General features: G+C 42.8%; 2 protein-coding genes, 7 long non-coding RNA genes and 5 pseudogenes across 20 annotated transcripts, besides 23 other annotated features; 7 read left to right on the top strand and 7 right to left on the bottom strand.

Annotated features, from left to right (window-relative positions):
- Positions 1-16,618: 16,618 nt before the first annotated feature.
- On the bottom strand, positions 16,619-17,321 carry NACA4P (NACA family member 4, pseudogene; annotated as a pseudogene). Its single transcript, NR_002182.1, has one exon. The product of NR_002182.1 is annotated as an NACA family member 4, pseudogene (transcript).
- Positions 19,150-20,076, top strand: DUXAP2 (double homeobox A pseudogene 2; annotated as a pseudogene).
- A 16,683-nt stretch (positions 20,077-36,759) lies between these two features.
- LOC124901994 (uncharacterized) lies at positions 36,760-41,923 on the bottom strand. Its single transcript, XR_007061035.1, has 2 exons — positions 41,808-41,923; positions 36,760-37,154 (listed from the first exon to the last, which is right to left on the bottom strand). It is a non-coding gene; the product is annotated as an uncharacterized LOC124901994 (long non-coding RNA).
- Positions 44,307-44,507: a silencer, noted in NCBI's record as "peak7132 fragment used in MPRA reporter construct". NCBI's record gives its function as "represses an SCP1 promoter by STARR-seq MPRAs in K562 erythroleukemia cells {active_cell/tissue: K562}" and the evidence as "EXISTENCE:reporter gene assay evidence [ECO:0000049][PMID:32103011]".
- Positions 52,772-53,273: an enhancer, noted in NCBI's record as "NANOG hESC enhancer chr8:102345169-102345670 (GRCh37/hg19 assembly coordinates)". NCBI's record gives its function as "activates a minimal SCP1, AML or CMV promoter by ChIP-STARR-seq in primed H9 embryonic stem cells {active_cell/tissue: H9 hESC(primed)}" and the evidence as "EXISTENCE:reporter gene assay evidence [ECO:0000049][PMID:30033119]".
- On the bottom strand, positions 64,952-74,090 carry LOC124901993 (uncharacterized). Of its 3 annotated transcripts, XR_007061034.1 has the most exons (7): positions 71,903-72,758; positions 70,698-70,847; positions 69,456-69,695; positions 68,271-68,432; positions 68,053-68,159; positions 66,064-66,159; positions 64,952-65,459 (listed from the first exon to the last, which is right to left on the bottom strand). XR_007061034.1 is itself a non-coding variant. In XM_047422526.1 (6 exons), exons 3-6 carry the CDS (start codon positions 70,805-70,807, stop codon positions 65,419-65,421), a joined length of 354 nt encoding a protein of 117 aa, XP_047278482.1. In that variant the 5' UTR covers positions 70,808-70,847; positions 71,903-72,138; positions 73,869-74,090; the 3' UTR covers positions 64,952-65,418. The 3 variants fall into 3 exon arrangements, 2 of the variants coding, with proteins under 2 accessions (XP_047278482.1, XP_047278481.1); XM_047422526.1 differs by lacking the exons at positions 68,271-68,432; positions 69,456-69,695 and adding an exon at positions 73,869-74,090 and having other exon boundaries at positions 71,903-72,138; XM_047422525.1 differs by lacking the exons at positions 68,271-68,432; positions 69,456-69,695 and adding an exon at positions 73,869-74,090 and having other exon boundaries at positions 66,083-66,159; positions 71,903-72,138.
- RNU7-67P (RNA, U7 small nuclear 67 pseudogene) lies at positions 78,787-78,846 on the bottom strand (annotated as a pseudogene).
- Positions 88,547-88,717: a silencer, noted in NCBI's record as "fragment chr8:102309725-102309895 (GRCh37/hg19 assembly coordinates)". NCBI's record gives its function as "represses an EF-1alpha promoter that drives an FKBP-Casp9 reporter gene in an ReSE screen in HepG2 liver carcinoma cells {active_cell/tissue: HepG2}" and the evidence as "EXISTENCE:reporter gene assay evidence [ECO:0000049][PMID:32094911]".
- On the bottom strand, positions 92,680-172,455 carry LOC107984005 (uncharacterized). 2 transcript variants are annotated; one of them, XR_928468.3, is made up of 5 exons: positions 171,789-172,455; positions 125,033-125,175; positions 120,309-120,441; positions 119,242-119,337; positions 92,680-92,969 (listed from the first exon to the last, which is right to left on the bottom strand). It is a non-coding gene; the product is annotated as an uncharacterized LOC107984005 (long non-coding RNA). The 2 variants fall into 2 exon arrangements; XR_928469.2 differs by lacking the exon at positions 92,680-92,969 and adding an exon at positions 107,816-107,846.
- Positions 97,625-98,824: an enhancer, noted in NCBI's record as "MED14-independent group 3 enhancer chr8:102299618-102300817 (GRCh37/hg19 assembly coordinates)". NCBI's record gives its function as "activates an origin of replication core promoter dependent on BRD2, BRD4, P300/CBP and CDK7 cofactors, and independent of MED14, by STARR-seq in HCT116 cells {active_cell/tissue: HCT116}" and the evidence as "EXISTENCE:reporter gene assay evidence [ECO:0000049][PMID:35650434]".
- Positions 123,276-124,664, top strand: LINC02844 (long intergenic non-protein coding RNA 2844). The gene is made up of 2 exons (NR_183452.1): positions 123,276-123,447; positions 123,832-124,664. It is a non-coding gene; the product is annotated as a long intergenic non-protein coding RNA 2844 (long non-coding RNA).
- Positions 142,206-142,406: a silencer, noted in NCBI's record as "peak7131 fragment used in MPRA reporter construct". NCBI's record gives its function as "represses an SCP1 promoter by STARR-seq MPRAs in K562 erythroleukemia cells {active_cell/tissue: K562}" and the evidence as "EXISTENCE:reporter gene assay evidence [ECO:0000049][PMID:32103011]".
- On the top strand, positions 161,641-162,273 carry LOC100419977 (myeloid leukemia factor 2 pseudogene; annotated as a pseudogene).
- Positions 163,099-163,393: an enhancer, noted in NCBI's record as "tiled region #4487; K562 Activating DNase matched - State 5:Enh". NCBI's record gives its function as "activates a minimal TATA promoter and a strong SV40 promoter by Sharpr-MPRA in K562 cells {active_cell/tissue: K562}" and the evidence as "EXISTENCE:reporter gene assay evidence [ECO:0000049][PMID:27701403]".
- Positions 179,977-180,196: a silencer, noted in NCBI's record as "silent region_19432". NCBI's record gives its function as "represses an Ori minimal core promoter by ATAC-STARR-seq in GM12878 lymphoblastoid cells {active_cell/tissue: GM12878}" and the evidence as "EXISTENCE:reporter gene assay evidence [ECO:0000049][PMID:35858748]".
- On the top strand, positions 179,992-189,162 carry ZNF706 (zinc finger protein 706). Of its 6 annotated transcripts, none has more exons than NM_001267708.2 (6): positions 180,541-180,779; positions 181,521-181,564; positions 183,767-183,881; positions 184,471-184,607; positions 186,117-186,224; positions 186,975-189,162. In NM_001267708.2, the coding sequence occupies exons 4-5, from the start codon at positions 184,473-184,475 to the stop codon at positions 186,210-186,212; spliced, it is 231 nt and encodes a 76-aa protein (NP_001254637.1). In that variant the 5' UTR covers positions 180,541-180,779; positions 181,521-181,564; positions 183,767-183,881; positions 184,471-184,472; the 3' UTR covers positions 186,213-186,224; positions 186,975-189,162. The 6 variants fall into 6 exon arrangements, with proteins under 6 accessions (NP_001254638.1, NP_001254637.1, NP_001035975.1 ...); XM_047421843.1 differs by lacking the exon at positions 180,541-180,779 and adding an exon at positions 180,966-181,119; NM_001042510.2 differs by lacking the exon at positions 181,521-181,564.
- Positions 180,407-181,006: a silencer, noted in NCBI's record as "silent region_19431". NCBI's record gives its function as "represses an Ori minimal core promoter by ATAC-STARR-seq in GM12878 lymphoblastoid cells {active_cell/tissue: GM12878}" and the evidence as "EXISTENCE:reporter gene assay evidence [ECO:0000049][PMID:35858748]".
- Positions 189,163-215,974: 26,812 nt separating the features above from the next.
- ZNNT1 (ZNF706 neighboring transcript 1) lies at positions 215,975-219,409 on the top strand. Its single transcript, NR_164368.1, has one exon. It is a non-coding gene; the product is annotated as a ZNF706 neighboring transcript 1 (long non-coding RNA).
- Positions 218,734-218,933: an enhancer, noted in NCBI's record as "active region_27728". NCBI's record gives its function as "activates an Ori minimal core promoter by ATAC-STARR-seq in GM12878 lymphoblastoid cells {active_cell/tissue: GM12878}" and the evidence as "EXISTENCE:reporter gene assay evidence [ECO:0000049][PMID:35858748]".
- Positions 219,519-219,813: an enhancer, noted in NCBI's record as "tiled region #1163; HepG2 Activating non-DNase unmatched - State 23:Low, and K562 Activating DNase unmatched - State 13:Ctcf". NCBI's record gives its function as "activates a minimal TATA promoter and a strong SV40 promoter by Sharpr-MPRA in HepG2 and K562 cells {active_cell/tissue: HepG2 | K562}" and the evidence as "EXISTENCE:reporter gene assay evidence [ECO:0000049][PMID:27701403]".
- Positions 226,399-226,693: a silencer, noted in NCBI's record as "tiled region #12099; K562 Repressive DNase matched - State 5:Enh, and HepG2 Repressive non-DNase unmatched - State 1:Tss". NCBI's record gives its function as "represses a minimal TATA promoter and a strong SV40 promoter by Sharpr-MPRA in K562 cells, with weaker repression in HepG2 cells {active_cell/tissue: HepG2 | K562}" and the evidence as "EXISTENCE:reporter gene assay evidence [ECO:0000049][PMID:27701403]".
- Positions 226,999-227,293: an enhancer, noted in NCBI's record as "tiled region #12327; K562 Activating DNase matched - State 5:Enh, and HepG2 Activating DNase unmatched - State 1:Tss". NCBI's record gives its function as "activates a minimal TATA promoter and a strong SV40 promoter by Sharpr-MPRA in K562 cells, with weaker activation in HepG2 cells {active_cell/tissue: HepG2 | K562}" and the evidence as "EXISTENCE:reporter gene assay evidence [ECO:0000049][PMID:27701403]".
- Positions 236,343-236,487: an enhancer, noted in NCBI's record as "145 bp enhancer 220/221 fragment used in the MPRA reporter construct; PK_construct_3324". NCBI's record gives its function as "activates an SV40 promoter by MPRA in HepG2 cells {active_cell/tissue: HepG2}" and the evidence as "EXISTENCE:reporter gene assay evidence [ECO:0000049][PMID:23512712]".
- Positions 236,410-236,420: a transcriptional cis regulatory region, noted in NCBI's record as "NFE2L2 motif; enhancer activity is reduced when this motif is scrambled". NCBI's record gives its function as "necessary for full MPRA enhancer 220/221 activity {active_cell/tissue: HepG2}" and the evidence as "EXISTENCE:site-directed mutagenesis evidence [ECO:0005528][PMID:23512712]".
- On the top strand, positions 237,893-242,133 carry LOC105375676 (uncharacterized). Its single transcript, XR_928465.4, has 3 exons — positions 237,893-237,911; positions 238,722-239,005; positions 241,376-242,133. It is a non-coding gene; the product is annotated as an uncharacterized LOC105375676 (long non-coding RNA).
- A 3,757-nt stretch (positions 242,134-245,890) lies between these two features.
- On the bottom strand, positions 245,891-257,810 carry LINC03090 (long intergenic non-protein coding RNA 3090). Of its 3 annotated transcripts, none has more exons than XR_928462.3 (7): positions 256,944-257,810; positions 252,975-253,182; positions 252,595-252,831; positions 252,176-252,267; positions 249,188-249,284; positions 246,463-246,582; positions 245,891-246,349 (listed from the first exon to the last, which is right to left on the bottom strand). It is a non-coding gene; the product is annotated as a long intergenic non-protein coding RNA 3090 (long non-coding RNA). The 3 variants fall into 3 exon arrangements; XR_928460.3 differs by having other exon boundaries at positions 252,979-253,182; XR_928461.3 differs by having other exon boundaries at positions 253,086-253,182.
- Positions 248,022-248,255, bottom strand: RN7SKP249 (RN7SK pseudogene 249; annotated as a pseudogene).
- Positions 248,631-249,226: an enhancer, noted in NCBI's record as "H3K27ac-H3K4me1 hESC enhancer chr8:102149216-102149811 (GRCh37/hg19 assembly coordinates)". NCBI's record gives its function as "activates a minimal SCP1, AML or CMV promoter by ChIP-STARR-seq in naive H9 embryonic stem cells {active_cell/tissue: H9 hESC(naive)}" and the evidence as "EXISTENCE:reporter gene assay evidence [ECO:0000049][PMID:30033119]".
- Positions 248,639-248,933: an enhancer, noted in NCBI's record as "tiled region #802; HepG2 Activating DNase unmatched - State 4:PromP, and K562 Activating DNase unmatched - State 5:Enh". NCBI's record gives its function as "activates a minimal TATA promoter and a strong SV40 promoter by Sharpr-MPRA in HepG2 and K562 cells {active_cell/tissue: HepG2 | K562}" and the evidence as "EXISTENCE:reporter gene assay evidence [ECO:0000049][PMID:27701403]".
- Positions 248,978-249,097: an enhancer, noted in NCBI's record as "active region_27727". NCBI's record gives its function as "activates an Ori minimal core promoter by ATAC-STARR-seq in GM12878 lymphoblastoid cells {active_cell/tissue: GM12878}" and the evidence as "EXISTENCE:reporter gene assay evidence [ECO:0000049][PMID:35858748]".
- Positions 258,923-259,446: an enhancer, noted in NCBI's record as "H3K27ac-H3K4me1 hESC enhancer chr8:102138996-102139519 (GRCh37/hg19 assembly coordinates)". NCBI's record gives its function as "activates a minimal SCP1, AML or CMV promoter by ChIP-STARR-seq in primed H9 embryonic stem cells {active_cell/tissue: H9 hESC(primed)}" and the evidence as "EXISTENCE:reporter gene assay evidence [ECO:0000049][PMID:30033119]".
- Positions 259,198-259,257: an enhancer, noted in NCBI's record as "active region_27726". NCBI's record gives its function as "activates an Ori minimal core promoter by ATAC-STARR-seq in GM12878 lymphoblastoid cells {active_cell/tissue: GM12878}" and the evidence as "EXISTENCE:reporter gene assay evidence [ECO:0000049][PMID:35858748]".
- Positions 259,447-259,969: an enhancer, noted in NCBI's record as "H3K27ac-H3K4me1 hESC enhancer chr8:102138473-102138995 (GRCh37/hg19 assembly coordinates)". NCBI's record gives its function as "activates a minimal SCP1, AML or CMV promoter by ChIP-STARR-seq in primed H9 embryonic stem cells {active_cell/tissue: H9 hESC(primed)}" and the evidence as "EXISTENCE:reporter gene assay evidence [ECO:0000049][PMID:30033119]".
- Positions 259,488-259,697: a silencer, noted in NCBI's record as "silent region_19430". NCBI's record gives its function as "represses an Ori minimal core promoter by ATAC-STARR-seq in GM12878 lymphoblastoid cells {active_cell/tissue: GM12878}" and the evidence as "EXISTENCE:reporter gene assay evidence [ECO:0000049][PMID:35858748]".
- Positions 259,595-265,782, top strand: LINC03044 (long intergenic non-protein coding RNA 3044). Its single transcript, NR_187481.1, has 3 exons — positions 259,595-260,237; positions 261,057-261,234; positions 263,693-265,782. It is a non-coding gene; the product is annotated as a long intergenic non-protein coding RNA 3044 (long non-coding RNA).
- Positions 275,673-276,601: an enhancer, noted in NCBI's record as "H3K27ac-H3K4me1 hESC enhancer chr8:102121841-102122769 (GRCh37/hg19 assembly coordinates)". NCBI's record gives its function as "activates a minimal SCP1, AML or CMV promoter by ChIP-STARR-seq in primed H9 embryonic stem cells {active_cell/tissue: H9 hESC(primed)}" and the evidence as "EXISTENCE:reporter gene assay evidence [ECO:0000049][PMID:30033119]".
- Positions 276,602-277,532: an enhancer, noted in NCBI's record as "H3K27ac-H3K4me1 hESC enhancer chr8:102120910-102121840 (GRCh37/hg19 assembly coordinates)". NCBI's record gives its function as "activates a minimal SCP1, AML or CMV promoter by ChIP-STARR-seq in primed H9 embryonic stem cells {active_cell/tissue: H9 hESC(primed)}" and the evidence as "EXISTENCE:reporter gene assay evidence [ECO:0000049][PMID:30033119]".

Raw genomic sequence — 282,855 nt, 5'->3', positions numbered from 1 at the left:
TTACAATACTTTGTTTGTAGGTAATACTCAAGTTAAGGAAGAAGGAAACTGAAATAATCTAGTGTTTACCCAGGGAACAGCACTGGAGAAGCCACTCTGAGTAGGCATGGCAGATTTCCAGAAACAATAACAAGCACAACTGATGAAATTTTTTGACTGATAAATGTACACATGCCAAAATAGACACACGTTATAACAGACACTATTGACCCCACCAGATCCCCTTGGACCCCTTGACTGTTTTATGTGTGCTGTTTCCCTGGCTTTTGTGTGTTTTTACCTCCAATGACTTGTGACTATGAACTTTTCTTTGGAATATTTCCCTCAGGTTACTGGAACACTTTACCCGCACATGCACAGAGCCAGAAGTACCAGGAATTTTGCACCTCCCCAAGCCACTCTTATCTTATGATTAGCTGGTTTCGTAGCATGAAAGCCCAGCTCCCTGGCCTCAGGTTGGGATAAATTTAAAAAGATATGTGTAAATAGAGATTTATGCCTTGTTGCTGCATTAAAAACTCAATATCGAAAATTGTGAGTTCTCAAATTAATATGTAAATTTAATAAAATTTCCATCAAAATTTTAATGGAATTTTTGGGAATAGATACAATTAAAAATCTAAAATTTATCCAAAACAACAAAGGTAAAAACACCCCCAAAAAAAAATTTGTAAAAAAAAAATAGAGAACTAAGGAAGTCTTCTTTCACCAGATATTAAAATGTATTACACAATTACGGCAATTGACTGTAAGTACTGAATGACATGGTTCTTGGTTCTGGTGTAAAAATATAAAGAGGGGCAGAACAGAATAAAAATTCCAGAAACAGACCCAAATATTTATACAATCATTTAGAGTATGATAATGGTAATGGTTTATATCATTATGAAAATATTACTCAAGTAATGATGTTGGAAATAACATGATAACTCACCCCCAAATTAAATACATTCCAAGTGAATTTAAGTTTTAAAAAGAACCTTTGTCTTCTAGCAATAATAGGCTAGGCAATTCAGATCAACGCTCCTGCTAAAAACAATCAGAAAACCTGAAAAAGTATAAAATACACCTCCTTGAAGGTATCTGAGAGCCAAAAAGTCAGTGAAAAATAATAAGGTCAAGATCTAAGAGATGAAGGAAACTCAGAGAGGTAAACACAGCATCTGGGGATGCTTTACCCCTGGAGGTGTTGGCCAGTTTCAAAGTAGATGGCTGAGAGGCTGTAGACTACAACACTTTTGAGACCCTTAAGGAGCTAAGAGAATGAAAACTGGAGTAAAGGACAATTTGGAAAGGAAAGCCTCTAGTAAACTCCCAGTACATTGGTTTGGATTCCTGAAGGGCTATGCCTGAATAGTGAGTGTGGAAGTAGATAAGCCCTCATACTGAACAGTTTCCAGTCATTTCCAACCCTGATTGTATTGGGTTGATCCTGGATTGTTATAACCCTAAGCAACATCCTAGAAGTACAGGCATATTTTGTTTTATGTGCTTTGTTTTATTGGACTTCTTTTGATTGCACTTTCCAGATATTGTTTTTTTTTTAATAAATTGAAGGTTTGTAGCAACGCTGCATTGAGGAAGTCTATCAGTGCCATTTTCCCAGCAGCATGTGCTCACTTAATGTCTCTGGGTCACATTTTGGTAATTCTTGCAATATTTCAAACTTTATTGTTATTATTATGTCTGTTGTGGTGATCTGTGATCAGTGATCTTTGATGTTACTATCATAATTGTTTGGGGGCCCTGCAAACTGTACCCATATAAGATGGTGAACTTAATTGATAAATGTGTATGTTCTGACTGCTATGACTGGCCGTTCCTCCATCTCTCTCCCTCTCTTTCAACCTCTCTATTCCCTGAGACACAACAATATTGAAATTAGGCCAATTAATAACTCTTCAATGGCCTCTAAGTGTCCAAGTGAAAGGAAGAGTTGCATATCTCTCACTTTATATAAAAAGCTAGAAATAATTATAGCTTAGTTAGAGGAAGACATTTTGAAAGCCAACATAGGCTGAAAAGTAGGCCTTTTGTGCTAAATAGTTGGCCCAGTGTGAATGTTAAAAAAAAAAAAAAGGTCTTGAAGAAAATTAAAAGTGCTACTCCAATGAACACACAAATGATGAGAAAAGCCTTATTACTGATGTAGAGGAAGTTTCAGTGGTCTGGGTAGAAGACCAAATCAGCCACAACGTTCCCTTAAGCCAAAGTCTGATCCAGAGCAAGGCCCTAACTCTCTTCAATTTTATGAAGGCTAAAAGAGGTGAAAAAAACTGCAGAAGAAAAATTGGAACCTAGCAGAGGTTAGTCCATGAGGTTTAGAGAAAAAAGCCATCTCCATAACGTAAAAGTGCAAGGTAAAGCAGCAAGTGCTGATGGAGAAGCTGCAACAAATTATTCAGATCTAGCTAAAATCATTGATGAAGCTGGCGTGCTAAAACAACAGATTTTTGAAGTAGAAAAAAACAGCCTTCTATTGAAAGAAGATGCCATCTAGAACTTTCATAGCTAAAGAGAAGTTAATGTTGGCTTCAAAGAACAGGCTGACTTTCTTCTTAGGGGCTAATGTAGCTGGTGACTAAATTGAAGCCAATGCTCACTTACCATTCCAAAAGCCCTAGGGCCCTTGGGAAGTATGCTAAAGCTATCCGGCCTGTGCTCTATAAATAAAACAACAAAGCCTGAATGACAGCATATCTGTTTACAGCATGGCTTACTGAATATTTAAAGCCCACTTTTGAGATCTACTTCTCAGAAAAAAAATTTCTTTGAAAATATTACTGCTCATTGATAATGCACTGGTCACCCAAAAGCTCCAACAGAAATGTACAGGGATGTATATTAATGTTGTTCTAATGGCTGCTAATGCAACATCCATTCCGTACCTCTTGGACAAAGAAATAATTTGATTTTCAGGTTTCACTATTAAATAAATACATTATGTAAGATTATAGCTGCCATAAAGCATGACTCTTCTGTCAGATCTGGGCAAAGTAAATTGAAAAGCATCTGAAAAGGATTCACCACTTTAGATGCCATTAAGAATATTTATGATTAGGCCGGGTGCAGTGGCTCATGCCTGTAATCCCAGCACTTTGGGAGGCCAAGGTGAGCAGATCACAAGGTCAGGAGATCAAGACCATCCTGGCTAACAAGGTGAAACCCCGTCTCTACTAAAAATACAAAAAATTAGCTGGGCATGGTGGTGGGTGCCTGTGGTCCCAGCTGCTCAGGAGGCTGAGGGAGGAGAATGGCATGAACCCAGCAGGCAGAGCTTGCAGTGAGCCAAGATAGTGCCACTGCACTCCAGTCTGAGTGACAGAGTGAGACTCTGTCTCAAAAAAAAAAAAAAAAAAGAATATTTATGATTCATGGGAGGAGGTCAAAATAATAATATTAATAGAAGTTTGTAAAAGGTGGATTCCAACCATCATGAATGACTTTGAAGGGATCAAGACTTCAGTGGAGGAAGTAACTGCAGATGTGGTAGAAATGGCAAGAGAACTAGAATTAGAAATGGAGTCTGAAGATGTGACTGACTTGCTGAAACCTCACAATAAAACTCGAACAGATGAAGAGTTGCTTCTAATGGATAAGAAAAGAAGTGGTTTCTTTAGATGGAATGCACTACTCCTGGTGAAGATGCTGTGAACATTGTTGAAATGACAACAAAGGATTGAGAGTGTTTCATAATCTCAGTTGACAAAGCAGCAGCAGGGTTTGAGAGGATTACTCCAATTTTGAAGAAGCTCTATGGTAGGTAAAATGCTATCAAACATTATGGTACATTAGAGAGAAACCTCTCAATCAATTCAGCAAATTTCATTGTCAACTTATTTTAAGAAATTGCCACAGCAACCTCAACCTTCAGCAACCACCACCCTGATCAATCAGTAGTTATCAATATCAAAGCAAGACCTTTTACCAGCACAAAAGATTATGACTCACTGAAGGCTGAGATGATTATTGGCATTTTTCAGCAATAAAGTATTGTAAAATCAATGTATGCATGTTGTTTTCTTACATAAAATGCTATTGTACATTTAATGGACTACAGGACAGTATAAACATAACTTACGTATTCCCTGGGAAACAAAAAAATTGTATTACTTGTTTTGTTAAAATATTCACTTTATTGCCATAGTCTGTAACTGAAACCACAATATCTATGAAGTATGCCTGTAAATATAAATAATTTCTGAGGAAGGACTGCACCTTGTCAGCCTCAAATTATTGTATATTGCATATGCGTCTGAAACGCAATTAAAAAAATAACCAAGCACACAATGATACCAGATGATTTTATTAAAACTCATGGAAAACATGAGACAATAGAAATAGATCCAGAGAAGATACAGAAAATAGAGTTACCACAGATTTAAAATAATTGTGCTTACTTTATTTGAGATAAAATACAAGACTGATAATTTTGTAGTGGGTTAGAAACTAGAAAAACCCTTAATAAATGGAAATTCTAAAACTAAAAATAAGTGAAATTAAGAACTCAATGAATGAATTTAATCAGAATTTAGACAAAGTTGAAGAGAGATTTAGTAAACTGGAAGATAGCTCAGAATAAAGCACAGAAAGGAGGGGGAAAATGGAAGAACACAAAAAAGAGCATTAAAAACAGAGGATATAGCAAAAAGTTTTAACATATGTATAAAAGGGGCTTCTCAAAGTAAGGAGAAGCCCAAATGAAGTAGAAGCAATATTTGAAGAGATAATGGCTGATAATTGCCTAAAACTAATGAAAGAAAATCAAGCCACAGATTTCAGAAGCACTCAAAATTCAAAGCATGAAAAATAAAATTAAAATTATCATAGTAAAACTTCTCAAAGTAAGGACTAAGAAGAAATATTGAAAGTAGCCAGGGAAAAAGAGAGATACCTTCCAAGGCATAACAAACTGTTCCCTGACTTTTCAACTGTAACAAGGGCTAGAAGACGATGGAATGGTATCTTCAAAATACTGAAGGAAAACAATTGCCAAAGAATAATTCTAAATGTCACTAAAAGAAGTGAGACATGTTATGTTACAACAGATCAAAACTAAGAGGTTGTTCTTCACACAGAAGAAAAATTAACTCAGATTGAAAATCAGAGATGCAAGAAAAAATAAAGAGCACAAAAAGGGTGTGACTAATTTAATTTAATTTAATGTGACTAATTTAATTGACCATTGACTATATAAAACAATAATAATAATGGATTAGGGTAAAATACAATAATAATATATTTTTATATGTAATATATATAATAATCCCTTAGGGTAAAATATACATAAAGAACTAAACAGCAATAATTACATATAAGTCATGAGGGAATAAACGAAGTGAAAAGCTTCTAAGGTTCTTGCATTACCTTGGAAAAGAGTAGAAATATCAAGCAACGTTAGACTTTAAGTGAAGAATGTATATTGTAGTCACTGAGGTAAGCACAAATAGAAAAGCAAAATTATATAAAACTACCAAGCTAATGGAAGAGGGGAATGGAATAATAAATAATATGGAGTCCCAAAAAAGGCAAGAAAGAAGTAAGGAATATAGATCAGTAAGAAAAAGGAGAAGTAAAAGGGCAGATTAGATCTAAACACATTAATAACTACATTTAATATAAGTAAACTAAAACGACCAATTAAAGGATAAAGTTTGTCAGGCAGGATTTAAAAAAAATTACAACATGTTGCTTACAAAACACTCATCTAAAGCACAAAGAGGCCGGGTGTGGTGGCTTACGCCTGTAATCCCAGCACTTTGGGAGGCAGAGGCGGGTGGATCACCTGAGGTCAGAAGTTCGAGACCAGCCCAGCTAACATGGTGAAACCCCATCTCTACTAAAAATATAAAAATTAGGTGGGCATGGTGTAGGGCACCTGTAATTCCAGCTACTCGGGAGGCTGAGGCAGGAGAATCGCTTGAACCCAGGAGGCGGAGGTTGCAGTGAGCCAAGACCACGCCATTGTACTCCAGCCTGGGCAACAAGAGTGAAACTCTGTCCAAATAAAATAAAATAATAAAATAAAATAAAATAAAGTGCAAAGATATAGAAACGAATGGAAAAAGGAAGCTGCAGTAGTTATATTAATATCATGAAAATTAGATTTTCATGATATTATATATCATATAGGCAAAAGTATTATTACAGATGAAGAGAGATAATTCATAATGATAAAAATGTGCAGTATGCTGGGAAGATTTTGCACTTCTAGGATTGTATGTCTTTAATAACAGAGGTGAAAATACACAGAGCAAAATTTACCAGAACTACAAAATAAAAGTTTTTCAAAGTATCTGTGGTGAAGGAACATTTAAAATTTTCTAATCTGCTGCAGATTAATACTCCTATAAAATCACAATAAAAATTGACTAATAGAGAAAATGAAAAACACACACACGAAATACAGATTCGCTAATCATAATGCATAGATGTCACAGCAATGTCAAATTGCTAATAAAGTTGCTAAATGGTTGTTTCAATTTACAGTGCGTTCCAAGAACACACTAACTTATGTGCTCTTGGACAGGTGACAGTTTGGAGACTACCACTGGCCAGCAGAACACATTTTGAATAGCACTGAAACAGAAAAAGCCACAGTTGCTGTAGGAGACTTTCCACTGCTGAGATTGCAGTGAGCTGAGATAACATCACTGCACTCCAGCGTGGGCAACAAAGTGAGACCTTGTCTCAAAACAACAACAACAACAACAACTCCAAAAGCAATCATAATAATCAGTGGTGAATGATGAGTGTGCACGAGTTATGTGTACTTTTCACATGACACATAAACAAAAATTGTCTCTATGGTATAAGATGGAAATCATACCAAATACGTTCTCAGGAGTGGAAGTAGGCTAGAAACCAATTTTTTTTTCAAAAAAAGATTAGCTGGAAATCCTCTCTGTATTTGGACATTTAAAACTACACATTAAATAATCTATGGGTTAAAGAAGAAATCACAATGGAAAAGTCACGCATACCAAAACTTCTAAGATCCAGTTTAAGTCATGCTTAGAGAGCCATACATACCTTAAGTGAACATATTAAAAAAGAAGATGAGTTGGATATCAGTACTCTCAGCATTCATCTTAAGAAACTGGTGAAGTACAGTCAATGAACCCCAAAGAGAGTATAAGAAAAGACATCTTGGCCAGGCGCGGTGGCTCACGCCTGTAATCCCAGCACTTTGGGAGGCCGAGACGGGCGGATCACGAGGTCAGGAGATCGAGACCATCCCGGCTAAAACGGTGAAACCCCGTCTCTACTAAAAATACAAAAATTAGCCGGGCATGGTGGTGCGCGCCTGTAGTCCCAGCTACACGGGAGGCTGAGGCAGGAGAATGGCGTGAACCCGGGAGGCGGAGCTTGCAGTGAGTCGAGATCGCGCCACTGCACTCCAGCATGGGCGACAGAGCGAAATTCCGTCTCAAAAAAAAAAAAAAAAAAAAAAAAAAGAAAAGACATCTTAAAGAGCAGGGCCAAAAGAGGTTAAATATAAAATGAAAATTATAAGAAATCACAATAGTACTTAAAGAAAATATGAGGTTTTTTAAATAGTAGGGGTGCAAATAGCCCTTCTAAATATGGCAGCAAAGACAGAAACTACAAAGGGAAAAAGATAATGCAATTAGACTATTTACTTAAAAAAAAAATCTATGTCGAAATCACTACAGACAATACTAAAAGACAAATGACCACACAGGCAAAATATTTGCAAATTATATGACAAGAAGTCTGTATCATTTCTATGCAAAGAGCATATGCAAAATCAATACATAAAAGGAAAACATTCCAATAGAAAAAAATAGCCACAAGACGTGTACTGGCACTTGCAAAAGCACGATACATAAATGGTTCATAAACATATTAAAATACCCAATCTCACTAATAATCCAAGAAATAGAGTAATGTCTAATCTCACTGACAACACAGAGTTTTCAAATACGAGCTTTTATTTTCACCCATGATTATACTTACAATAAAACCAAAAGCAGCTAGGCATGGTGGCTCACACTTGTAATCCCAGGACTTTGGGAAGCTGAGGAAGGTGGATTGCTTGAGCTCAGGATTTCAAGACCAGTCTGGGCAACATAGTGAGACCCCATCTCTAAAAAAAATTAGCAGGGTGGCACATGCCTGTAGTCCCAGCTACTCAGGAGGTTGAGGTGGGAGGATCACCTAAGCCTGGGAAGCTGAGATTGCAGAGAGCTGAGATAACATCACTGCACTCCAGCCTGGGCAACAAAGTGAGCCCTTGTCTCAAAACAACAACAACAACAACAAACCCCAAAAGCAATAATAATAATAATAATAATCAGTGGTGAATGATGAGTGTGCAGGAGTTATGTGTGAGGTATAGAAAAGGGGCTATTTTTCCAGAGAGAAATTTAACAATATGTATCAAAAGACTTAAATGGAAACCACTCAACTCAGGAAATTCATTTCTTAGAATTTGGCCTTGGGAAATAATCATGGATACATGCAAAGATGTTTTTACAAGTATGTTTATTATCGCATTGTTTATAATAGCCAAAAAAAAGTGAACTATATAAATATCCAAAATTAGAGAAGGTTAATAAACATTTGGCACCACACTAAACAGAGTAGAGGAACACAATTTACCCATTAAAAATGATAAAGTGAGAGAATATTCAGCAAAATGAAAAGTGATATATGAAATATTGGTAAGGGAATAAAGTAGATTGTGAAATATTGTGATCTCACTTTTGTTGTATACAGTTAGGATAGGCAGCAATTTTAAAAAATTGTTTTTAGAGGTCATTTTAATTTTGTTCACTTTTACTTCTCTGTATTTTATAAAACATTTAAAGCAAACACGTTTTGCTTAGAAAGAAAGAGAAAGAAAGAAAAGAAAGAGAGAAAGAAAGAGAGAGAGAGAGAGAGAGAAAGAAAGAAAGAAAGAAAGAAAGAAAGAAAGAAAGAAAGAAAGAAAGAAAGAAAGAAAGAAAAAGGAAGGAAGGAAGGAAGGAATAGAGGCAGGCTTTCACTATGTTGCCCAGGCTGATCTCAAACTCCTGAGCTCAACTGATCCACCCACCTTGGCTTCCCAAAGTGCTGAGATTATACAGGTGTGAGCCACCCTGCTGCCCAACATATGTTACTTTTCGTAGGAAAAATGGTCCTGAAAAAAAACTTCCGGTTTTGAAATGTTATCTTTGCTTCCAAATTTCAAATGAAATGCAGAGGAAGCACATGTACAATTCATTGCTTACTGACTTGGCCCTTGTTCTGCAGAGTTCACTTGGTCATATAGTAAACTTGTTTTCACACTAACATTTGACATAGAAATTGAAAGAAAACACTGAACTTGTTTTTACCACATTTGGAGCAGCAGCTTTTTTATTGTAATTTTTTTAGCTTATCAAGATAAGTGGTTTCCTACAGGATACTGAACATCATTTCCAAGGCACGACATTTCTCATAAAGGTAATCTATTCACTCATGCAATAAATATTTATTAGGCATATTTCTGTGTTCGGCCCTGTGCTAAAGACTGAGAATACAGTGATGGACTAGACCAGCCACCACTGCCCTTGTGGGGCTCAAGGTCCAGGGTCTCTCCTATCAGATGCGTCACACTTGACGATCCAACACTCAGGCCACAGTGTGGGCAATTTTCAAATGGAGACCACTCCGCCCAAATTCCTGAGCCCTTCAGCACACACTGAGTGCACCAGAAGCAAATGTATTAGCAGAAGTGTGCAAGCAGTCCTTCAGAAATGAGGAAGTCACTCTCTTCCTGAAAAGTAAAATATCAGCTTTTCTCAACTATTTCTGGAACTAAATTTTAAAAATTTGAGTCTTGTCTTGAAAGAGTTAAGAAAAGTAAATAAATGAAGCTGCCAACACTCTCTCACCCTCAAGGATGTGAGGAAAGAGTGTATTTATGAAAGGGAACCAGAAGGACTGTGCTCACTGGCTGATAGACAACGCAAGTAGGAATTCATTTCCCAACAATGACTCAGCAGAATCACAGATATAATGTAGGCCCAGGATTGAACGAGGAGAGTCATACACAGGTCATAACACAGCATGAAAGTAATGAATATTTGTACACCCAGTTTTCTCTCAATTTGTTTCCTGCTCAGAAAGTTCAAATGCCAATCTGTCCAAAGCCAGATGTTGTGGTAACCCCAAGTTCAGGTGAAGCTGGATCAGCAGGTCTTAGTGAAATTGCATAGACATGCAGCAACTCAGGCTGTCACAGATGTGGAGATGGTCTGCCAGGCCTGGGAGTAAGAGGTTTGGTCCAGATGAGATGGGGATTGCTTTGTTTATCTATTGCTATGTTTAAAAAACAAACAAACAAACGAACAAAAAACCCACAAAACTTAGCGGCTTAAAACAAATACAGACATACAGAATTTCTTAATTTTTCATGAGTCTGAGGGCTGAACCCGCTCCACTGGGCAGCCTTCCTGCTTCACGTGCTGCAGTACACATGCAGTCACACGGCTGCCTTCATCTGGAGCTTGGCTCCGGCTGATAGTCCAAGGTGGCATCTCATGCTTCAGTGCCTCTCTCCGTGCAGCCTATCAATACTCAAGAAACCACCTGAGCAATATTACAATATGGCAGATGACTTCATGCATGGGCACCAGTGGGGTTCCTGCTTGCATCCTATTTGCTAATGTTTCTTTGGACAAAGCAAGTCACATCGCCCATTCCAGAGTCAATGCAGGAGGTGCTACACAAGCTGTGACTCTTTTGCGCTGTGGTTTATTGGGGCCCTCAATCTAACAGTTTACCACAGGGACCAAGACCAGGAAACGGGTGGGATGAGGATGTGAAAGGGGGATGTGGTGCAGGGATGTGGTGGGGCGGAGGCCACAATAGGAATGTGGCCACCACCCAAGACAATAGCATAATTGGAGTTAGGAGTGGGGACACGGAGATCAAGGTGAAGAGATAAACAGAGGGACTGTGGCTGGTCAAACAGCCTACAGCATGAGCAGAAGAGCAGAGTAAAACCCAAGAAACCAGGTAGGAGGTGGCAAGGCAGAAACTAAGCAAGAATGGGGGGAATAATGCTGAATTCTCGTAAAGAGAAACATTGGGAAGAAAACACAAATCCCTGGTGCCATTTTTATTTTTTAAATGAGGGAGCTTAGATTTTCCAATGAGCCCCTACGATATACTCTTTCTAGTTTAGGAGAGATGACAGCTTTGGGTGGTCAGGGGCTCCCTGGAGCCCTCCCTGGGCCCTGCTGCTCCTCGCACTCATCTTTTCCTGGTTCTCCAGCCCCTCCCTTCTCTGTCCCAAACATTGGCTCAGGTATTCCAACTTTGAAGATATGTTTTTAATGTGGTTTTATATGTTTTAAATGTTTGTAAAAAGTGGAATATCAGTAATTTAACCAGTAGACTTACATAGTAAGAGGGGAGGAGTCTCACTGTGGTTTACAAACTCTCATATGATTCTCTGACCTCATCTTCCGCCCACCCCCCACCCCCACCCTCCACCCGTAGTCTCTGTAGCTGCACTGGCCAATTGTTCTACAAAGGGGCCTTTTACCTGCCACATAGCACCTGTCTGGGTATCTCTCCCCCCACATACATACACGGCTCCCCCATTTTTTTCATATCTTTCCTAATGTGTAATCTCACTGATTATTTCCCTAGCCATTTTTCTGACATTATTTAACATTGCAACCTACCCTTTCTCCACACATCACTATTCTTTTTCTGTGCTGTGTTTTTCTAGAGAGCCCCTCACACCATGTAACAATACATATATTTGTTTGTTTTTGTTGTTGTTTGATTTATTTTGCATCTTTCCACAATCCCAGGATGATTCTAATATGCAGTAAAGTTCACAAGGAGCAGGTTTAGGGCACGGGGTTCAGTTACTCAGAACTCTATTCCAGTTCTGCCTTGCAGCTGAGAGCACCCATGATCTTGGGCAGTTCCTTAACTTCTGAGGACCTCATCTGTAAAATGCAAGTCATGAAAGTTCTTCTTATCTGCTAGGTTCCTGTGAAGATTACATGAGACTTGCAAGCATGGAGCTCAAGCTCATGGTGCCCGGCACGTGGTAAGTGCTGAGTGGCCAAAAGGTTTTTGTGGGAGGGGATTTGGGTCTCCCATTCTGTGATGGTTGTGTCGACCCTTCTTGAGAACAGCATGTGGGGTTAAGCACTCCTGGCTGCAGTGACTGTCTTTTTTTCCGTCGGCAGAGATTGTTAGGGTTGCTTAGCAAAGCACTTGCTTGTCCTTTTAGAGCCCAGTCTCCTGGTGTCAATAAATTCATAATTGTTCATTAGATCACATCGATGTCTTAGAGCAAAGTAAAGAATATTGAAATAGTAGTTGCCAAAGGTCTCTGGCTAGGTAACAGCCACAGGAGAAAATGGATGCTATGAATTTCCTTTTGATACACATTAATTATATTCGAGTTTCTCATTGGAAAATCACTTGAAAGAAGTATGTCAAAGCTTTTCTGGCTGGGTGCAGTGGCTCATGCCTGTAATCCCAGCACTTTGGGAGGCTGAGGCAGGTGGATCACTTGAGGTCAGGAGTTCGAGACCAGCCTGGCCAACATGGAAAAACTCCATCTCTACTAAAAATACAAAAAAAATTAGCCAGGCATGGTGGCAGGCACCTGTAATTTCAGCTACTCAGGAGGCTGAGGTGGGAGAATCAATTGAACCCAGGAGGCAGAGGTTGCAGTGAGCTGAGATTGTGCCACTGTACTCCAGCCTGGACAACAGAAACTCTGTCTCAAAAAAAAAAAAAAAAGCTTTTATTTTTTAAACTTTCTTTCTAACAGAGAGAGCATCGCAGCAAATCACCCAAGGCTACGGCATTAGGCACCTCACTTCCTGAGGACCTTCAGGTTTGTCCAAGGAGCATTTCTAGGATCTCATGATGGTGCCAGCTATTTTGTTTATTTCAGAACCTCTTCTCAGGGAGCCTTATATTAAAGTGAATTCTCAGTAGAAACAATTTTTCTCCAGCTTATCCTTCCTGGAAAGATCTGATAGGAGTAAAAGAGAAAGTATTTTTTAAAACGGTTTATTCATTACTCATTTAAAACATTAAAGTATTTATGGAGCTCTGCTGACATGGAGGAGCCCAGGCTGGCCTTCACGGAGTTTACATTCTATCAGAGTGACCTATCAGATTTGCATGCAGTGAAGTGCAGTAAAGTTTGCTAAGTGCTACTATAACAGTATAAACAAAGCATTCAGAAAGAGTGATTACTTACAGCTGGATATGGAGGAGGCATTCTCAACAGCTTTACAGAAGAGAGATTTTACCAGACCCAGAAGAGAGAGAGGATCATTCAAGTGACAGGATCAGCAAAGGCAGAGCCACAGGGCTAGGACAACAGGCTGCCCATTTGAAGGAGATGAGAACAGCAGCCTGGTGTGGCTCTCCCAGGGCCACAAGAGGAGTCACCAGAGATGGTGCTAGAGAGGCTGATGAGGATAGGTTTGAAGAGCTGGAAGAGTCTACTTAGAAATTTGAAATTCATTCTCCAGGCAATCGGGAGCCATTGAAACATTTTGAGCAAAACCAGGTCATGACTAGATCTGTGATTAAGGAAGATCACTCTGAGACAGGTCCTCAGTCCTTGACCAGGCAGCACAGTTGACAATGTGGTTAGACATTTTAGCGGTGATGTTGGTGAATTTCCAGGACAGCCTTTGTGGGAATCTGTAAAAAAAATAAAATAAAATAAAATAGAAAACACTTGAGGTAGGAAATATGGTTGCCTGCTTTGCTCTGACCTCGGCCTTTGCTCATTTATCTGCTGGGATTTGATCAGACTCATTCTAGCCTCTTTTTTTGCTCTGCCTCCACCAAGGGTAGTGGTCCTGGCCCCAGGCACTCAGCTTCCCTTCTCCATGAGCTCCCTGCTCTAGATACTGAGGCTCAAGACAGCAAGTCAAGTCATTTATGTTGAGTGAATGTCATGCATGAGGAATCGTGTTGTGGATGCCATGATGCACTACCCAGATGCCCATCCACGACTGAAGGACTCACCCCCCTCGCTGCTGAGGGTGCTGCCAGCCCACGACCCTCAGCTGTCAGTCTAACTTCACAAGCAGACAGTTCAGGAGAGTCATCCCATCTTCAGAATTCTAAGTCAGGTCAAATGAGACTTTCTTTGAGATTGTACTGCAGCGCGACTTCTTCCTCTGCCCAATCCTGCTTCCTCCCCTTATTTTCCACAGGCACTGGCCCCAAAAATATTCCTTATAAACCTCCTACATGTGAACCTTCATCCCAAGGTGTGCTTCCTAGGAACCCCCATGAAACAGAAAGAACCAGAATCAAGGATTAGAAGACAGTGTGAGTCCATCACACGATGATTGTGTTGTCTCGGATGAACCTCAGCGCTCTCCTTGAGGGCTGGGGCCAGGACTCAATGAGGCTTTCAATGATTTTTGATTCAGATAATGGATGGAACTTTCTTTGTAAATGTTTTAAAAGCCCATGCAATTGTCAGTTATCGTTATTTATAGTTGGAAAGGAGAACAAAGATAACATCGATGGAAAACTGAAAGATGAGACTGGATTCAAAGTTGGAGACCCTGGTGCAGAGAGGGAAGGGGAGAGGATGTCACAATTGCTCAGAGGGGACATAATGAAGATGAGAAGGAGACTAATACTCAGAAATGGGCCATCAAGAGTGTGTGAGGCTTCAGAAATGTCAAGTGGGTTAAGCAATGATGGAAAGTGTTAGATTTAAGAGCAATGCTCACACTCAATTTTCTAGGAATGTTTGATTGGTCATCAGTAGTCTATTTGGAGAAGCATGGAGCAGGAACGTATCTGTCTCCTTTTCCACTATGGACCCTGTGCCTAAGAAGCTGCTGGTACCCAGGGAGCACCTAGCAACTATTTATTATTGTCGAATAATTCTTAGGTGTTTGAAAGCAACATGTATACTTTATTGCTACTAATGAAGACAATTATTGAAGTAGTATGTTGGAAAATTTGTCTGCTACTGACCTCTGCCACACACCTGCGAACACACTCATCTACCTACCCATGCTCTATCCAGCCTGGTTGCTGACTACAAACAGAATTACTTCCCTAGCATCTTGGAAGTTGTTTTTCCTATACACACGACCTAGAAAGAAATCTCTAAGCCTATCCCTATGCTGTTTTGTTTTGTTTTGTTTTGTTTTGTTTTGTTTTGTTTTGTTTTAGTAGAGACGGGGTTTCACCATGCTGGCTAGGCTGGTCTCGAACTCCTGATCTCATGATTTGTTTGCCTCGGCCTCTGAAAGTGTTGGGATCACAGGTGTGAGCCACCACTCCTGGCCCTCCCATACTTCTTTAAGGCCCCTATACCTCTTTGAACATTGATCATTCCTGAAAGAGTATGCAAATGAACCACTAATAAGATGGCATTCTTCTGAATTTAATCAGGAAAAGGTAAACACATGTTATAGAATTAAAGATCTAAACACACATTTTGAGGGATATACTCATAGGATATTGAAGGCAGAGGAATTGTTTCCAAATAAAACAGCCTCCTTTGAAGTGAGAGTACATCAAAGCAAGTTCTTCTTACCTTTGGGAATGTAGCCTTCTTATAAATTTACATGGCCACTTGGATGGGTGATCAGGGCATAATTTTCCCTTCCCATTTTGACCTATTTGGGTTGACGTTTAGTGCATCACCACACAATGATTTGTCTATCTCCCCACTAAACTATGAATTTTTTTAGGGTAAGGACTTTTTCTTTAATCTCTGGTTCCCTGCCACATTGCAAATGACCTGTTGCTTGGGAGACACTAAAAGGATATTGAAGGAAGGGAGAAGAGCAAAGAAAGGGAGGGGAGGCAAATGGAATGGAGTCCAGTTAGACTCATGGCGCTCATTCAAAGTTGTCAAAACACTCAATTCCTGTTGGCCTTGAGGGAGCTTCCTGACTCCCAGAGCACTGGGGGATAGTGAGAAATAGGTAAAATTTGGAATCAGGAGACTTGGGTTTGTGTCCTAGTTATGCCATTTCATGCATGTGTGTCCTTAGATGAGGCATTTAACCCCCAAGCCTCAATATCATCTTCTGTAGATTGAGGATTATTATGTCTACCTTAAAGAGATCTTGAGTGATTAAGTGAAATAAAATATGTGAAAGCATTCAACAATTTTTTTTTTTTTTTTTTGAGACAGAGTCTCACTCTGTCACCCAGGCTGGAGTGCCGTGGTGCAATCTCAGCTCACTGCAACCTCCGCCTTCTGGATTCAAGTGATTCTCCTGCCTCAGCCTCCTGAGTAACTGGGATTACAGGTGTGCACCACCATGCCCAGCTAATTTTTGTATTTTTAGTAGAGACAGGGTTTCATCATGTTGGCCAGGCTGGTCTCGAACTCATGACCTCAGATGATCTGCCTGCCTTGGCCTCCCAAAGTGCTGAGATTCAGGCATGAGCCACCGCTCGTAGCAAGCATTCAGCAAATTTTTAAATGCCATTTAATTGTTACCTACCATTATTATTACCCTGAAATCAGAGCCATCTTCCACTGAACTCTCTTTTCTGTTTAATTTGGCAAAATACTGTCTTTTTTTTTTCATCCAACAAGAAGCCATAACTTTATTTATGATAGAAACAGTACAAATTTCAAACCAAGCTGCAGTTACTCATCTGAGACACCAAAAAAGTTGCTTTCAGATGGTTACATTGTTAATTCCATAATAGCATTTACAATATCATTACTGTTCTTCAGGGCTCGGACTGCCTTTGCTCCCCACACATTTGCTTGTGACAGGACCAATTCTATATCCTTAATTTCTACACCTGTTTCATCGACCTCTTCGTCTTCACTGCCCTCTTGTACAGTTGGAGTCTGTGTGTTTTCTTGAATGTTTGAGACAGCTTCACCTTGAACTTTGAATTTCTCAGCAGCTGCTAGTTGTGCTTCCTGAGATAAATCTTCAATCTTGGCTTCCCCAAAAACCATGTAGGTATCCGAAGCGGGCTCTTGTAGACATCTGGTTTTGTGATGACAAAGAGGATATTCTTAGATTTCCGGATGGTGACTCTAGTAACTCCTGTAACCTGTTGAAGACCCAGTTTGAACCTAGCCTTCCGTGCCTTCTTTTCACTCCGCCTCTGTTTTGCTTTACTGACTGGTTCTTCATCAATTTCAGCTGCTACCACCAACTGGACTTGTGCGGTTACCTGGGTGGAATCCTGTTCTTCAAGCTCTGGTACTGACTCATCACTGTCAGATTCTGTTCCAGACCCTGTCTCAGCCTGGGGCTGCAGCAACTGCTGCTCTATAGCAGGGACGGTTTCTGTGGCTTCGCCAGGCATTTTGTGGAGGGAACGTGGAATCAAGATGGCGGCAGAAAGAGAGCCAGAGAGAGCGTGACCCACGTCTGTTGCAGAAGGAAGCCGGACGCCCAAAACACTGTATTTTGATAGAATGCTGTAAAGAAGGGGGGAAAGTCTGATTTTAAATTTATTTTCTCTTCTTGTTCTCAGGATTTCGGTTAAGTGTATTGGATGGTTATCCTCTTTAAAAAACTGAGAGCAACAGTGATTCCAATCAAAGGTTTGCTGTTGGCCTCCAGTTAAATCAGAACCGCTTGAGAACTTTATAAAATACAGATTCCCAAGTCCCAATTCCGAGGACCTCAATTCAATTGTCCTTGAGTGGGGATGGGGAAACCTGTAGCTTAAAAAGCCGCCCAGCTGAGTCTGATGAGAAACCAGGCTAGGAAACCTGGACAGGCTCCTTTTTCCATTTAAAACTGTCAGCACCTGTAATCTGAGCACCTTGGGAGGCCGAGGTGGGCAGATCACCTGATGTCAGGAGTTCGAGACCAGCCTGGCCAACATGGTGAAACCTTGTCTCTACTTAAAAATACAAAAAAATTAGCCAGGCGTGGTGGCGCATGCCTGTAATCCCAGCTACTCGGGAGGCTGAAGCAGGAGAATCACTTGAACCTGTGAGGTGGAGGTTGCAGTGAGCTGAGATCATGCCACTGCACTCCACCCTGGGTGACAGAGTGAGACTCTGTCTCGAAAACAAACAAAGAAAAAACTGTCAGAAAAGCTCCAAGTTCAGGCAAGTGAGTTTTTGAATATGCCCCTTCTACCTGGCTAATTGTCAGCTGAATAAACCCTCACATGCTATGAGGGTTCATGGCATTCAAACTTGTTGTTTGAAACTAGCAATGTTATAGAAATGCCAGCCTCAGCCTGAGCATGCCTTTTCTGTAACAAATTCACAGGTAGGCACATGCACCTAAAATCAAAGCTCTGGAGCTAGAGTGGGAAATACAGGATTAGTAGGGCTCTTAGAAAAAACATTTTGATCTCTTTTGTCTTATTTCCTCAGCTTCAAGAGAAAACGGCATAAGGCATACCTCTGTCTATTTTACAGGGATTTATTATGATTATCATTATTATTATTTATTTCACTGTTTTTTTAGAGACAGGGTCTCACCTTGTCACCCAGGCTGGAGTCCGGTGGTGTGATCATAGTTCACTGCAGCCTCAAACTCCTGGGCTCAAGCAATTCTCCTGCCTCAGCCTCCTGAGTAGCTGGGACTACAGGCATGCACCAGCACACCTGACATGCAGGGATGTTTTGACCTGAAAATGAATGTGAAAAAGTAATGGTGATTCGAACTTTTTGGAAAAACTCCTCTGCCTCATCATCTTTGGGCTCAGGGTATCTCCACAGTTACCATTCAGCACAAATCTTATAAAAATTAAAATTCTACATTTCTATTCCAATTCCACTGGGACTCATGTATGGCTGGTGGTAAATTGGTACAACTACTTCAGAAAACTGTTGAGTAGTATCTAGCAAAGCTAAACATTTGCATACCCTATTTTGCTCCTATGCACATACCCAACAGAAATGTTTACAATGTTTACCAAAAGTGATGTACTAGATGTGCATAGTACTAATTATAATAGCTCAAAACTGAAATTACCCAAACGACCATGTACAGTAGCATGGATAAATAAATTGTAATATATTTGCACAGAATACCATACAAAAAAGAAAATGAATTATCTATAATTACATGCAAAATTAGATGAATTTCACAAGCATGAGTTTGAACGAAAAGCTAGACAGGAAACAGTCAATACTGCACCTACATAAAGTACAAAACTGGCAAAACTAAGAATTTGAGATCATGGGTCTCCAACACATTACTTCAGCTTCCAGGACTCTCTTCCAGCATGACCAAAGACACCTCTTCACACAAGATGGTAGCAACAAATTATAGGTGCAGTCGCACCAAACTCACAGAACAATTGAAAATCCTCACCACTACATTCGATCCAAAACCTTGCTCAGGTTATTCTACCAAACAAAACCTTGCTTTATAAATCAATACAGAAGAGTCAAGAATCCAAATTTGGTTTCAGAATTGAAGAGCTAGGCATGGATTCCAGAAAAGACCAGAACCAGAGACTTTAGAATCAAGCCAGAGCCATGGACAAGATCAACCTGGTGCAGAGTTTCAAAGTAGCGAAGCCAGACAGTGTTGTACCACCTACGGCGCCTCTCAATTATGCACTCTCATCAAGGCATTTTTGAAAAACCCATACCTTAGGATTGATTCCAGGAAACAACTTGCTAAAGAAATTAGTGTTCCAGAGTCAAGAGTCCAAATTTGGTTCCAAAATCAAAGATCTGGATTTCATCTCCAGAGAAAAAGGGAAGCTGTTGTGTCCTTAGAACAAGAAGACCAGGGGCAAGATTTCTGAGAGACTTTCAAGGTACAGAAGATACACAGAATGGCACCGCCCTCACTAGCAACTCTCATTTCTCTAGAGCCAGAACACGGTGAACACAGTCAAGTTCAGTGTATTTGATATTATCAACTTGGGTCCCAAATCTCTCTCATAGTCTTCCTGGGAGATGGGAAAGGACTTAGCTGGATGTGGTGACTCACACTTGCAATCCCAGCACTCTGGGAGGCTGAGGCAGGAAGATTGCTTGAGCCCAGGAATTTGAAACCAGCCTGGGCAACAGAGCAAGACCCTGTCTCTACTATCAAAAATGAAATAAAATAGAAAGGACTATAGGAGGCACAGATAGGTACAGGAGGCATCACACTACCCTATTGACACAGCCTGGATCCAGAGTTCAGCAGACCTGAGACAATGAAAATAAACTTAGTAATAATAATAATAATAAAAAGATTATGGTTACCCTTGGGGAGGAGGTGGGGGGTTAGTGATTGTAAGAAGATATGAGGGGCACTTCTGGGGCACTAATATATTGTATACTGATTCTTTTTTCCCCCTTTTTTATTTTTTAAATCTTTGTAGATACACAGGTGTATAAGATTCTGTTTCTTGATCTGAGTGATGGTTATACAAGAATGTTTAGTTTAAAAATTAATTGAGTTGTATATTTATGATATCTGCACTTTTCCATGCATATTACACTTCAGTTAAAAGTTGAAATCTAAGCATGCTCCTCAAAAAAAGAAAAAAAAGTTGAAATCAACTCCAAGAATGCATATCCAAAGCGTAGCTGGTGATGCTCAACAAGGGAAAACTGACATTTATTTATAGCAGGACTCACTTTCTTTTAAATTATTTTATTAGTTATTATTAATTTTTTAAAGATGTGCTCTTGCTCTGTCACCCTGGCTGGAGTGCAGTGTAGCGATCATACCTCACTGCAGCCTCGAACTCCTGAGCTCAAATGGTCCTCCTGCCTCAGCCTACCGAGTAGCTGAGACTATAGGCATGCACCACCACACCTGGCTAGTCTCTTTCTTTTTAAAGATGCTGGGAAGAGCCCACATGCTGTAACCTCTGAACAGTTTTCCCAACTGACCATTTTGGTTGTCTTTAAAGAAGTTTGATCAAAAAAAAAAAAATCTAAATCTAAAAAAAAAAAAAAAAAAAAAGCCCATTAGGTACATTTTACAAAGGCTTCCTGAGCTGATAATATAATTCAACTATGCCTTCTGAAATGAAGGGGAATATTTCCTCCACATCCATAGAAACTTTCTTTTTGCCTTCAAAACGTGCCTTGAACGGAGCTTGAGAAGAAATGTGTTAACATGGCCTGTAAGGTTAACTGGTCTGCTGAGTGAGGTATTCAGAAACTAACACACACACAAAATCATTTGAAAAAGTACGGCATTGTTGCTGTGTGTGTGCTTTTAAAAATTCCTTCTTAAAATGGCTTTCTTTTAAGCCAGGCATGGTCATGTGCGCCTGTAGTCCCAGCTGCTCTGGAGGTTGAGCGGGGAGGATCATTTGAGCCCAGCAGTTCGAGTCCAGCCTGGGCAACATAAAGAGACTCCCATCTCTAAGATAAACCAAAAAAAAAAATGTTTTAAATGGCCTTATTTTTTAACGAAACTTTACATGTTCATTTTTAAGTCAATCAATACAGAAAACTAAAGAGCAGGAACCAGTATCTTAAATAAAAATCACCCTGGATGCCACCTCCCTAAGTAACTATTATTAGCATTCAGTGACTCTCATTCCAATAATTCTCTAGGCATAGATAGGAATTATTTTGTAAACATGGGGGAAATTTTAAACAAAAAGCAAATTATAAAGGAAAATCACTTGCGTAATCTCCATTTATCTCTTAGAGGATGAAGGAGAGAGAAGAACTTTTACTTCCACAGACTATAAAATAGCCTCTTTTTGGTCTCTCCTTTGATGAGATGAGTGCTCTGATAAGGAAATAGTTGAAATTCTAAGGCGAATAAATAGTGCCTTTCTGATCAGGCATTGGCCTAACTTGGGTGGGAGGTGGGTTGGAAAAGAGAGGAACCACGTGTAGTTGGTTTGATTATGGTGGGACTTTCTGAAAGGAGCCATTCACATGGAATCAAGACGTAGACCACCACAGAGCAAAGGAGAGAGAAGGTGTGGCCCAGGGCTGTTAACAAAGCAACCACTGCCAGGGTGCCTGAGCAGATGAACACACAGGAAAAGGAAGGTGGGGAGGTGACTAAGATAATGATTGGAAGATTTGAAAAATGATCCCAGACCTGATCAAAGGAAAGAAATAGAACAAAATAGTGTCATGGGTCTGACTACTCTTAATTAAAATAATTTCAGTTTCTTCTATAACTTTCAAAAGGAGAGCTTTTATTTTATTTTATTTTATTTTATTTTTGAGATGGAGTCTTGCTCTGTCACCCAGGCTGGAGTGCAGTGGTGCGATCTCAGCTCACTGCAACCTCCACCTCTTAGGTCCAAGCGATTCTCCTGCCTCGGCCTCCCCAGTAGCTGGGATTACAAGCACACACCACCACACCCAGATAATTTTTGTATTTTTAGTAGAGATGGGGTTTCACCATGTTGGCCAGGCTGGTCTCAAACTCCTGACCTCATGATCCACCTGCCTTAGCCTCCCAAAGTGCTGGGATTACAGGCATAAGCCACTGCACCTGGCCAAAGAGATCTGTTTGAATCACAGATTAAATGCGTTGATTCATAGATTCTACCTACTTACAAGTAAGCCGAGCCCAAAAATAAGATTTTTATTTGTTGCGTGGCTCCTTCTCCAATTGGGTTTTGCAAAATTCTCACAAGATGAGGATTCCTTTAACTGAGGGTTTGGGAGATAGCAAAGTGCCAATCCTGATCTTTCCAGCAGTCTGTGATTCTCCCTATCTGACCCAGGTGGCAGATGGTGATTCACTGCCTAAGGGAGTCAAAACGGCTCTGAGACTCAGAAGGAAAAATCCCTGTTCTGCCTTGAAAGTTTTTCAAATGAAAGTTTACATAGATTGAGCCACTAGGACAGAAAGTCCTCAAAGCTTGGTTCATCTCTCCTGAGACCTCATTTCCATAATGAAGTCTCAAAATTAATGTGTGTCTTTAGTACCCATTGTTACTGGTTCATAATGGTAGGCCAACCCAAGCCATTAAAACCCCACGGATTGTGAACACATTTGTTCACAATCAGTTTGTGCATGCCCTGGTCCACCAGCTTGGCATATACTGGCTTGTTTAATATTCATAACTATAAGGCAAGCACTGTTATTATCCCTATTTTACAGATAAGGAAATAGAGGCAAAGAGAAGGTAGGCTGCTTGCTCAAGGTCTCAGAGCTAATGCATGAGGCCTCAAAGGGTATGCTTTGAGCTAAGGTGCTGGTGCCAAAAATCTGATTCATGAAGGCTGGGGGCAATTAATGTTAGAATACAGACCAATTTTCTTTACAACAATTCCCTGTCCTTGCTGTAAATTCTCAGATTATTTCAAGTGGCCTTGGAAAGTCACAAAACCTCACAGCACACCACCCGCCTCTCTGGCAGTTTATTATATTGGGTGCTGGCCTCCTGATCTTGCACCCCAGTGTGTACTCAGTTTCTATGCAGGAAAGCAAGAGATGTACACATGCAGGAGTGTGTGTGTGAATGTGAGTGCATGTGTGTGAGTTTGTGGGTTAATGAATGTGCATGTATGTGTGAGTGAAAGTATGAATGAGTGTATGGGTATGAATTTGTGCACATGGGGGGTTGTAACTGCATGAGTGCATTTGTGAGCATATGTGAGTGATGTATCATGCGTGCATGCATGATTGTATAAATGAAAGTGGGAATGAGTGTGTGAGTGTACCAAGGGTGGACAGGTGTGTGGGTGTATGTGTGAGTGTATCGAGGGTGGAGAGGTGTGTGAGTCTATGCGTAAGTGTACCGAGGTTGGATAGGTGTGTGTGTCTATGTGAGTGTACCGAGGTTGGATAGGTATGTGGGTGTATGTGTGAGTGTACCGAGGGTGGACAGGTGTGTGGTTGTATGCGTGAGTGTACCGAGGTTGGACAGGTGTGTGGGTGTATGTGTGAGTGTATCGAGGGTGGAGAGGTGTGTGGGTGTATGTGTGAGTGTATCAAGGGTGGATAGGTGTGTGTGTGAGTGTATCGAGGGTGGACAGGTGTGTGGGTGTATGTGTGAGTGTATCAAGGGTGGACAGGTGTGTGGGTTATGAGTGTATCGAGGGTGGACAGGTGCGTGGGTATATGTATGAGTGTATTGAGAGTGTATGTGTGTGTCCGAGTGAATGTGTGAGTGTGCATGTCTGTGTGCCTGATAGTGTGCGTGTGGTTATGCAAATGTGCATTGTGTGAATGGGCATGTGGCTGTGTGTCTGAGAGAATGTGTGTGCATATATGCTGCTCCCAACTTCCTTACCGGCAACAAGATCAGGTGACACAAGAGCTCTGTCCTCTGATGAGAAAGCTTGAGGTAGTTGTCCAAGGACAGCGCTGTGCCACCGGGAGAAGTTGCCAAGTGGCCTCTGAGAGGCACGAGCCCAGCAAACCCACTTGTGCCACTATAGGCATAGCTCACCAGACCACTCATGTGACTGTGACCGCCTTTTAAAGCCTGTGGGAATTCCTTTTCTCCTTGATGAGTGGAAGTGGTCAGGTCACTTGGATCACATTCCTGCTCTGCCTCCAGACATGAAGGGACTGTGGGCAAGCCACTTCACCTTTCCGGTCCTCACTGTCCCTGTCTGATAAAAGACAGCAGTAATACCCAGCACAAAAGTTTATGGTGATGCTCAAAGAAGCCAATGCATCTAAGGAAAAACCTCACTAGACAATGTACTTTGCACAGTGTATGTTTAATAAATGATGTTGTTCTTGCAATGAACAATGAAAATATTTTTTGTTTTGGGCCAAATCAATAGTGGAGCCAGGCACCACAGGAAGTTTGCAAACGCTTTGCATCTGTCTTACTGTATATCTTAATTATACATTAGGGCACCTTGAAAGCCACTGACAAATGAGGCCCGAGGTTCAGAAAGAGTTAATACGCCACAATAGTAACGGCACTCCTCACGGTCACCCAGGAAATCAGCCCTTCGCTTTAGCCAAGGGGAAAGTGGAAAAGTCCGTATTACACCACAAACCCAATTTGACCGCTGCAAATGCTGACTGGAGTGAATTAAACCTCTTTCAAAATGAAACACTACACCTGTAACTGTGACTTGATTGCCCAACTTTTTAAGGACCAGAAAAAATGAAATAAAGAAAGGAACTCTCAGCAGGAAGGCCACGGTGTCACTGAGGAGAACCCAGTCAGAACAATGACGGGGCTGCCTGCCGGGGCCACCTGCCTGAGAGGCGGGAATTGAGTCAATAAAGTCACTAAACAAACAGTGGAGCTTTAGTGTTCTAAATCAGTTTGTACAGTGGTTAAAGCTTGTGGGCCGAGGAACACTGAAAGACTGCACACGTCCTCTATTAAATCTGAGCCAAACTCCTGTGGCAAATGCTTTGTTTACTCATCGCCTTTCTTTGCAAGACGGCTGCCCGTGAGGGTCATGAGCTGAGCTGGCGGAGCAGCGGCCAGAGGACACTGGAGCTTGGGGTGGTGTCTGCACCTTCAGGCCAGCCGACTCCCCTGCCTGCAACAAAGTGTTGGCTGAATGTTCCTCACAAAAGAGGGGCTTAGGGCCCCATAACCCTAATAAAGCAGAAGCCGCAGGTGAAGAGGACAGAATGGAAGAAGAAAAAGGCGTGAAACAGGCTCTGTCAGTTAGAGACGGTCCTGGAAAGTAGCTTTTAAGATTCTTTTTTTTTTTTTTTTCCCCCGACAGGGACTCCGTCTGTCACCCAGGCTGGAGTGCAGTGGCACAATCTCCGCTCACTGCAGCCTCGACATCCCGGGCTCAAGCGATCGTCCTACCTTAGCCTCCCAAGTAGCTAGGACTACAGTCATGTACCACCATGCCCCCCTAATTTTTTGTGTTTTTAGTAGAGACGGAATTTCACCATGTTGCCCAGGCTGATCTCAAACTCCTGATCTCAGGCAATCCACCCGCCTCGGCCTCCCAAAGTGCTGGGATTACAGGCGTGAGCCACTGCATGTGGCTGCCTTTAAGATTCCTGCTCCAAGGTAAAAAAAAAAAAAAAAAAAAAGAGTCCGAGAGGAAGAGAGTGGCTGGAAGTCTGGGTCAGAGGTTCAGGGTCTCCCCTGAAAGCAGAGCTCAGCTCTCAGCCAGCACTGTTCCTCTGCTTTCCATCTGTATGTAGTGCTTAAAAATATCTCCACGTGGCTGGGCGCAGTGGCTTACGCCTGTAATCCCAGCACTTTGGGAGGCTGAGGCGGGCGGATCACGAGGTCAGGAGATTGAGACCATCTTGGCTAACAAGGTGAAACCCCATCTCTACTAAAAATACAAAAAATTAGCCGGGCGTGGTGGCGGCGCCTAGTCTCAGCTAATCTGAAGGCTGAGGCAGGAGAATGGCGTGAACCCGGGAGGCGGAGCATGCAGTGAGCCGAGATCGCACCACTGCAGTCCAGCCTGGGCTACAGAGCAAGACTCCATCTCAAAAAAAAAAAAAAACACCTCCACGTTAGCAACACAGAGTCCTTTAGAATTGGGACAAATTTAAATTTTCTGTAATTTTTAAAATCTTTTGTAGATATGCAGGCTCACCAAGTTGCCCAGTTTTGAACTCCTGGGCTCAAACGATCCTCCTGCTTCAGCCTCCTAAAGAGCTGGGACTACAGGCATGAGCCACTGTGCCCAGCTGCAAATTTAAATTTTAAAACTCTGGAAATATGTAATATGATTTTAAATGTGATAAATGACAAGATGTGTGTCAATGAATTACCCACATTTATGGCATTCACAAGAGGTAGCTTTGTCATCATGAAAAGCTGGTAATATTTTTGTGGGGACGGGGTGGGGCAGAATGGTTTCCATAATAAGTCCTAACCTCACAACATTTCACATTTTGGAGGCAGTAAGGAAGCTGGGAGGAGAGCAATCAGTGCCAAATTACACAGCTTCCATGTAGGCGCAAGACACTCTTTTGTAACACTTGGACTTTGTCTTTAGTGCCTTATTTCCCATGGTGCACCTGTCTCTCATTCCCATAACAGGAAGGAGGGTTTTCTGGGGCTGAGACACAAGTGGATCATGAGAAGTAAGAGGATATCAATCTTTTCCAGGCCCAACTGCCTCTAAATTTTCTGTGTTGCAACATTTCTTCTTCCTCTTTTCTTCCATCAATAAGGAAACATTTGACTATGTCTGGAGACATTTTTAGTGATTACAACTGAGGGTGGAGTGCTCCTGACATCTCTAGTGGTTGGAGGCCAGAGATGTTGCTAAATGTCTTACAATGCACAGGACAGCTTCCCACATCAAAGAATTATCAAGCCCAAAACATCAACAGTACTGGGCTGGAAAACCCTGCTTTCATGTTCTGATATCCCAGCTGTATTATTGAAAAGCATCTCTTTGAACTAACTCACAATATGGTTTGAATAGCTGATAGTGCATGTATAACCCTGCAAGGGCCAGTTGGCTTTTAAAAGTGGTTCTCACTTGTTGTCAGGACTTTAAGTGAGGCAAAAAAAGGAGGTGAAGACTCTTGGGTAGCCACTAGGAGAAAATGTGTGTGTGTATGTGTGTGTATTTGTGTGTTGGGGAGGCTCTCCTGGCTATTCCTTTCATCTCATCATGGAGGCATCTACCTACTTGTGCTATGGGTAGAAAGACCAGCCCTGTCCACTCACTGTGGCAAGGGCTGACATGAGGACCCAGGTGTGTCATCTCCCCTACCTGCAAATGATGGGAGGCATAAACATTGACCGACACACATGGTCCAGTTTACCCTGTGAGGAGAATGATTCTCAGTTAAAAGATTGAAGGGATAGAGCTGGGTCAGAAAAGCCACAACGCAAAAGCTGATGTGAAGACTGGACACATTGGCCCTGATGCCTACTTCTGCACAGCCCTCTCCAAGTAGTCTGTGAAAATGTACTAAATGCATCTTTTGAGTTAGGGGTTCTCAACTTTGGTTTCATGTAAGAATCCCTAAGGAGGCTTTGCAAACTCTAATGCCCAGGACTCATGGCTCCAGACCATTTACTGAGAATATTTAGAGGTGAAACTCAGGAATCAGTATTTTTTAAGTTATATTTTATTGAAGTATAACAAACATATAAAACGTGCATATATCTCTAGCTATTCCACTTCTGGATATATACACAAAAGAATTAAAAGAGGGTCTCAAAGAGATATTTGTATACTCATGTTCATAGTAGCATCACTCACAACAGCCAAAAGGTGGAAGCAACCCAAATGTCCATTGATAGATGAATGGATAAACAAAATGTGGTACACCCATTCAATAGGATATTATTTGGCCTTAAAAAGGAAGGAAATTCTGATCTATGCTATAACATGGATAAAACGTAAGGCCTTTATACCAAGTGAAATAAGTTCCCCAAAAGGTAAATACTGTATAATTTCACTTATATGAGGCACCTGGAGTCGTCCCATTCATAGAAACAGAAAGTAGAATGGCAGTTGCCAGAGCTGAGGTGGAGGGAGGAAAGAGAGTTGTTAAATGAGCTTGGAGTTTCAGTTTTGCGAGATGAAAAGATTGGTATCACAACAATGGGAATGTACTTAACATTACTAAACTGTAACTTAAACTGATTAACATGATAAAGTTTATGTTAGGTGTATTTTGCCATCATTTTTAACAAATATATATATCAAAAGAATACAGCTTGATGAATTTTCACAAAGTAAATACACACAAACATCCAGCACCCAGATGAAGAAATGGAATATGACCAGCACCTCACAAGCCTTCTTGATGCCCCCTCCTGGTCACTATCTTTACCCCAAGGGTGTTGGTATCCTGACTTCTAACACCATAGTGTAAGTCTAATTTTTAAAGCATCTGCAGTAGTTTAAAGATACATATTTTATACCATCATTCCCTATGCCTCTAATTGACTTCAAAGATGCTTTTTATATATATAAAAATAAGTGCGCTACTTTGGGCATATATCTTTGTCCACATCTGTCTATTTTCTTAGGATAGAGTGATTCCTAAAGTGGAATTTCTGAGTCAAATGATGTGAAATGTTTAAAGACTCTTGATTTTTTTTTTTTTTTTTGGACAGAGTCTCACTCTGTTGCCCAGGCTGGAGTGCAGTGGCGCGATCTCGGCTCACTGCAACCTCCACCTCCCGGGTTCAAGGGATTCTCTTGCCTCAGCCTCCTGAGTAGCTGGGATTACAGGCGTGTTGTCACCACACCTGGCTGATTTTTGTATTTTTAGTAGAGACAGGGTTTCTCCATGTTGGCCAGGCTGGTCTCGAACTCCTAACCTCAGGTGATCTACCTGCCTCAGCCTCCCAAAGTGCTGGGATTACAGGCGCGAGCCACCGCGCCAGCCCCTAAAGGCTCTTGATTCTTAAAGGCATCAGTAGAGGTTTTCAGGGGGTCACAAGGTGCAGCCATGGCAAGAATCACTGGGTTGGAGTCTGTGGAGGACCTCTGATCAATTCCTTAACGAATATGCCTTTAACCTCCACTTATCTGGACTTGATCCAAATTGAAATTATTTAAAGATTCAAAGAAAAACGATGTAGCAGTTGAGTTGGTTTTGGCTGCAAGGAAACAATTAGACATCACTTTAACAACATTTATTGTTTTCCCTTAACAAAAAAATTCTAGATAGGTAGATAAGCAAAGAATTTGGAGTTACTGGGCAATTTAGAGAAAGAATTTGAAGAATTTGAAGAGAAGAAAACAAACAATATGTAAAAGGCATCCCTTTTTAAATTCTTTTGAAACAACATATATATCTAGCTAGGGAAAACAGGATATGGAGCAGAGAGGGGAGTATAAATAAGTAAATCATAGTGTTTTAGGCCAAATACCAGATTAAGTATTTAGAATTTATTAGTCCATTTAATGTGACACTTAAAAAATGTGAAATAGCTATTACTGTTACAGGAAAGGGGTCCGGATCCAGAACCCAAGAGAGGGTTCTTGGATCTTGTGCAAGAAGGAATTCAGGGTGAGTCCATAGAGTGACGTGAAAGCAAGCTTATTAAGAAAGTAAAGGAATAAAAGAATGGCTACTCCATAGACAGAGCAGCCCTGAGGGCTGCTGATTGCCCATTTTTATGGGTTTTTAAAAATTATATACTAAACAAGAGGTGAATCCCCTTTTTAGACCGTGTAGAGTAACTTCCTGATGTTGCCATGGCATTTGTAAACTGTCATGGTGCTGGTGGGAGTGTAGCAGTGAGGACCACCAGAGGTCACTCTCATCGCCATCTTGGTTTTGGTGGGTTTTAGCCAGCTTCTTTACTGCAACCTGTTTTATCAGCAAAGTCTTTATAACCTGTGTCTTTTGCTGACCTCCTATTTCATCCTGTGACTTAGAATGCTTTAGCCATTTGGGAATGCAGCCCAGTAGGTTTTAGCCTCATTTTACCCAGCCCCTATTCAAGATGGAGTTGCTCTGGTTCAAACACCTCTGACATTTCTATCTCCATTTCTCATGAGATACAAGCCAAAGATTTATTTTTTAATTTTATTTTTATGTATTTATTCATTTTTTGAGACAGAGTCTCACTCTGTCACCCAGGCTGGAGTGCAGTGATGTGATCTCAGCTCACTGCAACCTCCTCCTCCCAAATTCAAGCAATTCTCCTGCCTCAGCCTCCCAAGTAGCTGGGACTACAGGCATTCACCACCATGCCTGGCTAATTTTTGTATTTTTGGTAGAGATGGGGTTTCACTATGTTGGCCTGGCTAGTCTCGAACCTGTGACCTCAGGTTATTTGCTCAAGATAACTCTGACTCCCAAAGTGCCGGATTACAGGCGTGAGCCACCACGCCCGACCAAGATACAAGCCAAAGATTTAAATGATGTGTCCAGGAATACCCAATTTGCTAGCAAGTGTCAGGGAATCAAATACAGTCTCCATTCTGCCCCCAGCTTGCCAGGTGGTTTTGTGCATGTTCTGGGCACTCCCCTCCCCAGGCCAGTTTTCAGCCACTTGGAACAAATGATCTCAAAGGTTTATTTTAGATTTAGCCATTAACCTGAGTGCCATTTTCAGCAGTTACACATATACTAATGGTTACTGGAAGCAGGACAAAAGAGTAGCTCTGAAACCAATGGCATTGACTACAGCTTCAGGAGCAATTTGGGAATTAAGGATAGCTTAGCAAAACTTTAATATTTAGCCCATTAAAGCAGACTATGGACCTTAGGATGCTAAGCCCTATCACTGTGTAGCCCTCCCTGGATTCCAAGAGTCCTGAAGACACTTCCACAGTGGGCGCAGCTGCCCTAAAATTCAGTCACTGTTAACTTACTTTATGCTAAGACAGTGGAGGCTAGCCATGGCCAGCCTTGTGAGCTCAGAGCTTTTCCACGACCATTTCTCTCCTCTTGATGCTTCTCAGCCACAGATGCCATCCATCAGGATCACAAAGGGCTTTCTTTTTCTTGCTCTATAGATCCAATGAAGTCTTTTCTGTGTCCAGCCAGGAAATGGAGGAGTCTTGTAGCTTAATTAAGATGAGCTTATTCAACATCACTCAGAGGGAGCTGCATTTCCCAGTCTGCTAACAGCATTTTTACTAACATTAAAATGGCTTATGAGAGGAGCAAATTAACATTGCTATGGAAACTTCAGAATTTTCTGACATTTTAGAGTTGACATTTTCAGCCTCAATCTTTCCTCAACAAGGTATTTAGTATTTAATAAGTTCTGGGATTAGGAGCTTTCTTCTCTAGAGACAAATATTAGCTATAGTCTTCAAAGATGGCAGCTGCCTAAATGTTGAATAAACCCAGAATGTTTTCCCCAAACATCCAGAACACATTTAATTAAATGCTACCTATCTCTCATACTTCCTCCAGCTGCTAACCCAGACTCTTCTCTATCTATATCCATAAAAAAATAAAAAGGAATCTCCAGACATTTCTGTAGTGGGAATTTTATGTGACTTTAGAAAATATATATTCAAAATTTTAAATGTGAATATATATATATATACACACACACAGACACACACACACACACATATATATATATATATTTGTTTTGAGATGGAGTTGTGCTCTTGTTGCCTAGGCTGGAGTGCAATGGCACAATCTTGGCTCACTGCAACCTCCACCTCCCAGGTTCACGTGATTCTCTTGCCTCAGCCTCCTGAGTAGTTGGGATTACAGGCATGCGCCACCACATCCAGCTAATTTTGTATTTTTAGGAGAGACAGAGTTTCACCATGTTGGCCAGGCTGGTCTCGAACTCCCGACCTCAGGTGATCCACCTGCCTTGGACTCCCAAAGTGCTGGGATTGCAGGCGTGAGCCACTGTGCCTGGCCAAAATGTGAATACAATTCATGTGACCAAAAATGTCAATTTTGAACATTAAAGAAAATGACAATTTAATGAGACTAGAAATTGAATATTAGTCTTGCTAGAAAGGAGAAAGCAAATTATTTCATTTTTGAGGAGAAAACAATATTTAAAACTCCAAGTTTCTAGGTATTACTTCATCTGTGTCATTTTTTTAAGTGGATTCCATCCATCATCCTCTCTGTTCAGTTCAGATAATGTCAGCTGGAATGGAAGCTACATGTTTAGACTTCAAATCAGCTGAGGTGATAACAGCTAGGATAGATTCCATCCAATATACATATATACATTTAGTGCTGGGTTTCTTCAACAATATTTATCTTTAACCAGCAGATTCCATCTATCCAAAATCACTGAAGATGACAGTGCTCGTATCATTTGTAATGGTTTCCACTTATACATTCCATTAGGATGTGTAAACACATGGAAAATCAAGTGGAAAATTAAGGATACACCTTAACAACAAAATAAAGACAGGTAAAAAGGCTATGTAACCCTTATCTTCTATATCAATTTTTGTTAAGGTTTTTCTTATACTTTTTTCCTCCTTTTTTCAAATAAAATTTAGTTCTCTACTTAGTTTTCTGGGTTTTTTTCTTTAATATTAAGATGCAGGAGAACTAGAAATGATAACTAATATTAAAACAGGTCATATGATTTTTATAAAAAACAGGAATCTATTTTCACTGGAGGACACCCACTGACATCTCCTGAGTTCTCATGACAGGCCAGGCCCACACATGGAAGAACAAATGCTTCTCTTCTCCCAAAACAGTTGAGTGGAAAATATTTAATAAATTCAGTTTATCCTTAGCTTGCAAGGGTCAGCCAAGCTGCAGTCCTGCCACCTGGTCCCTGTGTTGGATTTTTTCCTGCAGTGTGACCAGTGAAATCATGATGAAAGGGACATCAGCCCAGCCTTCTCAGGACCTGCTGCTGCTCCTCTCCCAACAGGCTCTGGTCTCAGTGCTCAGGGCTTCAGCCAGTTGTGTGCTGGTAAATGTTCAACACAGGCTCTCCAAAAAGAACAGGGTTGGATTTGCTAGTTCCCTTAGTATAAATAACTCCACCATGGCCAAATTTTTTTTTTTTTTGAGATGGAGTTTTTTACTTGTCGCCCAGGCTGGAGTGCAATGGTGCAATCTCAGCTCACTGCAACCTCCACCTCCTGGGTTCAAGCGATTCTCCTGCCCCAGCCTCCCGAGTAGCTGGGATTACAGGCACCTGCCACCATGCCCAGCTAATTTTTTGTATTTTGAGAGGGGGTTTCACCATGTTGGTCAGGCTGGTCTTGAACTCCTGACCTCAGGTGATCCACCCGTCTCGGCCTCCCAAAGCGCTGGGATTACAGACGTGAGCCACTGCGCACTATGGCCAATTTTTAACTACCAACATGAGGTCACTGAATATGGAATTGGGAAGAGATGTGCACAATGGGTTCTAGCAAGCCGGCAAGAGCTGGCACCAGCACATTCTCTGTCTTTAGCCCTGGAGACCAGCTTCCTGATGACCGTTCCAGAGTTTTAACACCTTCTCTTCCTGGTGAGCAGGGAGGTGGCGGGTTCAGGCCCACTGCTAACTTGGCCAAGCAGGAAGGCACTCAAGACAGATGGCAAAGCTCATAGGCTACGGTGCTTTATTTAATCACCTGAATATTTCTGTCCTACTCCTCCTCCAGAGAAAATAAGACACCAGCAGCATGAATAAATGTAGCACATGAATGTCGTTAGCATATACAGTCATCCCTTGGCAGCCACAGGAGATTGGTTCCAGGATCTCCTTCAGATATCAAAATGCACAGATGCTCAAGTCCCTCATATAAAATGGTGTAACATTTGCATGTAACCGATGCACATCCTCCTGTATACTTTAAATCACCTCTAGATTACTTATAATACCCAATACAATGTAATGCTGTGTAGTTAATACTGTATTGTTTAGAAAATAATGACAAATTTAAAAGTCTGCCCACATTTAATACATACATCCATATTTTTCTCCTGAATACTTTTGATCTGTGGTTGGTTGAATCCACAGATGCAGAACCTATAGATATGAAGGGTTGACTGTAATTATGTCCCCTGTGTCATTATTGCCAGAAGTCATTACCCAGAGCATGATGTATAGGTTAAAGGTGGTAGAGGCTATATTTGTATTCAGACAGGAGGGGAAGTGGTTTGACCATTTTGATCTAAATTAATAAGCAAGAATGATTAAATTGTCAGGAATAAGAAAAATAAACCTACAGTCCTACAGAATATCAAGCAGAGCAGAAGAAAAGGTGCTGATTAGTTAAGAGTCAAGAACTTTATGTTCTAACCTTATCACAAATCTACAGGTGGAGTGTGCTGTTAATTTAGGACAAGTTGCACATCATATGTTCATGTTTTCCACATACATTATAACCAAGTAATAAATACACTTTTCTTTTCTTTTCTTTTCTTTTTTTTTTGAGGCAGAGTTTCACTCTGTCACCCAGAATGGAGTGCAGTGGTGCAATCTCAGCTCACTGCCACCTCCACTTCCCAGGTTCAAGCAATTCTCCTGCCTCAGCCTCTTGAGTAGCTGGGATTACAGGTACACACCACCATGCCAGGCTAAGTTTTTTTGTATTTTTAGTAGAGACAGCATTTTGCTCTGTTCCCCAGGCTGGTCTCAAACTCCTGACCTCAGGTGATCTGCCTGCCTGGGCCTCCCAAAGTACTGGGATTACAGGCGTGAGCCACCGCGCCCGACCCACCTTTCTTTTAATAAGTGAAAGATCATTTGATGTGGTTTGGCTCTGTGTCTCCACCCAAATCTCATCTCAAGTTGTAATCCCCATGTGTGGAGGAAGGGACCTGTAATTCTCCTGTGTGGAGGGAGGGAGGTGATTGGATTATGGCAGTGGTTTTTCCTCTCTGAGAACTTGCTCCAGTGAGTGAGTTCTCACCAGATCTGATGGAATTATGAGGGGCTCTTCCCTTTCCCTTTTTCTTCTCTTGCCTGCTGCCACGTAAGACGTGCCTGCTTCCCCTTCTGTCATTATTGTAAGTTTCCTGAGACTTCCTCAGCCATGTGGAACTATGAGTCAATTAAACCTCTTTGGCTTTTTTTTTTTTTTTTTTGAGACAGAGTCTCGCTCTGTCACCCAGGCTGGAGTGCAGTGGTACGATCTTGGCTTGCTGCAACCTCCACCTCCTGGGTTCAAGCGATTCTCCTGTCTCAGTCTCCCGAGTATCTGGGATTACAGACACCCGCCACCGCATCTGGCTAATTTTTTTATTTTTAGTAGAGACAGGGTTTCACCATGCAGGTCAGTCTGGTCTCGAACTCCTGACCTCGTAATCCACCCACCTCGTCCTCTCAAAGTGCTGGGATTACAGGTGTGAACCACCATGCCCGGCCTGGGTCCCATCTGTTAATGTTCGAACACAGAGGAGGTGGAGTTCCTAGAATATTGGGACATAGAGGCTTCACAGAAGAGTATCTTTTTTCTTTATAAATTACCCAGTCTCTGGTAGTATCTTTCTAGCAGTATGAAAATGGAGTAATACATCATTTATTCTGCCTTGCATAGTGAATTTTCCCTATTTGTTTAGAAAAACAAATTGTGAAATAAATATTTATTGCATTTTCATAGTGCTCAAGAACTGTGTGGAGAAATGTATTTAAAGTGGTTTGTCTTAATTCTTAAGCAATCATATGAGGAGTGATGCTTTCAAAGATCACTGTTGTATTCAAAACAGTTAACTTAGAAGCTTTTAAGCAATCTAGTGATGCTCTGTGTTACAAAGTACGTTTATAACATTTGTTTAGAGTTTTTTTTAGAACCAGTTTATGAACCTCATGATAAAATCAGTCTGAGTAATAATTTTATGTGTGAATTAAAGTTACATTTTCCATCAAAGTCGTTGTCCAGAATCATCATCAAAATACTTTTGGCTGCTTCCAAAACTAAAATTCATTTCCCAAAAGAAAGACTAACCCTCCATGAGGTTATAGAAAAGAGTCTTAGGCTCTGAGAGCATTTTTTGACTTTTTTTCTTTTCTCTTTCTTTTTTCTTTTTCTTATAAAAAGTACCATACATTCAGAAGAATATAAAACAAATATGAATTGGCTAAGGAATAATAATGATAAAATAAACACCTGTGTACCTACCACTCAGGTTAAGTAACAGAACCTTACCTCAAACTGGCTACGTAATTAAAAGGCCTAGTGCAAAATAAAAACAAGGCTCCGTTGTTCAAAAAGCAGGAATAATGTGCTATTAAATGTACTAAAACATAAAGCTTTTTCTTTCTTTCATGTTTCTCCTCTGATCATGCACATGTTCCATTGTGCCATCAGACTTTACTTACAAAACACAGGCTCGAAGATAACATTATCAAGAATTTCAAACCATGACAGCCAAGCCTTAAACCTAGTGCAGGGCCCTTCTGCGAAAGGGGCCCCATGTGATGCTACAGGCTGCATACATGAAGTCAACCCTGAACTTGGAAGTCTCCTCTGCATCTTGTCCCAAATGTTTCTCCTTCCCTCTCTCCCAGGGTGAATACAATTTCTAAAGGGTAAGGTGGGTGATTAAGGCATCACTGGAATAAGTGCATAACTCCTGAAACACATCATTCATTTGGATATACCTTTATTTGACCGGGGAATAAAGACTTTCTTACTTTGGAGTTACACTGTACAAAATGCCGTCACCATAAATAAAGGACAGAACTTAGTAAGGCAGACAAGGCATAGAACCACGAAAAGTTAGATATCAATATAAGACGAAGTTAGCATAACAAGAGAAGAAAAGAGTTAGAATAATGTGTCAAAGCAGGAGTCACAGTTCAGGAAGGATATTGACAAAGTGCTCTGAGGAGGGTGGCTGCAAATGTAGAAACCATGTGGTATCCATTGAGGTTCCGCTGAAGGACTTGGAGAAAGGAGGACTCAGAAGGCTCGATGACTGTCTCCAGTAAGTTCTTAGGTGGAACAGGGAGTCGGCTTGGCCTACATAGCCTCTAGGAGTCTAAACAGAGAAAAGACCTTAACCAAGATCTGGAACTTTACCCAAAAAAGGAACGGAGTATCTGGGACAATGGTAAATTCCACATCGCTGGATGTTCAAAGAGAAGCTGGTAATATTGCAAGCAGGAGGGATATTGTTGAAGGAGTTCAAGCACCAAATGAGTGATGAGGCTGGATGACTTTTTAAAGGGCCCTTTCAGCCCTCAAGTTCCATAATTCAAATTCAAATAAGACAGGGGCAAAATGGTCACCCAACGAGCGCTCTGTATTCATAGGAAGCGGGGATTAAGCTCTCACACAGTATTTTTCAAAGTACAAGATTGCCAGCCATTTCAGCTTATGAAATCAAGTGGCCTGACTAGCACTTTAAAAAATGAAATTGAATAGAAACAGAATGCATCACAAGTAGGATGGGTAAATGTGAGCGAATGTGTGTGTGTTTATTATTTACTCTGAAGCTAGGATAAAAAATTTATTTTGAAAGCTTGGAAGCTAGACAGAGTCCCCCAAATACCATTTCCCATTGTGCAGGGCTGTCCCTGGCAAAGTAGAGGTACAGCTAAGTAGAGAAGGACTGCAGTCAACGTATCAGGTATACAATTAACAATGCTAACCTCTGAAGCAAGAGACCCACCACTAACCAGATGAGACCATGGATTACAGGCAAGAGGAGCAGGTGAATCAGGAAGACAAGACAGTAAATGAAGTTCAGATTTACAGTGAAGGATTAGCGAGTGCTGTTACTCAAGGGATGGACTGAATCAAACAGGAAACTGGAAAGCCATGTGGGCTCCAGGCAATCAGACAAAAGGAAGCCAAAGAACATTACTGCCCCTTTGAAATAATTCGTGTATAAATCATTAATTGATGTTAAAACCGTCGTGTGAAATGTTACTGAGGACAATACATTAACATAGTCTAAAAGTCTAACCACATCTATTCTTCACTAATTCTGAAAGGGAAAAGCTACCTTTACAACAGAGAGATCTAGTGGCCATTTCCTTAACCGAAAAAGCTAATGTAACATCATCCATAAAGAGGTGAGCAGAACTTATGGAGCCCCTGATGGGATGCACTGAGAGGAATACAATGTCACCTTTGTTGGATTCTCACCAGAAACATTTCACTTGAATCTAGTCTTGAGGAAACAATTGGACAAACCAAATTGAAAAGCATTCTATAATACTAGCCTGGACTTTTAGAAAATGTTTGTATCATAAAAGGAGAAAAGAGGTTGCAATGGCCTCTGATGGTCATAAGTGTTACAGATCAGGAATCAATGTGTCCACAGTGGCCTGACATCATCCTTGTTCCAGAAAGACTCAGCAAGAGCGTGACTCATGAGGCTCTTCCTCAGGTTAGAAGGGATAACAGGAAAGTGAGGATGCTGAGCCTATGTGCTGGCCATTATATGTTGACCCTTTTAATATTGAAATCACGTTTGAAGTAGATGTCATTGTCCTTAGTTTACCGATGAGGAGACGGAGTCAGATCATTTGCCCAAGGTCATGCAGAGTTGGCATTAGACTCACATGCACCAAATCCAAATCCTTCTTCTCCTCTCTCTTCTTCTTTGTAAAATCACCATTTTCAATCACAAAATATTGCAATGATGAAAAAATAAATACGATAATATAACAGACACCTATGTAGTCACCAGTTGGATAAAAGTTAACATTTCGTCACAATTGTTTTATATTTTTTTCATTTATGGCTCCTGATTTAAATACCCTCTTCAATTCAAGCACCTGGGGATTTCTTTTCTCTTTTCTCCCTTTTCTCCTCCTCCCTTCCTCCCTTTCTCCTCTCAGTTCAACCATGTACTTACCATAGAGGAGGTGGTGATTTTATTTCATCTAGCATTTCTATGTGTTATAGTGGGAGGAGCATTCATATTAACTCAATCTATTTTGTCATCAGAGCCAGGCTTCCAGTTCTATGCTCTTTCTGCTAAATTACAATAGTTGGCAACATAAGACATGTACCTGGATTTTCGCAGTACACAAAACTTAATCACCCAATCACCAAGGCTCATTAGAATCTCTTCATGCTATCGTTTCCAGGAGAATCCAACAAGAAAAATCAGGACTAGATTCCTTTGGTCTTAGAATTTTGAGAATGGCCATTAAAGAGTCAAATTTGCAACTGTAGCTCACCGTGCTTTTTTATTCATAGTTTATTAATTTGCAAAGCTGAACAAATCAAACCAGCACCATGGATTTTGTGAAGAAAAACAAGCAGAAGGTTATCAAAAACCATACATAAAAGGTTGTAAATTCATGAGCTTTCTATCTCCCTTCAGATTCTATCAGATATTACACTAATTTCATTAAGTTCCAAGCAAGTATCTCTTCTTCTGAGGTTCTCCTCTCCAAAAAGCCAGTGACCTAGAAACCACACATATGTATACGGGAGGTGATGTAAGTGTTCCTCTTTATGAAGCAGTGAATTTGTCAAGCAAAGCATAAGATGTTTTCTCCCCTAGTAGTTTTGCCCTGACTGGCAATATTTAGGAGATACAATCCTAAAAATATATGGTAATGGTCACTGCCCTGAGGGTAAGGATGATGGTAATCTTTAACATTTGCAAAGATGTTACTGTACTAAACATTGTATAAGCATTATACAATGTTCATTTAATGTTCACCAAAACTTGTGAGACAGGTACTACTGTGATCTTCATCTTACATATAAGGAACGGAGCCACTGAGAAGTTAAGTAAATTGCCTAGTTAGAAAGTGCAGGGGACTGGTTACAAATGCTCATTCTAATAAGTCCTTATTTGCTTTGATTCCAGAGCCCTGAAGGCCTGCTTCAAAATTCCATCTTCAGTGTTAGCATTTCCTGAGCTGTTTCCCCCTCACAGCCACCCCTGTCTTCATGCCCTCTATCATATCACATTGCTTTGTGCTTATTTGTTGAGGTATCTTTCTCTCCTCACAGATTCTCAGTTCCTTGAGAACAGATACAGAATCATATGCATCTTTGTTTCCTCAACACCGGCCATAGGACCAAGTACATGTTAAGGGAGAGTTGTCATCATCAGGGCAGTTTTAATTGTAAGTAATAGAAACTAAATTCAAACTACTTTAGCCATCATTTAGCGGTTTACGTGATTAGGAAAGGCCAAGGTTGTAGCTAACAAGAACTTTCAGCTTTCTTTTTCTTTTTTTTTCCTCCTCTGTACTTATAAGCTCTTCTTTTCTTGCACCAAAGGCTTATGGACTCATTCCACACAGAGGAACCATGGCTGCTGAGGCTCTTTAGTGTATTTTCCAGTTTGGTCAACTGAGATGGTGGTGCCCAACCATCACCACTGCCAAAGACCTCCAGTCTTCAAAAGTCTCCCTGGGGTGGGGGAGAAAACTCCTTGGCATGGTTTGAGTCACATCCCTACTTCTGAAGTGATCAGATTGAAGTGTGATGATTGCAGTCATGACTAGAACTGCACTGCTGAAGTCAGGGAGGAGGAATTACCCCAAAAATGGTAGGAGGTGAATTTGCTAGAAGCCAACAAGAGTGTTAGGTAAATAAAACAATTTCTTTCTATCACAGGGCTCCAGTTCAGTCTTGTTGAACTGAAATGGAATTGGAACTGTGCCAGCCTCACTGGAATTGGACCCCATATTCTCTTCTGTCTCTAAAGAAGCTTTGGCCTTACCTGAAGCTGACTCTCAAGCCAATGGAAGATAGTGAAGTGTGATTGCATGAATTCTTGGAATCAGCACGTCATAAGGAACAAGAAGAAAAATATCAGGAAACAGGGGAAACAGCACCCTAAGATTTTGGGGGGATCATTTCATAGGCTTCCTGCAGGAGCATGCTAAATCCTGGTTAGTCTTGTTCCTGGATTTTACTTGAATAGATGATCACTTTTAAATCTGCCACTTGAACTTTTAGCTGTGCAGTGCTTAGGATTTAATAAGTGTATGATTTAATAAGTGTATTTCTTTTTTTCCCTCTTCTATACTTAACAAACTCTTCTTTTCTTTTCTTTTTTCTTTTCTTTTCTTTTTTTTTTTTTTTTTTGAGATGGAGTCTTGCTCTGTTGCCCAGGCTGGAGTGCAGTGGCACAATCTCAGCCTCAGCTCACTGCAACCTCTGCCTCCTGGGTTCAAGCGATTCTCCTGCCTCAGCCTCCTGAGTAGCTGGGATTACAGGTGCTTGCCACCACGCCCAGCTAATTTTTTTGCTTTTTTAGTAGAGATGGGGTTTCACCACCTTGGCCAGGCTGGTCTTGAACTCCTGACCTCATGATCCACCCGCCTCAGCCTCCCAAAAGGCTGGGATTACAGGCGTGAGCCACCGCGCCAGCCCAAGCTCTTCTTTTCTTGCATCAAAGGCTGATGGAGTCATTGCACACAGAGGAACCATGGCTGCTGAGGCTCTTTAGCATATTTTCCAATTTGGTCAACTGAGATGGTGGTGCCTGACCATCACCACCACCAAAGACCTCCAGTCTTGAAAAGTGTATGATTTAATAAGCAATTGCAAGCAAGGAAAAAACTATCTCAGTGTTTATGACCAAAAAAGTAAATAAAGTTAGTTTAATACTTGATATTCATATGCTGGGTGCAGGGTGCCAGAAATCTATTGGACAGTTTCAGATGGGAAGAGCTGAGAAAAAAAGAAAGTCTCTGGTGTGGGGAGTTACCTTTTCTCCCAAGAAGAGAATGTCTATACACTGGGAATCCGAAGTTAGTGGAACCTCTCCATTGGAAGCGTGGAAGCAGATTCCTTTCTCTCTCCTTCTTTCTACCCACTGTCCACTAGGTACTGGGGGAATACAAAAAATAAAGTCACGGTCCTTGCCTTGAAAAATCCTACAATTACTTGAAGAAAGATGGAAGCCCACACATACGTGTGAAAAGACATGAAAGTATCCGCAAAGCAAGATGTCGAGGGCTGGGAAACGCTTTTCCTTGCAATGTGGAAGAAGTGTCCTGGGTGTTAGGAGACCCAGGATCTGATTCCAGCTAGGGGTCCTTGAAAAGTTCCAAATCTCCTTGGGCTTTCATTTTCTCATGTGTGAAAATGGGCAATATGAAAAGTTAAAAAACAAACATCATGATTCAGTAAGTGTTGCCAACGACACACTTCTTGTGTCATTGGCAACACTTGGCTTTACGTATCTCTATGAGGTACATTTCTAAAACTCAGATAGCTACTAAAACCTAAATTAACGATAGGCCCAGATACTGAATTGCTATGTTGAAATAATATTTTAAAATAATAATAATAATAAACTTTCAATTATACAACTTACACTACAATTTGGTCTTGTACAGATAATAATTAAAAGTATTATTAAAATATCATTTTTTCAGTTTTCTCTCATCTTTTAAAATCCTCCATTTTTGTATATATTTTCTGTCCTATGTAAGATAATGCTGTAGTCATATATGTGTATGATTTTGAAATAGACATACAAATACAGAGGCATGGGCATAAATGTTTCTTAATTTCAGTTTTTACTGATAAGGAACATCAGTCAAAAATTTAGCAATCATTGTTCCTATCCATTAAGACTCAAGCCCCAAGCAGACTCTTCCCAGTAAGACTCACTGTAGTTTTGCTCTCTTGGGACCTCCCCAAGGTCCTCGAAGGCTTTCATGATAAAGTCTCGCACAAAGTTTGGTCTTCAAATAAGGTCTTCATCTAGGCAGAGCAAAGGCAGAGGATGTGCTTTCGAAACTCCCGAAAGCAGATCTGCACTTCAGAAAACTACAGATGCTGGTACTTTTAATATGCACATTTCCAAGTGCTTGTAAGTCACCTAGGTAATCTAATAATTGTTTAAAATTCAGTGAGATTCTTCACATGATGAGGTAAAGTTACCAGTGCATTCTCTCACCAGTGTTCTCCATGGAGACCCTGCACACCTCCTAAAATCCCGGCAGCCAAACTGTCTTGCCTTACTTGAAGAGAATAGAAAAAGAAAACTTGCAAATGCATCCTCATCTGCAAATGTGTGTGGTGATACCTTCTCTATGTTAAGTGCCTCACACAGTGCCTGGCAATTATTGGCATCACGAAAAGTTGGCCCAGGAATCCAGAGGGTAGCAAAAAAAGAATCTAGCAGAGGAAGTAAAGAGATCAGTCTAGGAATAGAAGAGGAGAAAAAAGACTTTTAGATGAGCCTGGGTCAGCAGAAGAAACAATATTTTGTGCTAGGAGCAAGGAAATCTTTTTAAAAAATACAATGATATCCCAATCCCCACAAGTTGCTTACATAAATGTGTGAGAAAAAAAAGTTAAGAGGATAAAATAATTGAACAGAAGTAGAGATAGCCCCAAGAAGCGTGTAATTAATTATCAGATGAACCATCAGAAACTAGAGCTAGGGAGCTCCAAGGACTTATGCTTGCTGTCCCTGGAGCCAGGTCCCATCTTTGGTGGTTGGTCCAGTTTGGCCATTTAGAATAGAAGCTGTACCTCATGACCTTCAGACAAGAGCATAACTGGCCTCATATCAGAAGACATGCTGTTGGTTGTAATTCTGTTCAGTTCTACATTGATTATGTACTCACTACATGTCAAGACCTGGAGTGGGTGCCAAGAATTTAGGAATTTAGGGATAAATAAGACTTGGTTCCTGTCCTCAAAGAGCTCAAGTTCTAGTTAAGAAAACAAACAATAATCATCATTTCATTACAATATGGTATGTGGAATGGAAAGTCAGCCTTAGCAATGTTACAAATATTCCAAGTTTTCTTCCATCCATTATCTCTTTGATCTGGAAACAGCACTGAGAGATGACTAAGACGACTGTCCTCATAGTTACTACGAACTTGTGTCTTATATGAAGTGTACTTTCCTCATTTCGAAGTGCCTCATATAATTAACTTCAGTTAATCATTGATTGAGAATCTACTGAATGCAAGACTTTATGCCGGGGCCCGGGTGTTTATAGAGGTATATAATTTGGTTCCAGAATTTTAAAAACTTAAATTATAATTAGAAAAACAGACTATTTGGATAAGCACACATGTAAAGTACAAATGGCAAATGAGTTACAGTTAATACATAAAAAATGTGTCTTTGGCAATGACATAACTGGGTGGGAAACCACCTGGATGGGAGAACAGGAACACCCACATTCTGTCTCAGGCAGCTACTCTTTTCAAGTCATGCATCTCTGCAGGGACTCAAACCCCGGGGCATAACTCCAGGGAGGTGACTGGTCCCTGTGGAGAACTCCCTTACCTTAAGGTGTAGTTTCTCCGAATGGCCTAGAAACAAGGCAAAGAAGCTCTGACCTTGACTCAACCACAGACCTTCCCACACACCAAAGAGAAAGACGTCAGAATCTGAGCAAGACTGGGTCACAGTGCTGAAGACCTTGGAGAAAAAAAAAAAAAAAAAAGCAAGACTGAAGACGCAGGTTACTACTGCCATTTCCCAGAGTTCTAGAAGCACCATCCAATACAGTTAGGGAAAGAAGAGATATAAAAATTGGAAACAAGGCAAAATGATCATGATTTATTAAGACTGCAACTGTATTTTTAGATAGCTCAAGATGATTACCCCCAAATCTGGGAACTAGAGAAAGCATCGAAAAGTGGTTATTTTATTAAAGTACACAATAGTTTTAATATAAACAAACAATAACCAGATGGGAAATATAATACAAGAACTACCTTATATACCACAGCAGGTAAAAAAAAAAAGGTAATATATAAGAAATGTAGAAAATATATACACAGAAAAATTTTAAATGACTGCATAATGTAACAGAAAGTTTATCTTATTCTTGGAAAAGAAAATAGTAATATAAAGTCAACTATCTCTAAGTTAGTTTGTACATTTTATGTTACCTCAATAAAATAGTATTTTTTAATGGTAGGAATTTTATAGAATGATACTGGAATTAAAAGGAATGAATGCAAAGAAAATTTCTGAGGGAAATAAAATAGTAAGTAGTGAGAGAGACTAACAGACATTAAAGCCTATAAATGAATAAGGTCCCATTTTCTTCTGGAGAGTAAATAATCAGGAGATTCAGTGAACAGAAGACGGAATCCACAAAGACACTCACTTATGCTTATTTATTATCTTCTTATATATATACATATTTTTATTATACTTTAAGTTCTAGGGTACTTGTGCACAATGTGCAGGTTTGTTACATATGTATACATGTGCCATGTTGGTGTGCTGCACCTATTAACTCGTCATTTACATTAGGTATATCTCCTAATGCTATCCCTCCCCCCTTCCCCCACCCCACAACAGGCCCCAATGTGTGATGTTCCCCTGCCTGTGTCCAAGTGTTCTCATTGTTCAATTCCCACCTATGAGTGAGAACATGCAGTGTTTGGTTTTTTGTCCTTGCGATAGTTTGCTGAGAATGATGGTTTCCAGCTTCATTCATGTCCCTACAAAGGACATGAACTCATCATTTTTTATGGTTGCATAGTATTCCATGGTGTATATGTGCCACATTTTCTTAATCCAGTCTATCTGGCTTATTTATTATCTTATAAAAGTAGCATTCCAAACTAGTTGGACAAGTTAGATTATTCAAGAAATTGTGGGAAAACTGACCAGCTCCTTGGAAAAAACATAAAGCTAGATTCCTGTCCTACTCCTCATATAAAAATAAATCCCAAATAGGACAGAGATTTCAACATTAAAAAAAAAAAGACCATAGAAGTGAAAACTAAAATACAATCTGAGTGGCATAGTGAAATACAAGACCTGGAACCATAAGGCAAGTATTGATAACTTGTACAACAAAATGCCCCAAATCCAGAACACTGACAACACCAAATGCTGATGAGGGTGTAGAGCAACAGGAACTCTTATTCCTTGCTACTGATTATGCAAAATGATACAACCAGTTTGGAAGACAGTTTGGGGGGTTCTTACAAAACTAAAGGTACTCTTACCATATAATCCAGCCACTGCACTCCTTGGTATTTACCCAGAGGAGCTGAAAACTTACATCCACATAAAATGTAGCATATAAGCCAGTCACGGTGACACGTGCCATAACCCCAGCTACTCAGAGGCTGAGGCAGGAGGATCATTTGAGCCCAGGAGTTTGAGGCTATAGCTCTGATCACACCTGTGAAGAGCCGCCGCACAGCAGCCTGGTCAACAAAGTGAGATCCTGTCTCTAAAAATAAAAATAAAAAAACAAAACAACACCTGCACATGGGCGTTTATAGGAGCTTTAATTGTAATTGCCCAAACAAGATGTTAATAGGTAAATGGATAAACTGTAGTACATCCAGACAATGGACTATTATTTATCACTAAAAAGAAATAAGCCTTAGCCGGGCGTGGTGGCGGGCTCCTGTAGTCCCAGCTAATAGGGAGGCTGAGGCAGGAGAATGGTGTGAACCTGGGAGGCGGAGCTTGCAGTGAGCCAAGAGCGCGCCACTGCACTCCGGCCTGGGTGACAAAGAGAGACTCCGTCTCAAAAAAAAAAAAAAGAAAAAGAAAAAAGAAAAAAAAAAAAAAAAAGAAACAAGCCATCAAGCCATGAAAATATATGGAGGAAACTTAAATGCGTATTACTAAGTTAAAGAAGCCAATCTGAAAAAGCTTCCGTTATTCCAACGATATGACATTCTGGAAAAGGCCAAACTATGAAGACAGTAAAAAGATCAGTGGTTAGCAGGGGTTGGGAGGTTGTGGGGAGAAGGGGCAAGAGGCAGAGCACAGAGGATCTATACGGCAGTGAAACAACTCTCTGTGGTACCGTAATGGTGGATACATGCCATTGAACATTTGTCCAAACCCATAGAATGTACAACACCTAGAGTGAGCTTTAAGATAAACTCTGGACTTCGGGTGATAAGTATGTCAATATAGGTTCACCAATTGTGAGAAAAAGGTACCACTCTGGGCTGGGCATGGTGCCTTATGCCTGTAATCCCAACACTTTGGGAGGCCAAGGTGGGTGGATCACTTGAGGCTAGGAGTTCAAGACCAGCCTGACCAACATGGTGAAACCTTGTCTCTAATAAAAACACAAAAAATTACAGACATGGTGGTGCATGCCTGTAGTCCCATCTGCTCAGGAGGCTGAGGCACAAGAATCACTTGAACCCAGGAGGCAGAGGTTGCAGTGAGCTGAGATCTTTCGCACCACTGCGCTCCACCCTGGGCAACACAGTGAGACCCTGTCTCAAAAAAAAGAAAAAAATGTACCACTCTGGTGTGGGATGTTGACAATGGTGGAGGCTGTGCATGTGTAGGGGTAAGGGTCTTATGAGAAATCTCTATACTTTCCTCTCAATTTTGATGTGAACCTTAACGTTCTCTACAAAAATAGTCTTAAAAAATAGTTAAACTATATGCCAGACGTGTGGCTCAGGCCTGTAATCCCAGCACTTTGGGAGGCCAAGGCAGGCAGATCACAAGGTCAAGAGATCGGGACCATCCTGGCCAATATGGTGAAACCCTGTCTCTACTAAAAATACAAAAATTAGCTGGGCGTGGTGGTGCACGCCTGTCGTCCCATCTGCTCAGGAGGCTGAGGCACAAGAATCGCTTGAACCCGGGAGGCGGAGGCTGCAGTGAGCCAAGATTGAGCCACTGCACTCCAGCCTGGCAACAGAGTAAGACTCTGTCTCAAAAAAAAAAAAAAAAGTTAAACTATGTATGTTTAAAATAATAAGATGACAAGCTGGGAGGAAACTTTATGCAACACATATATTTCCTTAATTTATAAGCTTTTGTAATTTACAAAGAGTTTTAAAAGTTTCTTATAAAACTGAAAAACAGTCCAGTAGAAAAACAAATTAAAAATAAGAGCAAGGAGATACAAATGGCTCGTAAGCACATAAAAACACTCAACTTCTAATTTTAAAAATGTAAAAGTAAACATTAAGACCAAAATGTTACACCCATCTAATTTGCAAAAATCAAGTTTGATAGTGTGCATTGTTGATCAAAATGCAGATTATCCCACATGTGGTTGCTGAAATTGTAAGTTGGTACCCTTCTACGGAGAAAAATTTGATCAAAATTTAAAATGCACATGACTTTTAATTTGGCAATATATTGCTACAAATTTAACACAAAATATATTTGAAAAAGGACAGTAAAGTCTATTTATAATACTTCTTGCATTGTTTATAATACCAAAATTTGCCAGCAACCTAAAATGCTTCTCAATAAGAGACTGTTAAATAAATTATGCATGCAATGGAATACTGTGTAGCCACTTCTTTCTTTTTCTTTTCTTTTTTTTGAAACTAAAGGTGTCACATATTTATTACTAAACCAAGCCTACCAGCACACACACAACACATACACAAAGAAAAAAGAGAAAAAATATATTCCCAATAAAACATGTCCAACTGTCCAGATAGTGGTGACATTTTCAGCTTGCTATGGTAAGATAGTCATGACCTTGGCACTGCATAAATGTGTGCCATCTCATGTGCAATTCCTTATAGACCCAGCTTGCTTCTTCTCCAATGCCTCCTTTTGGAGTTGTACCTGATTTTATTACCAGTTTTCATCCAAATCCCCTGGGGAATGAGATGATTTTTTGCTATTGTTACTTGGCCAGGAAATGCTTAATCCTGAAAGTCTTGTGAGAAGACATGACAAGAAGTGGAGTTAAGCACACATCATGATGATGGAAAAAGGAACAGAGAGCCCATTTGTTAAATAACGTGGATCTGTGCAACATCTGTACAAATACAGTAAAAATAGCAAAAACAAGTTTTTTAAGTTTAAAAAGCAACGTGCATCTCCTTGAAGTTGGGGTATTTGGGGGAAAAAAAAGCAAGGTGTAGACCTTTGAGCCTAATATAATCCTTTTTATATTATATACTAGTATGATCCCCATTTTACAGATGAAGAAACTGAGGCACAGGAAATGTATCAATTTACCCAAGATCGCAAACGTATTATGTGGTGAAGCTAGTGTTTAAAACCAGCAGTTATGGGTTCAAACTAAGTTAGTGGTGGTGGGAATGGAGATGAGGAAATACATCTGAAAAATATTAGGGTACAGAATCTACAGGCCTAAATGTGAAGGATAAATAAGAGGAAAGGAGGAGGGATAATTTTCAGATTTTTTTGTTAAATCTCATTAACAAGAAATTCTGGTTTTTGGAAAACTTACTCTACTTTTCCCTGAATTATCTTATCTCAGGAAATTAGAGAAGTACTAAGTGAAAATATTTGTAATAACTTGCCTAATTCCCAGAGCTCACCTTGGGCCAGGGAATGTTCAAGCTCTCGCCAACCAGAGTGGAAAAGCCTTCTTGAATATATGCACCATTCTGTAGAGACTGAAGAAGATTCTTACTTTAGAAGTGGGGCTAAAATAGCTATGAAGACTGTTCTAGATACTGATCCCCGAGAACAGAGCTCAACATAATTTACTAAAATATCAAATAGATCCACAATGAATGTAACTGCCTGCCCTAGCAAAGCTCAGCACTCTTTAAATAACAATATCTATCTATCCACAACATGATTCACAGTATCCATCATCCAATAATAAATTAGTAGACCTATAAAGAAGCCAAACAATGTGACCCACAATCAAAAGTAAACTAGTGAATAGAAACAAACCCAGAAATGAGAGAGATGATACATTTAGCAGACAAGAATATTAAAATAGCTATTTAAATATGCTTTATATACTTGAGGATATAAAGAATAACATAATAAGGAAAAAAATGGAAGGTATTTATAAAATAAATGGAAACTCTAGAAATAAAAATACAGTATCTAAAATGAAACTTTTATTGGATGGGATTAATAACATATTAGAAATTGTAGAAGAAAATATCCTGAACTTGAAGACATAAAAATGTAAACTTATCCAAACTAAAGCACAGAGAACAAAGTTCAAGATACATGTTGTAAGTCCTAAAGCAATCACTTTTTAAAAAACCAGTAGTGAAGATAAAAACTGAATACTAAAGGCTACTCACATTCACCACTTCTATTCAACATTGTACTGGAAGAGCTATTCAGTGCAATAAAAAAAGGAAGGAAAATTCTTTATTCTGAAGCAAAATAATCATGTACAGAGGGAAAAAAACTGTGATCAAGTAAATATGAAAACGAACTGGCATTCATTGATAGATACTATGATTTTTTTTTTTTTTTTTTTGAGACAGAGTCTTATTCTGTCGCCCAGGCTGCAGTGACACGATCCCAGCTCACTGCACCTCCACCTCCTGAGCTCAAGTGATTCTCATGCCTCAGCCTCCCAAGAAGCTGGAATTACAGGTATGCACCACCACCACCTGGCTAATTTTTGTATTTTTAGTAGAGACGGGGTTTCACCATGTTGGACAGGCTGGTCTCAAACCCCTGACCTCAGATGATCCACCCTCCTCAGCCTCCCAAAGTGCTGGGATTACAGGTGTGAGCCACCACACCCAGCCGGAATTCTTGTTAATACTTTTAGGTTTGATAATGGTATTGTTGTTATATTTTAAGAGTCCTTACATTCTTGTGATGTATACACTAAAATATTTACATGTGAAAGAATATGGTATCTAGGATTTGCTACAAAACATTTTGTGGTTGTGGGAGTGGGGATGGTAAAGAGGGTAGGAAATGGGTTAATAATAAGATTGGCCTGAGTTGAAACTGGGTGATAGGAATATGTGGGTTTGTTATGCTACTTTCTTCTATTTTTGTACGTGAATTTTTTTTATAAAGACAACATAAAAGAGTGAAAATGGCAAATGACTAAGTAACAAAAGATACAACATATGTAAGCAACAAAAAGACAGTGCCTAAATTATATAAAGAGTTCCTATAAATCAATTAAAACAAAAAACAAACAACCCAATAGAAAAATAGGCAAGAGATTTGGACAGGAACTTCCAAAAATAAGGATATTCAAATGGTCAGTAAACAGGTTGATTAGTAATCAAGGGAAAACAGTTAAACCACAACGGTTATGACTACACACCCCTTCGAATCATTGAAGTTAAAATGACTGGCAATACCAAATGCTGGTGAAGATGTGACCCAATGGGAATGTTCACACACTTCTGGTGAGCATGCAAACTGATACAACAACTTTGGAAAATAGATTGGCATTATCTACTACAGTTAGACATATACATACCTTATGACAGCAAATCTATTCCCATGAATATTCTTGGGGGAAATATATGTTCATGTGCAAATTATATGTTCATGTCCAAATCTTTGGACAAGAATGTTCACAGGCAGTATTATTTATAATAACCCCAAACCAGAAAGAACCCAGATATCTATCAGTAGAAGAATGGATAAACCATGGTGTACTCATACAATAGAATTCTACTTAGCAATGAAAATGAACAAATCACAGTTAATATACTATAATATACATGAATATCCTAAACACGATGTTAAGCCAAAAAAAAAAAGGCAAACATAAAGAAATCATACTGTATTATGCCATTTACATAAAGATCAAAAACAGGCAAAACAAATCTATGGTGATAAAAGTTGGGAAAGTGGTTGCTTGTGGAGAGGATGAAATAGGCAGCAATTGGGCAAGGGTATGAAGTGGGCTTTGGGGTGCTGGTATTGTTTCATTTATTGACATGGTTGGTAGTTAGTTTTTTGTGGTACTTAAGAGTGTTCATTTTGTGGGAATTTTGTGCTATTTACTTATAACTCGTGTGCTTTTCTGTGTGTGTGTCTACTTCACATTAAAGAGTTTAATACAAAGAGATAAGTCATTTATTCATTCATTGTTCTGTCAATTCATTGATTCATTCAGTAAACCTTTGCTGAGGGTTGGTGTATTAGTCTGTTCTTGAATTGCTATAAAGAAATACCTGAGACTGGTTAATTTATAAGTAAAGAGGTTTAGTTGGCTCATGGTTCTGTAGCCTGTACAGGAAGCATGGTGGCATCTGCTTCTTGGGAGGCCTCATGGAGCTTTTTCACGGCAGAAGACAAAAGCGGAAGCAGGCACTTCACATGGCGAAAGCGGGAGCAGGAAAGCAAGGCCGGAGGCGCTACACACTTTTAAAAGACCAGATCTCAAGAGAACTCGCTCACTATTGAGAGGATAGCACCAAGGCGGATGGTGATAAATTTTTCATGAGAAATCCGCCCGCATGATCCAATCACCTCGCACCGAACCCCACCTCCAACACTGGAGATTACATTTCAGTATGAGATGAGGAGTGGGGACGCATATCGAAACTGTATCACTTGGCTGCAACATCATTGGAGCACCAGTTCTTACCGGATTGCAGTGTTTCTCATGGGGAAAAAAATGTTCTTGTGCATAGGGCTAGATTTTTAAAAACCAAGGGTTTGAAACTTGATTTAGTCCTAACCACAACTTGCTGTTTTAGTTTAGCCACGCTATTGTGCTTCTCTGGGCCCGTGATGATCCGTAGAGTAAGTGATCTTTCTTTTAGCTCTGAAAGTGGTAATTTATTAATTCAATCAACTGTAGTTGAGTGCATATTACCTGTGCAGTGATTTGCTAAAGATAGGAGCCACAAAACTAGAAAAACAAACAAATGCATGGTCTCATTCTCCAGAAGCTCCTAGCCTTGCCAGTAACAAAGGCACCACTATGGTGGAGCAAAGTAAGTGCATCGGTGGACCTCATGCCCAGGATGCTAAGGGACCACTTGTGAGCAGCTGCTAATCCTGATCCCAAAGGAAGGCAGCCAGAAGTGGAGACCCGATCCCACTTCCGGCTGTGTATTAAATGCTGCTCTATAGGATAGAGTATTACCTGGTTGGGGCCAGCACGGCTTCTCTGAGGCCTGGAAGCAGGAGAAAGCTTCAGTCAGACAGGAAAGCAGCAGAAAGATGAGAGTGAACAAAAACAAAGAGTTTTTTACTGCCTTTTATTTTTCAGGTCTGTGTAGATAGGCTGCTAGGAGGCAATGTACAGAAGGGAGTGGGAGTCCAGAGCGTGGCAGGGCCAGGGCAGGAAAGACCTTGATTGCCCTGATACAAATCCCAGCAGGAAGGAGCCAGCGCCTCCCCAGACACAACTTCCGGCACCTGCCGCTCAGCAGGGCCGGTGAAAAGCAGTCCCCTAGTGGCAAGTTTGGGAGCTCCCGGTTGCTCGTGGCCTGAAAATCATGCTCCAAAGAGGACAAATTCTAAGGGCTCTTCAAAACCCCAGAGGAATACAAGCCCACTGGAAATGTAGCTAATCAGCTATGCAAATGTGATTTGCACATAGGAAAGCACAATAAACAAACCAGGGATCTCCCGAGAAAGTACCAGAAGACGCCTTGGCTTAGAGAGCGCTGGGACAGCATTTCCCCAGGGCAAGGATCTGCTGATTCTGAGTGTCTGAAGAGTTGCTTTGCATGCGGCCTCAGCAGATGTGTCCATTTGCATGTAGGTAAATTTCCGCATGTAAGGTCTCAGTATCAAGCAGGTCTTCAGAGGACTGAATGTCACAGGATTAAAATCTAAAACTCATTTAGCATTCACCAGTGCAACCAGCTAATAGGCATCAAGATTTGCATCAGAGGATCAAGATCTGTAGTTGGTTTAATGGTAAGAAATAGTCTTAGAAATGCAGCTTAGAAAAAAATTTAGAGACATTTATAGCAGCCTCAGAGCTGCCCCCTTGGGCAGCTCTACAGTTTCTCACTCTATCCTCTGTACAGGAAGGGGTGTTCCCAGGGCCTACTTCCCTGTGGGCTCTGTCCACAGTGCTCTTCAGGGCTGCTCGTGGCTGGCTTAATGATGTTGAGCACTACTGGCTTTTCACAGGGACAGGGCTGCTGGACACCCTGCAATGTGCAGGACAGTCCTGCCAGGTGAAACTGTCTCTTCTTCTGCATGACTTTGGAATGTCTCACTGAAATTTTATGTACATGAACAACCTGCTGATAAACTTCTGAGCATAAAAGCTAATTCAGTTTGGTATGTAAACAAAATATTCAGTTTAATTCACACTGAATTTTTCAGCAATGCAAGTACTATGCAAACTGGGGAAAAGACTAGGCTTAGTTTTATTCAGAGCTTTGTTGGGAGTTGTTCACTATGTCAGAGAAACTTGAGGTTAACATGTGCAGCAGCTCCATTTGTGGGGTTCCATGTAGGAGGCCAAGTGTTTGCCTACTTCCTGTTGGCTTCTAGCAAAATCGGGCCTCCACCTCTGTCTACTGAAATACGTATTATTTTACGGTAAGTTACTATCTTTTTATTTCTTCTCTAAGGCATTGTGTTGATTTTTTGAAATTAGGCATATAGTTAGGTTATTATTCATTAATTTTGTTTCAGCCTAGTAAAATGGGGGAGGAAGGGGTACAGAATATTTCTTTTCTCCTTCCTTTCTTTCCCTTTCTTTCTTTTTCTTTCTTTCTTTCTTTTCTTTTTCTTTCTTCTTTTCTTTCCTTTCTTTCTCTTTCTTTCCCTCCCTTCCTTTCTTTCCTTCCTTCCTTCCTTCCTTCCTTCCTTCCTTCCTTCCAGGGTCTCACTCTCTCACCCAGGCTAGAGCACAATGCATGTTCACGACTCACTGCAACCTTGACCTTCCATGCTCAGGCAATCCTCAAGCCTGAAATTATTTCTTTCCTTTCTTTCTTTCTTTCTTTTGTTTTGTTTTGGTGGAGGACAGAGTTTCGCTCTTGTTGCCCAGGCTGCAGTGCAATGGCGCGATCTGGGTTCACTGCAACCTCCACCTCTTGGGTTCAAGCGACTCTCCTGCCTCAGCCTTCCGGGTAGCTGGGATTACAGGCATCCACCACCAAGCCTGGCTAATTTTTGTATTTTTAGTAGAAACAGGGTTTCCCCATGTTGGCCAGGCTGGTCTCACCCTCCTGACCTCAGGTGATCCACCCACCTTGGCCTCCCAAAGTGTTGGGATTACAGGCATGAGCCACTGTGCCCAGTCAAAAATATTTCTTATGTAACGGCCTCCATGTCTGACAGGGTAGAATACAGAGGGATGAATCTGGCCTTTCTCTCTCACAGCCTCAGCTTCTTCATCCCTTAAATGGAAAGAATGCCTAACTCATAGGGTGGGGCCTGAGAGTGTCTCTTTGGAGCTCAGAAAGGGACAGAGGATATGAGAGAAGCAGCATTTATTGAACACCTACTGTGCATCCAATTTTTTGCTCCTTGGATCCTTACAACAGCCTCAGGGACTAAAAACAATCACACTCATCATCCCCCTGAGGAACCAGGCTCAGAAAGAAGGTGTGTCTACGTGCATTCTGATCTTCCTGGGCCCCTTCCTCCATCAAAAATATTAACAATATTCTATTTTATGACTGCATTCGTATAAAGACAAATACATTGATATGTATTAAAACATTTTCTTCGACATAAAGTTATATATATATATATTTTGTAATTAAAAAAATAACATTTTTATGGGCTTCTAAGAGTATGGTGGGCCCTAGGCATGGTTCCTCCTGTGCCTGAGGGGTTAGTTGGTCCTGTGTGTCTGGTCCAAGGTCACAGAGCCCTAGTGGTAGTGCTGGGGTTTCAGTGCTCCCCATACCTGATGTGCTTTGGGGACCCCAGGCGAGGGGAGGGATGGAGCCAGGAGGGGGCAATGGGGAGAGGAGGAGTTTCCATAGCAACTTAGCTAAAAATGAAAATTCAAAATATGGGTATTTACTGGCTTCCTCTAGACGCTGTGTACTACTCGTGATAAAATAAAACCAGCATTCTTTTATACTTAGAAGGCAGGCAACCCTGCTCATAGGCAATACTGTAAAACAGATAAATAAGCAAGGGGTCCAGTAATCGCTTGACTCTCTAATAAGGCTTCCTTTAATCGTAGTTGGTCACTTTAATATTTACAAATTGCAGCTTAGGGTTGCACAAAAACATTTAAATTATGAGGAAAGTAATGAAAAAAGAAAAGTAGGTCATCTCTAACCTATTGAAACTTCATAGGAAAATAGGAGCTAAGTTCTAAAAGTTCAATCTAATGTAATCTTTTCAGAATACCTGTAGGGCAAAGGGTGCTGCTGTCCACCTGGAGAGGCACTGAGGGGCATGTGTATGTGAGTGTGTGTGTGTATACGCACATGTGTGAGGGGTATACCTTAGGTGTCAAGAACTTTCAAAAGGACTGAAACTGGTGGAGCTGGTTGAATCTCAGAGCCCCAGTGAGGCTGCAGTTGGATCCTCATGGTGTGAGGTTGACTTCCAAGGCAGAGCCCTCAGGCCTCAGACGGGTTCATAGAGAGCAGATTGAGGGGGCCAGGTACTCCTGGGGACTCACAGTCCACTGGTCTGGGAAAATTGGCATGGGGTGGGCAGCAGAGCACCCCCGTGGGCAGGCCTCGAGATGCTGAAGATCTCCTCAGTCAGTGCTCAGCATGCATGAAAATGACCTGAGTGGTCAGGGGAGTGGGAAGGAGGGAGGCAGGACAGGGCCAGGGTGAGTAGACCCCTGGAATAGCTCACTACATGAGCCTAGGGAAATTATTCAAAACCGGGGGCTTTAGAGCCATCCTCCACATTCAGTGGAATACGAAGTGAGTTGAATGGTGGCCCCTAAAAGATATGTCCATGGCCTGGAATCTGCACATGTGACCTTATTTGGAAAAAGGATCTTTGCGGATATTATTAAGGATCTTGAGATGAGATTATCCTGAATTACCTGGGTGGGCCCATAATCCTATCAAAACACAGAAGAGGAGAAGGCATAGACACAGAAGAGGAGGAGGCTGTGTGAAGACAGAGGCAGAGATTACAGTGATGTAGCCACGAGACAAGGAAGGCTGGAGGCCCCAGAAGCCAGAAAAGGCAAAGAAAAGTTCTGCCCTAGAGCCTTCAGGGGTAGCATGACCCTGCCGACATCTTGATTTCAGACTCCTGGCCTCTAGAACTGGGATAGAATAAATTTGTGGTTTTAAGCACCTTGTTTGTGGTACTTTGTTACAGCAGCGTTCTACTCTGCAGCCCAGCATGAGAACATTGAGCTGTCATCAAAGCCACAAGGTACTAAAACTGAAGATTTCACAGAAAGAAATCTGATCAGACCCAGGCTTTCAGGTGCCACCTGGGCTGGGAGGTCCGGTCCTGAGGTCAGTGCTGTCATGAGCCTGGGCTCGATCTTGTGACACTGGCTTTGCCGAGCCTCTGCTGGACACTGCCAGTGTGGGCCACTCTGTAATGTGGGGCCTCAGCAAGGTCCTTGCTGGTGGGATTGAACAGAAAGAAGCTCAGTGTCTCTCTCACACATAAGTTACGTGACTGCATCTCTATTAAATGCTTTTATTTTCTCCCAGGCTTCACTTTATGAATGGGATTTTAATAGCTGAAATTATTGGATCTAGAGATGTACTATAATATCCATTGTCATTTTAAGAAGCTACCTTTCCATTAAGTGGCTTTGAACCCTGTGACAAGCACCTGGTGGCAGTGTCCAGGCATCGGTGGAAGCGGCACTAAGAGCGGCTTAGTGCTGTAGCCATGCTTACTACTCCTTCCCCCAAGCAGAGTGACCAGGGATGCGGGGTCAGAGCAGCCACATAGCCAGGGCTGCCCAGCTACGGAACTGGGGGCAGAGGCACTGGAGACACTTTGCAGCAAGCACAGAGAACATCATACTGCTGGCTAGAGCCAGAACCCTGGACCCAGATGTGGGACCCAGTCCCACACCTATCACAGGAAAGAGGAAACCCCAGGTCTTGGGGAGCCCCACAGTGGTGGAGGTCACAGCCACACACTTACATTTTGGCTTACCTGGAATTAAAAGATGGGGATCGATGTATGCCTGGCTTAGGCTAAGCAATTTGAATGCATTATCTCTTATAATTCTCACCCAAACCCTTTAATCCCATCCTATTTATTTATTTATTTATTATTTATTTATTTTTCGAGATGGTGCCCAGGCTGGAGTGCAGTGGCATGGTCTCGGCTCACTGCAACCCCCGCCCCCCAGGTTCAAGCACCTGAACTCAGGTGATACACCTGCCTCGGCCTCCCAAAGTGCTGTAATTACAGGCATGAGCCACCTCACCTGGCCTAATCCGATTTTATAGAGGAGAAAATGGAGACTTGGGAAGTTTGAGTAACCTGCTTATGCTCCTGTAACCCCCCTGTCAGCTAGGATTTGCATTCAGATGGGTCTGTGGCCAGAGCCCAAAAGCTCAAACTGCCTCTCACTGGGCGAGGAGTGCCCAGTCACTGAAACTGTTCCTTGCAGTTTTTTTCTATGTCTTCTGTTACCCTTATTGCATTGTATACTGATTTGCTGTATGAAACTGAGCATTCTAAACCTAAGTCACACCGATTGACGACTCAGACTTCTTGACAACTGGGCTGAGCTCTCACACGGTGACGCACTTGGGGGCTCTCTGTTCCTGCTCTATTTAGTCCCAGTCTTCAAGTTTTTCTTTCTGTTCTTTGGGTTTTTCTGTTCCAGTCTTACTACCATCTTTCTGAACTTGAGTCTATCTTTGTACCTGCCTCTAACAATATTTCCCTCTTCCAAATAGTTATTTTTTAACCTGTTATATTAGAATTATGTCTAACATAAGAGCAAATAGACCTTCCATAAGAAGCTTGGTGTCTCTCTCACAAATAAGCTATGTGAATTCATCTCTATTAAATGTTTTTCTTTTCTCCTGTGCTTCACTTTATGAATGGGATTTTAATAGCTGAAATTATTAGATCTAGAGATGTACTATAATATCCATTGCCATGTTAAGGAGCTACCTTTCCATCAGGTGGTTCTGAACCCAGTGACAAGCACCTGCTTTCAGGAGCCAAGAAGTCCCTGGCAGAGTGCAGAGGCTCTCAGGTAAGGATTCTGGAGTGCTGATCCATTCTTCACTGAGGTCTAAGGAGAGCAACCTGATATCTAATCGCCGCCTAAGAAAGTCGCCTGAAATATTTGTGTCTCCTTGTTCATATAAGGAAATAGAGTTCAAAGAAATCAAATCTGAACCCATCGTTTTACTCCAAAATACAGTAGTTGATAGGGAAACGAAATCCCACCTTTTACCTCGTCCCTTGTGACACAATATCGCCACCTGCTGGCCAAAACATCACAGCGCAATTGTGTGCATCAATAGTTTGTTCAGAATGTGTATTAGCTGTCAACCTTGAAATACAGATTACAGCACTCTGTGTTCCAATCCACAACTTAGCACGCTAATTCTAAACTTCACGAAGCCAAGTATCAAGCCCCAATTACACTGCTTTTCTCCAGAAATATGCTTTCTTTTAAAATCAGAAATTACAATATTAAATCTTTTATGTTCTTAATTTACTTTAGCTTTTACATTTAATAAATATAAATTATGAAAAAAATATTATAATAGGTGTGTTGTCTGATAGTAGGCAGAAAGCACAGTGTGTGCCAAAGAGAGACCTGGTTGCATAATCCCGCTGTCCCACTTATTGGCTATGTAAATCTGGGCCTCAGTTTCTTTATTTGTAAAATGGAAATAAGAATACGTAACATAGAGTGCAGTCATGCAAAACAAATAACATAAATTTGGTACCTAGAACATGTGATTGAGGATATGCTGATTTAGTCTCCTTTTATTAAAGAAATGATCATATTGTTAACTAAATATGGACACACCCACCACCTTTCCTCTAAAACTACTACAAGAGAAATATGATTTGAAAGCATAAATCTCATACAAGACTCTAAAAGCAAAAGCAGAACTCAGATGGCAGAATAGTTTATTTTGTGTTTGTTTATTGACTTTATGGTTCATTACAATAACTTTCACTGAATAGCTTCAAAGGAAAAGAATTTAGTGCAATAAGGTTCTGCTATTACAAACATACATTTCATTTTTAAAGTGAATCAAAAACTTTTGTCTGAGGAAGTAGAGGACTAAAAGCTGAGTGAATAACCTCTATGAGCTGTCAAAGCAAGCAAGCCTCCAAGGGGGTTCTTGTGCGTGAGTTTTCAAAAGAAAAATACTGCATTCAGAGAGCAGAGGTAACTTTGCCTGGCTATCTTTATCTGATATTCTGACATGAAATGCCTCATTCTCAAAGTATTATAATTGTTTTATTTTAATTCCATGGCTCGATACAGTTCCTTTTAATGTTGTATTGGTGAATAAGGTGGATTCTAAAGTCAGGTTCAAACCTTGATCTTGAACAAACTACCTAAATTCCCTACACCTTGCTTGTAAGGTTACTGCTGAAGTTTGATGAAGCAATGCATGCAATGGCGTGTGGTTGGAACAATGCTGGGAATAAAGTAAGTGCTGTATTCATATCAGATAGCGTATATTTAAGAGCAAAGAATATTACCAGGGATTTTAAAAAGTCATTTCTGGCCAGGTCCAGTGGTTCACACCTGTATTTCCTAGCACTTTGGGAGGCAGAAAGGTCTCTTGAGGCCAGGAGTTCAAGACCAGCGTGGGCAACATAGAGAGACCCCTGTCTCTACAAAATACAAACAAAAATTTAAAAAAATAGCTGGGCATGGTGATGCAAACCTATAGTCCCAGCCACTCAGGAGGCTGAGACAGGAGGATCGCTTGAACCCAGGAGGTCAAGGCTGCAGTAAGCAATGATGGCATACCTGGATTCCAGCCTGCATGATAGAGTGAAACCCTGTCTCTAAAAAAAAAGAAAAAACAAGGTCATTTTTTAATGATAAAGTGGTGAATTCACCTAGAGGACATAACAATTCTAAATGTTTACACAGCTAATAACAACAGAGATTTTATTGATTGGTTTCTGGATGTATGCATATTTAAAATTTATCAACTCATATGCTTTAAATATGAGTAATTGTACATCAAGCATACCTCAGTAAAACTATTTTTAAAAAGTGACATAAGATAGATGCAGGGTGGTTGGCAATATGACTGTAGATATAGCCTGATTTGAGAGGCATCAGGACACTTTCACTTCCCTATCCCAAAAGACTACCATGTCGTTTTTATGAATGCCTGAAATTACCTCATCATAGTTTCATTCTTTGGGAATAAAATCATATTCCCTTTTCAAATGCAAAGAAGAGTAACTCTTAATGTGACATTGGTTGTTTTAGTACCTCAATCAAAGTGAACTTTTCAAATTATTTCCATTTTTCTAAGGGCCAACTTGGATAAGGATGAAGGGGAGGAGAGATCCTGATTATAGGTGTAGTACACACACCTGCTATTTCCACCCACCCGCTATCCATTCTACTTTCTTCTCATAATAAAACCCTAGTTTTCCTTTGAGGACACTGCATCTCCTCGACTCTCAGTCCATGTGACTTTGGTGGGGTTGACCCCACCCTTCCCCCCAGTCATAGACATTGAGCAAGAAATGGATCAAGCCAATTATCTTGATGAACAATCTTCACACCCAACGATCTTGGGCAGTATCCTTCACTGTTTCAGAGTTGATCTGTGTGGCCAACAGAATAATGCAGAAATGATAGCATGTACTCAAAGTCAATGGGATTCAATTCCAGGGATTTTCTTGGAGATATTGGGAAAAATAAGGCCCTTTATTTTAGACTTGAAATGTAGAAGCCTGGAGCTTTTGAGATCCATCTTCCTATATAGGGATAGTTTGTGAATGAAGGCAAACCAAGAGAGGGAAGAGAGCACATCAAACTAGATATTGTTACAGCATTTGGGCACTGTGGTAAGCAGTCTTCAATATGGCCCCAATCCTTGTCATCTGGTGTTTACAATCTTGGGTAGTATCCTCCTACACTGTTTCAGGGCAGGTCTGCGTGGCTAAAAGAACAATACAGAAATGATGGTATATGGCTTCCAAAGATAGACCATCAAAGACAATGTGGTGTCTGCCCTACTCTCTTGGATCACTTACTCTGGGGAAAGCCAGTCGCGTGTCAAGAGGAAACTAGAGTCCTCTGGAGGGGCCCAGTTAGGGAGGAACTGGGGCTGTTCACCAACAGCTAACACTAACCAACCATGTGACTGAGTCATCTTAGAAACAAATTTTTTGGCCCCAGTCAAGTCTTCGGATGATATAGCCATAGCCTATATCCTGACTGCAGCCTCATGAGAGAACCTACACAAGAACTGACCAGTTAAGCTGCTCCTAAGTTCCTCACCCACAGAAACCATGAAAAAAATGATTGTTGCTTTTTTCAGCCACTCAGTTTTGGGATACCTTGTCATGCAGCAATAGATAACGAATACAAGTATCACTGTCACTGCCATGCCTGGAATGTTCAAAGCCAGACCCTAGGCCAAGCATAGTATGATGAAAAAAATCACTGGTCTTCCTTCCCAAACTCTCCAAGCTCGTTCCTGCCTAAAGGTGTTTGTACTTGCTGTTTTCTCTGCCTGGAAAACATTTCCTCCAAAACTTTCCATGGCTGCCTGATCATTTAGGCCTCAGCCCTTGTGTCACATCCTCAGAGAGGCCTTCCCTCAATACTACATGGAAAAAAAGTGTCCCCTCTCCCAGTCACACTCTATCACATAGCCTTATTTGTCTCCCTAGAACTTGGCACATTATGCAATTATCTTGTTTATGGATTTGTTTACTTGTTATTATGTGCCCTCCTCCAGCAGACCATAAGTTTCACAAGAGTAGCAGCTGTGTCTGAATGGTTCACCACAGTATTCCCGATGCCTAGAACATGGTCAGTAACTGCTTTTTCAATGAAAAATATTTGAGTTCCACTCTTTGCTCATGGGTGACCTTGTCAAGTCATGCCCTCCCTGCCCAAGGTTGTTGTAAAGGTGAAATGGAATCACATATGTGAAATTACCTCATACACTTCCCGACACATGGGACATCTTCAAATGTCTTAGCCTACCTTCCCTAGAAAACAGGCTGAGACAAAGCTTAAGTGCAATGCTTTATTGCAAGAAAACCCTAGGGCTGGGAAAATGAGGGGAAAGGAAAGAAAGGCAGGGAAGAGTAAGAAGCCAATATAGAGTAGTGCTACTGAGAGGCCCACTGCTTCACAGATACAGCCAGCCACCTGGCCATGGGAGACATCTCCAGGTAAGCTGTAGAAGAACATTACCCTTCAGAACAGTCCCTCACTGAGAGGAATACAGAAGTATTTAGTCCATCCGTTTACACTGTAACATGCTTCGCCTTGGTCAAAGTGTGCCCCAAGAGGAGTTACCTCCCTTCTACTTTGGGGATTCAGAGTTACCTCCCTTCTACTTTGGGGATTCATCACGTAGTCACCAAGGAAGCCAGACTCCACCCCCTTTGGTGTGGCACTTCATCTGAGGCCAAAAGTGATGTATGGACCCAGAGACTCTGGGCTCTAGTCCCCAAGGGTCCCGAAGATAGATGAGGTTGAGAGAGTCTGAAGCAGTCCAGGTGTGTCTGATACATCAACAAATGCCAGTGAGTCCTGCATGTGGGCAAGAACTGAGACCAGGACCCAGTCCTGGGACTGAGGCACATAGGGGTCAGGGATGGAGGAGAGTTTGATCACAGGTTAAGAGGCTGCACATTAAAGCAAGGATGTCAAGAGTGTCCAAGAATCTGAGAGGAGGGCAGATCTGGTTCTTAGTCATCTGTCCTCAAGATCCTCATGGCCCTGCAGGTCCAGTCATTAGTCTTCCCTGCTGGTGTCTCTGTGGCATCTGAGTTTTCCATCTGCTCCCTGGTCATCTGTCTTTTCCCACACCCTGCATCCCCCTTATCCTAAGCACAAGGCCCTCTCAGGTTCTCTAGCCCTCTCCCTTGGGCATCTGACACTTCCTTGGGGAATCCCAGAAACTTTTGGATGTTTGTTTGTGCTCTCTTAGGAAATGAGAAATGCAAAGGCCTATGATATGGTTTGGCTCTGTGTCCCCACCCAAATCTCATCTCCAATTGTGATCCCCACGTGTTGAGGGAGAGACCCGGTGGGAGCTGATTGGATCATGGGGGTGGTTTCCCCCATGCTGTTCTTGTGATAGTGAGGGAGTTCTCACGCGATCTGATGGTTTAAAAGTGGCAGTTTTCCTTGCACTCTCTCTCTCCTGCCATCTTGTGAAGAAGGCACTTACTTCCCCTTCACCTTCCACCATGATTGTAAGTTTCCTGAGGCCTCCCCAGCCATGTGGAACTGTGAGTCAATTAAACCTCCTTCCTTCATAAATTACCCAGTCTCAGGTATTCTTTATAGCAGTGTGAGAATGGACTAATATAGCCTATCTCAGACCATTTCCTCCTGGACACATAGGCTGCCATTTCTAGCTTGTCATACCCATACTCTCATAAGAGACTTATCCACAAGACTCTCCTGGGAAGAGAGGTCCAGGTCTGCTCTGCTCCTGCTCCTGAATATTACCAAACCTACTCAGGATTTTTAACATGCATACCCTGACCCTGGGTCTCAACCCAGGAGGACCCTTTGCAGAGTTGTATACGAGTTTCTAACCCCATTACTCTTCTCTCGGACTTATCTCTCTTTTCCAGCAATCATTAGAACTCTTCACGTATTTTATCTCTTGTTTATATTTATAAATATATATGTTTTGCTCTTGAGTTCTTTAGGTATGGTTTCTGAGGCTCAAAGCCTGGTACTTGTAATTTCATATTTTTTTGTCTCCAAGATATGCTCATTACCAAATGTTTTGATAGTTTATTTTAAAACTCAGTTGACACTTTTTTCTTTTCTCAGCACATTTGCTGAGTCTTTTTTCCCATGAGGCAAAACTTCCATTTGGTCTCTTACATTGCCCAGCACTTGCAGTTAGGCAGGGCCACTTGACCAGTTCTGGCCATGAAATATGGGTGAAAATAATGACTGCCACATACCTACATCCATGTACAATTTTATGTGCTTTCTTCTGCTGTGCCTATCAAGGAGGACATGCACTCAAATGATACAGCTACAAGGTGACGGCACCTGCTTTAGCCTGAGTCCTGAGTGACTATATGGCGCAAAGTCCTTCACTGACCCACAATGAACATGTAGCATGAATGAGAAATAAACTATTGTGTGTTTAACCATTGAGATTTTTGCAGCTGTTTATTATTGCAGCACAGTCTGGCCTATCCTGACTAATACCATAGGCTGGAATGCTCTTACACATTGATTGAGGAAGTATCAGGAATATAATGAGATTCTTGAGGGAAAAAGAAAACAAACAAACAAACCTTGGTTGATACTATAAACTATTATCCCATTACAATTTTATAAGTCAAGGATGTTATTCAAAATATTGAATAACCTGTATAGCATGAGTCCAACTAATCAGAACAGTCACAAAAACAAATCAGAAGAGATATCACCCAGTAGAGTATGCAGGGAGGTGTCAGCTGAAGATCCTTGGCATGTTGTCAGAGCAATATGAGCATTAAATATCTTGAATATGGAATAAGTGAATGAGCAATAAGGCTGATTATAAGCTGAGTTCATGGCCTCTGCATCTAAAATTTACTTAAAACAAAGAAGGTGGACTCCAGAGTCTGGAAGGTTAAATGGATGCATTTCCCTGGCTGTTCCTTCTGCTCCAACCTGAAAAAAAAATAAAGCAACTGAATCTCAGCATCTGTATCTGCTTATCTATTTTATGGCCAAATCATTTCTTATCTGTTAACATTTAGCCTGCTCGAAAATGTGGCCATTTATATGTCAACATATTTATTGATATGTTTTCAAGTGTACTTCTAATTGTTCAGAATGTCAAATTCTTTCTGGGAAGCTCAAATAATTGACATATTCCTGCCACTATGGATAATCAATAGTCTAGTGATGCCCTAAGTAACAAACTGAGAGACCGAGAAGACCTCCTGAACCATGAGAGAAAGATTCAAGAATGTTCTGGGTGGTTCTAAGGTTAAGTACACACTGCTGTGGGCTTACTTGGACACGGGCCATTGTTATATGATTGGAATATTTGTCCCCTCCAAAACTCATGTTGAAACTTGAACACAAATGTTTCAGGATTGAGAGGTGATTGGATCATGAGGGCTCTGCCCCAGTGAATGGATAAATCCATCATGGATTAATTGATTAAAGGGTTAATGGATTAATGAATTATCATGGGAGTGGAATGGATGGCTTTATAAGAAGAGGAAGAGAGCCTGGGCTAGTACACAAACGCACTCAGCCCACTTACCATGTGATGCCCTGCCTACCTCAGGATGCTTCAGAGTCCCCACCAGTAAGAAGGCCATCACCAGATGCAGGCCCTCGACCTTGGACTTCTCAGCCTCTGTAAGTGTAAGAAATAAATTTTTTTCTTTATAAATTACCCAGTTTCAGGTATTCTCTTATAAGCAACAGAAAACAGACTAATATAGTGATTACTAATGCCATTTTAGTAATTTTCATCTAGCCAGAAGAAACAATTCACAAAGAATCTCATATCTCAACCATTGAAAGAAATGGAAGTTTTCCATAGTGTGGCCAGTGAAAGCTTACATATTACAAGAGACTATGAACCTGGAAATAACTGAATGGCTGAAATTATGTGCAAAAATTCTGTCTTTGTACTTACATGCTTGGCATATTACACATGCATTTCTAGCTTTATACATGCCCCAAGAATATTTTTAGGAGATGAATAAACCCCAACTTGCAAAGACAATTTCCTTGCAAAGAAAGGACTTTGTCTGACTAATCCAAATGGCAAAATAAAAACAGGAGACAGAAAGATGAGTCTTTAAATCTTAAAAACACTTGAATTGTAGTTAAAAGAAAATCAAAGCCTCAGATGGTAGAGTGTTGATGCATTTAGATGAAAATTAAAATGAAGAATGAAGAAAGCACTAAGTAATCCTCTTCTGGTTGAGTCAAAGGATTTGCTTCCTGAAATTCAAGTGATGATAGAAGGAGGGAGTACATGGTCTAGTGTCTGAGCTTGGGGAGGAGTGTGGCAGGAATGTTGTCCTGACAGCAAGGTTGGAAGGGGAAAAGAAAGCTTGCTTGGCAAGCTTGGTCAAAGCTTGTTTGTTGGGAAATCAATGTAGGCAGGGAAGGAGAAATTTCTGGAACAGAGATTCCTTAACTTGGAGGAGCAACAGCTGCCTCCAAAGATCCAACTGTCCTTTCATTTATTTTAGAAGAGATAAAGAATGACATATATTAAAAACTAAAGAGACTTAGGGTTGAATGAGAAGATCTGCAGTCAGAAAATGCAGATACCAGAATTTTGTAGCTACTTGCAATTTATTTTATAGAAAGCTTTTAAATATTGGGAGCAGCTTATCTTTTTTTTCCAACATGGAGAAGATTAAATGGAGAGGATGGAACTGGAATTTTTTTGCAACTTCTATTTCTCTATTTCAAAGCTGCTAACAAGTCTGTCATAAACACCAGCTGGGCTGCAGCTGGAACAAATTCGGTCTATGGGTCATTCTCGTGAGTATTTGAGCAAGCAACCTTGCCATATGACTTTTCATAAGCATAAAATCTGGAATTGTAAAAGAAACTGAAATCAACATTTATGGAGTGGGTCTAAAGGGCAGGCCCTGCAGACCTGAAGTGTAGGTCACATGTTGCTGCAAAGATTCCTTCCTCTCTACTCCTGGCAACTGTCCCCACTCCTACTCCCATGCCCTATCCTTGCTCTTTTCTCCTGGTCTCTCAAGGTCTCATCCTTCTCTCACTATCTGCCACAGATGTCCAAAGGGACTGAGAAAACTCCACTATTATGAAGAATGAGAGAAGGGAGATTGAGGAATAACTAGCCATCTGCCAATCACATCATGCTCTTGTTAAGTGTCTTGGCATCAGAGAAGGTACTTCATTCTAAATCACTTTTGCATTCCCAGAACCTAGTCTAGTGCTTGGCGCATAGTAGGTGCTTAGTAAATGCCTGCCAAATAAATTACTATCATGTAAGAGAATTGCAGAGCACAGATTTTTAGTGTAAACTTTGTGAGGATAAAAATAAAATGCCTTTTAAATAAGTAAAGCATTGAAGATACTCATTATTTGTATCCTAATCTAGTACTCAAAATGCAGATGACTTCTTATTTCTTTAAAAGAGGGGAAAGCTTTACATTAAAACAACAGACAAGAGGCAGAAAATGAAAAGACTAATAGGCCTAAAGTTAGGCGTAATCCCACCTTCTTGAGTTTTAATTTCAGTCTCCTTACTTACCCAAGAAGGCATCTGTCATCCCTGAAGCCTTAGAAGGAAGTTTATCCTTCCTTAGAACCAGAAAATAATGGGTACAATTGTCTGCTGGTCCCAGGGAAAGGGTGGCACTAATAGGGGAAAGGAGAGAGGGGTGATAAGGTTAATCTTAGACTAGTAATTTTCAGGAACATGGCATCAAAGAAAACACCATTGGTTTCCTAACAAAGAGCTTAAGTCACCTTTAAAGCAATAGTGCAACACCAACATGGAATTCAGTCTCCTCCCAGGAGGTTTTGTAGCTTCCACTAAAAGCAGGTCTTGGAAAGGCTCCCTCCAGAGTTCTGCCAAGCTCTCTCCCTCTGGCTCTTGTGGTGTGCTTTCCTTTGCTCCTCACAGAGCCCCTGGTCCAATGGGAAGCACAGACAATTACAATTCAGAGTGATGGACAGACGACACCCTGGAGTGTGGCCAAGGCATCCAGGGCTCACAGGGATGTTGGTGTGCAGAGTGGCTGGGAGGCTTCACGGAGCAGAGCTTCAGGAGAGATTTAGAGGGCAAGCAAGAGTTATCCAGCCAGGTAATGAGGAAAGGAGGAGACCCAGACCTGAACAAAGACAAAAAGCAGGAGAGAGTATGGCATACCCGGGGAACTCCAGATGGCTCAGTGAGATCTGTGAGGAAGGTGCCACGTGGGGCAAGGGCTAGGCTCACCATGCCAAGGAGTTTGGATCTCATCTGTTAGTGATAGGCAGCCACTGATGGGCTTTAAGAGGAAGAATAACATCATTGGGTTGTGTCAAGAAAACCTTCTGGCAGTCATATGAGGCATAGAAAAGGGAAGATTGGGGACTAGAAAACTAGTGAAATTGTTCAAGGGACACAAAGGAACATCTGGCCAGGGCAGGAGCAGGTAGGATCAGAGTTGGGAGGACAGATCTGGGAGCTTAGAGGAAACCTGGCAGGCTTTAGACAATGATGGTCTCCAAGGGAGTGAGGGAAGCAAAGGAGGCAAGGGTAGCTTTCAGGGCTTCTAATAGGAGCCGTCTGAAGCTTGATGGTGCCATTACACCTTAGAGGAGCAGAACTAGGAACACAGATACTTCAGAAGTGACAAGCCTGGTTTTGTTAGATCAAGTTTGAAGTATCTGTGGGACATCCAGGTAGAGGTGTCCAGTCGGCAATGGGTACTGAGGTCTGTAGCACAGGAGAGACCGGGCTGGTGAGGGACACCTGACACCTCTCTGAGTTCAGGTTCTCAGGAGTAAGGCCCCAAGTTGAGGATTCATGTACAAGTGGTTTATCACAGAAGTCCTCCTGGAGGAGACCAGTGAAGGAGTGAGGAGCACGGAAGGGAAATGGAGGGAGCTCAGTGTATTGGTTTCCAAGAGCTGCCATGACAAAGTAGCACAAATTGGATGGCTTACACAACAGAATCATATTGTTGAAAGTCCAAGACGAAGGTGTCAGCAGGGTTGGTTCCTTCTGAGGGCTGTGAAGGAGAATTTGCACCCTGTCCCTCTCCTGGCTGCTGGTGGCTGCTGGCAGACTTCAGTATTCCCCAGCTGGCAGATGCATCACTCCAATCTCTGTCTTCGTCTTCACACAGTGTCCTCTCTGTGTATGTGTCTGTGTCCAAATGTCTTCTTTTGATAAAGACTCTAGCCCTATTGGATTAGAGACCCATCTACTCCAGTATGACCTCATCTTAATTTAAGTAATTATATTTGCAACAACCCTATTTCCAAATGAGTTCACATTCTAAGGTAGGGGAGGTTAGGACTTCAACATGAAAATTTGGGTTAGATACAATGCACCCCATAACATGAAGCAAGGTGAGATCTAAGGAACAGGCTTGCAAGGGGAAGCCTCAGCCTTGCTCCCTTGGGAAACGGTTGGTAAGAAATGCCTCAGAGTCACCCCGATTTGAGCTGGGCTTTCATGCTCCTGGGCTGACAGTCAGCAGTTAATGGTCTCAGGGCTGTGGAGGGAGAAATGGAAACTGCTAGTCGCCTCTAGAACTGTGTGTATCTTTGTGTGGTTAAAAACACAGTAAAAGACTTTTTAGGGCCGGGCACGGTGGCTCATGCCTGTAATCCCAGCACTTTGGGAGGCCAAGGCAGGCGGATCACCTGAGGTCGGGAGTTTGAGACCAGCCTGACCAACACAGAGAAACCCCGTCTCTACTAAAAATACAAAATTAGCTGGGCATGGTGGCGCGTGCCTGTAATCCCAACTACTCAAGAGGCTGAGTGAGGCAGGAGAATCACTTGAACCCGGGAGGCAGAGGTTGCAGTGAGCAACCATTGCACTCCAGCCTGGGCAACAAGAGCTAAATACTGTCTCAAAGAAAAAAAAAAAAAAAGCACTAACATTGTCCACTACAGTGGTCATTAAGATTGAAGGGTTAATTTGCCATGGGAATGGCTGAAAGCCAAGACCCATATTCCAGAGGCAGGAAGAACAAGAGGAACTTATGAAGGAGAAAGGAGATGGGCAGAGGACCCAAGAATTCAGTTAATGAAGATATTAAACCAATTGCGCTAGTTTTGTAGTAACTTTGGATCCCAACGCAAAAATCAAGACAGCTGACCAACCAGATATAGAGGGAGACAAAGGGACACTTTTGAAATGAAGATTGAAAAATCTGGGCCATGTCGTTGTTATACCTGGGTTTAATGTGTGCTGGAAACCTGGCTGATGGAGCCTCAGGACCAAGATGAAGAAGATGAAGCCTCCTATTTCCATCTGTTGATCCCATTCCATGATGGTCAGCCATATTGGAACATTCACATTTCCCAGCGTCTGGATTCTGGCTCCTGCGGAGTTGAATAGTAAACAGCACTGAGCACTCTGGTGGTGACCGTAACCAGAGTCATCTGAAAAAAATCATAAAGTAAAACCACAAAGCTCTGATTTGAAAAACATCATCTAAGACAAGAAATCTATTCGATGTCTGAACATACTCATCATCTCTGCAGGCCTGGCCAGCCGACTTTCAATCAAACTACAATGTCTAACAAAATGTTTCTCTGTTTTTAAGAAAAACAACAACAATAAAAAAATCTCTTCAGAGACAGAACTATCCAGGAGATCGAAGTTGTGAGAACAAACATTATTTTCACATATTTCTTTTAAAAGGAGACATACTTCTCAGGATAGTTCCCTAAATAAATAATTATCCAAAGGGCACCTTCTTCACCCTAGCCTTCTTTTTTTTTTTTTTTTTTTGAGACAGAGTCTCACTCTGTTGCCCAGGCTGGGGTGCAATGGCACGATCTTGGCTCACTGCAACCTCCACCTCCTGGGTTCAAGCAATTCTCCTGCCTCAGCCTTCTGAGTAGCTGGGATTACAGGTGCCCATCACCACACCCGGCTAATTTTTTTTGTACTTTTAGGTGAGACAGGGTTTCACCATGTTGGCCAGGCTGGTTTTGAACTCCTGACCTGGTGATCTGCCAGCCTTGGCCTCCCCAAAGTGCTAGGATTACAAGCGTGAGCTACTGTGCCGAGCCCACCCTAGCCTTCTGAATCTGAGACTCAGAGGGGTCCCAAGGAAAATCAGGTAGCTGCTACTTCAAGAAAGGGATGCTGGACTGGCAGGAGTGACAGATGTCCAGACACAGGATTTATGAGTGTCAGCTGATCATGACCAAGCATAGACCTCCCGTGGAGACAAACTGAAAGGCCATGTGGATCTAGAAGAGCAAGCAGCCCGCAAACATCTCAAACAGTGACACCATTTACAAAGGGCTGCCTTCTTGGCTTTCATACCTAGTCAGAAAGACAAAGAACTGCAATACTGCTGGCAGTTACTATTTAAGGATTTACTTGTCAAGTTGCTAAGGAAGTTGCAGAAACAGATGGACAATACCACTTAGGAGATGAAATCTTCAGAGTTCCTGAGGGTTATGGAGCCCCATTTCCATCCCTCCCTCATGCCATCTGGGCTTTGATGTGGGCTGTGACAAAAATACCACCACTTGACTGCAGAACTGCAGGATGTAAAATATGGCAATTTCACGGAGCTACATTGATAACATTCCTCAGTTGGTGTCTTAGCTGCCATATCTGTCTGACAACCTTGCCTTTCAATTCTTTCTGTGATACCTGGAAAACAAATATTTATGAAACGGAGAGAAGAAAGTATGAATTAGGAATATGCAATTGACATCAATATACACCAAACTCCAAGCTAGACACTGCCACATGTAATTTAATTTGATCTTCATAGTAATCCTGAAATGCTGATCAGAGAGGTAACTTTAAAAAAACTTAGTCTGTAGTTTGGGAGATAAAGCATACACAGAGAAAGGTTAAATGATGAAAACAACAGGTTGCAATAATAGAAAGGATTCATTCATTCGTTCATTCATTCATTCATTAATCAATAAACAATTACTGAGCACCTGACAGGCACTGTCCTAGGTACTGGACAAACCATGGTAAGGAGCTCACATTCTACTGAGGGAGACAGTCCGTGAACAACATCAACACGGAAAGAAGGTGGTGACAAGCGGGATGGTGGAAAGTGCTCTGGAGAACCAAAGGCTGCCAAGTGTGATGCCCAGTGAACTGCCATGAAGGGAGAGAGGAAGAGATGGGCTGAGCCTGGGCTGCCAAGGAGGACGCCTAAAGGAAGAGAACTCAACCTTGAACTTGAAGGATGAGTAAAATGTAAATGAGAAGAGTGCATTTATCTGTTCACCACTTAGGCAATATTTAGTGAGCACTACTGTCCATTAGAAATTCCAGTAACAATTAGGCTTTGTCCAGTAAACGATTATTACTGGAATGCCTGACAGAGAGATAGTTGCTCAATAAGTTAACTTAGCTTATTTCATGTGTGTGTGTATATATATATATGTGAAGTATATAGGCCAGGCTTGGTGGCTCATGCTTGTAATCCCAGCACTTTGGGAAGTCGAGGTGGGTGGATCACCTGAGGTCAGGGGTTCGAGACCAGCCTGGACAACATGGTGAAACCCCATCTCTACTAAAAATACAAAAATTAGCAGGGCATGGTGGCATACGCCTGTAGTCCCAGCTACTCGGGAGGCTGAGGCAAGAGAATTGCTTGAACCCAGGAGGCGGAGGTTGCAGTGAGCCGAGATCATGCCACTGCACTGGACGACAGAGTGAGACTGTGTCTCAAAAAAAAAAAAAAAAAAGAAAAGAAAAATATGTATCTCATATATATACATATAAAATATTTATAATCACATACACGTGTACACACACACACACATTCAGAGCTTATTATTATCTATCTACCAGGTGAAGTCCCAAGTGCTTTATATACTTTACTTCATTTCACCCCCAATGTACAAATGAAGAAACTGAATTATGGAGAGATTGAGTAACTCTAAGTCACAAAGCAACAGAGCTGGGATTTAAACCCAGGTAGTTCGGTTCCAGAGCGGCACTTTTAAGCAGCAGTCTGCAAAGTATGGCCCATGGACCAACTCCATTGCACTACCTGTTTTTATAAACACAACTTTACTGGAATATAGCTATACCTGTTCATATTATCTATGGCTGTCTTTGTGCTATAAGGACAGAGAGACCATATGGCCCACAAAGCCTAAAATATTTACTATCTGGCTCTTTATAGGCAAAGCTGGCCTTTAACTATCACACCACACTGCTTCCATGGATGGGGTGGAGACGGTGATAAAGTCCAGACCCTGCCCTCGAGAACATCACAGCCTAGTAAAAATAAGAAGCCATTTCAGTGCATCCTGCTCTCACTATATAACATAAAAATAACAATTAACAAAACAACAATGCAGCAATAATGACAATAACAGTAATCATAGCAACATTAGTTGAAGGCTTACTGCGTGCCAGCTGCAGTCCTTAGTTCTTCACACTTAGTAAGTCACTGAATTCTCCCAACGACCCCATGAAATCCGTCCTATCACTGTCCTCGCTTTATATAGCAGGAAACTGAAGCACAGAGTGTTTAACAGTGTTATCCATCACCCCCCGGGAGCACACAGACTGAACCAGGCATTCTGGGAGGGAGGTAGAATTCAGGGAGACAGAAAAGGCAGACACCAACTTAGGACAGTGGAGGCTTCACTGTCCATAAAAATTGATTTGGACTTTTTTCCTTGGTCAATTATAATTAGAAATATAGAAGATACATTTTACTGAGGGGCCTGATCATTAGAAGAAATCTCCTCTGGCAAAGTCTTTAGCAGTAAATCTCACCAGGAAGTACCCTACTTCATCGTCAAACCTCGGTTTCTCATAAGGAAATCTAAGGAGAGTCTCAGGAGATAAAGAATGCCAACAGCCCTGAAATCGCTGCTGTTGGCAAAAATTTTGCTTTAGAACAGCACCTGCCATCAATGGGTGCTCAATACACCCACTGAGTTTTATATTTTGTGATTGAGTTAGTTATATATTTTGTAATTGAGTTATATATTTCATGCACAGTTCCTGAATGGTCTTCTAACTAATCATTTCTGGTACCATGTCAAATGACGGGGCTCCTGTGCCATTTCACAATGAGGAGGAGTAAAGGAGCTGATCGCTATTCCAGTGCCAGGTGCTGGGCCGTGTACTTCAGGTACCCAGCACGTTACCAGGTTTAATACAAATGACAAAATACAGGATTTCTGCTTTCAGCTAGGGACCAGAATTACCTTCCTATCTTAACCAACTGAAAAAATGGACGAACGATATGAAACAATGTTCTTCAGACACTGAAACCTGGCCATATAGGTGATCACTGAGAAAAGGAAAACAAACAAGGTGTGTCCTATGAGTGCCTTAGCTCAGGACTTGGAGCAAGTTTACAGGCTACAGGGTAAGAAAGGTGGCCCCAGACAGAGCCCCGTGGTCCCCTGAGTTGAAGAAACTCAATTCCTAGTAAAGAGAGACAAAGGTGACTAAAATTTGTAGGAAAAATAACAGTGTGACATTATGGGATAACAAGAAATATATATATTTGATCTCTGCCTCCAGTTCCTGACATAGTGCTGCTGAAACCCTTGTAGATGGTGGTGCTAGGAGAGTCTTTTGTTCTAAAATTTGGTCTTTGACCCCAGTTCCCGACCTAGAGCTCCTGCGACCTTTGCAGTTTCCTAAGTGATAAGAATGTCTGACATAGAGCTCCTAAATCCCTTGGAATTTCCGGAGTGGTAGAAGCAACTTTTGTTCTGATTAGGCGATTCTTGGTGGGCTCCTGGATAGCCTGAGGATGGAAGCTTGTTGCTAGGGAAACCAACCATGTAAACAGAGGGTTGAAACTTTCAGTTCCATCCCCCAACCTCTGGGGAGAGTGAAGAGGCTGGAGGTTGAGTTGATCACCAATAGCCAATGAGGGAATCAATCATGCCTATGTAATGAAACCTCCATAAAAACTCACAATGATGGAATTTGGAGAGCTTCCGGATTGCTGAACACATGGAGGTGCCCGGAGGGTGGCACTCCCCTTCCTCCATATTTTGTCTCGTGCATCTCTTCCATCTGTCATTTGTCTGTATCCTTTGTAATATTCTTTGTTTTTGGGGGTTTTTTTTGAGGAATCTCACTCTGTCCCCAGGCTGGAGTGCAGTGGCGCAATCTTGGCTCACTGCAACCTCTGCCTCCCAGGTTCAAGCAATTCTCCTGCCTCAGCCTCCTGAGTAGCTGGGACTACAGGCACATGCCACCACGCCCAGCTAATTTTTGTAGTTTTAGTAGAGACGGGGTTTCACCATGTTGGCCAGGATGGTCTCGATCTCTTGACCTCGTGATCCGCCTGCCTTGGCCTCTCAAAGTGCTGGGATTACAGGCATGAGCCACCACGCCTGGCCTTGTAATATTCTTTATAATAAATGTGTAAATGTAAGTGAAGTGTTTCTCTGAGTTCTGTTGAGCCACTGTAGCAAATTAATTGAACCCAAAGAGGGGGTCATGGGAACCCTGATCTATAGCCAGTCAGTTGGAAGCACAGGTCACAACCTGGGGTTTGCTACTGGCATCTGAAGTGGGGGCAGGGACCAGCAGTCTTCTGGGACTAAGCTCTTCACCTGTGGGATTTGATACTATCTCCAGGTACATAGTGTCAGAATTGAATTGAATTATTGGACACTTAGTTGATGTCTACTGGATAATTGCTTGATGTATGGGGAGAAATCCCCATACATCTGATGTCAGAAATACAGTGTTGAGTGACTGTGCAAGAGAGTAGAAAGAAAAAAACAGGGTTTTCCCTCAAAACAAGGAGTGAGAGAGAGAAAGAACAGGCCGACGTTCTTCAGAGGGATCCCCTTGTATGTATGGTTGTGCTGTACTGATCTCTATATGCAGGGAAGGAGACCACTGAGAATGGGGAAAGAATCACTGAAAAGATGTAGGTGGAACAATTCCAACAGCTCACAGAGACTAGAATAGTTTATATGCACTAGCCTGAGTGGAAAAACCTCCAGATACATAGAGCATTGTACCCATAAGAAGGGTATTGCTTCATAGTGGGACCAAATAAATCAAGAAGTCCTAAAGATTGTTCTGAACTCCCCTTCCTAACAAAGCTTAAAAGCAAGACTTGAAACGTTCAAACTATTTCCAAGTAACTGCATCTCAGAACAGAGCCCAGCAATATTTAAATAATAGTTTAAAAATACTGAGCATTTAACAATGTAAAATTATCATTGTCTAGCACCCAGCCAAAAATTATCAGGCATGAAAAGAAGCAGGAAAATACAACCCATAGACAGAAGGAAAAAACAATCAAATGAAACAGACATAGAATTAAATTAGCATACACGGGTGTTAAATGAGATATTATAAATATACTTCATATGTTCAAAAAGTTAGAGGAAAATCTGAACATCATAAGGAGAGAAATTAAATACACATAAAGGACATAAATAGAACTTCTTATAGATGAAAAATACATTATCAGAAAAGAAAAAACACTGGCTTGGATTAATAGCAGATTAGACACTGGAGAAGTAAATACTAGTGTCTTTAAAGACAGAACAATAGAAATTACACAAAATGAAACCCAGAGAGAAATACGATTTTAAAAAGTATGTAAGAACTGGGCACAGTGGCTCAGGCCTATAATCTCAGCACTTTGGAGGCCAAGGCAGGCAGATCACTTGAGCCCAGGAGTTGGAAACCAGCCTGGGCAACATAGCAAAACCTCATCTCTTCAAAAAATAAAATACAAAAATTAGCTGGGTGTGGTGATGTGTGCCTGTAGTCCCAGCTACTCAGGAGGCTGAGGCAAGTGGATTGATTGAGTCCGGGAGGTCAAGGCTGCAGTACGCCCTGACTGGGCCACTGTGCTGTAGCCTGGGTGACAGAACAAGACCCTGTCTCAAAAAACAAACAAACAAAAAAAATAAGAACTGAGTATCAGTGACCTGTAAGACAATATAAAATGACCTTGTAACTACAATTACATTTACACGTCGTTACTTGTAATAACAATTACATTTACATGTAATAAACACATGTACATGGAATGCCATATGAAGAGCAGAGAGAGGTATTAAATTCCTTGGTTAAATTTTATAAAATATGTACAAGACATACATTAAAAACCAAAAAGCATTGCTGAGGGAAATTAAAGAAAGAGAGATATGTCCTATTCATGGGTCAGAAAACTCAATATTGTTATCTGTCCATTCTCCCCAAATTGATACATAGGTTCAATATAGTTCCAATCAAAACCCCAGGCTCTTTGTAGAAATTGACAAACTAGGTCTAGAATGTATGTGAAAATGCAAAGGACCTAAAACATGTAAAGCAATTTTGAAAAAGAAGGTTACTGTGGAATGAGTTATATTATTTGATTTCAGTACATGCAATAGAACTATATAACAATGGAGAGAGTGGTATTTGTGTAAAGACAATCATATAGGTCAATAGAGCAGAGAGTCCAGAGATAGTCTCATTCATATGTGGTGAATTGGCTTTTGACAAAATAAATAAATAAAAGGCCAAAGTAATTAAAAGGCCAAGGTAATTAACTAAGGAAAGAATAATCTTTTCAACACATAGTCCTGGAACAGTTAGTTATCCAAGTGATCCATATGTAAGAAAATAAATCTTGACCCTTATATCAGACCATACAGAAAGACTAACTCTGAATGAACCATAGAGCTAAGGGTAAGACATAACGTTATACAACTTTCAGAAGAGAACACAAGAAAATCTCTGTGACTTAGGCTTGGGAAAGATTTCTCAAATCGAACATAAGAAGCCTGAAGTACAAAAGAAAAAATTAATAAACTGGACTTCATTAAAATTAATAACTTTAGTTCTTCAAAAGACACTGTTTAAAAATGGAAAGAGGCCAAGCAAGGTGGCTCATGCCTGTAATCCCAAAACCTTGGGAGGCCAAGGAAGGAGGATCACTTGAGGCCAGGAGTTTGAGACCAGCCTGGGTAACATAACAAGACCCCATCTCTACAAAAAGGAGACAAAAGAATAGAAAAAAGACAAGACAATAGAAATTATGCAAAATGAAATGCAGAGAGAAATTTAATTTTAAAAAGTATTTTTTAAAACTTTTTAAAAATAGTTTGCCAGATATGGCAGCTCATACCTGTAAGCCTAGCTACTTGGGAGGCTGAGGCTGGAGGATCTTTTTCTCTTTTCTTTCTTTCTTTTTCTCTTTCTTTCTTTCTTTCTTTCATTCTCTTTCTTTCTTTCTTTCTCTCTTTCTTTCTTTCTTTTCTTCTTTTCTTCTTTCTTTCTCTCTCTCTTTCCTTCCTTCCTTCCTATCTTCCTTTCTTTCTTTCATTTTTTTTTGGAGCTTTCCGGTGAATACTGGGAAACCTGCTAGACAAATTCTAAAAGAGCTGTAACACTACATGGATATTTTTCAATACATATATTGAAAAACTTTTTGTAGATTTGCAATAATTTGAAAACATTCAAAGATGAACTGTGCAGCCTAGAAATATCAAAATTAAGAAAAAGGTATGTCATGAATGCATAAAATGTATGTAGACACTAGTCTATTTTATCATTGACTACCATAAAATATACACAAATCTTTCATATAAAGTTAAAAGTTAACGAAACTTACACACACACAAACACGGACTGTACATGGCACCATTCGCAGTCAAAAGAAATGGAAACAAACATAAAGATGCAGTATTACATCAGAACTGCATAAAATTAACCTGTACATCCTGTGGTACCGTAATAACTTCATAGGCACCTCCTGTTGTTATTGTCATGAAGCTTTCGTTTTAAGAATATCCACTTAACATGTCATGTAAGCTATTCATCTCCATGTGGGCAGTTCATCTCTCCAGTAAGCTGCACATCCAAATAAAAAGTGATCTTTGTTGGTTCTCAGGTATTTTTCATTGTGTTTATTGTAATACTGTAATCCTTGAATAACACCATGGGACAAGTAGGAAGTGCCACCAGTGATGTTGGAAGTGCTCCCAAGAAGCAGAAAAGTCATGTCAGTACAGGAAAAGATTGAGTTTCTTGATGTACCATAGACTGAGGCTTGTAGCTGCAGTTGCCATTTTAGACAGAGGATTCATCTTATAAACAGACAATAGAAACTTACGGTATCGATAAATACGGTACAGTAGTGTAAATGTATTTTGTCTTCTTTATGATTTTCCTAATAGCACTTTCTTTTCTCTAGCTAGCTTTATTGTAAGAATACAGTATATAATACGTATAACATACAAAATATGTGTAAATCAATTGTTTATGTTAGCGGTAAGGCTTCCAGTTAACAGTAGGCTATTAGTTAAGTTTTGGGGGTGTCAAAAGTTATATGTGGAATTTCAACTGCAGGAGTGGGGGGGTGTTGGTGCCCCTAACCCATTGTTCAAGGATCAATCATATATAATAAACCTTTACCACTCGAAAATATTAAGAAAATAAACTAATCAATTTAGGTAAAAAATTGGCAAACTATTTGAACAGACACTACACCAAAGAAGATACGAATTGCCACTACCTACATTAAAAAATGTTATCAGAAAATCTTGAAAATTAAAACTACAATAAATTACCACTGTACAGTCACTAGAATAGCTACAATTTTAGAAGACACATAATATCAAATGTCAGCGAGGATCTGGAGAACTGGCACTCTCAGGCTGTGCTGGTAAGAATGCAAAACGGTGTAGCCATTTTAAAAAACAGATCGGTAGTCTTTTAAACAAAGGCTGCCATATGCCCCGCACTTTGACTCCCAGGTATTTATCCAAAAGAAATGAAAATATTAATCTGCCCAAAGACTTATGCACCAATACTCATAGTAGCTTTATTTATAGTAGGTAAAAACTGACACCAACCTAAATGTCCACCAATGGATGAACAGAAAAGCATATATTGTATGATATTCATAAAATAGAAAACTACTCAGCGAAAAAGAAAGGAACTCAATAATAGCAACAACTTAGGTGAATTTCAAAAGCATCATGCGAAGTTAAAAAAAAGGTTGGCATAAAGATTATAACAGCATGGTTCCATATGTATGAAAGTCTAGGAATTGCAAGATGATGGTAATGGAAAGCAGACCTTTGGTTGCTAGGGGCCAGGAGTGGGAGAAGGGGATTGACTGCAAGGGACATAAGGACATTTTTTGAGGGTGATGTAAAAATTTAATATCTTTACTGTGATGGTAGTTACACAACAACATAATTTCAAAAAATCACTTAATTGGGGACACTTAAAATTGGTGAATATTTACTGTATGTAAATTATACCTAAATAAAGCTGACCCCACCCCAAAATGAAGCATATGTCATCCCCAGTTCACAGATGAGGACACTGAGGCTTGTAGAAGATTGGGAACATGCTTGCATCACAGAACCAGCAGGTAGTGACTCCAAGATTCAAACCCAGGTGACTAAGTCCACAGCTCATCTTCCTTCTTCCACATCTGGCTTCCTCCCTTGCTTATTCATTCCACAAAAAAGTATTAAAGGCTCATGTTAAAAGAACTAGCAGAATAAGTCATGTATTATGAAGGTCCCTTGGCCAAGAATCTATGGTTTTCCCCACTTAGTTCTTACCTCGAAGCTCCTCCTTCATCAGGCCCTTCTCGCAGACTATTGCCCCACCTAGGGCATGAAGGTGCATCTCTGAGATATGCAAGGCTCTCCAAGGCCTGCCCTCAGCCTGGAATGCCTGAGCCCCCTGCCTTTCCCTGCCCACCCTGCCTCACCCTCCCTCTTCCTTCCTCAAATCTGGGTCTTTTGCTTCCCTTATTTCTAGACTCAAATTCACCCCATCCCATCCTCAGCACTTGGACTTGATATTTTCCAGCTCTCCATTATTTTGTTCTTTGACTCCCTTTGGCCTTTGTCACCTACAGCCTATGGACTCCCTAACTAGACCTTGAGCTCTATGGAATGCTACTTATTGAGGTAGTGTGTTCCCACAAAGCACCAGACAGCATCTGTTACACATCTGGCACTTCCAAGCAGGCTCTTGAATCTTCTCAGCCCCACTTAGTTCAACCGAGCAAACCCTCACTCGGCCCCTGCTCTAGTTCACGTCATGCCTGGTGTTACAATGCCTGGTGTTACACACATGAGTAAGACAAGGTCTTGGTCTTCAGGGGCCTGCAGCACAGCGAGGGAGAAAAGCCTGAGAACAAGTAACTACCCATCAGGGCAGTGGACACAGAGACAGAAATATGAGCAGGTCCAGCCGTCACAGAAGGCAGGTGCTTGCTCTCCTTGGGGTGGGCAGGGGCATGATGGGAGCCAGTGTGGACAGCAGGGGAGTCTTCTCGGGGCAGGTGACCCCTGTGCTGGGTTTAAAGAATGGAGAGGAGATGTAAAAAGCCCCAGAAATGCCATGTGCATAGTCATTGACACATGAAGGGGCACAGTGTGTCTGGGAAGCAGACTGCTTCCCAGGACATGAGGTCTAGGAGGTGGCAGGGCCAGGAAAGAAAGGGCTGTTGTTACAAGAATCAGAGGCTAAGCCAGCTGAGAGCCAGATGTGGTGTTAACAGAGGCCAACTTTGACCCAAGTACGGAAAGTAAAGTGATGGAAATAGCATGTACTTGGCTTCCAGTATACGTTAGTGTTGGACACTCTTCTAATCATCTTACAGGTATCACACCACTTGGTCCTCACAACCCAATCAGGTAGTAAGTACCATTGCTATCCCCATTTTACAGATGAGGAAATTGAGGCCTAGAGAGGGTGAGTAATTTGCCTACGGTCAATATGTTTTCAGGAAGTTTGACTCAAGAGTCCAACTTTAATCACTTTGCTTCTCTTATCCCAGAAATACCAGAAGGATTTCAGTTTTTAAAAGGCCTCCAAATAACACTAGGCCAATCATAAGGAATGAATACAGTGTAGGTAAAAATCTAAAATAAAGGAGATAAAGCACACTCAAATTATTTTGAGACGAATGCTCAAAATTACCAAGGAAGGGTATTCCTCCTGGAAAAACAGCTAGAGGTTTGTACACCTCTTAGCCAATCATAAGGAATGAATACAGTGTAGGTAAAAATCTAAAATAAAGGGGATAAAGCACACTCAAATTATTTTGAGACGAATGCTCAAAATTACCAAGGAAGGGTATTCCTCCTGGAAAAACAGCTAGAGGTTTGTACACCTCTTAGTCTGTAGAATAGTAGGGCTATTGTCTGGATAGGATTATGACTTATAAACACGATAAGGTGGAAGTCTACTGATGCTACTGTAAGGTGATGCTGTTTAGGTTACGTCCCCTGAGTGGCGTTTCAAGCATGTTTGGTGGAACTTGGCATCTTCCATGGAATAACTACCTTTTCTTCTGAAAAAGGAACCAGCAATCTCCCCCTTAGCTGTTCCCAGATTTTCTAGGACTCAGGGGGGATCCCTGTGACTCCCAGCAGCATAAACCATAGGCTCAGAACACACAATTTCTTTAGGCCACTGGCATCTTGAAGGTCCTAACTAACATCCTGTTGCTCACAGAACACAGTCTGAATTCCTTAGTTTGGCATTTGAGGCCACCCACAACTACCTTTCTCTATTTATCTATCACCACTGCCCCCTACACACATCTGCTCCAACCCAAATGACCCACCATCCCTCAGACTTGACTTGTGGATTCCTAAGACTGGGTTTTCACTCTCAGAGTCGCTTTGGCCTGGCTGCACCAGCCTTGCCTCACTCCCTGCTGTCCCGTTAAACAAAATCCAACCCATCCTTCCAAGGCTCAACTCAAGCACAGCCTGGTCAGCCCCATGAGAAGCAACCTCTCTAGGGTGTCTGGTGTCTCTTTGTGTCTTTCTCACTGCTCCTCCCATCCTCACCCCATCTTCCCAGAGGGGCAGGACCAGGTCGTATACAAGCCTGAATTCTCCCCAGGAACCATGACCGGGCCTGATAGAGACCAGGTTCTTATTAAATATTTGCTGAATGACCACAGAAATCACTTCTTATATTCACTGCCTCCAATTCCTAAAAATCTCAGACACCAGCAGTCTCAGATAAGAATGTGTCCTATCTTGAAACGAGTCACCAATAAAAAGAATATTTATACGTTTTCTCTATGGCTTGGTCTAGAACATAATAATTCACTGTTGAGAAATTCTTGATGTTTGGTTTATTTCCTCAAGCCATAGTGTAAGCCAGTTTTCTTTGTTTTCACCTCTGTACTTTGGAGAACAGCTGGTGCCCATATTTGGCATAATGGTCCTTGGGAGACCTTAGAACTCTCTTAAGCATGACTGGCTGTCACTCAGGGCAGCATGTTTATCACAGGATATCATGGTATCTTCTGCATAGAACTCCATAAAGGGGAGCCCCTATGGTGTAAGTAGCCCACACATCTTTTAGTCCTATGCCCACCTAATCAACACCTGCTCTTCACTTGAAGATTTTATTAAATCAACTTTCTCCTCTCCAGGTTAAATAACCTCACCTCCCCCAGGGATTATCTCTGGACTTCTCCAATATTTTCAAGTTGAAATAGACTACATCATTTTTGTAAGGGTCAAGGAGAAGCTTCCAAATATATTAAATCTTGCATGTGTACATGTGTAGGGTGTGTGAGAGAGAGAGACACAGACAGACAGAGAGTATGAGGCTTTCATTCTAAAGATTGGGTTACAGTATAAAAACAACAAACCAGTCTAAAGCTTAATGAACATAGGGTAAGCATTTGGAAGCCTGCTTAAGTACTTGGAATAGCTCTTCTAACAGCTGGGACCTCTTGTCATTTTAGCTCCAGGAACTGATCAAAGACCACCAAACAGCCCTTTATGTGGTCACCTCGGTATGGTCCCAAAGCAGCAGATGTTGGGAGAGACAGAGAATGGAATCTCCCACTCATTTCACGCTGGGCATTTTTAACTTGTTGGAGTTATTTCAAGATTCTTAGGTTTGACTTCTCTGGCCCTGACCCAGAGATTCTTCACTGCTTGGGTCAATCCTAAAATAGTGGTTGAATTTGGTTTTGCATTTGTGCTTTAGGTAAATCTCAATCACTGTCTCTGTTTACAAGCACGCACACATATGAACAAACAGACACACACTCACACCCACACACAAGATGGTGTACACCCAAACTGTTGACTGTGTCCAGGAAGAGGCTTGCCTGTGGCTCCTTTTCTAGGGGAGACTCTTTGAAGCACCCCTTCCAGATCTTAGACAAATAAACCCAGTTCTATGTTTTGAGCAGCAGATGGCGCTGTGGACCGCACTCTGCGGGGCGATCTAGTGTGATTTTTGAGGGATTTTACAACCCCATAACAGAAGGGTGGGTGCTCTCCCCCCAGAGCCTGGAGTTAGGGACAGTCTCCATTCTGACACACTCTCCTGCAATCTTACAAACATTATTCATCCACCACAAGCCTGTGAATGGATCATAAAATGAATAAAAACCGCCTCTTGGTCATGTATTCATTTGCTCAGCCACGATTCAGACCGTGCTTCCTCTCTGCCGGCTCAGTTCTGGGTACCGGGATACGGTGGCAAACAACACAGATGGTTCACTGATGCCCCTGCCCATGCAGAACTTTCTAATTGAGCAGTCAGACAACACAAACACACAAATAACTCTGTCATGTAATATCTGTTAGCAGAAAAAAAATAAGCAGGCTCTTTGAAACTGGCTGGTTGGGGAAAGCATTTTTGCGGGAGGTGACATGTCAGCAGAGGCCTGAATGATTCTAAACAGCTGGTTCCAACCTTCGGCGCACATTAGAATCACCTGGGGAACTTTTCTAACCCTGGTGTCCGAGGCCCACCCAAGGAATGCTGACCTAACTGATCAGGGGTGATTTCCGGGCTCTGGGGGCTTTTAACTGTCCTGGGTGACCTGAATGTGCGGTCAGGGTTGAGAGCTATTCACTCTAAGTATCTAAGCAGGAAATCATGCACTTGTTAGGAAATTATCCTGTAGCTGCATGAAAAGTGTTTCTGCTATTCAGAAGAGCAAAACAGTGCCTGGGACTCTGTTGCTGAGTGAAAAACAATCCAGCTGGGCAGCAGAGATCAGCCAGCAAACTAGGAATCACCCTATGCTCTGACAGTGCTCTAGGCTGGCGAATTGTCTTACTTCTCTGAAGAGTGGAGGGAAACATGGCCACTTCCCTCTCCTAGGCCCACTGGAATTCATTTCCAGGGGCCCCTGGGGAGCAAGGGCTGTCCTACTATCCTGCCATGTTAGGAAAGGGAGCAACCCTGTTTTTCTCTCCAGATAAATTCAGGTGACTGGCCAGGAGCTGCTAATCCCACACCACCACCTCTTCTGACCTTGAACCTGAACTTCCTGCCTCTCCCATTTCTGCTCTGGCATTTATCAAGAATCTTAAAGGAAAGGGAGGTCTTGGATTCTGAAGCTGATGAGGGAGTAGAGCCATGATCTCAGAGCCCGATGGATTCCAGCCCTCGGCCTTCAGCTCCCACGCCTTGTTCTGTCAGTCTTTCTCGGGGCACCTGGGTCCCATCTCCTTGGGTGCCAGAATGAGAGGTGGTGATAGATGCAGCTTGGCTGTCCCCTGAGCATTTCCTTGTTTCTCTTTCAAGCAAGCTGGAAATGGTCTTTCCTCATCTGAAATGCTCACCAGGGCAGCTGGTCACATCGTCCTCCTCAGGCAGTGCTTGCAGGCAGTTTGCTCTCAGACTCAGAAATGCTCACGGAGGCCAGTCTGAGGATCTAGACCAAGGACAGACATGCTAAGGAGAGAGAACCCTCTCTAGTGAGATCTCCTTGGTATTTGTCCTGGTACCCGAGGTCACAGTTCTCTCTCTTCCTTTTTTTTTTTTTTTTTTTTTTTTTTTTAGATGGAGTTTCACTCTCGTAGCCCAGGCTAGAGGGCAATCTCGGCTCACCACAACCTCCACCTCCCAGGTTCAAGTGATTCTCCTGCCTCAGCCTTCCAAGTAGCTGGGATTACAAGCATGCGCCACCACGCCCAGCTAATTTTTGTATTTTTAGTAGAGGCGGGGTTTCTCCATGTTGGTCAGGTTGGTCTCCAACTCCCGACCTCAGGTGATCCGCCTGCCTCAGCCTCCCAAAGTGCTGAGATTACAGGAGTGAGCCACCATGCCCGGCACTTCTTCTTTACTTTTAATCATGAAAAATCTAAAACACACACAGAGGGAGAATGAATACTAAAGTAAAACCCACACGCTCCATCACCCAACTTCGAAATGTATCAACAGGCTGCCAATCTTACATCATCTCTCTTCATCACTTTGGGAAATGGGACTAGAGAGTTTCAAACTTGTCATTTTACCCATAAATACATGAGAAGAATGTCTTTAACTGATAAGGGCTTTTTTTTTTCACCATCGTGCCTTTCCCATCTACCATCATATTAGCTTATATTCATATGTCCCGTGTGTCCCAAAGGCCCGTTCCTTTTGTTTTGTTTTGTTTGAGATGGAGTTTCACTCTTGTCACCCATGCTGGAGTGCAATGGCATGATCTTGGCTCACTGCAACCTCCGCCTCCTGGGTTTAAGCCATTCTCCTGCCTCAGCCTCCCAAGTAGCTGGGATTACAGGAACCTGCCACCACGCCCAGCTAATTTTTGTATTTTTAGTAGAGACAGAGTTTCACCATGTTTGTCAGGCTGGTCTCGAACTCCTGACCTCAGGTGATCCACCCTCCTCCGCCTCCCAAAGTGCTGGGATTACAGGCGTGAGCCACTGCACCTGGCCTTCAAAGGACACTTCTTTTAAACTGAGGTCAGGTTGGTGTCTGATATAGGCAAATGTCTTACTGATTTTTGATTTAACCCTCTTCAGTTATCTAAACCCTTCTTGCTGGGTGAGGAGCAGGGAGCTTGGTAGGAACATTTGCCTTTGGTCTTGACCTGAGAGGTTTAAGGGGAGGCACTTGGAACTCAGGCTTAGACTCAAATCCAAGATCAGTCCCTTCACAACTTAGTATGGGAGTTCCCTGAGTTGCTGAATTTTTCTGAGTCTCCACTTCCCAGTCTCTCTTATAAGGAAGACAAGCTTACTTGTCATGATGCTTAACATTCATGGAGAGTGGTCTGTGAAAGTACTTGACAAAAGTAGATAAACATTAGTACATTATTATTGTAGTGTGTAATAATGTAAACATTTTTACATTATTTCCCTGTCAAAAAAGATATTAGTTGAGTTTTATTCTCTAATATGAGACGTTAAGTCTGAATTATCTGGATAACTCTTAAGAAACCCATTCATACTGGGAGTGGTAGTGCGTGCCTGTAGCCCCAGCTACTTGGAAGGCTGCAGTGGGAGGATCACTTGGGCCAGGAGTTCAAGGCTGCGGTGCGTTGTGATTGTGCTTGTGAATAGCCACTGCACTCCAGCCTGGGCAACATAGCAAGACCCCACCTCTAAGAAAAGCAAAGAAAGAAATCTACTCGAGGTTTAGTGGCCTTGTCCTTAAAAGAGACCTCCCTAGTTAAACCACTCTTTCAAGTTTAGAAGTTTAAAAAAAGCAAAATTCACTGTTACTAGCTCCCTCAGTCATTAGAAGATGGCCTTTAACTCCTGGTTACTTTTAACTCTTTTCCCTGGAAGCCGTTCACTTACAAAGGCAGGATGAACAAAAATCGAACCATGTGTTCACGGGGATTTAGCCGGAGGTGGGATGCGGAATCCTAGTTTATCTCTGGGCGGAAGAGGCTCTGTTGCACTTTATTAGGTCAACCCCTGTGCAATATAAATTCCATGAGATGCTATATAGGTAACTTATTCACGGTGTTTTAGGAGAGTAAATTGGTTTCCTGTTGTTGCTGTAACAAATTACCATAAAAGTTAGTGACTTCAAGCCACACGCACTTTTAATCTTACAGTTCTGGAAGTCAGAAGTCTGTAGTGAGTCTCACGGGGCTAAAACCAAGGTGTCAGCAGTTCCTTCTGGAGGCTCCAGTGAAGACTCTGTTCTTTGCCTCCCAGTTTCTAGAGGCTGCCCATGTTCCTTGGCTCCTGGCCTCTTCCTCCTCTCACTCAGACCTCTTGCTCCCCGCCTCTCATCTCCTGCTACCCACTCTGTTCTCCTGCCTCCCTATTACACGGGCCCTTGTGACTACATTGGGTATGCCCAATGATCCAGGGTTATCTCTCCATCTCAAAATCCTTCACTTAATCACATCTGCAAAGCCCCTTTTGCTAAATATGGTAATATTCCTAAGTTTAGGGAATGAAGTCTAAGCCTCTGAGTTTTGGGGTAGTGTGTCATGCAACAGTAGCATTCTTCCCCCTGCCTCCACCACCAGCCTGCCTACCACAGGGGAAGAAAGAGCTGTTGGAAATCTAGGCCTCACAAATCACCTCAGAACTGTCTCTTCTTTTTAGATCTTCCTGGGTGTGGACAGTTGACAGTCGCATACACTGTGCTCTGGGAAATCCAGGGCTAGTCATTCAATGGAAAGTAGGAATTTGGGGCCTCAGATGAGATAACATTGCTGCTCTTTTCTCCCTTGAATATGGAACTTTCTCAAAACTGTGAGCCTCCATTCACAAATAGCTATGTAGTCATCATCAAATGGTATCAGTTTTGGACCTTCCCTGTTTATATGAAGCTGTGCAGACATTATATAAATTTGCCATTCACCTTAAATCTAGGCAGGTTCTGTGAGTGTTTCGATCAGGTCCAGGCTTTAAGAGTCAGGAAACTTTCATTTCCTGTTGCTCAGAGCACGGGCTCTGGGAGCCCTCCATGAAAGAAGCTCAACTGCTTTGCTGGAGAGACAACATGGAGAGGCTCTCCTGGGAGAAGAAGAAGGGCTCAGCTGAGCATTGCCTTCCAGCTGTCCCTACCAAGGCACCAGGTGTGTGTGTGGCCTGACCCTCCAGACAGACCAGCTGCCAGCTGATAGCCACTGAATGTTCCCTATCTATATCACAGGCTGCAGCCAAGTCCTCCCTAAATTCCTGATCTATAAAACTGAGACAGAAGAAAGTGATTGTAGTGTTAGTCCTCTAAATTTGGGGGTAGTTTGTTATGTAGCAACAGGCATCCACAACAGAATTTGATGACTGCCATGTGCATTGTGAGCTAGTTATTTTCTACAGGATCTGAGGATAGAAATGTAGGGGGCATCGATCTGCAAATCCCAGTCAGTATCCACATCACATAGTGCTGATTTCAGACCCCTCTCTCTGCATAGTGATAAACTAATGAGTTTACTCATCTCTGGAGCAGGGATCATTGAAATGGGAGTCACAGAGTTGTTGGGGTGACAAAAGAAATAAGAAGAGCTTTAAAATGTGAGAAAGCCAACCCAAATGTTTTAGTTAGCAATGGCAGTTACAGTCACAGTATCACAGGAGAAATGAAATGGAGAATAGTCATTCTTGTTTTAACATTGTCTTGTTTTAATATTGTCTGGTTTTAAAATCGCTTGTTTTAATATTGTCTCCAAGTATGGATATTGATCATGGGTTTAAAGCCATTTGACTTTTCATCACAACTCATTTTCAATATTTAAGAAGAAAAAATAAAACAAGGGAACATGAAAACGAATTACTTTTTTCTCCCTGAGAGTTTGGGATCGAATGTGTTACTTGCTAATGTATTATGTAATTTGTGGATTATGTAATTTGTGGACAAATTTATTCTCTTCCTGTCCTGAGCTGACCCCCTTCTCTCGCCTGCCTTCTGTGATTCACATGCACTTTTATGTGTGCCCTTTCACTACAGTGTAATAAAAATCTGCTTTGTAGACTATACTTAAGCCTGTGACTACTATTTAAAATCAATTGTCCTTCAGAAAGGTTGGTCAAGCCTAACACAGATAATGATTAAAGACTGGAATGGAAGAAATCTGCCTCTCCAGGGAAGATGGGTCAGACAATCATGGCATGAACTTGAGCCCAGAAAACAGCCAGCACATACAAGTCTAGAGAGCTGCCTTTGAAGACATCTCTAGTTTAGTCTGCACATAGTGAGATCTGCAAAAGATTAGAAGCTGGAATTCAAGGGCTGTCAGGAACCAGACCAACACAGCCTCTGGGACCCAAGGCCTTTGATTAGAATATACGGAAGTCTGTTCTCGAGTAACTGAGAAAGAATATACAAATGCAGATTTCTTTCTTGTAGAGTAAGATTCTTGGGCCAAATTTTGAATTTTAAACACCAATTTGGAATTTCCGTATGTTTTTGGCTTTTGTGAAAGGCTTTGCTCATTGTTGACTAGCCTACTCTAATCAAAACCAAATCAAACGAATGGGTTTGAAAAAAACTATGAGGCAGGCCTGTCTTTGCTTAGCTTCCCTCCAGGACTGCTGTGTTTGAGGAGGTTAGGAAAGATCAGTGTAGCCTGGAGCAGGAGCTTTTCTGTGCCTGAGGTCTTCACCTTTTCATTTGACAGAGTCCCTGTAAACGTGGGTAACCTGGCTCTTCCAAGATCAGGGCACCATCCTCCAAAGGCAGCATCCCTTGTTTAGAAAGGAAGTGGTAACTCCCTGGATATTAATATTGAAGCCAAAGATGGGATCTCCAGTCCAGTCCCATGCTCTGAAGAGAAGGGGAAATTGCTGATACTGTGTTCCCTGACAGTGATCTACGTTTGCTTGAGCTGAGAAAAGAATGGAGGCGTTCCTTTTACCAGCAAAGCGGAAATTTTTCAAGACTGAATTCCCTGACATTCAGAGATTCTACCCTCAAAACGGCCAAGCCCCAGAACCAAGGTAGTGTGGTGGCCACAGAACACAGCAAGCAAGAGTAATGTGCCCCAGAGGAGCCTGCAGGTGTTAACCTGCAAACCAGCACTGCACAGGTGAGGACAGAGGCACTGGGGGTGAGGTGCAGATGAGGGGCCTCCCAAACTGAAGCCTGGGGGCAGGGCTGAAAGGGCAGCAGAGAGACCAAAAGTAGGAATTTGCAGACAGGCAGGCTTGGCTCTACCATTCATGTGTGCTTTTGTCAAGTCCCCTGACCTCTAGGCTGGAGTTTCCCCATGGGAGAACGAGGGTATCACCTGCCTTGTGCTGGAGGTTGTTTGAGGATTCTGTGTGAGAACATTTGCTGCAGGTCACCCTGATAGCACAGGGAGAAAGTGGGCAGGAAGGAGCTGCTGCAATGTAAGATTCAGGAAGCCACGGTCAATCTGGGGCAGGCAGGGCTGAAGTTCAATGCGAAGTCATTCCCAGCTTGGAGGCGAGAAGCGATGGTTCTACATAAATATTTACGGCCACAATCAGGATTGCTCTGGGATCTCAGGAGAGAGTGCGGGGAGTACCCCTAAGTCTCTCCATCATCATTAACCTCCTCAGCTGTGCAGACAAGGATGGCTGGGCTGGGGACACCAGGTCACACAGTTGAGCTGACACCCACCCAGGCTGTGCATATCCTCAGTTGTTAACAAATGCTTCTATAAATCCCCCACAGTTCTGAAATCCAAGTTCTGTTGCTTTTCCAATCTTCATGTTTCCATCTGGCAAGATTTTTCTCCTTAAAACCAATCAAATTTGATGAAATTTGGCTTCAGATGAATATTTAGAAAAAGAATTAAGTGATGGGTCTTTATTTCTCATTTCTTTTTGCAGCTGTTATTCCAAGTTACCAATTCCCAAAATAAACTTGCTTTTTTGCTTTGAACCAAGAATTTTACTTGACAGACAGATGATGTATAAACAGTGACCTTTCTGGATTTGCAGAATTCTTTGACTACATTATTTATCAGCCCACAGGTGCTGCATGTAGCTATAAGATAGATATCAAGAAGACCAAAGAAGAAAATGCCAAACGAAATTCATTTCTGTTAATGAATGCGGTGTCTCTGATGCTATTTTTCCATTAACCACATATCACATCTAGTGTGTGTGTGTGTGTGTGTGTGTGTGTGTGTGTGTGTGTGTCTTCAGGAACTCTGTAGGATTTCAAAACATGTTGTGAATCCTACCTTTTTTGAGATGAGGTCTCACTCTGTCACCAGGCTAGAATGCAGTGGTGCAATCATGGCTCACTGCAACCTTAAATTCTTGGGCTCAAGTGATCCTCCCACCTCTGCCTCCTGAGTAGCTGGAAACTACAGGCGCTCACCACCATGCCTGGCTAATTTTTTTTATTTTTGTAGAGACAGGGTCTCACTATGTTGCCCAGGCTAGTCTCGAACTCCTGGCCTCAAGTAATCCTCCTGCCTTGGCCTCCCAAAGTGCTGGGATTACAGGCGGGAGGCACTGCACCTGGCTGTGAATCTTACCTTTGAGCCTCAGGCTTTGCAGTGGCCCTTCATATTAGGTTAAACAAGTAAACAGCTTGGCCTCACTTTGCTTTAATGTTTTAAAGAAGTCTAGTGTATTTGGGAAGGAAAAGGATGAATAACAATGAACTTTGTTTTTGTATGATGCCTTTTTACAAATACTTTACATCTGCTCACTAATGAGATGATCATGGCGACCTTGGGAAGCAGCAGAAGTTAGACATGATGCCAACATCGACACCTGTGGAAACAGTCACAGAGTTGGCTAGGGCTGGCCTGAGAAGATGTCACAAGCTGATGGTGACGAAGGAAGGTCAGGGCCCAGGTCTCTCTCCTGCTTTCCTTCCTGATGAAAAATTTTAAAAAACAATTATTTTACTTGTATTGTAAGGATAATATTACTCATGAAAAAATTAGAAAATAGAGAAAAGCAGAGAATAAAAATCATTTTAGTTCTACCAGTTAAACACAATTTTTTAACATCAGTTTTCCAGGTCAAAAGGGACATTTTTGAACCAGGAAATAAATGACTCATCTAAGCTTATCTTGTAGTGGATAGCTGCACCCAGCAATCTTGCATTAATTGAGCTGTCATATGGATCCTGGCTTGCAGTTTGGAGCCAGGTGTCTGCCCACACAATGTGAGCTGAGTGGCACCAAAAGAGAGCCATTTGTACCCACTCCCTTCTTCTAGGGCCATTGTTAAGTCACCTAGGATAAGTAATCCTGTCTCCAGAAGGCAGATCCCCATTACCTATAGTTAGGCCTCATGGGATGAGTAACCCATTAGCACCCATTAACAGAGATGAGTTTCTCCAATTAACTGGCTCCAAACAAGGCTGTATGGAATGGGATATAGGGTAGGTAACTGTCGAAACTAGCGTGAGGAGTCTTTTCTAAACTATAATGGAGGGGGTGGGGGGTCTCTCTGGTACATGTGGGAAGCACAGTTAAGGCTTATTCTGCAGCTGCTGCCATTATTGCCACTGATGCCACCATCCTATGAGGGGTAGATTGCATTTTCCAAAGATGGAGATTACTATTTCATTCCACAAGCTCTTCCTATAATGTGACTGGTGCCCACCCACTGAGAGGTGGCATCTGTTTTTCCTCCACTTGAATCTAGGGACAAGCCTATGGCTGCTCAAGTCACTGAAGAATGGTGGAAGTGACTGATGCTCTGTGACTTCAGAGGCTAGATCCCAAAAAGGTCAGAGCCTCCATCCACTGCTTGCATTGCTTTCCACCTCTCCTCCCCCTCCAAGCCCTCCCAGTGCTCGCTTTCCAGCCAACATGCAGCGACAAAGTCCAAACAAGTCCAAGTGGAGAGGCCACATGGGGAGGGACTGATGACCTCAGCCAACAGCCAGCATCCACCACCAGACATGTGAATGGACAAACCTTCAGAAGATTCTAGCCTGCAGTCTTCAGGGCTTTCAGCTGAGGCCCCAGACACTGTGGAGTAGAGTCAAGCCAGCCATCCTCTTGTCTCTGCTCCATAGAATTCCTCTGCCCTGATCAAATTCCTGACCCACAGAATGTGTGAGCCTAATACATGGCTGTTTTATGCCACTATGTTTGGGAATGGGGATGCGGGGGGAGGTAATTGTTATGCAACCATAGTAACCAGAGCATAGGTAGCCATTGACACCTAACTGATGAAAGACATCGAAACCAAGAAAATCAGATAATCACTTTGTAAAAATATATCAGTAGCTGTACTCTTGAGTTATGAACTCTGCAGTCTAAGAGCCAAGATAAACACCCTGCCCAAGAATTAGAAATTGCATAATTCCAGATTTCATATGTCTTTACTTGACTAATTCTCCACTACCATCCCCCTAAAGCCGGGGGTGTTCTAGCCAAGGTTGTCCAGGAACCACATAAAGGCCCCCAAACTGTAACCATAAAATCCATCCTCGATTTCCTCTCTTCCTGGGTCTCATCAATGGAAACAATGGTAGTGGTTTTTCAGAAGCCATGTGGGAAGATGGGCTATGAGTGCTATCATAGCAGATGTTAAGGTGCAGTCTCTAGACACGAACTTCCAAGAGTGTGTGCTGGCTGTCATGTCTAACATTTTTAAGTCAGCTAAAATTAGTGCATGTTTAAAAATGTTTAAAAAGTCCCCCTACCCCTCTCCCCATCCCCAGGAGTAATCACTTAACACTTGAGAGGACAGTGGCACATTCATCTGGCACAAGGCCCAGAATGAGACTGCCTGGCTTTGAATCCCAACTTTGCCACCAACTAGCTATGTGACTTTGGCTCCAGCTCTCTCATCTGTCAAATGAGGATAACTTACCTTCCAGGTTTTTGTGAGTTAAATGAGTTACTATAGATAGAGTACTTAAAGTGTCTAACACATACAAGGTCTCGGTGTGGTTAGGCTTTACTACTACTGCTGTGGCTCATACTACTATCACCATCCTCTTTATTACTAGCAGGACTTTCTGTAGCTTTGATGGGCTCAGGAAATGGCAAATGTTGGAAGAAACCCAACATTTCTTCCAGAGGTAGGGAGAGGACTCCCAGACCAGAGGGTGACCCATCTGGGTCCACTGACACTGTGGGATGGGAGGGCCCATATCACAGCTTTGCCTCAGGCTGGTCCTATCCATGCATTTAGGGGGGCTCGTGGGTTATTGAGCCCTTGGTGCATCTCTAGGTGTCACAAATCACATTTCGTAGCTTATTGCAGAAAAGTGAGAGCTAAACATGGTTCAAATATTTGATATAAGAAAAAAAATCGGCTGGGTGCAGTGGCTCACGCCTATAATCCCAGCACTTTGGGAGGCAGAGGCAGGCGGATCCCTCAAGGTCAGGAGTTCAAGATCAGCCTGGCCAACGTGGTGAAATCCCGTCTCTACTAAAAATAGAAACATTTGTTGGGTGTGGTGGCACACACCTGTAATCCCCACTACTTGGGAGGCTGAGGCAGGAGAATGGCTTGAACTCAGGAGACAGAGGTTGCAGTGAGCCAAGATCATGCCACTGTACTCCAGCCTGGACGACAAAAGTGAAACTCCATCTCAAAAAAGAAAAAAGAAAAGAAAAAAAAATCAACAAAACCTGGCATCATCCTAACAGTTTAGGAACTCTAACTAGTTGTGAGAAGAAAATGCACTTACCCAGTCCTTTTCAGGAAAATTCCTTCAGCTTTCATCTCTAGAACTCCATGAGGCTGTCCTTAAAAATACACCTAGTTCCTTCTGCTCACATTCACCATGCTTACTGGAATTAAGGATTCTTCACGCAGGCAATCAGTAAATGCTATGGAGGGAATGTGCCTGCAGCCTCCCGCAACCCACCCGCAATAGCAGCAGAGATGGAAATCTACAGTTTGGTCTTCTCAATAGGGTGGCCCTTGAGGAGCAGTCAGCCTATCCCCTCTGAATAGGTAAATTATCTGATCTTGTGAGCTGAGCATGGCTAACGACCTAGAAATTTCCTTTTTATATCAACTCAGATGCTTTGGCTACAAACAGAAAAACCTGAATAAAAGTCGCTTGAATAATAAGAAAAACTAGTTATCTCACTTAACCAGGAGAAGGAGGAAGTCCCAGGGCTGTCAGCTCTGGGACTCACAATGGTTTAAAGAGTCCAAGAGCTTTTTCATTAAAAAAACTTTTCCAACGTACACTCCTCCCCCATACTTTCTCTTACATGTCATTGGTTAGAGTTGTGTCACATGAGCATGCCAAAACCAATCCCTGGGAAGGAATTACCATGATCGTCTTAGACTCATCAGCACTCAGCTAAAGACTAGCCCAGTGTGGGGACCTGGGAGAACAGGGAGGTCAAGTATGTTGCAGTTAAGAAATTCATTTATCTTTCTTATTCCAAAAAGGCATCTTTGGTGATACATGCAGTTGGATGAGATAACATTTAATAGAATTAAATGATGATGAAGAAGCAAAGGAAACACAAGGCTACATAAAATGAACCCTGAAATATGATCAAGTATCAAAAATACACCCCATGCATCCTCTAAGTTTGCTAAGGGGAGACCACAAACATGGCTTTAGGCGTCAATTCAGGAAGGCTTTTCCAGAGGTTGCAAATGGGTGACTTGTGGGCCAAATGCAGCCCCCAGATATATTCCATTTGGGTTTTTGCAGTATTGTCTGTTTGTTATTGGTTGGCTGTCAGCCTTTAAAAAATTGGAATATTTTATATTTTTTTAAAAATATGTATTTCTGGCTTTTTTGTTTTTTTGAGAGGGACTCCCATTCTTTTGCTCAGGCTGGAGTGCAGTGGCACAATCTCTGCTCACTGCAACCTCCGCCTCCCGGGTTCAAGCAATTCTCCTGCCTCAGCCTCCCGAGTAGCTGGGATTACAGGCATGCACCACCACACCCAGCTAATTTTTTGTATTTTTAGTAGAGACAGGATTTCACCATGTTGGCCAGGCTGGTCTCAAACTCCTGACCTCAGGTGATCTGCCCACCTCGGCCCCCAAAGTGCTGGGATTACAGACAGCCATGATGCCTGACCATCTGGCTTCTCTTGTTTAAAAAAAATCAGAAGATGCAGCAGCACTAGGCCTCTTTCCCACCTGACAGGCGAAAGTAGCTGCCCCTCTAAACCTTACCTGTGCTCCCCACTTCTCCACGTGCCTTACCTGTTGCCTGCATTGTGCCCTGGGCCTTTGAGAGTGTGCCCGAGTTAGACAGCTTACAAGGTCCCTGGGATAGAAGCCAGCCAGTTCCTGACAAGCACAGATGAGCCTCACCAAGTGACCACTGTGGACTGTAACACACGCCCTCAGCTTCATCCTCACTGCAGACCCCTGGAAGAGCTCCCAGGGATTGTCCTTTATTATGGCTTTCTACACAAACCAGGGGATGGAGATGTAGGGAGTGGGCATGTGGCAGATGAGAAAGGGGTAAAATGTAAGCCTGGAAGTCATCTGCCACTCAGGGATTACTTTCCCAGAGAAAGCTTCCACAGTTGCTTCCTGTTTTGATAAGGCTGGGTCTACTGCAGAAGAGGAATCTGTCTCAGAAGACATGAGATTAAAGAGAATAAATAGGAAAGCATGCAGAATAAGACTAGGTTTGGATAACGATTCTCACTGTGAGAACAACTTGACAATCTGCCACTATGCTGAACTCTGATTTTCTACTCAACAGTTAAAGAGGTTTTGGATTTAAAGAGATGCTGCCTGCCTTCTGATTCAGCCTTTCTTGGCAGCCATATGTCTCCTGGTCCAAAAATGTCCACTGACTCCAGCAAGGGATTAAGAAATTCACACAAGAATTTTTTAGTCACGTTATTTTAAATGTGAAAGGCTTTCTCTAGAATCAGGTAAAGGGGTCCCGAGCAGATGTGTGCACAGATGGATGGGGCTTATCTGATTCCCTGTCCATCCACGCCCACACACTCCTGGCTGTCAGGAAAGGTTAGATGATGACAGTGACTCAGGAAGCCAAGAATGTGAATTATGTGAAATGAAGCCTGGATCCGCCCATGTAAGGTTACGGCTCAGCCCACCACAGCAAGCCTGAAAAGGAGACGCCATCTTGCTTAAAAAACAAAGGAGGGGGGCTGGATTTTGTAACACTTTTGTGTCTGTGAAATAACATCCATCCAGTTTGCTGGACAGAGAAACAGAGAACGAGAGGGAGAAATGAGACCTACCTAGCAAACTTGCTTGGACCCCCTGCGGCATACATGCCAGCACACCCCGCATGCCCACTGACCCACCAGTCTTCACCCCACGGGTCTACATCAGAACGGGGAAAGGCCTCCACGGAACTGGAGTGGGAAGCCACTTACCAAGATGTCAGCTAAAGCAGTTGGATATCCACAGTCACATCATATGCTTCACTGAGCTCTTCAACAGCAGAGCAGTGAGCACAGGCGCCTCCCCACAGTGCAGCAAGTAGGGACAGCTGCTGTCCTCCTAGGCCTTGAGCAGAGGGTGGGGGGAAAGAGCTGAACTGATGCTGGCACCCAGCAGTTCAAGAAGAGGAAAGAGCAGGGGAGCTATAAGAAGAGCTGAGGCTAGGGCTGTCTGCCCAAGGTCAGGCCTCCTGCAGGCCCTAGAGTGGACCCCCAGGAAGCTCTGCCCCCTCCACCCACCCTCTTTGGTGCACGCAAGGTCCTTAGATGTATGTCTCTGAGGTTCATTTTGGCAAGAATTCACCAAAGCAGAGGTCCTTGAGGGAGAAGAAAAAAAGCCAAAAAAGCCATGGTGTGGCAAGATAGCAGAGTGAGGAAGAACTAGGGCTCCAGAGGGAGACAGCCTGGCTTTGAAAGTTGGCTCCACCTTGTGTCATCTTGGATGATGTGTTGAACCTCTCTTTGCTTCAGTTTTCCTACCTGTGAAATGGATATAATAATAGCCTATTCGAGGAATAGCAAAGGATTGCTATGGAGACAAAATGAGATAGTATGGGTAAATCTGGGCACAGTGCAGGGTACAAAGTTCTCAGTTACTGTGAGCTTCTTCCTGTTCCTAGCCTCCTCATCCCTGAAATGGACTTTAATATGCACAAAAGCATGACTGAAATTAACATATAAAACATAGAGCTTATCCCTGACTACAGTGAGTAAATGCAAGAAGTCAAAAGAGAGGATATCCCTGGCATATCTTGATAAAGTATAAAACACTATACAAATTTCAGAGTCCACTAAGAAGTAATTTTAGTAGTCCACTGAAGTAACTGCAAAGAGGCCTGATATTAATATCTTTCAGCATAGAGAAAAATAATCCAGCCAAAGTATGTTACATTCCTACCACATGCCTGTCACTACAAGGAGAAAAAGATATAATAATAATTATTAAGTTATACCTTTTGCATGCCAAGTACTGCCTACAAATAACCTTTCTTCCTTAAAATCCTTCAAGGTAGATTTTAATCTCCATTTTAAAAGTGAAGAAATTGAGACACAGAGGTTAAGCAACTTGGCCAAGTTCACACAATCAATAAGTGACTGAGTTGGGATTTGAACTTGAGTCTGTCTCATGACAATGGTAAAGATAATAGCACTGATTAAGTGTTTTCTAAATGCCAGGCAATGTGCTGACCTTTTACGTGCATTGCTTCATTTCATCTTCACACCAATGCTATGAGGCAGGTACTATTATTATGCCCACTTTACAGATAAGGAAAGATTAAGAAACCAGCCCAAAGTCTCATAGTCACATAGGGGAAGAATCAGGCATCAAGTCCCTGGTCAGGGTGACCCCAAAGCCCAGGCACTTGCCCAGTCACCACACTGCATCCTTTGTGTCCCAGCAGCAAGGGAGACATGACCGTTCTCAACGTGAAACTCTTCGTAATTTCAAGGGTCCTAAGTACACGTGGACAGCCTGGCTTCACCCTTTATGCAGAAAAGATTTTGATTTCTTTCTCTGCACTACAAATGGTTCTTAGAGAGCGTTTCCTCCTAGGAAAATGTGTTTAACATTCTCTGAAGGACTCTACTCTCAACCTCTCTTGAAAACCTAATAAACTCAAGGTCATGGAAAACATTGTCTCTAAGAACATATGGCTAAAAGAGAAAGAAGAGGCACTCAGTTAGCTTGGATTTTGAAGGGTTTTACCAAGAGAACACTGGAGTGGTTTTATTTGAAGTAATTACAAGAACTTCAAGCCTTCTAAGTGGCACAAGCCTTGCCTTTAGTGCAGATAAGCCTGTCATTTTTTAGTGCTACCAGTGGGATTCTTTTGTGGGCAGCATCTGCCTTAAGTGAAATCCTGATCCTTCAAAAGCACAACTTTCTTCAAGAGAAACAGGTGAAATAGGAATTGTCAAAACCCAGCGTTCCCTGCCCACCCTCCCCCAACTTTTCTCCTTATCAGCCCCCAACCTATGGTATTTACAAATCAAATCTCGTGTATGTGTGTGTATTTTTAGTAAAGATGGCATTTCACCGTGTTGGCCAGGCTGATCTCGAACTCCTGACCTCAGGTGATCTGCCCACCTCGGCCTCCCAAAGTGCTGGGATTACAGGTGTGAGCCACCATGCCCAGCCAAAATCACTTTTTAATTCTGCTACAAAGCATGGACAAGAAGAAAGGTGTAATTGTCCTTCAGACATGTGCTCTCTGATACAGCAATCACAAACCACAAGTGGCTATTTAAATAGAAATGAACTAAAGTTAGTTAAAATTTAAAATTCAGCTTGTCAGTCACACTAGCCACATTTCAAGGGCTTGGCAGTCCCTGTGGCTAGTGGCTATGGACAGCACAGATCTAGGATATTTCTATGATCATAGACAGTTCTTTGGGAGCAGTGCTGAGCTAGAAACTCCACTCAGGAATCTGAAAGGCCTGGAGCTTCTCCTATGGTTGCTGTTTGAGTTTCAGTTTTCCCAAAAGTAGATTTGAAGGTAAAGATTTGAGTGTGAGTAATTTATTCAAAAATTGCAGGGAATACAAGTGGGGAGGTGGCACGGGGAAGGCCAGGCAGCCAGTAAACCTACTTAAACCTGTAGGAAACTGAGAAATGGTGTAAAATACTCAACTCAGAATTATCCCATCCAAGCAGGAGTGAGCTGGGGTATTTGTACGCCAACCCTGAGGACTGCTTCTAAGGCTGTGAGTTTCCTAGTACTTCTGGTCTACCTGTGGGTAGGCAGAGATTTCAGAGATTGGGCTGGGAGTGAGGGCAGAAATTATCAATATCAGGCTCAGAGGCAGAGACTGGCAGAGGAAGTTGACCAGAGCACCCCCGCAAGTTCTGAGAGATGCAGATGCTGCATAACACCGTCTGGCTACAGAAATGCTTAAGAATCACCTTCCTCCCAGAATTTTGCCTAGAACATTATGTCCATGACCTTGATTTATGTCACTCTAAGAGGAGCAATCCAGCTCCTATGGCAGGAAAAGCTTAGGGGATGTCAAGGGAGAGGGAAGGAGAGAGCACAGAGAGAAAAGAAACTCAAGGATGTTCAGCAGGGCTGATTCTACATAGACTTAAGGGTGAATTGGTGGGGAAAACAGGGAAATGTTGTGCATCATCCTTGGTGTCTGGATTCTAGGTGTTGTGAGATGTACTGATACAGTTTGTCTGTGTCCTCACCCAAATATCATGAATTGTAGCTCCCATCTTCCCCACATGTCATGGAAGGACCCAGTGGTGGGTAATTAAATCATGGTGTGTGTGTTGGGGGAGGGGTAGTTTCCCATGCTGTTCTCATGACAGTGAATAAGTCTCATGAGATCTAATGGTTTTATCAAGGGCAGTTCCCCTCCACATGCTCTCTTGCTTGCCACCACGTAAGATGTGCCTCTGCTCCTCCTTTGCCTTCTGTCATGATTGTGAGGCTTCCCCAGCCACGAGGAACTGTGAGTCCATTAAACCTCTTTCCTTTATAAATGACCTAGTCTTGGGTATGTACTTATAGCAGCATGAGAATGGACTAATATATGTACCATGAAGGCTACAAGCCTGATCAAACTGTGAGATGCCCTGAGTGTCCCGTTCATGCATTGGCGTGTCCTGGAGCACAAGTGCTCAAGCTCTCTGCCCATTACTAAGAGCGGGGGGTGTGGAAGCCCAGAGCAGACCCCTTGTTATGATTCGAATTAGCCTGCCAAAAAGATGTTGAAGTCCTAACTCCTATAGGTACCTGTGAATGTGACCTTATTTGGAAATAGGATATTTGTAGATGATAGAGTTAAGATAAGGTCATTAGCATGGACCCAAATCTAATATGACTGGTGTCCTAAAAAAGAGGGAAATTAGGACACAGTTGCAGCTATATACAGAGGGGAGATGATGTGAAGACACAGAGAATTCCATCTACAAGCCAAGGGTGCCAGAGGCTACCAGAAGTTGGCAGAGAGGCTGGAGCAGTTTCTCTCTCAGCACCCTTGGAAGAAACCACCCCTGCTGACACCTGGATCTCGGATTGCCAGCCCCAAAATGTCTGTTGTTGATGTCATCAGTTTGTAGTACTTTTTTACAACAGCCCTAGCAAGCCAATACACTCCTCTAAGACTCCTGCTCCTTCTTGTTCTGTATCCAGGGAGCCCTCTCTAGCTGAGCAGCCGTGTGTGGAGAGGAAGAGCTGGGATTCCGAGCCACGTGCCTGGGTTTGCGTCCTAGCTCTGACACTATTAGCTGTGTGACCTTGGGCAAGTTACTAAACCTCTTGGTGTTTTAATTTCCTCAACAGTAAAACAGAGAGAAAATAATCATACTTAGCCTATAGGGTTTTTCTAAGAATTAAATGAGTTGAAATTTGTAAGGTGCTTAGACTAGTACCCAGCAACATAATAAACACTACTTAAGTGACAATTAAAATAAAGCCTCAGCTTTGAGGCCCTGGATTGGATCAACATGAGTTTGGGGATTTGTGGCCACAGAGGGAAAGCCAGGACCCAGCTCTATAATGGTCCTAGGTACTAGGGGTACAGCTCCTGCTTTGGTAGTAAGTCTTTTGGGCAGGAATTCTGGGAGGAGATGATAATTCAGGGTGTCTTAAAGTTGAATGGGAACAAACCTGGATCCTGCCTGCAACTCAGGCCAGAAAAAATGAGGAAGGTCATTCCAGGCAGAGGCAGCTCCCTTTGGTCTGCTTCAGACTTCAGCCTCAGCCACGATGGGCTCAGACCCAACAGTGCAGCACCCACCTCAGGTTACACCATGCAGCCTTCTGATTTCTGCCTCTAGGGCTTCTTGCAAGCAAGGCCTGCAAGCTGGGGGAGGTTACATCCAGAGGCATCTCTCAGTGAAAGGGGATAGGAGCTGGCAGATAACCACTCCAGCCTCCCATCATTTGGAGGCATTGTGTCTGCTTCTGAGGGCTTGGTGGAATCCCTCACCCTGTCCTCCAGCAGTGACCATGCACACACAGATTGGCTGTTCCTCCTCCCTGTCTCACGGTCCCCACTCTCTTATACCTGCCTCTAGGATCACCCCTCAAATGAACTGTTTGCATCCAAATCTTTGTCTCAGCTCTGCTTCTGTGAGGGTCCTAATTAAGACAATAACAGGGGTAAAGATACAAAGTCAAGGGCCTGTGTACTTTGGAAGGAGAGCATGGAAGATACTAGAGGCCAGCTTGTTTTACTGGTATGGAAAGGTGCCAGTAGGTTGTTGAGAGTCCAGATTGGTAGCCAGAGGGGCCAGATCACAGGGCCACTGTGTGCCAGGTAGAGATCTTAGCTCTGTCTTGTAGGCTGTCGGGAGCCACTGAGAAGCCAAGGGGGTCAGAGGGCAGCCAAGAAGTGAAGTGACCTTCTCAGAGTGCCTTCTCCAAAGATGGCTCTGCTAGCTGTTTGGAGGGTAAATTTGAGGGGGCAAGGCTGGGGGCTTCAACATATATTAGGAGGCCACTGCAGTGGTCCAGGTAAGTGCCAGAAAGAACCTGAACTAGCAAGGTAGGCTGCAGATGGAGGAGATGGAGTCAAGAAATGGAGGTGAAGTTCATCTGCGGTGACTAACTCATCGCTGTTTCCCCAGGACTTTCCTGACTTTTGCACTGAAAGTCCCACATCCTGGGAAATTCCTCAGTCCCAGGAAAACTGGGATGATTGGTCACCCTAAATTCCATAGACTGGTTTGACTAAATCGTGGCAAGGGGTGAAGGGAAAGGGAGGAATCAAGAAGGGCAGGTGCAGTGGCTCACGCCTATAATACCAGCACTTTGGGAGGCAGAGGTGGGAGGGTTCTTTGAGCCCAGGAATTTGAGACCAGCGTGGGCAACATAGCAAGAACCTATCCTAAAACAAATATACATTTTTAAAGGAATTAATTTTCTATTTCAGGCTTAAGTAATTGGGGGAAGGGGTTGCCATCACCTGGGACAATGAACACAAAAGAAGCTGATCTTGAAGATAAGATGATGCAGTCGGTTTGGGACAGTAGAATTGGAAGTATCTTTGGGACTTATAGACAGTCATGAAGAGCAGTATTTTGGATTTATTGGGTGTTAGAAGGAACTGTGAGAGTGGTCGACATCATTCCTGGAAAGCCGCAGGATAATGTACTGTGACTAGGAATTCGTTTTCCTTAATGAGTGAAACATCCATGTCCCTGGAATACTGATTTTAAAAATTATGACCATTTCCTGAGATGGTTATGAGGGCTACTCTGATAGAAAACAGTATCCCATGAATGTTTAGAGTTTGTTTATCAAAGCAGCTATGTGTCACTTAGCAGGGCACAGAGCCCTGAACACAGGGAAGGTCTCATGGCATATCCCAGAAAAGTTGAAAACACAAGTCTCCCTGCCTGGGGGAGCTGTCCCCCATGGAATAGGAGGGTTACACTCACCGCCAGGGAGTGTGATGTGAGCAGACCCCTGGGAGGTGGGAGGAAGGCACCAAAAGCAGGGGGGACTTGGAGAAAATGAATGGAAAGTGTTTGACGCCCAGCTTGGCAGGTACATCCGGGGCCTCACCACTGAGTCCTTCACTAATCCGCCCATGACAGGATCTGGTGGTTCTGGCTTAAACCATGATTTACCTTGTTAAATCTTCTCTCTAGTAGCTGCTCACATTGTATAACAACCCTGAGATTCTTTCTTTGGCTTTCTGGGGACCCATAAGCAAGCCAAGGTAATAAACACAATTATAATGGTTAATATAGTTGATTACTTTCTACTTGACACTCTTCTAACTACACACATTAACTTGTTTAATCCTTATAGTAACCTGCCAGATAAGTACTTTCATTACCATCTTCATTTTTACAAATGAAGAAATTGAAGCATAAAGAGATTAGGCAGCTTGCCAAAGTCACTTAGCTGGTGTGTGACAGAGCTGGTGCGTGACTGACACAGCCTTGCTGAATACGGAGTTGGATGCACACGGTGGGCTTGAGATCCCGCACGCCCCAGCTCCAGCGCATCTCCACCCACAGCCCCTGGCCCCCACCACCTCTGCCATCGCAGTCCAGCCTGGAAAGCAGCCTGCAGTCTCAGGTAAAGCAGGATTTTCTCCTGCCTCCAAACACCAGCCCCTGCCCTTCCATGCCTCTAGCTGATGTCCAGGTGTCCCTGACTTCTTCAGCTGCTTTTCAAGAACTCCCTGGCCCCCTCCTTCTTCTTTCATTTTAAACTAACAAATGAGTACATCAATATCCTTTGCTCTTCTGCAGAAAGCATGTTTGTCCTTTTCAGAGAGTTCTATGCTCTGCTGATCTTGACCAGGAGTTGTGGGACCTGGGTTTAACACACAGCATTGTCTTTTACTCTGTGTTTCTGGCTGCCTCCCTTCTTTGGGTCTCTCTGGCTTTCCACGTCTGAAAAATTAAGTTAACTTGATCAGTGATTTTCAACTTAAGAAGGAGCATAGAGAAGGGAGTATCAGAACTGTGGGATACAGAGAGGGCAGGACTACCCATTGTGTGCTCCAGGCTATTCCTAATCACTTTTATCACAATGTACCTGTCCTATGTCCCCTTCTCCCAGGGCTATGCCCTCTAGATGACAGAAAACAAACCTGACAGCTACCATCACGACCCCCTGAGATCCCCATGTGACACTCCCCACCCTACCCCACCGCAGTCCAGATCACCACTGTAGAAGGCTCTTTCTGCTGATAGGAAGGTGGCTCAACCCTTTAGAGTGTTGCACGGGGGAAAGAAAGACTGTGAATCACTCACTGTTCCAGATGATCTTTGGCACACGGCAATGCTTATGTTCTATGAGACTATGATTTCTGTACAATGCCAGTGTGAACAGCTGTTACCTCCTTATCACTTATGCTGCAGAGCAAAGGAAGAGATAATTAGTCTTTAAAAGATGGAAGAAACAGGGGAGGTTGGAGGACAGATAGAATGTGCCAGTGGGTCATGTCATGAGCCACGTAAATGTGTTCCACCATAGTCATCTGGAACACTCCATGTCACCTGTTGCTCTGGGCTATCTGAGAAAGGAGGTAGGTGCCACTTTCCCAGCCCCAGTATAGAGATGTCTTAAGACTCATGACGTCCCACAGCTCCTGTCATTCAGGAACTCTGCCCTGATAGATCTCCCCAGAGAAGGCTTCCCCTGTACCTTCCTTCTTTCAAACCACTGATGTAATCTGTCTCTCTGTTTCTCCATTGCTGTGGGTTACCAACTAGTCAGGTCAAGTCAATACAAGCATTTATGGAGCATCCACAGGTCTATAATTGGTACCCAATGGGGAGCAGGGGAAGAGGGGACAAAAAACAAGTAAGCTTCAGCCCTGCTCTCAGGAAGCTCACAGTCCAGTCTACATACCCACTCGACACAACTTTTTTTTAACTTTTATTTTAGATTCAGGGGATACCTGTGCAGATTTGTTACATGGGCATATTACATGATGCTGAGGCTTGGGCTATGAATGATTCCATCACCAGGTACTGAGCTTAGTACCTGACAGCTGGTTTTTCAACCCTTGCCCCCCTCCCTTCCTCCCTCCTCCCCCTAGTCATCCCAGTGTCTATTTTTGCCATCTTTATGTCCACAAGTACTCAATGTTTTAGTTCCCACTTATAAGTAAGAATATGTGATATTTGGTTTCCGTTCCTAAGTTAGTTCGCTTAGGATAATGGCCTCCAGCTGCATGCATGTTCCAGCAAAGGACATAATTTCATTCTTTTTAATGGCTGCATGGTATTCCATGATGTATATGTGCCACATTTTATTTATTCAGTCCACTGTTGGTGGGCATCCGGATGGATGCCATGTCTTTGTTATGGTGAATAGTGCTGTGATGAACACGTGGGTGCCGGTGTCTTTTTGGTACAACGATTTATTTTCCTCTCGGTACATACCCAGTAATAGGACTGCTGGGTCGAACTGTAGTTCTATTTTTAGTTCTTTGAGAAATCTCCAAATTGTTTTCCACAGTGGCTGAACTAATTTACATTTCCACTAACAGTATGTAGGCGTTCCCTTTTCTCCACAGCCCTGCCAGCATATGTTATTTCTTGACTTTTCAATGAAAGCCATACTGACTGGTGTGAGCTAGCATCTCATTGCCATTTTGATTTGCATTTCTCCGATGATTAGCTATGATGAGCATTTTTTCATATCTTTGTTGACCACTTATACATCTTCTTTTGAGAAGTGTTTGTTCATGTCCTTTGCCCACTTTTTTATGGGGTTATTTGTTTTTTCCTTGTTGATTTGTTTACGTTCCTTATAGATTGTGAACATTAGGCCTTTGTCAGATGCATAGTTTGTGAATATTTTCTTCTATTCTGTAGGTTGTCTGTGTACTCTGTTGATAGTTTCTTTTGCTGTACAGAAGCTCTTAGGTTTAATTAGATCCCATTTTCAACACAACTCTTAAAGGAGAAAAGAGAACAGAGAGAATAAACAGAGAACAAAGCCATGTGTTCATTTACTCACTTGGCAGATTTCTCAGTGCAGAGGTGATCAGCACACCTTGTCTTACCATATCTGAAAGGAATGAAGGCCAGGACTATTTGTTCCTTGCTCCTGGCAAAGACGTTTCTGATTCACCCAGGGCTGGCAGTCCATCCCCACCCAGTGGCCCAGGCAATGACCCATTTCCAGGTGGTTTGGACAGTTGTGGGTAGACCAGAACTCCTCTGACTCCCTTGGAAACTCAGAACACAGGCTTCTATCCCCATAAAAAGATAAACACACCAGTTTGATGCTTCTGCCTAAACTCTCTCCGTAAAAAATTGTTAACACGACAGGGTTTTCCTATTACCATAGTAACCCCTGCATGTGAACAGCAGACTGCAAGGCAAAGAGGATGAAAATGCAGAGGAACCCAAGCTTCAGAATGGCATATTGGAAGAGAGAAGCAGGCAGGTGGAGCTGGTCAGCTGTAGGCCTGACCCTGCTGGGACAGCCTGCAATCTCCACCCAGTCTGATCTGGCTGCCGAGTAAGCTGGTGTGTGATTTCTTTTGCTGCAGTCTTTGCCTACAGAACTGTAGTATCTGGAGGTCCAAGAACAGTGACACTGCCCTAGTCTCCACTGGGTTAACTTTCTACCTATTTCTTTCTTTTCCTTCTTTTTTCAAGAGATCTGGGGGAAGATACTTTTGTTTTCAGATGGTGTCACGATGTGGCATAGTTTGAAAGAGAAAGGATGCAAACAAAGCAGAAAACGATAGGGAGATGAAATCAAAGAGCTGGCAAGGAACAGCTGTAATGACCCAAAGCTGTAAGCACTCTGTCCCCCTTGGCCAGTGAGGACAGTTCTTTGCTCTGTGTCCCTTCCAGGTCACAAGTTGGAGGGTACAAAGAGCCTCCATTCAGGCTTCAAAAATAACAACAAGGCTGGGCACAATGGCTCATGCCTATAATCCCAACACTTTGGAAGGCCAAGATGGAAGGATCACTTAGGGCCAGGAGTCCCAGATCAGCGTGGGCAACATAGTGAGATCCTGTCTCTACCAAAACAAAACAAACAAACAAAAACAAGACGAGCAACAAACAAACAAGCAGAAACCCCGGTCGGTTGCCAAGTTACGCAGAAGGGGCTGCTACTTCATCAGTCTTCCTGTCAAACATTCTGTGTCTACATGAAATGAAACTGCAGGCAGATGAGTTAAGGGAAGATGGATAAAGATAATAACGCATCTGACATAACGCAGTAATGTGCTCACCGCAGTACCTGGATCTTCAACTACAAGGTTTGCCACTTGGGAAAATGCAGTGGAAGTATTGTTCTCAGGGGCGCCTGCACCGAAGAAGCAGAGGGCGTCCTGCTCTCAGTCGCGGTCTATAAAATAGGTTCTGATTCCTAAAACTGGAGGCATCATTGAACTTTTGGAGAGTGTTGCCTTAAAGTAATTGTGTTTAACTCTGTGTGTGTGTGTGTGTGTCTGTCTCACTCACATTTACATACAAACTTTTCAAAACACTTACATCTCTAAGCGATACAGATGGCGACACTTCACATGTTTTAAACTCCTACATGCGTTCCTCTAGACATCAGGGCAGGGAAAACATAAGAGGCTTCATTTCCAGCAAAAACAAACTGCAGAGCCCTGGCAACGCCCCCTTTCTCACTCCCCCTTTCCGGAGCACCTTCCCACTTTCTCCTCTTTTGCCAACTCCTGTGCCTCCATCAGTGTCGCTCTGAAACATCTTCTCACCCTAGAAGCTTCCCTGGCATCCCAGGCACGGTTAGGAGCCTCTCCTAAAAGAAGACTTCTTAGAAGATGTGGCATTTCTTGCCTGGCTGATGGAGGCACCTCTGCTGGAATGTGGCAGACAGTGTCGAGCAGGAGAGCACAGCTGCAAATGCAACACGACAGCAGTGTCTCTGTCACATGCGTCCTGTGGGCAGGGGCTTTACTATCTACTAAGGGATTTAATATCTCATTTGAATCCTCCCAGAGGTAGGTGTTCATACCCCCAACTTACAGATAAGGAAACTGAGACTTGGAGAGGATTAAAAAATGTCCTGAGTCAAACACCTATCAAATGGCAAAGCAGGTGTTTAAACACAAGACTTGGGCTAAAGCCTATGTTTTTACCATGGTGTTAAGTGACTTCCCTTGACATGTCCAACAGGCTTTTAGGGTGTTTTCTCAGTCCACACAAGTTGACAAAGATTCTAAAACAAAGCAGTGTGGCCATTTTATGCCAGCAACTTCTTGCCTCCTTTGTAAGCCTTGGACACAATCCTGGCAGCAGCAGATCAAGAGCTCGATTCTGAAGAACCTAGGCCAGGCCGCCACTGGCCCATGCAAAGTCCTGGGAGATCACCCAGGGAAGGTGCGTGCTTTGCTTAGAGCCCATCAGTGTTGCTGTTTCATGCTCCACTGATTCCTATCCAAAATTTTTGCAAGTCCTAAATGCTAGAAGCTCCACCTCAGGTTTAACCCACGCACAGTCTTTTCTTTCTTACTTCTGAGGTTTAAAATTATTCTTTGATTCAAAGTTGTGTTTCTAATGAAGATGACTGAAAGCTGATTTGAAAATATCAGGCATCATTCGCTGTGAAGAGAGAGCCAAAGGGGCTGGCTGGTGCACCAGACACAGATAGTTTCAGAAGACAGTGGTTTCCTATTTAATGCAATGGAGGAATGTCGTTCTGAGAGGTGGCTGTGTTGTTCCTCATTCCACACCCTGCCCACCCCAAGATGATGTCATAGCCAGAGGTAAGATGGGCACCAGTGAAGAGCAGCGCCTTTGGACAAACCTGCCTCCTCTGTAGTTACCTTTGTGAGCCTAAGTGAGTCCATTTTGAATCTCAGATTCCTCATTTGTAAAATGGGGCCGCCAATGCTCCTCTCATAGAGATGTCCAGGAAATTAAATAAAATCATGTACATAAAGCATTTAGTAGCACTGGTTACAACATAGTGAGTCCTCTATTTCGGTAAACAAATCAGGTGCACTTCAGATTAGCCAAAGAGGGAGGCTCAGTTCTGTTCAAATTCTTTTGATTCAGTTCAAATTCCCTTTTGACAATAAAATTCCCATTCTAGAATATGACTTACATTTTCCTAGAGGTAAGATGTACCTAGAGACTAAATCCCAAAGGGTGTGGAGAGCAGATGGGAGAGAAGGGGAACAGGGGACATTGGGAGGGTGGTCAGGATCAAGGGATGGCTCCAACATTCCCATCTCCCCCGACTCCCCCGCCCACCCCCTCCCTGTGGACATGCCCCGTGTCATCCCCTCCCCTGATGTGAATGGGACTTGGGAATATGCCGAGAGAGTCACTCCTGGGATTACTTTATGTTATACATGACTCCATCTTAGCCCACTGGAGAGAGGGATTTGTCCTGATGGCCTCAAAGAAGGGAGCACACTGTCATGCTGTGAACTGCCTACGAGGGCCACAGGCTCAGACTGGAGGGAGGCCTCTAGGAGCTGACAGCCACTCCGCTGACAGCCAGCAGGAAAACTGGAAGAAGTAAACTCTGCCAATAACCTGAGCGAGCTGGGAAGAGGACCTAGAGCCCCAGATGAGACCACAGCCCCAGCTGACCCCTTGATCTCAGCTCTAAGCAGAAAACCTAGCTGTGCCATGCCAGGACTTCTGGTCTACAGAAATTCCAAGATGATGAATGGGTGTCGTTTAAAGCTGCTAAGTTTGTGGTCATTTGTTATGCAACACAGAAGCCTCTACAGTGGGCAAGGGCAATGATGAGAATTTCTTCTTGCCCCTTTTCCTGCCTCCCCATAAATAAAGACAGTACTTAGGGCAGGTGTGGAAGAGGCACCCAAGCTGAAGACTCCCCCAGCTTCGGGCACTCAGGGTCCTCCATATTCTTAGCTGTTCTTCTCTTGCATTCAGAGGCTCCACTGGGAACTGAAACCTCAGCTGGCTCTTCCATGGTCTACCCCAGTCCATGCTGTCACATGACACAACTGATGCATCCGGGAGGCCTAGGGAGTATGTGCATTAGGGGATGGAATTCTTTAGAGAAAAATTCTCCAGCATCTCATGTAACCTCCCTCTTAACAAATATAAATGTTTGGCCAAGGCTTCCAAGGCCTTGAAAAGAAATGAGAGCATTGTCACCTGAACGTTTATCTAAGGTGGGGAGAGGGCAGTAGGGAGGGAGGTCATGATAAGAAGATAGGTTAAGAACCAGTGAAGATGGGCCGGGCATGGTGGCTCACGCCTATAATCCAACACTTTGAGAAGCCGAGGCAGGTGGATCACTTGAGGTCAGGAGTTCAAGACCAGCCTGGTCAATATGGCAAAACCTCATCTCTATTAAAAATACAAAAATTAGCCAGGTGTGGTGGTGCATGCGTGTAGTCCCAGCTACTCAGGAGGCTAAGGCAGGAAAATCACTTGAACCCGGGAGATGGAGGTTGCAGTGAGCCAAGATTGCACCACTGTACTCCAGCCTGGGTGACAGAGCGAGACTCTGTCTCAAAGAAAAATAAACAAAAGAACCCATGAAGGTGTGAGCTGGGAAGGCTTGTGGGTGGCCCAGGGGCTAATGGAAAGAAGGCCAAATGTGAGGATGACTCAGTGACAGTGGTTTTCTAAATGAGGTGGTCTAGTTCTGGACTTTTCCAGTTAATGCCCCCTCCACATCTTGCCTCTATGTTCTTCCCACAGTAGGCATAATTTTTTTTTTTTTTTTTTTTGCAGTTGCAAGATTTAATAGAGTGAAAACAGAGCTCCCATACAAAGGGAGGGAACCCAAAGAGGGTAGCCATTGCCAGCTCGAATGCCTGGGTTTATATCCCAATCACTGTCCCTCCCACTATGCTCTCAGGTGATAGATGATTGGCTATTTCTTTACCTCCTGTTTTTGCCTAATTAGCATATTAGGGAGTTCTCTTTACTACCTGGTTGGTGGGGTGTGAGCTAAGTTGCAAGCCCCGTGTTTAAAAGTGGATGCAGTCACCTTCCCAGCTAGACTTAGGGATTCTTAGTCGGCACAACAGGCAATTGTTATAAATTCTTGTTAAGTCACTCCCTTTTCTTTCTCTCTACCAAGAAGTAGAAAGAGATTAAAGTGCGTCCTCTCCAGAGGTATATGCACAGTAGGAAAGTATAGGAAATCTGAAGGTCTTCAGGACTCAAAAAAATGAACTAACCAATGGTGGGTTTTCAGGCACCATGGCATCAAGTGGAGGAAACCGTCTGGGAGCAGTTTGCTTCCAGGAGATACCACCAGCCCACTGTGTTAACAGTGGTGCCTCTGATTCCTGGGTAGGGCAGGGGTCCCAGGATTGCAGAATGTTAGAGCAGAAAGAGACCTGTTTCTACACTCCTGACTTCAGAGGAAAGGAATCAGGGCCTGCAGAAGTTAAAGCAATTTGTCCAAGGCTCCTCAGCATAATAAAGGCAGGGCCTGGTCTAAAATCAGGACCTTTAGCCCCTGAGAAGGGCCTACCAACCCACATAGTCCTCCAGTTGCTGATGTGGATGGATATGGCCAGAATTCCGGGAAGTCATGAGTCTCAGAGGCCAAAGGAAAGGCAAGCAAGGCTGCCTGCTACATCAGCTGCCCTTGGAGGCCCCTGAGGGAGGCTGATGGAAAGCCCAGCACCAAAGGAGGAGCTGTGGGAAGGAGAAGGTCAGAGCTGGAGGCCTGAGGAGCAGGCAAGGTAGTGGGTGGTGGAAAGGGCCTACTGCTGCCCCACTCTGGCAGGGCCCACCTTGAGCTCTGCTGGAGGGGAGTAGCAGCCTCCACCTGGGCCTCCTGCCTCCCATCTCCAAACTGTCTCCACACCACTGCCCAAAAAATCTTGCTAAAGTAAAAATCAGATCATGGCATTCCCAAAACCCTTCTGTGTCTCCCAACTGCCCACAAGTCAGAGCCATTCTTGGCTCTTCTTTGGGCACTTACAAAACATCCAACTAACAGAGGCTTAAGCAAGCGGACATTTAATTATTTCACATAACAAGAAGTCTACAAGTAGGCACTCAGAGCTGGAGCAGCAGCTCACCCTCATCAAAGACTCTTTCTCATCCTAATTTTCCACATCCTGTTCCTTAGCTGTGGGTTACCACCTCAGGGCTGCAAGGTGTTGGTTGCAACTCCACATTATGTGTGTATTCCAAGCAAGATGAAGAGTTCCTGCCTGGCAACAATGATGGTTCCTTCAGTAGGAGAGTGATATGGTTTGGCTGTGTCCCCACCCAAATCTTGAATTACAGCTCCCATAATTCCCACATATCATGGGAGGGACCTGGTGGGAGGTAATTGAATCATGGCAGTGGGTCTTTTCCATGCAGTTCTCATGATAGTGAATATGTCTCATGAGATCTGATGGTTTAATAAAGGGGAGTTTCCCTGCACATGCTCGCTGTCTCACCCGCTGCCATGTAAAACATGACTTTGCTCCTCCTTTGCCTTCCACCATGATTGTGAATCCATTAAATCTCTTTTTCTTTATAAATTACCCAGTCTCAGGTATGTATTTATTAGCAGCATGAGAACAGACTAACACAGAGAGCAAAGCACATTTCTGCTGCAAACCCCAGGTACATATAAGTTTACTGTCTTTGTCTAGAACTGTGTCACATGGTCACTCCTCTCTGCAAAGAAGATGCAGAAAATGTGGAGTTAGCTTTTCCAGCCATGGTAAGATGTCAGAGGAGAGAGGGTTGGGAGTGGCTATTTGGTGAGTCTGGCAACACTGAAGCCACATTGGCTTTCAAACTCACCAGTGGCTACTTCCTCTCTTGCCAGGCTTGCTGACTGACTCCCCATTTCGTTCCTTGGGTTCTCAGTCTGCAACATCCTCCCCAGCCTTGCCAGCCTGGCAATTCCTTACTCCTCCTTCAAGACTCAACTCATGGCCCCTCCTCTGCTACCCAGATTCCTCCCTGGCATCCTGCACAAACTTTCACCATGGCACCTCTTCTATGAGAGCAAATTTTTCCTTTACCTGAGGGCCCCATCATTAGCCTCTGAGCTCTTTGAGGGCAGGTGTTATGTCTCATTTTTACTTTTTCAGTGTGCAGGCCTAAAATCCTAGAGTCATACCTCCTTTCTTTCTTCACGTCCCATGTCTGCTCTATAGTAAATCCTGTCACATATCCTCTATGTAACATACATAACCAGGTTCCTGATGCTCTACCACCATCCTGACCCACCTTGTCTCTCACACGCTTTGCTACAGTGCCCTTTCAACTGCCTCCCTGCTCGTCCCTTTCCTGACCTCCATCCAGTCAATTTCCATCACAGCAGATCATGTCCTTCCTCTGCTCTAAACCCCCGGATGGCTCACATTCCACTCAGAGTCAATGCCAAAGTCCTTTACATGTCCTATAAAGCCTATATCATCTGCCTCCATCCCCTACGTCTCTGATTTCCTCTCCTACCACTTTCCCCCTTAAAGACAAGATACCCACTGGCCTCCCTGCAGGTCTTAAACCACACCAAGCATGCTCCAGCCTCAGGGCCTTTGCATGGCTGTTCCTTTTACTGGACAGATGGTTCTACCCCTATGTATTAGTCAGGATTCTCCAGAGAAATATAATAGAACCAACAAGATATATAGAGATATATAAGAAGAGATTTATTATGAGAATTGGTTCATGAGATTACAGAAGCCAAGAAATCCCGCCACCTGTCAACTGCAGTCTGGAGAACCAGGGAACCTGGTGATGTGATGCAGTCCAAGTCTGAGGGCCTGACAACCAAGGGAGCTGATGGAGTAAGTTCCAGTTCAAGGACAAAGGCCTGAGACAGAGTAGCCACTTGTGTAAGTCCCAGAATCTGATCTCCCAAGAGCCAGGAGCTCTGCTGTCTGAAGATGGGAAAAGATGGGTTTCCCAGCTCAAGCAGAGAGCTAATTTGCCCTTCCTCTGCCTTTCTGTTCTATTGGGGGCCTCAATGGCATGGATGGTGCCTGCCCACATTGATGAGGGTGGAGCTTCTTCACTCAGTCTGCTGATTCTAATGATCATCCTTTCCAGAAAAACCCTTGCAGATGCACCCAGAAGTCATGCTTCCTCAGCTATTGGGGTTTCCCCTAGCCCAGTCAAGTTGACATATAACATTAATTATCACACTCAGATATCCATGTCCACTCCCTCCCCTCACTCAGGGCATTTTACTCAATGCCATCATTACAGTGAGGCCACCCGTAACTGCAAAATTTAAAATTGCCATGCCCCACCTAACACTCCCCATCTCTCTTCCCTGGTTTATTTTCTTCAAGGCACTTAACTAACATATTAATAGTATATAATTTAGGTATATAATTTATTCATTTGTTTCCACCACTCTCCCTGTGGATTATAAGCACTCTAAAGGCTGTTTTGTTCTCTGCTATAAACTGAGGCCTAGAACACATAATAGTTGCTCAAAAAATATTGATAATTAATTGACTGATTGATTGCATGAGTGGATCTTTGCATCCCAAGCACGATGCCTGGCCCATGGCAAAAGATCAATAAATGTGTTAAACTGATGAACAAATGACCAACTGAGTTGGGAAGTACAGACTGGAAAGAATGGATGCACTGAGCAAAGGCTATTGAGAAGCTAGTGCTACAACAGCACATCAGGAAACCAGGTGTCACAGCAATATGAGTAGGGCGTGGGGAAGGAGAGCACTGGGGAAGGAAAGTGAGAGGGGAATACTGTGACATTCAAGCCATTAATTCCATCCAGGATTAATTTTAATTAACCCCCAAAAGGCAACTCAATTCTATTTTCTCTTTCATCCTTCAAGTTCAAGCATGGATCTTGATTTAGAGGGTAGGAGGGGAGCCCCTTTTGTATAGATGGAGGAAGAACACAAGAATAAGAAGCCCTACTGACTTTACAGGGTGGGCGGCAGAACAAAGGTCTGGTTGTGCTACGTGAAGCCTGGCCAAAGATAAAGTGGGGAGGAAAAGAAAGATCCTGGTGCCGTGCCCAAAATCTGGTTGCGTCTGTAATGCAAGCTGTGTTTATGACCCATTTTTACTGTGGTTTGTTGTGTGTGTAACAGAGTCGAATCTCAGCAAATCCAGTAGCTGTTGCTGAAATGCAATTCAACCCAGTTACATTTTGTACCAGGTTATGCTGTAGCCATGAATTTTTTATTGAAAACTATACTACTAGAGTCGATGGAATTGTTTTAATTTATTCCAATTTCTCTGAGAGAAGACCAAGTAAAGGAGGGTATGCAAACTCTTCTTCCCAAGAGATGGTAAATGACCTTCAGCATGACCACATTCTCAGGTTGTGGGGTTAGGCAATGAGAAGAGGGGGACCCCAGGCCTCAGAGCATGTGTCACTAGGCTCAGCCAATGCTCCAGGCTAAAAAGTGGGCTGCCCAAAGTCCCTGTTTGCTCACTTTGCAAAATGGGCCTGATAATACCTTCCTCCTTGTTGGATTTTTGCAGGGTCACATGAGATATCTATGAAACTGCTTTAGAAAACACAAAAGGATGTTAATGAGTCAAGGTGGGAATAAGCAGCACTGGACTGGGCCCATGGGCCTGAGGAACCTGTGTTGCTGAGCTGGGCTCACAGGTGACCGCCAGAGAAGAGTCTTGGCCCCAGGCAGCTACAGACTGCAAGATAGAGCAGGTTGGAGACACCAAGGAACTCCCAGCATGAAGGCCTGCTGTCTCTAATCAGATCTGACTATACAGAGTGGGCCATGTGTGTCCCTTGAACTAGAAGCTCGACCCTGACAGTCTTGGAAGAGGTCTGTGAGACTCCCGGAAATAGCACCCAGAGCTATCAACTCTAAAGTATTAAGATGCCCTGTTCTTTTCTTTCATAAATCCACTTACCTAAACAAAAAATAAATAACATTCACCCTCCCTTCCCACCCTCCCCTCTTTCACATCCTCTCCTTTAAGAGCCCACTTCCCCTATAGAAGCAGAGCTCTTTCTGTCGATTTGGGAGAGATCATGTTAAACATTGCAAAGAGGACCCAATGTTCCTAGTTATAACCCTGAGTTCTGGTTATTCAAATGAAAGGGTATCTCAAAATCAGACCCAGATTCAGCATGTCACCTACACAAACCTGTATAACTCATATACAATGTGAGCCTCCTCTCGCTGAACCAACTGTAGATCCATATGCACATGCAGTGTGCAGCATTTGTCTGAACACGGGGTAACCTTGGATACCAAGAAAACCAACTTCCTTGGTCTAGTTGCTAAGACAACAGGACAGAGGTGGGTACGGGGGAGCCCAGCATAGCTATCTACAGGCTGTGCTGTTGGCAGGGGGACATGGGGAGGGGAGAATGGGAGGGCTTTGGGCCGCCCACCTCTCCAAGCCTGGACTCCAAAGGCTGCAGGGACAGTGCAATATTCTTGTGTCACCAAATACCAAGGAACCTCTAAGTGGGACCCTATGATGCAGTCCTAGAGGGATGCAGGACCAACAGAACTGCCTGGAGGTGGGGATTGGGGACCAGATGCAGGCAGACATAAAGTGAAGGAGAGGGATGCTCCAGAGTTGAGGAGTGTGAGTTGTGGGACACAGCAGCTACCTGCACAGATGAAGGTCGAATCCAGAATATTCTGGCTCCAACCACACAATTCACCCCAATGCGTTATTCATGTAAGCCTGGCTAGTCCTGTAGTGATCCACCTGTGAATGGTTGGAAGTAAAGCTGAATGTTTTAGAATATTCTAAAGATCAGGAGACAGAGGTATTAAAACCCAAGAGTCCCTGCTCCTACTCCATCACCAGTCTGATCAGAGGCCCTGTGTTTACTCTGTTTTCATCAGATTTGACCTGCAGAGTGGGCCAGTGCCCTCTCCATGCTGAGGAAGCCAACATCTTGTTCTCTTCCAGGCCCCAGAGAGGTAAGAGGCTCCCTACTCTTTCTTGAGCCTGGAGGGAAATCACTCTCATGGGCCGTCAATCCAGGCAGGGCTTCATGACCCTGAGCCACCTGTGTTCACCCAATTCATGAATCATAACTTTTTAATTTTGTTTTTATGATTTATAAGTTTTTGAAGATATAAGGAAGTTCACAAAGACACAGAGACAATGGGCCATTAAAATAATCATTAACTGAAAATTTCATCAAATTGCAGATGTAAGGGAAGGCCAGTCAAGGAGTGGCCTAGAGTGCTTGTATCGGAAACTAGCTAAAGCTAGTTGCTAAAATTAAGCTGAAAATTTAGATCTGAGCTTTATGGCAACCATTTTCTATGCACCTCAATGAGTTTCTAATGGTCTTATAGGCACTAGAGACCCACTAGAGATGTGGACCACGGTCCCTATCCGCATAGATGTGGACCACTGGGCCTGCAGAGGAAACTCCCTGTGCCCATGGCCTCCCTTGCCCTTCTAGGTCCGCCCTTACCTATGCTGGCAGCTGGCTCGATGAACGCAATCCATCCAAAAACGAGCTATCCATTGTGCAGCAAGTATCTTTTGAGGACTGACAATTTGCCATGCTCTGTAACAAGTATGGGGTATACAATGGTGAACAAAAGAGTCACAGTCTCTTTCCATGGGAAGTTCATGATCAACAAAGAAGAAAAACCCTAAGCAAATCACTCCCCTTCCTAGAAACATTAGATGAACTGGACCAATCAGATTCTTCTCTCGGAAACTGAGAATTGGGGCAGTGAGTAAGAAAGCCGGGGAGCTGGGAGGTCATACGGAATAAGAAGGTGACTGGGGCCATGGGAAAGCAGGTGAGCCTGCACAGGAGGCTGGTCTGCAGAGGGGAGCCTGGAGCAGAGGCTCAGGGAGGCCCCAGGTCAGGTGGAATTAGGAAAAAGGTGGCCTTGTTGCCAAAAGCTTTCTGGATTCCACGAGACTTGCAGTAAATATCCCCTTTACCTGAGTAGGTTTGAGTGTAAGTAGGTTTGAGTGGGTCTCTGTTGCTGGTAATCAAAGGAACCATGGTGATAACCCCCCCTCCCCCCGCAGTTCTTCACAGCTGCAACCATTTGGAGGCCTGTAGAGCCTGTCTTCATTCTGATCTTTCCCCATACACCTTCTGCTCTAGCAGACCAGACACCACAGTCCTGACAAACACCCGGGGCATGGCCTGCTCATGCTGTGCCCCTCAGCTCACCTCTACCTATCTCAACCCTCCCCACCTGCCAGGCTCATTGGTAGGCTTGCCCCTTCCTGCAGCCCTCTCTGGTCCTCTCTGCATGGCCTCTCCCTTACTGACCTCAGGCATGGCTGGGCAGCCCCACCATCATCACTTGTTAATCTGGTTTCCCTAACTGCCCAGCAGCTATCAGCCCTCAATAAGTGTTTTTGTTTTTTCAAAAAAAGTAAATAATCATTCTGCATGTGTACCCCAGAACTGAAAGTATAATAATAAAAATAAATTTTAAAAAACATAAATAATGAGGTTAAAGACTCTACCACTTATTTTCTGTAGGTTCCCCCAACACCCAAGTGGATTACCTAGAACAGCTGAGGAGGCAGAAGTTAGAGAAGTGAACAGCAGGCATTGGGCTCCAGCTGGACACAGAGGCAGAAGGGGAGCAGGCAGGCTGCAGTGAGGAGGGGCGGCCCTCCAGGACCATATCGGTGGCCCCTGCAAATAGAGAAGAAGGGGAGTGACCGGACATCCCACAGAGTGAAGTCAAGGAAAGAGGACAAGGGGACAGGGAATTAGAGAAGGAATATGGGAAAGAGGTGAAGATTTCTAATTTGATTTCAGAAATAAATTATTTCTGAATGATTTCCAATTTGAACCAGACTGGTTCAAGATAGGATGTGTGTTAATATATATTTCCTGAATTTTAAAAGAAGTAACTATTTGTAGTAGAAATGTAGAAATTTTGGTATTTATCAGGAAGAAATACAAATTTTACATAACAAAATAACTGAAAATCCCAACACTCAGATAAAACTTTTGATATCATTTCAGTCTATATCCATCTAGCTTCCCCCTACCCAGTGTGTGCATCTGTGCATGCATGAGTGTGACTTACTTACTTGTAGGGTATCATTACGTGATTGTGAATGCACTGATTTGCAATACATATTTTCTTATAATACTAGGACTTCTGAAACATTTTTATATCCACTATATATCTATTATATGGCTATTTATAATAAATCAATTGTGATTTGTGTACTCAATCCCCATGCTGGGCATCGTGTTAGTTCCATTTTTTGCTGTTCTAAAAATGCTAAGACGACATCTTTGTGGATGAATCTTTGTACTTATCTATGATTATTTTCTTAAAATAAATTTCTAGAAATAAAAAGTAAGTAAAATTGTAACACTTTTGATAGGCCTTGCCAAGTCCCCCTCATTTTTCCACCCGCCAGCATGTGGCACTGCCTGCTACCCCATCCTGGACAGGCCCACCCAGCAGACCATGTTCCTGCTCACTTTAGCTGTCTGATATCCAGGGACCTCCTAGTGCCTGACATGAGGTCCATGTAGGACTCGATAACTCCTTGTTGCTGTTGTTGTTGGACACTGGGTCTCACTCTGTCACCCAGGCTGGAGTGCAGTGGCATGACCACTGCTCACTGCAGCCCCAACCTCCTGGGCTCAGTGATCCTCCCTGCTCAGCCTGCTGAGTAGCTGGAACTACAGGGGCGCACCATCACACCCAGCTAATTTTTTTAATTTGTAGTAGAGACAAGGTCTCACTGTGTTGTCCAGGCTGGTCTTGAACTCCTGAGCTCCAGGGATCCTCCCACTTTGGCCTCCCAAAATGCTGGGATGGCAGGCATGAGCCACTGCTCCCAGTAATACAACCTTGTGGATTAACTGAATCTTCCCTTGCACCCTTTATTCTCCCAACCACATAAACACCCTGGAGATCTCAGTCTGCCACCTCTTGTTTCCAATAACCTGTTCTTTACCCTTTCTTTGGTTTGAGCTTTGGAGGGTCTGTGGGGAAGCAGTAGAAGAACTGGACAGTTAGTTTTCAAAGAAGTAGTTAAAATTTCTAGATGGTCTCATCGAAGTCTAAGGCATCAAAGCTTCATATAGAATGTGTATATTTGTATTTGGGTCTGCTGCAAAGGAGCTGTGCGACCTTCCATCACTTCTGAGTTTCCTTCCATCTTCAACCTCCTCTTAGAAGTTTATGCACAAACTTAAACACCCAAGCTAATCCCCACTGAGAGACCTGAGATCACTCTTTACGCTGCCCTGCCTTTGCGCATGCTCATCTTTCAGCCTTGAATGACTTCCCCTCCCTTCCGCACTTTCCTTTCCACACTTTTTTTTTCTTTTTAAAGATTCCGTGTAACCACCTCTTCTTTTGTATAAAATGAACCCATTCCCCATCCTAGATAGAGTTGACATCTGGTACACACTTCTGTAATAAATCCTTTTTATTTTAGTTGCCTGTTTTCATGCCTGTCTTTCCCTCTAGTCTACGAGGTTCTAGAGAACAGTCACATGTTCATTCAACTTGGCAACCTCAGCCCTAAGTACACATAGGAGCAGCCAATAGATGTTTACTCGATACGCATCTGTGAAGTTAATAAATGATCCTTGATGATCATTTTTATGGATGACTCTATTGACATGTATTGACTCAAAGTTGCTGGAGTTCCCACATCAAATAAGGCAATGCTGATGGCACCCCCAGCCTTGCAGAGCAAGGAAAGGAGGCCCTAGGGCCACAAACCTACCAGCCTCTACCTCCTGACTCCTTCTTTACAATTTAAAAAGAAGGGGGAAATACCCAGAAAAGGCAAGTGCAAATACTTCAGAGGGAAGTCTTGGAGTCAAGTCATCTCCTGGGTAACAGCTAACATCAAGGTATGACATTGTAACTGCCTGACAGTTTCTAAGTGGTGTATGTACAGGGAGTCAGTGAAGCCTCACAACAATCCTAAGGGGTAAACAGTTTCATCATTTCCATTTGTCAGGGAAGAAAACTGAGGCGCCATGAGGTTAATAGAACTTATCCCTCAGGCCAGGCATGGGGGCTCATGACTGTAATCCCACTATTTTGGGAGGCCAAAGCAGTAGGATTGCTTGAGTCCAGAAGTTCAAGTGCAGCCTGGGCAACATAGCAAGTCCCTGTCTCTACAAACAAAGAACTTGTCACTCAGATAACGAGGCCATAGCCAGGATTTAAACACAGGTAATCTAGCTGCAGCATTTGAGCCTTTATCCTCTATACTAAATGACCTAGTATCGAGTCTAGTATAGTGGAGATCTCTCCCTTATGCTCCCCAGCAGCCATTCATCTTTTTCTGGTAACTAAATAGCATAGATTTTCTTCTTATCCTTGTGCTCTGGTTGGAGTGCTGGAGCATGTGACCCGGACCTAGGCTGGTACCAATCAGAACAACCCATTTCCTATACCCAGTGATTGGACCCAATCAGAGCCAATGAGATTCAACTTGACCACTGCAGGGATTTCTGGGAAAGAAACCACTCTATCTGCTGGACTTGGAGTTGAAGACTGAGGAGCAGCGGCAGCCATCTTGCCATGCTGTGGCACTGAGCATGAAGCCATCAGGCCGGAAGTGGAGCCGAAAGTTGAGACTAGAGACCAGGCGCAGTGGCTCACGTCTGTAATCCCAGCACTCTGGGAGACTGAGGCGGGCAGATCACGAGGTCAGGAGTTCGAGACCAGCCTGGCAAACGTGGTGAAACCCTGTCTCTATTAAAAATACAAAAATTAGCTGGGCGTGGTGGCACACACCTGTAATCCCAGCTACTTCGGAGGCTGAGGCAGGAGAACCACTTGAACTGGAAGGCGGAGGTTGCAGTGAGCCGAGATTGCACCACTGCACTCCAGCCTGCACAACAGACCGAGACTTGAACAACAATAAAAAAAGATGAGGACCAGAACCCTGATCCCGATGACCTTGTTTGAGGCCTTCTCAAGCTGTGCCCGAAACCAAACGTCTCTTAAACCTTTCAGTGATATGATCTGATAAAGTCAATTTTAGTTCAAGCCAGGCTTTGTTTTAAAATGTCTTTTTTTTTTTTTTTTAGACGGAAGTTTCACTCTTTTTGCTCAAGGTGGAGTGCAATGGCGCGATCTCGGCTCACTGCAACCTCCGCCTCCCGGATTCAAGCGATTCTCCTGCTTCAGCCTCCTGAGTAGCTGAGATTACAGACATGAGACACCGCGCCCGGCCTAAAATGTCATTTTCTTCGGTGCCACGGGGAAGTGAAATAGTCCTGAACAAAATTATATATCCTATCTGAGGTTGGGATGAGGCACAGAGGTGGGAAGAAAAAGTCCACAGTCAAGTACATGGGCTGGACATAAATGAGAGCAAGACTGAAATGCTGAGGGGGCTGCAGGGAGAGGCACAAGTTACTTGCATATAGCGGTGATAAGCCTAAGTGAGGCAAACTGAAGTCCTCAGGGTTTTCTATGTTTTTGTTTTCCATGTGGCTAAAAATTCTGTGATTTTTGTATACTACTGCAGAAATACAGAATCAGGTCTTTTATTTCATAACTTACTGACACTGGCTTAATTTCTTTGCACAGTTCTACCCTATTTCCAAAAAGCTAAAGAGAGGAATGTGCTAGACCACCCTCCCTGCCTCACTATGCCATAGTCTCTTTTGGGCACACATTATATTCCTATCCATGACAAGCAGCCAGGGCAGAAGAGCTCTCTACATATGTGCCACCTTGTCTCCAAAACCTGCTGTCCCCTTTGGACAGACTGGCCCATCCCTGACCACTGTTCTCCCCTGTCTTCAATTCCTGATGGCAACAAGAGAGATTCTCTGACTGTTTCCAAGGATGTCATTCTCAGCCTCACCTCCAAGTTTGATTTTATAGAACAACCAATAAATGTGGTTTCACCTTCCTTGAGTTCACAACCATTCTCCAAAGTGTATTCAGAAGAACACGAGTCCTGGGAGATGTTTCTCACAAACAGAGCTTGAAGGCCAGTTTGGAAAATATTGCATGCCGTAACTCCCTTTAGAGATTCACAGTGCACGCTTTCATTTCCAAGGCTTGGAGAGCCTTTTCTCACATTTTATGGGCAAGAAATGATTTTTAACGTTGTGTTAACATTCTTCAGAGCAGGTATTCCATGGAGTATGCTTTGAGAGATACCAATTTAAGAGCATAGTTTATGATCAGTAAATTATAAGCAAATATTTTATTAATTCTACTATTACAAGAACGTCACTTTAAATAATTTGAAACAGACTAGGAATGTTCTTTTACCTTCTGCTTTGATGAAAGTAGATGCCTGTTATGTCCAAGTGAATGTGAATCCATCATTTTCCCTCCGTTTCTTAAATCCTGCAGCTCTAGTGCTCATGCCATCACCATGCAGGAGTCCAAGTGAGATGAGGACTAAGAATTTGCTGTAAGGAAATATGGTATGAGCAGAAACAGGGGTAATGGTTGAAAATATGCAACTGAGGACAGAATGTACCTAGGAGACAGTGGTTGACTCTCCAGCAATGCCACTGAGGCTGCTAATAGAGGTGCTGTGTGCTCCCCCGTTTTTATGCTCATCTCCTGGAGGACAGAGGCATGCAGAGCCAAGGGAACAGAGAGAAGACATAGCAGTTCCAGCATCCAAGACAGGGTCACGATGGATGTATTGTCCTTCCTGGTTCCCAGTGTAAAGCCACTCACAATGGCCATGTTTGAACACTGTATGTGCCAGGTGCAGGGCTGAGAGTTTAATATCATTATCTCATTATTAAGTCCCCACAATGGTTTTGAGAATGTCATTTATCACCATTTTGTAGATGAGGAAACTGAGGTTTAGAAGCTGACCCACAGTCATAAATCCACTAAACTGGCATGGTTCCCAGATCCCTTCACCAGGAAGCTACAAGGTCTCACATCACCTGGGCAGTGTCCCACCAGCACATCCTGCTTTGTCCCACAGGAGTGACATGAGAGTGTGGCAGGTGTGTTCAGAGCCACAGGCCCACAGCCCAGTCAGGCTGTTCTTGTGTTGACTGACAGCCTTGGGACTTGGTCACCTGAGCCCCAGTCTGGGAGGAGACAGGAAACCAGCTGGTAGTTGAGGAAGACTTATGAGCAGTTTTCAAAGTACCCTAATAGATGCTAGAAAGAGAGAAAACTATTTGACTCTGGTGTGTATGACTCACATTTTGAATTTTTAGTAGCATAAAAATGGATTATATTTATAATTAAATGAGGGGTTTTTTGGTATTTGGATTTAAAAAACAAGGGGCAAAAAGGAGAAAAATTGGTCTTTACTGGGCAAACAACTAGGTAATAATTAACTACTATTAAGAATCAAGTAGGAATCTTAATATCTTTTCAGTTTTTATAAACCAAGGAATTTTGATGGGGATGAGGTGATGAACCCCATCTCTAGTCCTTTCTTTAGTGAGGATCGCTTGTGATGAGTTAGGATATGCATAGAGGGGAGAAAGGAAATTGAGGGGTAACATATTGGGATATCATTGTTTCTCAGTTACTTATTTCTTCACCTTCAGCTGCTATCATGGAGCTGGGACTGAGTCATTCTAGAAAGGGCACACATTTACCTTCCATACTTATATATTTAGAGCGTCTATTATCTAACTTTGCCTGCTAGTATTGTTAACTAGGTACATATCTGACACCCCCACTATTTCATACTTCCACATTTCAACTTAAACCAGTAATGATAAAAGTGAGGATCTGAAATCTGACCTGAGTTCAAATGCTGACTGCATATGACCTTGGATAAATTAGTTCAATTCTATGAGCCTCAGTTTTCTCTTCTGTAAAATGGGGATTATAACAGTCCATTCCTCAAAGGCTTGTGAAGTTTAATAAGCATGATGTATATATAGTTCTTAGTGCAATGCCCGGCACATAGGAAGCACTTAATGATACTTGTTCCATTCTTAAGGAAAAGGCTGTGCTTTGTAATGAAGAAAAAGTTAACTATTTGTAAAGTAGTTTCATGCAAATTATCTTGATCCTAATACAGAGCTCAGCAACTAGAAGTCAGGCTGCTTGGGAAAACTTGGCATTCTGTTACAATGATGGTGGAATAGTAATTGAGAAATCTTTTAGGAAGGCAATAGGGTAACAGAAATCAAAGACATAACTTTTGACCCTGCAGGACATGTACACAAAGATGCATATGTAAAAGTTCATCATAATCTTGTTCATAATATTGAAATTTTGGAAACAACCTAAATGTCCAACAATATGAGATTAGTTTATAAATATGGGTACATCCACACAGTATGTATGAGGACTCTTCTTGTTGCAAGTAACAGTATCATATCGGATGTAGCTTAAGCCACAAGAGGGAATAATTGACTTAATCAAGAGAGGTAGACCTAGCTCAGATGCCCCTGTTCTGTAAACCCTTCTCTGACCCACCAGGCAGGATAAATTACTCCTCTGTGCTGCCAGAGTATGACCTTTATGTATCTTTCTATCCCCAATGCCTAGAGCAGTGTCTAGTCCAAGCTAGGAGCTTAGCAAATGAATGAATGAATCAGCCAATGAATCAATAACTTTATGTGAGAGGCCAGAAGGAAGCAATGTGGTCTAGTGGAAACAGATGTGGAGGCAGGTAGTCCTCAGTGCAGAACCTACCTTTACTGCTTACTAGCTGTGGTTACCTTAGGAAAGTCACTCAACCAACCTGAGCCTCAGGTTCTGCTTTGTAAAATGATAGTCATGGTAGCCACCTTTTCCAATAACTGCAGAGGATTGAAGAAACCACTTATCTTTAATTTAAAAAATACTGATATATCTTTCTAATTATCAAAGTAATAATTAAATTGCACCTTTTTTTTTTTTTTTTGGAGATGGAGTCTCGCTCTGTCACCCAGGCTGGAGTGCATGATCTCCGTTCACTGCAAGCTTCACCTCCCAGGTTCAGGCCATTCTCCTGCCTCAGCCTCCTCAGTAGCTAAGACTGGGACTACAGGCGTCTGCCACCGCGACTGGCTTTTTTTTTTTTTTTTTTTTTTTTTGTATTTTTAGTAGAGACAGGGTTTCACTATGTTAGCCAGGATGGTCTTGATCTCCTGACCTAGTGATCTGCCTGCCTCGGCCTCCCAAAGTGCTGGGATTACAGGTGTGAGCCACTGCGCCAGGCCTTAAATAGCATCTTTTGACGCTTTTTATGCAACTTGAAGATTTTAGCCTGCTTTTACTCCCCAGATTTCTCCTTTACTCACTTCCAGGTCTGTATGAATATAAGCAAGGTTTCTAGATATTTCTTAAGGTAGCATTCAGTCATTCATTTATTCAACCCATATTTACCCCCTCTACCAACTAGGCACTATACATGTTCTGAGCGCTCACAAAGATGGGCAGATAAATGTAAAGAACAAGACTATGTGGAAAGTGCTGCCAAAGAGGTGTGGCTTAAAAGCATACTATAGAAACACAGAGGAAGGAGCTGCAGCTCCAGGAAAGCTGGAGGAGGTCAGTTCTTCCCAATAATCACTGATACATGAATCTTGAAGTTGCTAAAGAAGACATGGGGTTTTTCTTAAGTAAGCAGGACTGCGCAGAGATGCTTGACTTCTAGTTACAGCATGCAGTGGTAACAACAGCAGAGAAGAGGTCTCTTTGATGGAATGTCCACACTTCTGGTATCTTCCTAAGAGGGAACAGTGACAGGACTGACCCATTGTACGGGGGAAGCCCTCTGGGGCTCTGGAATATCATGAAAGATGAGCTGGTGGGACAAAATTTGGTCTTCCTGCTAATGGAGGCATGAGGGGCCTCAGGTGGTGGATCTTAGGATACCACTCAGGGAGTTCATTGTACCCAACCAGAAAGAGTAAGAGTCGTTGGTTACACTAGGAAACTATTCTTGGCTGGGTGCAGTGGCTCACGCCTATAATCCCAGCACTTTGGGAGGCTGAGGCGGGTGGATCACCTGAGGTCAGGAGTTTCAGACCAGCCTGGCCAATGTGGTGAAACCCTGTCTCTACTAAAAATACAAAAATTAGCTGGGCATGGTGGCAGGCGCCTGTAATCCCAGCTACTCGGGAGGCTGAAGCAGGAGAATCACTTGAACCTGGGAGGCAGAGGTTGCAGGGAGCCGAGTCGCACTATTGCACTCCAGCCTGGGTGACAAGAGCAAAACTCCATCTAAAAAAATAAAATAAATAAAAATATTATTTAAAAAATAAAGAAAACTATTCTTGTCCTGTAGGGGTGAACTGTCACTCCCATTTCCCTGAATTTTCAGGGTCAAATTGCAAGCAAGGGTGAAGGCAGTGTCAGCTGGTAGGTGTGTCTGAGGCTTCCACTCCAGTTTCATTATTTTGAGCTTGGATGCCTGTTGTCTTCTAGTATCTTCAAGTTTCAAACTCCCAGACTCCTGAAGCCTCAGGGTTATTTGTCTTGGTAACCAACACATGAGCATTCTTGCTCCCACCACCTGTTCAGGCAAGGTAAGGAAGCAACTAGGCTTTAAACATATGACGCCCGGCTCCAGGTGCCCATCCTGATGTCCCAGTATACTTCTTATTTTCTGGTTTCCTACTGTCTTGGATCTACAGCTAATTCTTTATTTAAGCTGCTAACACCCTTCCCTCTGTTATTCTATGAGCTTCCAGTCAGAATGATAAGAACCTCAAGCTGCTTCACTGGTGTAGGGCCCGTGAATGAAGGGAGAGGGAGGTGCATTTTGAGCTGAATTACACTTCTGCCAGCATACTCCAGAACTTTTCCTATTAACTGAGCTCTGTCTACCATTCCATCTCAATCTCACAGCCTTTCACCATGTACTGGGCAAACAGAACAGGCAAAGATTTATTTTGGGGCATCTTAGCCTATCTCTACATTTCTATCGTCTTGGGATTCTCTATATCATCTCTTGCAGGATGCTCTGAGAACACAACTTGTGCAGAAACAAAACCAGAAAACACTCCAGAGGAACATATGGTGGGCACACTGGAAGTACTTCCCCAAGATGCTAATAATGGCAGCTTAGCTCTACAAAGCTTGTTAGCAAAAGCATTTGTAATTCCTGACATATTGTTTAAACATTTAAAAATCCATATATTGAAATTTAAAAATAATAGAAAGATGAAGAATATGCACATTCCCCCTAATTTTCAAGACTTCATATTTTAAGTCTTAGTTACCAAAAGAGAACTGAAGGAAGCAAAGATCTTGGTTTTATTCCTCTGCTTGACTACTCTTTTTATAAGTTTCACTTTTTCCAAACCACCTGTCTTTTGTTTCTAAATCTTCCTTCTGTTTAGTTTTTCCTTTGCCATCCCTTCTTTTGTAAGATTTCAGTTCACAGTCAAAACGAGGAGGTGGCCAAGTTGGAAGTCAATTGCAGGCTGCTGACGCCACACTCTGTGGAGGGTGTCTCTGTGCCATCCATGGATGAGTCAAGCATCCTTGTAGGTCATCACCTGAGCTAACCTGTGGATGCATGTATCTATTTACTTCCTTCTGCATGGCAACAAAATACTGTCAGTGAAAGGTAGATGGAGCTACAATTATAGCTAATCATTTGCTATTCAAAGGATATTGTTTTGGCAAATGGCAGTAGGTCAGATTTGTGCTTCAGGAAGATCATCCTGCCAGCAATGTGGGAAATGGCTTTGAAACATGCACAGCCTCCACAGTTTGAGGCTGCTGCAGTGACCTGGGAGAGAGATGGTGTGGTTAGTTGTTATCATAATGGCTCCCAATGAACCATGTCTGCCTGTTTACATTCTTTTGCCATGTGTATTAGTCTATTTGTTTGATAGAACAAAATACCTAAGACTGGGTAATTTATAAAAACAAAAATTTATTTCTCACAGTTCTGGAGGTTGGGAAGCCCTAGGTCAAGGCACTGGCATGGAGTCTGGTGAGGGTCTTCTTGCTGCATCTTCACATGGCAAAAGGGGTGATGTGGTTTGGAACTGTGTCCCTGCCCAAATCTCATGTTGAAATGCAATCCCCAATGTTGGAGGTGGGGCCTGGTGGGAGGTGATTGAATCATGGGGGTGGATTTCTCATGATGTTTACTGCCATCCTCTTGGTACTGTCCTCATTATAGTGAGTGAGTTCTCATGAGATCTGGTTGTTTAAAGGTGTGTGGCACCTTTCCCATCTCTCTCTTGCTCCTGCTTTCACCATGTGAAATGCCTGCACCCCCTTTGCCTTCTGCCATAATTGTAAGTTTCCCAAGGCTTCCTCAGAAGCTGAGCAGATGCCTCTATGCTTCCTGAACAGCCTGCTGAACCATGAGTGAATTAAACTTCTTTTCTTTATAAATAACCCAGTCTCAGGTATTCCTTTACGGCAATCAAACAATGACCTAATACAAGGGGCAGAAAGGACAAAAGGGATAAATGCTTAGCTCTCACATGGCAGAAGAGTGGGAAGGAAAGAGGAAGGTACCTACTCCCTCAAGCCCATTTTAAGGGTGCTAATCCCATCCATGAGAAACAAGCCCTCATGACACAATTACCTCCCAGAAGTCCCACCTTGCAATACAATCACCTTGGTGATTAGGCTTCAACATACAAACTTTGGAGGGCCATATAGATGCCAAGGGAAAACTTCCCCATTACTCTCTGAAGATTCACTGAAAATCACTGACAAAAGAAGAATAGGAGAAAAGGCATACACATTTATTTGATCATAGTTTTCCTTGACACAGAAACCTTCAGAATGAAGACCCAAAGATGCAGAGGACACTTTCCATTTTTATGCTTAGGTTCAACAAAGTATGGACAGCTGTGTAGAAACGTGATTGGACAGAAAGGGTATGACCTAATGCTAATAGACTGAGTGGGGAAGCCCAGCAAGGTCTGTCTAGATTCTTCTTGGCCTCTCTGTGCAGCATTCCTTCCTACTAGGTATGGGGCAGGGCCCTCTCTGGAATGGGAGTCTTATGATCTGCAATCAAACAAGGTAGGTCAGATAGTTTTTTTATGGCCAGTTTTTACACAGAAAGGTGAAGGGCTGGGGTTAAAGTGATAGACTGAGTCTTTATGGCTGGCTTTGGGGAAAAGGGGTTCTGGTTTCTAAGACCCATCTTGAGGGAGAGGGCTTCTAGTTTGTATCGGTAGCTTTGGGAAAAATGAGGGGCCAGAGACAGAAGTTCAGGAGATGATCAGCGAGAAACTTTTGCTTCTGAGGCTCCTGATGAGGCCTTCATTTTGGGGTACCATTTTCTGAGCCCTAACATCCGTGTACATTTAAGCCATATGTGGCATTGCCACTCCTTCTTTCAAGAGGTTGAGTCTATTTCTTCACACCTTTGAATCTTCCCTAGCCTTGTGACATGATTTTATCACAGCAGATGGTACTCTATGTGATTTCCAAGACAAGGCTTTAAGAGACTGTACACCTTTCACATTCTGCCTCTTGGAACTCTGAGACCACCTCACTGTGAAGAAGTCAGTCATGGTAAGAGGCGGCACCAAGGAGAACTGAGGCACCCCGCTCAGCCAGCCATTCCAAGGCAGCTCTCTGACTGCAATCATGTAAGTGAGCCCAGGCAAAGCCAGCCCAAGAACCACCCATCAGAAATAACAAATTTCTGCTGTTTTAAGTCATTAAGTTTGGGAGAGGTTTGTTATGCAGCACAGATGACTGATATAAATAGAACTAGAGTGTTGGTAGGATTCATTCATTCAACAAACATTTTTGAGCACCTGTTATGTGACAGGCTCTATTCTAGGCGCTGGGAATATGGCAGTGAACAAAACAGGCTAACATCCCTGCCCTTGTAGCTTATATTCTAGTGAAGGAATGGACTGGAGAGAGAGGAAGAATTTGAGAAAGATTTAGGAGATGTATTTGGAAGGACTGATTGGATATGGAGGGTGGGGGAGAGAGGAGGAAAGAATGGATTCTCAGGCTTTCAGTGTGGGAGACTAGGGCAATCCAGACATAGGCAGACCAGACTGAGAGTTGGTCAGTTTTGGACTCATGAGTACCTATGGAGCAAGAGGTGGCAGGTGTAAGTAGGCGTCTGACACTCAGAAGGGATGCTCAGGATAAATATTTTGAAGCAATTCTGTCCTGTACAGTTCAGCAAATATTTATTGAGTGACAATCACATACTAATCATTCTGAGACACCCAGGATATACAATGACAAACAAGACATGCGACACCCAGGAAATACAATGACAAACAAGACATATATGATTGATCGTTTCATGAAACTTATGGTGTCGTGGAGGAGACAAAACATTTATGTGGCAAGTTGTTAAACAGAAAAAAAATGCAAGGCTCTGCCTGACACCAGCTTGGAGAAGTTGGATATAGGTGGTGGCTGAAACCATGACACCAAATAAGGTTGTCCTTGAAATGTACAAAGAAAAAAGTTGGTGGGCCAAGGACAAAAGCCTATGAGAAATTCAATGGGGTGCTTAACAGTAAGGGGATAAGCATAGAAGAAAGGGTAGAGACACTGGGGAGGAGGGGGGACATGAAAAAAGGGAGAGCAAGGGAGAGGGAGAGAAGATGAGTTGCCTTGTATCTTTGACCAGTGATTACAGGGGCAGGAGACTAGTGAGGAGGTAGCAAGCTAACCATGTTCAAGTTGATTTGGAGCTGAAACAGTCTAGGCTGCTTAGGCAGTGTGTGGCTTGGCCTGAGATGTGTTGTGGACTCCCAGGCAGTCCACAGAGGGTGCTTGAAGGCTGCTCTGGGGGAAATCTGCCTCCCAGAGTACACAGGAGGGATATCCTTTCAGCAAGTCCCTAAGGAGCTCTGCTTCCTGCTGCCGCTGTAATGCCTGGTGCTTTGTTTTCTCAAGCATAACCCTGGATTTCCTTTAAACTGGCTGATTTATATTAATTTTGCCTTTATTCTTTGCTTCTTAGATATGATGGGGCCATCTCACTTGGGGCCCAATGTTTCAGTAAGCTCTCCCCAGCTAGAGCCTCGTGTTCCACGCAGGTAGTGCTTTTGTAGGTTAATGAAAGCAGGACACAGAGAGGTGAGCCCTCTGCTGGCTCTCACAATCTGCCCTAAGGAGGAAACACTGCCCCAAATAATCCTGTTCTAGGTCGAATTGTGCCCCCTCTTCCCACTTGCCCCAAAAAAGATATGTTGGAGTTTTAACCCTCTTATTTGGAGAGAGGAGGGTCTTTACAGAGGTAATCAAGCTAAAATGAGGTCATTAGGGTGGGTTCTAACCAAATATAACTGGTGTCCCTATTTTAAAAAAGGAAATGTGGGCACTGAGACAGACACAGAGAGAGAGAGAACACTAGGTGAAGATTGGAGTTATATTGCCACAAGCCAAGGAGCTGCCAGAAGCTAGGAGAAAGATCTGGAACAGACTTTTCCCGGCACTTTCAGAGAGATTATGGCTCTAATGACATCTTAATCTTGGACTTTTGGCCTCCAAGACCATGAGAGAATAAATTTCTGTTGTTTAAGTCACTCTGTTTTTGGTACTTTGGTATGATAGCCTTAGAAAACTAATACAAATTGCGAATTTGAATATCCCAGAATCATTTGATTGAATCTTTGAAATGTATCAGAACAGATTTTTTATTGATTGGGATTCATCTGTGTCAAGAATTATGATGAATTCAGAAGAACACTGGATAAATTTTTGCCACTGTATTATCTTTGTGTTTCCTGAATAAATCATATACACGAGAAAGCAGTCAGGCGCAGTCTCTCAGGCCTGTAATCCCAGCACTTTGGGAGGCCGAGGTTGGAGGATTGCTTTAGGTCAGGAGTCCAAGACCAGCCTGGGCAACATAGTGAGACTTCATGCCCACAAATGTTAAAAAAAAAAAAAAACCAGCTGTATGTGGTGGCACATGCCTGTGGTCGCAACTACTCTGGAGGCTGAGGTGGGACAATCACTTGAACCCAAAAGTTTGAGGCTGCAGTGCAGTGGCAGGATCTCAGCTCACTGCAACCTTTGCCTCCTGGGTTCAAGCAATCCTCCTGCCTCAGCCTCCCTAGTAGCTGGGATTACAGGCATGTGCTACCATGCCTGGCTAATTTTTGTATTTTTAGTAGAGACGGGGTTTCGCAATGTTGGCCAGGATGGTCTCGAACTCCTGACCTCAAGTGATCCACTCGCCTCACCTTCTCAAAGTGCTGGGATTACAGGCATGAGCCACTGTGTCCAGCCAGAGAATGCATAACCTATTTAAGAGGAAACATTGTTTTCAGACTCTCATTTGGTTTAGAAGTACTCCTTATATGCAATTAAAAGTGGTTCTTATTGACTTATTGAGGTGAGCCCCCAGGGAACTCCCTTGTTTCTGATGCTACACTTACACATAATCTAGTCTCAGTGCAGGCTTCTCTCTGGCTTAGAGTGACAAGCTGTCTCTTTAGTTAGTTGGAACAGGTGAGATTTCAATACTAGATCTGCTGGGTAGTTCCTGCTGGCCTCTTCTGTTCTACTCTGACCCCGGGAACGTTGACCCACGTGGACTGCAAAAATAGATTTCCTGCTTCTTGGGTTCAGCGGGAAGGAGGTACTGGCAGAAATTGAGGGAGGGAGGGAGGGAGGAGGAGAGTGGAGGAGCGGGACTTATTCCCTGGGGTATGAGACTCCCTGCTGCAGGTCACTGTGAGCTGGCTGCATTCTTCCAAGAAGACAACAGCTCCTGTGGGAGTGGCTGCTCCACACAGCTCCCCTCTCTGTCCTTTCTGGGTTCTGTGCATCGCTCGCTCCCCTCACCCCTTTAGTGTTTATACTGTCAGTAGCTTACAGCACTGTAGTATCCCTTGTCCTCAACCTTTAAACCTAAAACCCTGCCCACAGCTTTGTAAACACCGGTAAACAGTTTAGTAAACCCTCCTCAGACTACCCAGTTTGAGTTGTTGTCTGGCTTCTTCAAAAGCCCAGAAGCAAGGTGTATGACTACGCTGGTAAATTTTGTTTCCCATATGCCCAAAACCGTGCTAAGAACTTTATATGCATTAGCTCATTGAATCCTAATAACAACTGTATGAGATAAGTAGAATTTCTGTTCCTACTTTAAAGATGGAAAGACAGATGCTGCAACGTTCATTTGAGAAAACAGCAGATAGTTGAGCTATCACACACACCTGGTCCCTCTTACTCTGGAGTCTAGACATCCTGATGTCACCACTTTAATGTCTTGCTGTCTAAAAGGCTTTGCACAGGGCAAACTCACCTTGACATTGTGTTTTACTCAGGCTAATATTAAAAAGTACTTGCGGCCGGGCATGGGGGCTCCTGCCTGTAATCCTAGCATTTTGGGAGGCCGAGGCAGGTGATCACTTGAGGTCTGGAGTACAAGATGAGCCTGGCCAACATGGTGACACCTTTTCACTACTAAAAATATAAAAATTAGCTGGGTGTGGTGGTGCAAACCTGTAGTCCTAGCTACTCCGGAGGCTGAGGTGGGAGAATCACTTGAACCCAGGAGGCGGAGGTTGCAGTGAGCTGAGATCATTTCACTGCACTCCAGCCTGGGTGACAGAGTGAGAGCCTGTCTCAAAAAAAAGTATTTGCTGCACTTTCTGAGCAGTCATTGACAGATACCTGGAGACTCCCAAATCAGCTGGGGCACAGGAGATATCACACCGGAATTAAATATTTGCTATGAAGATGTAAGGAAGAGATATTCAACCATGGGTGAGAAAAATGCACGTTTCATAAAAACAAAGAGTTGGCTCTCTAAATAAGGAGGCCATAATTGGAGTGAGGAGAGCAGGGAGAATGAGACATCTGGGCAGATGCCATTCTGTGAAGTGCAAATGTTTCTTTGCAGCCAGGTAGCAGCATGTAGTTTAGTGTGCACTCTATTACCCGTGCCCTCTGCCTTTTAATGCATTAGTGGTTCTTTATAAATTTGATGACCTAGATGGCCTCATGAATATTTACTTACTCATTCATCATTCTCCACCTAGGGTTTAAGGACTGAGCCATCAATTCGGTGCCATCAGGGGTTTTATGTGCAAGACTCCGTAGTGAGAAGCAATTGGATGGGCTCACCTCCCACAGCATCCTGAAATTCTTAAAGCACCAATATTTGCTTGGGGCATTTTAATAATAATACCATATTTTTAAATTTTGTTGGATTCTTCTTTAAATCATAAGCTAAAAAATCTCCCTATCCTGCTCCTTGGCTTTTAAGGGTTGCAAAGCCTGCATCCTTGGAGGTTTGCTAAGGCAGAAACAGCCATGCTTTAACAGAGAAAAAAAAAAAGAAAGAAAAACTAAAAGGCAAGCCTATGCACTATTTTCAGTCCATGGGTCTGTGGGTGGGCAGAATTGCAAAAGCCACACCCACCCTGGCTCCACTCAAGGCTAACATCCTGAAATTGAAGCCTCATGTTCTTTCTGAAACACTTGGAAAAAACAGGCTTTCACAATCACTGATCCTACAGCACTAATGCCCCAGATCCTCTCTACCTAAATACAAAGAAGCCTTTTCTGATAAGCAAATGCTCTTTGCTGCTTCATATTCTTGCTGCTGAAGTTATTGGTGGGGCCACAAGATGTTGTCTTATAGGACAGTTCTATCACTAGATAGCTGGTTCTCTCTAACAAATTTAAGCCACACATAGGAATATAAACAATACCTATATGGAAAAATAGATCAGAGGGCTAAACATCTTTGGAGCTAAGCACAGCTGATGTAAAATTCCTGTTTTTACAGGAGACTAATGGCTACATGATTTGCCCAAGACCCTGTGGCTGGTTCATGGCAGAGTGGAAACTAGAACTCATGATTTCAAGTCTAGTTCCCTTTTCACAACACTCACTATACAGATGAGACACTTGGGGGTCCACTGAAAACATCAATAGAAGCCCCAGGGTCAGCTCTTTCATTCCTGCAGTTTATTCATATTTATCCCTGACTGTCCATTTAATCTACACATCTCTATATCAAAGAATCTGGCCAGAAAACAAAAACATAATTTTTAGGAGTGTGTTTGATGATTTACCCAGGCATACAAATTAAATTGATTTAATGCAATAAGAACCACACTTTTGCAGCCCAGATATTTTGTTCTTGTTGCTATTAATGTTTAGCTGGAATGTACAAAGTCACAAGGGCAGGGAATATGTTAAATTTTTTCATGTTTCCCTTGGTGTCAAAGTGCTTAGGATATAGTTAGCACTCAACAAATATCTGTTGACTATGAGATTATTATAAATATTGGCACAAAAATTAGGAATGAATACATTACATTACACAAAGAATTCTGGGATATTCTTGGGATGACATCATGATTGTCAGATTTTTTTTCGTCTTTAAATGCTTGTGTATCTCATTGTATCTCATTGCTGACTTACAGAAATTATTTACTCCAGACTTTATTATTTTTACACTGTATTATAAATTCCAAAAGGTTATTTATTTCTGTGTTGTTTACTTCTGTATGCCCATGGCTGGGCCCAAGGCTTAGTACATAGTAAGCACTCCATGAATACAGGTTGTTGCATTTCATTTTTACAACCCAGTAAGACCATTTGCCACCCCGCCATTTAGTGATTGTCAGCACAACTTGTGGTTCTTGCCTAAGAACACTGGCTGGTTTCAAGACTTTGCAGCTAGCTTTAACTCTTAGACAGCAATGAAATATACAACAAGCTTCCTAACACTGGGCCAGATAAGCTCTTAGCATTTATAAATACAGAAACAATCAAAGTGCCAATGAGTATACCAGACAGCTTAGCTCTGGGACTGAACAAATAAGAGTTCTATAAGCACTCAAATAATCAATAAGCCTCCTTCTCACTAATATAAAAAATTACTTTGGCAGCTCTCTCACAAACTCTAGTTTCTCATCTGTGCAGAAAGTATTTTCTGAAGTATTTGTTCTTTTGAGAGCTTACAGATGGCAATGACTTACAAGCCTGTTTAATTCTAGTAACACACTTCATGATCCTAACCAAATTCCAAATGGCATCAGTTGACTAGACTTGAAAACTTGGATGCTCACAAAAATTGCATGCTAAATGCTTGTCAATTACATTCTGAAATAGTAGGCAGAGATGTGGATGGAAAAGGCCTTGAGATACAAGGATGACATGGAGAAAAGGACAGTGATAGGAAGGAACACAGATTGTTTGGATGACATTAAATAGATCAGTATAAATAAAGCAAAGTTTGTGAAGAAGAGATAAGATATGATATATGGATTGGGCTCTTACATGTTTACTCAAAAGCCTTGAATTCCATGTATTAGTTAGATATTGCTGTATAACAAACTGCAATAAAACTCAGTGGCTTAAAACAAAAAGCATTTATTATTGCCCACAATGATATATTATTTCCCACAGTATTGAAGTTATTTTGGTCCTGACTGGGCTCACTCATATTTCTGCAGTCAGGCAGGCTGTTCTGCTGATCTTGGCTGGTCCCTCTCACATTTTTGGTGATTGTCTGGCTGTAGGCTTTTATAGGAAAGAGTTAAATATTGTAGTTCTGATGATGTTGCTCCTCCAAAGGACCTGCTTATAGAGCTGACCCTTGGCTGGTTTCTAGGACCTTTGCTTTTGGAATGCTTCCTATGTTACTATTTATATTAGTTTTCTATTGCTGATATAACAAATTACTATAAACTTAGTAGCTTAAAACAACACAAATATTTTATATATTAGGGCTCTGGAGATTAGAAGTCTAAAATGGATCAGAAGGACTGCATTCCTTCTGGAGGCTCTGGAGAATAATTCATTTTCTTCCTTTTCAAACTTCTAAAGACCATCTGCATTCCCTGGCCCATGACACACTATGGTTTGGATGTTGGACCAAACCTCATGTTGAATTTGATCCCCGATGTTGGAGGTGGGGCCTACTGGGAAGTGTTTGGGTCATAGGATCAGATCCCTCATGAAAGGCTTGGTGTAGGATTTGGAGTAATGAGTGAGTTCTCACACTATTCGTTCCTAAAAGAGCTGGTTATTGAAAAGAGCCTGGCACCTCCCTTCCTCTCTTGCTTACTCTCTTGCCACACAGTCTTTGCACACAGAGGATCCCTTTTGCCTTTTGACATGAGTGGAAGCAGTTTGAGGCCTTCGTCAAAAGCAGATGTTGGTGCCATGCTTCTTGTACAGCTGGCAGAACTGTGAGCCAAATAAACCCCTTTTCTTTGCAAATTACGCAGCCTCAGCTATTCCCTTATGGCAACACAAAAGGACTAAGACATGACCACTTCCTCTATCTTCAAAACCAGCACCAAAGCATTTTCAAATCTCTCCCTCCTTCAGCGGATCTCTGCGCTCTACTTCCTTTATCTTGCCCTTGCTGACTTTAATCCTGAATAATTCAGGAAAATCTTACCATTTCAAGATCCTTAATGTAATCATATGTGCAATGTCCCTTTTGTCATGTAAGGTAACATATGAACAGGTTCTGGGTATAGAAACTTAACCACCTTCAAAGGGCCTTTATTCTATCCTTCTATCTACCACCTAACTGATAAGGCTGTTTGGCATGCCCACGGCACTGAATCCTACCACACCAGCTTGCCTAGAATGTTTATCCAAACACTGTGATTTACACTGGACTGGAATTTCAGTAATTGTGGCTGATCACATAGGCATCCTCTGCCTATTTCTGCAATAAAATCCCAGGACTCTGAGCCTCCAGTCAGCTTCCCTAGTCAGAAATATTGTGTATGTGTTACTTAATTTTATTGCTGGAAGAAAAAGTGTGTTCTGTGTAATCCACCTCCTGCACCAGACACAAAGCTTTGGAAGCCTGCACTTAAACTCCTCCAGACTGATGTGACTTTTTCCCTTGTTGATGCTGTCTTGTATCCTTTGATCACCTATAACCATGAGCACAACTGACTCTGAGTCCTGGGAGTCCTTCTAGTGAGTCATCAAACATGTGGGTGGCCAGAGGACTCCTCCCCCTCCCCCAGACAAGGCTGATCTAAGATTAGACTCAATTGGGACAATGAGGCTCCCCTCTCATGATTTCTCTTCCTCCAGCAGGCTAGTCCAGGCTTGCATTCTCATGAGAGGGTTCTGAAACACAGTGGCAGCTGCAAGGCCTCTTGAGGCACAAGGCAAGCTGATATTCAAGGGAGGGAGAAGTAGATTCTACCTTATGATGAGAGATTTTCAAAAATCTCACTGCAATGGGTATGGATACAGTGAGGTTTTTAGCTGGCAACATCAATTCAGTCCATCTACTATATCCTGTTAAGAGCTTGGACACTCTTCAGTAGTAATGGGGAATGAGAATTACTGTTTTTATAACAGGAAAATAAGATAACAAAAGCAGCACTTCTGGTTCATTAACTGATGGTGAGAGTAAGATGGATTAACAAGCAGGAAGCCGTAGAGACAAAGCAGTTAGAAAGCTGCTGGAATGCACTCATCAGTGATTGGAACACCAGCCAGAAAACCAAGTTATCTATTTGAAAATGGAAGAAAACTATGTTAATCAAGACCAGTTTGGGTAGAGCTTGTAATATTCATACTTTTTCTCTCAAAATTTTTTTTTTTTTGAGACATAGTCTCACTCTGTCACCCAGGCTGGAGTGCAGTGGCAAAATATCGGCTCACTGCAACCTCCGCTTCCAAGGTTCAAGAGACTTTCCTACCTCAGCTTCCCAAGTAGCTGGGACTACAGGTGTGAGCCACCACGCACAGCTAATTTTTTATTTTTAGTAGAGACGGGGTTTCACCATGTTGGTCAGGCTGGTCTCGAATTCCTGACCTCGACTGATCCACCCGCCTCGGCCTCCCAAAGTGCTGGGATTATAGGAGTGAGCCACCGCGCCTGGCCTCCCTCAAGTATTTACTGAATGTGTGCTATATGTTGGGACTGCAACAATGACCAAAATAGACAGGTTTCTTTCACCATGGGGTTTACCTTCTAGCTAGGTGTTTCTAAAAAGGGAACATTTAAGCTGAGCCCCCCCAAATTTACAAGGAGATAGCCCTACTGAAATGAGGTAGTTCCAAGCAGAGGTAATGGCATACATAAATAACTGGCATTGGAAAGTATGTGGTTTTCTGTAAGTGCAATCAAAAGTCCAGTGGGCTAGAGTGTAGAGAATGAGGAGAAGGGTGAACCTAATGAGGCAAGGAAGATAAACAGATACCAGCCCATGCAGCAGAGCTTTTCTGGCCACAGTAAAAAGTCTAGATTTCATTCTAAGGGTAACTAGAAATCACTGAAAGGTGGTGTGCCTTCACAATGGTAACCCCAGTGTTGAAGGGCAAGAGTGGAAGTGGGAAGACTAGTTAGAGCCTTGCTACTCAGTGTGTTCCACAGAGCAGCAGCTTCAGAATCACATGGGAGCTTGTCACAAATGCAGAATCTTGAGCCCTTCCACAAACCTAGAATCAGAATCTTAATTTTAACAAGATCCTCAGGTGACTCATTTGCACATTTAAATCTGAGAAGCACTAAGTTGGAAGACGCTGCTAGCTTGGCCAAAGGTAGTAGCTGAGGAGAAGGAAACGTAGAGGGAATTCATGTCTTAAAGACAGTCACAGGCATGAGGACTTGGGTTGGAATTAAAAGCAGGTATCAGAGGGCCAGTGTTTAAGACACATGGAGACAGTGGCTGAATGCAGGCATGGAACACTAGTTTCCAGTGTCAAGAGATTATTTCAAGCAGAAGTCCAGGACCCTGGAGAGCTCCCATAAAGCAAGGGTTGTATGAAGATGAAAATCTAACAATCTACAGAGAGGCCAGGCGTGGTGGCTCACGCCTGTAATCCCAGCACTTTGGGAGGCCAAGGCGGGTGGATCACCTGCGGTCAGGAGTTCGAGACCAGCCTGACCAACATGGGGAAACCCCGTCTCTACTAAAATACAAAACTTAGCTGGGCGTGGTGACATGCACTGTAATCTCAGCTACTCGGAGGGCTGAGGCAGGAGAATTGCTTTAACCCAGGAGGCAGAGGTTGCAGTGAGCCGAGATCATGCCATTGCACTCCAGCCTGGGCAACAAGAGCAAAACTCCGTCAAAAATAAATAAATAAATAAATAAAAAAGAAAGAAAGAAAGGAAAAGAAAAAAGAAAAAAAAGAAAACGAATCTACAGAAGAGAGATGCCACTTAGCCTCAAACACTTAAAGTCATCCTTCTGGGAAAGCTCTGATGATCACTAGATTAAGTTCTATGGTTCCTATGAATCATCTTCATTACTCAAAGAGTTTTCTGTTCCACACGATAGAATGGCCATGATGTCTGCTATGATTTGCATACTCTAGTGAAATTATAATCCTAAGGAGGTCAGAAAGCAAAGATGAGGTGGAGGTGAGAGGGAGGCACCTTTCTTGATACCATTTGCTTTGTCTCCTGGAACAGGGGCTGAAGTTGGATCCAGGTTCAGGAATTCAACTCCAAACAGAAACTGTGAAAGAATTAACTAAAGTAAAATTCTGAAAGTGAAAAAGTGTCAGATTTAGGGGGTATTGTGAAGAAAAAATATAGCTTGGTGAAGGATGGGGGGAGGGAGAGAGTGGAGTACCAGAACCCCTAATTGCTGCCAGGGTCCTCCTGTTGCTGTCATCTCTCCTGCCTAGGGTTGTGAGTAGCAAATACAGAAATTCCATTAAAAGTCCCCTGACCCTATGAGATACCAACCATGTCACTCCCACTAAAATGATTAAAACGAAAGACATGTGTAAGTGAAAATGTGAAACAATTAGAACTTCATACATTGTTGGTGAGAATGTAAAATTGTACAACCATTATGGAAAAGTTTTGAGAGTCTTTTATGAAGTTAAACATACACCTACCATATGACCCAGTAATTCTACTCCTAGGCAAAACAAATCCCCATGAAGAGACTTGGCCAGGCACAGTGGCTCATGCCTGTAATCCCAGAACTTTGGAAGGCCAAAGTGGGTGGATCACCTGAGGTCAGGAGTTCAAGACCAGCCCGGCCAACATGGTGAAACCGTGTCTCTACTGAAAATACAAAAAATTATCTGGGCTTGGTAGCAGGTGCCTGTAGTCCCAGCTCCTCAGGAGGCTGAGACAGGAGGATCACATGAACCCAGGAGGCGGAGGTTGCAGTGAGCTGAGGTCACGTCACTGCACTCCAGCCTGGGTGATAAGAGCAAGACTCTCAAAAAAAAAAAAAAAGACTTTTACAAGTCTCTTTATAGCAGCTTTATTCACAGAAGACAAAACTAGAAACAACTCAAATGTTTCTCAACAAGAAAATAGATAAATTGTGGTGTATTTGTATAGTAGGATATGCTCAGTAATAAAAAAGAACAAGCACATATGCATGACACAAGGATAAATCTCAAAAAGATTATGGATAAACAAACTGTGGTCTATTCACATAATGAAATGTTATTCAGCAATTTAAAATTAGTGAACAATGGATACATGTAACAACAAGGATAAATCTCAAAAACAAGAACTCAGATACAAAAAAATAGAAAACTAAGAGTATGTATCATATGATTGCATTTATAAGAAATTCTAGACAAGCCAAAAATAATCTGTGTTAATGGAAGGCTAGGATATTATTGCCTGTTGTCTGGGGCAGGAGCTGAAAGAAAGAAGAGAGAAGGTAACCTCCTGGAGTGACAGAAATGTTCTACATTTCAATTGAGGAGGTGATTACTTAGGTGTTTACATTTGAAAGAACTAATCCAATGCACAACTACAATCTATGAGTATTATTAGATATAAATTTTCCTTCAATATAAATAAAATTTTAATTACAACAATAAGAAAATCCCTTCAGTCTTTGCCTCATTCCAAGGGTACAGTCCATATCTGCTGGGTTGTTTCACCCTAGAAAAATCTGTGAGAGGCCGGGTGCAGTGGCTCACACTTTGGGAGGCCAAGATGGGAGGATTGCTTGAGCCCAGGAGTTTGAGACCAGCCTGGGCAACATAGTGAGACTCTGTCTCTACAAAAAATATTTAAAAATTAGCCAGGCATGGTGCATGCACTTGTAGTCCCAGCTGCTTGAGAGGCGGAGGTGGGAGGATTGCTTAAGCCCAGGAAGTCAAGGCTGCAGTGAGCCATGATCACACCACTGCACTCCAGCTTGGCAAAAGAGCAAGATCCTGTCTCATGAAAGAAAGAAAGCAAGAATCTGTGAGGGATATTCAATAATCCTTCAGATGTGGAAAGAATGTGGCATAGCGACTGGCAGTTTGCCCAAGTGGTTGGTGCAAACCTTGAAGCAGTTGGGTTTAGCAAAAGCTTTCATGCAAGCTTAAAACAATGCCAGTAACGTGTGACTGTGAAATTGTAACATCCCCGCTGGAGCCTGTGTCACTGGAAATCTCATTTAGAGTGAGCTCGCATCTCCTTCTAAGCCACAGAGCCTGATGAATTGCTCAGCTGCTCTTTCAAGCAGTTCCAGTTTCAATGGCAACTGGGGAAGGAAAAACCCCAGGTTTTTAGTGTTGTGAAAAAACAGTCCAGTATAAAAGAACCTAAAAGAGGAGCCAGTGAACAAGACTATAGAATAATGAGGCCACATGCTCTGAGTTTGCTCCTCTTTTTTCCCATTGCTAGTTTAGTCCCAGTTCTAGTTGAGCTTTGTAACAACTCCCTCCCAAGGAGGTTACTTCAACCAACATGTTGTAAGTATTTACTGTGACCCAGGTATCGTGCCGTGTCGATGCAATGCAGATAAAACACAGATCCTGATCCTTGGGAAAGTTAAACTAGTGGATATTAGGCTGCTGTCACATCCATTATGTAACTTGATCCTTACAACCTCTCTGTAAGGTAAGTAAAGCAGGAATAGTTACAACTCCCATTTCACAAATGAGGAAACTGAGACTCAAGAGAAATTAAATGAGTTGCCCAAGGCCACATAGCAGGTAGTAAAGCTGAGATTTGAATTCAGGTATTCTTATGCTAGGTCCTCTGTTCTTTCCAATTCATGATGAAAGTGTATATAAAATAGGTACGATTCTTTCTCCACTATAAATTCATGAAAGCCTTGGATCTGAAGAATGTTGGGAACTCGTAAGCACAGAGCTAATGGAAAGGGAAAAGAATCAGGACAGGCTCAGTCTAGCCCTCAGGAAGGCACCTAGGCTATCACTTCTATACTGTCTGAATGGATATGCAGATTACTGGCCTGGCTCAGACAAGTGGTCCATATCCACAGGGATGTAAGCAGATGAACAGATGATGAATGTTAACCAGGCGTCTTAGTCCATTTGGTGCTGCTATAGCAGAATACCACAGACTAGGTAATTCAATAAGAACAGAAATTTGTTTCCCACAGTTCTGGAGGCTATAAGTTCAAGATCAAGGTGCTGGCATCCGGTGAGGATCTTCTTACTGCATCCTGACATGACAGCAGATGGAAGGGCAAGTGAAAGATGGACAAGCACTGTGTCTTTACATGGCAGAAGAGCAGAAGAAGGCAAATACACTCCTGCAAGTCCTTTTTATAGCAGCATTAATCCATTCATGAGGGCCCCATTATCTAACTTCCCATTAGGCCCCACCTCCCAACATTGTCACATTGGAGATTAAGTTTCTGACACATTAATTTGGGGGGACAGTCAGCCCATAGCACTGGGGAAAGCTAGTCAAGTTAATTAATTCCATTCATTATTCATCAACAATGTCATTCAAAGGTCTCAGATCTATAGGTGAGAGGCACAGGAAGCACAGCATGGCAGGGAGAGCTTCGGTGTCCCAGCAAGAGAGGACTCACAGTAGGTTTCTACGTCTCTATCAGAGTTCTTGGTGGAAAGCAACAGAATCAGACTGTAGCTCCCTTGAGCAAAAAATACTTTTTTAAGGATACAGGTGGCTCCCAAATCTAAGAAAAAGTTGAGGGACCAGACCTCAGAAGGGGCAGGAATCAGGGCAATTCTCAGGATTCAGGTAGCAAGAATAAGTGAAAAATCTCTTCCCAGTGTCAATTTCAACAGTTTTCTATGCTTTTTTATTTTCACCCAAGATCAATTTCCAGTGGAGGAGACAGCCTGATTGCCTGAGCTTGAGCCATCTGCCTCCACTTTGGCAGGTGATGGAGATGCACCTTGAATAATAGAACCCTGAAAACTGTGTGCACGGAAACCATAGTAATGAACTTTTTATGTTGTTACATTAATATGTATTGATCTGTCTTGCACTTTGAATTAATCTTTTATACGTGCATAATTTTGTAAAGTCAAACATTGGTCATTTGGAAAATACTGGTTCACTGAATTATGCAGATCTTCCAAATATTGACACTTTCATTATATAATGTCAAAACAATCATGTTCACTAATATTGCCACTGATATCAGAAAAATCTAAATATTCAGAAGCTGTTAATAAAATATGGAAATCTATCAAGCTCACAATAGTGGATACACATTTTCCAAAATTCTAATTTTGCTCAAAAGCTTGAACTTTATCCCTGGCGTCAAATACTGTCAATTGGTTTCCCCAAAGAGGCTCCCTTTGTCCAAGTTTGAAATAATGTCTATAAATACTTATGTCTAAATAAACATAGTTTGTCAATCATCCTTTCAAGTAAAAAAATGAGCTAATTTAGCTTGCAGACCAGACAATCACATAAGTGCTTTCTTTTGAGATAACAATCATACTTCAACATGTAACAGAAGGTTACTTGTATTTTTTCATATAGAATATTTTTAAAAAGTATACTCAAAGGTCAAAGGTTAATTAAATTTAAAATATTGACTTTTTCTTCAAGGGCATCAAGTGAAACTAGCTTTTTCTCTTTTTCTGCAAGTGCATGATGGAATACAAAAATACAACTACTATTACTATCTTGTATATAGTGTGTGGCACCAGCAGTTTTACCCACCAGTGGTTTTGTAGCATTGGTGCAAATGTTACCTACAGTGAAAAGGACAAATAACACTTTAGTATTCTTTTAAAAACAGTTTTGATCTCACAGAATTAATGAAAGGGTCTAGGAAACCTTCAAGGGTTTATAGATGACATTCTGAGAACAGCAGGCTTAAAGTAATTAGGATCTAGAGCCTAGGGTGGGGTTACTTTACCCTGAATCATGTGGGGAAAAAAGCGAATACCGAAACAAAACTAGGATTATTTCAGGAAAAAATAAGGAGTAATAGATTTTGGTAGGCAACCAGTAGTGTCCACTACATATGGGCACAATATAAGGAACCATAGCATAGTTTATGTGGTTAGCTGCCATGGACTAACCAATAGGTATAAACACCTTCCTAAGTATCACCAAGACAACCGATGCCCACATGCGAAATAATGAAGTCAGACCCCCAACTCACACTACATACAAAAATTAACTCAAACTAGATCAAAGGCCTAAATGCAAGAACTAAAACTATAAAACTATCAGAAGAAAATATAGTAGCACGTTTTCAGGACCTTGGATTTGGCAATGATTTTTTAGTTAGGACATCAAAAACACAAGTAACAAAAGAAAAAATAAATAAGTGGGACTTCATCAAAATAAAAAACTTTCCTATATCAAGGGATACTAACAAGTAAGTGAAAAAACAGCCCCTCAAAATGGGAGAAACATATGTAAATCATATATCTGATAAGGATCTAGAATGCTGAATATACAAAAAACTCCTACAACTCAACAACAAAAAAGACAAATAATCCAATGGAAAAAATAAGCAAAATACCTGTATAGACACAATACAAATGGTCAGCAAAGAACATGAAAAGATACCCATCATCCTTAGTCACTGGAAAAATGAAAATCCAAACCTCAATGAGATGCCACTTCACACCCACTGGAGCATGCTTTCTATAGTCCCATCCGGGCTTGCTATAATAAAAAATTTAAAAAAAAACAGAAATTACAAGTGTTGGTGAGGATGTAGGAAAATTGGAATCCTCATATATTGTTGGTGGGAATGTAAAATGGTTCAGCTGCTTTAGAAAATAGTTAGGCAGTTCCTCAAAAAGTTAAATGTTGAATTACCATAAGACCCAACAATTCCACTTCTAGGTATGTAACCAAAAGAATTGAAAACACATGTTTAAAAAAAACTTGTATATATGTTTTCACCATAGAAATATTTACAGTAGCCAAAAGGTGGAAACAACTCAAATGTCCATCAATGGATGAATGGATAAATATAATGCAGTATATCCATACAATAGAATATTAGTCAGTCACAAAAGGAATGAAGTACTGAACCATACCACAGCATACTGAACTTTGAAAACATTATGCTAAATGAAACAAGCCAGACACAATGGGACACATATTGTATGAAATGTCCAGGATAGGCAAATCCATAGAGGCAGAAGGTGGATTAGTGGTTGTCATAGACTGGAGAAGGGGTAAGGGAGTGACTGCTTCATGGGTAGAGCATTTCCGTTTGAGATGATATTCTTCTCCAACTAGATAGTGGTGATGGTTGTACATTGTGAGTGTACTAAAGGCCACTGAACTGTACTCTTTAAAATGGTTTAAATGGTGAGTTTTGTGTTGTGTGATTTTTTTTTACCATAATTAAAAACAAAAAGCTGCATGACAGCAAGTGAGGCCTGGGGATGTTTTGGCAGATGAATTATGACAATGATGAAAGTCCAAGATCTGCAACTATTTTAAAAAGTAACCATCACACAATGCACTAGGTTCAAACCATAACAGGCAAGTGATATCCTGACAGAGAGACAATAATTATACTTAATTCAACTGACAAAGCTGTGAGACTTAACTGGCATGGATGTCTTGTGGCAATTCACAAATATATAATTGAATAAATAAGCAAATATACCTCCCTGGAAAAAGTGACAGAGTGAATCAAAGTACATTTGGCTCTAAATGTGACACTTGAAACAGACCTTGAAAATATTCTCATTTTATTTTAGAGATATTCTCATTCTCATTTTAGAGACTTACGAAGAACAGTTACGACTTGCTTAAGGTTCCATAGCTAGTTAGTAGGAGAACTTGACCCAAAAGAACCAATGTCCCACCTCTTTCCACCACATGATGTTCATAGTCAGGGCAATTCCATATGCACCTCTCAGAACAGTTGTCATCTGAATGTTTGTGAAGCCAAGGATGACTACATTTTCCCCGAGTATCCTCTGGGCTGCTAGACTACATGTGCACAGAGAAACCTGCCATCTACGTGTCCTACCCATGTGCTCTAAATCTTGGCTTGTGCCACCACCCAAGTTAGAGAGCTGGCTCCTCTACTTCACCCCCTCCTGTTCCAGAAACCAGTCACCAAAACTTCCAGTTGTGACTTTGGAACATCTAGCAGATTTGGACTCTTTCCCATTCTCATCAAGATTCCCTCACCTTTTATTTGGACTATTTTATACCACTCTTAACTGCCCACAGTTATCCACAGGTGAATACAACACTGACTCAAGAGACACGTGACTCTGAGGTGGAACTTAGTTCCAATCACTAGGACACCTACTATTGCTATCGATAGAATAAAATCTGGGTACTGTAGTATTCCCTTCCCTGGGTACAGTTCCAGACTAACAGTGACTACGTTTAAAAGACTCTGACCTTAACAGTGGCAACTGTGACAAAGTCTTGGTACTTTGTTCCTTCAGATGCACAGAGAGCAACTTTGACTTAGTATCACAAACAATACGGGATTATTTGGTTTCCTTGGTAACCTGCGGTTCTGCCCTAGGTGACAATCAAAGACTGTGGAGGTGCCAATTTTTTTCTAGATCTAAAAATTCTCATTCTATGAATATCTGGGGTTGTAGACAGCCTACTAAAGGGAGACTGGTACAAAAGTAAAGCTATTAAACTTTAAGATATGGGAGCAGAGGCAAAGCTGGCTGCCTGGGAGGCAATCTGGTGCAATTCAGGAGAAGAAAGATTGTTTCTTCCATGGGCAGAATGTGCTATCAGAAGCGTCCAACAGCAATCCTAAATTATCATTATCAGAAGTTTAAGTTATGTTCCAGCCCATCCTATTAATAAAAGCAGAGTAGTGCTTTTTTGTTTTACAAAATGGCTACAACCTATACATATCAATAATTAAATTGTGATTTTTTTTTTGAAAATGTTCTTATATTCTCTGATAATAGATGATGAGCTATTACTGTATTGTACTATTAGGAGCACCAGTTTTAAGCACAGACATTCATACTAGAGAGCAGAGGTTAGTGTCTGATTAATCCAGCAGCTTCTGGAGGGACAGGGAGAGAAATAAGAAAATCTTCAAATGGAACCTGAAGCCCCGAGAAGCTGCCATGTCATAGCTGGTCCTTCATGCAGGAACAGAGTGCACAGTCAATTGTGACCAATATTCTTGAGCAAGATAGGCTAAGGGTGGCTACTTTCTTTTAGGTAAGATGTGTACAGTTTTGCACTGAGGGAATATCAATGACCTCCACCAACTCCTTGCTTACAGTCCCCTTTGTTTACTGTTCCCATCAGTTTCTCTCTCTCTTGTAAGGAGTAAAGATCTTGCTAAGTTGCCCAGGCTGGAGTGCAGTGGTGTGATCATAGCTCACTGCAGCTTTGAACTCCTGGGCTCAAGCCTCAACTTCCAAAGTAGCTAGGGCTTCAGGTATGTGCCACCACACCTGGCTAGTTTTTGTTGTTGTTTTCTTGTAGAGATATGTTGCTGAGGATGGTCTTGAACTCATGGCCTCAAGCGATCATCCCACCTCGGCCTCCCAAAGCATTAAGATTACAGGAGGGAACCTGTCACATCTGGCCAGTTTCTCTTGATACAAATGTCTCCATAAAGAGTTTGGGAGAAACTTGTCAATTGGTGTCAAAAACACACCAAAAGACACTGTCAGTGGATCTCACCATGGGCCCTGGGGTAGTAACAAAAGAGATCAAGACATTTTCCATTGTTATTGGCTGAGCCTTGTCTACAGAGGCCTGGCCCCACAGAGCATCATTTGGGTCTCCAGAGGGCCTCATAAAGAGCAAGCCTTTGGCCAGGCACGGTGGCTCATGCCTGTAACCCCAGCACTTTGGGAGGCCGAGGTGGGCAGAGTGCCTGAAGTCAGGAGTTCGAGACCAGTCTGGGTAACATGGTGAAACCCAGTCTCTACTAAAAATACAAAAAAAAAAAAAAAAAAGACAGCCGTGGTGTCATGTGCCTATAATCCCAGCTGCTCAGGATTAGGCTGAGGCAGGGGAATTGCTTGAACCAGGGAGATGGAGGTTGCAGTGAGCCAAGATCGCACCACTGCACTCCAGCCTGGGCAACAAGCGAGACTCCATCTCAAAAAAAACCAAAAAAACAAACAAACAAAATAACAGACTAAAAAAAGAGCAAGCCTTCCTGCTCTGGACAGAAGAGGTGGCAGATAGCTAACCAAAATCTACCTTTGCTGCTGCTAAATGCTGGGTTAGAGAACACAGATCAGAGTAATCGCTCAAATGGGTCTGCTTACTGCAGTCTAAGGTTAGCCACCACCCAGGGGAAGGTGAAGTCTGCAAAGCAAACACTTCCAGGTGGCAGCCTTTTGCTAGTCCAAATAAAAAACGAAAAAAGACAAGACCAAATCCTACCCCATTCACACAGAGGTGCTGTGGGAGACACACTCTATGCAATAAACAAGCAGGGACAATGACTATTCCCACCATCTTAGGGCTCGCACCTCCTTGGTCGTAGAGGAAGCGGTGGGGTGAGAGGCAGCTGTATTTAGGGAAATCCTTTATAGCACTATCTGGCTTAGAGAGGAGAGGCAGCCCCATGTTTGTCTAACTCTAAAACAAACAATGGTTATAAAACCTTATTAAACCTTGCTGGGTTAGAAAATAGAAATATCTCAAATATTGATCCCCTGCCTGTCAAGCTTTGAGTTCTAAAGGCTGTTCACTTGCAAGATCTGCTTTGCCAAGACCCCGAGGCTGAAAATCCTGCAGGGGTGCCAGGAACAACAGGTGGCTTCCACACCTGGAGTGTAGTGTGTGCCTGGGGACAGGGTGGCTGCCCCTCCTCCACCCCCAGTGTCTGTGGGAGCCTTGAGCTGCTGGCATTCTATTAAACACCACTCGGATGTGCCAGGGACAAAGGTCTTCTGCCCAGAGCCTCGGTGCTTGTCCCTATTCCAGCTCCTTCTAGGGGAGGATCTGGCCCTCAACCTCTTCCCAGTTGGCTGGAGGTTCTCTCCCCTTGGCCTGGTTCCTGCCAGCTCTTTTCCTGTCTAGATTTTACCTCCCCTTCATTGGCTGGATACTCCTTGGATACACGCAAGGCCCTGAGAACCACTGTCACCACACTTTCCTCCTCTCTCCCTTCCTCCTTGGATCAGATATTGAAACCAGGCTTCTCCCCTTGAGTGCTGCTGACATTTTGCCCATTGAGGCAAAGAGAACTGGCAGGAAATGGCATTTCTGCTCTCTGCAGACACTTGCCTGGCATGGCACAACAAGAACCAAGGGTGAAAAGCTTTCAGTCTCCTTGTGTTCTTCACCCTCTTCTCCAGGCCCTCTCCACAGCCTCCCATCTTCAGCGCTTTCCTTCATCTTTCTTGGACTTATGTTTTCCTTCATTCTCTACTATCCACTTTTCTTCCTCTTCCTCTTTCTATTTCTGCTTTTTCTTCTGCCTTTTGTATCCCCCTCCACCTCTACTTTCTCCCCCATATGTAGTTATAATTTGATGGTCTACACTTGTAATATAGCCCCTAAAAACCTCTCTGCAGATGCAACTTCCACCTCAAACTCTCCCTTCCAACACTTTAGGTAGAATGGCCACTGTATGTCATTCCCTGACTCAAGACCCTGCACTGACTCCCTGGGGCCCACAGAATAGAGGCCAAACTCCAAGACGACAGACAAAGCCCTTCATCGTGTGGCTTCTGCCTGCTTTTTTCTCTTTTACTCAATTGTGTATTGGTTCAGCAAACAAATGAATTTGTTTACTGAGTGCTTTCCATGAGAATATACTATACCAGCAGTTGCATATAAAATTAATAAGGTATGACTTTTAAAAATTTACAGGTGAAATGATATGATGTCTGGGATTTTCTTCAAAATAACCCACAGAGTGGGAGAAGAGGAGTTGGTGCAATGGGAGAGGCACAGACAAAACAAGACTGACCATAGGTGATAATTATTGAAGCTGGGTGATGGGTATGATGGAGTCATTATATTATTCTCTTTATTGCAGTATATGGTTGAAAATTGTTGTTGAAAAAATGATAGGTGAATAACAGGCGAACAGAACAGACATGTCTCTGGATTTTCTTTTCTCACAGTTCTCCATGAATATTAAGCCTTTCAGGGCCTCAAGTAATCCAAGGTTTGCACCTCCAGGCATTTCCATGCTTCTTCTGCTTGGAACTCTATTTCCTCCATCCTTTCCTAATTGCCACATCTGGTGCCTACTCAACCTCTAAGTCCAGCTCAAACAAATAGCACTTTCTCTGGGAAGCTTTTTAAGACCCCTCCAAATCAAGGGAGGAACCCCTGCCCTATGCCCCCACAGCACCTTGTCATAACACTGCTATGGTTTGTTGTAATTGCCTGTTTAATTGTCTGTTTCTCCCACCAGGCTACAAGCTCTCAGTGCACAGGGATTGCTTTTGTCCTGCTCCCTATTTTATCCCCAGAGCCTGACACACGGTAGCAGCTCAGTAAATATCTGCTGCATGGTTGAATAAAATGAACTGTGAGGTCTCTAGCAGAGCAGCTGGCACAAACTTGGCCTTGTTGTATGGTCTGGCGTGGTACGTGTGAGGAAGGGGTGGAACTCTTGGCACTGGCTGAGTGCAAACAGATGTCACTGCCTGCTCCTCTGCCACTGTCAGGCATTTCCACCCTGGGCCAGCACCTTCAGGGCTAAGTCCACTTAGTGCAGAATCCTAGAACTTTCCTGGACATAGAAATGTTGATGCTCACTTTGTAAAATCCAAGCTAATGGCCTGGTAATACTTTTCTTGTCTTTTCAGTGAAGTACAAAGTGATCTACTTGCAAATGACCAGAGTTAAGAGTGGCATTTATTCAAAAATTTTCTCAATAATACACCACCTGCATCCTTCTATATAATTATAGATAATTATAAACTATATGAAATAGCATGGTTTATTATTTAACAGGAGTGTAAAGTATGGCATCAAATGCCATACCTCCTCCTAGTTTGCTGACATGCATGGCTGGTCATATACGTGCTTCTCAGAGAGAGGCCTTTCCAGACCATTCTGCCTATAATAGTGTACCCTCTACCCCCATCCAGTCTTGCTCTCTCCTGTCCAATTTGTTTTTTTTTGTTTTTTTTTTTTTGAGACAGAGTTTTGCTCTGTTGCCAGGCTGGAGTGCAGTGGTGGGATCTCAGCTCACTGCAATATAAAATTAACATGGAATGACTTTTAAAAATTTACAGATGAAATGATATGATTTCCCAGGTTCAACCGATTCTCCTGCCTCAGCCTCCCAAGTAACTGGGACTACAGGCGTGCACCACCAGGCCCAGCTAATTTTTGTATTTTTGGTAGAGAAGGGGTTTCACCATGTTGGCCTGAATGGTCTTGAATGAATGGTCTTGATCTCTTGACCTCGTGATCCACCCGCCTCAGCCTCCCAAAGTGCTGGGATTACAGGCGTGAGCCACCGTGCCCGGCCTCTCCTGTCCAATTTTTAATAGCACTTATGACTACCTATAATCACATATGGTTTATTTATTGGTGGTCTGCCCCACCCCTTTAAAATGTAAGCCATGTGTAAGCAGAGGCTTGTGTGGTGTTAAGTCTCCAACACATAAACCAAAGCTGGACACATGGTAGGTGTTTGATGATTGAATGAATGAATACTAGTGGTATTTATTATTACTACTACTACTACTATTATTATTATTATTATTATTATTATTATTATTAGACGGAGTTTCGCGTTTGTAACCCAGGCTGGAGTGCAATGGTGCGGTCTCAGCTCACTGCAACCTCCGCCTCCCGGTTTCAAGTGATTCTTCTGCCTCAGCCTCCTGAGTAGCTGGGATTACAGGCTCACGCCCAGATGCCCGGCTAATTTTTTTTGTATTTTTAGTAGAGAAGGGGTTTCACCATATTGGCCATGCTGGTCTGGAACTCCTGACCTAGAGATCCATCCGCCTCGGCCTCCAAAGTGCTGGGATTACAGGCGTGAGCCACCGCGCCCGGCCCACAACAGCATTTTTAATAGCTACATGTTATTTTGCTGTATGGAGTTTCTTTATTGTTGGGCATTTAAGTTACTCATAATTTTTCATTATTCTGAGCACTGTTGCTATAAAAATATTTCTATTAATGGCTAGTTACATCTTTGTATTAAATGATTAATAGAATAAATTCCTTGTCAATAAATTATTAGATTCAAGAATATAAATATTATTAAGGCATTTGATAGCTTCCCCAGACACCCTATTTCTGAGTTTTTACCTGTGAAACTGCATAGATCCTTAACTCCGCCCTGCTAGTGGAGGCCTACCCCTGTGCCCCGCCCAGTGGGTGGGACCTTGCCCCTCATATATCAGCCTCCCATGCTTACTTTCTGTCTGCCTCTTCCCATGATTTTCTTTCTAGATTCCCTGTCCCGCAGCTCTGACTCCTGAGACAGACCATTTTTCTGAACCATGTTAGGCATTGCTAGACCCCTTACACAGGATCAACCCTGCCTAGTGGATGACCGGAGTCAGCTCCTGCCTTTCCCTATGCCTTCCTTTCTGTGACCATTGTGGGACACCCATATAGTCCCAAGCCATGACAAGTATTGTGGTGTCTTGGCTCTTGTGGCACATTTCTGGTCATCTCTGCAGTTTATATAATACTGCTTCCTTAGTCATGTGCTCTTAAATGTAACTCTTAATTATAAGATTGGGTCTTTAACAGAATAGGAGCTTCTTGATAATATCAATTGGCTAGCATGAGCACTAGGATGTCTTATGGAAAAAGTAGGTGACAACCAATAACAACCCATTAACAGACTAGCATCTCTAATGACCCTAGTAACAAAAGAATGGTATTTAAACTGTTTAAAATTTTATTGTGGAAATATACATATAACACGAAGTTTACCATTTTAAGAAAGTGTACAGTTCAGTGGCATTAAGTACATTCACAATGTTGCGCAACTGTCACCACTATCTAGTTCCAAAACTCCTTCATCATCTCAAACAGAAACTCTATAACCATTAAGCAATAATTCTCCCGTTCCACACTCTCCCAGACCTGGTAACTTCTATTCTACTTTCTGTCTCTATGAATTTGTCTTTTCTAGCTATCTCATATAAGTGGAGTCATACTATATTGTCTTTTGGAGTCTGGCTTCTTTCATTTAGCATAGTGTTTTTAAGGTTCATCGATGTTGTAGCATTCATCAAAATTTCATTCGTCTTTATGGCTGAATAATATTCTATTATGTGTGTATACCACGGTTTGTTTATTCATTCATCCACTGATGGACATTTAGATTATTTCCACCTTTGACTATTGTGAATAGTGTTGCTATTATTAAATGCCTAGCATTCTAATTACCCTAATTTTTAAAAAAGAAATGAGGTATTTAACCTGTTTTTATGATTCATCTCTGTTCCAAACATGTTCAATTTTTTGTGTGTGTGTGTGCGTGTGTGTGTGTGTGTGTATCACTAGCCACATTCTCTCTGAATAATCAATGTTTTAAACAGTATATCTAACTAGCAGTCCAATTTTATTTTATTTACGAACTAGCCTCAGTCTGGGAATTATTTGAGGAAGTTTACAAAATACATAAGGATCAAAATAAGTAAAGAAGCCAGGCATAGTGGCACATATCTGTAGTCCCAGCAACTTGAAAGGCTGAGGCAGGAAGATCACTTGGGCCAGGAGTTGGAGGCCAGCCCGGGCAACATAACAAGACATTATCTTAGATAGATAGGTAGATAGATAGGTAGATAGATAGATGATAGATAGATAGATAGATAGATAGATAGATAGATAGATAGATAGATAGAGGAAGATGAAGAGAAAACCAAGCATGACATTATAAAATGAAGCCAGAGGCCACAAACATATATAATGTGCCAGAAATTCTTGCAAAATTGATAGGTCACAATTTCTAAGCTTCTTAGTGACCAAATACAGAGAGAAAAGATCAGTCATCAGTCATAGGGTCTCTAAGATAAGCAAACAAACAAGCAAAAAACTATGAGTAGCTCAGGAGAAAGAAGCACATACGTTCCCAACACTGAATTGCAAGAGAAGAACCATTTGATAAAACAGATTATGTTTTTCTTAACTTTCTTATAGCAAATACAGAGTTTTATGTGGCTGTTTTTTATACTGCTGCTCAAAGGAAGCTAAAGGTATAACATAAGGGGGAACTCAGGAAAAACAGTTACAAAGGAGGCGGTAAATGAAAGCTGTCTAAATATTCAGTTCTTTGTCCACGGATGAAATTTGGACCTTAACAGGAATGAGTAAACTGCATATTCTCAAGGAATTATTTTTAATTATTTCTTACAACTAAATTTTTGATGAGTTTAGTAGCAGAGAGTTTCATATCTTCTGAGAAGAACCTAGAACCCCTTGGCCTATGCTATTGAGTAAAAGAAAATTCACATACTAAACAATTCTCTAAGCAGAAAATAGACCTGGGATCCCTTTATCAAAATTAGAAGGCCTAGACCACATCACATGCTGGGGAAGACATGGAGCAACCAGAATTCTCACATGTTGTTGTTGGGAATATAAAATGATACAATCACTTTGAAAAAGTCAGGCAGTTGCTTAAAAATGAAGTATGGCTGAGCATAGTGGCTTATACATGTAATCCCAGCACTTTGGGAGGCCAAGGTAGGAGGACTACTTGAGGCCAGGAGTTTGAGACCAGCCTGGGCAATACAGCACGACCCTTATCTCTACAAAAATTAAAATTAAAAAATTAGCCAGGCTTGGTGGCATGCACCTGTAGTCTTAGCTATTTGGGAGGCTAAGGTGGGAGGATTGCTTGAGCCCAGGAGTTTGAGTTTGCAGTAAGCTATTATCCCACCACTGCACTCCAGCCTGGGTAATAGAACAAGACCATCTCTAAAAATAAAATAAAATAAGATAATAAAATGCACACTTATCACATGACCTAGCAATTTCACTCCTATGTATTTACCCAAGATAAATAAAAACATATGTTCTTACAAGGACTTGCACAAGAATGTTCATAGCAACTTTGTCATAATAATTAAAAACTAGAAAAAGCCTGGTGTCCATCAGTAGGAGAATGGATAAACAAACAGAGATGCTCATAGAATGAAATTCTACTCAGCAATAAAAAGGAAAGACCAGCTGATATAAACAACAGCATGGACAAATTTCAAAAACACTATGCTAATAAAAATTTGGTAGAAGAGTGAAATAATGCGAAAACTTAAAAGCAATGCAGATTTGTGTCCAGTTCCATGGATCAAGACAAATTGCCCCAGTTTTGTCATGGGGAAAAGGGGAGTAATAATCTCTGAAAGTGAAAATTAAATAAGCATTGTGTGATTTTATTTTTTTGGTTGTTTTTTGGTTGTTTGTTTGTTTGTTTTTTGAAACAGAGTCTCTTTCTGTCGCCTAGGCTGGAGTACAGTTGCACAATCTCAGCTCACTGCAACCTCTGCCTCCTGGGTTCAAGTGATACCCTTGCCTCAGCCTCTTGAGTAGCTGAGACTACAGGTACCCGCTACCATGCCTGGCTAATTTTTGTATTTTCAGTAGAGACAGGGTTTTACCATGTTGGCCAGGCCGATCTCGAACTCCTGACCTCAGGTGATCTGCCTCGGCCTCCCAAAGTGCTGGGATTACAGACTTGAGCCACAGTGCCCGGCCTTATTTTGTACTTTAAAATGTTACATATAGATTATATGTATCTTTCTGTAACTTGCTTCTTTTTGTTTAACACTGATTTGAAAGTACTTGGCAAAGATCAGTATCATCATTAGTCAAAAAAGATAATGGTTGGCAAGAGGAGAACACAGAGAAAATATGACTTAAAGAGGGCATCAAGTGATAAATTTTTTGTTTTGTTACCAAAAAACATGCTGAGTAAAAGAAGCCTTACTAAAAGAATTTACACTGTATGAATTATTTCATGTGAAGTTCTAGAGCAAACGAACCAACCTATGATGAATGAAACCAGAACAGCAGTTACCTCTGGTGGGGCAAGGGTAGAGATTAACTGGGAAAGGGGAGGACAAGACTTTCTGGGGTCATGCTAGTGTTCTCTATTTTATAGGAGGTTAAAGAGGACCAAAATTCCTCAAATGGTACCAAACAAAGAAAAATGTTAATGGTAGAACCTAGGTGGTGGGTATATGGTTATGTACTATAAAATTCTTTCAACTTTCTTGTGTCCTTGCAACTTCATTTTTGTGTTTTAAAACATTGGCCAGGCTGGATATGATGGCTCACGCCTGTAATCCCAACACTTTGGGAGGCTGAGGCAGGCGGATCACTTGAGGTCAGGAGTTCGAGACCAGCCTGGCCAACATGGTGAAACTCTGTCTCTACTAAAAATGTAAAAATTAGCCAGGCTTGGTGGCGGGCACCTGTAGTCCCAGCTACTAGGGAGGCTGAGGCAAGAGAATCACTTGAACCCCAGAGGCAGAGGTTGCAGTGAGCTGAGATGGCACCACTGCACTCCAGCCTGGGCAACAGAGTGAGACTCCATCTCAAAAAAAAAAAAAAAAAGGAAAGAAAAAAAAAAGAAATGAGCCTAAGTAAAACATAATTTAATGATAAAAACTATTTTTTAAAAAAGTCTTAAAAGATACCTATATGTACTTGGAATTTTTATTATTAACCTATGGTGGGTTTTTAAAAATATTTATTAATTGTGTCTGTCAATCTTTTGAAAAAATTCAAATGAAAATAAATAAAAAAATGTAAACATCAGTTGATATATTCAACTCTGAACATTACTACTGCAGTTTTAAGTAAAATCCACAGGGTGGCAGAGAAAAGGAATCACAGAAGATGCTCACATTTCTGATTTAAGTGAATAATGGAAAATATTTTATTGCTTCTATTAATAGAAAAGATTTGCAGACTTTGTGAAATGTACTATACAGCACACAGAACTAAACTTGTAATCTAAATCTAAACTCCCACTTTTGCCTGAAGTTATTTGCTTATATAAAAAATGATGATGATTCGCCATGCTCATTTGCACAATTCTCCTCTCTTTTAGAGGTTATCTTTTATTTTTGCGTGAGAGATTATTTCAGTTAACGCTTCTCACTCACATAATGGATCATGTACATCCTTCTTCCCCCTCTCCTACCCCATTGGTCTTCCAGTGATCCCAGCCTCCCCCACTGTCACAGGGAACCCAGAAGCCAGAACCCTCTAAATTCTTGGTCAATGCACTTACTTCACCACTGTTAACAGATCCTGGCACACTCTTCCTTTCAACCTTAAGCAAATGCTTTACTTGCTATGATGAAAATTTCAAAGTAGCAGTAGAAGTAAATGACGTAATGAGAAAAAGAAAAAACAAATTCCCTGCAATGTCATTACCAAGAGGCTAATGAGCAGACTAGACTGAGTTATTCACAGAAATCAACATGTTTTATACATAAGATCGATCTCACGATTATTCCATTTGAGCAGGCCTTTATTTGTCTCCTATAATTTTCCAAAGGGATTCCGTGTTAGTCCACACACTGAACGACGCCAATCTCTCTACAGTTCCCCTCTATGATGATGCTTTGGGATGGCAACGAAGCAGGGATGATTTAAGAAAATGTCAGCAGTTGTCTGGCGTTTGTTTGTTTGGAAGGAGAAAGATAATGATTAAAAATAAATAAATAAATAAATAAATAAATAAATAAATAAATAAAAATAAATCAGTCGGGCTCGGGGTCCAGGAGTAGGGGTTGGGATCTTCGGGAAAAGCAACTGTGGGAGGAGGCTGAAGGGAACGGGGCAGGGGTTGGGGGTCGGGGGACGCGGAGGAGCCCAAGCCTGGACCAACCCTGCTTCCCAGGCCGCGACCCTGATCCTGCAGCACGCGAAGAAGCGAACCCCGCGGATGGGCCACTGAGCCTGAATCCGGGGCGGTGTAGAGCCCCCTGGAGCAAGGATCAGGATGTCCCGTCTCATGAGGGACATGGAGTCCGAAGATCCCGCGTTCCTGGTGGGCCCCTCTGCTACTCGCCGTCAGCATTTGCTGTCAGGTGGCTTTGGCTGGAGCCCCTTCCTCGGCATCGCAGATGGCATCACAGCTGCAGGGTGCAGGCTGGGGCTGTCTCCCCCTTGGGGATGCTGGAAACGTCGGGTGGCTTCGTGGACATGCTTGGGATGATGAACGACATGACTGATGGAACACATGACAGCTGGAGGCTCTTGCCAGACCGTTTCATCCTCCGCTGCCATCTCCTACTCCAGCGCGGGAGAGGGTGTCCCCACGGTCTACCAAGGGACATCAGAGACGCAGTCGCACCGGCGGGGCCCAGGCCACGCGGGGGACTGACAGGGATTCGGGCGGTGGCCTGGAGAGGACTGGGACTGGAGGAGCGGCAGGGCCACAACAATCCGGGTGCGAGTGAGGCCGCGGCGTTTGCCGCTGGGGGACGGAGGCTGGCTTCCTGCTCCCGCAGCAGCAGCGCCCTCTGGCATTTCCACCGTCAGAGGCATGGGGTGGTGGGGACGAAGGACTCAGGAGCCTCTCCGCCTGGACTTACAGGGACCCCAGGACTCCCGCTCCCGAAGGTCCCGCCGCCTTCCCCAGGCCTCGGCCTCTCTTGTACTGGCCAAGAGGCTGAGAAATCATACCCGGAAATAACTTTTTCCTCTCTAACTCCCATCCCCAATTTAATATTAAATTAATAGGCAAGCTGGCCCCCACCTCTCCCTAAGGGCCTCAGGCAGAACCTTTCACTGCTCCCTTAACCTACTTTTTCCTTCTTTAATCCCCTTATCATGATGATCCACTTCTCCTGTATCCACTAACTTGATTTTACGTTTTGCTGCTCCATTTTTGAGCCTCCTCAGCTTCCCCATTCTACCGCTACCATGCATTGGAGGGTCTTTGGGGGTGAGCGCTGGATTTAGAGGCTTCTTCCAACCCTCAGCTACCCTGGACCCTTGCCCACCTCTTCCTCAGAGGCCCCACTGCAGGGGCCGGAGCCCTGTCCAGGGCTGGGTAGGGGGCCGACCACAGGTTCCCAACTCTTCCTTGCTCACGCCTCCCACACACACATCACAAAACTCTTCCCCGCACCCTTCTCTGCCTTTATTTCTGGAAATGCACAACTTGTAACTCAGTGTTTATGGGGAAAAAATGGGGAAAAAATAAAATCTGTGAAGCCAGAATTCCTTTCGCAAACAGACTGATCATATCTTTGGATGGTTGGAAATGACTGTCCATATAGTAATTCTGCAAGGTGCATCATGGGACCTTGCACTGGGACACTCTACAGATTTTTCAATAAAGGAGTCAGGGCTGGGACATGTAGCATATTCAGCCAGAATATGCAAAACAGCAGCCAACTGCTCTCAGAAGCTAACTGTGCTAAGACCAAAAGCCAGCTCTAACATTAAGGTCTCATGCATCGTTTTATGTTTCGTTGAAAAGTAAATTCCTTGGCAATCCTGTGGGAACAGGACATGAGAACTCTCTCACAATTTCAGAGCTTCATGTTAGTCTCTGTTGGACTCGTCCAGCAAGTTGACTCATTCCTTTCCTAGCTAGGCAGCAACGAGATATATTGGTATCTTTCAGGAACACACCCTCCCTTAAATGCTTATTCAGCTGCATTTCCAATATTTTGGATCTGCTACCTTCATTCGCATTTCAATACATATTTATGGCCTGAAGTTTTAACTCTGCCACTTCTGGATCACAATTCAGGCTAAGCATTTTATATTATGAAAAAAAGAAATGCTGTGCCAGATGAAAAATACACTTACTCTCATAATTGCAACAATAATGTAACTGCAAAAGAGAAGTTTGTCTGAAAATTACAGTACTCAGGATTCATCATATTATAACAAATGTGAATTTTACTAAATACCAAGAAAAATCAGAGATTAAAATGTACCCCAAAAACTCTGGACTCAAAAATAGGAAAAGTTCACTTTCCTATTTCTCTCAACTTACTTCTCTTTCTAGTGAGCCAAACATCTGACACATGTAAGCCATAGGTCAAAAGATGAATCAGGCAACAGAAGGAACTGAGTATATCTGTACATCTGCCACTGATATATTAAATATTGAAATATCCCCAAACTGAAAAAGTTGTTTTTAAAAAAGCCAATTTTCAACTAAGTTATAGTTTTTCATCTACGCAACTGTTTTTAACATTGTATGCTGTCTTTCCCTCCAGTTAACTGGGTTATTTTATTTACTTATTTTATAGATATAGGGGTACAAGTGTAGGTTTGTTACATGGATATATTGTGTAGTGGTGAAGTCTGGGCTTTTAGTGTCATTGGGTTATTTTAGAAACAAGCCAACTACTTGCAGGCAGCCCTATATATGGTCAACATATGCTAGTGGACAAAATGTTGGCTTAGATTCTCCCTATGAACAAATGTAGAAACTGAGCCACAGTGAGTTAGCATAATTTGCCCAGTTGATGCAAACATTTCACATCTCCTGAATTGAGTGGTTTGTTAGGACAGTTGAGTCGACTGTAGGGCTAATGAGACAAGGCCTTGAGACCTCTTCCCTCTCTAGTGGAACAGATAATAATGCACTAACATGATCACAGATTCAAGTAAGCCAAACATCTGACACATGTAAGCCATGGGTGAGAAGATGGATCAGGCAAAGGAAGGATCTGAATATATCCATCCATTCATCCCCACTGACAGAAAGCCAAGATGAACATATAAGAACAGCTGAGGCCAGTCAGTGATGAAATTAACTACTAAGGTTGATATGTACACACACACACCCATCTTGGAAATTATAACTACACCAGGTATGCTCCAGTATCCTGATGTTGGATGCATATGTTGGATGAACCCACACATCATATCGCATTTGTCCCAAATGACACGTCATTTGCTTATGAAAGACATCCTTCATTTATTTGTACTTTAAATTCCAAGCTGCTAAAGATAGCTCTCTTTAAGGTTAACCAATTCACATTCTTTATTGACTTTCTGAAATTATATGAAAGAAAAAAAGTTAAAATGTCAGCCAAATAAAACTTACACTTGAGTAATTGGGTACTCCAAATCTACTTTGGAAATAAGACGAGTATAAACAATACATTTTTTATATATGATACTTAGCAAAGTTGTAATATTTTTTGTTTTTGTTATTTTTTGTTTTTTGCTTTTTTGTTTCTATTATTTTTAATTGACATATAATATTGTACATATTTGTGGGGTACAGTGTGTCATTTCAATAAATCTATACCATGTGTAATAATCAAATCAGGGTAGTTAGCATATACATCACCTCAAATATTTATCATTTCTTTGTGTTGGGTACGTTCAAGATCTACTCTTCTAGTGATTTGAATGTATACAGAAAATTGTTGTTGATTATAGTCACTCTTTATTGCTATAGAACACCAGAACTCATTTGTCCTCTCTAGCTGTATTTCGTATCTATTAACCAACTTTGGCTATCTCCCTCTCCCTCCTGCCATTTCCCACCTCTGGTAACCACTATTCTACACTCTGCTTCTAGCAGACCAGTGTTTTTAGCCTCCACATGCAAGTGAGAATATGTAGTATTTATTTTTCTGATTTCACTTAACATAATGTCCTCCAAGCTTATTCATATTGCTGTGGGTGACAGAATTTCATTCTTTTATATGGCTAAATAATATTCCATTATTTCACATTATATATATGTGATCTATATATATCACATTTTCTTTATTCATTCATGTGTTGATGGACATTTAGGTTGATGCCATATTGTGGCTATCTGCAATAAACATGGGAATGCAGATATCTCTTTGACCTGCTGATTTCCTTTCCTTTGGATATATACATTGGTGGTTCTATTTTTAGTTTTTTGAGAAACCTCCTTTCTGTTTTCCATAATGGCTGTACTAATTTACAATTCAACCAACAGTGTATAAGAGATCACTCCACTTTTTGTTTCATCTTCATCAGCATTTTTTTTTGTCTTTTTGATAATCTCACCCCAGCCATTCTCACTGGGGTGAGAAGATATCTCACTGTGGTTTTGATTTGTATTTCCCTGATGATTAGTGATATTGAGCATTTTTAAATATTCTTGTTGGCCATTTGTACGCCTCCCTTTAAGAGATGTCTCTTCAGCTCATTTGCCCACTATTTGATTGAATTATCATCATCATCATCATCATCATCATCATCATCATTTGCTATTGAGTTGTTTGAGTTCCCTGTGTATTCTGGACATTCATCCATTGTTGGATGAACAGTTTGCAAATATTTTCCCTCATTTTGCAGGTTGTCTCTTCACTCTCTTGATTGTTTCCTTTACTGTGCAGAACGTTTTTAGCTTGATATAATCCCAACTGTCTATTTTTTATTTTGTTGCCAGTCTTCTCCATAAAGTCTTTGCCCAGACCAATTTCCTAAAGCATTTTCCCTGTGTTTTTTTCTAGTAGTTTGATAATTCTGGGGTCTTACTTTTAAGTCTTTAATCCACTTTGAATAGATTTTTTGTATATGGTGAGGGATAGGAGTCTAGATTCATTTTTTTGCATATGGATATCCAGTTTTCCCATCACCATTTACTGAAAAGACTGTCCCTTACCCAGTGAATCTTCTTAGTGCCTTTGTTGAAAATCTGTTGGTTGTAAATACGTGAATTTATTTCTGGGTTCTCTATTCTGTTCTGTTGGTCTATGAGTCTATTTATGTCAGTACCATGCTGTTTTGGTTACTATAGCTTTGTAGTATATTTTGACATCAGGTAGTGTGATGCCTCCAGCTTTGTTTTTGTTTTTCGTTTTTTTTTAATCAAGATTGCCTTAGCTGTTCAGAGTCTTTTGTGGTTGCATATGAATTTTAGGATTATTTCTATTTCTGTGAAGAATGTCATTGGTATTTTGATAAAGATTGCTTTGAATCTGTAGATTGCTTTTGGTATTATGGCCATTTCCTCAATCTTAATTCTTTCAGTCCATGACATGGGATGTCTTTCATATTTTTGTGTCCCTTTCAATTTCTTTCATCAGTGTTTTGTAGTTTTCCTTGTAGAGGTCTTTCACCTCCTTGGTTACATTTATTCCTGGGTATTTTAAATTTTTTATAGCTATTGCAAATAGGATTGCTTTCTTGATTGTTTTCCTCTAGTTTGTTGTTAGTGTATGGAAACACTGCTGACTACTGATTTTTCTATGTTGATTTTGTATGCTTTAGCTTTTTTAAATTTGTTTATCAGTTCTAAGAAAGGTTTTGTTGGTGAAGTTTTAAAGTTTTTTTTTAATATATAAGATCATATTGTCTGCAAACAGACAACTTCCTCCTTTCCAATTTGGATGCCCTTTATTTCTTTCTCTTGGCTAATTGATCTGGCTAGGATTTCTAGTATTATGTTGAATAAAAGTGGTGAAAGTGGGCATTCTTGTCTTGTTCCAGATCTTAGAGGAAAACCTGTGAACTGTGCCTCATTCACTATGACATTGTTTATGGGTTCGTTGTATATAGCCTTTATTGTGTTGAGATACATTTCTTCTATACTTAACTTGCTGAGAATTTTTATCATGAAGAGATGTTCAATTTTATCAAATGCTTTTTCTGTAACTATTGAGATGATTATATGGGTTTTGTACTTAGTTCTGTTCATGTGACATATCATATTTATTAATTCACATATATTGAATCATCCTTGATTGACTATGACATTGTTTATGGGTTTGTCATATATAGCCTTTATTGTGTTGAGATACATTTCTTGTATACTTGTTGAGAGTTTTTATCATGAAGAGATGTTGAATTTTATCAAATGCTTTGTCTGTGACTGTTGAGATGATTATATGGATTTTGTACTGAATTCTGTTCATGTGACATATCATATTTATTAATTTGCATATATTGAATCATCCTTGCCTTCCTGAGATCTTACTTCATCATAATGAATGATCTTTTTAATGTGCTGCTGGATTTGGTTTGCTAGTATTTTGTTGAGGATTTTTGTGTCTATGTGCATCAGGGATATTGGCCTATTTTTTTTTTGTCCTTATCTTGTTTTGGTATCAGAGTAATGATGGCCTCATGGCATGGGTTTGAAAGAATTCCCATGCCTTCAAATTTCTGGAAAGGTTTGAGAATAATTTGTATGAGTTTTGCTTTAAATGTTTGGTAGAATTTCACAGTGAAGCCATTGGGTCTTGGAATTCTGTTTGATGGGAGTCTATATATTACAGATTCAGTCTTGTTATAATTCATCTGTTCAGGTTTTCTATTTCTTCTTGGTTCAATCTTAGTATATGTATCTAGGAATTTATCCATTTCTGTGACATTTTCTAATTTGTTAGTGTATAGTTATTCATAATAGATTAAGTGACCCTTTGTGTTTATGTGTATTTGTAATGTGTCGTTTTTCACTTCTGATTGTATTTATTTGGATATTTCTTCCTTTTTCTTGGTTAGTCTAGCTAATGGTTTTTCTATTTTGTTTGTCTTTTCAACAAACTAACTTCTATTTTGTCGATCTTTTATATTTTTAAATAATAATTTTGCTTATTCCTGCTCTAATCCTTATTCTTCCCTCTATTAATTTTGGGTTTGGCTTGTTTTTGCTCTTCTAGCTCTTTGAGATGCACTGTTAGGTTGCTGGTTTGAAATCATTCTAAGATTTTTCTAAGATTTTTTGATGTAGGCATTTATTGCCATAAACTTCACTGTTAATATTGCTTTTGCTGTATCCCAAAGGTTTTGGTATGTTGTGTTTCTATTTTAATTTGCTTCAAGAAATTTTTTCAATTGTCTTCTATTTTCTTCATTGACCCATAGGTATTTCAGGAGCATATTGCTTAATTTCCAGGTATTTTTATAATTTTGAAAGATTCCCTTGTTATTGATTTCTAGTTTTGTCCCACTGTGGCCAGAAAAGATACTTTACATTATTTAAATTATGTTAAATTTGTTGAGACTTGGTTTTTGGCCTAACACGTGGTCTATCTTGGAGAATGTGCCCTATGTTAATGAGAAGAAGCTCATAATCTGCAGCTATTGGATGAAATGTTCTGGAAATGTCTGTTAGGTCCATTTGGTCTAAAGTGAAATTTAAATCCAAAGTTTCTTTATTAATTTTCTGTTTAGATGATCTGTCCAATGCTGAGAATGAGGTGTTAAAGTCCCTAACTATTAGCATATTAAAGTCTATCTCTCTCTTCAGATCTAATAATATTTGCTTTATATATCTGGGTATATACATGTTTAGGATTGTTATATCATCTTGCTGAATTGATCCCTTTATCATTATATAATGACCATTGTCTCTTTTCACAGTTTTTGACTTAAAGTCTATTCTATCTCATATAACTACTCCTGATCACTTTTGGTTTCTAGTTGTGTAGAATACATTTTTACATCCCTTCACATTCAGTCTATATGTGTCTTTGCAGAAAAAGCGAGTTTCTTGTAGGCAGCAAATAATAGTTCATTTAAAAAAATCCATTTGGCCAGTCTATACCTTTACCTGGGTAATTTAATCCATTTACATTCAAGATTATTCTAGATAGGAAAGGATTTATTCCTGTCATTTTGTTAATTATTTTCTAATTATTTTGTTCCTTTCTTCCCTATTGTTTGTCATTGTGGTTTTCTATGGTTACAAGGTTTGATTCTTTTCTCTTTTTCCTTTGTGTATATGTTTTACCAGTGAGTTTTATAACTTTTGTATATTTCCATGATAGTGATGACTATCTTTTTGCTTCCAGATGTAGGACTCTCTTGGGCATTTCTTGAAAGACCAGTCTCCTGGTGATGAATTTCCTCAGTTTTCGCTTGTCTGGAAAAGGCTATTTCTCCTTCATCTCTGGATGATAGCTTTGCTGGGTATAGTATTCCTGGCTGCCTTTTTTTTTTCTTTCAGCACTTTTGAATATATCATCTCATTCTCTCCTGTTCTATAAGGTTTCTGTGAATAAACCTACTGTTAGTCTAATGGGGATTCCCTTACATGTGATTTGACACTTTTCTCTTGCTGTTTTAGAATTCTCCCTTTGTCTTTGACTTTAGACAATTTGACTATAATGTGCCTCAGGAAGGACTTTTTTGAGTGTATCTATCTGGGGATTTTTGAGCTTCCTGCTGGCTCTGGGTATCAATCTCTCTCTCCAGTCTGGGTAAGTTTTCAGCTATTATTTCATTAAATAGGTTTTATATGCCTTTTCCCTTCTCTTATTCTTCTGAAATTTTTACAATACAAATATTTGTTTGCTTAATGGTGTCCTATAAGTCTTGTAGGCTTTTTTTATTCTTTTTAATTTTTCTTTCTTTTCTCTGACTGGGTAATTTCAAATGACCTGTCTTCAAGCATAGAGATTCTTCCCTTTGCTTCATGAAGTCAGCTGTTGGAGTTATCTATTGTATTTTTCTATTTCATTGATTGAATTCTTCAACTGCAGTATTTCTGGGGTTTTTTTAATGATTTCTATCTCTTTTTAAAATGTCTCATTCATATTGTGAACTCCTTTCCTGATTTCATTGAATTGTGTATCTGTATTTCCTTATATTTCATTGAGTTTCTTTAAGATCATCATTTTAAGTTCCTTCTCTGGAAATTCATTGACTTTCTTATCACCTGATGACTTTATCACCTTGAACGTTAGGATACAAGTCATTTACTCCAAGACATCAGGCCATCTAGGGGTTTGATGTGTAATCATGCAAAATTACATGGCCTGCACAGGAACTGAGTTAAAAGGTCAGAATTATGATTTATAAAGTGTCCCAAGCAAGTGAAACAACCAACTATGGCTGTAAGGATCATGAAAAACAGGGAATTCCCCCCCAGTTTACACAGACAACAAAAACTAAGTGTAGGTCACTATCTCATTTTACCCATGGATTTTAATTTATAGAGGTGACTGAGTGATGACATAGAAAGACCAATGCCATCGAAAGAATAATTTATTACTTACAAGTCCTGGGAGAAGGGGGCATGCCATGCCACACAGAGCCACATGGGAAGCACTAAGTTTGGTTAGGAGGCATAAGCAGGAGCAAGAGGAAAGCCTAGGCCAGAGCCTTTTTGGGAGGTTCCAGGAGAATTTCAAGGCAGGATGGAGTAAACAGCTTAGAGCTAGCAAGTTTAAATAACTTCAGTGGGCTTTGGCCTACATGGGTGGTCTCTAGTTGCCTGGTATCTGGTCTGGGAATGCATTAGGGCAGGGTAAAATATTGGCTTGGTGTGTGAGAGTTAGACAGAGCAGGCAGTTTTGGATATAGACTTGAGATTGCATATGAAATGTATATTCCTAGGTAAGTTGTTATTTCCTTCAGGAATTAGCTAGCCCTGGGAGGAGCAGTCTGTCCCCAAGGCTGTATGACCTGCCCAAATGTCAAAACATCATAAGATACAGAAAATAAAAAACATGATTAACACAGTCACAGAAGTTTCAACAAGTATTTCCCCTTAGTTCATGCTATTTTCTATTTATTCCTCAATCACTTAGTCTTCCTTTATAAAACATAGAAATTTCATTTTTATTTTCTATGTAAATAGTAAACTGCCTTGGTTTCAAATTTTCATACAGATGGAGTTTTGAATGATTTTGATTCTGCCTTTCATAAATAAAGTTCTTTTTTAAAAAACCTGAAGTTCCTGTTGAGCCATCAATCATAGAAGTTCAAGCACTAGAAGGGGTCTTGGAAGTCACTCAGATTAACTCTTTTATTTTATATCTGAGTAATCTGTCATTAAAAATTCTTCTGAGCCTGAATGGCTTAACTACTATTGAAATCAAATATAGAATATAATTAAGCATGTAATTAAAAGTATTAATAGACAAAAAGTATTAATTGGCCAAAAAGTGGTTACATTTTAGAGTCTAACTAAACTTTCTCTCTTTTTTATTGTCTTCTCTCCTTCAAAGTAATGGTTCAAAGTGGAGACATTATAAAAATATCTATACGAATCATCAGAAGTTAGGAAAAACTACAGAAGCCATTCTCAGGACAGATTTCTCTGTGTGAGGTCATCCTGTTATCACCAATGCAGTCAATAGATTTCAGAAAAAATCAAAGCCATCCATCAAATCAAGAGAGTGTTATGCTTAAGATCAAGGCAAAAGCCCTCACCCAAAAGACACCTGTATGAATTCCTACCTGAAGAAGAATGAATCACTCCATTCTTGATTTGCGTGTTTGTTTTTGCCCCCTGCTCAAGAGTAATGATGGAAAGACAGAAAGGATGGGCACATTTAATTTGGATGCTCCTTCCTCCGTAGTTTGTTCAGCTGCCTGAGTGCCTAACTATTAGAATGGTATGTAGAGAACTCAAAAAATGGAATGGTTAAACATAAAGGCATGTCCTTACCTGGAATGAAAAGTAGAGACTCTAATTGCAAAGAGACGCCAAGGGTGCTAACAATATCTGCACTTATTATAATACCTGGACTTAATCATCCACCTTTCTGAAGTACAGAGGACTGTGAAGTCACACATATTGCCTAGAAACAAACATGGTTAGAACATTATTAGAAATAAAAAAATCATTTTGTTTAATTTAGTTTGTGTTATCACAGTAAAAATGCACAGTTTAAAAATTCAACTAGTCCTATAGCACTAGTTATGAAAAACAGTTTGTTTCTTGCCAAATTCCCTCTTCTCAGCAACAGCTACTTAAAATTCCTTTTAGTTAAGTCTTTTGATCTTTATCTACATACTTCTAAATAACATTCTCACACTACTATTTCTTGAAATTTTCCCCCAGTCTTAGGCATTGTCTGTGGACTTTCCACTATGGCAGATAGAATTTACCTTTCTTTCACTTCCCCAACCCCCACCACTTGTCCCCACCACACATAAAACCTCTCATTTCCCTATCCTCCCAATAAAGTTATATTGGCATTTAGAACTGTGGTTTGATTCATATTTACATCATTATGTAAATGCTAGTCACTGCTGAGCCATGTAATACACTATCATTAACTTGTATTTCTTTCACAACATTTAATCTTCCCAGTAGCTGATAATTGTTTTGTTTATGCTTTGCTTTTTTAAAGGTTCTTATTACAAATTCGATCCAAGTTATAAAAGCTCTCCATAAATTCATACTCAGGAGGTATCCTATAAATTTCATTTACTTGAAATTTCTTCAGCAAAAACTATACTGGTTAGTCTTTAGGCTTCTCTGGGCTGCCATCTTGGGACCTTCATTCTCTTCTTGCATATTTCCTTCATCTCTCTCTTGCGATGGAGCCCACATCATCCACTTCCTTTACTCCCTCACTTTGGTGGCCCATATCCTTCAATAAGTTCAGTGAGGAAGGGTGACCAGGAGGTAAATAGTGTGATACCTTGTATATCTTTCTCTACTGTTTTCTAATTTTCAATATTGCTGTTGAGAAAACCAGTAACATTCTGGTTTTTAATTCTTCAATGAAACTAATTTATTTTTTCCTCTCTGGAAGCTTATAGGCTATCCCCTTTATTGCTAGTGTTCTGAAATTTCATTTAGATGTGCCTTGGTGTGGGTTTTACCCATCCAGTGTACTAGCACTCTTTGGGGGCCTTCAGCTGGCAATTCGGTTATTAATAGCTCTTTAAAAAATAATTTCCTCTTAGTTTTTCTGTTCTGGAATTTCTATTAGTTGAATATTGGGTCTCCTGAAATTACCCTTTAATTCTATTGTCTTTTCTTTCATATTTTCTAACTCTTTGTCTTTTCATTCTACAGTTGAACCATCAATGATACAAGGATTAGGGGCACCAATCTCCCCACAAAGTCAAAAACCTACATGTAACTTTTGACTCCCCAGAAACTTAACTACTAATAGCCTACCATTGACCTGAAGCCTTACTAATAATGTACATACTCAATGAACATATATCTTGTATATGTGTTATACAACTATTTTTTACAATACAGCAAACTAGAGAAAAGAATATTATTAATAAAATCGTAAGCAAGAGAAAATATATTTAATATTCATTAAGTGAAAGTGGATCATCATAAAGGTTTTTATCCTCATGATCTTCATATTAAGTAGGCTGAGATGGAGGAAAAAGAGCAGGGATTGATCTTGTTGTCTGAGGGATGGCAGACGCAGTAGGAAATCCACGTATAAGTGCACCCACACAGTTCAAACCCATGTTGTTCAAGAGCCAACTTTCTAGGATATTTTCTTAATTTTACCTTCCACCCTTTCTTGAGTTTCCATTTCTACTAGCAGATAGGTAGGTAGGTAGTTAGATAGACAGACAGACAGACAGACAGATGAGATAAACTTTTCCAGTATCTTTTTTGTAGTTGTTTTCTCTCATTGTTCCTTTATTTTAAAATAGCTTCCAGGACACACCATGTTATCATCTCTGTGAGTTCGTGTCCCTCTGATGGTTCTCTTGAAGTTTTCTTCTCCCAGCATAGTTTGTTTTCTCTTGCTTTTTTCTCTGCAACTTTGGGGACTCTGTGTTTCATATAAGAGGTTTTCCTCAAATGTTTGGTTATCCTTGGCTGTGTGCTCACATTTAAGAACAGGGCACTAGACATCTGATTGGAAGACTGATACATGCAGGTGCCACTTTTCAAACATGGGATTTGTTGCAGGATTACCTGGCTGTGCTGTCTTATTGGGCAATCCCAAGTATCAGTATCTTTAGGTATTTCCATTGAGTTGGGTTCTAATCCCCAAGAAAACTCTTTCAGTTTTCTGGCTGGAGGTATAAGATTGTCTGTTTCCATTCTCAGAGCTGAGATGGTGAAGTGTCTCTCAACATTCAACTTAAATTTTCATTTAGTCCTCTGTTTTGCTACCCCCACTCATGCTTGCTGCCCCTTCAGTCCAGAAACCCTCTTCTCTCCTAAATCAGTTACCACTTGTTTACTTACTTTGCAGCTTCCAAAATTCTGCTACATTCTTCTCTTCTGTTTTCTTTTCTTCAATGGTAAAGGAGTTTATGCTTTCTTATAAACTCCTTTACCATTATTTTTAGTGGGATTCCAACAAAGGGTAGAGGTAAATGCATGTGTTCAAGCCTCTATCTTTAACTGGATGGCAGGGGTAATCATTTTCAAATACTGGCCTCACGGATTGTCACTGATACTTGTAATTTCATTCACAATCCACTCTCTTATTTCATCCATTTACAGATACTTATTAACTACCTGCTAGGTGCCAGGCACTGTACTAGATGCTGGTTAACAAGACATAACTCAGGACCTGAGGGAGCTCATCTTCTATGGATAAACAGGCAAGTACAACACAGTGAGATAAGTGCTATTTTTAGGGAAGTACATCATAATCTGTGATACCTAGGAGGTCTCCTAACCGAGTTTAAAGGAATCATTCAGACTTACATTCATTCAACAAATATTTATTGGGTACCTACATCATGCCAGATGCTATGCTAAATACAGGCTACACAGGGATAAAAAGAACAGATACAGAACCACCCTTATAGTATACACAGGACCACGGCTCAGCCTCAGGAAAAAGACTGCCAGGAGCCAAATCTTAGCTTTTCTACTTACTAGCTGTGTAATCTTAGATAACTTAGCCATTTTGTACCTCAGCTACATAAGAGTTGTTGAGAAGGTTAAATGAATCAAAATATATAAAGCATATATAACAGTGCCTGGTAGATAGTAAGTACAGCACAGGTGTTACAGGTTATTGTTTTAGGAATCAAATGGAAAGGAGAAATTCTACAAATTTATATATATACACATATACATTATATATACACATATACATTATATATACATATATATGTAAAACATTTCATGAAACAATACATAATATTGCATGATAAATTCAAAGGATGAAAAGTACAAGGACTCCTCATTCAGATGGGGGCTCAAGGAAGGACCTCCTTTCACTTAGCATAACGTTTTCAAGGTTCATCCAAGTTGAGGCATGTATCAGAACCTCATTCCTTTTTATGGCCAAATAATATTTCATTTTATGGCCATACCACAGTTTCTCAGTTCATCACCTGCTGAATATTTGGGTTGTTTCTACTTTTTGGCTATTATGAATAATGCTGCTTAAAATGTACAAACTTTTGTGTGAACGTATGTTCTCATTGCTCTTGGATATATATCTAGGATTGGAATTGTTAGGTTATATGATGACTCTATGTTTATCTTTTGGAAAACCACCAGACTGTTTCTAAATTCTTCACCTCCTCTCCAATACTTGTTATCATCTGTCTTTTCGATTACAGCCATCCCAGTGCGTGTGAAGTATAATACTATCTCATATTTTGATTTGCATTCTTTGATGACTAAGAATGGTGAGCATTTTTTCATGTGCTTATTAGCCATTTGGGCATCTTGTTTGGAGAAGTAGCTAATCAGATCCGTCACCTATTTTTTAATTGGGTATTTGCTTTCTTAGTATGAAGTTGTAAGCATTCTTTATATATTCTAGATAGAAGTCATTTATCAGATATATAATTTGCAAACATATTCTCCCATTCTGTAGGTGGTCTTTTTTTTTTTTAATGGCATCTTTTGAAGCACAAAGTATCTTAATTTTGATGAAGTTCAATTTATCTGTTTTTTTTCTTTTGTCACTAATGCTTTTGATGTCATACCTTAAAAAGCCTTTTTTGGCCTGGCACAGTGGCTCATGCCTATAATCCCAGCACTTTGGGAGGCTGATGCAGGTGGATCACCTGAGGTGAATCACGAGGTCAACAGATCAAGACCATCCTGGCCAACATGGTGAAACCCCATCTCTACTAAAAATACAAAAATTAGCTGGGCATGGTGGCGTGTGCCTGTAGTCCCAGCTACTCGGGAGGCTGAGGCAGGAGAATCTCTTGAACCCGGGAGGTGGAGGTTGCAGTGAGCCAAGATTGCGCCACTGCACCCCAGCATGGCGACAAAGCAAGGCTCTGTCTCAAAAAAAAAAAAAAAAAAAAAAAAAAGCTTTTTTAACCCGTGGTCATACATATTTACTCCTATGTTTTCTCCTAGGACTTTTATGTTTTAGCACTTACATTTAGGTCTTCTATCCATTTTGAGTTAATTTTTGTATATGGTATGAGGATAGGATTCAACTTTATTCTTTTACATGTGGATATCTAGCTATCCCAGTAATATTTGCTGAAGACTCCTTGCCCCATTGAATTTGTTTGGTGCCTGTGTTGAAAATCAATTGACTATACATATGAAGGTTTATTTTTAGACTCTCAATCCTACCTCATTGATTTATATGTCTAATCTTATTCCAGTACCACACTGTTTTAATTACTATAGCTTTGTAATAAGTTTTTAAATTGGGAAATGTGAATCTTCCAATTTTATTCTTTTTTCAAGGTTGTTTTGGCTATTCTGGGCTCCTTGAATTTCCATATAAATTTTAGAATAAGCTTATGTAAAGATACCAGACAGGATTTTGATAGGGGTTGCACCGAATCTGTGGATCAACTTGGGAATTACTGCCATCTTTACAAAGTGTTCTGATCCATGAACATAAGATACCTTTCCATTTATTTAGGTCTTTAATTTCTTTCAACAATGTTATTTAGAGTTTAGAATACAAGTTTTGCACTTCTCTTGGTAAGTTAATTCCTAAGTATTTTATTCTTTTTGGTGCTATTCTAGTAAATCACATTATTTTTTAAGCCTATTTTTAAAGTCTCTGAAATCAAGATGTATCTTAGAATCAAGGATATCAGCATTTTGTCATAGTTCAGTTGGCAGTATTTTTTAATCTTAGTGGACATAAATGTGACTTACAATTAATGGCTCCTTAGACTCAATACAATATGCTATTAAATGTGAATGTCTATAAGACATCAGAGGGGAGATGAGTAGTAGGCATTTGGATATGTCAATTTGGAGATAGAAATGTGGGGGTCACCTGAAGCTTGCTATTTAAAGGCACAACAGTGAATGAGATTCCTTTGGAGAAAGAATATAAAGAAGACAAGAAGATCTAGGTTGCATGTGTGAGAAATCTCAACATGCAGAAGCGAGTGAAAGAGAAAGAGCTGGTAAAAAATAAATAAATAAAAATAAATCCATTTCTGTTCTAAGTTTATTGTTGCCATTATTGCTGTTGCTATTATTTGCCACTAAACATTTGTCAGAATAGTCTGTTTATTGGGAAAATAATATGTTGATTAATCACCAATTCTTTCATCCCCCCAAATCCTACATGAATACAAATAAACAAATAAGCCTTTCAGGTCTTTAGAGAAGCATTTTAATCTGATTGAGATTTTGGATAGAAAATAGGCACATGTTTATTGCATCTTAACCTTGGGTAATTGTCTAAAGGCAGAAGAAGAAAAACAGTCAGGAGAGTTACTGTAGCATTCACAATTAAAGCCAGCAATGTGTATAAAAATGCTTCTAAGGAGTTCATATCACATTTGCTGTCACATTTCTATAACATAAGTAGGACACCAGCTGGTAGTAATGCTAATTCATCCGCCTTTCATTTACTGAGTGTCACTTCACAGATGTTGAATCTTATCCATTCCTTGTTTCTTTTTTTTTTTTTTTTTTTCAAATTCCCTAACCATCACATAAAGTTACCATTATGCCATATCCTCTAGGCAGTGGTTCTGAATCAGGGGAGACTTTGACCCCCTGAGAACATTTCACAATGTCTGGAGACATTTTTAGTTGTCACAACTGGAGATGAGGTGCTACTTGGATAAGCAGGTAGGAGACAGGGATGTTGCTAAACATCCTACAATCCCCAGGTCTCACAGAGCCCCATAATAAAGAATCATCCAGCCCAAATTTCAACGGTGCTGAGATTAAGAAACACTACCTATGAGGATAAGTTACATGATAAGTACATGAACTTTCTGGGGGCAAAGTCAATAGCTTTCACCAAATTCTCAAAGGAGTTATGACTCAAAAACTTAAGAAACACTAGCTTGAATACATATTTCATCTAGGCCATGGTAAAGAGTGACATATTAACCTACTTCACAATAGGAGTCACCTCTTTAGTTAAGAAGACATATCTCTGCCACACAAATTTCACTGTCCCTTTCCACTGTCTACTGTCATTCACGGCTAGATAAACACAGATCTTTGAAGTTCCCATTTCTAGGGCCAACAAGTACCCATCCCTCTATCAGCCAGATTAACACAACCATTAAGGTTACAGTGACTATTAGTGACTAAGCTAGAGCTTCATGCTATGTCAATTTAAAAGCTGCTTTCTTCAGACATACTCGGTTCATTTGATCAATATCCATTTATTCAACGTCTACTATGTTTAACATACTGCGTATTCCCTGATGAAAATAATCTTACAATCTAGGACTAGAGAGTAATTTAAAACTGCAAGAAGGAAGTCAGAGCATAAAAAGTGAAGGTGAGAGAAGCTGAAATGAGGATGAAGAGGGAGAACTGAACACCCGGATCACTGCATGCCATGTTTCATTTCGTATTTTTCTCCACTCAAATGCAATAGGCAGCTAACTCCTTCCTGGCTAGTTTAAACAATTCTGTGGTATCTATAGCCCAGTCCAAGTCATTTGGGATATACTAATATTCAGCCAACATTTCCTGGGCACTGCCACGCAAACTTGGGAAACGGCACTACAGGCAAGGTGAGAACAGCCAATGCAAACACTTTTTTTTTTTCTCCTTTGTCACTAGTAGTTCTAATTAGAAACGAATGTGGCGGGGGTCGGGGGTAAGTATGCACAATAAAGCTGATGTCTAAAGTACTGTTTCCAGATATTCAGCAATTTTAATCATGGTTATAATCGCCATTGCTCTTGTCAGATATTGAAAGTTTGCTGCCACTGCCTGTAAATGGAGAGAGAGCGCGCGCAAAGAACTTTAACCATTCCCCGAAGGATTAGCAACTCAGTACCGTATATTGTTAGCAGTCAAACTAAACCCCTCCGGGAAGCCTGGCCAGCAATTTTTTTTTCTTTTTTTGTTTTTTTTTTTTTTTAGGCAGGGTCTCACTCAGTCGCCCAGGATGGAGTGCAATGGCGCGATCTCGGCTTACCGCAACCTTCACCTCCCGGCCTCAAGCGATTCTCCCACCTCAGCCTCCCGAGTAGCTGGGACTACAGGCGCGGGCCACCATGCTCCACTATTTATTTTATTTTATTTTATTTTTGTGGAGACGTGGGTCTCGCTATGTACTCAGGCTGGTCTGGAACTCCTGGGCTCAAGTGATCCTCCTGCCTTGGGCTCCCAAAGCGCTGAGATTACAGGCGTGAGCCACCGCGCCCGGCCTAGCCAGCAATTTTTAATACGACTTAGGCTTGAATCTTGAACTCACTAAAAGCCCCCAGCTTGGGAAAACACCTGGGGTTTCCATGGGAGTGAGGTAAAGGGCGGCTGTGAAAGAACAAAGGCTGTGCGTCCGCGTTCAGAGCCGCTGGGTCCGCCGGGCTCGCTGGGGGCCGGGGCCGCGGTGTCCTGGGTGGCGGGGCTCCGGGAATGTGACTCAGCCACCGCGGCCCCGCGATCCGCTCCCGGGCCAGCGCCTCAGTCGGTGCCGAGGAGGGCGGCGCCGAGACGGGCGCGTCAGCCTGGGAGGAGCGGGAAAAGGGTCGCAGCGCCTGAGGCCCGGCCGCCGCCCGAGTGGATGAGCGAGCGAGCGACTTGTGAAACACGCCGCGGCCCGGTCACCAACCAGGACCGGGATCACGTGGCTCCCAGGGCTGGGTGAAGAAGCCGCCCGGACCGAGCGCGCCGGAGAGGAGGGGCGCCTGGGGACAGAAGGCGACGTCCCCTGAAGTTTGTGTCAGCCAGGGCCCGCCCCCTCGCGCTTATGTAATAGGGGCGCGCTGCCATTGGCCCGCGCGACCAGCCAGGGCGCAGGCGTGCGAGCGGGGTGGGGGCCAGAAGGAGGCAGCCGCAGAAAGGCACATGGGCGGGGCTGCGAGGAGCAGGCGGGGCGGGGGCGCCGAGGAGAGCGGCGCGGCGTGCGCGGGCACGAGGCGTAGTGGTCTCCCCTAAGGCTGAGGCGGCGGCGGGCGCGCGGCGGCGGCGGGCGTGCGAGGCTGTTGTGCTCCCGGCTCTCGTGTTTCCCCTCCTGAGCGGGTGGAGGAGGCCCAAGCGGTGCTGGGCGCGCTCCCCCTTCCTTTCCCTCCGGCGTCCTCTCCCGGCCCTCTCGCGCTGCACTGTCTCTCCGACGCAAGACTGTCCCGGCCCGGGTGAGCGGCAGCGGGGGCGGTGCTGACGCCGCGGGACGCCCGGGAAACGGGGCGGGGGCCGGCCAGCGGGGGGCGGTGGGGACCGTGGGACTCGCCGCGGGTCGCGAGGGGTCGCGGGGGGCGGCAGGGCCCGGCCCGGGGCGGGCCGCGGGAAGGGGATGAGTTCGGGCGCCTGCCAGGCCCTGCAGGTGGCCGGGTCGCAGGCCAGCCGCGGAAGCGGAGCGGTAACCTTACCCCCGGCGACAGCCGCCGGTCAGCTGCCAGAGTGTGGCGCTCCCGGTGGACGCAGGGGCCGGGTTTCGGGCAGTCTCGGCCTCCAGGAGGCGCGTCTTGGTCCAGGGTCCGTGAGGACTGGCTAGATGGGGGCTGCGTGGCCTTTGGTGGCAGGGAGGAGGAGGGGGTCTCCGAGGCGGGAGAGGCGGGTTTGGGAAGGAAGGTGCGCCAGGCTGAAGCTGGGGTCGGAGAAGTGTTGGGTGGAGACCTCACTGTGGGTGCGTTCCTCCTCTCCTCTCCCCAAAACGATGGTGTTAAAAGCTAGGGTCAGGATGTGGAGCGCTGCCTGGGCCTCTTCCTTTCCGATGGTTATGGAGAATGAGCCTACTTCCTGGACCCAAAATCCTTTTCTTCTGTTACTCATTTATGTTGGTTTTAAAAGGAGCTTTGGGGCAGAGCTTACTTGTTGCCTCCTACGAGAGCGCCTCATTTTAGAACTCGTTTCTTCCACTACTTCCCTCTTTGCAGCCCCCTCGGAAAACCACACTGAGAGTTGCATTAAAAACCAGCATGTAGGTATTTGTAAGTGACTTTTTCCCTCCAGTTTGTCGCATTTAATCAAGGAGCGGTTGTAGCTGCCTACGATTTTGTAGAAAATTGTGTTGGCTTGAGAGCAAGTCCTAAGTTGAGCTGTCCAAAAGCAGGTGGTTGGTTCGTTTGAATTTCTGCTTTCAGAAAGGAAATCGATGGGGCGTGTTGTCAGAAGTTAGGGGCCTACCTCATGCATTTAGCTTATTTTATTCCATTTCCTTTACCTGGTGTTAAGTTTTCTGTCTTCAGAATAAGAACAAGTGACTACTGTCTTTATTAAGTCTCTTCGGTCTTTTTGGTTGCTGTTTGGTGACAATGGAAAATGGGTTGAATCTATTGTGTAATGTTATATTTTAGGGAAAGTCCTAAGTGCAAAAGTTAAAAATAATTTTGTGTGTCTAATGACATTGCTTTGTACGAGTCACAACATGGAAATATCAAAATAGCTAGTAACTTCTAGAAAGCAAAGGAACTTCTGAAATTAGTGGCTTACCATTTTTGAAGATTTTTTTTAACATAAAACAAGATTTCCCACAAAATCAGTGTATTAAGATACATAAAATACATTGTGTCGAAGAGTTAAGATGTGTGAGAAGACTGGCTATTTTGTTACAAGGTCCTGATAGTAAGACATTGAGACAAAAAACCTTGCAAAACATTGGTATACATAAAGGCTGATCACGTGACTACTGTCGTCCAAATAATACATAAGTATCCAAACCTGTTTCCATGGGAATAGGTTTGTAAGCTTGCGGTAACATCGGACTTAAATACACTTTTAAAAAAAATGTGCCATTTGGCTTAGAATTAATAATTTTTTTTAAAGCAAAAATGGAAGCTTAGTCTTCAAGGACTGATAACAGCTGGTAATATTTACCATTGTTTGGTGGGAATGGGGTTCTCATATTAGGCTAGCACGCTAAACATTTTCAATTACGAAAATGTATTAGGCTCGTGTGCTACCCTAATATAAAAACCCCATATTTCCTCAGTTGAAATAGTCAGCTGACTATCCTGAAAAGCATTGACCCTCTTTTATATTTTATCTGACTTTCAGTTCATTTTTTTAATGCTAGTGGGAACTTCTCCAATCAGTGTATTTTTTTAGTTTCCTTTTTTGGGGAACAGGAGGAGCTCAGTAATTTTTATGAAATGCTTTGACCTCATATCCATTAACTAATTATGGTCCTAGTCAGAAGAAGCTAGCACCCTTCCCTGGTGAAGTTGATACAAATCCATTGTATGTTCCTGTCCTGCAATGATTTACATTCAGTTACAGTACTAGTCAAAACTATATATATATGAATTCTACTTAGGATCCAATTTTGATATATTTAAAAAGCAATTGAGACTCATGATAGACTTTATGAGCAGGTTTAACTTGTGTGGTCGAATAAAAGCCTTTAATTTAAATGGAAAAGTAAAAGTAACTTTTTTCAGTGACTTGATTTTTTTTTTTGTTTTAATCCATTTGGGTTCACGTCAGATCATCGGTAACAAAAAGTGGTATCTTTCAGCTTTGTAAAAGAACCCTCTTAACCAAGTTCATTCCCTCAAATGGGAACTAACGTCTAGAGAGCAAAGAAACTTCTGGAATTAGTGGCTTGCTGATAATCTCATTTTATAATTTGTTCAGCAATCCAGCAAGACCAACTTTTTAAAAAAATTAATAACAGTAGTTTTATGAAAACTAAGTAAGAAAACAGTTTCCACCTATTTCTGAGGTCTCCTTTAGAAGGAGTAACAGACAGCTTTTATTTCTCTTAAAGTTATAAAAATCACAATCGCAAGTCACAATGAATACTGGGAAGGGAAATTACTTTTGCAGAGTGATCAAGTAAATGATAGCGGGGGCTAAACTTTTTTAGTAAACTTGTGAAGATTACATACAGTAAAGTGCATAAATCTTGAGTGTACAATTCAATGAATTTTTATAAGTAAACACACTTGATTCAAGAACATTTTCAGGACCCCATAAGTCCCCTTCATGTCCTGTCTTCCCAGTCATTACCCATAACCCCCAAGGTGACCCCTTTCACTATAGATTAGCTTTGCCTGTTTTGAACTTTAAATAATGTATATTCCCCACAACTGGCTTCTTTCCTTTAACATTGAGATACAACCAAGTTGTTACTTGTAACAATTTTTTGTTTGTGTGTTTGTTTATTTATTTTTGAGACCAGAGTCTCACTGTCGCCCAGGCTGCAGTGCAGTGGTGCCATCACGCGTCACTGCAACCTCTGCCTCCCGGATTCAAGCAATTCTCCACCTCAGCCTCCCAAGTAGCTGGAATTACAGGTGCCTACCACCATGCCTGCCTAATTTTTTTTTTTTTTTTTTTTTTTTGTATTTTTAGTAGAGACAGGGTTTCACCATCTTGGCCAGGCTGGTCTTGAACTCCTGACCTCATGATCCACCCGCCTTGGCTTTCCAAAGTGCTGGGATTACAGGCGTGAGCCACCGCGCCTGGCCACAATTTTTTAAATGCTGGGTAGTATTCCGTTGTATAAATACTATAAAAATATGTATACAAGTTGTGCATCCGTGTTACTATTGATGGGCATTCAGATTTTTTCCAGTTTTGGAATGGGCACTCAGAACATTTTGTACATGTCTTGGTGTACATAACATTTGCATTTCTATTGGGTATATACCAAGAGTGGAATTGCTGGCTCATAGAATAAACAGCTACCAACTAGTTTTCCACAGGGTTGTGTCAATTGATACTTTTGTAGCATTTATATGTGGGAATTTTAATACCTATAAATTTTTATTTGCCAGATATTTCTATAAAACTTAAGGCTTCAATTCTAAGAACGTTCTTATGCTTTGATTACTCTGTATTAGAGTAAATAAGCCACTCTAATGCTTCACCTTCTGTTTTTAGATATGGCTCGTGGACAGCAGAAAATTCAGTCTCAGCAGAAAAATGCCAAAAAGCAAGCTGGACAAAAGAAGAAACAAGGACATGACCAAAAGGCTGCTGCCAAAGCTGCCTTAATATATACCTGCACTGTCTGTAGGGTAAGGGGAATTGAATTGAAAGATACAGCTCTCCCGTGGGCAGTTTTGGCTTGAATAGATTAAAATTTTGAAACCATGGCAAAATAGATGCTTTACATGAAATAGTAGGTTTGAGAGCTGATTATTTTAGGTATCTATTTTCATTCACCCTTTAAACAAATATTTTTTGAATGGCTCCTGTGGCCAGGCAAAAATCTCTAGGTGCTGGGAAAACAGAGTGAACAAAACAAAATTGCTTTCCTCATATAAAATAAAGATGTCTTCATAAGGGCATATAATACACTTCACTAGCACATCATATAACTCTACACTCTTAGAGCTATATAATATGCTAGTAAGTATACCTCTAGTTATATAATTGGTTTTTTCTTCACTAAATTTATAATTAGGATGTCTGTAAAACCATATAGAGTATAATCACGTTGAGAGCTTTTCCTAGAATTAATGTGTTGTATTAGATTTGAAGAACTGTAATAATAACAGCTACTTTTGAGTGCTTACCATATGCCACACATAGAGCCAGGTGTTTTACATGTATTCACCTATTTAATCCACATAACAACCCTATAAGATAAAGTACTTTTATTGTTCTCATTTTACAGAAGAGTAAACTGACTAATGGAAATTAAACAATTTGTGTGGGGTCTCCCAGCTGGTTAGTAGAAGAGCTGGAATCTGAACTCAGGCAGTTCAGCTCCAGAGTCCACCCTCTGGACCACTACTGTACTGCCTCTCAAAGAAGTACTTCTGAAATTCCAAATCAGAGCCTCTTGCCTGTTTGTTTAAGCTCATTACCCTTGAAGTTAGTGAGTGGCAGTACCAAAGGAAACCATAGTGGAGTTAGTACACTACATATACACTCAAAATAATGAAATTGAGCAGCTTGTGATTGTTTGGAAAGAGGCAGGGTGCAAATTTTAATCAACTAGTAATGAAGAAATACCTTAATCTAAATGTGGTAGAGTAGTTACATATATTTAAAAACTCAAAACCACAGACTTTTATTTCATATTTTGTGTAATTTAATGGGTTAAGAATAAATAATTGAAGGTTCTTGCCAAGGGAAGTCAGTATAGTATAGTATTTGAGAGGTCACATATCTAGTACTAAGTTAAAATAAGGTCTTGGGCAAATTAAACTCTGGGTTTTAGTTTCCTTATCAGGTAAAATGATGCTAGTAGGAGCTAAAGATTACTTTGAAGGTTCTGTGGGAATTAAGGTAACATGCTTAATATAATAAGGGTTCAGTAAATGTTACCTATTGTTTGCTGTTAATCAGATAAGCAGAATACATTCTATGTGACCTACCTTTCTTTATAGGTGAAATGTGGGAACGTTAGGAATTTCTTTACCACAAAGTCCCTCTTCATATGCCAGTCACTAAGTTGTAGGAATTTAAAGGTGTTTTTGGGATAATTGTCTATACTGAGAAGGTTCAGGATTCTAAAAAGTAACACATTTTTATTTTATAAATAAAGTCTAGCTCTCTTTTGCACAATTTTTTGTTAGACACAAATGCCAGACCCTAAGACCTTCAAGCAGCACTTTGAGAGCAAGCATCCTAAGACTCCACTTCCTCCAGAATTAGCTGATGTTCAGGCATAAGGTTGTTTACAGGTAACTCACCTCTTTTTCTATTGGTTTGTTAATAACAGGGTTGTATACAAGACCAAAACTGTCTTCACTTATTGTGAAATTAATTTCTGCCTTCTGAGATTTTATTGCTTCCCCTTTTTAAGTTAATGTGTAACTGAAAAGTCCCTTTTTCTCAGACTATTTCCTTTCAATGCCTTTGAAACATCCAAATTTTTACTACTGTAGCCAAAAATGGGGAGATGAGTACATGCTAGCCATCTCTGATCAAAGAATGGAAGGAACTTATCAGTTTAAAGAAAATAGTGATTACAAAGTTATTTGAGAGTTTCCCTCTAAAAACAATGTACACCAATGTTCCTGAGCACCTCTTTACAATTAGTTTACTTATAGTACTTAGCAGAGGTTCTTTTTTTTCTCCCCCAACCTATCCCCTTAGCAAAGCTTCTGAGTATTAAAATATAGGGCAAAATGTAGATGTAGATATGTGCTATATAAATTTGTTTATAAATTTGTTGGTTGAAAGTTATCACTTTACACATTACATTTGGTTGGATTTTTTCCCCCTAAATAGTGGAGTTGGTGGTGGGTGTGTTGTGTGTTTCAGAATTCTTTCTTTTTAAAATAAATTCTTCAGAGTTCTGTATATAAAGTCGAGTTGACAAGTTTACCAGATATTATCTTCATAGTGTTTCTTCTTAGTTATTTGAAATGCATGTAAGTTGCATTTGTGCAATGGTAACATTCATTGAAAATTTTGCTTATGTTTTATAGGTGAATTCATGACACCTTTGACTCTTCTACTGTCTCAGACCTTAGGTAACATACCTGCAGCTGCTTTTCTAACAAACTGTTGATCAGCAAAAATAAAGGGGCTACAGAAACACTCATTTTTATGCTGTTCCCTCTTGGGCTTCATGCAAAGACAATTCTGTGTAAATGTACAGTTGACTCTGATTTGGAAATATGAAAATCAGTCCATCCTTGTTATAAAAAATTTTTTTACAATTGTAATTATATTGATGTTCATATTGTGTAAAATAACTCATTTAATAAAATAGTACTTTGATTTACGACATCACAGGATAAATGGTTTTAGAAATTCTGTTCTAACTTTCCACATTATTTGCCTTATAAAAATCTAATGAATTCATCAGCTAGAATTGCAAGTGCAATTCTTATATCCCTTTCTCTGCTCAGTGGCAGGTTCCTCAGTTAAACTAGAGCAGACTGATTCATTAAAATTGTGCATACGATTTTATGGGCAGCTGATGATCTAGGTGAAAAATGACTTATCTGCTGCCTTAGTATATTGCGGTTATGTGTCATTGTACCCCTCTGATCATTTCCTGTGTTTGAGTTGGAATATTTAAAATTGCAGTATGACCTGGCTCTAACTGCCAGTCAGGTGTACCCTGTAGATAACTGATAGCTTCCTAAAAGCGGTTGGATTGTCAGTGAGCCCTTGTGAAAGGTTAGGTTCTAATGTATATGCCGTAATGAAATAATCATTAAGCCTATTGTTTAATGCAAAATATGGAACAAATGTGAACTGGTAAAGGTCGATCTTGATACTATATTCTTTGAAAATTCTTGAAGTTCTTTAATTTGAAATTGAAACATTAATTTTTGAGGTTTTTGGAAGTTACTATTTGGCCATTTTTACAAATGGATTTTGCATTAACAGGAAGATTGGAATGACTTGTGGCTGGATTAATTCCCAGAACCCTCTCCCTCCTTTCTTTTCTAAGTGAGTTGTTGATTTTAGGAGTTTGCTTTGTGCTGTTACCTAAAATCAGAGACTGGTGTACAGTATGACTTCCATCTGAACTTGAAAAGTATTAAAATGGGTCAATATTCACATTCTTTTAGATCTCAGGATGGGAAAATGGGTTTGTTCAGATGGATATGGTAAATCTTACCCAATTAAGGAAGGCTAATTTTAGAGTTCTTCTAATTTGCTTGTGTCAACTCTTAACTTGTAAAACTGCTGTTAACTCGGTTTAAATTTTTAAATTAATATAATAGAAAGAACACTAAAATACTTACTGGTAACTGCTTAGAGCCATTTATCTGATCCTGTGGATTACAGAATGCATTCCCTCTTCTGCTGTAGCTTATCATTGCTTTGTTTTGTAGCTCTGCATATTTTGCCCACCTTGTCTTCCCTGTAAGTTTAAGACGTTTCCAAGGAAAAGCTTCAGGGCTGATAGTTTCTTAGCAATTCCTATTCTTATGCCCTTACTTTAAAATAGTCCTTTTATTTTGTGTATTTTATTTCCTAAGTTTCAGATGTAATATCTGTTGTTTCCTAACATGTCGATTACCAGAACGTTAGAATTTTACCTAATTTCTTGTGGATATTGCAGAAGTTCTGGTTAAATCACAACTTAAAAGTTTTTAAAAGTGCTTTGAGCATATGTATATGTTTAGTGACAAATCATATAAAACCATTCACAAGTTTTGGTTTTTTTTTTTTCGTTTGTTTTAGTGACTAATTCAGGATGAAAGTTTTTTTGTTCTTGTATTTAACCCTTTTTTATAAGCAGCTGAAGACACCATATTTAACACTATATCTCAGTGATAGGGAAATAGCTGCATTGATCTTACATGAGCATAATCATCCTTATACTTCATGAGGGGATTATTAGTACAATCCCCATTTTACTGTGTTTGAGTTAAAAACCAAACATCCCTGTAATTTAATTTGAAGATTCTTTAACAGATTGCAGCAAAGTTCATTATAAAACTGTTATGGTGTCTTCAAAGACTTGATAAAATAACACTGAGAGAGAATTGGTCCATTTGTATGCTGTATTTCTATTACTTGCCAAAAGGAATGGGGTTAAGATTAAACTTGTTTCCATTCTCTTCACATGGATATTCATCCCCATGTTTAACTGACACACTGGGGGCTCAGTTGTGTGCTGTAATGTCTTATTAAAGAAGATATTAAAGAAAACTAAACTAGTCTAATTTCTTCTACATTTTAAGAGGTTTTTATATTCCCACTTTTTTTTTTCTCCTTTCTGAGCTTAGAATTGGCTCTTAAGTATAGGTTGGTAGATTTGAGGGTAGCAAGAGATTTCTTTCATTTCTCGTTTTCCCTGCAGTCTTTCCCTTTTTGAGGTCTGTAGAATACTTGGGTGGAAAAAAACTTGTCATTTTGAAACCTTACTGTATAGAATAAGTGTGAATTGTTGGAAAGGGGGAAGTGATTGGCTATTAACATAAAAATACAATTATGAAAAATACTTAGGTCAGTTAATTGAATTGGATGGGTAAGTCCTTGATGATATTGTAAGATTTGAAGTTTTAGTTTTATATTAAAGATACTATATAGGTAATTAATGACATCATAATTCAAACCTGAGATGCAGCATAAGATAGAATTTATCAACATTACTATTTTACCTAGGAAAACCCATGTTTTTAATTTTCATTAATATATGTAATGTGGCCAGGTGCAGTGGCTCACGCCTGTAATCGCAGCACTTTGGGAGGCTGAGGTGGATGGATCACTTGAGGTCAGGAGTTCGAGACCAGCCTGGCCAACATGGCAAGACCCCATCTCTACTAAAAATACAAAAATTAGCGGGGCCTAGTAGCACATGCTTATAATCCCAGCTACTCAGGAAGCTCAGGCAGGAGAATGGCTTGAACCCGGGAGGCGGAGGTTACAGTGAGCCAAGATCTTACCATTGCACTTCAGCCTGGGCAACAGAGCGAGACTCACTCTCTCTCTCTCTCTCTCTCTCTCTCTCTCTCCATATATATATATATATAATATACTGTACCTATTTTTAAATGTGGATAAAGGCCTTTTTCTATAACACAGTGATCAAACACAGTCCAAACTATAACTGAAATACTATATTTAAACCACCCAGTCTGAATTAATTCATTTGTACTAGATTTCTGGTTTTTTGGAAAGTGTTTGGTTTAGTTTTGGTCAGAGTACTTTTTTGGTCATGTACTTTTTAACAGTATATGGCAATGAAGATCAACACCAGGGAGTTGTGTTTACTGTGACTTCACATTCTGAAATAGTTTAGGCTACCTTAATTTTATTTATTGTAAAAGTTTCAGAAAAATCTTAAGAGCCTTCAGTTTGTAGGTTTAATGAAAACATCTGTCTACTTAACAAAGAAAATAGACTTTTTTAAATAAAAGTTCAACCTGTCATTTTTAATTGTAGATTGCCATGTTAAATTGAAAATATTTTTTATTTTAAATGTTGTTTTGATAAGTTTTTTTTACTGAGGTATCCTTCTTTTTTTTTTTTTTGAATAGCCATTTTTTAGCTTCTATTCTTTGAATACCGTATGGCTCCAAATTTAAAATCTGCACATTCGGAGACAGACTTTGGTCATTTCTTTATATTCACATGGGAATATCTTCAGTATGAAGTAATTGTTAATTCTGTCATTAACTAATATTATTTGAGGGTTGTAGGGAGGAAGAATATCTTTATCCCAGATCTTTCTAGGATGAACTCTTTGAGAAGTTTAAGTCACTAAGGTATTTATTGAAAATCATATATGTGAAGTTGCATTGTGAGCTGTAAAGTATTATATAAAAGCAATGTATTATACAAAGAAATATAGCAAAGTTCCCTAATCTTTGGAAATTCAGATGCATTCTGGAGATAATACATATATTTATTTACATAATTTTAGGCTATATGGCCAAGTGCTTGGTGTGTTTTATAGACAATAACTTAATGAGGTATATGTACATGTGTGCGTTTATGTGTATATAGGATGGCTTTGGGTTGAAGAGGGCAGTCTGTGCCTGGAAGTATGGGGAGTCAGCTGAGGGAGGAGTAGGAAGGAATAGGGAAATCAAGGTGTGGGTGGCTGATTGAGCAAAAGTACATAAAGTTTCTTTGAGAGAAAGTGAGTAGGCAAGCCCGAGCACAAGGCTTGTGAATGAGAGCCTTTGATCCCGTGGATGAGAGTGGGGAGAATCGTTAGAATGGGACCAGATTGTGCAATGCGTGCACACTGCAGAAAATTGTTCAAATTACTCCTGACACTGGGGACTCTTTCAGGGTTTGGGAACGGGAGTGACATGATGAAAGTATGTCAGGAAGATTTATATTAATGAAATACTGTGTCGATACTGGTTTGATGGAGATCTTCTTACAACCTCTTGTATGTTTCTCTATTTAACAGTTTACTATCATAATACAACTTTTGGTTATTCTAGGTTATTATGAATATAGATTAATGGGCAAGAATTTTGCTGTGCTCTAATGCAGTGATACTACTAATGCCCAAAAAGCTGTATTTAGGGATGTTTGTCCCTGCACTAAATAACCCCAGACTATAGTGTGGCTATACACGACATTTCTTGTCTTCTACTTCACTATAAAAGTAACACATTTTGAAATATATCTCATATATAAAAATGTGAAGACTGTGGTAAGGTTGGATTTTACAAATTGACCAGTACAAAACATTTTGAGGAATAGTATCCATGTCTGTCTCTCTCTCTCTCTCTCATTCTTACCACATAGATTTTTTTAAATTAATGCATGTTTTTGAATTTTGTAGTCACTTTTTTCATATTATGTCTTTGTACTCTGCCATTTCATTTAACAACATAACAGGTGGGTTTTTCGTGTTATAAACTGTGCTAAGTGGAATTTTTGTGGCTGCATAATGATCCATTGGGTAGATTACCTGTAGTTTTTTTTAACCATTTTCCTGTTGTAGGACATTTAGGTTTTCTCTTATTTGTGCAGAAGGCTTCATTTCTACATTTAGAATTACACATCATAAAACTTTAAAGCTCTTCTGAAAAGTGTACAATACTTTATTAAAATAGCAAATGAGAGAGAACCAGAGTTGCAGACCGTATAGTATATAGGACCAGGCAATACTTGACCAATGATGTTTTGCATGTTACTGCATTACCTTTGTTTGAATACTAGCACTTTTTCCTGAATTTGGTAGGTTAACCCTTGTATATTTCCTTGATTTCTAGTGGAGCAGGAATATTTTAACTGCATTTGTTAGCCAGATACAGTTACTATTTTGTGAATTGTCCATTGCCCATTTATTTGTTGGGGCCTTCTGACTATATTCAATCTGCTATCCACAGTAAACTTGGAACAACTGAGAGTTGCCAGGAAACACCAGATAACTAGAGTTATGAAACCTGTAACTTATTTTACACAGAGAACAAAATTGTAGGCTCTGTCTGAACCACTTGCTGGAAGCCTTAACTATCAGATAAAGTATAAATCCACAGTTTGCATTTAAGGCATATTTTTTATTCAAGACTATTGAAATATGTTTTTTATTGTTACCTGACTACTATGAAGAAATAGTATTTTTATTAGATTAAGTCAGTTTAGTAAGTTACAGTAACAAAATAACCTTTCATGTTTGGGATCTGTCTTTTATTAGGTTCTATTATTTAATATTTATGTATGCGGATTTTCATAGTAACAAAATAGACTGTATTTAAGCCTTGCTTTGAATAGCCAGGAACATTTCTGATAGCAACAGAGTTTCTTACTTAAATAGGATAGAAAATGGCCAAACATAAGAATTTAAAGCTGTAGTCGAATGACCCAGTGAGAAAAATGGAAAACACCTAAGTTCAAATCTGGCTCTGCTTTTTCCTTTCTCATTTTGGACAGGTTACTTCACCTTTCTGAGTTGCATTATCTTTAGTCACCTTATAAAATGCAGGAACTGGCCAGGTGTGGTGGCACATACCTGTAATCCCAGCACTTTGGGAGGCCGAGGCGGGTGGATCACGAGGTCAGGAGTTCAAGACCAGCCTGGCCAAGATGGTGAAACCCAGTCTCTACTAAAAATACAAAAATTAGCCAGGTGTGGTGGCAGGCGCCTGTAATCCCAGCTACTTGGGAGGCTGAGGCAGAGAATTCCTTGAACCTGGGAGGCAGAGGTTGCAGTGAGCTGAGATCGTGCCACTACGCTCCAGCCTGGGCAACAGAGTGAGACTCTGTCTCAAAAAAAAAAAAAAAAAAATACAGAAACTAATACCTCCCTCAAATGATTGTTTTAAGTTAACAAGCAAATGAAATAATGAGTATAAACACCACCTGTGCAATCATAAATGCTCAATAGCTGTTAGCTTTCTTCCCACTGTCTTCCTATCCCTCCTCCCTCTACTGAAATTAACACAGTGTGTCTTTACACATACCCTTCTCACATTTGCCCATTTCTGCTTGTGCTTTTTCGTAGGACTAAAATGCTCTCTCTTCTCCCCCACTCAACCCTGGTCTCTTGCTGTGGAAATGCTACTTACTCTTCAGGGCTCAACTCGAATGCTGATTTTTTTTTTTTTTTCCATGAACCTCAGCACTTAAATGTACTAATGTGGGAAAAGGAATATACAGTAATAAATATGAAAGAAGACTACAAACTATAAAAAAATAGTGTCAGGAGACTAAATTTTAGAAGGGCAAAAAGTTCCTGAAAAATAGTAAAGGAAGTTTATTTACTTGTTTTCAGTTAAGTAGTAATAACAAGGAATGAGTGTTAGCACTCCCTGAGCAACTCCTATTCATTTGCTGTGTATTTTGTAAAACTCTCATTGTGAAAATGAACCCAATATGATGAAATACTAAAAGGACATATGATTTCACTGGATTTTTACTTGGCTTTGATGAATTATGACTCAGAAGGCTATAGGAATTTGCAGAATTTGACATTAAGTCTGAACCAGTGTCAGTCTAGGAAAGTGATACGGACAGGAAGCTATCCAGAAGACTGGAGATAAGTAATTTGTGTCTTGATTTTCTAAAAAGCACAAAAGACAATATTGAAAATGCAGAATTGTAAGTGTACCCTTGGTCTCTAGGTAAATAAGTACGTTATCTTTTTACTGTGACTCTCCTTTTTCCTCAATTAGGCCTTGGACTAATTTCATGTGTAGTTTTATTTCTAGTCTTTTTCCCTTGTCACGTTTGTTTTCTTTGCGACAAGAGAAATTCTTCTAAAACACAGTTCAAGTCACAACCCTCTCCTCTGAAGCACTTAGGTGCTCTCCCTGGCCCACCAGATGAACACATACTCCTGGGTTGTAATTGACAGGTCCTCCACAGTCTGACCCCAGCATGTGCTTCCAGCCAGCCCCTTCTGCCATACTTGTTCCCATCCTCTTGCTGAGTGAATTACTTGCTGTTCTTTGAGTAACCCTCACTATGCCTTTCTTGCCTTCACACAATCTTTCTGCATCTTAACTGAGGTGCCCTCTTTTTCTTCTTCTATTCTTTTGTGCCCTCTCTCTAATGCTGGCCAATCTGATAGGATCACTCCTTGTAACCCTCAAAGTCACTGGGCGTGACCTTTCATCTTTTTATCATTTTACTGTTCTACTATCCTTGGGAACAAGAGTAGTCTTATTTTTATGTCTACTTGAATGTTTATGACAGCATGAAACTATTGTCTTTAAATGTAGCATTCCCCAAATTGCAACAAACTATTCTCATTGCTTTATAGATTACTTTTTAATAAACTGTTTTTTGGATTTACTTTTTTAGATTACTGAAGCCGTAAGAGGAGGGCTCGTATAAGCATTGCTGTATATGTAGAACCCTTTATAGTTTACAAAGTATTTTTTCTTTTTTGAATTGCGTATAAAAATATGCTTGAGGAAATCAAGAGACAGCTTGATGATACATCTCAATTTTAGCAAGGCAAAGTAATTTATGGTAATTTTGATAGCAGGATGGTCTACAGGCGGTAGTACATTTTGGTGGACCTTTAACTTATTTTGAATTTCTGCACTCAGATGTTTAATAGATGTGTGTTAACCTGTTGAGTTTCATATCCTGCCAACTTTAAGTGTGTGCGTAATATGTGTGTTACCAGTTTACAGATAACACAAAGTAGGGAGGGAAAGCTAATGCAGAATTACAATTCAGAAAGATTTCAGGCTGAAAGGCTAAAGTAAAACCAAGAAGCAGTTTAAATGCAATAAATGTTAAATCCATTTAGAACTTATAAAAATTACATTTTACAAGTACAAAATACGGGCAGCAGCCTGTCTTGGCATTTTTTCAGGTTAAGAGCCAATGTATTAGTTTATTAAAGTCTTATTATGAATCAAGCATGACTTCTTTGCTTTAAAATATAGGAATGCAATTATTAGTTTAGGAGAACACATGTTAATCACACATTTTTATTTATTGAGAGCCAGTTTTCTTGTGAAGTTGATGTTTTGTTCCGCATGTCTCTGTCTTTGCTGTATATAAGTGAAACATTGCTTGTCTACATTCCACACAATGCAGGGAGGAGGTCAGGGACGGTGAGTCGACTGTAAACTGTAAACCACGTTTACTAAGGAGGCATTTGGAAAGTTGCTGTGATGTCTTGTTGAGAGCACGTCTGAAAGCCATGGATGGAAGTTAATCTCACTGTAAGAAACCTCATTACAACATCTAGATCTATCCAGTATCACAATGGCTTGCTTTATGGCATGAGCACCCCTTCCCTAAAATTCATCGTAAAGGGAGTATCTGATTATGTCTGGGAAGGGCAGCAGGGTTTTCTATCATTTGACAGGAGATCAGATAGGCTCTGAGATCCTTCTCATTCAGCAATCCTCTTGCATTAAGTAATGCAGTGCTGGGAGCCCGTAAGATAGTTACGTTCTTTGAGCATGTTTTGTCAAATGGAAAAAACCTACTGTTATATTTACTTATTTGAACATACAAACTGTTTGATCTACTTGTCTTTGTCTTTCTCAGATGCTTATAAATTTAAACGGAGAGAATATTGAGTCAGAATAGGTGTCAGGATATCTTCATCACACTTGGATTTGAGATACATTTCTGACTATAGAGAATGCTTATATTCGATGTTTTAATAGGCTCCTAGATGTCAAACTTAGTTTAGAAATACTTCTTTTTAATCACCTGGAAAGTGGTACTGCAATATTACTATAGGTTAGGTCGGCATCATTCTTCATCAGTGGACTCTACAACTTAAATCATAAAGTTCTGTCAGTAAAAAAAAAATCTTTACTATCAATGTAAATATCCATCAATTATATGCACATACTTCCATTGTAATTATAAAGCAGTCACAGGATGAGATGAAAAACATTCTAATATTTTCTTTTTGCATTCTAGTGGATCAACTTACATTACCACCTGGGACACACACACCTCACTTTAAACCATTGCTCTTTGTCGTAGAACCTGTCATAAAAACCTTGTTTTTAAGCTAAAAGGTTTTTTAGCAGCTCACAGATACATAGATCTTTATAAGTCAATTAAAGCAAATGAAATGTAGTAAGGGTCCATGCTGTGTAAAAAAATACTCTGCACAGCATGTAAAAAGTGTACCCTTTCTGCACTCAGATGGTTAATAGATGTGTGTTAACCTGTTGAGTTTCATATCCTGCCAGCTTTAAAGTACTGAAAAAGCACACTGGTAAAGGGCACATGGCAACATATTTTGAACACAGCATATGTAGTTTGGAACATGATACTGAGACTGAGAAGTCAGGACTGGAGTGATTTGTATAAAGGTGAAGTCTTAGGAACATACCTTTAAGGCTGTATGTAGTGAAAAGAATAAACAAACCAAAGTTAAAACATTGGAAAGCCCTCACTAAGGGATAGGTAGAGAAGGAGCTAGGAGAAGTAACTGAAAGAATAGTCAGAAGAGGTAGTAGGAGCACCAGGGTCATATAGGTTCTCAGACATGAGAAGAGTTTGGGTTTGAGGCTGGGTTGTCAGGGTCATGAACTACCATCCGTTCACTGAGTGCCTGCTTTGTACCAGTGTGTGGATTAAATACATTCTCAACAATGGTAGTCAGCATCCCAAATGCTTCCCTAAGGTCAAGAGAGTATGGTTTGGGGAAAATAGGAGTGGAAGCTGAGGGGCAAGGAAGGAGCAGATACAGACCCCTGACTTGAATCAAGTAGTGTCACACAGGGAATGGCCATATATATGGGGTCAACGCTTCCTTCCAAGAGGCCTAAGGCACTGATTACCAATCGATAAACCTATTGTTTAGCAGACATGCTCACAGCTTAAAATGTACTGTGATGGTGTTAATTTTTTTTAGGCACAATAAGCTCAATTTATATTTAAAACATTGACATAAGATACTTAAAAATCATTATGCCATATTTACATATAACATCTTAACCTATGATCATCAGTGTTGTAACCCTAAGTGATTCTATTACATGTTTACATATTATACAGTCATGCCTTGCTTACCCATGGAGATATGTTTTGAGAAATGCATTTTTAGGCAGTTTTGTCATTGTATGAACATCATAGAATGTCTTACATAAACGTAGATGGTATAGCCTACTGCAGACTGAGGCTATATTGCTCTTGGGCCACAAACCTGTACAGACTGTTATTGTACTGAATGCTGTAGGCAGTTGTAACACAATGCTAAGTATTTTTGTATCTAAATACAAAAACAGGTACAGTAAAAATACAGTGTAGACCAGAAGCGGTGGCTCACCCCTGTAAGCCTAACACTTTGGGAGGCCGAGGCAGGCGGATCACCTTAGGTCAGGGGTTCGTGACCAGCCTGGTCAACATGGCGAAACCCCATCTCTACTAAAAATACAAAAAAAATTAGCCGGGTGTGGTGGCGGGTGCCTGTAGACTCAAATACTTGGGAGTCTGAGCGGGGAGAATTGCTTGAACCCAGGAGTCGGAGGTTGCAGTGAGCTGAGATTGCACCACTGCACTCCAGCCTGGGTGACAGAGCGGGACTCTGTCTCAAGAAAAAAAAAATGCAGTGTAAAAAATACAAAATGTTAGACCTGTATTGGGCACATACCATGAGTGAAGCTTGCAGAACTGGGTATTTGCTCTGGGTGAATCTGAGTGGTGAGTGAATGTGAAGGCCCAGGACATTCCTGTATACCACTGTAGACTTTATAAACACTGTACACTTAGGGTACAAATATTTTTCTTTAATAGTAAATTAACCTTAGCTTACTGTAACTTTTTCTTGAAGTTGTGTAAGTTTGGGTTTTTTTGTGTGTGTTTTTTTTGCTGGTTTTTTTTTTTTTTTTTTGAGGCAGAGTCTCGCTGTGTTGGCCAGGCTGGAGTACAGTGGTACGATCTCAACTCACTGCAACCTCCATCTCCCGGGTTCAAGCGATTCTCCTGCCTCAGCCTCCCCAGTAGCTGGGCTTGCAGGTGCTCACCACCATGCCTGGCTAATTGTTGTATTTTTAGTAGAGATGGAGTTTTACCATGTTAGCCAGGCTAGTCTTGAACTGACCTCAGTGATCAATTCCCTTGGCCTCCCAAAATGCTGGGATTTCAAGCATGAGCCACAATGCCCAGGCTTAACTTTTTTACTTAATAAACTTTTTATTTTTACTTTTTGACTCTTGTAATAAAACACAAACACATTGTACAGACAGCTATACAAAAATATTTATATCTTTATTCTCTGTTTTTTTTCTATTTTTAACATTTTTTATTTATTTTTAAACTTTTTTGTTAAAACTAAGACACAAGCACACATTAGCATAGACGTACAGAGAGTCAGGATCATCAGTATCACTGTCTTCGTGTCCCACTGGAGGGACTCCAGGGGAAATAACAAACACAGAGCTGTCATCTGTGATAACTTAAATGATGCCTTCTTTCGTAATACCTTCTGAAGAACCTCCCTGAGGCTATTTTACAGTTAACACTTTTTTTAATAAGGAGATGAGTACACTCTAAAATAATGAAAAGTATATAGTATAGTAAGTACATAAACCAGTAACAATTGTTTATTGTCATTATCAAGTATTACATACTGTATATAACTGCACGTGCTGTGCTTTTATGACTGGCAGCTGAATAGATTTGTTAATACCTGCATCACCACAAACGCCAGTAACACATTGCACTACAATATTACAAAGACTGCAATATCACTAGATTATAGGAATTTTTCAGCTCCATTATAATCTTATGGGACTACCATTCTGTATGTAGTCTATCATTGACCAAAATATCATTATGCAGTTTATGACTCATTATGTATAAAATGTAACTTTATATATAAATTTTATAAAATGCACGTAAACATGAAGTAATATTTAAAAAATAATTTATAAAATTACAAAATAAAGTTATAAATTATGTTAATATATATAAATGCACTGGATTTTATTGGTAGCATGAAAATAGAACTCACCTTGAGCCACTTACGCACTGTTGGTTGAACAGGAAAATAATACTGAACTTGTGATAACCTTTCTGATCAACAGTTTAAACCCCGAGATCCATTTTATTCTTTTCAGTCAAAAAAAGTGATCGTGGTTATTTTCTTGGGAGAATTCCTAGACATGAACTGTCTGGGTTAAAAGTATGCACAAAAGCTTCTACACTGGTAGAAGTAGGTTGGAAGGCCAGGTGTCTGTGGGAAAGGTTTTTGTATGGGGAAGTGATAGAGGAGCCATTCAGAAGCTGTCATTCAGTTTGTCGGCAAGTGGCTAAAGCCTCCGAGGCCTAGGTTTCTTAGCTTTAAAGCAGTATCTTCTCCCATCTCACAGCACTGTGAGGAGGACTTTTTTTTTTTTAAGTTTGGAAAAGTACTTTTGTAAAGTGTAAAACCCTTTGAGGTGTGGTGCAGTAGTTCTTCAAGGAGGTGTGCCATGCACTGATGTGTGGCTTCTAGCTATGGAAAGAAGTTATCTTTTTTTTTTTCTTTTTTTTGAGACGGAGTCTCTTTCTGTCACCCGGGCTGCAGTGCAGTGGCTCGATCTCGGCTCACTGCAAGCTCTGCCTCCCAGGTTCACATCATTCTCCTGCCTCAGCCTCCTGAGTAGCTGGGACTACAGGCACCTGCCACCACGCCTGGCAAATTTTTTTTTTTTTTTTTTTTTTTTTTTTGAGACGGAGTCTCGCTCTGTCGCCCAGGCTGGAGTGCAGTGACGCAATCTTGGCTCGCTGCAAGCTCCGTCTCCCGGGTTCACACCATTCTCCTGCCTCAGCCTCCCAAGTAGCTGGGACTACAGGCACCCGCCATCACGCCTGGCTTATTTTTTGTACATTTAGTAGAGACGGGGTTTCACCGTGTTAGCCAGGATGGTCTCAATCTCCTGACCTCGTAATCCACCCGCCTCAGCCTCCCAAAGTGCTGGGATTACAGGCATGAGCCACCGCGCCCGGCCCACGCCTGGCTAATTTTTTTGTATTTTTAATAGAGACGGGGTTTCACTGTGTTAGCCAGATGGTCTTGATCTCCTGAACTCGTGATCCGCCCGCCTTAGCCTCCCAAGGAAAGAAGTTACCTAATGATCATTTTAAATTACTGAAGTGTATAGACTTATAAGAATGGGTTCAAGGTTATCTCTATAAGAATTAATTCAGTAGCATTTCAGTGTACTTTCTTGAGAGGGGAAAACAGAGTTTGAGTTGCAGCCAGCAAGTTGAGAATCCTATGTGTGACCCTAGATACACCTTCCTGTGTGTCAATAGCAGGAAGAAGGTATTTTAGAGTCACGGAGGTAGAGAAAATAGCATGGACTTTCTCAGCCAGGTACACTTAGGTTCAAATTCATCTCTGGCATTTAGAATTTGAGTGACCTGGAGGAGTAAACTCACTTCATGTCTCCAAATCACATTGTTCTCATCTCTGAAATGAACTGCTTTACTGAGTAGTTGTGAGCATTTAGCTCTATAGCTGCACATAATAGAAACTTTTTATTTTAAAAAAAGCTCATTAGTTATCTAAAAGGTAATACTCTCTGGAAGGGGTGGTTATGAAAATACATTGCTGCATCGGGGTGTCCAGTCTGGAGAGGTATAAGTGTTCAAAATACTTGAGGTTTCTTATATTTTGAATTAATAGCTATGGGAAATGCCTCTCTTAGCTTGTAAATGCTCTGGAACTTTTCTTCATAGTATCTCATTCTTGAGTAGTCATGTTGGGGGTAGTTTTTACTTATAAAAGTAATACATGCCTGCACTCCAGCCTGGGCGACAGAGCGAGACTCCGTCTCAAAAAAAAAAAAAAAAAAAAAAGTAATACGTGCTTCATGGTTAACAATTCAAACTATGCAGACAACTATCAAATAAGTAAAAGTCCCTTATGTTTCCATTCATACCGTAAACCTGGTTTTCCGTTTGTTTTGATTTTGATTGGTTTGTTATCTGGTGGGTTGATTAGTTTGAGTTTTGGTTTTCAAATTCAAACTGCCTTCATTTTTTTTTTCAATGATTGCTTGCATCATCCAAAAGGAAAAATTCCTATGACCAGTGACCATCCTACTGACAGAGATTGCTTCGCAACTAAACTAAGCTTCTGTGATTTGAAACAGCTTAAAAGCTCTAACTAGAAAGCTTACCAACTCAATATAAAACCAGGTTTTAATTGACTTGGGTTATGAAAGGCTCTAATAATAGAGCCTGCCACTTTAAGAAAATGCCATAGCCCACTGGCATATGCAGAAGCTCCTTGTGCAAGGGAGGCGTGCCTACAGCTGATGTCATAGCCCAGCCTTCTAATGCCATTTGCATAAAGAGTATTCGATTGCATGATTATATAAAGTGAGGTTTACTGGTATTTTCTTGTTTAGTTCTTGAAAGTCTAATTATAGGCCTAAGGGAATAAATCTACCACTTGAAGAGGATTGTTGTGGCTACTGTCAGATTCCAGGGAGAAGACAGATTAAAAGCAAAAATTTGAATTTCAAAGAAAATACTTTAATGCACCAACACAATGAAGTGAAGTTTATGTCAAAATATAGAGGTTTGCCTTTCTTGTATTCTAAACTGGTTCTTCATTAAAATAACTTTATCTAAAGAAAAATGAATGCCAGCCACAGTGGTTCATGCCTGTAATCCCAGCACTTTAGGAGGCCAGGCGGGTGGATCACCTGAGGTCAGGAGTTTGAGATCAGCCTGATCAACATGGTGAAACCCCGTCTCTACTAAATATACAAAAAATTTAGCCAGGCATGGTGGCACATGTCTGTAATCCCAGCTACTCAGGAAGCTGAGGCAGGAGAATTACTTGAACCTGGGAGGCGAAGGTTGCAGTGAGCCAAGATTGCACCATTGCACTCTAGCCTGGGCAACAAGAGCGAAGATCCGTCTCAAAAAATAAAGAAAAATGAAGGCTCACTGTCAAACATTTTCACTTAAAGCATTGAAATTAGTGCCTAGTTAACCTGTATCCAGAGCTGATTTTTAGCTACAGAAAGCACTATGATTGTGCCAGTGACCATGTGGAAATACTTCTACCCAGATGGGAATAAGATCACAGGCCTGACCCCAGTGGGTACTCCCTCAGCCACCCTGTCCCCTATTTCACCCCTTCGAAATCCAGCAACTGAAGGGGTGACACTTGGCAGAGCAGGACGCTAGCTGGATTGTGCACCAGCACAGGGTGCAGGATCTACTCTGATTGGCCTGCGCCCTGCTGATAGTGAAATACCGTGTTTTGAATGTTCATCTCTATGCATGTTAACTTAGCTAAAGGCACCTCAGTGGATAATCCAAAAACCCACATTTGGCTTTTTTGTTGTTGTTTCTTTTTTTTTTTTTTTTTTTGAGACAGAGCCTTACTCTGTCGCCCATTCTGGAGTGCAGTGGCGCAGTCTTGACTCACTGCAACCTCCACCTCCTGGGTTCAAGCAACTCTGCCACCTCAGCTTCCCAAGTAGCTGGAATTACAGGCGTCCGCCACCACACCCGACTATTTTTTTTGTATTTTTAGTAGATATGGGGTTTCACTATGCTGGCTAGGCTGGTCTCAAACTCCTGACTTCGGGTGATCCGCCCACCTTGGCCTCCCAAAGTGCTGGGATTGCAAGCATGGGCCATCGTGGCTGGCCTTTTTTTTTTTTTTTTTTTTTAATCACAGGTATGTGACATATGAATTAAGTGGTCAAATGTAAAACTAATGGGGACACCAAGCCTCAGGAAGAACATCCCATGTTTCTGTTTAATTCTCTTATGTGTTATACTACCTTCCCTTTCTCTTTCTTATACACATAGATTTTCCTTAATTGCAGCCCAAGAGGACACTGCCCCATTTTGTTTTGTTCTTTTGTCATTGGGACTTAAAGTGGGTGCCTCAAGTCTTTGGTAACAGTTTTAACAGAACACTGACAATGACTGGATATCAGTCAGTGTTGATCTCCTTCCCAAGCTACTGTCTGAACACTAAGATCCTTTTTTTTTTCTTTTAATGAAAGGTAAAATACAATTCTGCTCTGTGATTTATACTTCTACCAGATTTGTTTTATTGACTTTTCATTAGTCTCTCAAAGATGATACACTGTTTTTCTTTGTTAAATGTTTGGGCCAGTCACGGTGGCTCACGCCTACAATCCCAGCGCTTTGGGAGGCCAAGGCCAGCGGATGGCTTGAGGTCATGAGTTCGAGACCAGCCTCATAGCAAAACTCTGTGTCTACTAAAAATACAAAAATTAGCTGGGCCTCATAGTGCAGACCTGTAATCCCAGCTACTCAGGAGGCTGAAGCAGGAGGATCACTTGAACCTGGGAGATGGAGGTCTCAGTGAGCTGAGATTGCGTCACTGCACTCCAGCCTGGGCAACAAAATGAGACTCCATCACTGTCAAAAAAAAAAAAAAAAGTTTGTAGGAGGAATGATTGTTTCCTATTGTTGGAAAAAAAGCCAAACGGAGTGAGAATTTAGAGCATGAACTTTGAATGAGTCCTATATTGTAGTTTCAGCCTTACCCCTTACCTGTATGGCCTTAGGCAAGTCACTCTACCTGTCCAAATCTGTTTCATCATCTGTAAAGTAGGGGTGGTAGTAATAGTTAACTCTCTCTCAAATGTGATAAAAATATTAAGTGCTTAGAGCAGGGTTCACCCTACTGGTCCTTGGCCTGTTAGGAACCAGGCTGCACAGCAGGAGGTGAGGGGTGGGCAGGTGAGCGAGCAAGCGAAGCTTCATCTGTATTTACAGACACTCCCCATGGCTTGCGTTACTGCTTGAGCTCCATTAATCCAGTGGCAGCATTAGATTGTCATAGGAGTGCAAATCCTGTTGTGCACTGTGCATGCAAGGATCTAGGTGGTGCACTCCTTATGAGAATCTAATGCCTGATGATCTGTCACTGTCTCCCATCACCCGTAGATGGGACTGTCTAGTTGCAGGAAAAAAAGCTCAGGTTTCCCACTGATTCTGTTAATACATTATGGTGAGTTTTATAATTATTTCATTATATATTACAATGTAATAATAATATAAAGTGCACAATAAATGTAATGTGCTTGAATTACCCTGAAACCATACCCCCCAACCCTGTCCATGGAAAAATTGTCTTCCACAAAACCCATCCCTGTTGCCAAAAACACTGGGGACCACTGGCTTAGAGTATTCAACAAATGTTAGCCAAACAGTTAGCAACTGAATTTTCTGACCCTGTCAGACATGCTCCTGGAATATTTGGTGTCTGAATTATTGGAGAGTACCAAGTGACCTTGGAAAAGTCACTTGATCTTTCTGAGTTCCAGTAAAATGAAGATAATACATATACCTCCCAGGGTTGTTTGAGGCTAAAATGAGATAATATGAAAGCATCTATTTGATAATTTGCTCAACAAATAATTATGGAGTGCATTCCATGGGTTATAACGGTGAACAAAATAGACAATGGCCTTGGTATTCATGGCAGTAAGGCAGAGCAGGAATAAATACTGATTTTCAATCAGAGAAGGGGGAGAAGTGCCACATCGTACAAGTTACAAATTAGAATGCAGTTCTCCCTCTGATGAAGAGAGCAGGTTTTATTCTCCACAAAATTAATGAAGCTCTCTAGTCACCAGGAGTTACAAGATTATGTCACTAGTACCAAGACAACTGGTAGTGGTTGATGACTCACTATTTATAAACCCTGAGTATGAACTTAAGGCTGTCTTTCTGGAGCATGGGCCTGAGAATTGCCAGAATGTGCTGTCTGCCCGTGGTTACCCATTCTGCTGACTCCGGTGGGAACACATGTTAAATGAATTCTGGAATGTATCTCGAGTGATCAGAGCCCTGGGTGGTAAACCAAAGGCTCTGGGGCACAAGTGTTTTTTGTGTTTTTTTTTTTTGTTTGTTTGTTTGTTTTAATCCCTTCCAGTTGAAGGTCATGTCTGGAAGAGGTATGGGAAATGAACAGATGGTTTTATACATACTATCAAATAAAAGTTAGTTTTTCTGGACCATGTTTTATGGTATTGATATTTCAAGGTTCTAAAGCACCCCTGGGAAGCTGTTGCCTCAACTGGATTAGAAATGTGATAGATTAGGGGACACTTTTGAAAGATAAAGGGGAAGACAGCAGGAGTAGGCCAGGACAGCCTTCACACCCTGTTGTAGTTCTCACACCTGTGAGGGGAGAAAGAGAGAAAGAAGGAGGGGCTGGGTGGGAAAAGCCTCAGATTGCAGCACAGTTCTGAGAAAGCCACTGACGGGCCCATGGTGTCCCCATGCCAAAGTTGCCCAAGAGAAGAATCCTTGCAGGGCAGGGATGGGCCAATAATATACCCTCAGTGCTAGGTCAGCAGCTGGGGAGAGGGCAGGGACCTGGACGGAAAATGTGGCCTTAACATGAAGACAGTGGTGGGTCTGAAGGGGCCAGCCTCCACAGCTGGCCATCACATTGAAGGAGAGCTAAACAGCATACTGAGTGGTGCAGACCCCAATTTGAATACCATTTTTGGGAACTGTGGCATATGAAGGTAGATCCTTAGGAATCCAATGTACAAAAACACCCACAACTAGATATTCTTTCAGTACTGATCACCTAGGTGCCAGGTACTGGGGATGCAACCCTGAGCATGATAGAAGGGCCCTGCCTCATGCAGTGTATAGTCTGCGAGGGCAGGCGCGGGGCATCAAGGAAGAGCCCAGCAGGTGTATCCTACTCTACACAGGGTGGTCATCACATTCCTCTTAGGAGGCCAGGTAACCTGAGCTCTGTAGGCATTAGGAAAGCAAGGACAGAGGCCTTGAGGCAGGAAAGAGGGCCCAAGTGCCAGAGTGAAGGGAACACTCCAGGGGACCAGATGGCATGGGATGAGGTTTGGAGCAGAGCAGGAGCCAAATGCGGCAAGGCTTTGTCAGTTATGGCGAGGCTTTTGGACTCTATTTTAAATGTGATGGGAAGAGCGGCAAATGTCCTGAGCAAGGGAGCAGCGTGGTCAGATTTACATTCTGTGAAGAGCACTCTCCCTGCTGTGCGAGGATCATTTGGAAGGTGGCGAGTGTGTGCGGTGGGAGACAGATGAGGAGTAATCTGTAATAACAGTAATCCAAGTGGAAGATGTTGGAGAATTGGACCTGCTGATGGCTTCTGTGTATGGGATGAAAGAAAAAGGAATCAAAGATGCCTCTCAGGTCTCTGGCTTAATCAGCTGGTAAGGCCATATACTGAGATGATAGAGAACATGGGAGAAGGAACAGATTTGGGAGGAATGTGCTAGGAAATTAAGAACTCAGTTTTGGATATAAGTTTGGAATGCCCATTAGCCAAGTGGCAGTGTCAGGTGCATTGTACTTGAAACACAGATGTCCAGAGGCATATATGATTCTGAGGGAGGTTAGGCTGGAGATAATGAATTCCAGAGTTGCCAACATGTAGAAAGTATTTAAAGCTTTAGGATTGAGTGTGATCACTTGGGAAAGGATTATAGATAGAAAACTGAGGGCCCAAGACCAAGCCCTGAGGAGCCCCTACGTTCAGAGGTTGAGTAGAGGAATAGGAGGCAAGAAAGGAGAGAAGAAGCAGGGGAAGGGTGTTTCTGGGGGAGCACTCAGTTAAATGACCCCAAGAGGAGGGCAAGCGAGATGAGAGAAAACTCTCGGTAACCTGAGGGCATAGTGGGGACCTGAGAACATTTGCAAATGACTGGGGAGGATGCATGCCAGATTAGTGGGTTAAAGAAGGCATGGAAGATGGGAAGGTAGAAACAGCATGTATAGACCTCTCTTTTAAAAAGTTTTGTTGTGAAAGGCAACTGAGAGATGGATTAATTGCTGGAGGCGGAAGTGATCACTGGAAGGGAATCTTAAATTTTCATTTATTTGTTCATTCATTTAAGAAAGAAGTTGTTGTAAAAAGAACATTAGCACTAATAATTTTTATCCCACTTTGCCAGGATTAGACTCTCAAACAAAAAGGAAAAACAAAAGCTATTCCCAGCCACGGGAGTGGAGAAAGCCCAGGTCAGCAGGGTTTCCTCCTCAGTCAGGACGTTGAGTGACTGGGAGACAGGTTTTCCATCAGCACATGGAAACCCTTGGAGGTTGGACCTGGGTGGTGTCACTTAGATGTCTTCTGACCTAGATCGGAGGTAATGAATCCAAAGTTCCTGTAAGAATGCTGAATGATAACCTGACCTAAACAAGGCTAGCCTTTGAGGAGGTCAATAAGAGAACCATTACAGTAGGAGGAAGAGGACTTCTCCCCCCTCAGTCAATGATGGCCACAGCTACAGGGAAGACAAGGTCAGCAGTTAGGCCTCAGGGACATTAAGACCAACACTGAAACAATGTCTGTTTCTGGGTTACCGCCTCACCATTTACTGCCAATTAAAGCATCCTGACTGTGGGGCAGAAAGGCTTACTGGGTATTAGGAGCACAAAATGTCAGGAGCTAAAAATAAACTATTGTCATTTCTTTTGTAAGGGTTTCCCAAACTCTCGATTGCCTCTTGCAAGCAGATGACCTGGGAGCAAATGTTATGGCAGAACGATGGACTCCTAGCAAGGGCCGAAGCGTGCCCTGTGAAGACTGGAAAGAATATATGCTTGTCAGAGATTTGGTAACCTCATCAAGACCTTAAACTGCAGTTTAAGAGGGTGGAAAAATTACTCAAGTGAAACTATAAGCCCTGTTATTCGTAAGAAAACGTATGACACAGAGCAATTGGAGAATCTCTTAATTTGCATGCAAAAATAACAGGAGGAAAAAGTAAGGAATGTTATATCTGATTTCAAGTGTGAATATGAAGCAAAGGAACTTGAGATGTTAACACCTGAAAGAAATCAAGATTTCCTAGATACCCCTGAAACACAGGGCTCAGGACTAGAATATGGAAGCCCTGAGAGAACAGATAGCAGAGGAGCATTATATGTCCAAAATGTCTGAAAGTGCACAGAAAGCCAGAAGCCTGCACGAAGAGGTGGGATGGAGAATATTTGTGTGGAGATGAAAGGAGAGAGACTCAAGTGATTCCACCATGGGAGCAGTTTAAAACCAGGGACCACAAGCCACTACCATCCATAGGCCATGTTTCCTAACCCCAGTTTCAAACTGCGAGAGGCAAGATGTAGTAAAAATGTTTTTCAGCTCTCTAGGCCTTTACTAGAATGTTTATTCTGCTCAGTGCATTCGGTAAATTATTGACGTGACAATTTCATATCTAAGAAAATGAATGAAAAAAAATGAGGCTCTACTATCTAATTCTCACCAAGAAGGAAAATTATATCGTTGTTGAGTTTACAATTACATGTAAAAGAGGTATTGTGACTAGTAAAAAAGTGGTGTGAAAACTCAAAAAAGAGCAAATCTATACCCAGGTTCTAGCAGGGAGACCCTGGGTAATCAGGCAACTCACTCCAAGGTAGAATGGAGTCAGGCACTGGGGTCCAGGAGACTTAACTTTAATGAGATAGATAGCGAACAGTTCAGAAAATTATAGGTATGATTCTATGGCCAGAAACCAGAAGGGAATATGGTGCAAGAGGAATGGAGCCCTAAAAAACAGTTCTGTCACACGATCACATATAATTGTCATGAGAAAGAAATAGCTCAGGTACCTAGCAAGGCCTGGGATTGCATTGAGTTCTCCAACAGACAAGAGGCACTCGCAGGGTACCTGAACGGCACCAGCTGCTGGGAATTGGCTGGAAGGCCAACTCCTGAAAAGCTGAGGCTTTCAAATGAGTACTGGTCAAGATAAAGAGAAGTTATGTTTGGAGATCACAAATTTAAAAAGGAGTAATGTAAAGATGACAGCTGACAAGAAATGAACAAAACACTGCATTTGTGAGGGATTGGTAAAGAAAGACCTCAGAAATGCTGGGAACCTCAGAAAACACAGCTTTGTCAGCATCTGTTTTTCTGACCCAGGATAAGATCTTCCTTTTAGATCTGCTGGTCAAGGGACAGAGCTGAACTCTAAGCCAGCCCTGGTCTGTGAGGTTCTTGCCCATTCATGCCTAAGACTGAAAAGCTTTACTTTGAATATACTAAATCTTGCTCAAGGTGTAGTCCCCCATGCTTCTCAAGGCTGTGTGTTCCATTGGGTAAGGCTGTGGTCTTCAGAGTGGGACAGCAGCATTAGAACTGCTTGGCCTGCCTGCCTGTTACAAATGCAGGTGCTGGTACCCCTCCCATTACCTCCGTTCCCAAGCAATTTAGAACCTTAAGGAGGACAGCAAGGGAGCTTCAGAAATCAGCGTTTTCAATACATTCCTCAAGTGATGCTATCCAAAATTAGACTTTCAGAACCACTGAGCTAAGTCAGCCAACACCTCTTGTTGCTCAGAGCTTCCATGAGTATATGGGCTTACAGCCTGAAAATCCCTTTTTATCAAAGCTTTGCTGCATCCTAACTCATGGAACAACAGACAGGATTTCCTATGGAAATCAGGCCTTTAAAAAAAGAAATGTTATACTCTTCTAATGGTTAGATTTGCAGTAATTCTCAACTCTGCATGTTAGAATCTCCTGGAGAACTTTTAAAAACACACGTGTCCATGCCCCACCCCAGACCAATTAAATCAGGAACTCTGGAGTGGGGATCAGGCATGATTGTTTGCTTGTTTGTTTTTGTCTTGTTTTAAGCTTTCCAGGTGGTTCTGATGTGTGGCCAGGGTTGAGAACTACTGCTGTTTAAACTTTAGAAAAGCGTAACACTTTTAAAAGGTTCTATTCCATGTGATACCTCTTATCCTTTCACATCAACAAATAACCCCTACTTTCCATTTCTTCTTCATGAAAGATAGTGTTCTCATTTCTCAAAATTAGAAGGCATGAAACAAACATGGTTAAAAGAGAACACAATATAGTAGCTATACAAAATATATCTCTAGGCCCTAAAAATTTGCTTTTGGGGCACTGAAAAGATATGCAGATAAAATTGCGTAGCCATAAGTTCTTAAAGCTTATGATAAATGAGAGTGGCCAAAAGACAGGAATTGAGGAAATGTCAACCCAGTAGTCCAAAAGGTGACTCATGGACAATAAATACCAGCTGATAAAATCGAAGCTGTTTCCTGGGAAAAAATTATAGAATGCTTAATTAAAAAGATAATTTGTGAGACTTTAAAAAGGAATCAGGAAAAGTAGACTATTCCTGTTTGGGTACATTGAGGGGTGCTGGCAATGGAGTTTAACCCTACATCTGACAAAATCACTCCGAAATCCTCACATTATATGATGGATATGGTGGAGAAATGTAGACTGGGTTGTTACTCTGTTTAGGTGAATATACAGCTGCTTGAGCAACTACATTCAAACCTCATCGATAGTGGAATGATGTTTAACCTGGAGAGAGATCTCTTGTTCTCTTTCTTGTTCTGATATTCTTTGAAACCTATAGTTGTGAACCTCTTTATTCTAGAAGTGAATTTTAATGTAAAGAATTTTGTCCAAAGTAATGTTATACTCCAGCTCAGGAATGTACATATACATACACACAGGGGACTTCAAAAAGTTTGTAGAAAAATTGAAATAAAAGATAAAAATACGAAATAAAAATTTCTCAACATAAGCTCCATCAAGTTCAAGACACTCTTGTGAGCAATGATACTAGCCATCATTTAGTCCATCCCTAAAGAACTGAGGGACCTGGGAATTTAACAATGTCAGTGCAACCATTTCTTTCTTTTTCTTTCTTTTTTTTTTTTTTTTGCATTATTACTGAAGAAAAATGGGTGCCCTGTAAAGATTTGTTAAGATAAGAAATAAAAAGAAGTCAGAAGGTGCCAAATCAGGACTGTAAGGTGGATGCCTAACATGAAAACTCTCATAAAATTGCTCTTGTTTGATGAGAGGAATGAACAGGAGCATTGTCATGGTGGAGGAGGATTCTCAGGTGAAGGTTTCCTGGGTGTTTTTCTGCTAAGTCTTTGGCTAATGTTTTCAAAACACTCTCATAATAAGCAGATGTTATCATTCGTTGGCCCTACGGAAAATCAACAAGCAAAATGCCTTGACCATCCCAAAAAACTGTTGCCATGACCTTAGCTCTTGACTAGTATACTTTTGCTTTGACTGGAGCACTTAACACCTCTTGGTAGCCATTGCTTTGATTGTGCTTTGTCTTCAGGATTGTACTGGTAAAGCCATATTTCATCTCTTGTTACTTCAAAGAAATGCTTCAGGATCTTGATGTTACTTGTTTCCAATTTTCATTGAAAGCTCTGCTTTTGTCTGCAGATGATCTAGAAGCAATGGTTTTGGCATACATTGTGGGAAAGTTTGCTCAACTTTGATTTTTTCAGTCAGAATTGTGTAAGCTGAATCAATTGAGTTGTCTGTGGTGTTGACTATTGTTTCTGCTGTTAATTATCAGTCCTCTTTAACTAGGGCATGAAAAAGATGAATTTTTTCCTCACAAATTGATGTGGATGGCTTGCCACTATGGGCTTCATCTTCAACATCATCTCATCCCTTCTTAAAACGAGTTACCCATTTGTAAATTGCTGATTTCTTTGGGACATTATACTCCTAAAGTTTTCATAAAGCATCAGTGGTTTCACCATTCTTTCACTCAAGTGTCACCGTAAACTTGACACATTTGTTCTTGCTTCAATTTTAGCAAAATTCATGTTCCTCTCACAGGGGCTGTTTTCAAGCTGATGTCTTACCCTTCTGGGAGCCTCACACTAGATTCTGTTCAGACATGTTATAAAAAGTTAGTATGAGTTTATCTGGCAAAAAAAAAAAAAAAATTTGAATACATGCATAGTTTTCTCATAATATATATTTTCCATGAACTTTTGAAAACTTCTTGAGATATACACACAAGCCCAACATAGATTCTTCCACATTACTCTTTTCTAAAGCCTCTTTATCCCCATAATTCCATAAAATAATATATAACAGACTTGGCTTTGGCTTATTGGACTCTTAGTCCAACTTAGTTGTTTTTCAGCTTTAACTTTGGTGACTCATTTGTGCTCAGTTCTGATTCAGACAATGGAAAACTATTTTAGCAAGAGCTGAACTGATTTTTATTCCCCTGTTGATGTCCAAAGCTCAGCCCACCGTCATGCACTGTGCATTCACATTCTCTGTTTCTGCAAGCTTTGCTGGCCAATTTCACCAACGAACGTTGAATTGACCAAACATGTACTAAGTGCATTCTGCAGACATAACGGAGACTGAATTTTGGAGATCTTTGCTTCCCAAAGAATCCCCTGAAAAAAAAAATTTTTTTTTTACTTCTACTAAGTAGCCCAGTTTTCCAATCACATGAATTTTCTGGAATATTTTTGGAGAGAAGCAGATTTATTGAAGAGCTGTTCTTTTTTACCCCAGATATAGACAAAGTTAAATTTATTCTCTGAATATAAATCATCAGAGTAAGAAGGTAAGATTTAGTCAAGAAGATACATTTGTTGGACTATGGGTTCATCTGTGTGCAACAGAGACCTAAAGTTTCAATGGCTTAAGCAGTATTGAGGTTTATTTATCTTCCATGACAGCGTGAGAGTTTGCAGCCAAAGACTAGTATGGCGGGTCCATGGTGTCAAGGACTGCCAGGTATCTCCCATCTTATTGCTTCATTATCTCTAGGGGATGGCCCTCATCTGCATGGTCCAGGCAGGAAAGAGGAGGATAGGAATAACCCCACCCCAGAGGCTGCACCCAGCACTTCCCCTTACATACACACACACACACACACACACACACACACACACATTCCAGCTGCAAGGAAGGCTGGGAAATGTCTTTATTTTGTACAATCAGTAAAAACTGAGATTCTATCAATAAAGAAGGAGGGCAGACATTGGAGAAAAACTAGTAGACTTTCCAACATATTCCTGAAAAATTTTAAATTTCAGAAGGGGCTATAGGTGGGCCAGGCAGGAAAGAATCATTATCTCACCCAAAGAATGACATCGGGCTTCAAGTATCTAAGCCACCATCAAAAAGGCTGGTGCTCTTCCAGGTTTTTCTTTAAAGGGCATCTGTCAGGCTGGGGAGAACACTTCTCTAGGTGGCCTTGAGCCAGTATTATTGGCCCACTCAATCAGAGCTGCCCTGCAGCCTCGTTAGCACATCACAAGAACCCAGAGTGGAATTCTGGGATGGAAGAGCTGGACAGAAAGTGGAGAGAGAAGGTCCTCCCAGCGGCAAAGCTAATTAAAAGGAGAAACCTGTTTTCCACATGCACTCCTCAATATGCACACATGCTGCTTTCTTGTCATTACATGCCTCACTTGTCACCAAAGCATTTTCAATCAATTCCTGGGTGTTGTTCTTGTATCTTTAGATTTAGCGCATTCTTTCTTTAGTGCTCCTCCCTTTTATTCATCCAGCTGCTTAGAACAGTTTTCTTCAGCATTTAAACAAACCCACATACATTCCCCTCCCCCCATTTTCTTTTTTAAACAAAGCAAATGCTGCTTTCTTTTAACCGAAATAAAAGAGCCATAGACAATTCCATCTTTTAGGTCCACATGGCAGATCTCAAGTCAAGCATTCATTTTCTACCTGTGTGGAACTTTAATTAGTTTAAGTGGGAGGTCTGTGCCAAGAAACAGGCACCACATCACAGTTGGAATCTGCAGAGCAGATTGTTTTCTCTTAATAATGCTCTTTCAAACTCAATCCCGCTTGCAGTTTTGATACCAAAAACATGTGTGTTAAACAGCTACGAGTCGTTTCCGGGTCATTCGCATTAACCATGAGCTCTCCTGACAGTCTTGACCCATAACAGCAGACCTCTGTGTTTGAAGTGCTGTATAATTTACAAAGGACTGCACACACATCGTCACATGTCAGCTGCACACTTAGCCTGCTAGGAAATAATATCGCCCCCATTTTGGTGATGAAAAAATTGAGTCGTGGAATGGTTAAGTGACAGAATGAACTGAAACTGGATCCAGTCTGTCTGTGTTGCTAATGTAAGATGTTAAAGAACTGTCTATGGTTAAAAGAGAATGAGTATCTATTTTTAACAATGTGCTAAATGTTCTTTTCTTCTTTCCATGGTCCAAGATTGTCCTAAACTTTGATTTGATATAATTATTTTCCACAATCCTCTAAGTCAGGCTTTGAAATTCTTCTCTGCCTCTGGGTCTTAGTTTGCTTTGAGGTAAGGATGGCCAGTGTGGATCTTTCTTATATAATCTCTAGGTCTTATATTTTAGTTTCCTACCTGAAAATTTGTGATGCCACTTTTAATCTACGACGGTAAAGGAAAACAATTTCTCTTATATGCTATTTAAGAGTTAGGTATTTAAGATTAAAGGAACTATGTATAAATATCACTTATCCAGAAGTCTTCTGAATATTTCATTTCTCATGGAAATGCTGGATGTTTTTAAGCAACATTATCCATTATAAAACAATTCAAAAAGGGGGAAGAAAATCCTACAAAGATAACAAAAACTGTGAGGTTTTTTTTGTATGAAGTAGCCAATTTTCACAAAAAGTGCTGTTAGCGGTTTATAACACTGCTAGGAAATGTATTTTATATTAAAAATCGCTAACAGCACAGTCATTGTTTTCAAGATGCTTTAGAATGGGAAGAAATGTTCAATCTTTTTAACGTGTATCGGCATGTATAGGGTGTACTCTTTTAAAGAAAAATTTCAACTATTATAAAATCTAAGAAACTTTAAAACTGTGTCATTTATAATGTAAAATTAATGCAGCTGAGATTCAGTGGTTGACTCATAGCTCCCACATTCATCTTCAGTTCTCTTTAGCTCATATGGTTTTCTTTAAAAATTAGTGATATCAGCTAAATGGAACTATTTTCCACTCCTACCCACAGAGAAAAGTGCTTTTGTGAACATGTCAGCTCTGTTCCATCATTACATGCCATCATGCAGTGCAACAGAAGCAGGCTGGCTGTGCATACTTGATAACCAATATTAGTACAGATTTGAGAGCAAAATCCAAAGAAGATAATACTGTATTTCCATCTATTTATTTTATGCACATAAGCCACCTTTTTAGAACCAAGGAATTTTATAGCTAGACAAGATCTTGGAAGTCTTCCAATCTAGCCTCTTTATTTTGTACATATGGAAACTGAGGCACAAAGAGGTTCAGCAACTTCCCCAAGGTCACATAGCTGGTAGAGGTAGGCTGGGACTAGAACCCAGGTCTGTGTGACTCCAAAGTCTGTGCTCCTCCCACTATACTGCTTCACAGATAGGAGCTGATCTGCCTCAAATCTTCTGCCCCTTGGCCTTTCCACAACTCTGCATTGCTGCCATCTAACAGTGCCTTCCACTGGTGCCATGCTAAAGCTCGTTAGGAGGCAACTTAACATTGTTCTGTAAAAGCTCTACAGATGTAGGATGCTAGCTATCTGTTCTCCCCGGAAATCTTTTCAATTCAATTCTGCAAATAACTTAGGCTTTCCCAGACTAAGCAGTTCCTTCTCTCATTCCTGCAATTTGCTTTCCAGTTACCTTCTTCTGGACACATTCATTTCCAGTGCCCCTTCTGTTAAAATGGGCCCCACTAGAATCTCTGTTGCTGGGCACGGTGGCTCACGCCTGTAATCCCGGCACTTTGGGAGGCTGAGGCGGGTGGATCACCTGAGGTGGGGAGTTCAAGACCAGCCTGACCAACATGAAGAAACCCCATCTCTACTAAAAATACAAAATTAGGCAGACATGGTGGCACGTGCTTGTAATCCCACCTACTTGGGAGGCTAAGGCAGGAGAATCGCTTGAGCCCGGGAAGCTGAGGTTGTGGTGAGCCAAGATCGCTTCATTGCACTCTAGCCTGGACAACAAGAGCGAAACTCCGTCTCAAAAAGAAAAAAAAAATTGGCCCCACTCAAAATGGTACTCCTCCAAGTTGCTTTTTCATCCTTGTATTCCCCATGGTCATTCATCCCACTGCTGTCCTTCTGTCTCCAAGTCCTCTTTGCCTTGCTTCCTTCCCTCTCAACCCACAGCATCAGAGCAGTTTCTCCCCCAGCTGACCCTCTTTCCACTTTCAGTGCTCAATATTTTTTACTTTGCCTGTGGAAATGATCTCTTAACTGGTTTCCTTAAGTCCCTCCAGAAATGTTTTTCTAAACTCCAACAACTGTGCAAGGTCTAATTGCCATTGGTTTATCACCCACTGGACCCAGAAGCACCATCCTGGATTCTGCTTCTGCATACCCCTGTCAGCTCTGTGTCTTTAGGGACATCATTTAAACCTTCAGCTTCACTTTCTCCACTTATAGAATGAAGATGAGGAACAAGAACATCAATCTTTGAAATGATGCCAAGTATAAGCCTCTGTGTGTGTGTCTCCCCACTCCAATTTGTCCAACAGACTGCTTCCAAAGAAATCTTCCTAAAACACTGACCATCTTTTTTTTTTTTTTTTTTGGCTGCAAAATCTTTCATTTCCTCATCCCCTCACATAACTTCCAATCTTCTTGGCCTGGCACTAAGGACCTACTACAGACTGGCACTGAAATATCTTCCCTACCTTATCATTCCTTGTGCTTCTCCACAAGCCCACTCTTCCCCTTCATCATACATGTGCCGACCTTTCCTGTCTCTTTTACTTTGCAGCACCAAATGCTTTCTACTTTGTGGTCTAGGAGGAACACATGTCACTTTTGTAAGCTGCTCGAAAGCAGGGGCCACACCTTCATCCTTGTTTTCCACACAACACCAAGCACTTAGTAGACACCCAATAAATCATTGCTGAATGAATGTATTCAGCCTGGAATTGCACTAGGATTTTTTGGCCAACACATTGTATTCTTAACTGATACCAGACTTCCAATCAAATAAAATCCTTAAGCCTTTTTCATAGTCTTTAATTAAACTACTTCTCTTCCATTATTTCCCTTTGCCTACTTTTGAACTGATATTCAGAACTTTTCTGTTAATGTTTAATTTTCATCCATTATTCTTGTCTGTACAGATCTTTTTGATTTTTGACTCTCTTATCTAGTTTTTTTTTTTTTTTTTTGGCTTCCCGTTGTGTTATCCACAGGCACAATGGGTATATTGACTATCGTTCATTGAAGTTGTTGATACAAATGTTGAACAGGAGAAAAACCAGTAGCTTGCCAACTTGGCACCTCATTCTCTAGCTTGACAGTAATCTCTTATCTAGTAGTTTTTAGATATGGTTATTTAATCAAATATCACTAGCTTCTAATTTTGTTATAATTCATTCATGTATACAGACAATGAAGAATCATCTTTCTTCATTCAACACATTTATTGGGAACCAATCATTGTCCAAGGCAATATGCTAGGCATTGTGTAATAGAAAGCGATTAAGCTTTTACCCCTGTCCTCTTTGGCCTGCAAAGAGCAGGTAAGATTCATGCACAGACAAATGTAGTACCAGGTAAATAGTGAGGCCAAACACAAGAGGCAGGTCAAAGGGCTTTGGATTCAGAGGATGGAGAAGCTCTTTCTAGGCTGGTGAAATATTTGCAGAATGAGTAGGCTCATAAGTGGAGGTGAGGTACAGGCTAAGCTGCTGTAAGAAAGAGTCCAAAATGCAAAGGATTTACCACAATGCAGTTAATTTTTCTCACAACGGTCGAGGTAGGCAGGTGGTCCAAGTCCAGTTAATCAGCCCTCCTCAACACAAGGCTTCCCCTTGTAAGCTCAGGATGACCGCTCCAGTTCTCATCATCTCCCAGGCAGAAAAACGGGAGAAAGAGAACTAGACGTACCACCCAGTCATTTTAAGGACATAGCCAGGCCAGGTGCAGTGACTCACATCTGTAATCCAAGCACTTTGGGAGGTCGAGGCTGGAGGATAGCTTGAAGCCAGGAGTTTGAGACCAGCTTGGATAAGAAAGCAAGACCTTGTCTCTACAAAAAATTTAAAAATTAACCATGTGTGGTGGTGTGCACCTATAGTCCCAGCTACTCAGGAGGCTGAGGTGGAAGGATCACTTGAGCACAGGAGTTGGAGGATACAGTGAGCCATGATCACACCACCTCACTCCAGCCTGGGCAACATAGTGAGACCCCATCTCTTTAAAAAACAAAACAAAAAAACATCACCAGGAAGTTGCTTACATGTCTTCTATTCCTATAACATCGGCCTGAGCTTAGTCACATGGCCACACCCAGCAGAAAGAACTCTAGGAAATATGGTCTTATGCTAGGTAACCCCAAACCCAGCTAAAACTGTTGCTTTTGAAGAAGGGTGAAACAGACAATGTGGAGGAGAATTACCAGTCTGCCACAAAGAGAAAGAATTCTATGTGAGGAAAACGCTCTAGAAGAGGGAGCTGATTAATTAGTTATATCTCAGCCGAGAGGATGTTATGAGAAACACAGATTTGGGTTTAATAGAAAAACTTAGAACCCTTCAAGAAGGAATGGGCGGACTTGAGAGTGTCCTCCGCTTCTGAAAATGATCAAGAAAAATGGTAAGAATGTACACCTCAAGGGTGGATGGTAAAGGTCAGCCTTTAAGCCTCAATGGCGGTGTGGTTGTAGGTGGGGTGGGGGTGGAGGCCCCGAAGACAGGCAGACTACCACAGTAGCCCCGATGGAAGCAGTGAGAATGAACTGGAAGGAGCGGCTGTGGGAGCGACAACGTGATGAGAATAAACCCGGCTTGGCTCTGCCCTGTGCACACACAGGTGAGCTGTGTGCTCCCGGATGTGTCAGCTGGTATATGCGTCTGTCAGAAGGCAGCTGGGGAGCACTGTTAGCTCAGAGACTAAGAGGCAGACCCAGGAAGCCCTTCTTTGCATTGGTCAGGGTTTGCTGCATTTTCCCAAGCCCAGGAAATGGAACCCAGTTCTTCTTCTTTCTGTGTAAAATAATAAGCATCACAATAGGCTGTGCTCATGAGAACGCATTTTGTTTCCACAGAAATGTTTTTTCTCACTCTGTCCTGATTTTGATTTCTGTTAAACTCAGTAAACACATTACCAAATTTTAAAATAAGGTGACTTGTTTTCCCCAACTCACAGTTCACCAAAGGTATTTCATCTGTTTGTTCTGAAAATGCAGCTGCTGTCTAGATTTATGTGTGCTCTGACAAGAAATGTTTTGTGTAACAATAAAAATCATTTCCTTTGATGAATACTGTTGTTGCTTTGTGTTTTAAGAATGATATTTCATGTCTGTTCCATAGTAGCATTGCCCCCACTAAGCAAATTCTACAGGAGACCAGTTTGTGTTCCAGACCAAGGGAGCTGAAGCTTCTAACTCCTAACAGCCATGCAGGGCCTTGTCTAAAGAATCAGAGTCATAGGCAGCCATCTTTGTCAAGCAGATCCCTTGGTGGGGGGCGAACAGGAGGAGGCATGACTGGAGGTCCTCCAGTGGTGGCGCCCTCGCCCACATCCCTCTGTTGCACTCCTTAAATGCCCGGATGCTGCATAAAGGCTTTGGCCCTTCCTCTCAGGGCTTGTAAGCCACAAAATGATGTCACAGTGGGGAAGATGCTGAGGACATCAGTGAGAACCAGGAGCAGGCAGAGCCTGAACCCCAGCCCGGAAGGAAGGGGGAGGGAACAGAATACAGCTTTCTAGAAAGAGAGGAGAGGCTGAAGGCACAGCTAGGGAATACGCATGCACTTCCTTGGGCCTCAAGTGGGCCAGACTCGCGCCCGTGGAAGCTGTGTGACGGGGAGCAAAGAACACAGGCTTTGGAGGCAAGTCTCCTGAGTTCACTCTAGCTGTATGACCTTGGCCAAGGTTGTTAGCCTTTCTGTGCCTCAGTTTCCCTATATTCAAAATGAGCGTAAGAATAGTATCTATCTGCAGGCATTGTCTGGAGGATTAAGTGACTGGATATATCTGAGACAGAGGCTGTCAGTAATCCTACACTACCCTCTTCCTTCTTTTTCTATAGTAATAGACTCCCAGTTTTCAGCTGTGCCAATGGCTGCCCAGGATAAAGACTCTACTTCCCAGCCTCCCTTGCAACTATGTGTGGCTGTATAACTGTGCCTGGCCAATGAATTATAAGCAGATGCTATCTGGCAGCTACCTGGGAAGGGCAGCTGGCATGTACTCTTTTTTTTTTTTTTTTTTTTTTGAGACAGTCTTGCTTGTCACCCAGGCTAGAGTGCAGTGGCACAGTCTCAGCTCACTGCAACCTCTGCCTCCTGGGTTCAAGCGATTCTTATGCCTCAGTCTCCTGAATAGCTGGGCTTACATACATGTGCCACCACGCCCTGCTAATTTTTGTATTTTCAGTAGAGACAGGGTTTCACCATCTTGGCCAGGCTGGTTTCAAACTCCTGACCTTAAGTGATCTGCCCACCTCGGCCTCTCAAAGTGCTGGGATTACAGGCGTGAGCCGCCACACCAGTTTGGTATATACTCTACTCCCTTTTTTTCTTTGCACCGTCTAGTCTGCTGTCTGGAAGGTGGATGTGATGTCTGATGTTCTAGTTGCTTTTTTGGCCTGTGGGGATGAGGACAACACCCTAAGAATGAGGAACTGTGTCCCTGAAGAAGGAACCTGTGTCCCTGAAGACTTTATGAGTAAAGCCACTATACCAGTCCTTGGCTACTTATTTCTGTGCTTTTACATGAGAGAGAGAAAATAGCTATCTTATTTAAGCCACTGTTATTTGGGCTCCTTATTACTCATGGTTGAACCTAATCTTAACCTACACCATGTGCAGAACACTTAAAGTGATGGCTGGCACACAATAAGCAATTCCGTAAGTGTTGGATAAGTGTTGTTATTTTGTGTCAAATAATGGATAAGGTGAAGCCAAATTATGAAAGGGCTTGCAAATCAAGGAGAAAAGTTTGCCCTTGATGCAAGGCGAAGCTTCTATCTGTTGCTTCTAAAATATGATTTGAGAAAAATTAAAGTGACCCATAATCACTAGGACCATCCCAAAAAGATAAAAGGCAAGAGCTATGAAAAGCAGGGGAAATAATTTTACCTGACCCTAGGCTAAGAATAGTTATTACAATTGTGCATAAAATATAGCTCTGGGCCGGGCGCAGTGGCTCACGCCTGTAATCCCAGCACTTTGGGAGGCCAAGGCGGGCAGATCCCCTGAGGTTGGGAGGTCAAGACCAGCCTGACCTACATGGAGAAACCCCGTCTCTACTAAAAATACAAAATTAGCCAGGCGTGGTGGCGCATGCGTGTAATCCCAGCTACTCGGGAGGCTGAGGCAAGAGAATTGCTTGAACCCAGGAGGCAGAGGTTGTGGTGAGCTAACACCATTGCACTCCAGCCTGGGCAACAAGAGCTGAAACTCTTTTTTTGAAACTCCATCTCAAAAAAAAAAAAAAAAAAAAAAAAAAAATATATATATATATATATATATATATATATCTCTGAATTGCTTGGCTGTTTTGGCTCTAAAAGATGGAAGCATTTTCAGGCTTTCAAGCAGAGTTTTCCTGTTGTGCAAGGACTTTGTAAGGCAGTTCATGCTAGCACTTCTGTGTAGAAAAGATTGGATGGGGAAGAAATAAGATTCCATTAAGGAAGCCATTGCAAGAACCCAACTATGAAGTGATGAAGGGTGATGATGGTGCAATGGAAATCAGGGAAGAGATACGGAAGATGATTCAAAGGAGCTTCAGAGGACCTGACAAGGATTAGCGATGGGGATAAAGGAAATGCAAATGTAAAAAGTGATTACAGTTTCACATGTGAGCAATTATCGTAGTCAGATGTCCGCTACTATAATGCTATGTAACAAACAATCGCATAATCTCAGTCCATTACTACAATAAATATTTATTGCTTATGGGTGTGCAGGTTGGCTGTGACTCTCTTGGGTGGCTGGAACCAGACAGACTTGGCTCCAGGCTACTAGTTGTGTTTAGGTTTATTCCAAGTGTCGCCTCATTCTGGGACCAGAGGCTATTCAGGTAGATTCATCTTGTGGCAGATGGCAGAAGTGCAAGAGGCAAAGCCAAGCCCCAAAAGCACATTTAAAGCCTCTGCTCACATCACTTCTACTAATGTTTCTATGAGTCGAAGTGAGTTACATGGTTTGAGAATATAGGGATCAACAAAATCAGTTGCTCCTATACTCTCATTCAACAATAAACACAGAAGACTTCTGTGACCTCTGGTCACCAAGAAGTATGTGGGGATTTCTTCCCACCAGCAACCAATGTATCAGTTCTGCAGCAGACACCAGCAGAATTTTCTAATTCAATTCAATTCTGATCCTATCTACCTGGAGATAGCATCAGATGCCACAGGGTGAGGGTTCAGCCTCACAAGACGACCAGTCGCAAGTAATAGGTTGTCTCCTATACTTCTCTCCAATTGGCTGTAAATTGAGGCTTCCATGACCTCCTCCTTGCACTTGATTAATTTGTTAGTATTGCTCACAGAACTTGGGAAAAATTCTTGTAGTTACTGCTGTAAACCAAAAACAAAATTCTAAGGCCCCTCAACCATCTGAATGGGCCTCCTCCTCTAGGCCAGAGCACTCCAAATTTAACCTGAAAGACTGGTTCAAGCCATGACTGGAGGGAGGTCGAACATGCCTCATTATGACCTCCTCCCTTTTGGAATTCAGGAAAAGCCAACCAGCTTAACATCAACACAGACCTTAAGTCTGACAAGAAACATTTACAGTCTATTCTTAAAGCCTGCTACCTGGAGCCTTCATCTCCATGATAAAACTTTAGTCTCTATGACCTCTCATCTTAAGCCAGATATTCCTTTTTATTGGTAATAACTCTTTCAACCAATTGCCAATCAGAAAAATTTTAAATCTACCTATAACCTCAAACCCCACCTCCTTTGGGTTGTCTCACCTTTCTGAACTGGACCAATATATATCTTAAATGTATCTGATTGATGTTTCATGTCTCCCTGAAATGTATAAAAAATTAAGCTGCATCCTGACCACCACGGACACATGGGTTCTCAGAGTCTCCAGAGGGCTTTGTCGTGGGCCATTGGTCACTCATGCTTGGCTCAGAATGTCTCACGTGCGTCCGTGTGAAGAGACCACCAAACAGGCTTTGTGTGAGCAACAAGGCTGTTTATTTCACCTGGGTGCAGGTGGGCTGAGTCCAAAAAGAGAGTCAGCAAAGGGTGGTGGATTGTCATTAGTTCTTACAGGTTTTGGGATAGGCGGTGGAGTTAGGAGCAATGTTTTGTGGGCAGGGGGTGGATCTCACAAAGTACATTCTCAAGGGTGGGGAGAATTACAAAGAACCTTCTTAAGGATGGGAGAGATTACAAAGTACATTGATCAGTTAGGGTGGGGCAGAAACGAATTACAATGGTGGAATAGTTAAGGCTATTTTCACTTCTGTGGATCTTCAGTTGCTTCAGGTGATCTGGATGTATACATGCAGGTCACAGGGGATATGACGGCTTAGCTTGGGCTCAGAGGCCTGACACAGAATAAATCTCTTCAAATATTTCATAGAGTTTGACTCTTTTTGTCAACACTGGTTTATTATAAAAGATATTACAAAAGATACAGATGAACACCCAGATGGAAGTGATACATAAAGCAAGTATGTGGGAAGGGACATGGACCTTCCATGCCCTCTCTGGGTGTACCACCCTCCACGAACCTCCACGTGTTCAGCTATCTGGAAGCTCCCCAGAAACCCTGTCCTGGCCGGGTGCGGTAGCTCACACCCGTAACCCCAGCACTTTGGGAAGTCAAGGCGAGTGGATCACCTGAGGTCAGGAGTTCGAGACCAGCCTGGCCAACATGGTGAAACCCCATCTTTACTAAAAATACAAAAATTTGGGCCAGGCGTGGTGGCTCATGCCTATAATCCCAGCACTTTGGGAGGCCAAGGTGGGCAGATCACGAGGTCAGGAGGTCGAGACCATCCTGGCTAACATGGTGAAACTCCGTCTCTATTAAAATACAAAAAATGAGCTAGGTATAGTGGTGGGCGCCTGTAGTCCCAGCTACTTGGGAGGCAGAGGCAGGAGAATGGGGTGAACCCAGGAGGCAGAGCTTGCAGTGAGCCAAGATCGTGCCACTGCACTCCAGCCTGGGCAACAGAGCGAGACTCCATCTCAAAAAAAAAAAAAAAATTAGCCAGGCATGGTGGCGGGCACCTGTAATCACAGCTACTCAGGAGGCTAAGGCAGGAGAATCACTTGAACCCAGGAGGCGGAGGTTGCATTGAGCCAAGATCGCGCCACTGCACTCCAGCCTGGGTGATACAGCAAAACTCCAGAAAGAGAGAGAGAGAGAGAGCGAGCAAGAGAGAGAGAGACAGAGAGAGAGAAACCCTGTCCTATGGGGTTGTTACGGAGGCTTTATTACATAGGCACAATTAATTGGCTACTGGCGACAACTTAACCTTCAGCTCCTCTTCTCTCCCAGGAGGTTGAGGGTTGGGGCTGAAAGTTCCACCCCTGTAATCCTGCCTTGGTCTCTCCAGTGACCAGCCCCCATCCCAAAGCTACCTAGGGGCTGCCAGCCATAATCAGCTTATTAGCACACAAGACACATCACTTTGAAAATTCGAAGTATTTTAGGAGTTGTATGCCAGGAAATGGGACCAAGACCAAATATACCAAATATGTATCTTTCACAATATCACACATGGTTAAGTCCAAAGACAAAGGGGCAAAAAAGTATTGGCCAACTCTACCAGAAGACATTGCAAAATCACATAAAGGACGAGTAAAGAATAGCGAACAATAATCCAATCTACCACAGCAACTCATATAAGAGTGATAGCCTAGACGTGGAAATGTAGAGTGGAATGGACTAGGATGTCAGGTTTCTTAAACATCTACACCTGTAATATGACAGACACCTGTCTGACGATGCAAAGAGTTCTGATCCTAGGATCAGGAGATCTGGGTTCCAGATCTAACTCTGGGGCATACCCAGGCTTTCTCTTGTTGCTATTTTCTGCCATAGATGTTAAAACTAGACCATCAGCACTTTGGGAGGCTGAAGCAGGCGGATCACCTGAGGTCAGGAGATCAAGACCAGCCTGGCCAACACGGCAAAACCCCATCTCTACTAAAAAATACAAAAAATTAGCCGGGCATGGTGGCAGGCTCCTGTAATCCCAGTTACTCGGGAGGCTGATGCAGGGAGAATTCCTTGAACTCGAGAGGCAGAGGTTGCAGTGAGCCGAGATTGAGCCACTGCACTCCAGCCTGGGCGACAGAGCAAGACTCTGTCTCAAATAAATAAATAAATAAATAAATAAATAAATAAATAAATAAATAAAATAAAACTAGACCATTCAGATTGATTTTTCTTCTTCTTGTGTCACCCTCTGCCCTTCCCTTCGCACAGTATATGAGGCCCCTGTTGTACAGTATCTCCTGAGGCCAGCCTTGCAATTGACCTTAGTGGTGCTGCCATGAAAACAGCTGTCAAAATTGGATGTGCTACTTGACGAAAAGCCTAGAAGGAAATATTCCAAAATGTTATTACTAGTAGTGGGACTTCAGGCTATTTTTATGTCTTCCTGTGTTTTCCAAACTTTCTGCAATGAGCAAATATAAATTTTATAATATCAATAAATGTTTAATAATTTTTTTAAAAACTTGTCTTAGTTCAACTGTATTTTCATCCATCCTTTGCCAATAAATATATCTATGAAACATTAATCAGCACAAGGAAGCAGCCAAGCTAAGCCTTCCTTTTTTGGAGACAGGATCTTGCTCCATCGCCCAGGCTGGAGTGCAGTGGTGCGTTCACGGCTCACTGCAGCCTCAACATCCTGGGCTCAGGTGATCCTCCCACCTCAGCCTCCCGATTAGCTGAGACTACAACCACGAGCCACCATGCCCGGCTAATTTTTTATGTTTTTGTCAAGACAGGGTCTCGCCATGTTGCCCAGGCTGGTCTCAAACTCATGGACTCAAGCAATCTGCCCCGCCCATAATCCCAAAGTGCTGGGATTACAGGCGTGAGCTACCATGCCTGGCCAGGAATATATTCTCATACTCTAACCTAAGAGCAGTTATTGTCCTTTTTAATACTAATTTCTGAGACATTTGTTTTTTCCTGAATTTTGGGGTGGGGAGCGGATTTTTAACTTGAATACAAAAGAACAAACACAATTTGTCCTCTTTTTCTTCACTTAGTTATTGTTATTGTTTTGCTTTTGTCCTGTCTAGAAACTAGGTCAGGCATGAGTAGCACAAGAAATCTACCAGCTGATATACTTCCAAAATTCTCATCAGCCCCTCCCACCCCCCAGCACTTAGTCATGATGCATCTGACAGCAGGCAAAATTCCCACCTGGGAAAGAGTGCTCTGTGTGGTTGGGGTTATCATTACCATTCAAGTCCTGATTCACTCAAACCACACGGTAGTAGGTTTTGGGTGGAAGGCTTCTGCATCTGGCTAATCCTTACTGCAGTTACTAACACAAGCCCTCCCTTGATCCCACCTCCCCCCAGGACTGTCTTGTCTCTTTCATCTCTCATTTAAAACTGCCCAAACCCACTCCCTCCAATTCCTCGCCTCCCACCTCCCATGCACGTTGCCACCTCACACAGCCTGGCTTCCATCTTCCTCCCTTTGGTGAGATTGCCCCATGAGTCATCAACAAACTACTTTTCAAGTCCAAAGTTCAGCCCCTAGTTTACTTTAGCCTCTCGGCTATATGTAAAATCTTCAACTATTCATTCTTCAAACTCTTACTTTCTTGGTTTCTAGGAAATCCTGCTCTCCTGGTTCTCCTTGGCCTCTCTGACCATTTAATTTCCCGTTTCTCCTGTTTTCTTCCCCTCAGCTTTTACTTGTTCTCCTGGACTCCACCCTCTGCCCACTGCTATTCTCTCTCTTGGTGGTCTGATGCTTTCCTAGTTTCAACCATGATTCATATGCTGATAACTCCAGCCCAGACCTTTCCTCTGTGATTCATACTTCCTGGAGCTGCTGGTCATCACAGGGATGTCACATGGGCCTGAAACTCATCAGATCCAGAACTGAACTCTTCATCTGTCCACTAGGAGTCTTTGGTTGCAAGCAACAGGCACTGATCCCAACTAGCTTATTAATTGGAAGGACTGCAGGGTGGTTCCTAGAATCAAGGGGATCACTGAATAACCTGGTGACTGTTGGGTGAGAACCAGGTCACTGTATAGATTCAAGCTCCCAGGAGTGAATTTGACAGGCCTGGCTTGGATCATGACCCCACTTCTTGGGGTCCATTATCAAAGTGGGGCCAGAAGTGCACAAGGTCCCAGATAGACAAGACAAGAGCCACCACACCTCCCAAATCTGCTTTTTCTTCTACGTTCTCCATCTCAGTTGGTAGCCTACCATCCATCCATCATCTGCATACACAGGGGGCGGGCAAGGAGTATTATTCTCTTTCTTTCATATCCCAAAGCCAATCAGTTATTAAGTCCTGAGATTTTACCCCTCAGAGTATTTCTTCAAACAGTTGCCTCTTCCCTATCACTTGGACCCTTGACCTTGTTGGGGACTTTCTTGTCAACAGTTTGATGACTATTAAGCCTCCCCAGAAGTTGGGAGTTTTGCCTACTTTAAATTTGTCCTTCACATAATAGCTGGAGGAATCCATCTAAAACCCAAATCTGACTGTGTTTCTCCCCTGTGTAAAGTCCTCACTGCAGTCCAGGTTTCTTGATACAAGAGACAAATTCTGCCAGGGTCCAGCCTCTGTGTGCAACTCACAGTCACACTCCGTGCTCTGCTGGTTGTTCTGCAGCTACGTTCTTCTTTGCTATGGGATCCCCTCAGCCCAAGAGGCTCCCCTGCCTCTCTACCATCCTATCCCCAATCTGGCTGTTACCAACTCACCTTTCAAACTCAGTGGACACCTCATCTACCCAAGGGAAAAGATTGCTCAGTATCCTCTGTTTCACTGTGAGTCTTTCCTCTTGGAGCTCTATGAGAGCATGGGGCCACATCTATATTATTCATTGCCAAATCATTTGCACATGGCAGGTGCTTAATATATTTTCTTAGGATAAATAAATATATACATACTTCTGTGTATGCTTCTTCACCCTTCATTTGCACCTTCAGTGAACTTAATGGATTTTTTTCTCTTTTTCCCAGTATACAAATCACGACTTCATTATTGAATGTGCTCGTTTCCCTTTGGAAGCCAGCCAAAACTGGGGAGAGAATGGAGGTGGGGCTACTGGACAAACTACCCCGCCAAACACAGTGTTTGCTGGCCACACTATAGCCCTGCAGAGGGCGTTTGCAAATGCACTGGGAAAGAGGGCTAATCCCCCTTCCATGTGCTAGCTACATGGAGCACCTGCCTTACACGTATTCACTCATTTCATTGTCACAATAGTCCTAGGAAGCAGGTCCTATGTCCTACTGTATCAGGCAGGGTCCCATCAGGTAGCCAATGAGCACACTTCAGCTAGGTAATGGAGGAGAGTTTAGTAAGGGGACATTTATAAAAGTATAAGCAAGGTAAGAAACTTTGCAAGGGATACATGATACCCCAGGGCTAGCAACAGCTGGAAGTCCTTATCACTGAAGGGCAGCCAACCCTAGCCACCCAGGAGAGAGGGAACCGGGAGAATAATACCCTGGCCTCACTTTTCTCCTGCCAAGGCTCCCCATCACCCAAATGCAACCAGAAAACAAAGGGCAAGGAGGCTCGTTGATGTGGTCCAGGGGATGAGCCCACCAGGCCATAAAAGGACAAGAAGAGTCTAGAGTGACTCTGCAAGGGCACATGTGACCAGTATAGTGAGATTAGACAATCCGAGGGGATGGAACCAGGGTGCCCCAACTTTTCACCTGCTGACTCTGCTTCTCTGCCTCGACAATGGTGTCACAAGACTCCGTTTTTCTGGCTTTGCACACTCACTAACAGCACTTCTGTTCCCACCATCAAAACCAGGTCAGGCACAAAATTCTTGGCTGAGCTAGAAGTTCTCCATGAAGACCCTAAGAGATGGTCGTGTTAGCATGGGACAAATCAGTGACCCTAAAATAAGGAAGCAAGGCAGCCTCCTGTTTATAAACATAAATACACACACACACACACACACACACACACACACACACACACACCATATTGCTCTATGAGCTCCCAGGAAACCACCTGGTAACCGCCCTCCAACAGCACAGAGAATGTTTCCAATGAAATGGCCCCAGCACAATGTTCCAGCAGCAGGTTAACAACCTAGACTTGGGAATCAGACTAGCCAGGAGCTGGATCCTGGTTCTATCACTGGCTACGTGAACTTGAGTGTCATCTGTGAAATGCAAATCAATGACACCCATGGAAGTGTTGTGAAGATGAAATGAAATACACAATTGGCTTTGCACTCATTAAATGTTAGCTGAAAACCACATAGTGGTAACTTCTGTAGCTTGGCACTACTTTTTGACCTAATTACTTATTTGTTCCGACTTTTTGAATCCTTTAGAAATGGATATTTCCACAGCTAAAAGAAGGATAATGATATTTTGTAGTGATTATAGTTTTGAAGTACTTTCCTTTTAATTTCCATATGGTAGTACTTTCTCCATATTATCAAATATGATTGTTATCAAAACCCAGAGAGAACAGCTACCCAAAAATCACTCTGCCTATTTTAAAGATGGGGAAACTGACACCCAAAGAGACTAAGTGACTTGTTCAAGGTCACACAGAAGGCACATGGCTGAGTCAGGAATGGCATTCTCCTACAAAGGCAGCACCTGACTGGCTTGTCTCTGTGAAGGCAGATTGATGGGCAGCTCGGAGGGCCCGCTGTGCGTGCTCAGACATTATTCCGCAGCAGTCATTTGTCTGCTGGCTGCTGGATCACTTAACAACGGGTGTTTCGCCAAATTATAATTATGCCCTTCGCTTGCAACAAAGAATATCTGAGCCACTTCCTCTAGCTCTGCCTGAGAGCCGTAGAGTGGCGGTGCCTGCAGTTGGGTGGGCGTGCACCCCCGCTCACTGCTGTTCAGTCTTCCTAGCACAGACCACTTCTCTGTGGCTTCTCATGGCAGACAGCAGTGTGTGAACCCCAGTGGCTGTCACGAGTGCTTTCTCTTGTGGTCAGAGAGCAGAACTTGCTACCAGGTTTAAGTTACTGGAGGTGGAGGTTTTTACAATCAAAAAGCCAGTCTTTGAAAGCACAGAAAATGCATTAGCATCCCCTCCCTTGGAGAGAGCTATTTTTGTCTTTCGTCTTCACAGACTGTGCTCCAAAATAGGGAGACGAGTAGCAGGAGGGGAACAAAACAATATCCACAATGTCTCCAGCTCAGAAAGAGCAAATCACTGCCATTTCCTCAACAACAACAATTGCCACAGCAGTAATGGAGAACAGACTGAGTTGGAGGCAAGCTGCCCTTGGGTAAAGCACAACACGGATCTCTTTCTGTGGGATTGCTCTCCATATACTTCATGAAACAAGGTTTGTTGCTATGGTTACTAGCAAATCACATGATAGCCTGGCTACCTAAAAGTGTGGGAGAACAGCCCAGATCAGAATGTGATGGGGGTAGGGGATACCTTCCTTCCCAGCTCGGCTGCATTTCCCTAGCAGACTTGGATGACCTCAGAGGTCTTCCTCATTTCCAACCAGCCCACACGTGGGGTTAAAGGCCAGCCATTCTTTGGGCACCAAGAGATTCCTTTCATAACGAGATCATCACAAGTTTGCCTCAAGGGCCTCTCCCTCTTGTTCCAGGAGCCCCTCTCCGCCTCCCCAGCCCCTTCCTTCCCTGGCCCCTCTGCCACACACAGGTGCTGTAATTCAATCGCTGAATTGAGTGGGAGGGGGTGGAGTGTGCAGCCTACACCACTTGAATAAGCTCTTTTCTAAAATCGAGGATGGCATGAGTCAGGGAATTTTGAAGCTGTGATACAATCAGGACACTGGTGCCTCATGGGGGAGAAGGGAGGGAGGATGGACTCGCCCAGATCCTAAAGAGACAGGCAGGGTCTGGTTTCCCAGGTACAGCCTCAATGGGGTTTGGCAGACCCTCAGCCTCAGAGTGATGGAACTGGGTCCATCCTGACAATCTCTGAGGTAATGTGATGGATATGACCTCACGGGCATTGGCTTCCAGGGAAGAGAAAGGCAAGACCTGGAGAAAGCTTTCAGACAACCCAGCTCTCTGCCTCTTCCCCCTCCCTCACTCCTTCCCTGCAGAGCCCCATGGAGCTAGCAGAGTCATGTGCTCAGAGAAGTGGGTTTGTGAGTGGGTGCACCTTAGCAGCAGCAGCACGGGCTGGAAGTGCACATCTGTTTCTCTGACAATTACAAATTGCCCACTTCTTCAGGTTCAGATCGTATCTCATCTTTTCAATTCCTTTAGAGTTTCTTGTCTTCTTCCTCCACAGCAAAAGCAAGATCTGGATGACAGAAAAAGACCCAGAAGAGTAAGCAAAAGACAAGGACTGAGGGGGCTTCTGCCCTAGATGTGCTAGGTGATTCAGAGAACTTCCTTCAGGGCTCCTGCCTCAGAGAGCACAGTGTATTCGGAGGAGAGGAGACGCACAGCCACACAAATGTCATTAACCCTATTGGGCACCACAGAGCAAGGGCTGACACCCAGCCCAGCACTTTGGGAGGCCAAGGCGGGCAGATCACCTGAGGTTGGGAGTTTGAGACCAGCCTGGCCAACATGGAGAAACCCCATCTCTACTAAAAATACAAAATTAGCTGGGTGTGGTGGCGCATGCCTGTAATCCCAGCTACTCGGGAGGCTGAGGCAGGAGAATCACTTGAACCCAGGAGGCAGAGGTTGCGGTGAGCCGAGATTGTGCCATTGCACTCCAGCCTGAACAACAAGAGCGAAACTCCATCTCAAAAAATAAAATAAAATAAAAGGAGTCTGGTGGTATGCTGCCCAGAGCTAGCAAGATGTCTTCTCTGGTTGCTCCAAGATGTTCAACATGTGGCTTCCACTTCATTATCCAGGGTTGTTGCTCATGATCCAGCCATCACGTTCACTTTCTAGGCAGCAGGAAGGAAAAAAAGGAGGGAAGAACTGCATGCTGTCTCATTAAGCACACTTCCTGGAAATGCACCCCGCCCCCCACTTCTGACATTTCACTGGATAAAATCTAGTCACATGGCCACACCTAGCTGCAAGGGGTCCTGGGAAATGTAGTCTATTCTAAGATGCCACGTGCCCTTCAGGGAATGCTATGCTAAGGAAGTAGGAAAGGATGGACCTCTGGGCACAACTAGTAGTCTGTGGCACGGAAATATATTAGTAGAATAGCACATGTGCATACTTACAAAGAAATAAACGTGCTTATTGGGGGCATAGTCAAAATTGGGGAGTTTGAAGACAGCTGCTATGGATCATAGACTCTAGGAGAACATATAATTGAGAGAAGAAATATGAGTTGTTTTTTTAAACCAACTTACAGTCATTCATCCTTCTCCTGGTCAAACAGTATAGAGAATTTTCTCTAGGGACTCATCCCTCCCTCACTCTCAGCCACATAGTTGCAGGGGTGGGCTGAGGGGGAGCTTCTAATAGTCTTAGTGAACAAGTTCTCCTGTCCCACCACTGGGATTGGTGCAGGTCACTGAGAGGCAGCACAGGACTTGCATTTGACTCTTACAGGGGAGACGGTGGACATAAAGCTGAGAACACATGAAGGAGGGAGCTGCCCAAACCTTCTTGCAATCATGGTGGAAGAGCCTGTCTGAGGGTGCGGAGGAGATTCTCATTCAGAGGATGAGGGAGCCGCGCTGAGAGAGGACCAGGTCCTGGAGATATCGTTTAAGTGTCCGTATCAGGCTGCATCTGAACACAGCATGAGTCGTGATGAGGAGTCATCTTGGACCGTCTGGATGGGGTCAGCCCCCTAGAACTGGCAGAGCAATGAAGTGGACAGAGCCTGGCATTGCATGACTTCCTGGAGCAGAGCCACAATACCTGGCTGGAGGGCTGCATGAGAGAGAAAAATCAATTTTCATCTTGGTGCAGTCCTACCTATTTAAGGGTCTTTGTCTTAGCAGCCAGCCTATAACCTAACCAGGACACATGAAGTAATGATCTCATTTAATTACCCAATGCCTGGAGAGTGAGCACAGGGCAAGACTGACTCAGGAACCCAGGATGCTGGCCCCCACATTCAGCACGATTCAGGCGTCCCTAGGTGGAGTTCCTTTCCTACATGCTGGATGGAGTCATGGCCCTTCATTTCCTCTTTGTACCTAAGTACTTTTGGGACTATACCCCTGTGCACGGCCCAGGTCTGGGCTGGGGCTTCATTCTCGATAGACATTGACCAAATAAATGAATAATAAATGGTCTTTCTGAGTTTCAGAATATCCAGAAGGCTAGTGGAGGATCAAATGAGATCATGTTTGAGAAAATCTTTTGGAAACTACAAATCAATATGTACGCTTTGGTTGTAGTTATCCTTCTCATTAGGAAATTCTCTAAATTTAGGGCAAGAATATGGCTGTGCTATGAATATATATAGATATATATATTCATATTCATACACACACACACACACACACACACACACACACACACACACATGAATTCTGTCCTGAAGAATATGTCCCTGTAGTCTGGTTCTGTCTTTTGGTGCCTTTCTCCATGAGACAGTTCTTCCAGTCACACCACTCTTAGAATTGGAGGATAGTTAGGGGCTGTACAGATACCACTCCCAGTGCAGTCTACCCCCACCCCAGGCAAAATTCCCCTTCATGATGTTCCCACTAAATGATCAGTTGGTCAGTGGCCCTCCTAACAACTGGGCACAGAGATCAAAATGTGACTCAACAGTGTAGGATGGGAAGAGTCCCACGCTGGTCCTTAGACATTCATGTGTTCTCCCTATCTCTATACATGGGCACCTTTCCCAACAGCCCAGAATCCTCTTTAAAGGTCAGGTTCAAAGTAACCAGCTCTGCAGAAGTCTTCCCAGTCTGGCAGGGGCAGCTAGGTAGTCCCTTTTTGTTGCTATGTCACTTTGTAGTTAACTCTATTATAAGGTGTGTCAACTTTCTACTTCCAACCACTACCTCGACCCTTCAGAAGTGAGGTTTTCAAGGCCAGAGACTGTGTCTTACTCATTGGATTCTCCAGCACTTACTTCAGTGCCTGGCATTTGTTGATAATTTAACGAAGCTTGTTGAATGGATGAGTGAGTAAAACACAGGAGCAGAACAGAGGGGCATTGAGCCCTTGCTCTCTGACATGAGACAAACTTGGGCCCAAATCCCATTATTGAATTACATTCTTTCCTGCATGCATTCATCCATTCAAATATTTTATTGAGCTCCTATTATATTCTGGACACCCTGCTAGACACCAACATAGGATAAACAGGAGGCACAAGGTCCCTGTCCTCACCGAGCTTATGTCTGAATAGTAGAGACTGAAAATAAGCCAGTGAATAAGTAAATAAAATACCTTGGCTCATGCCTGTAATCCCAGCACCTTGGGAGGTCAAGGTGGGAAAACTGGAGCTCAGGAGTTTGAGACCAGCCTAGGCAATATAGTAAAACCTTGTCTCTACAATTTTTTTTAAATTAGCAGGGCATTATGGCTCACACCTGTGGTCCTAGCTACTTGGGATGCTGAGGTGGGAGGACTGCTTCAGCCCCAGAGTTCGAGGCTGCAGTAAGCTGTGATCGTGCCACTGCATTCCAGCCTGAGCAACAGAGCAAGACCCCATATCTTAAAAAAAATTTCTTTTAAGATGTCTGCAGATTCTAATATGTCCTATGAAGGAGATGGACATGGGTGAGTGTTGCCAGGGCCATGGAGTCAGCAGTGGGCTACTGGATAGGTGGGCAGGGAAAGCCTCACCAACGACCTTGAACTGAGTCCTGAAGAATGAGAACAAGCCAGGCTTTTAAGGAACAGAAAGAACAGGGACAAACAGAAACGCAGGTGCTTCTGTTTCCAAGGCTTAGTTTCTTCATCTATAAATAGAAATAATAACAGCACCCACCTCACAGTTTGTTGTGAAGCTTAAATGCTTGGAAACACTTAGCATAGTGCCGGGCACATAGAAAGCACTTCATATATATTAGCTCTTATAATCAATTACAGGGTCACGCTGGAGAAAGGAAATGAGAGTGAAGCCATGGCAGCCCTCTGTAATGACCACTTCCGTCTCCAATCTGTCCCAAGCCATCTGTTAAATAATCCACTGAAGAAGGATCTTAGGCACCAACCTCAGTCTCTCCCATCTAAGGTCTCTAGAATCTCTTTAGAATAAGTGTAAATACCTTGTATGATTTAGCACATCAAGCCAGGCATGGTGGCACACACCTGTAGTTCCAGCTACTCAGGAGCTGAGGCAGGAGAATCGCTTGAGCCTAGGAGGTCAAGGCTGCAGTAAGCTATGATTGCACCACTGTACTCCAGCCTGGGTGACAGAGTGAGACCCTGTTTAAAAATAAAAATTAAAAAAGATTGAGTAAATCCAATGGGATAATGCAATGGAAAGCCTTGTACAATTATAATTATTACTCCTGTTGTTTCTTCATTGTTTCTGGACATCTCTCTCACATGCCGCCCGTTCTAGCCAGCATGCTGCCCAGTTTGCCAAGGACCTTCTTAAAATGAAGCCCCTGAAACTGAACATGGAAACTTAAGCAAGCTCTAGCAGAGCTGGGACTGTGCCCAAGGCCCACTGACCCAACACAGCCTAACAACTGGGTCATAAGTTAGCAACCTAAGCAAGAGTAAAATCCGAGCCTGCTGCCTTCCAATCCTGGACCTCACTGGCCAACAAGGTGCATGGACAGCACCCAGTGTCTGGCAGTGAGATGAGGTCTGTCTGGTACTCCCGAGCACAAGGCAGCCTTCAAGGAACTGCAAGGCACTCACAGTCGTGTTTTATCTACTGGGCAGATGGGACGGTCTTGCATTTTAAAGGAGAAAACAGAAAGAGGCAAAACCTTTTCCACAGTTCAAAGTCATCTGAACCTGCGGTTTCTCTGATAAGGGATGTGTGTGTGTCTGTATATGCGCATGTACACATACACACATGCGTGTATTCAAGAGAGGAAAAACAGCACTGCCTTTATCCTCTCTGCCACTGACTCTTGCAGATATGATGATTTTATGTGTTCATGTGAAGTCTGGCCTTAAACGGCAGCATAAGCAGAGAAATGCCAAGGGGAGTGGTGGAACACACAAGGGCATAATTACAGTGAGCTTTGTCCAGCTAACACACCAATAATTTGCCTCACGGAATGATTCAGCAATAACCCTGCCAGAGTTCCCAAAGAAACTCCATATCTGGGATGATGTAATGTCTCCCCACCTCTGATACCGCCTCTCTCCACACCCACCGCCACACGCTCACCATCTCGTCTAGAGAGCCACAATTCCATCTGTGAACCTTCAGTTGCCATCTGCATTGTGACAAATATGTATCTTATTATTCAAATTGTATTACAATGTACAATGTTGTCAATCTAGCCCTTTACACTTGATAATTCAATAGAAAAATTAAGACCTGGAAAAAATGCTAACCTCTGGTGAGTTATATAGGAACAAAAAATCGTGAGCTATGTCTGCAGAATGCCTCTAGTATCTCAAATTGGATATTTGGACCCTGCTTCCCATGAATATTCATACTTTGAGGCAAAGTGATTGATTTCATTTATCACTGGAAGTGGAGGTGACTGTCTAGACTTGCTACGTGAGAAGCATTGCAGAGAAAGGGACCCTGGCCCTCCTGAGATGCACCTTGTGTGTGGCTGGAAGATACTTTTGCTTGCCTACCCCAAATCCAGATCCATCAATCTCCCCTTCTCCCTGACCAGTAGAATCAGAGAGATGCTCATGAAGGTGCTCTTAGCATAGTCTAAACTAATTTTGCTTTAGACTAATTTTGATTTGCCACTCCTGACTAGGCATGTAATTCATTTGATTTCACTTTGTATCAAAGAACAATATAGAAGATCTGGGGGGTAGGGAGAGTTCTGGGAAAGATTTCTTTGCTGATAAATAGAGACTCAAAGAATATATAGCTTCTTTTTTCTATGGATGTTGTTATGATGCAAGGAAGTCCTACAGCCATTTGGCAAACAGGAGAGGAGGTAGCTAGAAAGACAACAGAGATGGCAAAAATCTGGGTCCTTGATGCTGTTGATAAACTGTTAATAGGACAAAAGAGGTAGATCTAAGAAAAAAAATTGCTAATAAACCAAACTTAGAGCTGCCTTATCTCCAGACTTTGCATTATGTAAGATAATACATTCTTTGTTATTTAAGCTGGTTGGATCAAGGCTTTCTGTTATATAAAAGCTGAAAACATCACTACTACTTGCAGCAGTGACTTTCAAGCTTTTTGATCATAAACCAAAGAGGGAAATATGTTTATGTGTAATGTACTCTAAAGTGTTCTATTCTACTCTATTCTATTTCATTTTTTAAAATTCAGGTCACAACCCACTAAAGTGATTTCAAAGCTCACTAATGGGTCATGACCCACATTTCAGAGAACATTAAAGTCATAAGGTATATAAGCTACTGTGATATAATAGAAAGCATAATGTGGTGTCATCAAAGACGTACCACTGAAGTGCTGTCATAGGAGGGAATGATCACTTCGAGTTGGGGGAAACAGGGAAGGTTTGAAGGAAGAGCTGGACGTTGAAGAGTAGTTCCATTTCCAGCAAGAGGAGTGGGTGGAGAATTGGGGGGTGGGGGGATTTGGTTAGGGAATGACAGGAGCAAAGATAAGATGGTGAGAAATACAGATATGTTACCCACCAGGGGGTGAACCTGGCCAAAGGCTGTGTATGGTTTCGAGAGTAGTGAGAAGAAAGGTGTGATTTGGGTTAGGTAATGTGCAGCCTCGAATGCCAGGCAAATGGGAGGCCCTATGAAGGCTGTGTAAGGCTGTGTCTAAGAAAATCTAAAGCGGTAGCAGCTGCAAGCTGGGCTGGGCCCATGTCACATCAATAGCTGAAACTGGCAAAGCTTAAGGCCAGAGGCAAATAAGAAAGGCCTGTGTTCTTGGAGGTCTGCTTCTGCCACGTCACCTCCTTCTGCCTGCAATTCCTGCAAACCCATTCTCCACAAGGGTGGGGCTCCTGATCAGTGAGCTGCTCTTCTATGATGAACAAAGAGTAAGCTGGCCTTTCTAAAAATCTTGCCTGGCAGCCCACAATGTAAACTAACAGTACTGATGTGATTCTTCTAAATGACACCATCAGAGAGTGGGCAAGATTGGCCGATTTTCAATCTCAGAAGGCTGACAACCCCCAGCTTCTCATTGTTCATCTTCTTGCTCCCACCTGCTTGCCTGCCGATGTGTTCACATTTTGTTAGATCCAGCCTCCAAAGGTGGGCTGAGCCTTGCTACTTGACACCTCTAATAAGAAAAATTCAGTGGAGGAGGATTTGAAATTGCTGGTTACATTGGGTGTTTGTGCTATCTGTGGATTTTAATTACCATTCCTTCCCTAATCTCTCCCTGAAAAGCAAGAATTGACTCTTATGATGGAAATTAATCGGAACTAATCTGCAGCTTCTCTTTTACTATAACCCACAGACCTAAGGGGTTGGCAAATCAGAGTGGAATTTTCCTGGGAATCCATATACTGAAGAATAGAACCAGATTTTAATAACTTCAAAGCGGCGCCAAGTTTGTGCTTGCCCTGGCTCTTCAAATAAGTGAGGTTTTGAATATTTAAGACTGAATGATCAGATTTCTGGAATACTGTTTCTGTCCTGACAGTTGATACTCTTTGTGGTTTGGGCAGAGGCCCCTACATGTCTGGCCCACTGCCTCCATATGGAAAATTACAACTAAGACCTATCCTTTGGGAATGCAAAGTAAGTTAATTGCTTGGGGTGGGTGGGCATATTGATGATGAAAAGCACCAGCTAGCCACATGTGACCCCAGAGCATATGGAATCAAGTGAGGAGTTAGCATAATTACTGTTGATTCAGCCTTGGTATCTTCTCCAAGGGGGTTTATTTGGATTTTTCTTTGTAGAAACTTTCAGTGCCTCATGTATTAGAACCTAAGATTGGAGTTAATAAGCTGAATAAAAATAAGTGAAGGAAAGAGCAGACAGGTAGGGATTACCTTCTCCACATGTCTAAAGCCACCATCGCCATCTCTTCCCAGTGCTGCATCTGCTCTGAGCTGTCCCTTCTGGGTACATGGTGCCAGCATCTCCCCAGCCACCTGGAATCTTGGTGTCATCTCCAGTGTTCCTGCTCCTTGCCACCCACATGCGGTTGATTACCAGATCCTTTAAATGCCTTGTCCTCTCTGTTTCTACCCTTCTTAATTCAAGTTCTCAGTGCATCCCCACTGGCCTCCTGGGTTAGCCTCCTTGACTGGCCCTACTACTTCCCACCTCTCTTCCCATCTCAGTTCACCCCTTACTTGGCTACTGCAGTAATTTCCTAAATAACAGCTTTCAATAAGTCACTCACTTCCTTGCACTAAATTCCTCAGGGGCTCCCCCATCTAAAGGTTCACAGGTTCAAAGGCTAAACCTATGAACATGTTATCAAGAACCTTCAATACTGTCGGCCCTTTAACCTATCATCCCAAGTGTTTTCTCCCACGACGTCTGGTTCATAGCCCAGACTGTAGGGCAGAGAAGGCACTCCTTGTACTTAATCTGGAAGCATTTATCATATTGTATGGAATTACCTGGAACCTGAAACACCCACTAGACAATAAGCTTCATGAAGACAGGGTGGGGTTTTTACTACTGGTGTCTACCATAGGACCAGGCAAATAATTTGAACTCAATAAACGTTAGTTGGAAGGCTGGGACTGGTGGCTCACACCCATAATCACAGCACCTTAGGAGGCCAACACAGGAGGATCACTTGAGGCCAGGAGTTCAAGAGCCACCTGGTCAAAGTAGCGAGGCCCTAACTCTACAAAATAAAATAATTAGCTGGGTGTGGAGGCATATGCCTGTAGTCCCAGCTACTCAGGAGGCTGAGGTGGGAGGACAGGTTGAGCCCAGGAATTTTCAAGGCTGCAGTGAGTTATGATCGTGCCACTGCACCCTAGTCTGGCTGACAGAGTGAGACCTTCAAAAAAATATATATATATATATACATATATACACATACATATGTATATATATATAAACACATCTATATATATATATATATATACACACACATCTATATATATATATATATACACACATCTATATATGTGTGTATATATATTAGTTGGATGAATCAATGAATGAATAAGTATGTAATAGGTCAGGGATTCTGGTTTTAAATTGAATCTGCTTATCAGTACCTACTATAACCTTTGTCAACTTTCTACTAAAATACCTATTTAGAATGCGTGAAGAGTAAAAGCATGTAACCCCACCAGAAGTTAAAACAATTGGAAAATCCACTGCCCAAATATGGAAGAAATGTAGACAAATTCTAAGTTCTATAAGGCAAACTTCAAAATCAAACTAAGAAAGAGTACATGTTCCATCATCTCAAAAGAAGAGGCCTATCATGCCAAGAAGGAAGCCATCTTATTTCTCTCTAGATTTTTTTTTACCTCTGGCTTAGAAGCCCAGGGTCTGGATCAACCAAAAAAATTGGGAATCCATCCCTCAATTGCTTGGGTTCTGTGTTTCAAAGCAGCACTCCATTCTCCTCTTCTTGACCTTACCAACAATTCCCCTCTTTCTGCATTTATTTAGAAATTGCAAGTCCCCATTTAATAAATAAATTCTAAGAAAACAAAAGTGCAGAAAGTTGGGTACATATGTGCATGGTGGTGGAGGTGGTCAGGCATAGGCTGGCAATAGGTCAATTGTTGGAGGAAGCATAGTTCCAACAAAAGTAAGGTTTTGGGCGATGACAGAACCAGGAAAAGCCCTGGGAACAGTATATTCTGGCGGCCAGATGTTTATGTGTGTGTGTGTGTGCGCGCGCGCGTGTGCACGCACATGCACTTTTTTTTAATTCAGAGTGTCAACTAGACAGATATTAGTTGTAGGAGAAGATTTTGCCTCAATCCTACAAAGCTACATGAAAGGAATACGTGCTCTGTAGTCACTGGAAATTGCACCAAGCTCTGCACACTACACTATCTTACAGTTGTCTATCTAAGAATGAGATTCCACAAACGTCCAAATGGACAGTGAGTGGAGTCAAGAGAGTCACAATGTGTCTTTTAGCAGCCAGTAGATCTGAACAGATTTTCCTTCTTGCAGGATAAGCTCTGCAGTACTGCAGATTAAAGAAAATGGAATGTCATTCAGAAGTCTAGAGGAAGGTCCTGTTTCTGAAAGTGATGTACTCCATGAACCGGAAGAGAATTCTAAACTACTGTTTTGCGTCTTCGTTAGGACATAAGAAGACATGGCTTTTATGAAGTAGGAGTGAAAAATTATGAAGAAAGAGCAGGTAGCAATGGAGGGAGAGCAGAATGAAATAAAGAACTATTGTGAGGAATGCAAGGACACATGGTGATGTGATGAAAAGAAGACCAGCTGTGGTCACACAACATCTAAAAGTTATTGATGTTGCCAAGAAAAGAGCAAAGCCAGTTGGAACAGATGCAAGAACCAAAGATGTCATCTTTCATCATAGATGCATAAAGCAAACTCTCACACTTTCATCAAAGATGTGTAATTACCAGGTTCTCACATCCATGAAGCTTTGCCCGAACACTATTTGTTCAGTAACGGAGTAAGAGCCTACTGTGTAACAGACTCTGTGTTGTGGACCAAGATAAAATGGTCATCTCTCTCCTGTGGTCCCTTCCACACCCAGTCCCCAACTCTACCATGCCACCTACAACATTCTGCTGTTTGTAACCATTAACATTTCTGCCCTGCAACAGAAATGTGGGGTCCTAGAGGGCAGGATGGTAATTTGCCCATCTCTATGTTCTCAGAATCTAATACAAAAAAAGTTTCTTGACTGAATAATGAAGTGCATGAATAAAACATCAGCAGATTGACCAACAGTTACAGTTCTCCTATGATGATTTCTTTGACAATAACAGTTCACAATCAGTTCTTCTAGGACCATCTGGTGTTGATTCTCTGACCACACCTCCTGAGGCCTCATCAGAGTACAGAGTCCACTGCACTTGCGGATGTGTAATTAGCTGGTATTTCCTTATCATGTTTCTATTTCCTCGTGGATATTTATTCAAAAACAATTTCTAATAACATTCTTTAATAACCTTTTTCCTAATTTTCAAAGCAATGCAAGCCCATTTATACACAGAAAAGCATAAAGCAAACTCTCACACTTATAAGAGGTATTTCTGAGGTCTACCCAGTCCTTCAGGGCAGGGCTTTCTGTTTTGATCACAGCCAGCCCCATCTAGAGCACTTGGAACAGCTCAGCATACCGTAGGCACTCAATAATGAGTATTTGTCAGATGAATGTTCTTGAGCAGGTACCTGGTCTCCGCAGCCTCAGCTGCTTGCTGGGTGAGGGAAGGAGCTTCCCGGGTACCACCAAGACCCCTGAGCTCCTGGGCATGCCCTGGTGGCCGCCACTGTCCTGGGAATTAGTGCCATCTCTGTCTCCCAGTACTGCACACCCCTCTGGGCCCTGTGGCTACTAGGCATTTCTTCTGCATTTGGGGTCCCGGGCCCTGGGGCTTGCTGGGGCCACAGACTGTTTCTGAGCTTAAGAGGCCTGGTTTTCCAGCATTCTCCATGCATGCTCCCTTCAGAACTGGACAGGAAATCGCCCCCTCCCTTTTTTATGAAGGGTGGAAAGCCGGTGGCCTGACCTACTGATGACCTGGTATTAGTGAAAGCTCTTTATGTCTTTAATATTTTGATGCTTGCTTTAACTGTTCCCCCATGGACCATTTAACTGTGGCTTAGCCTGACTTCTTTCCTCTTCACTTTTAAGATGCAAAAGAAAAATGATTAGGAAAGAGCCTGATATGGTTTGGATGTTTGTCCCCTCCAAATCTCATGTTGGAATGTGACCTCCAGCGGTGGAGGTGGGCCTAGTGGGAGGTGTTAGGGTTGCGGGGGCATAACCCTTATGAATATCTTAGTGCTGTCCTCATGATGATGAGTGAGCACTCACTCTGAGTTCACAGGAGATCTGGTTGTTTAAGAAGAGCCTGGCACCTCCTCCCTCTCTTGCTTTCAGTCTCTCCACGTAATACTCTGGCTCCCCTTTGCCTTCTGCCATGATTGGAAACTTCCTGAGGCCTCACCAGAAAGAAGCAGGTGCTGGGCCTATGCTTTGTGCACAGCCTGCAGAACCACGAGCCAAATAAGCCTCCTTTCTTTATAAATTACCCAGTCTCAGGCATTCTTTTAAAGCAACGCACACGGACTAATACAGAGCCTAACCAGGAAAGCCTGCTCACAGCCCTTCTACCGCCGCAGTGAATACAGGGGCCCCACCTGGGTGCACCCCCAGGCGTGGCACTGAGAGGAATCAAGTCCCTGGGTAGGAGCTTCTGTGTGGGTGGCTCCCTCTATCACCCCCAGGGAGGAACTGGGAGATGGCAGAGGCCAAGACTTCATCCTGTGACTCAGAGAGAGGACAAAAGCGGTCAGAGCCTGTCCATCTTCAAGAAGCCCGCGCCCACCACAGGGAGAGGCTTTCAGGATGCATGGGAGCTGTCTCCCGGCCTCCCATCCCCAGCCCCCAGGTAGCACGGCTCCCCTTTAACTGGCTCTGCAGAGTGGGCATTTGTATGACATTTCATTTTCTTTTCGGAGGTTACACAGCCAGAAGTTTGAAAGCCCCTGCCATCCAGGGAAGCCAGCAGTTACCCAGGAAGGGCCTTTTCTGGTGGCAGCACCTGGAGGTGGTCTTTTTCTACTTCAGCTTTGCAAGTCCCAGAACTCCACTTTGTCAGGACACCCAGAATAGGTCAGTTCTGAGCTACTGACTTAACCAGATCCACAGAGAATAAAGAATTGATCAGAGCACCAGTACATCTGTTCACAACTGAGAATGCCCCTTCTCAGGGATCAGAACATTAATGACCAGCATTGGGAGCCACCTGGCTAATTCTTCCTAGTATCAAAGCAGCCAGGGCCAGGTGCAGTGGCTCATACCTGTAATCCCAGCACTTTGGGAGACCAAGGTTGGCAAATCACTTCAGGTCAGGAGTTCGAGACCAGCCTGGCCAGCATGGTGAAACCCTGTCTCTACAACAAATACAAAAATTAGCTGGGTGTGGTGGCACACACCTGTACTCTCAGCTACTTGGGAGGCTGAGACAGGAAAATATCTTGAACCCGGGAGGCAGAGGTTGCAGTGAGCCGAGATTGCACCACTGCACTCCAGCCTGGGCAGCAGAGCAAGACTCTGTCTCAAAAAAAAAAAAAAAATTGTAGCCAGGATGCCACATTAGTAATCAGAAGACTGTTCTGTGGAGCTAGAATAAAAAGCAAGGAAGGTGGATTCAGTCAATGGCATTTTATCCAGGCCATGGTGGACCTGATGATTCGTGTCTTTCTCAACAACAAACTCCTCTCTCCTGCCTGGAAAGCTGCAGCTACTGAATCCAGGTAGCTCCTGGATGGCGCTGAATAGAACCTGCCTGGAGCAGACAATGTTCTTGCTACCCCCTGGCCAATTCTTACTTCTTGCTTCCCCAAAGAACCCTGCCTCTCCTGGTACTTATCCTCCTCGGCCTAGGTAGAGGCTTCAGGGAGGTGCGTCCCATCTGAGGACCCAGGAGATGAATCTTTACTGGTCCAAACAGTGGATCTCCTCCCTGTTGGACCCAGTACCCTCTTTTTATCACAAATATTTTTATATTTTTTTGCCTCAAACTCCTGGGCTCAAATGATCCTCCCAGCTCAGCCTCCTGAGTAGCTGGGACTATAGGCACACACCGCCAGGCTCAGCTAATTTTCTTTTTTTAATTTTTTGTAAGGACAGGGTTTTTTCTATGTCGCCGAGGCTAGTCTTGAACTCCTGGGCTCAAGTAATCCTACCACCTCAGCCTCCCAAAATGTTGGGATTATAGGCATGAGCCACTGCACCCAGCCCTACAAATATTTTATAATGTCCCTTTTACTACACTGAAATGAAATTTGTATACAACATAAACTATCTGTACACATAATTTTAAAAATCAAATAACTATTATGAAGTGGAATTAAAAGAGAAATAATGTACAATAAAACAACATGTATTTCAACATGCAAATTCTTGGCAGAACTGTGCTAAAAGAAATAACATTGCAGGTGCCTGGATCCATACCTAGAATCACAGTCAATGTGGCAGCCACTGGGGCAGGCCCATCGGGTGTATTGTACTGGAGGCTCGAATTCCATGAGTAATGTTGACATTGCTAATGTGATTTTCCAAAACAGTGAACAACTCCTGGAAAAGTTCTAAACAAAACAAAGCAAGATCTTCTCTCGATGTGCACAGCAATTGCTTTCCTGGAAAATACAGTGTGTTTTTTAAATACTTTGGGTTTATATATGAGAGTTTGGTTTTAGCTCAGATCACTTTGAAGATTTTTCATTTGTGCAAATGTTCAATGGGACATTCAAAAATCATGCAGGTCACAGAGTGTGACCATGACCATCCCACACATCGCAGGTTGTCTACCATCTCTAGCCTCTGCCCACTGCATGGTCATAGCCCTCCTTGAATTATTGTGCCAGCCAAAAATGACCCCCTTCACATTTTCACAATGCCCCATGGACCCAAGTGAATCCTGGTGCTCCCATTCCCCCTTTCCCATAATGAAACACAAGGGGAATTCCACTGGAGGCCTTTAGCACAAGGTGTTTCTTTAATACCTGGTAAGAAGAGACACAGGTGAATAAACAGCACCTTTCTCTGCCTATGGTTGTTGCATGAGAATGCGATGTTTGGGGTCTGCAGCCCCCTTGCTAGCTGGGGGCAACCAGCCTGAGAAAGAGGCCAGCACACTGGGCAGGGCAGAGCAGAAAGGGGGAAGGAAGCTGGAGACCAGATGGCTTCAAATGAGCTACTGCAACAGCCAGTCCCGGAACTGCCCCACCTCCAGATATTAAATAAGCGTGCAAGTTGGTAGAGTTGGAACTTTCTGTTCTTACAGCCAAAAGCTTCTTCCTGATAAAAAATACTCACAGCTGGGTGTGTTGGCTCATGCCTGTAATCCCAGCATATTGGGAGGCCAAGGCAAGAGGATCGTTTGAGGCCAGGAATTTGAGAGCCAGCCTGGGCAATGTAGTGAGACCCCATCTCTATAAAAGAGAAAAAAATTTAAATTATTTTTATACAGCACTTATATTATGGCTATTTGAAGACTCCATTTTGGGGTTTAATGCAGAGAATCTGCCTCCTTACTTGGTTTTACCTTGAGAGACAGTGAGGTGATTTGGTTAAGGACAATTTCTGGTTCACATTCCAGGTCAGCTTTCGTAGGCAGTGTAAATTTTAGCAAGTCACTTAATCTTTTGATGTCTCATTTCCTCACCTGTAAAATAGGGACAATAATGGCTTTCAAATTATAGGGATGCTGTAAGAATTAAATTAAACAAGTTACTGCAAGTAAGCACTTCAAACAGTGCCTTGCACATCACTGAGGCTGAATCAATGTTAGCTATGATTACAGAGTATTTTTAGTTTCTTAGTTAGACTTCTTTTGGCCGCATATAACAGAAATTCAACTCAAACTAAATTAAGCAAAAAAAAAAAAAAAAAAAAGAGAGAGAGAGAGAAGTTATTGACAACTGAGGATACCAAGATGGGTTACAGAACAAGAAAGAACAGCTGGAATTTGTGCCCCGGGCTCAAATGTGACCTGGTGCTTCAAGACAAGTGGTTTCTATCCTCAGCTGCTTGTAAGAATCACCAAGAAAGCTTTTAAAAGTCCCAAGGCCTAGGCAGCACCGAAAACCAACCAAATGAAAATTTCTGGGGCTGGGATCCAGGCACCAGTATTTTTTCAAGCTCCGCAGTTGATTCCAATGTTTAGCCAAGGTTGGAAACCACTGCTGTTGAATCTCTGTCTGCCTCTCCTCTCTGCTTCTCTTTTCTTCCTTTCATGCTACAGAAAGCTCTTCCCACCACAGCCTCAGATGTATATCCTTCCATTATAAAAATCTCGATAGAAAAAACAAACAACAAAAAAAAAGTGTTTTCATCCCACCATCCGTATATAAATGGATTTGGCCTATTAGATCTTGCATTCACCCTTTTTATTCTGATCACTGTTGCTGGGGCATGGGGGAATGAACCCACTCCTGCAGCCAGGAAACTTGATGACTCACCAGAAATACTTGGAATGGACACAGGGCAATTCCTTCAAAGATCTAAGAAAATTGAACAGGAAAAATCCAGATACATCATCTAAATAAAGTAAAACTACTTAGACTTCACCTTGGTTGATATAATGTGTTGTCAGCATTATTAGATTCAGCCATTTTTGTAACCAATAAGATTTGGGCTTGATGGTGTCTTGTCTTCACATCTTTTAGCCACTGCAAGTGACGGAGGCTGTCGCTTTGCTAGGATGATTCCTGGGTCTGTCTCTCAACTATCTTGATGGAATTGCAGGCTGTTGATTCTCTAAAACTGCTTACTCACTGACTCCCTGTCATGCCCACGGTTGACTGATCTCATATGTTACCCTCTTGATTTCTCTCCATTTCACTTGGGGATAAAGTCAACTTTAGGTAGGACTTTACTTAGTATTTCAGCTCAAACTGAAATCCATTTTCTCAAACTTTTGGCCCTTCTCCTCCGTTTTACTTGGTGATCTCCAGGTTGGAGTAGCTCTTACGGAAATGCTTTCAGTTAAATTTTTTTTTAACTAAAAGATGATTGAAATTATACATGGAATCTTCAATTGTACTTAATCCACTTGTTCTGAAGCACATGTAACAGATCCTTCTTTAAGACTGGATATTATCAAGAGCTTGTCTGGAGGTTCTAGCAGGGGAGCGCAGCTAGTCTATACCCTTAACCGAAGACCAGTCGTCCTCTATCGGAGATGGTCGTCCTCTTCCACTGAGCGTGCGGCTTCGGGAGGGTGCACATGGAGCAGCAAGGGAGGAAGGAGACACCCGCCTAGCCAGCCAGAGCAGCTGAATCAACCCTGGCAATCAATGGGGTGACAGATGTCTCAGCCAGATCGCCCTCACATCCAAAACTGGATATTATTGAGAACAATAAAACACATTCCCAACCCTCCAGAAAGTGGGGACTTTTTGATCAGTTGGAGGGAAGTGCATTTGAGGAGAGAAGCCACAGTAAATACCCGCACAGGATTAACATAATTCCCAGTGGAAGCAAGTGGCCCCTGTGGAGCATATCCGTGTCCCCAAGGAGCCTGTTCCCTTCGCTCTGTCTCTGTGGCCTTGTCATGTCATCGCACATTTTCTGAATTCAGCTTACTGTAGGTTTCACAAGACTCTGGCTGCACACTGAGCAGTTAATTTGGATCTCTGGGTTTCCCAACTGGCTAAAGCCACTGCTGCAGCACCATGGAGGGCCGACGGGCAAGCTGGGGAGACACTGCCGCTAGAGGATCACAGAGGGCCTTTGCCATTCTGTGCACTACCGCCAGCAGCTTGGAGTGGGAAGGAGTCTTGATCTTTTGGTTGGTTCTTACGTAGACACCTGATAGGCCTCTTCCTGTTTTGTTCACTCTTTGCATAGTTTCAGACAAAGCGAAAAAGGGCCCCCGAAGGAGCTTTGCTTACCACTAGAGGGAGGAACACCCCAGGCCCGTGCCGCCTGGAGGACAAGGGCCCGCAGCACAGGAAAAGATTTACCACACTTCCCCCCAGCAACCCTCCTCCCTCCAGCTGGGCAGGAAGCCACCTGCCACAGCAACGGTCACTGCTGGGGTCATACTCTTCGTGTGCATTACATTTCCAGATCTGATTTCTGCGTGAAGCCGCAGCATCCTCCTTGGTGTTCTTTGAAAGCTCTGTGTTTTTCCAGCTGTTCCACAAACCTTTATTGGCCCGGGCTGCCTTGCACATAGCTTCCCAAAATTACTGAGGCTATAGACATTCTTTCCACCAGCAGTATCCGCACTGACCCCTCCACCATTTGTGAATGCAAATCCTTACCCCATCTTATGAGTTTGTCTCACTTCCGGGTATCAAAAAAGCTGTGTGCGTCATTCTCAGCCCGCAGGTAGCACTGGAAAGGTTAACTTCCTCTATTCTGGAATTTCATAGAAATAGAATCACACAAGATGTCCTTTTTCTGTGTGGCTGTGTTTGGCCAACATATTGTCTGTGAAATTCGCCCATGTGATTGTGTGTATCACTTAAGTCATTCTTAAATGTGGTCATTCTTAAATATGGTCAGCAATATTTCACTTATGAACAGACCACAGTTCGTTTATTTCCTTATTGATGAATGCTTGGGTTATTTCCAGTTTTTTGTTTGTTTGTTTGTTTGTTTGTTTGTTTGTTTTTGAGGCAGAGTCTGTCTGTCGCCCAGGCTGGAGTGCAGTGGCGCGATCTTGGCTCACTGCAGTCTCCGCCTCCCGGGTTCATGCCATTCTCCTGCCTCACTCTCCCGAGTAGCTGGGACTACAGTCGCCCGCCACCACGCCTGGCTAATTTTTTGTATTTTTAGTAAAGACGAGGTTTCACCATGTTAGCCAGGATGGTCTCGATCTCCTGACCTTGTGATCCGCCCGCCTCGGCCTCTCAGAGTGCTGGGATTACAGGCATAAGCCACCGCGCCCGCCCTCCAGTTTTTTACTATTTTGAATCAGGCTGCTATGACCATTCTTGTGCAAAGCCTCCTCTGGATGTGTGTGTTCATTTATCTTGTGTATATTCCTAGGAGTAGAATGCTTTCCCTGTAAGTGTATGCTTCACTTTATTAGAAACAGCCAGTTTTGACTGGGCATGGTGGTTCACGTCTGTAATCCCAGTACTTTGTGAGACCAAGGTGGGCAGGTCACTTGAGGTCAGGAGTTTGAGACCAGCCTGGCCAGCATGGTGAAACCCCGTCTCAACTAAAAATACAAAAATTAGCCAGGCGTGGTGCTACACGCCTGCAGTCCCAGCTCCTTGGAGGCTGAGGCAGGAGAATCGCTTGAACTCGGAGGTGGAGGTTGCAGTGAGCCGAGATTATGCCACCACACTCCAGCCTGGGCAAGGCAGCAAGACTTCATCTCAAAAAAAAAAAAAAAAAAAAAAGGAAACAGCTAGTTTTCTAAAGCAGTGTTTTAATATATATTTAATCTTAACGACAACCTTAAGCGCACATCAGTCAGCTCACAATTGCTTATTGAGCACCTATTAAGTGCCATGCACTATTCTGGGTGCTAGGATAGAGCAATGAATAAGACAGGCAAGGTCCCTGTCAGTAAGTCACATTCTCATGGGGCAAGATGGGCAATTCAACCTAAATAAACACTGACAATTAGGCCAGGCGCATTTGTTCACGCCTGTAATCCCAGCACTTTGGGAGGCCGAGGCAGGTGGATCACTAGAGCTCAGGAGTTCGAGACCAGCCTGGACAACATCGCACTCCGTCTCTACCAAAAATATGAAGAGTTAGGTGCGGTGGCGCCCCCCTGTAGTCCCAGCTACTCAGGAAGCTGAGGTGGGAGCCTGAGGGGCGGAGGTTGCAGTGAGCCGAGATTGCACCACTGCACTCCAGCCTGGGTGACAAAACGAGACCCTTGTCTCAAAAAAAAAAAAAAAAAACAAACCTGAAAACCTGAAGATTATTTCAGGTGCTCATACGTGGTGCTATGGGAAATGGAGTGATATGCTGGAGCACTGTGGAAGGGTGCTATTCTGCTTCGATGTTCAGGGATGGTCTCTTTGAGGAGCTCACAACTGAGTTAAGACCTGAGAGACAGGGAAGATGTGGCCCTGCAGAGCTTCGGGAAGAGACTAGAGGCAGAAGGAACAGTAGGTGCAACTGCCCTGGGACAGGAAAAAAGTGTGGTGGTGGCCGGGCACAGTGGCTCACACCTGTAATCCCAGTACTTTGGGAAGCCGAGGCAGGTAGATCACCTGAGGTCAGGAGTTTGAGACCAGCCTGGCCAACATGGTGAAACCCCATTTCTACTAAAAATACAAAAGATTAGCCAGGTGTGGTGGCGCGTGCCTGTAATCCCAGCTACTTGGGAGATTGAGGTGTGAGAATCACTTGAACCCAGGAGGTGGAGGTTGCAGTGAGCTGAGATCACGCCACTGCACTCCAGCCTGGGCAACAAGAGGAGCAAAACACTGTCTAAAACGGTGTCAGGCACCATTCTAGGCTCTGAGGATCCAGCAGTGAACAAAATAGACAAACATCCTGCCGTCAGGGAACAAGGAGAGAGCAGGTAGGAGGGCATGGAGGAGGAAGAAGAGACCAGGTGAAGTAGGACCATGTAGACCATGGAAAGGAGTTTGGATTTTTGCCTGGAGCAGCAGGAAGCCATGGAGGGGTTTTAAGCAGAGATGTGAAGATGATGTAATTGACAGCAAGGATGGAGGCAGGGAAACCCATTAGAAGGTCATGTAGTGATTAAGGCTGGAGATCGTAGGCTGGGATGACCGCTATGACTGGAAACAGTGAAGGTGATCTGCATTCAGGAATATTTTAGGGGTTAGCCAAGAGGATTTAATAAAAGATTGATTATGGGGCGAGCAAAAAGAGAAATTCAATTATAATTCTAGGCTCTTCACCTGAGCAACTGGGTAGATGCTGGTACCACGCACTGAGATTGGGATGATGGGGAGGAAAGACTTAAGTAAGGAAAAGCAGTAGTTCCCTTTTGCCAGCTGTACAATGCAAATGGATGTTCCAGCAGAAATGATCAAGTGGCTAAAAGAATTAGGGGTTCATGGGGGAGAGCGAGCCTGAAGATCCAACATTGCAAATCATCAGTATATAGGCAGCTTTTAAAGCTACAAGATGGAAGGAGATGACCTAGGAGGAGAAAGTAGGCCAAGAAGAGGACAGAGAATGCCTGGAATACACTGCGAATGTGAAGTTCCATTTTGCAGATGAGGAGACAAGGCTCAGAGAAATTACACCATCGCCCAAGGTCAAGCAGTATGATGAAGCTGGTCTGACTCCAGGGTCTGTATACTTACCTACTTCACTCTAATCCCTGAGGTTTCTGAGCTCTGCCATTTAGATGTCATATGAGCTCAGCAAATTACTTAGCCTCTCACAGTTTTCTTGTCTGTAAAGTGGGGATAACAATAATTATACATTCCACATAAGGCAATGTGAGTAAAATAAATTAATATAATTTAAGTGCTTAGAACAATGCATGGCTCACGGTGATATCAGCTAGTATTGTTACGTGAGCCACAGGGTCAGAACATGCAGGCCTCAGAGGGAAGAGGAATAAACATTTCTGAATCTACACAACCGGGTGAGCTGGCTCCAGATGTCACAGTCAGGGATCTGTGGCATCAACCGGTGGCTGAAGAGAGTAGGTCTGTCTCAGACAGGAACTCTTACACCTGTGGCCACGGCAACAATTGGCCGCAGGGTGTGGACATACCTTCGACCCCCTCCTTATGCAGGTGAACTGTGGCACATTGGGATCCAGTCAGTAACGGAGAGGTCAGGGCTTCAGGTGGAGGACACAGCGGCTCAGGCCAGAAATGAAACCAAGTGAGGAATGGACTTTTTCCCAAAGTGTACACAGAAATGCCTCCTACTCTACTCTTGCTGGCATTTGCTGTTTGGCCGTGACTCAGGATTCCACCACATAGCATCTATTCCATAAAATCCACATCTGAAAGAAGAGAAGAGACAGATCTAGTCAATGTTGAAGGTAGTTTATGCACATGAGGCAAACACTTGTTTTTTTGTGAGCACAGTTTCTTCTGTCCCCACTTCCTTAAAGTTACTGCCCGACCCACTCCCTGTGTGGCTCACAGACTGCAACTCCCTGTCCTCAGAGGTGGTCCAAATGATAAATGCATGATCCAAGCTGCAGCAACGTGAAATTTTCCTCTTAGGTTTTACAGTAGATATTGGGAAAACAACCTCTTTTTCCTTGGGGGTTGCAAAGTTGTAAGGACATCCTCACGGAGCCGTGCCTCCTTAGTCGCCTTTGCCCATCAGCCATGAGTGAGAACAGAGCCTGCAGAGAGAGGTAAAAACCAAGAGATGGAAAGCTCTGGTGGCTTCATCTGAGCCCCTCGCTCACTGTTCACTGTTGTCTGGGCCCACCTATTATGAAACTTTTAAAGATTCGTATTAGTTTCCACTACTGGCAATTGTCACAGCCTTAGCTAAGACTCTCCTGAAAGTAATTCAGTATTGTCAGTTAGCTTTACGAATAATGAACCTAGCAGGTTAAAAGTTCCAATGCGGCCGGGGGCGGTGGCTTACACCTGTAATCCCAGCACTTTGGGAGGCCAAGGCAGGCAGATCATGAGGTCAGGAGATCGAGACCATCCTGGCTAACACGGTGAAACCCCGTCTACTAAAAATACAAAAAATTAGCTGGGCGTGGTGGCAGGCGCCTCCAGTCCCAGCTACTCGGGAGGCTGAGGCAGGAGAATTGCTTGGACCCAGGAGGCGCAGCTTGCAGTGAGCCGAGATTGTGCCACTGCACTCCAGTCTGGGCAACACAGCGAGACTCAGTCTCAAAAAAAAAAAACAAAAAAAAAAAGTTCCAATGCAAGGTCTCGTGGCATTTAAATGAACTGACCACCCGAGCTTATGTGGTCTATTTTTACTTGATCATCCTCCCTGTAGGGTACCTATCGGCTCATGTGTCTTTTAAAGACTCCTTCAAAGAAAAACTGCCAGCTCATGTAGCCAGAGTGTTTAGAGTCAAGGAGACACCAGATGGGCAGCATTTTGCTTGGGGAGCTAGAACATCTCTAGACAAGGAGACCAAAGACTCCGAATTAAAATCACGCTGGACCAGATCAAGCTACCCTTTGGGCTTGAGTCTTTACAATTCTAGACCCAGTGAAAAGGTCTGCTTGAATCATGAGTGCCTGAAGGGTTTAGTGCATTTCTAGACTCTCATGGATTCAAGCCTTCCTGGACAGAGTAAATCACTGGGTGGCATTCGTTTCATTCACATGTATGTGCATATATATATATATATGTGTGTGTGTGTGTGCATACATATGGTGTATATATGCATGTGTGTATATATGTATGCAGCATATGTCTATGCACACACACACATACACACACACACACGCACATGTTCCAGCCTCACACACTTATTCAGGAAAACTGACTCAAAGAGGTGGTAAAAAAAAAAAAATCAGCATTTCTTAAAACTTCTTCGAAAATCATCTCCTGGCCTTCATCTCATTTTCTCCTGTGACATTTTCATCTCAAAGCTCTAAATTCTTTTCATAGCCCCTGAGTAGGTGACAGCCACTTGAGAACAGTCTTGTATTGTCTTGCTTTCCTTTGGAAAACAAGGTGGGCAGGTGATTTGAGGAGTTGGAAGAGGGGAGGGTACATTTTTCCTGCACCTCAGATCTGGCAGTCCCAGGTTTTAGAAGCTCTAGAAAATGTAGCACTTGATTAGGCTGGGAGAGAGGAGACCCAGGAGGCCCAGAACTAGAAGCAAATGTGGGTTTGAAGTGTTATTCTCGTCTCCTCTAGGCCAGTCTCTCCTCATTGTTCTCACTGCCTGAAACAGCTATTTTCTAAAGAGTAACTCTCTCCTTGCTGAAGCAGAGCTTTCGTCTGACTATTGCATTCCTGTATAGGAGTGAGGAAATTGGGAGAGGACCAAGTTCCCATGCAGCCGCCTCGCTGCCAGAGCAGGCGGACGCTGTGGGCATGTGTGGGTGGTGGTGCCCCTGTCTTCATCGTTGTGCTGGTGACTACAATCAGCCTCTTAGAAGATGGTAATAAGATTCTTGTAGAAAGCTACAAAATCATCTGTGGCAGATGGCAGAAGGATAGGTTCTGATTTTTCTTATTCCACTATTATTTTTCTTGAGAAATGTGCTCACCAACATCCCGCTTTCTTGTGCTTTATTTTGACAAAGCCAGAAATTAATTTTTAATCCTTTTTATCTGACCTTCTTTTAATCATAAATTCAAGGAGGATTATTACCTTTTAGAAACAAAAGTAAGTCATTATCCAGCCTCTTCCCTCTGTCCCTCCCACGCAATTTTTTTTTAACACTGAAAAAATCCTTTAAATTTCTCTGAACCTACAGAGATGATATTTACCATTGCTATGAGTGCCCTGGTGATGTGCGATTTCATTTTCTTATTGGCTGGGGGGCAGGGTTGGGCTATTGTGTTTTGGTTATTTTTTACTCCCTCTCTAGACAGACATAAAAGCAAAAAATATTATAGGCTCCAACAAAAAGAGGGGCTACCATTCATTAAATGCCCTCAACATGCAAGCACCATGCTAAACAATGTACTGACATGATCTTACTAAATCCTCACATTAATGCTGTAAGTAGGTACTATTATTACCCTATTTTACAGATAAGGAGACTGAGACTTGTAGAAAGAAACTTGTTGTCCAAGATCAGATGGCCAGGGTGAGGCAGAACTGGAACTCAAAGCCAGGGAGCTCCGCTCCAAAGCCAGTGCTTTGAAATGGCACATTCTTCTATTTTCCCTGATGAATTCTAGTTGTGTTAGTGGTAGTTTCTGGGCTTTAGGGGAGTTTTTTCCTAATTTCAAACTCTTGTTTGGGGCCAGATGTTAAAACGCTCATTTATGGAAAGAGAGCTGGACATGAGTTACCGAGGCACTGGCCTGACCTTAAAGATGCAAGGTAGACCCACCATTTTGCAAATGAAGAAATTAGAGTATGGTGTTTCTGTTAACGATTGCTATCTAGCAAACCACCCTAAAATTTGGTGGCTTAAATGACAAAACCATCTGTATTGCTCCCAGTTCTGTGGGGCAGGACTTTGGGCAGAGCCCAGAAGTACCATTTGGGAATGATTCCATGTGGCATGGGCCAGGCTGGCCTGACTATGACTAGGGCATCTCTCTATGACTAGGGCCTCTCTCATACTTGGGGCCCTGGGGTTGGCTGCAGGTCCTCTGCAGAGCAGGACAACCTGGACTTTATATGGTGGCACAGGGTGGCAAGAGAGGGAAAATAGAAGCTGCCAAGCCAGTAAGTCTAGGCCTAGAACTGGAACAGCACCCCTCTGTCTCATTCTTTGGGCCAAAGCCAGTCACGAGCAGCGTAGTTTCAAGGGGAGGGGCACTGACTCCACCCTGTGATGAGAGGAATAGCATGTGAATACAGGGATGGCCTGTTGATGGCCATCTCTGCAGACTATCACACATAGTGACTTGTAGTGGCAGATAGCCAAGTGTTAAGCTAATATTACAGAAAATCCCACTATGGCTGCTTTCCTGGAAGGGAAAAGATTCCCTTTAGACAGTATGTTGTGTTTTGACTCTCTTAGCCTAACAATTAGGGAGGTATTTTAGCAGGGACGGGGGCTGGCATCACTCATCTTTTCCTGTGGGAGATGACAGTCTCGTGGGCCTATGTGACCTGTCGAGTCCAGTTGGGGGCAGGGGGCACCTTCCCTTAATCTAAACAGCCTGCACATTCTCTTTGCCAAGAGAGAAGCCCAGGCAAAGAAAAGGGGGCAGAGGGTGGTCACTCCACTGAGGACACAGAGGCAATGAGCCCAAGGATGTTATAGAGGCTGCCCAGGTGAGTGGGGAAGAGAAAACTGGTTCCACCCACCTAAAATGATCAGCCCAATCTACCTCTAGTGAAAAACAGACCAATGGCCTCGTCAAGAAGAATTTAATGATAAAGGAATTTCCGGCCTCAACTAGCAGAGCATTTATAATCATTTTATCAAGCTTGTCCACCCACCTGAGCAAGGAGCAAACCACAAATTCAAGGTCAAATGTAAAAATGTGTACCTGGGATGGAAAAGCAAGGTGGATTACATCCAGATGAAGAATAATTTAAATCAGAGAATTGTTAGAGTCAGAGGCAGCCTAGGAGATCCAATTTAGTCCAATCCCAAGTTCTGCATGAGAAGACTGAGGCCCAAAGAAAAGAGGTGGCTGCCAGGTTCCATAGCTCTGTTATTCTTGCATTGATAATGAGCACTTAGTAAGCACTGACTAGATTAGGTGTCAGGCGTTCCGCTTGGTGATGAGAATTCAAGGTGGAATAGGACATAGTCCTTGCCTTCAAAGGGCTGACTGTCTAGGGGTGGGGAGAAGGACATGAAAAGCAATGATTCTAGAACAATGCGGGGTTACAGCATTCCAAGGGGACTTTGGGAACCCAGAGAGGTGGCCCTAGGACCAGAGCTCCACTTCTCAGCTCCAGGTCCCTTGCTCCATGTCCATGAGCTCCGAGTGGAAGAAAGTTTGTTTTTCAAAAAACCCTGCCTACTGAGCTGTTCATCAGAGCTACACTGTGATTTAAAAGAAAGTGTGGTCTTACAATCTCATGTGCATTAATAAGAAAAAATCCTAACTGTGCCTGGTATTTGGACAGATCCTAACAGAACCTTCGCACATCTTATATCACACACAATCTCATGACACGTGGCCCCGGTACCAGTCCTGAGGAAGGCAGCTAGCTTTCATCCAGAGCCTCTGACTTCCAACCCCTTCACTGAGCCACTAAATGAGACATATTCTGGCTGGAGCCTCAGAAGAACCAGACCAAGAATGGGCTTCGCCACCAGCATGCACGATCGGCCCTACGCCAACTCAGAATACTGGTTAAAAGGTGTGTCCAGATCTAATGAGAGCCTAAGAGGCACTTTTCCACCTTCGTGACAGAGAGGCGAGCACAGACCTGGGTGTTACTTAAGCCCTCTGAGCCTTAGGTTGCCCATCTGTGCAATGGGAATCATCATCATCATCACCTATAGGAGGCTCACTGTGTGTCACCTGCTGACTTGAGGGCTTTGCAAGATTGCCTTGTTTAGTCCTCACAGCATCCTGTGAGTTACCAGTGATAATAACTCTATTTTACAGATGGAGAAATTGAGGACCGGAGAGCTTAAGTCTCCTTGCCCAAGGCCACGCAACTAGTGAGCAGGAGGGGTGAGACTCAGCCTCAGATGGCTTCCAGGAAATCGGTACAATTAATGCTCTGCTACAACATTTCCGAGGAGGAACTGAGACTCCTCACACACTGTCAGTCCCCTCTCCTACTTCCACCCCTTTTCCTTGTGTCCACTGTGGTCCTGACCAGGTGGCCTCCTACTCTCTGGCCTTCTGTGGCTCTTAGCATCTGCCAGGTCCCCCTGTAACCCTCAGCGTCTGCCCCAGGAGACCTGTTTTCTCCAGGCTTCAGGCCCCCCCAGAATCCCACTAACCTCCTCAGGGACGCTCAGGGCTCTTGGTCCCCCATCCCTCTGCTCCCACACACAGCAATACTGCCCTTCCCTTCCAGCCCCCGGGGAGGCAGTGGAGTGTGATGGTTTTCAGCCTAGTTTTCCTATGAGAGGGGAAAGGAGGGGGCCTGGAAGGTTCCTTCCTCTGCTTCTGTCATTCCCTGGCCAACTCAGCCAAGAGGGCCACTAGAGAGCGAAAGCATCCAATACAGCTGACCTTCACCAAGGACTCAGGGCACCAGGAATCTTCCAGGCAAGATCTCGCCTCCTCCTCACTAGAAACGTGCAGTGAGTGTTGCTCCCCACCCCCACCCCATTTTATACACAAAGAGCTGTGCCCAATTCCGCCTAACTAGCGAGTGGCAGAGGGGGGATTCAAACCCCTGTCCATCTGCTGCAGCGCCCACGCCCTCTCTATTTCCACACAAGAGGAGAGGTAAAGGGCCAGCGGGTGTTGAGTGGCTCCAAATGTCACCTTCAGCCCAGCAGCGGTAGCATCACCGGGGAGCTTGTTAGAAATACGCACTCTCAGGCCCCTCCCTAGACCTACTGAATGGAGGCCTGCATTTTAACAAGATCCCAGGGGATTTCAAACCCATCAGAGTTTGGGAAGCCTAGGTCTGGGTCCGTAGTTCGCCACTCTGGCTGAACAGTGGAGTCACCTGGGGAACTTCACAAAATGCAAGTGGTGCCCGGGCTCCACCCCCGTGGCTCTGAGTTCATTGGTCTGGGCATCAGGAATTTTTACAGCTCCCAATGATTCTAATGGACAGCCACCTCTGAGAAGCGTTAGGCAGCCCGAGAAGGGGAAATCCTGAAGGCAGTGGGGGGAGGTGGCCACCAGCGACTTGCCACCCCCTCCCGAGACAGAGCCAGCGCAGGAGGGTGTGACCAGCATCAGGGAGGCGGGGAGACACAGTGACAGGACGGTGACAGTTTGGGTGTCCTTTCCGCCCGTGCGCGCGACGGGACGGAGGGGCAGGGGTTTCCTCCTTGGGAACGCTGTCTGTCTGGCAGCCAAGGAAGGCCGCGGCCTCTGGGGATCCCCGCCCGTATCGAGCGCCCCTTGCCGAGGGAACCTGGCTCGGCGAGCGGTGCGCGCAGGCTCGGAGGCGTGAGAGCGGGCCGGGCGGCGGCGCGGCCGGGAGCGGGTGACTCACCGGGCGGGGGCGGCTGGGGGCGGCTAGGGGCGGCCGCGGAGCCAACTGCAGCAGCAGCGGGCCCAGCCTGCCCCGCAACAGCCAGCGCGGCTCCTGGAGGGAAACGAGCAAGGCGGCCCCGCAGGTGTGGCGCGGCCCTGGGAGGGCGCGTGCGAGCGCTGCTTTGTTTGGTGCCCGCACAGCCCCGGGCTCCAGGCCTGAGCGCCAACCTTCCCGAGCTGAGTCACGGCTGCAGAGCCCGAGGGCGGCCATACGGCCCCGCCCGGAAGGATGAGGCCCCTTCCTGAAGCTGGCGAGTCCGATGCGGTGGCAGGGACAAAAGCCAGGGGAAGGTGGCTTCTATTCTACAAAGCCCTTTAGGGAAGGGGGGAGTCAGGCCGCCCTCACCCAGTGCAGGTCCGTCACGATGGTCACCCAGAGCACTCACGCAGAAAGCCAGCTTGCAGCCGCCAGCCCTGAGGATGCCGCCCCCAAAGGGCTCATTGCTCTAATCACCCGTCCAGGGGCTTGAGGCAAAGCTCCAAGACAGACCTGTAGCAGCATGGCCCAAAAAGTTCCTCTGCTGCCCCAGTCCCATACCTGCCTGAGGTACGGGGGTTCAGGCTGAGTCGGCTGACCTGGAGTCATCTGGAAGCCTTGTCAGAAATGCAGATTCTGCAGTGCTGTTCCCAGAGGATGAGATTCAGCAGAACTGGGTAAAGCCATGAAACCTACATTTAATAAGTGCCCCTGGGGTTTTTTTCAGCAGGAGGTTGGTACACTTCACTTTGATTTTGTAGAAGATCGCATGAACACAGAAGTGTTAACCACATATGGGTACCACTGAATGACAGTAAGTTGAGGAATTTGCCCAAGAAGACACAGCTAGCAGTTGGCAAAGGTGGGAGTCAACCCAGAGTCACCAGTCCCCCAAGTCTGTGTTTCTAAGCACAGGCCAAACCTCTACAGCAGTCCCCTAGGAGCTTCTAAACTCTTCCTTTGTACTTTTGTGTTATCCAGTACCACCCGAAATAAGCAGCATCAGCTGACACTCTTCTACCTTTTGATTGTATAGGGATGTTGTTATGGTATGTGGATCTGGATACGTTGTAACTTAAGCCTATCAGTCACTAATAGACATGAACACCCAGAAGGGTCTATTACGTCTAGATGGATGCCAACTCGAATGGATTTTTACATAATCTCTAGTTTAAAGGCTGCTAGTCTATCAACAGAGGATAGAGAAAAAAATACACTGAAAATTAGATTTAAGACAGATTTATCCCTTTGCTTGGCAAATGTCATCTTATCCTGTTAACAGCCCACAAGGAAAAAAGTTAACAAAAAATAAATTACATTTTCAACAATGCGCTTGAAGTGCAGGCACAGATGTCTCTGGGGGCAGACTGCCTTAGCTCAAATCTCAGCATTTATACTTCCTGTGCTGTGTGAACTTGGACAAGTTTGTAACCTCTGTGCCTCAGTTCTCCTGTCTGAAAAAATGTAAACGTAAATATTTGTCTTATACTTACTAGGTGTTGGATATTATATGAAGAGATTTGCAAGTGTTATTTTACGTAATTCGCACTTTACAAAGGAGGAAACTGCAGCGCAGGTACCAAGGTTGCCCCATCTCGGTCCAGGCCTGCTCCCGGCGAGCCACTCGCCCTTGACCACGCCTCCTCTCTCCTGATTGGCTGTCAGGCATGAGTCGTGAGTACCCCCATGGACGCTCAGAATGGCTAACATTCTTTTGAGCAATAACTATGTGTGCTATGAGCTAAACACTTTACTTGAATTCGTTCATTTAATTTTTGCTATCACCTCATGAGATGGGAATGATTATTTTCATCTCCAGCTCTCAGGGGAGGAAACGGAAGCATATATATATATATATATATATATATATATATATATATATATATACATTCACACACACACACACATACACACATATATATACACACACACGTGTGTATATATATGTGTGTACATATATGTGTGTATATGTGTGTGTGTATGTGTATATATACGTGGGTATATATATACACATATATGTGTATATATATACGTGGGTATATATATACACATATATGTGTGTATATATATGTGTGTGTGTGTGTGTGTGTGTGTGTGTGTGTGTGTGTGTGTGTGTTTTGTTTGTTTGTTTTCCAAGACGGAGTCTCACTTTTTTGCCCAGGCTGGAGGGCGGTGGCGTGATCTCGGCTCACTGCAACCTCCGCCTCCTGGGTTCAAGTGATTCTCCTGCCTCAGCCTCCCGAGTAGCTGGGATTACAGGTGTGCACCACCACGCCCGGCTAGTTTTTGTATGTTTAATAGAGATGGGGTTTCACTATGTTGGACAGGCTGGTCTTGAATTCCTGACCTCGTGATCTGCCCGCCTCAGCCTCCCAAAGTGCTGGGATTAGAGGCATGAGCCACCATGCCCGGCCAGAGGCATAGAGATATTCAGAAACCCAAGATCACACTGCTAGGAAGGGACAAAGCCACAACCTATGCGGTGGCAGTCTGGCTCCAAGGCCTGGGTACCTAACTGCTACACTGTGCTGCTGATGTTATATAATCACATGTATTAATGTTATATAACAAGTGAGGTGGGCTCCCTACTCTCCTGACCCCTCAGAGCAGTAAGGCTGGGATTTTTCCTTCCTGTTAGCACTCTGCCTTTGGGTGCAAAGGCTTTCTTCTATTTATTAATTTAATGTAATTTTACTTTTTTGAGACAGGGTATCACTCTGTCGCCCATGCTGGAGTGCAGTGGTGTGATCTCGGCGCACTACAACCTCTGCCTCCCAGGCTCAAGCCATCCTCCTACCTCAGCCTCCCAAGTAGCTCAGACTACAGGCATGCACCACCATGCAGCTAATTAAAAAAAAAAATGTAGAGAAGAGGTTTTGCCATGTTGCCCAGACAGGCCTTGAACTCCTGGGCTCAAGCAATCCACTCACCTTGACCTCCCAAAGTACTGGGATTATAGGCATGAACCACTGCCTCCAGCCCTATTTATTTTTGAGGGAGTTTATGGCTTTCCTAGCCCTTGAAAATTAGTGTTTATATGGGACAGTTCAGAGGGGCTTAGGAAAAGCCTTGGGTGCAAGCAAGTATCTGATCCACAGGGTACACGCAGGCAGCCTTGCACAGAGGCACGTTCAGGGCCGGGGAAGTGCCATGAACTAGTGTAAACGCTTTACTTCAATTAATTCAATGTGGCTCCCCAGCCTGGGGCTAAGCAGCGCCCCCTGGAGGCAGGGGAATGGTTTGCAAGCATTGGCTCCTCCGGGAGGACGTGGGTTTAGTCTCCACACTGGCCTGGTATCTGGCTGGGAGCCTGACACTGGCCCACGTGTGTGGCAACTCTTCTCACACAGACTTGTTCCTCCTTGCCCCATCTCTCTCCCCTCTCCTGTCCTCCCCTCCACCTTCTACTCTGGTCTCTTGTCTCTAACCTTCTCCAAACTGTCTCCTCCCCACCCAACCCCACTCCACCCCTCCAGGTAACCCTCCTTGTCTTTGGGGCTGGAATATTTGTGGAGGCAGCAGCAGTAGTGGGGTGGGGAGGTGGGGAGGGCAGTGAAGTTTCGTTCTTGTCTCTTGTCTTTCTAGTCTATTCTAGTCTACTGTTATGATTAAAAAAAAAAAAAAAAAAAAAAACAACTCCATACCATGCATCCCTCAAGCCTTCCCTTTTGATTCTTGCTATGGAGTGAATTGTGGCCCTTACTCCCTCCAAATTCATGTTTGAGTTCTAACCTCGGTGTGATAGTGTTTGGAGATGGGGTCTTTGGGAGGTAGTTAGGAGTAGGTGAGGTCATGAGGGTGGGGCCCTCATGATGGGATTAGTGCCTTTATCAGAATAGATCACAGAGATTGGGCACTCTTTCTCTCTCTCTGTCCCCTCCCCTTCTTTCCCCTCCCCTGCCTTCCCCTCCCCTCCCCTCCTCTCCTCTCCTTTCCTTTTCCTCTCCTGTCTCCTGTCTCTCTTCTTTCTATTCTCTCTCTCAGAGAAGGAAGCCATCTGCAACCCAAGGAGAGAGCTCTTGCCAGACTCTGACCCTGCTGGCATCTTGATCTTGATTTTGGATTTTCTAGCCTCCAGATCCATGAAAAAATAAATTCCTTTCCTGATGTTTATAATATTTTGTTATGGCAGATTAAGCTCACTAAGACAATAATCAAAGACCTATAAAACCGTGAACTTCTTGAGACAATGAGGATGCCTCTAACAGACTTGGGAAGAAATCCTGCACAAAGAGCTGGGGAAAAAAGGGAAGAAAAGCACATAGAATACTCCTTCAAGGCAGGCATTGGCAGACCTTCCACCGTGCACCAGGCTCTGTGCTAAGATTCACCCTGGAGTAACCCTGCCTCTGGGGGTGAAGTTGCTATATCTGGCTGCGTTTTGGCCAGCCGACCCTCTAGGCAGCCCTTAATTCTTGCTTCTCAAACTTACTTCCAAGGACAGAGAAAGATGACCACTGCCCTCACCCCACTAAAGAAGCCCCAGCACTTAGCAAGCACTTATGGCCCAGAGCAGACTGTCTCTACTTCATTTCACTCTCCACACCCAGACTTGGACCACACTTGGAAAAGAACCAGCCAGTCCTGGAGGCTGCATATTGTGGATAGCAGGACTCCACTCACATCTCAAAGCTCCTCCCTGCCCATTCCCATGGTCCCTCCAGCCCTTGGGCAATACTACCAATAAGAAGGAGAAATGAGCTGGATTTCACTTCCTTTGGAGCAGGTGTGAATAAACAGAATTGTCCCAAACTTGGGCAGCAGAAGTGGGGAAAGAAGAAAGGCAACCGGCCAGGCGCGGTGGCTCACGCCTGTAATCCCAGCATTTGGGGAGGCCCAGGCGGATCACCTGAGGTCAGGAGTTTGAGAACAACCTGGCCAACATGGTGAAACCCATCTCTACTAAAAAAATACAAAAATTAGCCAGGCATGATAGCTACTTGGGAGGCTGAGGCAGGAGAATCTCTTGAACCCGAGAGGTGGAGTTTGCAGTGAGCTGAGATCATGCCACTGCACTCCAGCCTTGGTGACAGAGCGAGACTCCATCTCAAAAAAAAAAAAAAAAAAAAAAAACCAGAAGAGAGCAACCAATACTTATGAAGCCTCTGATAGTTACTCAAATGCCACCAGTAAACCCACGAGACGCACAGGCTGGGATTGGTAAGGCAACTTGCCCAAGGTCACCCAGCTAGAAAAGGCTAGAGGCGGGCGAGAGGGGAGCTCCAGAACCACCCCAAACACACTGCCTCCCCCACACCACTGCCTCCCCAACACTGCCTTCAAGAAAGAGAAATCGAAGGACCTGGACAATTTGCAAGCTGACTGCTCAGCTTCTGGACTCATCCACCGCGTTTGTCAGAAGTCCCTGCAGATGCCCGGCCACTATGCCAGTACTCTCGTCTCGGGCTGCACTTGGAACTGGGTGGACAGCTGTAGAAGGACTACTAGTGCCTGGGCCCACCCCTTCTCCCCACCCCCAGTGCCTCACTTAACTGTCTGAGATTCAGCCTAAGCACTGGGCTTTTAAAGTTCCCAGGTGACCGTTGCCCTCCGGGATCCATATTCTCTTCATCTGTAAGATGGGGCTAATGATGTCTCCCAAACAGGGTGGTTGTAAGGATGAAGTGTGAGGGGCCTAGGAAGGGAGGCCTGGAAAGAGGGAAGAGGACTGCTCATCGCTGGGCTGAGGCTGCAGCCACCCTGTGCTAGGTGCTGTGCTACAGCCTGGGTCACTCTGCCAGGACCTATAGGCTCCCTGCTTGGGGCATGGTGCCCTGACCCTCGGCTCACGTCTGCCCAGATCCTTACAGCTGATGGAACCCTTTGCTCCAAGAGACGAGGTTGGCACACCGTGGTCTCAATAAATGTTTGTCGAGTAAACAGATGAAGATGTCCTTCGATCTTCACAACAGTTTTGAGAAGCAAAATGAAAAAGGACTCTCCCTTGACCCAATAGAAAGGGAAGTTTGGACTCACCTCAAGGTGCTGTCACTAGCCATGTGTTCCAGAGCAGCAACATAACTTCTCAAAGCCTCTGTCACTTCATTTGTAAAGCAGGACTTTGTCACTATTGCTAGGTTATAGGACTATCCTGAAGAGCTGCTGAGACAACATACGGGGGAAACATTTCTATAAATTATTTTTTGATGAGGGAATTGAGGTTTATAGGGGTTAAGTGACTTGCCCACAGTCAATCAGTAAATTGTGAAGCCAAAACTTAAACTCGGGACCAGAGAGTTCCTGGGCGTGAGACAAACAAACGAACAAACAACAACAACAACAACAAAACCCCAAAACACTCAAATAATATGTGGTTGCAGAGAAGGGATGCAGATATTTGAAGAACAGACCTGAGGCTGTGTCAGCCCCCAAGGCACATCTGATGGGGAGTGTGTTGAGTTGAACTTTGCAGGAGGGAAGGGCTAGGCCTTTGGTAAAGTTTTTTTTTTTTTTTTTTTTTTTTTGAGACAGGGTCTCCCTCTATCACCCAGGCTGGAGTGCAGTGGCACCATCACAGCTCACTGCAGCCTCGACCTCCTGGGTTCAGCCAATCCTCCCACCTCAGCCTCCTGAGTAACTGGGATCACAGGCGCATGCCACCACATACCTGACTAATTTTTTTTTAATAGAGGTCTCACTGTGTTGCCCAGGCTGGTCTCAAATTCCTGGGCTCAAGCAATCCTCCTGCCTAGGCCTCCCAAACTGCTGGGATTACAAACATGAGCCACTGCGCCTGCCAGTGAAGATGCTTTTTGATAGGAGGACCAGCCTAGGAGAAAATTCAGAGATGAATAAGCAAGGTATTTTGTTTGTCCACAACAGAGAACCTGACAGGGAAGCTAAGAGGGAGGAAGCAGCTGTGGGGGAGGAACATTTGTCATTTCCAGAGGACACTGCTGCCAGGAGAGGGGCTCTCTGTAGCCCAGAGAGCCGTGGAGAGAGGGCTCCCCAACTCACAGCGCAGGAGGAGGGGAGTCAGAGCTGCTCTGCGCACAAGCTGCCCTGGAGGCACACTAGACAGGGAAGGGGCCGTGCATCACTGACCACCTGTCATGTCACCTGTGATCACAGTAGGATCGGGTGAAGGCCTCATACCCCCTGGTGTGATTGTCATTTTCCACCCCATTGTACAGGTGGGGCTCGGAGAGTTAGGTCACTGGCCACTTCCTAGAATCCCTCCACCCCAACACACCCTGGCTGCCCCCCTAGTGCATGCTGGGACCCCTCCAGCCCCAGAATCCACATGTCTGCTCTCCCCAGTGAACTCCAGGGTAGCTCCATGCGGGGAGCCTGGCAGGCAGGCTGGCATTACCTAATTGCTGGCCGGCTTCTTTTATCCCTTCATTTTTTCAAGCTGCCTGGTTCTAAAAGTCTCAGACAGACAAATGAGACTCCAGCCTTGTTCTGTTCGAGCTCCAGCAAAAGGAGGAGATCACAGGCTGTCGCCTCAATGGGGCAACAGCCAGATCTAAAGGCACAAAGCACTGGGGGCAGCGGATGTCTTTAGCGAACGACAAAGCCCAGGCCAATGCCCTACTTACGGCTGAGACTTTTCTTCTTGGGCTGTGTCTTGTGCTGTGAGGTGCCTGGGGTCAGCACTGCTAGTGCCAGGACTTGATCATCAGCCAGCCTCCCTGGGGAGATGAGCCCTTGTTAGGGCCAAACCTCAGCATCCTAAAAGCCTCTCCTACCTCAACCAGGCAGGTGTTTCTGGGTTCAGGGGAGAAAAATCTAGTCAGAGGAATGCATACTGCTGCATGGCCTCAAACAGGCCTTCAGGCTTGGGGACTGGAGCCGACTCCCCAGGGCAGAATAGGTACAGGCTGCCCAGCTGTAAAAGCAGGGCTCTGCCCCTCTGGGCTCCAGCTCCAAGGCTGTGGCACCTACCTGGGAAAGAAAAGTCCCTGGAGAAGCCGAGCAGATCTGGCCTCGTCCTGTCCTTGTCCTGGCTGGTAGGTGGAGTGGATAGAGCGTCCCTGACTCCCTCCTTGAACTGTGAGCATCTCCAGGGCGGGAACTGTCCCCCATAGGACTTGCTATCTCCTGGCACATGTTAGCATTTACTGGGGCCAAGCACTGTTCTGAGTGTTTTAAGTAAACTAATCCACTTAATCCTCACCTCAACCCTAGGAGGTGTTACTCCCATTTTTCAGATAGAGAAACTGACACACAGAAAGATTAGCTTCAAAAAGCTCATAAATGGGGAATTGAATCCAGGCAGCCTGGCTCCAGAACCCAAATTATTAGCCATTATACTGTACTGAATAAGTAAATAATACATGAATATATGAAGAAAGGAATGAACGGCTTGTAGAGAGAATGACATGAAAGTTCTCTGTTCAAAAGTATTTCCTCTATTAACAGTTTCAGGGCCTGTGAATGCACTATTGAAATGCACATTCAGTTTTAACTAATGTGCTATTCTCTTCAAAAATGCTCCTAAGAAATTGGGGTGATAGCAATTATTGGCCATGCTCTGTGGCCCCCGGAATGTCTAGGGGAGGCCCAAGCTCTGGGAAGAACTTAAGCTAATACCCGAGGAGGGAGAAACAAGGAGTTGGGTGTTTCTGCAGAGAACCCTGCTAGTTATATTAATGATGTGGCACAGGGACAGGAACACAGACTGTGAAGCCTCTGAGCTGGGTGTGTCTCTCACTGGCTTTCGGGCCTGGGGTGAGTCATGCGGCCTCCCCGAGCTCCAGTGGCCCCATCTGCCAGGGAAATGCTGGTCCCTACCTGATGGCTTATGGTTAAATAAGCTATTGTAGTTAATGCATCTGGCACAGGATAGATGGTCAATAAATGGTAGCTGCTATTGTTATTAAACAAATTATAGGCAAAAAACTCAAGTCAGTAATGATCACCAGTCTGAGCCCCCTTCTTAAAGTGATGCTTGCACTGGTGACCCTATTTCTGGTCTCCTGGACACTCCAGTCATGATACTCCAAGGGCAATAGCTTCTTCTCCCAGTGTCTTTCCTGGTTGTCTTCATCCCTTCTCTTGCCACTGCCTTGGCCTGGGTTCCCACTGCCTGTCACCGGGACTCAGTCAAGTCTGAGAGATTGAGAGCATCTATGATAAAGCCAGCTGGAAGGAGCCCTGCTAAGCAGCCACCTCTGCTAAGCAGCCACCTCTGCCAAACAGTCACCTCTGCCAGTGTCCTCCTCTTTTTCTGGCTTCAACTCTTGGCACTCTAGCTTCTCTTCACTCCCCACCCCCTTTTCTCACTCTTCTCTCTCTGATCATTCCATGGGTCTCTTTGGCTTTGGTTGAGCTCTAATTAAGTTCCACAGCAGGTGGCAATGAAGACAGCTTCTCTCCTGCAAGTGCTCATCAAAGGGTTGTGCACAAGAAACTTGGACAAGAGGTAAAAAGAAGCCTGGCCCCTGGGGACAAGGATGGGGCAGTCGGAGAACTCCTCGTGCAGCCAGTGCTCCGAAGGTGCAGAGTGAAGATTTGCAGACTTGCTGTGTATCCCGGCATAATGCCGTTTGTCCATCTGCCACACTAGGACAGAAACTCTTCATTCTGAGCATATGGAAGCTGAGAAGGAGGTCGGAGGCAACAGGTGCTTAATGAAAATGATCATGAAGGTCCTGGTCATTCACTCTCCCAAGGACTAATAATAATAACTAGCCTTTAAGGAGGGGGTCATAGTTTACTCCTCTCAAAAACTCTCATTTGAACCTTGTGACCACCCCATTAGGTAGAGAGAGAAATGGTATCATTAAGCCCTTTTCAGATGAGGAAAGTGAAGTCTTGAGAGTTTAAATGACTTACCAAGGGCCCAGGCCACAGGGCTGAGCACCTGAACCATTTTCCCATCACTTCTCTCAGCTCCTTTCCAGGTTGCACACTCAGCCACTGACCTACCCAGCAGTCCCATGATGCACCATCCCCTTACTGGGCCCCGGATGCTGAGCAGTTCTGAGAAAATCATGCGGCCATGAGGACTGTGACCAGCACAGACTCCAGCCTCCAGCCTCAGCCCTCTACTTGCTCCACACCTCTTTCCCATGCATGGCCTGCCCTCTCTTCATTCCCCTTGACACACTTCCCCACTGTTTCCTCCCTCCTTTGCTATCTCCTCTGACACTTGGTGAGTCGGCCTTGCCTCCTCTTCTTCCAGATGATTGAGTTCCCGGAGCACGTTTCAGCCCCACGCATATAAACACTCCCCACTCTTGTCTTCTCTCCTTCCATCCCAGTGCCACAGGAATTCTCTTCCTGTTCAAGGCCTCTCCTCAATGCAGCTGTCAGCTCACCTGCTCCTGGCTGTCCAGGGTCCCATTCACCCATGATCCGCCAGCATCCCTAGCCCCTTCCCGCCCATGAACATGCCCTGTTACCTGTCTGGCCTTCCCTGCCTACTCTGCTTTCCTATTCAGCCTAACCTGTTGAAAGGATAGTCTGCACCAGGGTTTGTCAACCTCAGCACTACTGACACTTTGCACCAGATGATTCTTTGCTGTGGGGGCTGTCCTGGGCACTGTAGGATGTTTAGCAGCATTTCTGGCCTCTACCCAGAGGAGATGCATCCCTTTCCATTTAGAAGAAGACCAAAAGACTCTAGATGCCAGTAGTGACAGTTGTGATCATTCCCCAATGATGACAGATGTTAAGATGTTATAGTCCCCCCGACCCAGTTGCTATAGTTGTTGGCAACTTCCAGTTATGACAACCAACCAAAAATGTCTCCAGATCTTGCCAAATGTCCCCTGTAGGACAAAATCTCCCACCATTGAGAACCATTGGTCTACACTGTCTATTCTACTTCATTATCCCCAGCCATTCATCAATTCACTTGTAATTCAGTTTCCATGTCTTCTCCAATCTCCTGGAACTGCTTTAGCAAACATTCCCTCCACCCCATATTATTAGATCACTTGTGTTCATGTCACTGACCCCTGCTGCCCTAGTGGAGCTGTTTACCACTCCTTCCTTCTGGAGCCTCTCTGCTCTAAGGGCTCTGAATACAGGTCCTGTTAGTTGCCCTCGTAATGCCAGCCTTTTTCCTACCTTCTGTCAGTGGGAGCTCAGTTTCTACTACAGAGGCTGAAATATTATTCACTTTCCCAGCCTCCTTGCAGTAGGACAGGGTAATGAGATATAAGGGAGAGTCTACCTTAGAGAACTTCTGGGAAATATTTTCTTTCCTGATAAAGGGGAAGGAGGGACGCAAGGAGAAAGCCACATTATTGGTCAAAGTGTGCTGTTGGGTGCTGCTGCAGCCATCTTGCAAACACGAGAAAAATCCCAAGTGAAGCCTGGCTTATAAAGAACTGACCCAGCCCTGGAATTGCCTCCTTCTAGATGTCTTACAGAAGAATAGATGTTCCTATTAGATAAACCAATTTTAGTCAGCTATCCCATTATATGCAGTCAAAATATCTTAATGGATCCAGTTTCTGAGACTGTACTCTGTCCTTATCCTCCTCAGACTTCTCTGGCTGATCCTTCACCATCTGTTTCTAGGTCTCTTCTTCCTGCTCTCCTGACACATTGATGTTTCTGGGGTCCACTGTTCTTCTCACTCCCGTCCACTCCCTTCGTTTTCGTCTTATCCTAGATGCTGATGTCCCACAAATCTGAATCTCACCAAGCATTCCTTTTGCCTGGGCTTTAGCCCCTTTGCTCCAGTGGTCTGCTCACACATACTCACTTTGTGGCTTCTTTTGCCAGCCCCCTCCTAATGCTGGGGTTTCTCAGGGCTCATTCCTGGGTGCTTTGCCCTTTTCTAGCTATACTGTCCCTCCCTGGTGACCTCTTCCGTTCATACATGTTTCAGTGCCATTTATATATTGAAAACCCAAATTTATGTCTAGATCCGAGAGTTCTCTGTTGACATCTGGACTTGAAAATGCAGCTGCCAGTTTGCTGTCTTGACTGGGAGTGTCCCACAGAGCCTCATACACACAGGCCCAATCCTCAGCTCACCCCTTTCCCTTAGAAACTGCTCCTGCCTGTGTCCTCCAGCTCAGCGACTCACACCACCGTCCTCCTGACAAGCACCTATGGCTTAGCAGGATGCCTCCTTCTCCTCATCCGGCATGTACCAGGAACTACCAAGTCCCCCAGATTTCACCTACAAAACAACCGTCAACTCTGCCCCTTCTCCTCGCCACTGCCTTAGTTCTGGCTGCTGTGGGTGCTGCAGTCGCCTCCCAGTTGCCCTCACCACCTCCATTCTTGCTTCCCTCCCATCCACTCTCCACCCCACCATGCAGAGGGACATTTCTAAATGCAAACCGTACCATGTTATTTTTCTGCTTAGAATTCCTCAGTAACTCATCATTCCCCTCTACCCGCGATTTTCAGGCGGCTTTTGGCATCAGACCTCCGGTATAAAATAAAATAAAGCAGAATCGTTAACAGTTGAAGTTAGGGAAGGGCGCTGAAGACCCTCCCAGATCCTCAGCCTTCCCCTAGTCCAACACACACATAGGCACACATAGACACACACACATATGCCAGTTCCTATGTTTGTTTTGTGCAGACCATAGATGCTATCTAGTCTGCCCCACCTGAATACACAGGAAGGTCCTCTGTCACGTCCCTGGTAACATCCATCATCTGTTGGATACTTCCAAATGACATGCAGCTCACTACTTTACATGACCCACTTCAGGGTCATACAGGTTGAATATCCCTTATGCAAAATGCTTGCAATCAGACATGTTTCAGATTTCAGATTGGGGAGTATTTGCATTATACTTACTGGTTGAGCAGCCCTAATTGGAAAATCTGAAATTTGAAATGCTCCCATGAGAATTTCCTCTGAGCATCATGTCGGCGCTCAAAAAGTTTTGCATTTTGGATTTTCAATGTTCAGATTAGGAATGCTCAATAATTTTGAAAGTCAAAAAATTATTCAAGCCATTTTTGTGACCACTCGCCATTTAGGGCCCTGCCTGTAAGTTGGTACTGGCAAGCCTTGCCTGTCAGCCTCAGTAGGACTTGGGGGTGGCTAGGACGAATTTGCAGTTGGGTGTGAACAGAACAGAGGATGCTCTGAGCACCCATTACATTACCACGCAGCGCTATCTCAGCAGTCCATTGTTGGCATGTATTTAGCCACTTGGGGCAGGCTGCTAGTCATCTGTGAAACCAGACGACTCTAAATCATAGAAGCAATACTTCTGCTCGAGTTTCTTCTCCCTAGAGAATTCCAGGCCACTCTGCATCTCTGGAAGGGATGATATTGTCACATACAGCAGAGGCTCTGGAACGCAGACGACTCTAGTTTCAAACCCCAGCTCTGCCACTTAAGAGGCATGTGACTGGGACTAGAGGCCCACTCTGAGCCTCAGTGTCCTCATCTGTAGGGTGGATCATCATTAGGATAAGGCCTGTGTCTATCAAGTGCCAAGTGCTGTGTAATTTCTCAATAATTGTTAGTTGTTAGGGGACACCCTTCACCAGCTCTTCCAGCCTTCCCACCTGACTTGGAAGTAGGTGCTTCTACACTCTGTGAAGCAAGGGAGGAGTAGCTCATGACCCTCTCCTCACACCTCACTCACTGCCCCCTGAGTCAGGGGGCAATTTGACTAACTGATGAGTTTGCACATCCTTGGCTGAGTCCCCCCTACCATCTTATTTAGACACCTGCGTCCTTGGGGTCAGCTGTCCAGGCAGCCTCAGTCCCCACGAGGGGAAGAATCCAATCTGCCATTGAGGGCAGGAGGATTAGGGCGTCTCTTGTGGCCACTGCGTCTAAGCACTGAATCCAGGGGGATGCTTTCTATTGGTCTCCAGCCCCCATAGTGGCTTTAGAGAGGTGGGTCCAGGCAGCAGGTGAGAGCTTGTTTAGGGTGAATGTCAGGGGTCCTCTGGGTCTGAAAATCCTGGATTCTAAGTCTGTTAGATGAGAGACCATAAGGGGGTGCGTCTGTCTCACCCACCCTAACATCTGGGGAACTAAAAATCGCCCCTCGCTTCCTTGCACAGGAGCGGGAGGAGACCGGAAAGGACCAGGACAAAATGGGGCCCTGGCACCTTCCTGGACATGCGGCAGAGCCCCGTGGAATCAGGGACTGATGCAAGTGGAGTACTTAGCACACTGCCTGGCACAGATGAGTGCTCAGTGCATGCTGGCCTGTGGTGCTGGGTGTTAAGAGGGGCAGCTTTTATTGGAAAGAATAAAGAATCATAAGCATAAAACATCTGGTCACAGCCTCTCCTGCTGCCAGGGCCCTTGGTGGCTTACCATGGTCTCAGGAGCAAAGGGCCCCCTACCAGAGCTTGAAAACCCACACAGTCACCCCATCGACCTCCTGGCCTCCGCTCCTGCTGCTGCTCACCTGTGCCAGCCAGAAGGAAAGTACTTCCTTCAGTTCTTCAAGGGCCTCTTCTTGTCTCAAGACACTTGCACTCAGGAACTTGCTCTGTTGCACTTCCCTCCACCTAGTCAAGGCCTAAACAGCCTTATTCTGACAGGTCATAGTTCGCTTCCTTAAGAAATGACCTCTGACTGTTCCTGGTTCCCACCCCATCACGTGTGTCCCTTTGTGACCATCTCTCCAGAACCCAGGGAGAGCTGTCCAGTCAGCACCCTGCTGTTAGGATCTGGCTGCTCACCAGGTAGAGACATCCAGGGAAAAGTGGCCCTAGGGAAGAGATGCAGCCTTAGGCAGGGAGTAGCTCTGGGTTTCCCCGGCTGCTGTCATCACCCCTGCATGCCCACACCTGGAGCCTCCATGTGCCCTGTTTCCAGGTATCTCTTGGAACCCAGGCTCCTCAGCCCCATCCCTTCCTTTGCAGGGGCAGGTGTCTGGAAGAGCGCTGGTGAGCACAGGTCCACAGCCACATGACAGTTTCAGCCTCCGGGTTGGGGCAGGAGGCAGGTGGTAGCCAAGGCACTGCATTCTTCTCCGAGAAGAAATGAGAGTTGCTTTTTAAAGCCCAATTACTGCTCAGGTACAAGAGTGATTGTACAGCACATTCACATGTGGCTGAGATTTATATCTCATAAGGCAAGAGCTGGCACCCAACTTGTCTGCCTTTCTGGCTTGTCTAACTTGGTTGTGCCCAGGGACATGGCTCAGTTTGTCACACAGGCTGAGAAGTAGCTGAGGAATGTTTGTGAAGGCAGAGGCCAGTGTTAAATGAGATAAACTCCTAGAACATGCTTTGGAAACAGTATATGATGGGGCAAAATTGCTGTCACCACTTTTGTCCACTGAGGTTTAAAAAGGCCTGCCTGGGAGGACTGAATAAAGGGGAGAGAAAAGAAATATCCAGGGTGGTACTATTTGTATGATAATTTGCAGAATCCATTAGACAAGTGCCTTGAATGATCCTAGGGCTTTCTCCACTTGCAAGATCAGGCAGGAAATTAGAGTGCTGTCTTCAAGTGATAATAATTATTAATAATAGCAATTAACAGTAATTATCTGTCAAGTATTGTGCTAACCACTTCACATGTCTGTGATGGTTAATTTTATGTGTCAACTTCACTGAGCCACAGGATACCCAGATAGTTGACCAAACATTGTTCTGGGTGTGTCTGTGAGGGTGTTTCTGGATGAGATTCACATTTGAATTGGTAGACGGGGCACAGCAAATCGTGTTCACTAATATGGGTGGGCCTCATCCAATCAGGTGAAGGCCTGAATAGAACAAAAGGGTTCACCCTCCCTTGAGTAGGAAGGAACTTTTCCTCCTTTATTGCTTTGAGCTGTGGCATCATCTTTTCTGGCCTTTAGCTGGGAGCTCACACCTTCAAGACCCTCCTGGGTCTTAGGCCTTCATACTGGAGCTGGAATTAAAACATCAGTTTTCCTGGGTCTCCAGCTTGCCAACTCCAGATCTTGGGACTTGTCAGTTTTCATAATAGCATGAACCAATTCCTTATAATACATTTCTCCCCCACCCCTTGTCTATAATATATATACATGCTGTTGGTTCTGTTTCTCTGGAGAACCTTAATACAATGCCTCATCTCATTTAATTCTTTTTTTTTTTCTTTTTTTTTTGAGACACAGTTTCACTCTGTCACCCAGGATGGAGTGCAGTAGCACAATCTCGACTCACTGCAACCTCCACCTCCCAGGTTCAAGCAATTCTCCTGCCTCAGCCTTCCAAGTAGCTGGGATTACAGGCGCCCACCACCATGCCCAGCTAATTTTTGTATTTTTAGTAGAGAAGGGGTTTCACCATGCTGGCCAGGCTGGTGTCAAACTCCTGACCTCAGGTGATCCACCCGCCTCGGCCTCCCAGAGTGCTGGGATTACAGGCGTGAGCCACCGCACCTGGCCTCATTTAGCTCTCATTACAGTGCTGTCAGAGAGGGACTGTTATCTTCTCCATTTCATAGATAAAGAAACTAAGGTTCATACATGCCAGATGACCTGCATGGTCACACACAGCCTGGAGTGGCAAAGCCAGGAGCACACCCGAGCCACCTGACTGAGTGCAGCACCTCCCACGTGCAGAGTGACCTGGCCAAGGAGCACTTTACAAGAAGGGGTTAACTCGACACCCGAGTCCCCTTAGGCCAGAGCACCTCAACCCTGGTGGCACATCACAATCAAAAATACCAATGACTGGGCTGCATCCCAGGCCAAGGGACTCAGAATCCTAGGGGGAGGTGGGTCTGCGAGCCACCCAACTGGACATGTTCTAAAAATGTCTCAGGTGGCTTCAGGACAGCCAGGGGGTGGTCAGGAAGGGCCCCCGAGGCTGCATGGGGGAAAGGGGCTGCCCATGCTGAGCCCCTCCCTCCCTCCACCCTGCCCCCTCAGGACGCTGGCTTGCACCCTGATCTTGGCAGAGCATGGCCTTTCGCAGCTGCCCAGAGGGCCCCCCTGCACACTCTCTGGTTAACACATTCCACCTGCAGCCGGGCAAACTAGCACAGCCTCCAGGCCCAAGAGAAAACAGACTAAAAGTCTCCTTTTTTTTTTTTTTTTAATTGGGTCAAGAGAAAAACAGAATTATAAAAAATGCAAGTCATGGTTAGAACTCCTGTGGTGCTCAGGACGCTGCTCTGCTCTGCGTCCCCTACATGTGAGAGCCAGTAGTACTGTGAGGGGGATGGGACAACAGTGACAGCAGCATCAGCAATGGCCACTTAGCCACCGACAGCGGCATCGCGTGCCAGGCACCGTGTTGGCTGCACTCCTGCATCATCTCAGCCTGGCCTCGTGGACGACCCGTGATTAGCTATTATTAAGGCCCTTTTACAAATGAAGAGGCTGCCATGAAATAACTGGCAGGGCGGACCACTAGGAAGCGAGCCAGCTTTGCCCGGGGCACAGCCGCGCACAGCCTCAGCGGGGGTGTGCTTGGCCATATCTTCTGGGTGGTCTTGTCTCTTCTCACGGGTTGCACTCAGGTGACCCGAGACCCCCAGAACTGGGAGCCAGCCAGTGCTGGCCGCACACAGAGCTCCGCCCGGCTGAAGGTCTCCCTCCGCCCCTAGGCTGCTCTGCGGTTTGGAGCAATCAGGAGAGAACAGTCAACCTGTTGTGCTTTCACGTGGCGGATGTGACAGACCCTCCAGGACCTGGGCGGAGGGGGGGGGGGGGTCTGCGAATACCCTGGGGGTCTCGCATGTACCAGACCCAGCGGGACCTCGGCTTCTCCTCCCGATGACCTTTAGGAAGGACTCCCTGTCCTGTCTGTTTTCTGAGCTGCTCCTCCACAAGCCTTCCCACATCGCTCCCACCTGCAGATGCAAACCCAGCGGGGTGGGAAAGGAAGGCCAGAGCAGGGCAGGAAGGACCCACTTCCGGTGTCACATGCTATGCCGTAGACGTCATCTTCCTCTCTGCATTAAACAATATTCACTCTTTCATTCGGTTTACATTCATGAGCCCTTGGGCTGAGTTGGGGGCTGGGGCTGCCAAAATACACAGCCAGCAAGCTGGTGCATCTTGTGGTTAGTGGAGTAAGTGAACAGTTACAAGTTGTCATGCAATATCAGAAGCATATTCAAACTCCAGCGGTAGCCCAGAAAGGGTGTGGCTAATTTTGCAGTAGTGTGGGGTGCTGAGTCAGGGGACTCCAGAAAGATCATTTTAAATAGGACATGGCCTCTGAGCACACTGGCCAAGCTTAGCCTCCTCCCTGAAGCTTGATCAGGCCATTCCCACCATCCCAGGTCTCCCCTGTTCAGATGCAAACAGCACATCAGCCTCCACGCCACAGCTGCACTCAATTCTGCAGACAGTTCTGTCTTGCTTTGCTCAGCAATGTTTGTTTGGTTGTTGCTATTGTTTTGTTTTGCCCGTGGCCTCCTCTCTTAACTGGATTTTAAGTTCCTTGAAGGCAGGGATTATTTCTGGTATTTTGCTGTCTCTAGGAGCTGAGTCAGTGTTGAGCATCATGGAATGCATAGTAAACACTTCTTGAGTTAGCGGCTGAAAGGTGATTGAAGGGTTGGGACCTCTCAATTTGACAGCTGGTACCAAGCAGGGTGTAGAAACTCAATGAGGACAAAAGTGGAGAGAGGGAACTGTGTTGCTGCAAGAGATGCTTTTTACCTGAGAACGCGTAAAGCAAACATTTAACCTGGAGGAGGCTCAGTGGACAAGGGGGACAGTGTTTCAGTTTGTCACCATCTGGCTTTTCACAATATAATTTAGGACTTACACGTAGTCAAATGTAACTGTAAAATTAATTTCAAAGTCAAATGTCGGGTTGAGGATTATGTGCTATTTGGAGTTATTAAAATTACTGCTCTGTTCTACAGCAAAAGAGGAGAGGAAAGAGTCAGAGAGTCTATTCTGTTCAGAGAGCAACAAGGCTCAAAGAGGTGATATGCTTCCTTTCTAGGTTCTAGTTTTATCAGGGGGGAAAAAAGGCAAGTAAATAAGCTTATATTAAAATTATCTTTTATTATTAATTTTGTTTCCTTTTTCTTTTTTTCTCTTCTTTTCTTTCTTTTTTCTGTTGCCCAGGCTGGAGGGCAGCAACGCAATCTCAGCTCACTGCAGCATCGACCTCCTGGGCTCGAGCAGTCCTCCCGCCTCAGCCTCCCAAGCAGCTGGGACTACAGGTAGGTGACACCATGTCCAGCTAATTTTTTTATTTTTTGTAGAAACAGTGTCTGACTTGGTTGCCTAGGCTGGTCTCAAACTGCTGGGCTCAAGTGATTCTCCCACCTCGGCCTCTTAAAGTGCTGGGATTACAGACATGAGCCATCGCACCTGGCCTAGTATTAATTTTGATCAGGGTACTATGCATATCTTGTTTAAACATCAATAGGTACTACAGGGTTTATCATGAAAAGCAGAGATTCTTTATAAGCACTTTCAACTCTTTTTAGACACTTTTCTGATATTTCCCTCCATAGGGGTGTGTGTGCGTGTGTGTGTGTAAAGATAGTATCTTGCTCTGTCTGATACACAGGCTAGAATGCAATGGCATGATCACAGCTCACTGCAGCCTTGAACTCCTGGGCTCAAATGATCCTCCTGCTTCAGCTGGGACCACAGGTGCATGCCACCACACCTGGCTAATTTTAAAATTTTTTGTAGAGACAGGGTCTCACTATGTTGCCCAGGCTGGTCTGGAACTCCCGGCCTCAAATGATCCTCCTCCATCGGCCTCCCAAAGTGCTGGAATTACAGGCATAAGCCACTGTGCTCAGCCTTTCTCCATAGTTTTAAGTAATATATTTCTTGATTCTTTTCATTTTACACACATAATAACTTCCTCCTATGGAAGAGGAGAGTTTTGCTTTTACATAATATACACACATGCACGTTCACAATCATTCTTCAATATAGTATTTCACCTTTTCTGGATAAATTAAAACTCAGAATTTATGTTGATATGCCTCTGTAAATAGAAGTATTGTTTATAGATAAGCTGCAGAGTTTACTATAGTGGCATTTCCTTTCTGGTACAATGTTTTGTTTCTCCTGGAGTTAATAATCACAGTGTTTATGTTTGCTCAAATTTTTAGGCACCTTTCACGAATTCTTCCAACCTCTTCTAAAAACTCTTCTTAATATAGGCAAAAGCACGAAGTAAGCAATCAGATCTTCTGTCCTTGTTATGTTTGAATCCAGATGTCTAGTGTCCTTCATCCTGCTGCTTCACTCTGAACTGATAGGTGTCTAGGCCAGGGGTCCCCAATCCCCAAGCCATGGACTGGTATTGGTTCATGGCCTGTTAGGAACCAGGCCCACAACAGGAGGTGAGTGGCAGCAATTGAGCATTACTGCCTGAGCTCTGCCTCCTGTCGGATCAGCAGCGGCATTAGATTCTCATGGACCACGAACCCTACTGTGAACTGTGTGTGTAAGGGATCTAGGTTGCACGCTCTTCATGAGAATCTAATGCCTGATGATCTGAAGTAGAACAGTTTCATCCCAAAACCATCCCCCAACCCTGTCCAACCCCATCCTAGCACATGGAAAAATTGCCTTCCGTGAAACTGGTCCCTGGTGCCAAAACAGTTGGGGACTGCTGCTCTAGACCTACTACGCTATGTTGCTCTGAAATTTCCTTCACCTCTCTCCTGTGTTGAACTAGCTGTTTCTTGTGTCACTTTTTGTTCGTTTACTCCCTTGTTTTAGTGAAGTACAACCTTTAGTAACTTCTTGAGAAAGGGTCCACAGAAAGTGAATTTATTTAGACTTTTCTTATCTGAAAAACTCTTGAATTCATCGTCACATTTAATTGATGATGCAAAAGTCATTTTCCTTCTGAATCCTGAAAGCATTGCTCTGTTGTCTTCTAGTTTCCAATGGTGTTGCTGAGACATCTGAATGCCATTTTGATTCCTGATCCTACATGTTTTCTTCTGGAAGTTTTACAATCACCTCTTTATCCCTGGTGTTTTAAAAATGTACATTGATTTATCTATGTTTTATCCAATGTTCCAGGCACTTCATGCAAATTTTATGATATTTCTTTAGTAGTTTTCTACTCTCCATTTTTGCTCTCCTTTCTTTCTGAAACTCCTATTAGTTTGAGGCTGGACTTCTTTAGTTGATTCTCTGTTATGGTTTTTGGGGTTTTTTTGTTTTTGTTTTATCTTTTCTTTCCTATTGCTCATTTATCTTTTTATGCTATTTTTTCAACACTGCTATTCAACTCTTCTACTGAAGCATTCATTCCTTTTATGAACTCCTTAATTTATACAAGCATTTTCTTATTCTATAAATGCTCCTGTTTTTATCCTGTTCTTGTTTCATGTATGAAATATCTTCCAGTTCCTTAAGGATATTGATTTTAGTTTATTTGGAGCTTTCTTCCGCTTCCTGCATTATTTCAGCTTTAGGGTTTTCCGGGTTTCTTTTTCTGTTTGGTTAGTTGGATCCCTGGCATTTGTGTTAGAGGTGTTCCTTGAGCCTAACATACGTCTGAAGATGCTTGGCTGTCCTTCATTCTCTTCATATTTAAGAAAGGCACCTTTAAAAAAAAAAACTATTTGGATATTCTGGGTGTGTAGCTATTATAATTCTTACAGCTTGGGCTCTGAAGTCAACTAGTCCTATCTTCATCTTGTTTATCCTCTAGCTCCGTTACCTTGCGCTAGAGAGCCAACTTCTGTCAGCCTAATTTCCTTATATGTTAAAATGGAGATGGAGATAATAGTAAGGACCAGGGCTGGGACCAGGGTCTGATACTCTCAGGTGCTGATGCTGCACTTGTGTGACTCTGAAAATGAATATCTCCTTAAATTTTGTGCCAAGTGCCTTACTTCCCCCTCACATCCTCCCCAACAAGCTTACACGGTAGCTTGGAGTACTCAGCAGAAAAATGCATTGTAGGTGTTTGGCACCAAACTGGCATATGGTAAATGCTCAGTAGACATGAGCTGTTAATTACAACACATGTGACTTAAAGATTATTAATGTAAACTATTTATTTAATACACACATATTTTTAATGTATTAAATAAGTATTTAGTATGTTAAAACTATTTAATGACATTAACATATTTATTCACATTTGGTGCTCTGACTATGAAGTGAAGAGAATTAGAAAAGAGAGGGAAAATGGAGGGGTTACCCAAAAACTAGTGTGAAGAAAGGATTATAATGATGAAAAATAGAAAAAACAAAGGGAAAACAATCCAAATCTACCGAAGAAAGGCTCACCTGGGAGACAGAAAACAATGTCAAGGAAACAGGCTGGAGATGCAGCTTGAGCAATTTTGTTGGTGAAGAGAAACGCCATCGTCGTAATGAGGAATGAGTTAATAAGAAAAGGCTGGAGTCCCTTTCTCTTAGGAAAAGAGGGAGTGATTGATTGATTGAAGCTTCCTGAAGGAATACAAACAGCCTGAAGCCTGAAAGAAGATGCTCTTCTATAGCCTGTTTCCTGGTTTGGGTGCACGCCAGCCACTGCTGCTGCTTCCCCTGTTTTAGTTGATCGTTGGTGTTCTGGGCTTGTGGCTCAAGGTGAGTTAAGTCAGGAGCGAGAGAAGTTTATAGGAATCAGAAATAAATACACAAGCACTAGAGATGCCTTTCATTCTTAAGATTATGGGAAATAAAACCATTATGAAGAAAGAAAGAAAATCCCCCAACACCACAATGAAGTGAAAAATCAAGATCAATTTAGAAAAATATAAAAGGTCCAAGGAAATGTTTTTGTTCTTCAAACTTATTGCCCTTTGCAATTTAAGAGCTCTGTGTTTCTGGGCTCAGTTTAATGTACGCACAGAAAGCGATGTGAGTGCCTTGACGCTCTGCTCCTCTTTGGGCCTAAAGGCTGTGGGGTGGCCTTCCTGGACGGGGGAGCGGAAGGCCAGCAAGGCTGAGACCTCTGGGAGAGAGAGAGGGAGAAGATACACTCACCACCTCCCAGGCCTGCTTCACAGAGAATCTAAGAAGCCACCAGTCGCAGGAGCACATTGTTCAATAAACCATTGGAACTTCCTGGAATCCCATGATTTCTTTGTGTTCTGGTGACATTTAGGGAATTGATTGAAAAATCAAAGCTATTTAAAAATGAAATAAAGCACTCCTGCGGGGTGTTTGATCTGTCACTCAAACGTTTACTGAGGAGCTTAGGCATCCTGGGAGGAGTGAAGGCCGCCAACACTGTGTGCTGGGGGAGGGGCAGGCACTCTGGAGGGGTGGACAGGAGGCAGGTTCTTACACAAGGTCAGAAACAGTGGAATAAAATTATTATTTCATTTGAGCTGGAGCATCTGACTGGCCCACCTTCTTGGAGTTACGGCAAGAACTAAGAGTGTTGGCACAACCGCTCTTGTGTCCAGGGGCGGAGGGGAAGCGGTTTCTGGCTTCAGTGGAAGGACACTCCCATCTGCTTTAGAACATGAGTTCTGGTCTCAGCAGAGATGGGGCAGGTCCTTTGCAGCTTGAACTC

This window comes from Homo sapiens, chromosome 8 (genome assembly GCF_000001405.40).
Source record: "Homo sapiens chromosome 8, GRCh38.p14 Primary Assembly".
In the NCBI taxonomy this organism is placed as follows: domain Eukaryota; kingdom Metazoa; phylum Chordata; class Mammalia; order Primates; family Hominidae; genus Homo; species Homo sapiens.
This window is presented reverse-complemented; position numbering and strand designations above follow the sequence as displayed.

What these genes read in the sequence shown, in the direction of transcription:
- LOC124901993 (XM_047422525.1), bottom strand. Translation starts at nt 70,807, where the DNA reads ATGGCTGACCATCATGGAATGGGATCAACAGATGGAAATAGGAGGCTT. An exon ending in GATGACAGATGCCTTCTTGG is followed by an intron (nt 66,160 to 68,052) that starts GTAAGTAAGGAG and finishes TTACACTTACAG; the next exon opens with AGGCTGAGAAGTCCAAGGTC. An exon ending in GGACTCTGAAGCATCCTGAG is followed by an intron (nt 65,460 to 66,082) that starts GTAGGCAGGGCA and finishes TTTTTTTTTCAG; the next exon opens with GTTGGAGCAGAAGGAACAGC.
- ZNF706 (NM_001267709.2), top strand. Translation starts at nt 184,473, where the DNA reads ATGGCTCGTGGACAGCAGAAAATTCAGTCTCAGCAGAAAAATGCCAAA. An exon ending in ATACCTGCACTGTCTGTAGG is followed by an intron (nt 184,608 to 186,116) that starts GTAAGGGGAATT and finishes ATTTTTTGTTAG; the next exon opens with ACACAAATGCCAGACCCTAA.